The sequence below is a fragment of the Perca flavescens genome, chromosome 5, assembly GCF_004354835.1.
Source record: "Perca flavescens isolate YP-PL-M2 chromosome 5, PFLA_1.0, whole genome shotgun sequence".
Lineage (NCBI taxonomy): Eukaryota > Metazoa > Chordata > Actinopteri > Perciformes > Percidae > Perca > Perca flavescens.
In genome coordinates this window covers 32,388,526-32,599,837 of record NC_041335.1, presented here as the reverse complement: position 1 = coordinate 32,599,837, position 211,312 = coordinate 32,388,526, and the positions used below count along the sequence as shown (strand labels likewise).

Genomic DNA, 211,312 nt, shown 5'->3' with positions numbered 1-211,312 from the left:
CAAAAAGAGTAGAAGTAACTACAATCTTACAACTGAAAAACATTTAGCAAAAAATGTCACGTACCCCCGGCAGTTCTCCAAAGTACCCCTAGGGGGACACGTACCCCCTTTTGAGAAACACTGGATTAGATCAATGGCTCACAGGTGGAGTGGGTCCTGAGTCCCGAGGAGACTTAATAATAGATTTAATAATAGATTTTATTTGTAATGCACTTTACATTTGGAGCAAAAATCTCAAAGCGCTACAGTTGAGGTCGTAAAAGCACGGTAAAAACATCAATATAAAATACAAATAGACTTGCAGGGTTAATTAAAACTCATAAGTTCTGCTAAATAGAAATGTTTTTAGTCGTTTTTTAAAAGTCTCAATAGTTTGAGGTGCCCTCAGATGGTCGGGGAGGACATTCCAGATTGGAGGAGCGTCAGAACAGAAAGCCCGATCAGCCACGGTGCTGAGCTTAGTCCTGGGGAGAAGGAGGCGGTTTGAGTTTGTTGGGATCAAGTTGTAGTTAAAGGGGTGAGTAGTTCTTTCAGATGGGGGGGCATTTCCATAGATGCACAGGTGGGTAAGGATTATATTCAATCCTGGCGGAAACAGGAAGCCAGTGAAGTGAATGGAGAACGGGTGTGATGTGGTCGTATTTTCCTTGCTAGCCTAGCTCCGCCCTCCTACGTACCTCTGCTCAATTTTCATTTTCCTTCAGTACTACGTCTGGGTTCACAGTATATTTTTGGGTTTTCCCCGATCAAATTTTAACAGGTCCATCAGCGAACAGAGGGAGTGGCTGAGAACGAGCCGATAGTTTTCGGTTTCTCCTCTCGTTGCACATGCGCGTGACATACGTCACGACCAAACGTCAGCGATTGGTTACGGCAGATCCAATAGTTTTAAACTTCAACAGAGTACCCGCCTTCAAGGAAGTTAACACTTGTCAATGGAGAGAGGCCAGACTCTCTGTACTAATGAAATGTACCAGAGTCTGGTAGGACCAGGCTAGTCTCTGCAGGCTTTTCTTAGGGATCCCCATGAGAAGTGTGTTACAGTAATCCAGTCTGGAGGAGACAAAGGCATGGACCAGTTTCTCAGCATCAGGTGAGTGTCCTCCAGGAGGCGCTACAGGAGCCTCTGTTCCAGCCCCCCTGCTGCTGCTCAGTATCCTTTGTTTGGTTCGTGCTTCATGATGAAGATGAGAACAGGTAAACAGACAAACCCATTTTAACGTTTAATTGCATTGATTCAGATGTAGATTGTATTAATCTTTTGTTTAAAGTTTTTTATCATAAGGAGCTTTTTATACTTATATTTTAAGTTAAAGTAGCAATACCACAGTGTAAAAATACTTCTGCACGGTGACAGTCTGGTGTGTGTGTGTGTGTGTGAGAATGTGTTTTGGTTTATTTCTTCATTTTGTTATGCCTGCCTTGTGTTTGGTGTGTTTTTTTTTCTCTGTCTGTCTGTGTTTCTGTTCCCCCCTACATGTTCCACAGAGTGAGGACACGCCCCCCCGTTGATTCTCCCCCCCCCACACCTGGTACCAGGTCCAATCAGCGCCCCTGCTACTCATCCTGCTCCATCATCTGCCTTCAGATGCCAGTCTGACTTTCCTCTCCCTGCTGGATTGTTGCTGACCACTGAGTATGTTTTTTCACCAGCCTTCGAGAGTTGGATCTAGTCTAGTTTCTTGTTGTTGTACTTCCTGTCTGCTCCGCTCCCTGACGGCACTAACTGGAAGATCTCTGTTCTCAGAAATAACCTCAGAGTCCTCTGCTGCCGATAGCCACGCACTGGAACAGCAAGTCTGCAGCCGCACTGAGGAACACAACCCAGCACCCCCACTGCCAGTCCAGCCATCTTCAGACCCAGCACCCCCACTGCCAGTCCAGCCATCTTCAGACCCAGCACCCCCACTGCCAGTCCAGCTATCTTCAGACCCTGCACCCCCCACTGCCAGTCCAGCCATCTTCAGACCCAGCACCCCCCACTGCCAGTCCAGCCATCTTCAGACCCAGCACCCCCACTGCCAGTCCAGCCATCTTCGGACCCTGCACCCCCACTGCCAGTCCAGCTATCTTCAGACCCAGCACCCCCACTGCCAGTCCAGCTATCTTCGGACCCAGCACCCCCCACTGCCAGTCCAGCTATCTTCAGACCCTGCACCCCCACTGCCAGTCCAGCTACCTTCAGACCCAGCACCCCCACTGCCAGTCCAGCTATCTTCAGACCCGGCACCCCCACTGCCAGTCCAGCCATCTTCGGACCCAGCACCCACACTGCCAGTCCAGCCATCTTCGAACCCAGAACCCCCCACTGCCAGTCCAGCTATCTTCAGACCCACCACCCCCACTGCCAGTCCAGCCATCTTAGGACCCAGCACCCCCACTGCCAGTCCAGCTATCTTCAGACCCAGCACCCCCCACTGCCAGTCCAGCTATCTTCAGACCCAGCACCCCACTGCCAGTCCAGCTATCTTCAGACCCGCACCCCCACTGCCAGTCCAGCCATCTTCAAACCCAGAACCCCCCACTGCCAGTCCAGCTATCTTCAGACCCGGCACCCCCACTGCCAGTCCAGCTATCTTCAGACCCTGCACCCCCACTGCCAGTCCAGCCATCTTCGGACCCTGCCCCCTCCACTGCCAGTCCACACACAGCTTCCCCTTCTGCCAGTCCAGCCATCTTCGGACCCAGCACCCCCACTGCCAGCCCACACTCACAGCTTCAATTAAATAAGATTCTTTACCACCTACTCCAGTCTACACCTGAGTTCTGATCCTCCTTCCTGACAGCTCATTGTGTTTACTGGGAATTGTATTCTGTGCTGAAACCAATTTTTGGGACCCTATGGTCCCTTTGGGAGCTCAGTAGTGAATATGGGACAAAAGAAACCTCTGGAAAATCTTCAAGTGATAATCCAAAGATGTGTTGTTATGCGTTTTGCGTCACCTTGTGGTCACATCATTATTTGGTTCATGCTCAGTGTTTTTACAGATAAATATGATGATTCTTCTTCTGTGTTTGTACTGAGTTGCATCCAGTTAACTCCTATAAATAACAGTAGCAATGAAGGTGAATCACCTCAGAATTAAAGATTAGAGTATAAGCAGCATTGTAATGTTGTAGCTAGATGGAACAAATGCTAATTAGTTATATTTGGTAGTTTAATCAATATTAATGATGCAAATTCTCCACAATATTTTTAACACTTCAGAACAATTTGTCAAACTGGAAGAATGCTTGACAATTTTAACAATCACCAAATATGTATTAAAAATAATTAATTCACAAAACAAAAACTTTTATAAGCCACAGTCAAATAAAAAAACCATAAAGCCATAATCTCTACAAACCAACTTCTTGTGGATTTGCAGTGATGAGGACTTTCTCTTATGTCTTATATTCTCTTCTCTTAGGATATGTAGGTTTCAAAAAAGTGCTTTCTGGGAATCATTAGATTGACAATATAATCCCAACTCAAGAGCCACTTATTGGCTTTCTCCAGAGTTTATACACATCCTGGCAGATAAGTGCAATATCTGAAACCATAAAACCTACTTTTTGAGCTGCATGTCAAAATATCCATCTTCATGACAACATATGAAAATCAATTGATGAAAAGCCCCAGAAAAGCTAGTAGCCTATACAAATTAGTTTATTAGGATAAACCCCTTGTTTTCTAGGGGGTCCCTAGCAATTGGACCTTGAGTTGTGATTGTTCTGTTAAGTTGTCAAACGGTTGTTTTCCTTACTTAAATAACTCAAAGTGAAAACTAACCCTGTGGAAGGAAACCATTTAAATAGCTTATTAAATATTCTACATGTACTATAATTGTAATAATGGTACCAATGAAGATAGAATTACCATAAAGTACAATAAGGTCACAATAACATTGCAAATCCCTTTATAAAAGCAAAATTGATTTAAATAATGGGAGATTTATGGACCATCTGCAGGTATTTTGTCTTAATGCCACATTTAAGGCGAGCTTATCGTCCCTGAAGCAAAATATTTCAACCGTGCTGCCAATTCAAAACTCTCAAACATCAAACTTCTTTTTACTGCAGCAAATTAATGTTTGCTGACGCCAACTGAAAAACTCTTTATTTCACCACAGAGGACGCAGCAGCACACTTCTCTGGCTCTGTTTGGATCTCCCTTCTTTCCGCCGTCACCCCTTTGGCCCTTTTGTTGTGGTGAGGCCTGCCAGGGGTCGCCCGGGGTCACGTCAGAAGGAGAGAACAAGGATTAATGCCTTTAAACCCACTAATAACCCCCACTGCGTCCGCCTTACCCCCCCCCCCCCCACTAGGGCTATTTTTCATAGCTCTCTCCACACAGACAGGGGAGGCAGGCAGCTGGAGGCTGGTCACTTCCATCCACGCGTCTGGTTTGCATTAAATGGACACATGTGGTCTTTGTTTTGAGAAGTGCGGCTGACACGAACCCATAACCAGCCGTATGAAAAATTGATTTCACAGGCAGCGGATTTAGGCTAAACTTTGTTCAGGGTTTCACTTGAAACAGGAGGTATCGTAACGACAGGAAGCGTATGATTTGAGTCAAGCCCTTAGTTAAGGATGACGGGCAGAGTATCGCTGCCATGCGGAGCAGTCCATCCGAGAGGGACCAGATATGAATCTACTGCCACATATAACGTATGTAAGATGTTTTAGCTCAAACTTGTATATCACATGTCAGGGTTTTTTACGGCTGGATGTTGCCATACAAAGCAACACAACGTTTTCTGTCCACGATTGAGATTTATACTCCAGGCTCTCACACAATGGCTCAGTGTTCAGATCAGGGACACATGGCGGTTGATGGACACATTGGCCGTGGCAGCGATCAAACCTGTGACCTTTTTTATGACCGGACAATCTATTTAACCACCAGCCCACCCTGCAACTCCAAACAGCCACTGGATACTTTCATAAAGCCTCTTCAAGTCCAGTGATATTCTATATTTATATATTTAACAAACCCTATTAAAAGAACAAAACCAATAGTGAATGTATCTACTAACAAGTATTGTGTTTATCAAAGCCTGACTTATCTTCCTTCTCTGTGCTATAGAGCTCCAAAAACTATTAAAACACATCAATAAGGCCACACTGTTGCATTGGGTGACATGTTCCTTCTTTACCATGAACACACAATGTAATTTATTTTGACTCAGTCCCACATACACCATCCTGTCCCAAATACTCACTAGAGCAGTGGTTCCCAACCTTTTTTCCTTGGCGCCCCCCTACTCATGTCTAAGAAAAGCTGAGCCCCCGAAACCGAAGTTGAGGTAACTCTCGAGATAGAGCCTCTCTTTCTTTTTTGATACAGAGGAGTTATCAGCACTGTTTCTCCGCCATGTTTCATTCATAAAATAGTGATGCCGTGGCGGCAGGAAAATTGAGGATACAACAAAATTAAGTTTTCATACAGACTTTTGTATACATTAGATATTCTAGTGTATTATAATTTGTTTAACATGTGCAAAACATTTTTTTTTACCTCAACCTCAAACCAGATAAAGACTCGCGCCCCCCCTGTGATCTTTGCCGCCCCCCCTGGGGGTGCCCGGACCCCAGGTTGGGAACCACTGCACTAGAGCACCAAATTTAGATTAATCCACCGCTGAAAATAGTCCCCAAACAAATGTTTTCCTGTTTGAGTAACGGTGATAAAAACCTATGATGATCAGTTGTTTTGGGAACTTACTGAGCCTTTGTGAGAGAAAGAAATCTCAACTCCAGGTCCATTTAGTAGCTATCCTGGAGCTTTCAATCATAGCACATGATCTTCATCTGTTTTAAAAGATTAACATCAGGGACCATTAGGCTATGGGTTTAGCACAGATAGGGTAGGGAAGTCAGAACGTATTGAGAGTCTGACTCATTGTTGTGAGTTTTGGATTAGTTGACAATAACCAAAAACTAAGACATTGAAGGATAATTTTGAAGCCTTTTTGAGGAATCGCCCAAGATAAAAGTTCTGAATATTTTTTATGAGTTACTGTTCTAACGTTAATGCATCTGAAATACGGGAAACACTTTTGAAAAAGCATGAGAACACCTTGACCGTGAGGGGGAAATCTGCTTTATGACACCAAATTGAGCGTTTTTCTTATCGGTGTTACACATGCTTCGCTTCAATCACCTGAAACCAGACGGGAGATTTTTCTCACCTCACTGAGCTTCACTAAGCATGAATACTGATCAGCAGGAACACAGCGGCTCAGGTTCAAAAGAAGTTTTGACTTTAATATCAAAGTCCTAAATTCTAAATTCCTAAAGTCTTTATTTGCCAAACGCACCTTTTCCTCCTGCTTGTACAAGGTGACTGGCTTTTGTACACGGTAAAGAAAGGATTGGATTCTTAACGGCTTTATTTGAGCAAATACTGATAAAGATAAAATATGCCCGGATCGGCCTAGGGGTCACTCATAATGAAAGTAGTTTATCTTCTCACAAAAAAAGTGAAACAAGCCTATTTCCCAAAATTTCAAACAATTCTTTAAAATTCACACCTCTCCTCACCTTCACACCTTATCTGCCGAGTCCAAGAACAGTCTGAGCTGTTTGCAGCAGGAGCAGCTGGGCATTATGTACCTTGCTCAAGGGCACATCAGCTGTGGTAATGATGGAAGTATGCTCAGATGTATCATGCTTTTTCCGGAATTAAACTGACAAGCTTTAAGACACAAGCTTTGCATCTCCAACTTATACTTTAGTGTCATGTTTAAGTCTTTAAATTAAGTTCATGTATAATTGTTAAATGTGTGGGGATGTGTGAGCTTAAGTGTGTACATAGGCAGATTTATCAAGGGTTACTTAAACACACACACACACACACACACACACACACACACACACACACACACACACACACACACACACACACACACACACACACACACACACACACACACACCAACTCTGCCTTAGCTCACTGGAATGCCATGCTGTGCACTTTGTTGTGTGCCTCTTTATAAATTGTTTTTGCATTTCTACCCAAAGGAAAACGCCGAGCTCCATCATGATAATCTGCATGTGATAAAGAGATTCCATTCATATCAGCCCAACAGCTGTTGCATCAGGACCAGATGGAAACCACTAAATCTTTTCATCTGAAAAGATCATCAGGCCGATATCACCCAGACAAAGACATGTTGGATGCAGGCCTGGAGTTAACTTGCAGGTGTCGGATTGGGATCATTTTACGTAGATATTTGTGTTATGTTTTAAAGCAATAATAATGTGTACATGGCTATGAATGATTAGTGTAGCCATGAAGGTTTTTTTAAAAACACGTTTAGATGCTGCCCCCGGCCAAAGCAGAACATTGCTTAGCTTCTGTGTCGGTACTCCTGCCTGCTTCTCCAAACTGGGGGCATGCCGACTGCCATCTACTGTAGGTAATACACTGAATATGGAGAAGTAACTCATACAACCTCATTAAAAACATTCAAACTGTCTCCTTAACCTTGTGTTAGCATACCGAACCTGTTTAACCCTTATTTTGTATGGGTGTCCTTTGTGCTTTAAATTACATCCTTCTACATTAATCAGCATTTTATGTTGTCAGCATTTCCCTGCACCAGTGTCTCTTACGCAGATTCCGATATATTTATTGGACTTGGCAGTGACTTGGATCCTGATTTTGAGGCGTATTTCTTTTCTAATTGAGGGCTGCTGTCATGTGTTGGAACGCTGCCATCTCTTGTAAAAAGTACTGAGGAGGAAAATGCATTGGGACCATCTGTGGGGGGAACATGAGATAGCTTGTTTATATGATTCACGTGAAGAAAATGGCCAGTGCCTGTTACAAGAGCAGTTTTAAGTCTGCTAACTTAAGAGAATATAAAGAGAGTGGAAAGTTGAGTCAAATAAAAGACCTGCTTGAGATCAAAAACACTCTCCTCTCAAACACAATAAAAATATATTTAGCATGATCGAAACACAAGATCTGAGTTCAACTTACAAACCTGTCTCAGACGCACGCCTTGCTGAAATTATCTCATTGGTTGAGTTCAATCTGAATGCGTGAAGACAAAAAACAATCAACTGCACATTATTCCTATAAGATAGTAGAGAGCATAAAAGCCAGATTTTAGCTGCAAAAATATTAAAGTAGAGGGAGATATGATGTTAAACATGAACTGTGAAAGTTCTTCATCGCTAGCTGTTATTTGTTTTTGGACTAATATCACAATGATATAAGACTGTAACTCCTATCTGTAACTCATTACTGCTGAAAACAGAACAATAATCCATGATTCTTACATGTTATTGTGTTACTATCTCATGTCACCTAGTCTATATCGAAGACGTTACATTTACCACCATTTTCGGCTAGATGTCCAACACCTTCCGCTTTCTTTGTGTCATTCTAAACTCCGGTGGATTTATGAGGACTATGGTAAACTGCTCCTCAGATCTCTGCAGGGTAAATCCAGACAGCTAGCTAGACTATCTGTCCAATCGGAGTTTTCTGTTGCACGACTTAAAAACTTTCAAGCGTACACATTTCACCAAAACAAGTTCCTTCACAAGGCTATTTTGCAGCGGCACCGTGGCTCTGTCTGGCGCCAAAGACGATTGTGATTGGTTTAAAGAAATGCCAATAAACCAGAACACGTTTTCTCCTATCTCGAAATGTTGTGTAGACTAGCCAGACCTTCCTCTGCAGCGCTATGGAGATATATATATATATATATGTCACCCAACACACTAACGGCTTAAATAAGAGGGTGAAGACATTTGACCAATTCAGGGTGAGCTTTAACTTTAAATTGGCCTCTATACGTAACACATCTGCATTCAGTAACATTAATTATAGTCTCCTGTCCAGAAATTACAAGTGTCACTTTCTTATTACGCCTTTCCCTTTTTGTCTTTCATTACACTGAGAAGATAACGGGCCTGATGTGGTGCAGAGCTTGCAATTCCTTGTCAGGCAATCAGATTTTATTAGAGCCCTTTTTTCAAGTCCAAATAGCCCTCGAAAGCTGACAGCCATTACACAGGAAAGCTCTGCTGAATTCTTTACTGCTATTAGTGGTTGTAATTATAGAAATGATCTCAAAGTGACTCACAGAGAATTTTTTTTTTTTTTCCATTTATGGCACAAAGGGACGGACGTGGGTCAGAAACCTCCAGTGGGTCTGACTGTGGAGCTTTTTATCTTACAGCTGCGAAAATAAATCAACAGATTCCTACTTTCTTCCGCACTTTGTCACACACACACACAAACACACACTCCTTTTATTCTCATATAAATTATACTTCACACACATTGTGCCTCCTTTGATTTCAGTTATTATAATTATTCCTCTTTAATCCATAGTTTGACATTTTGGCTACATTCACACCGCAAGTCTTAATGCTTCATTCAGATTTTTTGCTCAGATGTGATTTTTTGTTTGGCTGTTCACATGACATTTTAAAATGTGGCCTAAATCAGATTCCAGTGTGAACTGTTTGCGGTTTTCCAACTGACCCGCATGCGCAAAAGAACAATAACAATGACATCAGACGCAGCACGCTGTTGCACTAAAGTTAGGGAGATTATGGAGGAAGTCAGCATTTTTGCTTTTATTTCAAAATGTTTGTGTAATGGCAGCCGTAACATTAATGAGCAGGTGCTGAGGAGGAGAAGAATGAAGAGAAAGAGAGCCAAATTGGCTGTTTATGCCTTTTGCAGGGTTATGGCTGCAAATTCACTACAGAGGTCTGTGTGGATGTAGAGACGAAGCCAGGAGTGGTGGGACTGCGTTGTGAATAGCTTCACAGAGACACATAATTCTGACAAATGTCTATGTAGATTGACGTAAAAGTCACATCAAATCCGCCTTGGTTGTTCACACTGCAGCCGCAGATCAAAATCTGATCTGGGCAAGATTTAAGTGTTCACACTACTTCTGAAGAAGTCTGACCTGGTCACTTGAACCCAAAAAATTTGAGATTTGGGCCACTTTTGCCTGCAGTCTGAACATAGCTTTTGGGAAATATTTGCTTTGTTTCTGAGAATTAGATGAGAAGATTGATCAATCAAAAGGTGGTTTTCTTATCTTAGCACACTGGAAACAAGCCTCCTTGCAGCACCCCTATAGCCCACTAATGATCACGTTATGTCTTGTTGGTTTAATCTGTACCAAAATAGAAATGCAAGAAAGACAATTTGTGGTTTTTAGAGGAGTTACATGCTGGAACTTGACAAACCACCAAGTATCCAGCAGCAACTCATCTGGTGGGATTGTTTGGATTAAAGAAACAAGATATAACATGTTAAAGGGTGATTTCGATTTATCCAAACCTGGACCCTATTTTCCTGTTTTTGTGTGTAAGTGACTGATAGGAACAACCATCTTTGAAATTGGTCCAGTTGACGCTGTAACCGGCAGCCACAGACCGGGCTGCAATGTAACCCTATGGGGCAAACGTGGATTGTCAATTTGGTCCACTAAAAGTGCCACTGAAAGGCTTAGATTATTATTCTACATGTCTGAAAACATTATGGAAAGGATCCCTACAGAGATAAGCCTTTTTTATAACCTTTTTAAGACCTTTCTGTTTAACCAGAAACAGCTCTGAGATCGCTAGCGCTAAACCCACCAGATTCCATTTAAAAAAAAACAATAATTTTAGCGTGTTTATTTCAACCAAAACTAGAGTTGCGATGGTTTGACAAGTGGAAAGACGACCCAAAACGGCTTTTCATAGTTTTATTTTGTTTCTGTCGACTTTGAATGAAGTGTATTTTACGATGCTGAAATTACTGCTTATTTACATGGAATCTGGAGGCTTTAGCGAACGCAATTTTGCGGATGTTTTTATGTTTTAAAAAAGGATCTTACTCTTTAACAGAAAGGTCGACCTCTTTAGAAATCCTTTCCATGATGTTGTCAGACACTTAAAATATTAATCTGAGCCTGTCAGTGACAAAACAAGCCTTTTTGTACGTACGTAAATACAAGCTGCACAATTGCCCTATTAACTTACATTATAGCTTGTTTCGCTGCTGCCGACTGCAACGATCTTAATACTGGACCAATGTCAAAGATTGTTATTCCCATCAGTCACTTTGACACAAAAACATAGTAAAATAGGGTCCAGGTTTAAAAAAAAAACGGTAGTTACCCTTTAATTAGGGAGCTTTGGTAGGTAGAATTTCGATCTTTGGACAGAGCCCGGCTAGCTCTTTCCATCTACTTCCAGTTTTAAGGCTAAGCTAAGCTAAGCTTTGACTTCAGCTTTGTCATACTTAAAGTGGAACGGCAACAATTTTACACGTCAAAGTCTGTTTGCAGGTGTTGGGAAGTTCTAAGTGAAAAAAAAGTATGAAGCATAAAGCCTTTTGTCTCTCCAGAGGGAGCCTAAGGAAGTCTGACAAATGTCCTCAAGTGATGTCACTCGAGTCAGAAGCAGGTGTTTAATGTGGGTTGAAAAAATTCTACTTCTTAGGCTTAGTAAACTATGTAAAACCCATTAGAAATAAACTGTTTTGGTCATGGTCTTCTTTAACTTAAGACAATGTTAAAAATAAAACCGTGAGAATTTATTTTTGGCGTATGGTCAATTTTCTTCTGAGGGAAGTCTTGGCTTTATATCTGTGTTAAACCGACACTAACATCACTTTCCTTTCATTCACACAGCTGCACTGTTGTACTTAACATTGACTATATGTTTTCTCCTCATAAAATGATTTAAATAGACTAGCAGAGTGTTCTGTGTTAGCTGGCTGGTTAGTTTTAACTGTAGGTGATTGTGCTGTTGTAATACTCTTATAATAATCCGATAATATCTCCATATGTTTTTTGCAGTACATGCTGTGTCACTGTTTATAGTGTTTAATGTGTGGCATTGGGCGTATTTAATACATTTTTCCTTTCAAACTGTCAAGTTCCTTGGTATTCATAAAATCAAGACACACAGATGGGTGAAAAACACAAAGCCATCTTCATCGTCATCTGTTTTGAGTTGACGTGCACGCGGCAGAGAAAGGGTTAAGAGTCACATGGTAGCGGGTGGTATTATCAGCCCTAGGCTGTAAAAAAAAAAAAAAAAAAAAAAAAAAAAAAAGTGTATGTGGAGGAAAAAAACCTTTAGGAGAACAAAGAAATCAGAGTCTATTTAAAGAGAAGTAGCCCCGGATCCGGCAGCCGTGTGACTCCCAGCTTTGCGCACCCCTCACAGCTGCGCCAAACCCAGCCTGCCTGTGCACCACCAGTGCTCCCGACGGCGGTGAGGATGCGAACTTCTCTTGTCGTGTGCTGCTGCGTCTTGGCGCTACAATGCCTCCAGAGCACGCTTTGTCTTCCAGTGCGGGGATCCAGCAGGTACAAAGTGGCACCGGTGAGTTTTTCCCCCACACTTGTTGCAAAGTCGAAACAAAAGAAGAAAGAAACTTTTCTGCAGAAGTTTGGAAAGTGTATCGATGTTGTGCTGCAGAATGAGTCGGCTTGGTTTAATCTGTGGCACGCATGGGAAATTATTTATTCTGTTGCATTTTAAAGGACTCTGCATTGTTGAATTTTTTCATTCTTTCTCCGGCTACAAGTGACTCTCCCACCCCCTAAACACACATACACACACACACAGGCTACACGTGCACACACACTCGTGCACAACAGTTTGCAATGATTGTTGCTATTTTTGGGTGGTATCGCCATGGTTGTAGACACTAATTGTACATCGCTTTGGATGAAAGCGTTGGAGTGTGATGTAATGGCGCTAGATGGTTTTCTTGTGCAGACTTTGCAGCAGAATGAGTCGCTTTGCTCCAAAGTCGGCTTAAAACAATCCACATTCTTGTATCAAGAATTATAGCCTACTTCTAGGTTTGAGTAGCCTAACACTTTCCTGCAGCTATACCTAGATGTGCCCTAAAATCCCCCCCTCACACGCGCGCACACGCCCTTTCCTCGGACCAATGACAATTATGTTGTAATTAAGAAAATGGCTATTTTCACGCGCGCACAGGAGCTGACCTGTCACTGTAATTAGCCCGGGAGCTGCTCTTACTTTGAAGAAATTACTATCATCACTATTTATTTTGAGTGTGCTCAGCACCACTGGAAGCATTCGTGACTTTGCAGGCAAAAACTGACGTCTTCTCCTTCTCCTCTTCGTGGCGTGCATGCAGGATGACAGCAGAGTGTTTTGGTTTTGCCTCAGTGCAGAGAGAGAGAGAGAGAGAGAGAGAGAGAGAGAAAAAAAAAAATAAAGATTGCTGAGTTCCCCTTCAGGGCAGGAAGCAGTAATAACAGGTCTTAAAGGCATTTTGTCAACAAAACCATAAAAAAGAGGGGTCCTCCATATGGAGCCATCATGAAGGCGTCAGTAGCACTCGTTGCCCTGCTACAAATAGTCACAGTTGTGTTTTGGAGGCTTATCTGACTTATTTCCATCTTGTTTATTAGCCTCACTTTGGTCTGCTGCTGTTCTGCAAACCTCAGCACATAGTGCAACTCGTTATTGAAGATTTTACATTCTAATAGTTCCTGTTCATGTTCTTGTGTAGTAATTCTGGATCCCATCATATTTACTACAGCCTTGTTTATGTCCTCTCTTCTCCTGTATCATATTTGCTGAAGTAAACACGCAACCTCTATTTACAGAGTAGGCTGGTTTAGCGTGCATGCTTTTTCAAAGAAATGTCATGTTTACAGGTACACAGAAAAATAAGGAATTTATCAAAACAAGCTGGCAGCTCAGATAAGCACTCACAGAGAGGAATGTAGCAGTTACTGAGCATAGTCCTGAAGGAAGGGTGGAAGTGTTGATTTGTAGGTATATACGATTGCAGGTTAATGTAAACAGACTAAAGTAATCAGTTTTGGTATGTTCCCGAAGCATCAGCCAATTGAGCTGTTTGTAGCAGAATTGCAAAGCGATGGCAATTTTTCTTTCCAGAGAAATAAATACCACAAGGTTGGTACATCAAGTCAGGGAAAAACATGTAATGGTATCATAAGAAATGCAGTGGTGAGTGTTGCACCCAGGGGTGTCGGACTGGGGTTGGAAATGTGACTAAGTACCCAGCGCCCTCATGTGAGGAGGGCCCAAATAGATGCTACAACGAATAGGTGTAGGCCCATAGAGAATGTCTTTCTACTGGGCCCAGAATTTTGTGCTACGCCCCTGGTTGCACCTATCTCCAGTAAAGAGGCGTGAAGTTGAACAAACGATTTCCTGAAGGTCTTAAAGGTCTAAAGCTCTCTGACCACCAGACGGTGCCAAAGCAAAGTTCATCTGCTTGACCTCGCAAAATGGGTGATGCTAGAAGCCTGGTGAGCCGCGCAAGTTAGCAAACTGCTCTAGCTGAGGTAGCCAACTGGAGGTCATCATCCTATTTTGCCAGGTTCCTCATTGTAAGAGTTTGGTAAGGGCTATCTTCACACTACACATAAATGCAAAAGAACAAAGGGAGATAGATGTTTCAAATGCCGTTTGAATGGTAAAAATCCGTTCAGCCACTGTGGAGATATCAATGTCTAAAGTCAAGAAAATTGTCTGTGTGCAAATTTGAGGGTGTAGGTTTCAAGGAGTATAACATCAGTAGGATATAAAGTGTAGGTGGATAATTTCAATAACTGACATAACTGACTGTTAGTCCCCAAAGTAGCCATTTCACTTCATTTTGAAGATTGATCTCACTGTATACTATGACTATATGACTAATATTTTTTTAAATTAGATTTTAAAAATCGCAATACACCGCCTTGCTGACAGTATCACAATATATTGATTCGTAACCCCTGTATCATGATATGTATCGTATTGCCAAATTCTTGCCAATACACAGCCCTTTAAACCTACATTGTGTAATTTTTTGAGTTGATTCTTTCCAAAAACCCTTTTGTTCTTTCAAAATATGTGCTCATTCATGTGTAATTACTTCCACCAACTAATCAAAGTATTCTCGTAAGCGTAGACTCTGACATTAAGAATCATTCAGAATACATACGGGTGAGTTGCTCGAATGACGGCTGCCATGTTGCGCCTCCATCTTTAAAGGAATACGCCACCGTTTGTTGAAATAGGGTTATTCACCGTCTCCACTATATTTATATAGGTGGGCAAATGCATTTTTGTCTCAGTGCATGCATTGTCTTAGTCCGGTGGGGCTGCCCTAGCTTAGCTTAGCGTAATGAATGGAATCCTTTGTTGCCGTTAGCATGTCATGAGTAAAAGTGACCCAACAACAACAAAAACAAAACCTAATTACTTCTTGTGGCCTGCGTATTCACGAGTAAAAATATCAATGCAGATTAAGACTAGACGATTTCCTAGGCAGATATTGACTTGGGACAATATTGGGTGGAAGCACTGCTACTCAGGCACAGAGATATCGGCAGCCCACGGAGTTCTACGACCGGCGCAAAGTCACCTTTTCTGGGTTACTGGACTACCAAATGCTGCTGCCCTGAAAAAAAAATGCAACCCAATCTGATTTAGACCTGGATAATTTGACAGTGTCAGGGAGGACTCCAAACAAGGCCACAACAGGGTGTGGCTCTAATTGTATCTGCAACACATCTGTGACTTTGCCCTAAACGTTGTTTTTGTCTTGTAAATAAGTGGATCATTTTACATTTTCAGGACTCTTAAAATTATTCCAATAAAACAAGGGGAAAAAAACACTGTTAGACATATGTAAGGGGTGAGGAGAGGTCGCAAGTAGATTCATTTTAAAGGGCCACAAACCTAATCTGACATAGTGAATATCTCAACAGACAAACATATTGTCTGGACTGATCCTGGCACAACCATCAGTTAACATGCAGGGTGTCCTCCTGTGTATTGCAAGCCTAGGTTTCCCACCACCAGTCCTAAGCCACTTGGAATTATTTTGTAATGTATTTTTAAGATGTTTTTTAAACTACAGTTACAGTGGGGCGGCTCGGTTGGAACATAGTCATCATTTCAATTATCCAGTTAGCTTTTAGCACTGACTTAATGTAGGGCCCTATGGAATCTGTCTTTTAGCTTTTTTTTAACTCTCAATTTCGCAATTCTGTCCATGATTTTGTTATCCAGAAACAATTGGGATCTACATTAATGCTGCCATCAGTCTGTGACTGGCCCCAGCCAGGCCGTCGTCGAAAACGTTTCTGGGGGAAACCCTGACATGCTTCCTTTGTGTTGATTCATTAGCATCCACGCTGTGTTTTCGCATACTTGAAATACTTTTGCACAGTTTAATCCACAGTAATCAGAAGCCAGGCAATTGTAGTGTTGTGACATGTCTTTGTCGACAGTGTGTTTATGTGTCGAGTTGAAAACCAGCTTTCTACACATGAAAAATGACTGTTTTTTAGCAATACATTATCAGACGTGGGTTGCACCTGTGATGACAACGTAGCGATGTCGGCGGGTCATTTCACTGGAAAGTCTAATCCGTAGTTCTGTCAATTTGTTCCCCCGTTGATGACAAAAGAGCGAGTGATTACACAGGCCCGGACAGGCCTCAGTGTCTGTGGCATTTGGCACAGGGAGTTTACAAAGTGCCTGTTTTTCTCTCTGGAGTGAAGAGGAGGAGCTAACAGCTAACTGTTTTTGTCAATAAACCCCAAGTCCCTTGGTTCTGCTTTCTGTTTTGCCCCATGATGTCGATGTCTTCAGGCAAAGCGATTGGTTGGGGAACCGTGAGAGCAAAGGTGACATCAGAGCCGGCCTCGGTTCCCATCGAGTAGATCTAGGTCACATCTGCACCGGGCTGTGAGTGGCTGATAACACACAACAGGGGGGCGGGGGGTGCTGTTAAAAGGCACATGCAACCTTCTGTCATGAAGATAATCAGATGCTTTTGTTAGCAGGCGGAGCCCCCAGCCTCATTCTGAGTCCCTCGCTAACAAGTTGAGAGGAGGGGCAGCATCATGTTAGAGTATTTATAGTTCCGGCGATTCTGCAGGCTGAATTTATTAAAAGCGCATATCACTGAGTTTCTGGATTGGCTGAGAGCTCCAGTTTGCACCTTGATACATTGCACAAGGTGTGTCTCCATCTCTTGACCCAAACAAAGATGGAAACTGGAGGAGTCCAAATCCACCTTTACTGTAAATTAGTAGTAAATGGGATCAAGAATGGGGACATCATCTTTCAGTATAGCCAGCCAGCTAGCTATCTAGTTGCATTCATGAAACAAAGCGACAGGAAAACAGTATGAATGAGATGGACGCAGCTGCACAGGTTGTTGTAAGTCAACTTCTAGAAATCACAAATCTTAATCAGCATTTTAAAAAGTTAAGTTAACTGCTCCTAGCCAGTGTCACTGAAAATGATGTCAGAGGGACAGATACGTCACTCACAACTGACTGGTTAGGGCAAATCTAACAAACTGAGTCCGTAATATTTATCCCCTGGAAAACATGAATATCTGTACAAAATGTCATGGCAATCTTTTAAATAGTTGTTGAGATATTTCAAGACCAAAATCTACTGTATCAGTGAAAGCCTTTATTCAGCAGGTTTTGCTCCAGATGGGACCTGAACTTGGAACTGCAATTTATATTGTGGTTTTAAAATCCACCCACATTCCCTAGAAAAACTGGAGTCTGGAGTCACTTTTCTGTAAAACAGCCATCTCTGTCTATCTCTACCAAATCGATTAACAACCAAATAATGTCAAAGATGCCCAAAACTCCTCAAACAATAGATACAGTGGCCGGGTTGGCTCAGTGGGTAGAGCAGGCGCACATATACTGAGAGGTTTATGCCTCGACGCAGAGGTCCAGGGTTCAAATCCGATGTGTGCCGATTTCCTGCATGTCTTCCCCTTTCTCACCTAGCTGTCCTTACAAAAATGAAAGGCGGAAAAGCCCAAAAAATAATAAAAGAAAAAGATACAAACAGCATGATTTGTCTGTGAACCAATACTCCCCCTGGTAATGTGCTCTCATTAATAATCACAATCAACGGTGAAATCCTCAGTTAGTCATCCTGCAGCTAGACGAACAGAAGATCTGCAAGTCTCAGCGGAAGAGGTTTTTTTTGTGCCAGGAAAGATAAGAGATTTACGCAGATGGTTTATATCACCTTCCACTGCAGGATGTTTCTGATTTTCGGATGATATATCGCATTAAGAGAGTAAGAAGGAAGATAACGAAGTATTTGTTGATGAAAAAAACTCAAACCTCTCCCCTTCTGGCAAAATACATCCTGTATCTCTGTAAGTAACTCTTTGTCCCTGTTTTGTTCAATGAGAGCACACCCTTCAAATTGAAAGCTTATCTGTCTCCTGATGTAAACACTTACTTATGGCTTACTTCCTATCATCCGGATTCACTGTTACTAGGTTAGATATCGTGTTGATTAAAACGCTTCTGGCTTTAGCATTGGAAGAATCCCCTTTAGTTTCTTTGAAACACTTAATAGACCTGTTACATTTTGCTATAAATGTAAAATGAACCCTCAGATGCTTTTTTTAAGATTTCATCAGTCAGAGTCAGTGAATTTCAGGAGGTTTTGGACCAACTTTTGTAATTTCCTTTTTGGAGCCACTTTACCCCAACCTACTTTTCTACTTCTGCTGCAGTTATATATTTCATACTTTCCTTATTCAAAACACATGTTGTGTGGAAGCAATGCATTCTGGAGAGTGATGCAAATGCTGGTGTACAAGTTGTTGTGTGTGCCTTTTTCACGATGATTTTCCACAGAATGAATGTTGAACATACAGGCTTTGGACACACACACGAAAGACTACTAGTTATTAGCAGTTCCTCCAGAAAAACGCGAATATGCGATCACATAATTCAATGCATAATCAGCCAAAGTCTGCATATTAATGCGGTGGCCACATTTTTTCAAATACGCCACACTTTCGCCGCATTTTCGCCGCATAAATTGCAGATTTTCGCGCAAAATATGCGAGGCTTGCATGATTTCATAATCCCCGCATTTTCGTTGCAAAAAAGTCCCATATATCTTAGCAGAAAGTTGCAAAATGTTGCGTTTCCTTCACACAAGAGCAGCCATTTCCCCCTGTTGCCATGGGAACGTTATGAAGTGACGTAATTACACGACGTGAACATCATCAAAAAGCAGGGTGTTGAGGGGGTGGGAATCACTTTTTTTGTGTTTTTCATCAAACCGCAGTATTTGCAAGTTCCCGCAGTTTTTTCAAGTTCCCGCAATTTAATCGCATAAAATTGCATAAATATCATAAAGCATATTCCATCATATTTTTTAAGAAAACGTGCCGCATAATCAAGGATTTTTGCCCGCAACAACCACAAAAAAACAAAAAAACAAAAAAAACTTTTTCTGGAAGGACTGTATTAGAATCAATTCATTGTAGGATTTGGACTTCATGGGATATGTTGTCATTTAGAAAAAAATATACAATATCACCACCACCACTTTTGAATTAAAAAGTCTGATTAATGAATGATGAATAATGAATTTTTCTTCTTTTCTTGATTGGGACCAGTAACTTTGTGGAGCCTCCAGAGGTCTTACATTTTTTAAAAGCTAAATGTTTACAGTTTGCTTTGTAACTTGGGGCAGGTGATCCCATGTCAGTGACTCAGATGCTGAGGCAGAAGTGTTGTGGCCATGCATGCGTGTTCATGTGTAATTTCAGAGCAGACAATGGAAATCCTGGCAGGAGACTTTGTGACGACGTTACAAAAATACCCTTGGGACAATTAGTCTGTCACTTTCTGCTGAGAGTGCAAAAAGCCGCTGATGAGACATACATCTCCCAAATAGCCTGAAGGCCTCATGAAGGCTTCTTCGCACTGGGAAAATGTGAAGGAGTTTGTGATGGTGGCGGCGGCGGCGGCGATGCAGTGTGAGTGGGGGGCCATCCATTACAAGTTTGGACATATCTAGCTTCTGGTTACAGTGATGACAAGATGTGTGAGCAGCGGTGCAGGGGATCTGACAGTGGTATTCAGCGAGAAACATGTCTGTGCACGGTGCGTCTGAACAGCGTCTGCAGTCTGACAACAAACCCATCTCCATCACCCCCACCAGGTCACTGTGCTTTAGTTTGACACGACCAAGAAGTGAACTGCAGGAAGACAGAAGGCAGTTGGGACGTTTTCACTGCAAGTTTAAAGGGATAGTTCAGGTCTTTTGAAGTGGGGTTGTTTGAGGTCCTTATCCATCCACATATGTCATTGTATTAGCTACAGAAGATAGCAGCCGGCAGGCCCCCAGTTTGGAGAAGCAGACAGGAGTACCGGTACGGAAGCTTAGCAATGTACTTCTGTGGACGGGGGCAACAGCTAACGTTTTTTAAGCCTCCTACAACGTGAGAAAACTTTTTTGCACACCTCTTTGGTCGGGCAGGTGCATAGGATATGATCAAAGGTAACAGATTAAAAATTGTTGAGAGAAAATCCTGCACACTGACCATTACGCAAGCAATAATTTATTTAGAAAAATACAACGTTTCGGTCCCAGACCTTCATCAGGTACTGAAGGTCTGGGACCGAAACGTTGTATTTTTCTAGTTTGGTTGTTTGGTCCGCACAAGAGTTCGAATGAGCTTTCACACCACCCCAAACAAACTAGACTTTCTGACAAAACGTTCCAGGGTTTCGGTTAAAACGGACAACAGAGCTTATGTGTTTAAGCAACCTTAAACTGATATTGATTTTTTTTAGGTGGTCCTTTTTCTGGTGGCTTAAAAATTGTTCATCAGGTAATGAAGGTCTGGGACCGAAACGTTGTATTTTTCTAAATAAATTATTGCTTGCGTAATGGTCAGTGTGCTGGTTTTTCTCTCAACAATTTTTAAGCCACCAGAAAAAGGACCACCTAAAAAAAATCAATATCAGTTTAAGGTTGCTTTCACACATAAGCTCTGTTGTCCGTTTTAACCGAAACCCTGGAACGTTTTGTCAGAAAGTCTGGTTTGTTTGGGGTGGTGTGAAAGCTCATTCAAACTCTTGTGCGGACCAAACAACCAAACTCTGGTCCACCTGAAAACGGGGGTCTTGGTTGAGAATGCAACAATGTTGCAACTTCACCCCCGAATCGCACCGAGTCTACCGAACTATACTGTAGGTGTGAAAATATTTTCTTCACTTTACCTTGCCGTCAGACAGCCCCTTCTGACGGGAAACTGAAGCCGTTGTCTATGCTATCTTTAAAGCCACCAGACTTTGACTTTGACTCACAGAACAAGGGAGGTCTACCACTGCCTCGATCAGTTAGTAGGTTTGCGTTATTGTGTGACTTTTGGTGAATCCGAACTAACCATTTAGAACACCAATGTCACACAATAACACAATCAACCTAAGTATATTCAATAATGAGTTAATAATCTTTTATTAACAAGTAACGTCAAGTTGACTCAGAAAGAAGGTTGGAAACCAAAAAACTTCTGTTAACTGATAAAAGCTGCTCATTAAAACTAAAAAAAGTTCTACGACATTCATTGTTTGTGTTTGTTCATGTTTTACAAAGAGTTTAACCTGAGCCAGACAGACAACAAAGATAGAAATCATATCACATCCATACAGAGATAGTAGTATACAGCTGTTAAATAATATCACATCCATACAGGGATAGTAGTACACAGCTGTTATACATCATATCACATCCATACAGGGATAGTAGTACACAGCTGTTAAATAATATCACATCCATACAGAGATAGTAGTATACAGCTGTTATACATCATATCACATCCATACAGAGATAGTAGTATACAGCTGTTATACATCATATCACATGCATACAGGGATAGTAGTATACAGCTGTTATACATCATATCACATCCATACAGAGATAGTAGTATACAGCTGTTATACATCATATCACATCCATACAGAGATAGTAGTATACAGCTGTTATACATCATATCACATCCATACAGGGATAGTAGTATACAGCTGTTAAATAATATCACATCCATACAGAGATAGTAGTATACAGCTGTTATATCATATCACATCCATACAGAGATAGTAGTATACAGCTGTTATACATCATATCACATCCATACAGGGATAGTAGTATACAGCTGTTATATCATATCACATCCATACAGGGATAGTAGTATACAGCTGTTATATCATATCACATCCATACAAGGATAGTATTATACAGCTGTTATATCATATCACATCCATACAGGGATAGTAGTATACAGTTGTTAAAACATAATAAAATATATGACCCACTGGTATCGGATCGGTACTGGGTATCGGCCGATATGCAAGTTCAGGTATCGGAATCGGTATCGGGAAGCAAAAAATGGTATCGGACCATCTCTAGTTTGAATTTGAACTGTGATGTGGAATCCAGCACATTTAGGGCTTTACTCGGCTGTGGGGTCAGGCAGGTCAGCCAATCCATTTGACACACAGGCGGGGGGGGTTTAGTCTTTAACCACTTACTGCTCTCACTTTTGTTTTCATCTCCCTCTTTTAAATTAACCCCACCACAAAAAAAAAATGTCGAACCTGAAAGCTGACACTCCCTTCACCTCAGTTCACTGATTGGGATCAGGCAGCAGACAACTGCAGTCTAAACTGTCTCGTTTGGGGACGGAGGTCGGCTTGGGACCAGGTCGAACCTGGGTCCTCAACAAAGACCACAGAGGCTGCTGAACACAAGGAACAGCTGTGGGCGGGACACTGTCCTCACCAGCCCACGGCATCAGTCGTTTCAGTGTTCAAAAACCTAAAATGATGTGACAACAACCACAGCTGGGAAAATGGCTCACTGCTAGGGCTGGGTAACGTTCATACATTTTCGATACCGGTACCGATACCAATACCGTGACTTTGATACCGGTTCCTAAACAATACTTTTTTAGATATCAATTTAAAAAAAATCCTTTTTAACAAAAAGAAATGACATGCTTATTGGCTCACTGACGCTGATGAGATTTACTCCTTTGGCATTGAAATTTGGTTTTGAATGACGAGGCATTTTTAACATATTTTTAGAGAACTTTCACCACTAAATTGACTCATAATTTGAATATTTGTCAACTCTTGTGTCTGAAGCGGCATACTGTTTTTTTTCGGTCTCTGCTAGCGTTGTGAGTAAACGGTTACTATGGCCGAACAGACAACGAAAAGAGCGATGACTGCAAATGACGAAACTTAAAAAAAACAAGTGAAGGTGAGATCCAAAAACAAACCTGCTATTACCAGTTACCGCTCATTGCCATAAGTGCCATTAGTGACATTATTCAAATGTGCACACAGCTCTTTTGTCTTTTGTCAAGAATGAGTCATTTATACATTTTTTAACATCATTTATTCATGACTAACGTAGGCTATCGGCTACTTGGAAGTTGGAACAAAGAAATAAAATAAGTCCTCCAGAGGCCAGCCTCCGTTTCACCTCCTCAGCATCCATTTTCGCGCTAATCGAAACGCATCACCTGAGCACTCTTTTACCGCGCAACCCGGAGCGCAAGCCCGAGCCCGTGTAAAATTGTTGAAATTAAGACCAAACCCGACAAAGATCTTCAACTCTAATTTAAATAAGCCTTAAAGAAATCCCCTCATGCATATTTAATCTGTAATTGTATATTGTAAACTCCGCAGGTCATTAAAACCCCAGATTTCAATAAACATTACTGAGGACATGAACTCAGTGCCCTCAATGACAGCTACAGGCCTGTATAGGCTCACTCCGTCAAGGTAAATACATGTGTTTTTTTTAAAGCAAAGAAATAGTGACCAAATTCCATGCTAGTTACTGTATGTCTTTCACCCGTTTCATGTCAACAGAGATTACGTTTCAGACCTGATTTACAACTTGTAAAGGGTTTTGTTGTTTATCTGAGGGTTTTGTTGTCAGGGCCGATAACAGTGAGAAACCTCAGATCACACTTACAAAACCTCCAGAAGAAGCAGTTTTTTCTTTGTTTATTTATCACAGCACAAACAAGCCGTATAAGGAAAACTGTAGGACATGAGCAGTAACGCCCCTCCTAATGTGAGCTTTGTGCAACACAACAAGCAGCTTACATCTTGTTTAAACAAAGTGAAACACAGGAGGTGTGTACTGTTTGTTCTGTGATCCAGACCCATCAGTCACTGTGTTTCCGCAGGCAGGCGCACATTCCATGAATCCTGCTGGGCTTTGTTCCCCTTAACCTACAACAACGACGCGGTTTGAGTCCTGCAGAGCTGAGCGAGGCAGCCTCGTTCAAAGACAACAAAAACACGATTGTGTCTTTACAATTTTGATTTGATATTTTATGGATCGATTGTGAATTAAGGTTGGTTTCTGCTGAGGTTCATTTTTAAAATATTTGGTTTAGTAGATATTTCCTTACTTTTCTGCTTGAGCATCTTCCTGTCAGGGCTGAAAAGTCTCTGTAACATTAAATCTAATGTAAATTCAAGTTCATTTTATCTTGTAAACATGAGGTGACATTAACTTAAAACTCATTCATAAGCAGTGTTTGGAATAACGGCATTTAAAAGAACGGTGTTAGGTAACAAGGTTCTTTTTATCAGTAACGGGGTAATCTAACTAATTACTTTTCCCGTCGTTACGACGCCGTTAACGTTACTGGACGTTAAATGCGGTGCGTTACTATGCATTGATTGAATAAACTGTGTGATACGAACACACCCCTGGCTCACAGTTAATGAGGAGGTGGGTTAATAACGAGGTAAGCGATTATGATTGGCTAAGGCAGAGTCATGTTTCATGGTAGCATAGAAGACTTTGTCGACATCCGTTGTAAGCAACTCTAATTTAATGAAGCATCTCACAACGACACGCGCATCTACAAAGCTAGTGGCCAAAACCAGCGATACCTCCACCACAGATGATAGCTCGCCATCCACTAGCAAAGAAGGACTCGGAGCAAAGTCCTCCAAGCAGCAAAAGCTAGATCTTTCTGCCTCACAACAAAGTCAACCGTATAATAGGCAGGTATGTAGAAACACTTTTTTGTTGTTTAAAAGTTTACTTTTGTTGTGAACAAAACACTTGGAAGTACAGGTTGCTTGCTTGACCAGTTGTCTCAGGTTGAGAGAGTTTGATTTAATTTGCTAGAGTTAAATGCACTTTATATGGTGTAACTGTTTACTTTTCTTACAAAGATAAAACTTGAAGTGCAGGATAAACCTCTTGCTGTCGACGTGCAATAAATATTAAAAGTTATGTACAAACACCTGTCTGTTCGACTCATTTCAACTGACTTTTTTCAACTGCTCTTTGACATATAGCAACTTTTTACACAGTAAAACAGTAACGCAAATAGTTACTTTCCCTGGTAACGAGTTACTGTAATTCAGTTACTAACTCAGTTACTTTTTGGAACAAGTATTGAGTAACTATAACTAATTACTTTTTTAAAGTAACGTTCCCAACACTGTTCATAAGATATTGCACCTCCGCTAAGGTCATGTTTTCAGTTCGGTTTTTCAGCAGGATTACGGTAAAACTGCTGGCACAGCTTCTATGAAACTTGGTGGAAGGGGGAAGCTTCTGCCAAGGAAGAATACATTACGTTTTGGAGCGGATCTGAATCACGGGACTGATATAGGGCACGGCCATGGCAGAGACAGGGCCCTTCTAGTTTGGACTTGTTATCCTGCATCTTGAGGAATTTCTAATATTTGTACAATGATTTAGACCTTTGTACAATCTATGATCAATAATTCTACAGCACAGCACTTTTCAAAGCAAAGTTACAAAGGGCTTCACATGGTTGAACCAGGAACAAATCAAATCAAATCTGTTACAGCAATTTAATTAATTGAATGGAAACAAAATACCTAAATGTAATAAAAATAAAAGCAATATTGTTTTTGTTATTGTGAAGGGGATGAAAAACTGTCATCTGAAAAGTAACTAAAGCCGTCAGACAAATGTAGTGGAGTAAAAAGTACAATATTTACCTCTGAGATATAAAGTATAAAGTAGTAAAAAATGGAAATACTCAAATAAAGTACTTTGAATTTGTACTTGAGTAAGTGTACCTAGTTGCATTCCACCACAGGTCCTAACCTAATAGCTTAGACCTCTTTTTACGTGCAGGTCTCTCAATTAGTGCTTAGAGGGAACCAACAATGACTCGTGGATATTGCCGCACTTAAGAAAAGGATCAATATCAGCAAAACTCTTCGCATGATTAAAGTACGTAAGAGAGAAGCTGTGGTAAGAGTCCCAGGCTCTATCTGATGATAGAAGTAATTAGTGTCATCTCTACACATTAAATTGATAGCATCTTTTTTTTTCCACAGGTTGTTCACATGGACGTATAAGAAGTAATTAGTTTCATCTCTTCACAATAAATTGATAGCGTCTTTTCCCACAGATTGTTATGAGTAGCAGCGGAAAAGGAAATGCACGGAACTGCAATTGTGTGATAGGAGGAACCCACCCAGCAGTAGGTTTGGTTCAGTGGCTGGGTCAGATGAGAAGGCTCTACTCTGTAATTTGCTTCAGTGGAAATGAGCAGAGCCATTTCCTAGTGGGGGGGGAAGGGACGGGACGGGGTGGCGGGGGAGGTATTACCGATAATAGGACAACGTGGGTCTGACTGTCTTAACCCTTGTGTTGTCTTCCCGTCAACCTTTTTCCAACATTTTTGACACCTTTTTTTCACAGTTCGTTTTTGCTTTTTCCAATGTTTTAAATTTAAAAAAAAAAAATCTTCTACACATTTTCAGCGCTTATTCTACATTTGTGATATAAAACAAAAATTGAAAACAGGTCGACCCAAAGTCAACACAAGGGTTAAACTGGGGCAAACTACGTGGCTCGGTGACATGGGCGATTTTAGACCCTTTTTAGGGGGATTCGAGCACCCCTTAACACTTTTGCATGCACTGTATCTGTGTCACATTCTCATTAGGGGCTGAGCCCCCCTAAAGGTTTGATCCTAGAATCGCCCCATTTTACAGCGGATCTGTGCGGAGCTTAGTACCGCCCTTGACGATAGTGATTGGTTTAAAGAAATGCCAATAAACCAGAGCACGTTTTTCTCCAAGTCTTGCATGTGACCATAGTTTTATTCTTGTGTCTGTCTTTTCCTTCCTCTACATTATTTTCTTCCTTTTCATCTTTTCCTGAAACAATGATGCCACACCAAACACGATTAGGTGACACAGCCTAACATATTTCTAATGATTTTTAATGACAAAAAACAAACTTGCACTGACTAACGAACATCGTTGTTGTTACAGGTCTCTGAAAAGTTCCCCGACTTAAAGAAGAGGGGGAAGGTTCCTCACGCTCAAGATCTAGTAAAGGAAATGACGAACACCTCTAACACATGGAACCGACCTCGCTGTGGCGTACCGGACTACCCCGCCCACAAGGAGGTGCATTATCGGGGGCGACAGAGACGCTTCGTCCTGTACGGAGGACGTTTGGAGAAGACAGACCTCACCTACAGGTACAGATACCCACATACTCAGCTCAGACCCAATATTACTTTCATATGTCAACGTGACATCATGACTTCACTTTCTTTCTTTTTTTGTGATACATTTTTTATTTTAATTTTTTCATACATGGCACCAAGTGGAGTGTTATCTGTACGCATTTTGAGCTATCCACCTGTATGTCTACGCCTTATTGACAATGAGGACATACGTCATGGTAGCTTGCTGTCACGTGACGATTTGGGAGGTACCTGAGTGCGCCCACCATTTTGGGATCCTACGCTATTGGTTGAGACCAAAAACAGAGCAAAAAGAAAGGGTGAATACTGGACATTTATCAGGTGGACACAAACACAAAGACTCCTAATGAATGATTCTGTTGCTCTGTAATTGCTGGATGTAGATGTTAGTATGTACTGCAGCTGCCCTTCCAAAGTAAGTAATGTTGCATTCAGTGTGCATACAATTGGGACATACTACTTCTTAAAACATAGTGTCTTGAACTTTGACCCTCTTGCTTATATATGCTGCAAAAAAAAAAGTTGTGGGAAAGCATGCTGGCTGGAAAATTGCAGGATATGATCGGATGCAGTAGGAAATCCTGGTATTTCTGGCATACTGCATTTGACATGCCATGTATTTGGACATACAAAATATTTTCTGGCATACTAAATACTATGGTAGTATGGGTATTGGATAGCAAGGCACCGTTTCTTATATAGGGCTTATATAGTTGGCTACTTAGAAAATTAAGTCTTGAAATGTTTCTGACAAACGGGTGCTGGTTTTCTTTCATCTGAGGCCTTGGCACCATTGAGCGTCTGGCAGTCCTCTGCTGGCTGCTGCCTCTCTGTCTGTGTCTCCTGGGGTCCCTTTCATTGTAATCATTCTTTAACACAACAGTATATTAAGACAGACAGAGACAGGAAGGGGGGCAGCACTGACCGCCGACTAATAAGATTCTGCTGGATTGGACCAATAAAGCGCTCACAGTGACACCCGACAAAGGGAAGTGGTTAACAAGGACCCAGGCAACAACTGGCAAAGCCAAACAATACTTTTGCATGACCTGACAGGGCCACTGTAGCTTCTTCGTCCTTCTAAATGACTAAGACATATGACTGTTGAAAGAGTGAAGCAACGCTAATGTGTCTCTATGTTTACTTTTTATTTAGGATCAGCCAGCATTTTGTGCTAGTGAAGCAAGTTGTGGCAGCTGAGTTGTTCTAACGGCTTAAACGGCTGTTAACGAAACTGAAAAGAAGCTCTCAGGTGTCCGGAACATGGTAAAGATTTGAGTTTGTTGTGGTACCATCGCAGGAGACCTTGTTTTCCAGTCTTATTTTCTTTATATATATATATATATATATATATATATATATATATATATATATATATATATATATATATATATATATATATATATATATTTACACAACTTCTTTCTTCACATTTTTATCTTACTTTATATGTAGTTGTAAAATGAAAGGATATTGTCTACAAATCACACCAATGTGGACTTTGCACTGAGTAAAGTCCCTGTGTGCACAAATATTTGCACCTTTGCACGAGTCTGCACGCTTTATATTTATGATCAAACTGAAATTATCCGTTATCAGCAAATCAGTTTTTTTTAAGATCATTTTTTGGGGCATTTATTTATACAGGACAGCTGGAGACATGAAAGGGGAGAGAGAGGGGGAATGACATGCAGCAAAGGGCTGCAGGGCCGAGTCGAACCTGTGGCTGCTGCGTTGAGAAGTAAGCCTCTATATATAGGCCCCTGCTCTACCAGGTGAGCTAACCAGGCGCCCAGCTAGTCAGTTTTTTTAAACCGAGGTACAGCTTCTTTACACATGGATTTAAATTACAAAATGTCTTGGTTCTGCTCTTCCTCTCCTCCTACAATACTTTATGTAAACAAAAGAGACAGCGGTTGAAATGCACACCAGTGGTATTTTGTATTGCAAGTATTTCTCTAAATTAAGAACACATTTGCCATAAACCCTGCTCCTTCCTGTCCCTCTTGACCCTCGCACCCTTGCATAATAAAAGACAAGATCTGATGACGGACAGTAAAAATTCTTGCAAGGAGACGTTTATGCTCAACGCATCGATCATTGCAGTATTCCCCAGGGGGCATACAAACAAAATAAGGAAGTAGTAGAGAATGCTTGGGAAGGCGCTTAGGGCAAAGAGTTAAGATAAAGTAAGTTGATATTGCGATTTTGATTTTATTTTATTAGGATCCCCATTAGCTGATGCAGAACATCAGCTACTCTTCCTCGGGTCCACACAAAACATAAAACATGACAACAGATAAGACATTTTCAGACAAAACCACATGAAATAAAAATAAGAAAAGTATAACTAACAATATTCTTACTAAACATGACGATAAAAAAAAACAGTTTATAAAAAACAATTTATAAAAACACAATTTATTGTGCAGCAATGATGTGTGTGGTTGGTTAAAAGGAGGGGCAGCCGAGTTCCAAGGGGCCTATTTAAACCGGCTCTTGAGGCCTCATGGCAGCAGGTAAAATGCTTAGTTAAGAGGATGGGGGGGGGTCATTGTAGATCTGGATTGCCTTTTTGGTTGTGGATTTAGAGAATAAGTCCTGGGGCCCTATTTTAACAATCTGAAACGCAAGTATCAAACGCCAAACGCAAGTAGCTTTGTGGGCGGATCTTGGGCGCCGTTGCTATTATACCGGCGGGATAAATGACTCTTGCACCCGACGCAAATCTAAAATGGGTTGGTCTGAAGTAGCTACATTACTTATAGGTGTGGTTGGGGCGTAACGTGCAGTAAACCAATCAGAGCGTTATCTCACATTCACATAAAAGCAGGCACGCTTGTTCCATGGCGGATTGCTAATATAATGGTGGATTTGCTAGGCGCACGCTCTTAATACATCCATGGGCGCACGCCAGGAGCGGTTCACAGCCGAGGACACCGAAGTTTGCTATTGAGTTTTCTTTTTCACAAAATGTAAATAAAGAAATATCACAAAAACATATTTTCCAAAGTTTTGTGCTCACTCTCACTGAATCACAAGATTATGAATGCATGGTGATATTTTTGCAATGTAGTCTAACATTAGACCGAGATTACCTCACAGCTCTTCTGGCTCTCCTCTCCCGTGCTGCTGCTGGGGCATTTGGGTCAAATGGCATCGGCACATGCAGTTCAACATCACATCTCCTTAAGTCCTCTAATATTTTATATGATTCATGGAAATGTGTAAAACAAGGTCACATGTTTCCTTGTATTTATGTATGGTTTGCAAAATTGGGAACTGCTGGGCCCATGAGATGAGATAAGCAAAGTATATACACTCTACATTACGGCCAAGCATGCGCCCTTAAAATAGCATCTGAATAATGCGCCACTGACATTAAACCAGGTTTTTCCTGGTCTGTGGCAGAACTGTTTTCTGAAACTGCAAAATAGCACCAGGGAACGTTTGCGCCGGAACACGCCTCCTCTTTTCGCTGAACTGCCCCCGGAAGCGCAGGTTCATTCTCTAATTTTACCGACGTGAGTCTGTGGAGGGAAAAGTCAGCTGTGCGTCGGGTGCATAATAGGAATGATACATGCATCGGTGTACCAAGTCAATTGCGCTGAGTGCAAGATAGGGCCCCTGGAGTTGAAGTTCTTTGTCTCAGGTTAATGGGAGGTTTCCATACCATGAGACAATGTTAAATGTGAGAACTCTCTGTTAATGATTTGCTAGTCTCGCATTGCCAGACCTTCCTCCACAGCTCTGCAGAGGTGGGTCTGGCTAGTCCACACAGCATTCCGGGATGGGAGAAAAACCTGCTCTGGTTTATTAGCGTTTCTTTAAACCAATCACAATCGTCTTGGGAGGCGCTAAGCACCGGACAGAGCCACGGTGCCTCTGCAAAATAGCCTCTGGAAGGAACTTGTTTTGGTGGAACATGTGTACGTTCAAAGGTCGTGCAACAGAAAACTCAGATTGGACAGATAGTCTAGCTAGCTGTCTGGATTTACCCTGCAGAGATCTGAGGAGCAGTTAACCATAGTCCTCATTGATGGGAGTTTAAAATTCCAACACAAAAGAAGCGGAAACGAACATCCGGCCGAAAAAGAAAGATATCCGGCGGAATTTCTGCCAGCACCGGAGCAATCCCAGAAGTGGAACGTCGTGGATATAGACTAATGATTTGCAGACCATGGACAGGATGAGCTGGCTGGGGTTAAAGCTCCTCAGTTTCCTATGAAGAGCGAGGCGCTGTTTTGCTTTTCTTGTAGCTGTAGTTGACATTGTCCTGGGAAGTGAGTTCATGTTCTATTACTGTTCTCAGATAAGTGTGTGATCTGTTCTACTTTCTGGCCCTTCATACTGAATGGCTTGTAGGTAGGATCTGCGCTGCCTTCTCTCCTTTTGCCTCCTACACACAGCTCCTCGGTCTTGGTGACATTAAGATTTTGAAAGCTGTTGTCAAACCAGGAAGAAAGGCTGCTGGCAGTAGGAACGCTGTTTAAATCCTACCTTAAACTTTATACATTCACACCAATCAAACATAAATATGTACACAGAGGAAGTCAGACTTTGCCGATATTCAGGTCATCAGGACACCCTTGAATACTGTGTAGCCTATAATTAATGAAGTGTTTGAGACCTGATGGTAAGATAAGGAGGTTTCTATTCTTTTTCTCAGTTATCACACTGGGTGGTTTTATCTAAAGGGAAAAGAAGGGAGACAGTAATGCTGTGTTTTGTTAGCGAGCCTAAGGGCATCAGAAACAGCACACCTCCGTGCTGCAGATATCAGATTAGAGGGAGGCATGCAAGGCCGGTGGTCCCTCTCTGCTACTATACTGTACATCCTGTGTGGGTTTGTGTGCGTTTGTGTCTGACACCTGCATTGATCTCCCGCAGGATCGTCCGTTTTCCCTGGCAGATAGGTGAGGAAAAGGTTCGACGTGTCTTTCGGGAAGCGTTGAAAATCTGGAGCGACGTCACCCCGCTCACCTTCACCGAGATCCACAGTGGGATGGCCGACATCCGCATCGACTTCACAAGGTGGGAGGACGTAGAAAAAAAAACCTTGTTTAAGACATACATAAAAAGAGAAAGGAACATGTGCTATATGTGTAGATTAACAAAAGCAGATTATTGCAAAGGAAATTACTTTTTTATAGAATGAATAATATATATTGGATGCATTGCCGTGAAATTCTGTTCACACATTCATGTTCTCCTAACTTTGGAGAGCCTCTGACATTTCATATAGCGCCATCATCAGGTCAAAGTTTAAAGTGGTCCAGTACTTTGGTTTTTGAAAGCAGGTATGTTTACCAAGTTCAGCAGAACAAATGCTACATGGTTCACTCTTGACAAAAATGTCAACATGTTGGTGGCGCTGAATAAAAAGTGTGTATGTAAGACACCAGTTATGAGGTTGTACTTAGGTTCTTTAAGAACTCGTGTTTTTAGTATATCCGTTCTTCGGCCGAGTCAAACATTTTAAATCGATTTAATCGAGTGTAGTTCTGGCAGAATCAGAGCAGTTTAAATCCGATTTTGACAAAGATCTTTGTCACAAAGAACTTCAGAGAGACAAAAAGATAAAAACAAGAGATAGAGGAGCGAGAAAGGACAGATAAACTTCAGAGACACAAAACCAGTTTTATAGAGAACTATCTGTCATCTTTAAAATGACTTCATTTTCTTTTATGTAGTTTGTTTTGTTTCTTCCTGCATCGATTTCTTGTTTTTCCCCTTTTGAGTCATGATTCAAGCTTTATTGTTTGTCATGTCACAGCAGTCTTTGTTTAACCTTCTGCACGAATATACTACGAAAATAGCCTAATTTTGACAGAATTATGGATTTATACATCTCATTACTGTTGTGAACTTTGACAATTTACTCTGACTAACAGCACACACCCCCACATGCATATCTCATTATCATATAATAATAATAATAATAATAATAATAATAATAATAATAATAATAATAATAATAATAGTATGGTGAGTAACATGAAAAATGCTGTGCAAGAGAATATATGAACCATTACTACAAATGTAAGACCCAAAAAGGGGGCAATAAAATGAGCTAGTCAAAGATAAATATCAAAGTGTAATTAATAAAGTTTTAATTCTTTTAATTTTATAAACTATATTATGGTTAAGGGAGAATGATAAAGTTTCCTTATTTTTGCCAACTGATTGGAGGTTAAAGGAAAAATGCATGAAGGAAGTGTTAAGATGTCTTTTTACACTCCTTAGTTATTTAATGAAATGTATTGAGTTTGACTTTTGACTCAACTGATAAACTTTTATTGAATTATGTTGGTTTTTCAAGCTTTATTGAAGGGGTGACACATTTAAAATTAGTCAAATTAATCAAATCATTTGATTTAAAAATCATAAATGACAAATATTCTCTGAATCCAGCTTTCAAAATGTTAATATTTGTTGTTTTTGGATTGTTGGTCGGACAAAAAGAGCAATTTCAATATGTCACCTTGGGTTCTGGTAAAAAATGATTCTCAGTGAGACTGTTCAATACTTGTTGACATTGTTTTATCATCTGTAACGCTGATGGAAAAAAAGTTTGATTTACAATCATCACACTTTAAGCCTTCAGAGTGCATCAGAGAGTGTTTGATTTACGGACCTGCAGGTACTGGCACGGAGACAACCTTCCTTTTGATGGCCCGGGCGGGATTCTCGCTCACGCCTTCTTCCCAAAAACACACCGACAGGGCGACGTTCACTTTGACTACGACGAGTCATGGACCCTCGGAAACCACATGGGTTAGTGTTTTGCCTGAAAGAAAGAGAAAACAGATTTTTAGTTCGGATATTTTTCTTTTTGACTATTTGACTTTTTATTGCTTTTAGAATCAGAATAAAAAAAAGGTTTTATTGCCATAATAAGTACACTTAGGGAATTTTGAGTCAGTTGTTGATGAGGCTTACTGCCGAGGGACCACAGCCCCCTACCAGAGGAGAGGGGTTCAAACTGTTTTGAACTGTTTAGTAGAACATAAAGAAATAAATCAAATACAATAACAGAACAGATCTCAAAAGACAATACTTGAAAATACAGATACAAATGTATTGCCCAAGCATGTCAATACAAGAAATTTGACTCTGGTTTTAAGTTTCTCTCAGTTTAAGAATTAGACATAGAGTTTAAGACAAGGACAACAAAGAAGTCAAATACATCGGACATATCTGTAACAAGAGACTTTATCAGGACATAGACAGGGAAATGGCCAGTGGTGGAAGAAGTATTTAGATCATTTACTTAGAGTTGCTGTAGGTAGGATTGTGAAGATCCAGGACTTAGCCAAAAAATTTGAACATCGACAACTTCTCAGTCCCTCCCCCCTTTCTGCTAAAGCCCAAAACGGTCTCCTAAGCCCCTCCCCCCACAAGGGAGAATAAATGTGTGTGCATGAGCAGTGATTGACATGCAGTTAGACACCACCCCTGGCCCTGATTGGTGTATCTGAACAGTTGTTTTTTTGTTATTACCTGCGTCATGTAGTTCTACTGGAACATAGAGTCAGTTTCAGCAAATATGAAAGAAAGTTAGTTTTATAAGTTTTACCTACTGCACCTTTAAGTAAAAGTACTAAAACCACACTGTAAAAATACTCTGTTACAAGTAAAAGTCCTTGCAGGGAAAATGTTACTTAAGTAAAAGTATTTAAGTATCATCAGGAACATGACTTTAAGTAGCCTATTACTGTAAAAGCAAAAGTACTGAATGCAGAAACAATCCAAACAGTTCTGTCAATCAACTAAGGTTTTAATCGTCTAATCATTTCAGCTGTACTTGTAAGCCTGTATATTGTTGGGTAGTTTAATTTATAATACAACCTTGTATTTTATAAAAAAAAAATATTTTGTTATAGTAACTTATAAAGTTTGTAAAGTAACTAAGGCTGTCAGATTACTGTAGTGGAGTAAGAAATGCAATGCATATGCATATTTCTCTCTGAAATGTAGTGAAGTAGAAGAAGAAAGTAGCATGAAAAGAATAGACTGAAGTAAAGTACAAGTACCTCAAATTTGTACTTGAGTACAGTACTTGAGTTAATGTACTTAGTTACATTTCACCACTGGAAACGGGGATATGAGCAGTAGGGAGAGGAAGCAGCAAGGTACTTTTTGATGACTCTGTATCACTTCATCGTGTCAGGTAACAAAATACCGCCGTCTGCCACTTAAAGCAGGTCAAAACAAACTATTTTCAGACCCCATTTGAACCAGGTGTGGTTTTGCACCCTCTGAGTCTTCTCTACCCGCCCCTGCAGGCACAGACCTTCTCCAGGTTGCTGCCCATGAGTTTGGGCACGTCCTGGGCCTGCAGCACTCCAGCGAGCCAGGAGCCATCATGTCGGCATACTACTCCTTCTCCTACCCGCTGAGGCTGAGCGTGGATGACAAGCGAGGCATCCAGTACCTGTACGGAGCTCATCCGCAAGTCCTGCCCTCGCCACCGCCCCCGCCTCCGCCACCATCAAACCCAGAGACCAATGAGATCCTTCAGAATGTGAGTGGAGCTGATGCAACATTTCAAAAACCAATCGTGGAGTGACACGCTAAAAAAAAAAAACAGCCCAAAATAACTGGCAATGTCAGAGGCAAACGGGCCCAGAGTGCATTAGTAGGTCTGTAGAAACTTTGTCTTGTTATCAACAAATCCCATGAAAAGATCAAAACCAACGATGTGTTAGTCCGTTTTCACTATTTTCTGACAGTCTGTGGCTTTCAGCTCCAAGCCCATTGATTCCTACTGAAGACGTACATCTTTAAAATACCTCACAAACAGTTTTTTTCTTCTTTTTTTTAGTCTCAGTGATTTCCTAAAACAGCTGGTCACTGTAGTTTTTATCAAAATATTTTTTTGTAATATATTTTTAGTTTTTGGGGACTATTTTCAGCAGATTTGGTGTTCTAGTCAGTATTTCTGGCAGCTGGGCGGTGTATTTGGGATTGAGTCAAAATAAACTACAGTGTGCGTTTGTTCATGGTAATGAAGGAACATGTCACACGTTGCAATAGTGTGGCTCATTGATGTGTTTTGAACAACAATGGAGCTCTGTGACACAGAGAAAGAAGGAAAACTTGTTTTTAATTTTATGGGATTTGTTGACAAGAACAAAAATATGAATTGCAACCAGCAGTCTCTCATAAGAGTTAGTGGTTTCTGTGGTTCTAACGCCACTTAAATGGAGTGAATATCTCTGCACCACATCATACAAGAATGTGTTTTTGAACCACGGATGATAAATGAGGGTCAAAGACAAAAGTCTCATGGATAAGGTTCCACTTCAGATAATTTTCTCTTGTAAAACTTGTAACTGAGAGGATTTACACTGGACCTCTACTTTATTTTGGGATCCTTTTGAGACAATAAAACGGTTCCTTAACACACTGCATCCCACTGCAATAAAAACCCCTCTTGTGAGAAACTTTACGCTTACGTGATCCGTCTCATTTCCAGCCCGACGCCTGCCAGACGGACTTTGATGCCGTGTCTATAATCCGAGGGGAGCTGTTCTTCTTTAAGTCGGGCTACGTTTGGCGGATCAGGGACGGGCATCTGCAGAGCGGTTACCCAGCGCTGGCATCCCGTCACTGGAGGGGGATTCCCGACAACATTGACGCCGCCTTTGAAGACAAGTCTGGGAATATTTGGTTCTTTCAAGGTGGGCAGCGAGGACGTTTGAGCTCTGCTGTTATGGGTTTTATGGTTTCATGTGAGCGTAGGATCATTAAGTATTATGCACTCTTAGGCATGTTTAAACTGGTGTAAAATGTTAATTAACACAGAGCCGTGAAATTATTGCAATGAACTCTTTCTGTGAGTATTTCCTTTAGATGTGGTTAAGGTGCAGTAGCATGTGCAATAGTATTTGTTTCAACCAGATGTGGGTTGCATATTACCATCCTCACTGTGAAGGCCAAAAGGTTTATTTTATAATTATTTGAGAACAGTTAACTATATTTCTACCTCACCAGGTACATTGTCTTGATGTGATAAACACTTATTATTATTATTATTATTATTATTATGAGCCAACTTTACCTTTAGCTAATGCTCTTATCTTGCTCAATGCTGTCGGGCTTCAACCTCTGACTTTCGGTTGTCTCCACTGAGCATCACTGCTGCTCCAACTGATCAGTCTGAAAAAAGACATGAGCAAAAAAGAAATGGGATGAAAACTTTATTGGGAACCAAAGAGCTTTGTTTTTTCAAACAAAAGTTATGCCTGCACTGTTTTGACATGGAACAGATCATTTTATCACTGATACTTTTAAGTTTCCATTTAAAGATTCACTCCCTGATTTTTTTTTTAGCAGCAAAACCAGCTAAATCTTGTTTGTTATAAATAATGTATACGATTGTGGAAGTTTTTATATCTGTAAATTCACTTACAAGAACTTCTAACTGCATTGATCCCATCTGCACTTGTCTCCATTTTTGGGACCATTTACCTGGCGCTATTTACATGAATGTAGCTAGGAAGCAATGTAGGAAGATGACAACGCAAGATCTCTGAAGCTGCACAGCTCTGCCAACATCTGTAACCAGACTAGTGTTCTACTACCTTGGCTTAACATTTTCCTGGAGGAAAATAGAGCTAGAGACAAGACAGTATCCCAATTTTTGGAAACTAATTTCTGATTAAAGCTTTAGTTCGTAACTTTTTGATATTAATGAATGCCCGTTACATTCAAGCCATTGCCAAATGAGTTGCTACAAAGCTAATTAAGAGTATCAGCTCCACACAACTCTCTCTGGATTTCTCAGTATGGCTATGTTCAGAAGATTGTGGCGTCTGGCAACTTTCCCGCATAAAAACTTGAGTGAAGATAATGATAATGAATAAAGAGTCCATCATGTTTTTTTAATCATCTGTGTCCTCCTTGGCTACTAGCAACTAGGTGGAGGAGGGAGTGGAGGCTGGGGTGCGCAATCACGGAAGGCTTGTATCATGTGGACGCGCCGACAGTTTTGTTGTCATTACTAAGAATTCCTCATGGGGGCGACAGAAACTACGCACTATAGCTTTAAGCGACACAACAAACAGAAACTTACCAACAAGAGTTGAATGTCGTCCATTTTTCACCATCTCTCTCTCTCTCTCTCTCTCTCTCTCTCTCTGGGCAGGGGAGAACTACTGGGTGTTCGATGCTGAGACCCAAATCAGAGGGCCGGAGTCCATCAGGAGTTTGGGTCTGTCGGTGTCCGGGATCCAGGCGGCGCTGCGCTGGGGGGACGACTCCAACTACAACACCTACTTCTTCAAGTCAGGCAGCTACTGGAGGTTCAGCGCCCGCGAGAACCGGGTCGAGTCCGTTTACCCGCGCAGCATGCAGGACTGGAGCGGCATCCCCGACGACGTGGACGCCACTTTCAGTGACGTCTACGGTATGGTCCAAAAGAGAAAAACATAACAAGTGAACAGAGTTAAGAGTTCCTATTTGTGGTTTAGAGAGTTATACTGTAGTCTTGCATTGCATTGGACACAGTCTGGCTAGTCCACACAGCATTCTGGGATGGGAGATAAACGTGCTCTGGTTTATTGGCATTTCTTTAAACCAATCACAATCGTCTTGGGATGACGGAGCAACGGTGCCTCTGCAAAATAGCCTCGGGAAGGAACTTGTTTTGGTGGAACGTGTGTACGTTCAAAGGTTGTTTTAGTCGTGCAACAGAAAACTCAGATTAGACAGATAGTCTAGCTAGCTGTCTGGATTTACCCTGCAGAGATCTGACGAGCAGTTAACCATAGTCCTCATAAATCCACCAGAGTTTAGAACGCCAACACAGAGAAAGAGGTGGTGATGGTGAAGGTGAAGGTAATGGACATCTGGCAAAAAATTAGTGATATCCGGCGGAATTTCCAGCAGTACCTGAACAATCCCGGAAATGAAACGTCGTCAATATAGACTAAGAAAGTTACTATAGGTGCATCCAATAGCCCTTAAATTGCATCCCTGACTCTTCCACTTGCCTCCCTTCCTCATGTCTTAGTCCCTCCCATCGAGGAGGCACGGGAGAGACACAAGGAAGTCAAGGGAGGAGAGAGGAAACGAGCAAATATGGTTTTAGCGGGAGACGTCCTTTCCTCTGAAGCGTCACATGAATTTGTCAGCTGTTTGGGCGGAGTTAGCAACTCCTTCAGCTGCACGGCTTCCGGGTGTCCTCGCTTACCAACCAATTTCCACAGTTTGCGGAACGGCTGCGGAGTCATTAGGTTTCCATTAAAGTCAGTGTGTGTATTTCCACTGACTGCAGAACGGCTGCGTTCCGACTGCGTCCCAGCTCCGGCGGTCCGCAGCCCTGCGCAGCAGATACGCAGAGCTTCTAGTTTTGCAATACGCCGGAGAGCTCCGCAGCAATTCAGATACAAAATAAAACATCCGGTTAATTTTCTAAATAAAATACACCGTGCTCACGGCGGATCATATTTCCCTGCACTACACCTTGAAAACACAGCACAGAGTAGTTTCCCCTCTACTCCTCTGGATGGAAACTAACTGTTTTGTTGTTTTGTGGTTCTATTCTACGTGAATTTGCGAGATCTCGTTGGGTCCTCGTGACTTCAGCTGTCAGTCATGGCTGCAGCTGTTCCACAACAAATCCGGACCTGGTGGGTATTGACGGACTGCAGAGCACAGAGCCGTTCCGCAACCGGTGGAAATTAGAAGTTATAGCTCCTCGATGATCCCTCCTCAATGCTCGCTCCTCGGGGCAGAAATAAGAGCTTTGAGACGGCCTGCACCGAGGAGAGACAGAACAACTTCCGGTTCAGCCGAGGACTGAGGAGTTGAGGAGCTAACAAATAAGGGGTATGAGGTGCACCTTAAATCAAATGGGATTTTGATCCCCCAAGACTGATCAGTTCATGACGAAGCTGCGGTCATTTATGAAAATTTGTTCAAAATGAATTCCTCCAACCCTATCATCGAGTGTTTGAACCCACATTGGTTTGCCTTCAACAGATGCATTCCTTATTATTTTATTCATAAAGAGTCGGTCAGGAATTAGCAAACTAGCTACTATCACAAGAATGAATTCAATCAATGAAATGTATTGCTCCAGTTGACTTGTATTTAAATGTATAATAATGAATTACCACATTCAACTCTGTGATGTAGACCATATGCACAGACATGTGGAGACGCTGCTCAAAACGTTTTTGCATGAATAATTAATGTAGTTGCAGAACTGAGCTGCTATTTTTAAGTTACTAAAACTGAATAATCTCCAATGTGTCATCTCAAACAAACCACTGGATTGGTGGAGTGTGTTGGAAACACTACATTGTAGTGTAGGAAGTACAGCTGTGGGCTATAACTTAAAATTCATAAATACATCGCTTAAAACTGTTCAGTCAACCAATGTGAAATCGACTTCCTCTGTAATGAATAAATGCAGCAAAAGCATTAAATCACGCACTGACTAACACTGATTTGTGTCCTTTTGGGTGCATTAAAAGGCTTTAAATGACTGAAAGATATACCAAACATAAAAACATTACTAAAATAATGACTTAACCTTAAAGCTGTCATAGGTAGCACCAAGGACGTAGTAGGTAACAAGTTCACTGTCTGCGCAGGCTACTTCTAATCAAAACACCAACAAACAAGTGCATTCCCGACATTTTGAGATTTCCTAAACTCATTTTTATTCTCTTTTATTTTGAATTGTAAAATATTACTGCAATTTTTAGACACAAAATACTTTGCAAGATCCCCTGAGACTGAGTACTTACACACAGATTTCACATTGTGTTTTCTATCTTTCAGGCTACGCTCACTTTATCCGAGGACGACAGTACTGGAAATTCGATCCCGTTGGCATGAACTCTTTGGAGGGCTACCCTCGCTACGTCGGCATGGATTTTTTTGGCTGTAGAAATGTGTGAGTCTTTAACTGTGGAGAATCACTCTAACGGATTTTCTTTTTTTTGATTATGAAGAGGTCTCGGAGCAGAGGTTTGTGTGTTCATCCTGGGGATTCAAGAGGGATGAGACGATCTTCTTTAAATCTGTTTATGCTTTACTCCATTTATTGAATTACACCTTCTTCTCAGGAAAACCAAGTTATGTTTCCTCAGACTTGGCACCTCCTGTGCAGCTATACTCATATTTATTTTGCAAATTTTTGTCACCATCAGGCTGACATCTGGGCCCTGTAGTAATGACGTGTGATGCTGCATCGTTCTCACTTCCTGTCTTTGCGCCTAAAATTGAGATTTTTTCCCCACTTGTTTTGGTTCGCAGACAAAACCAGCACAGACTGTAGAGATTGTTTCCATTTCAGCTCTTCTGTTTTTTTCATCATGGATGGACTCTCTGATCCTCAAGTGTTTGAAGGGTGACATCAAACTTAAAGCTGCAGAAGGTAGATTTGAACATTTGGTGCAGCGGGTTAACTTTAGTTTTTTAATTCTGTAAACTTTACACCTAGAAATCATTCAACATTGAGGCCGGTAAGCACAAGGTTAAGGATGTGATCACACATGCAGTTTATTTACCTGCTAGCCTCACTTACACTGACCATGAACCAGAACATATAAACAAAAGTCACGTCACTTTTAAGACACAGTTGTAACTTTGACCGAACAGGACGACTCAGCTTTCAAAGCCTTTGGCGTTTAATGTCCTGAAGTGATCTCTGGCAGCACTCTCTCTCATGCTGTGTAGTCAAGTTTACGGTAACACTTTATAATAACCATCACTAATAAATGGTAAATTGATATCTTTAGTTAATAGGTATTTTACTGTTAAAAGACAATGAAATGATGATTATAATGTTTACTCATTATTCGTAATGTCATAATTAATGTTATTTTCTCATTAGTTTAGTGTCATATACAATAATAAGTTTATAACTTCAGATAAATAGGTAATACTTTGTCAGTGATTAATAATTGTTTTGTAAACTGTCTATAAACATTATTTTAATGGCTATTACTAAGTTGCAACTAATCCTTATAATAATAAGGTAATGATTAATAAAGGGTTTGTAAAGCATCAAGTAACATTAATTTGGCCCCATTAGATCTTTATTTGGCAATCTATAAAAGAGATGATTATTTTATTATTTGAGCACTGATAATATCTATCTAAATAATGTTTATAGATGCTTTACAAAGTCTTTATTAACCATTAACAAGGTATTATTTTCATCAGATGCAACTTAACAATAGACATCCAAATTATGTTTACTGACGGTTCACAAACGATTTCTAAATCATTAACAAAAAGTTAATATAATATATAAAATGTTTTGATGTGAACAACATTTAACTTTTAAAATAGCATAAATTAAAGCATAACTAATAATTAGTAAACATTATTAATTATGAATTTGTTGTTAGTTAACAGTAAAATAACTATTCATTTAAGTTTAATTAACTATCAATTTACCATTTATTAGCGATGGGTTATTATAAAGTGTTAAGTGTTACCCCATTAAACCTTTGCAGGAGAAGAGGAAACAATAGATAACCATGTGGGAAACATGATGGAAATATAACAATTATGTGTATTTCATGTATGAATGTGAGGTTACAGGCTCCACACAGATCTGATGATTTTAGCTCTTCGGTGGATGTTTAAGTCACATTTCATGTACGTTATAAGTTCTTCAAGAAGTCTGTTTCCATTGCACTTCATCACACTTTGTTTTGTTTTTATAGTTTTTCATAGATACACCAACTTTTCCACCTCAGCCAAGCGTATACCGGTATGTTGCTATATTTTGACGTTGACCTAACTACACACAAATCTGTGCGGCTGATTGTTGGCAGACTGTGTGGACAGTGCTGGCCTTTTATTAGGTGCTCATATTGTGAAGCAAAAGGACACAACATCACTGTATGTTATGTTTTGATGTCACTCCTCTAACATGAAGCTGTTGATCACTCACCAGTCTGCAGGACCTCTGTGGTGGTAAAAAAAAGAAAAAAGCTTCAGGGCGCCATCTAGAGTTCAGCAGGAGAAGTGAGATATTTCCTCATATTGTGTGTCTCTGATGTCTCATGCTTGATGAAGTCATTGCTTATCTATAACATAACATGGTGCTCTATTCAGGTTGGTCAGTGTGACACATTCAGGGACAGCAGCTGCTGCGTGGATCAGTGGTTCTCAACCTCCCCCATAGATTACCAGCTGTATGGCAGTGGTGGAAAGTAACTAAATTAATTTACTTAAGTAGGATTTTGAGGTACTTTTACGATACCCGAGTATTTCCATTTTCTACTACTTTAGACTTCTACTCCACTACATCTTACAGCCAGACATTTTTCTCTTACTCCACTACATTTATTCGATAGCTGTAGATAATAATTCATTTTATTATAAATAAATGTACATTGATAAAAACACAAGATAAGCTTATAAAATACATTGTTAAAAATCAAAGCTGCCAATAGTTAACTGTTGCTGCAGTTAGTATACAAAACTCATACTTTATCATTTTATACTAGGACTTTGACTTTGACTTTGTTTCATTAAGGGCGTTTTCACACCTGTAGTTCGTTTGCTTTGGTCCGAATCAGTTGACGAGTTTGTAAACTTGGAGCGATTTCCCCTTGGTTCGGTTTCATTTCATACCTGGAAAAATCCAAGCGTACTAAAATGCGTTATTACAAAAAAGAGCAAAAAAAGACATCTTATTGGTCGGATGTGTCTGGGGGCGGGAGTAAGAAAGAAAATACAGGAAGAAGGTCCTGTGTGGACTCGTGCATATTTCTTGCATCTCCGTGGTCAGACCAGCTCATTTCATTAAAGGTCCCATGACATGGTGCTCTTTGGATGCTTTTATATAGACCTTAGTGGTCCCCTAATACTGTATCTGAAGTCTCTTTTATATAGACCTTAGTGGTCCCCTAATACTGTATCTGAAGTCTCTTTTATATAGACCTTAGTGGTCCCCTAATACTGTATCTGAAGTCTCTTTTATATAGACCTTAGTGGTCCCCTAATACTGTATCTGAAGTCTCTTTCATATAGACCTTAGTGGTCCCCTAATACTGTATCTGAAGTCTCTTTCCCGAAATTCAGCCTTGGTGCAGAATTACAGCCACTAGAGCCAGTCCCACAATGAGCTTTCCTTAGTACGTGCCATTTCTGTGTCTGTAGCTATTGAGGAGGGGGGGGGGCAAGGTGGAGGGTGGGGGTGTGGCCTTGACCAACTGTCACTTTGCTCGTTTGAAAGCCATGATGTCTCTCTCTCATGGGTGGGCCATATTCTCTGGGCGGGCAAAGCAGAGAAAGGGGAGGTAACCTTGCTCCTTATGACCTCATAAGGAGAAGATTCCAGATCGGCCCATCTGAGCTTTCACTTTCTCAAAGGCAGAGCAGGATACCCAGGGCTCGGTTTACACCTATCACCATTTCTAGCCACTGGGGGACCATAGGCAGGCTGGGGAAACTCATATTAATGTTAAGAAAACTCATAAAGTGACATTTTCATGCCATGGGACCTTTAAAATGATCAGACATTGTTGCGCGAGAAACGTTACTACCTCTGCTCTGGTCACCGAGACTTTGCTCTGCTGGTGTCGGTCTCAAATTTGACCCGTGGCTGGTTTGACCACGGAGATGCGAGTGATGGACGGCGAGCTTGACCGCTGTCTATTTCTGTGCTAGAAACACTGTAAGCTGCTACAGTTTGCTGCTCTGCTGCATCGAAGATTGCTAAACACACCTGACCACAGGAGACATTCGCTCAGACTTACAGAGTATGTATAGTTGGTGCGGTTCCAGGTCGGATCTCGTTCTCACCACAAACGAACCGCTCCAGAGTTGGATTGAAAGCGTTCCGCTTTTGGTGCGCACCTGATTGCGATTGCCGCGTTCTCACCTGCCCAAACAAACCGCACCATGGGGCAAAACAAACTCTAGAGCGATTCAACTGAACTAAACGGGGCAGGTGCCCTACGATTTAATTCTTATTTTCAGTTTTCCAAAATCTTTCTGGAGCGGTCTGCATAGTTCTTCCACCACTGCAGGATAGTGAAAGGATCTCACGGACCTGATAAACTCATGTTCCGACCTCTTTGTGGGTCAGGTCCCCCAGGTTGAGAACCGCTGTGTTCCTGGTTGCAGCACTTAAAACGTGAAGGCTCAGCGCAGACTGTGGAGTTCATCAGATGTTAGTTTTTCAGTGCGGGACGCTGACGAGTCGTTACAGTTTTCATCATTCAGATTTTGTTTTGTATCATTTCTACATCTCAAGTGTTAATCAGTGAAATAATATTTATACACAAACAACTTACCATAAGTGTGTTTCTGTTTGTTGATATCTTTGATTATTATTATTGTTTACTCATATGTAGCCTTTACCCTGTACATTCAAATGTATGAACTGCATATTGTTTTCTTTCTAATAAAACCATAACCTTTTTACTAAATGCTCCTGCGTCTGGTGAGATAAAAGCTGATATACTACGAAAGATTTAAAACTAGACATACTCTATTTGTTTTAAATAAAGAATTAACTTTTTTAGATGCTTTTTTTTTTACCCGTTGTGCATATGGAAATATATTTCTTTTTGACCAACTTACTTACTTCAGTCTTTGTGTTGAGTATGAGAAAAATATGTATGTTTAAAAGAAAAACTAGTGTATTGTATGAATTTAACTGGTTGAAAGACATAGTTCATTTTCCAGTCAAATTTGAATAATTTTCTTATTATTAATAAATGTAAATTTGTTTCGTAAGTAGAAAGATCACATTTATTGTGTATGAGACTTAATATTTTGCTAAAAAATAATTTACAATGTCAGAAAAAAACTATGATCTTTGCTGTAACAGAATGATGCTGGTACGTCTTAAAGGTCCAATGTGTGGGAATTACTCCCATCTGGTGTTGAGATCATATATCGCGATCAACTCTCTCGTGCCACGCAGTTACGTATTACAAAGTACGTATTACTACAAAGTACGTATTACAGCCACGGTAGCCTTCACGCTTCAAAAAGACGGTCTCTTGCTCTTTTCAATCTCATTTTTCTTTTTCTGGGCGAAGAAGAAGACTTCTGTTCCTGAAATTTGGATTTTGAATACGTGTGGTCCTCCGTGTTTCCTTCTTCTAACTTGCCGGGGCCAGGAAGCTAGCCAAAGGAATACTTGGAATTGATGGTGGAGGTAAATATTCATGAAAAAGGACAAGTTTGTGAATGGGCAACACAGATTTTGATAATGAACAACTAAAGACGTTACACACTGGACCCTTAAAAGATGTTTTAATTAAATCTTTCATAGACTGAATAATCAGTGATTTAAAAAATACATAAATATAAATATTGATTCACTTTTAGCTTTAAATTGTAAATTCCTCTTTCAAAAATGTATCATTTTATAAATAAATTCTCATGCACAATATTAGTTTAAATAAGTCATCTTATTTTTTGAATTTTATTCGTTTACTTATTGTGCAATTATTACTACTATCACATTTTCAGTCCTAAATATTGTCAGTTATGTAAACTTTTTAAAATATGTTTTAATACAAATTTGATTTCACAAACTAAATCCCACTGAGATTAAGGATTTTTTTTCTTAATAGGTTAATATATAAGAATGTGGAAAATATCACAACACTGGGATTGAATGTGGAGATGTTAGAAAAAAGAAAGCAAGTTAAAAACTAAATTTCTGCATCTGGATTCTAATTTATTTGCATTTAAAGTGTCTATAATGTGTAAAAGGTTTGCAGTGTGTGGGGTGGATGGTGTTAATTGATGAGTGAATCTGATTGGCTGGTGGCAGAGCGAGGGGGCGGGGCCTGTGCGGTGCATTCAGTGAGTAAATCAGTGCTGACAGTGAGGCAGCAGCATCAGTGATGGCTCACAGCTTCACTCAGGAGTATTTTCAGATCCCCGTGGTGACCCGAGCCTACACGACCGCCTGCGTGCTCACCACCGCTGCTGTGGTAAGAAATAACAACAACAACAACAACAACAACAACAACAACAACAACAACAACAACAACAACAACAACAACAACATGTCGGTAACAATGAAGACAGAGTTTAAACTCTGACCTCCAAGCTTTGATTAGACACGAAACAAATGATTTAGAGATAGTAGGGGACTATTCATTTCTAACTTTTGCCTGTTGGAATTCACAATCAAGCTACTCAATATGTTATTGTTATATTAAGAGCTTCATTTTTTTTTTTTTACGCTTCTTTTACGTGAAACAAAATGATAAAAGACTAACCAGCAAACAGTTTCCACATTGGCTGAGAAAATGAATGTCTTTTCCAACGAGAAAAATGTGAAGCAGAAAACATTTGAAATAGTTTTTTGTTTTAACGTGTTGAGTCTTTGGAACTTCTAAAACAATATAAACAAGTTAAACTTTGAGATGTATCAGAGTTAAAAGTTAAAGCACATGTCAGTTAAAGTATTGAAAGGGATTGAAGTATCAGTTTAAGTTTAAAAAGTTTATTACACACAATATTTCTATTGTAGGTATGTGAGTGTACCATATAATTTAAGTCTCCTTTAGTGTGGCTTTTATAGACATTATTCTATTTTATTGTAGTTTAAAATATGTGTATAAATGTTCGGTGTGTAGCCTGTAGGGGGCTACAGCGGCATTTTATTGTGCAGTCCTGTATTGTATACTGACAATAAAGCTGAAACTTAAATGTAAGCATTGAAAGGAATTGAGGTGTCAGTGTAAAGAAGTTGATAGATGTCAATTCAAGTTTCAGTTGCTGAACACAGTGGAGCCATGAGTTCACAGGTAAGCACAGGGTGCAGTTGAACTCATTTAAAGTTGAGTTACAGGGTAAAAAAAACAACAGCAGTTGAGATTTGTGTTAAAGTGTTGATGTGCTGTAGCTTTAATCTGTGCATTTAAAACAGCGTCTGTTGATTCGCAGGCACTGACAGTAGAAATGTTGGTTGATGTGTAATGGGCGAAAGCAGTTGAAGCGTCAGCTAAAGTGGGCAAAAAGTTGAAGTGTGAGATTTGAAGCTAATCAGTTTTAAGAGTAAAAGATGAAAGCAATTGAGATTTCAGATGAAGTCAAAGCGACGAAAGCTGTTTACATGTCAGTTAAAGGTTAATCATTGAGTTTCAGTTGCAAAAAAGCACTTACAATTTTAGTTGAAGTGTAAGATATGAATATAACTTTAAATATCTAATTTAATTATTAATCTTGAGTGCAGCTGAAATCATTGGAATCCTGCTAGTGCAGTGGCCGTTGAAAACGTGCCTTTTCCCAAACAGGTCTCCGGTATTGCTGCTTCCTCGGATCATGAGCTACATCTGCCATGACATAGTTGTGTCCCCTAGCAATGCTAGAATATACGCGTCATATATTAACAGCTAGCTATTTGGAACCAGGCTATTTCTGGGAACAAAAGTGTTTATTCTGAAAGTTACATCTCTGATGCTTGAAATGTTTGAGTTTGCTACAGTGTTTTTCTTCATCTGTTCCTGAATGCACTGTGGTGAGCGACAGAGAGCAAGCAGTACCCAGCATGCCGTTCGGCGGTGTAACGTTTAATAAGGGATCCCCTCCCAATACACTACACAGTGTGTACATAACGCACAACTAATAAATATGTCACGGTGATCTCAAGGGCTCGCTCAGCCTCCACTTATGGGTGCACACAGAAGGAGTTATAGTGGCTGACATCAATAAACTGTTACATTTTACTTGAAGGTATCTACATAAGAGTGACATGACACTGTCATGAACGTGTCATAAACATTATAAACAAGTCATAAACGTTTATGACATAACGCTTCTTTTAGTAAGTGACATTCGGTTTTTGTCATGACAAGTTATGGTTAGGGTTAGGGTTCATGTGTCATGACTGTGTCATGACAGTGTCATGTGTTCACATGTGTTCACTCTTATGTAGATACCTTCAAGTAAAGTGTTACCCAATAAAGAAATAACAATTAATTAAATGCTTAATGTTACCAATGAATCAAATCAAATACCCCAAAAATAATCACAATCCATGCATGTCTTGATACATACTGTAACTTGCTGATTAATCTCAAGCTGTTATTTTACTTTAGCAATTTGAGGTCATCACCCCCTTCCAGCTCTACTTTAACCCAGACCTCATCATCAGAAGATACCAGGTATCATTTATGAGCTATTACATTGCCAAACATCGCCATATAGTGCGTTATTATATTTAAACTGTTTCTTTTATCTCTTTCTCTCAGATATGGCGCCTGATAACCAGCTTCCTTTTCTTTGGTTCTCTTGGATTCAGTTTTGTGTTCAACATCATCTTTCTGTATCTTTTATCACAAAATGAATATCTCAAAGTCTAATAATTCATTCCTGCAGCAGAGTCCTTAACTAAAGGAAGTTATCGATACTGTCGGATGCTGGAGGAAGGCTGTTTCCGGGGAAGGACGGCGGATTTTGTTTTCATGTTCTTGTTTGGAGGAATCGCGATGACTGTATCCTTTCAGATCTTCAGCAAAAGAACAGTCTAAAGTTTTACTGCAATTAGGGCTGGGCGATATGGAGAAAATCAAATATCACGATATTTTTGACCAAATACTTCGATATTGCAAAGATATGGTAGGGGTGACAATTATTGCTTTCCCAAAATATTTACACAATGAGGTTTGTGATAAATAATCATCAGTAATGTGGATATAATCTCAAAGTGGGTAAAGGCAAATAACAGAACAGCTAGAACAGTCTGGTAGGTTCAGAAAATGATAAAACCAGGAAAAGACAACACTTAGGTCACATTACGATATTACAATATCCAAAATCTAAGACGATATCTAGTCACATATCACGATATCAATATAAAAAAATCAATATATTGCCCAGCTCTAACTGCAATGCTGCTTAAACTACCACTTGTGGTGTTCGGAGAATGGAAAGGTTCAATTTAAACTCATCTTTTTTCCCTGTCACTCTGAACAATCCACAATACACTCTGTAAAGAGTTGTAATTGGAATGATATTTCTCCAAAAGAAATATTCTCCAGGAAATAAGGATGCAACTAGCCTGGGTAAACCCTGACGAACTTCCGGCAAATTTGAGATTTGCTCTCTCAGTTACAGCTGAGAAGGGTCTGGTGTCAACCAGGCTAGGATGCAACTAAAGATTATTTCCATTATCCATTTGTCTGCCAACTATTATCTCTATTAATCAACTTTTCGCTTTGTCTGTAAAATAGCGAGAAATGTTGATCACAATTTGCCCAAGATCAAGTTCTAAGGATCTTTATTTTGTGATTAGGGCTGCAATGTATCTACCATTTATTTTCAGCTGAATCAATTACTTAATCATTGGTTTATCTAATAGAAACAGTGCTCATCAAAAACTAGTCTTGTGTAAATGTAAAAAAAAAACAAAAAAAACATGCCCATCACTATTCACCAGACTGTCCGACCAATGCTCCAAGACAAAAAGACAGATTCAGATGCAGCATTTGCTGAAAGAAATAAGCTAGAGGCTTACCACTCCGTTCTACTCTCGTTCTATTTCAACATTCAACATCGACATTTTTTATTTTTCCAGTACCCATCCATAGTGGTGACAGAAAACTATCTGCAGGGTTAGATGCCACAAGAGTTGACAGACAAAATGTTTTCTCGTAATTTGGGTGAACTAAACCTTTAAGGTGAAAACATTTTCTGTTTGAGTCCCTTCTGGCTAGAAGCATGTAAACCCAGCTACTGTACATGCAGTCTGTCTCTTTTTGATGATGCTCTGCATTTTGTAGCCAGAAGCTCTTGTTCACATTCCAGGTTAATGGTACAGTCCTGGGTCTGTTCACCACAGACGGCCCTCTGGGCTGCTGTGAAACAGTCAGTGGGCAGGTTTATGGTTCGTCTGGGGCTGTGTGCTTTTTCATGGGCAGTTTTAAATGCACGTCTAATTATGTTGTTCTATCAGGACACTAACATGCTTAGGTTGGTTTTTTTATTGTGAAGGGCTTAGCGTTTATCAAACAATAGTCTCGCTTTGCCAGATCTTCCTCCACAGCGCTGCACAGGAGGGTCTGGCTAGTCCACACAGCATTCCGGGATTGGGAGAAAAACGTGCTCTGGTTTATTGGCATTTCTTTAAACCATCACAATCGTCTTGGGTGGCGCTAAGCAGCGTACGGAGCAACGTTGCCTCGTGAAGGAAGTTGTTTTATGTTCAAGAGTTGTTTTAGTCGTTAAACAGAAAACTCAGATTGGACAGATAGTCTAGCTAGCTGTCTGGATTTACCCTGCAGAGATCTGAGGAGCAGTTAACCATAGTCCTCAGAAATCCACCGGAGTAAAATTTAACACAAAGAAAGCGGAAGATGACGGACATCCGGTCGAAATGAGGGACATTCGTCTTAATTTCCGGCGGCAACGGAGCAATCCCGGGAGTGGAACATTGTGGGTATAGACCAAGGGGGTAAGCTTCGCTTCAGAACTCGAGCCATCATGGCGCCATTTTGTTGCTAACTGGCCATCACCTCCTGTTAGCATTCCGCTGACCGCCATTTTTTTTTACATCACTTGACTGCGAATAACTTTACATCTGAAGCGTTTAAAGACTATTTGTCCGTTGTTTAGTTCCAAAGAAACACGACAATGTATAAAAGGCTCCATTACCTTGTACCTCACGTTATGGCTCCGTAGCTCCGTTTTTGTAAAAATAGGCTAACGATTGTGTCATAACCAAGTGACTTACTGTCGCATAGTAGAGGAATTACCGTATAGTACAGGAGAAGCTCGCAGGCAGTTTCGACTTACATGAGATGTTTAGGTTTAATTACTAATGTTAACTAGCATGTTAGTTAGCAATAATTAGCCTGTGCCCATGTTATCTCCTTACATACACCTACAGTCTCCGTATCTGTAAGATTGGGAAGGATTGAGATTTCTCTTGGCACAGCTACCAGAAGACTTACAACTTTCAGACACGTAGCTCACGTCACATTCTCTCAGTTGGAGGCTGCGCAGTAAAGCTGGCCATCACCGGAAAAGTGCTTCTAATAGCCTTCACTGGTCTCCGTCCAGAGCAACGGGGTCTATTGGTCCATTATATACTGTCTATGGTATAGACTAAGTAAACAATAACACCAGCTCAGACAAAATGTCTGCTGATATTAGGGAGGAAACCTTTAGTTTTAGGACTTCAGTCATACAAATACTCACATTTTAAGGAATTGCATCCTGCCACTCGGCAGCTCAGGACTCAAGCAATGAGGTTATTTCTGCAGGGGTTTCCTTTGAGAAACTAAAACACTAATCGCCATCTAAAACAGACGCGCTCCAGTGTCGATTTTACTGCCGGAATGAAAACAAAACCAACTGATTTGTTGCATTTAACCTGAAGGCGCGCAGCTGTTTGGTCTGTTCGCCAACGTCTTCTTCCTGGGCCAGGCCTTCATCATCATGCTGGTGTACGTGTGGAGTAGAAGACATCCGCTCGTACGCATGAACTTCTTCGGCCTCCTGAACTTCCAGGCCCCGTTCCTCCCCTGGGTGCTCATGGGCTTCTCGCTGCTGCTCGGAAACTCCATCGTGGTCGACCTTTTAGGTATAAAAACATTTAACCAAAGGCAAACTGATGTATCTGATCTGATGTAACCAGACCTTGTTCCTGCAACCTACACTACTACATTTTCAAATTACAGAAGGCCTAAATTATATTAAGAGACCCTTAGCAGTGAGTTTAAAGTTTATTAATTATATCAGAAAAATGTAGTGTACATTTAAAAGGGTCAACAGGGCATTATTCTATATTTTTTTTGTATTAATAACAAACCCCCTAAAAATAAAAAAAATGCATGAATCCGACTTTCCTACCGTGTCTGTGGCGCTCAACTCCAAGCCTATAGGTTCTAATGACAACATACACATACACACATTTTTAAACTCAGTACTTTCCTAAAACAGCTGGTCACCGTATGGACAAGTGTTGGGGACTATTTCCAGCAGCGGATTAATCCACATTTGGTGCTCTAGTGGGCAGCAGGACTGTGTATGTGGGATTATGTCAAAACAAACGTGCGTGCGTGCGTGCCGGTAATAAAGGAACATGTCACCCAGTGCAACAGAGTGGCTCATCGATGCGTTTTTTCCTCAGGTATCAGTGTCGGCCACATGTACTACTTCCTGGAAGACGTGTTTCCAAACCAGCCGGGAGGAAGGAAGCTGCTGATGACACCAGATCTTCTGTAAGAAGATCTTACTTGTCATTTAGAAAGAGGAGAAACCTGAACCTCAACTTTCTCAGAAACACACAGATACAGTGTATTAGTGTACAGTGTATTTTTTTTTTTTAAGTCTAATATAGGAAATGCTAAGAGATTTTTTTGCCCCTGTTCTCTCCTCACAGGCGGGCCATGTTCGACCGGCCGCAGGATCCAGACTACCGCCCTCTCCAAGAAGAGCAGCAGGGTGGAGATCTACAGCAGGACGACGAGCCAAACAACTAACACAACTCCAATCCCCAAAATTTGGATAAATCAGTTGACGCAGAAAGACAGTCAGAATATGTGCAGCCCTGAGTTCTTGCAAAGGACAGTTCAGACATATAAGGACTGAACTGCAAGTTGGCATCATCAATAGTCAATGATATACGGCCGAAAAAGCAAGTCTCAACTCTCTACTAAGACTGTGCTGCAGTTTATTTAGGACAGAAAGCATCATTTAAACAAGCAATGGGAAATTACCCCAAAAATTCAAAGGATCATGGGTAGATTAGGGGTAGAAGCAAGACAGAGCAGAACAAACTTATTAAAAAAAGTACCCTGTGGAGCTCTATTTCACACTGGCAACTTTTAGCCCTGTGTTCAGTGGATTGTCAGGAGCTAACCCTGCTCCAGAGAAGGGCCACTGTGAATGCTTTATTAGCCTGGGGTTTAGTACGGAGTGAAAAGGCCTAAACTAACCCCTAACCATGAGATGGGTAAAAAGCTAGTAAATGGACCTTGAGTTGAGATTTTCTGTCACATGCAACGTTTAGGTCAAGAACGAACTTCCAAGCTCAACAGAAAATGTTAAAATCCACAAGCACTTTTATAAGAGCTAAATTTGTGTTTATGCCCCAATGTTCTTGACAAAATCCCAAACCTGGCGATAAGCCAGAGAAACCGCTTCGCCTGACTACTTTTTACAAAGCTATTCACTTTTTTGTAAGCATAAAGAAATACAAAACATCCTAAGAGAGCTCCAACTGTGTAGAAGAAGGAAAAATAGCTGGGAACTGATTTCTGACGACAGCTTGGCTGCTCTAGGGTCAACAGAACCAGAGGAGTAAACTGGCTTAGAAAGAACTGAAAAAGGAGCAGGACTAACATGCTTGCCCTCGCTGTTGTGTCACTGCTGCTGGTTCACAGAACAGCCGACGGCCTGAAATCCCATCAGCCCCATCTGCACACTCTGCACTTTCACCCGCTGCCTTTGTGGGTCAAACACTGAGGCACAAAATGGAAATTGCTTAGCGCAACAACACGCAAACAAGTCCCTGTGGGACCCCCCCCCCCCTCCAAACAACAAAACACATACTTCATCATCCCTCATAACACAGAACCGCTGATAAATATTAGTCAAGAATCCAACTCTGTGTTTTCAGAGACTCAGCCAGAGAGAACACACAGTCCTCATTTTTCAAACATTGATAAATGAAACCGAGTGGTGGTTCATCCTCAACAAACCATCTTTGACCGAGTGTAAAAGTACAGCAAATGAAAAAAAAAAAAAAAAAAAGAGGAATTTGCCACCTAAAACCATGTGAGCTGTAATTAAAATTGCAGTTCTAGAGATTTAGAAATTGCACAATCACAAGTTTGAAGAAAAAAAAAAAAATTAAGATTAAATCGGTCAGCCCTGCCTGGGAGGAAACCGGAACAACAAGTGGCACCGGATTTAATAAAACAATATAAGAAAAGTCGTTCCCTAGTTATGGCAGAAATACTTTATTCAATAACTTTTTGTGATGCACAACATAACAAGACAAATCAAGCTCTTTCACTTTTTTTTTTTTATTTTGTAAGAATTATTCAAATGTACAAAAAGACAACAAATACAACCTAACAATATATATTATTTGAGACTGGCTGCGTGGTTTTTATTCTCACTCTGTGGTCAGGTAAAAGTCAGTGGTCAAAGTGAGAGAGCAGCTTCTCCACGCCGAGGGTTCGGAAGAGAAAAATGAAGGATTTTCTACCGGGGGCTTTGCCAAACAGAACGTAATATTAACATTGATAATTAAGATAAAAAAAAAATTAAAAATTGACACGGTGGACGATTGAGAACCCGGTTGAGCAGAAAAAGACATCCAGCGCCCGATGGAGGGACATCTTTGTTGCTGATGTTGCGAAACCGTGACAGCGGGATACCTCAATCAAGACGCTCACCGTTCCTGCCGGGGTCGCTGAAGCTGCGGATGCTGCTGCTGCTGCTTCTACCACGCGGGGGCCGTGTTCGCCAATCGCCTCATTCGCCTGCGGAGAGAACGGGAACAGAGTGTCAACGCCTCACAACAACAACAGCGACATAAACTGAACCGCCTACATCTAGTAATTGTTTTCAGTTCTGCCTAATCTTTATTCAACTTACTGTAATAATAAAAAAAAGCCCATTAAAAGTTCTCAAAGTCAACGTTTTCAAGCAACAAACACTTCTTTTCTTAACCAATAAAGTGCACTCCTTTTTTCCCTCTATAAAAGTCTATAAAATGGCAAAAAGAAAAAAAAAAAGAAATGCTCCTCCAAATTTTGCACAGCTGCAGGTGATGTATTCATGTCTTCGTTTTGTCCAAAACACCAGAAGACACTAAATTAATAAAAGATATAAAAGCTGCAATATCATCATCATACTTGAGAAAGTGGAAGCTGTGGTGGAATATCCAGAAAGACCACAGATTTACCTGTGTACTGTCCAATTGGATTTGGTCATTAGTTTTGGGGGAAGGAGTGTCTCCATTGATGTGTTAATGTGTGTCCTGTTGTGTTGTGTTGTGGGCAACTGGTGGTGTTTGTTTTTTCCTGTGCATGCGTTTTAGACATCCTGCGGCACACTAAATTTCCTTTTCTAAGGATAAATAAAGAGAAACTTGAACCATATAGTGGTATGAGGATAGAGATGGTCCGATACCATTTTTTGCTTCCCGATACCGATTCCGATACCTGAACTTGTGTATCGCCCGTACCGAGTACCGATCCGATACCAGTAAGTCATATATTTTAACAACCGTATACTACTATCCCTGTATGGATGTGATATTATTTCTATCTTTGTGAAACATGAACAAACACAAACCATGAACGCCACAGAACTTTCTTTTATTGTCCACTTTGACAGTCAGTTATAACAGAAAAAGAACATAAATAATCTATTTTAACATAGATTTTCTTTAGGGCTTTATTACGTGGTATCGGATCGGTGCATTAACTCCAGTACCTCGCTATACCGATACCAGCGTTTTAGGCAGTATCGGAGCCGATACCGATACTGGTATCGGAACATTTCTATATGAGGATACTAAAAGGGAAAGCGTAGACATCAGGTCATCGTTGGTCACAGGGCCGGGACTAGAGTATTCCTCCAGTCTCTGATATCCAAACCGGTTCCGTCCTCGCCTCCCTGTCTCAGCCAGGGAGCCTATGTAGACCGCTGTCATAATAAGGGAATGTTTTGTTTCAGGAATATCTCCCTTTGGAGGTCAGTGTAAGCGGTGGAACGAGGTGACATAGTTTCTCATGCATCCCAGAACTATGCTCAAGGTGACCATGTTTTCTTTGGCACCATCAATATCTTTAGATATCACACACTTTGTAGTCGGGGCTAGAGATATAAGCATCAGGAAAAAGGCACAGGGCCTCGGAGTTGGGGAGGACAGAATAGCACATCGGGGTTAAACCGTACGGTCTTCCTTAACCCTTGTGTTGTCTTCCCGTTTTTTTCAGTTTGTTTTTGCTTCATCCAACGCTTAAAATTTTCCTTCTTCACATTTTCAGCGCTCATTTCTACATTCCATATTTTCTGATATAAAACTAAAATCGAAAAAGGGTGAATTTGACCCGAAGTCAACACAAGGGTTAATCTCCTTGATCGAGATCAATAAATGCTTGTGTGCAAGACATCAAAGTCTCCCTAACCTCCATGTCTCCATCCTGAAGAAAGCTGCTGCTGAGTTTTTCCTTAACAGAAGCCATTATTTTTGTTTGGCATGTCTGCCCCTTCAGCCTACAGATTACTCAACCAGAAGTTCAAGCACTACTTCAAATTGCGTGTTTCGTCTGCTCAACATAACCCAAAGATCTAACCAGATAAAAAGTCAGTGTGATAAATTTTTAAAAAAAAATCTTATTTTGAAGACAAACCTGGACAGGAAGGAAGCATTGAACTGGAAACTGCCGACTACTAAAAAGCAGCAGGCTCCGTCTGGAGGTCCATCAAACGCCCAGAGGTCACTCACCTCGTGTTTCTGTCCTGATCTCTGATCTTCTTCTCCATCTCTGCGTCTGTCAGGGTCTCCAGCAGGGGGCACCACTGGTCGGCATCGCCTGTGTTCCTAATGGCTATCTCCACTGTGGGCAGCGGGTTCTCGCTGCAAAACGACAAGAAGAAAAAAAAAACCACTTCAGTCAGATTGGATTCTCTTCACTCTTAAACTCGATGGAGGTTTCCCACTGCTGCGGCTGAGGGTCCAGTTGGGACTCAGATCCAGGTTTTCAAATCACCGTGACACGTGGAGTCACTCTCCCCCCGCCAAGATTAAGCCGATCCAGATACATGCAAATTGAGCTTGAAGCTTCAAAAGACATCGTTTCTGTTACAATAACTAAATATTATGACATGTAACTGAAACATTTATCATAGTTTGGACGGCCCTGGATAAGCAGTGGGAGCAAAGAGGACAAAAAGACAGGATCATGAAAGAAAACCAAATTCCTGACTTTGCCGATATTTCAGGAAACAATCACGACTCGATGGAAACAAAGAAAAACAAAAAACGTGAAAACAAGCGTGAGAAGCGAAGGTAAAATAACAAATCTATTTTTGTAACTTTATGCATGCTTGGTTCTTTGCACGGCTCACTGTTCATCATTTGCTGTCATGATACAAGCAGAAAAAAAAATAAATACCAAAACATTTCTTCCAGACCAGATGTCCGACTGGGACAGAGGTCAGCGCTGCCGGTTTTGAGATATGTCATTACTTCACATCCTGACAGCAGACTGTCGGGTACATTTCACCCAAAGAAGAAGAACCACAAACAAGACCTTAATTTAACCTCCTTCAACTTTATGCTGGACTTATAAAAACATGTCGAGAGAGAGAGAGAGAGAGAGAGAGAGAGAGAGAGAGAGAGAGAGAGAGAGAGAGAGAGAGAGCTCAGGCTTTAGGAGCTGGATCAGCATCCCGAACAATAAGAGAGGTCAGGGGTCACAGCCATGTCACCGTGGCAACAACGGAGATGTAACAGGAAATACATTTCCACACTGTTTTGTTTCTGCAACGCCCTAACATTTTCAAAACCAGGAAACTAACCATTTTCTTTAAAGTTTTCAAATATTTACCTAAAATATGATACATTTTTCCACCCAAAAAGAAAAAGAAAAACACTGTAATACAATCATAATGAGCTACATCATGTCCCGGTAATCAAGCACAGCATAATGCTACAGCATTAGTTTGACAGAACGATGATAATTCATCATGCTGTGCGCTACAGAACCGACAAACACATGCCCGCTTTTCTAACTGTTGTAACAAACCTTTAGGAGCGGTGAGAAACAATGACCGAGATGTAGTAGTTGGAGAGTGTCAGGTCAGGGTTGATAGGAGTTTCAAACCATTAGTTTTGAGTGTTCATTTGCTTTTGGGACTAATGCCTTTGATGGAACACACTAACAATTTCTGCCTCATTATCATTTAAGTCCAGAAAAAAAACTGGCCTCGATTTGTCCTGTCCAGTATTCCTCTTTTCATATTAAAAGAATAACTTAACACTAAATAGACTTTTTTTTTTTAAGGTTAGGTAATATTAGCAGAGGCTGAAAACGTGCATTAAATATTACGTCCTCAGGAAGAAGGAGGATCCTAAATATACAAACGTCCGCCAAGGAGGACAATTTCTTTTGCCAATTTTCTGGAATCTCGATCAAAGTGTGAGCTAAAACTTGGCTTGTGACTGTTTATTAACTATTTCCGGTACAAAAGCATGCATCAATCTAAACCCAAACACAGACCACTACTACTCTTCAAACTTGGATGTTGGGGGAAATAAGCTTAGTGGGTGAGACTGGCTCTGGTGCTGGACACTGAGAAAAACCTACTTTGCGAGACCGTACCTGAAGGCGTACGTCCTCTGGTGCCAGCTCAGCTGACCGCGGATGCTGTAGGCGATGGTGGTGACAAACTCTCCGCCCAGGCCGAGCTCAGAGCAAAGCTTCAGGGCAAACTTCTCTGGAGAGTTCTCCCTCTCCGACATGTCCCACTCAAACTGGTCCACCAGGGAGATGTTCCCAACATGGATGTTCAACTGGAAACCAAAAACATTTAATCAACAGGAGGGGAAAAAAAACAAACAAAAAACAAACACTTCTGCACTACAAGTATAACTCTGGGGGTGTGGCATGAAAACATTACGTGTGAAAGAAAGATACCCAGTGAGAGCTACTGGCAGAGTAGAGCACACCTTGATGATGACCCTCTGGTCCGTCTGCTCCTCCAGGATGCTGTCTGTCGGGTAAGACTCGATCTGCTGTCGGATGGCGGAGGCGATGGCCGGGACGAAGGCCAGCGGGTTGAGGTCCAGGTCGTCACAAAGGATCTCAGCGAACATCTCTGGCGTCATCAGCTTCTCTGGAATTAAAATTTCTTTTTTTAAAATCAAAACTGATACTGGCTCCCGGTGCTTCAGAGTCTTTTGCTTTTGATAGCAAATTTTTCTGGAGCTGAGAGAAAGTGACGATGGGACGTTACCGTTCATATTCCAGGTGAAAGCGTCTCTGAGCTTCTGTCCCTCAATCTCCATGTCCAGACGGATCGGAACCAGAACTTCGGACTGAGTGGCGTTCTCGTGGATCACTGCTGGGTCGTGGTCGTCAAAGCTGGAGAAGACAAAAAAAAAAAAACACAAACTTACTGACAGTAGCTAAAAAAATAAAATAAAAAAATAAAAATCATAGACTGCACTCACTGTCAATATACTCCGCAAAAAAAAGAAAATGTCTAGTCACGTTCAACTGCTTTTATATTTTAAGCAAACTTAACCTATGCAAATATTTACATGAACATTAAAAGTTAAACAACTAAGACAAACTGAACAATTTTCACAGACATGTAACTAACAGAAATAGAATAATGTGTCCCCAAACAAGGTGGGGGGGTGTCAAAGTCAAAAGTAGCCCTCAGTATCTGGTGTGGCCACCAGCTGCATTAAGGACTGCAGTACATCTCCTCCTCCGTTGTGTTTTTCACACACTCCCTACACTACTGAAATACATGTTTTGTCCTATTTTTTAAGTAATTTTAGCATGTTTGCAAAAGCTAAACCACTATTAAATCCCTTTGCTCATTGTAAACTGTTCAAGAGGCGATCTTAGAGCGATGAGCAACTGAAAAGAAGCAGAATTTCTTCCTTGATTTAGACCCAATGAACATCTAAAGGCAGAACGTGCAATTAGACATACTATAACACTCCAAACTCCGACAATAAGAAAGGATAATAAAAAAAAACAGTGACAGAGCCATACTAAGATCTGATCGGTCCAATGTCAAGTAGGACCATTGTTATATCGGGAGAGAGACAAAAAAAAACATGACTTTAATTCCATTACATTCATTGTTTGAAAGAGTGAAGTATTTGTTTTAACCTACGCAGATCTAAGATTTTAGTTTAGAAAAGGATACAATGAGTAATAAACATAAATATTCTCTAGTTCCCTCAATAATTCCCACAACGCAATGAAAAAGTAGTTATTGCTAAAAATCTTACAATGCAATGCTTCGCTTATGCTGCACTATTTTTACGATAAACGATGCTGGTTCATGTGTGTCTGGAATCTCAGTTTAGCCCTCACTATAGAGAAATACTGAAAGAGCGACGGAGGGATTTGTGCAGGCTCCTGTTGCTCACCACAGTGGGAAGGTCCTCTTCTTGTCGCGGCCCAGTCGGCTGCGGTTGATGGTGGTGGAGCAGGGCACCGCATCCAGGTGGTGAGAACTGTTGGGCAGCGTGGGAACCCACTGACTGTTCCTCTTCGCCTTCTGCTCCCTGGTGACAGAACAAGACAGATGGATGCACGTGAAACTAAAACTCATAGCAAATGAGATGGGCGTCTTTTCTTCATCTCACCAACATAGACTTCTGTGTTAAAAAAAAAAAATCTACAGGTTACATTCTCCTAGGATGGGACAGGTTTAGAAAAGGGGGTAATGTAAATATTCTGGTTTGTTATACGTGGGACCCAAGGAACCGTTTGATGTGATGCCAACATGTAAAAATATGTGATTATTGATACTTAATACAGAGCTCTCTTTCTAGGGATAGGTACCAAATTAAATACTTTTTTTTTTTTTTTTTTTTTTTTTAAGCACCGACAAGTTGCCTACTTAGTATAGAGTATCAAAAAACAGAGGTGTCAAGTAACAAAGTACAAATACTTCGTTACCTTACTGAAGTAGAAATTTTGGGTATCTATACTTTACTGGAGTAATTATTTTACAGCAGACTTTTTACTTCTACTCCTTACACTTTCATGCAATTATCCGTATTTTTACTCCTTACATTTTTAAAATAGCCTCATTACTCCTATTTCAGTTCGGCTTGTTCTCGTTTAAAAAAAAACAAAAAAACAAACAAAACGTATACAGATAAATCGTGCCATCCGAATAGAGTGAATTTGATTGTGGTTGGATGAGAAGTATAAACATATACCATTCTGACACCCTATTGATTTGTACGCGATCCATCGCACCGGCACATGACACAAATCACGCCACACTCACAAAAGGAAATAGACATATGTAGCCTAGTACGAAGACGTCCGTGGCAGAGACTCAAGAGACCTCGAGTGAAATGTCCCAACCAAGCACCAGCGAGGAGGTTGGTAGCCACGACGACCAGTCAACCCTTTTACATCCCTAGCCGTCCCTGGAAGAATTTTTTGAAGTGGTTGGATGCAAAAACAACTCCTTTTGAATGCGCTGCAAGCTCTGCGCGCCCAAGTACCATGAGCTAATTGTTTCCAAAACTCGCCGTCTAATTTGAAAAAGCATATTGATATTTTTTCCCCTTACATTACTTTTATACTTTAAGTAGTTTTGAAACCAGTACTTTTACACTTTTACTTGAGTAAAAAACTTGAGTTGATACTTCAACTTCTACAAAAGTTACACGTCGTAGAGACACGCAGGAAAAACTTGTTACGTTACACACAGACGGGGCTCACGTAGTAGGAGCTGAAAAAGAAATTAAAAGATTTGTGCTGTAATGTGTAATTTTGTATCTTGTTTTTGTTAAAATGGATTAAATAAAATTGGTATTGAAAACAGTATTTCTCAGCGACCGGTATCGAAGTCACGGTATTGGTACTGTATCGAAAAAAATGTGAACAATACCCAGCCCTCTCTCTTTCCAACACAAATTTGATATCAACATCACACTTTTCAGAGGTGACTGTGGTACCTGAGGTAGGCAGGGGGCTCAGTGCTGATAGAGACAGCTTTGTACTTCTCGTCGTTTCCTTCGAGGATCTCCTCGACCTCCGAAGCCTTCAGCAGAGTCACACTGGTGGCCAGCTGAGTGTAGCCGTGATCTGAATAAGAACAAGAGTAAAATCAGCACTGGCCAGCCATATAAATGATCATCACTGTCACAAAATGTGTATCCACATCACAACCCCCCCATTACAAAATGAGATGTCAACCTCTGAAAAGCAAAATGAATGAATTTCACCATCAGTGAGATAACCAGCATGTGGTTTTACATGCTTACATTACTTTTCAGAGTTCATTCTCAAGTACTTTTTGCTTATTAAGAAACAGATGAGCATTACATTCTTAAACACTACATAATTAAAAATCTGAGTGAAAAACTGATCATTTTATCTGTAGTTTACTGTATATTTTTCTATCTTTAATTGTTCTTGTGAAGGCGTTTCTTCATTTGTTTTATTTAATACTAGTAAATAAGACCATCATTTCCAAGTAGAACAGCCTTTCATATTAGAGGAAACACATAATGATGGGGATTCAAAGCTCAGCACAACCGCTCCCAGCTTTATTTGTGTTAGGACTGCACTCTACTGACCGTGTGATGACTCCACTATTTTCTTCCGTTCTTCCACCGAAGCCAGTTTCCTCCATAACGACGGGTATCTTTTATACAGAGAGCCTCTGAACATACGGAGGTAGTTTCCCACCTGAACACAAACACACACAGAAATGGATACAAAAAGAGAATCAAGCAACAAGAAGGCAGACCATTTTGGCTAATCTAAGATTCTTGATAAGGATTATTATTTTTTTTTTTTTGCTGGTTCCAGTTTTGCAAACGTGTTTATGTTCTTGTATCTATGACAGTAAACTGAATACCTCTGAGTTTGGAATACTGGTCGCACATAATTTGTGGGCACTTTTCAGAATTATCTGACATTTCATAGACCAAAGAAATAATTGATTGGTCAATTAAGATCAATCTGTTATTTTTTATTTTACATACATCAGCCATTTCCTTCTTTGTGCTGGCTTAATTGTATGTTCTTCTGACTTAAATAACGTCAGTATGAACACCTACAGATATCGGATTGCGGGAGTTATTGTTGATAAAAACGCAAGGTTAAATGACATTATAGTTATTACATGGGCTGGTTAAATGATATTATAGTTATTATATAGGCTGGTTAAATGATATTATAGTTATTATATGGGCTTTAGACTTCATTTTTCATTGAACACGGCAACTAGAGTAAATTTAGGTCAGGCAGAGATTTACTGTGGGTTTAATATCCAACGCCAGCACACAACATGTCGATCATCCGATGCATAAGTCACGCCACAAAATACTAGAAAAGAATAATAATAATAATAATAATAATAATAATAATAATACATCTATTTAACAAGTATGAGTTCTACCTTTTCGGTATGTTATTTTAACGTACATAACGTGAACCTTGATAGCCACCGTTAGCTAGCTAGCTTAGCATTATTGTTTAACCTTACCTAGCTCAGCCGATGCAAAACGGGTGAACATCTGGTTAAGGACGAACGTTTTCAGATCAACCTTTATCCCATTCAATCAGCATATACATTTATGTGTTTTATATTTGCGCATATTCGCAGTTGATTTGACAGTAAACGCCAAATAAATGAATGAGACTTGGTGTGCTGTCCTGCATCGTTAGCTGGCTAGCTAGCTGCTAGCGGTCAGGCTGCCAGGTTAAACGACACTTTTCTGCCAATTAATTAAACCATTAAAGTATCGGTTTGTTCAGAAGGTGAACTACTAACCTCCGATCCAATCATGTAAAAGTCTCCATCCTCCTCGAGCTGAAATTTAACCGGTTTTTGTCCAAACGTTTTGCTAAGCGCCATACTGAAATGAAATAACAAAGCTCTGTTCTACTGCGCAGGCGCGAAATGACAAGAACGTTCTGTCGCTGAGAGATGACGTTACACTAGTTTATCAACATAGCATAAAGTGTAGTCTTGTGTGTCTTGGGGGTGGGGTATTTTGTGCTCTTTTAATGTCGAATCTTCTTGTCATATCTAATTTCTCTTACTATTTTATTATTCTGCACACCTTCCCAGGGACTACAGGTGGAAAATAGCAATTTTCTATAACCCAGTACTGTACATTACATCTTTCCTTGTTAGGTTAATGTCCCTTGTGCATTTTCCCTGTTCAAATCAAGAAACACAACATGACATGATAAACCTATCAATCGATCAGTCAATCAATCAATCTATGAAATTTTAAGTCTTTAGCTTTACTTTTCCAATAATATCTAAATCTAATCTAAATGACTTTTTTTGTCAACTGTGGTAGTGACTTTGAAAAGAGCACAAATAATGGCTTCAGTTCCCTCTGTGTTAAGTTAAACATGGCCGATAGCAAGGTAAAGCGGTGAAACTATTCTAAATATAGCGTACACTTATACAGGGCCTCCGTCCGCAGCAGTGCAATGCTCAGCTTCCGTATCGGTATGCAGAGATTTTTCAGAAGCAATAAAGAAAAGAGAGTCATTTTACTTTTATAAACTTAATGTTTATTCGTATATACATGAATATATTAATCTATAACCAAGAAAGGAGAGAATGTACAATGCAAAACAAAATCTCTATATACAAATCAATAAATAAACAAAGACATAACCAAGGACAGTTTTGTATTCTACACAGGTTTTTGTGTTCTTGGGAAAAGTAGGAAAAGTAAAACAAAGGAGACTGCAGTTAGAAAAAGTTCTGAAATTCTTTTTGTTAAAATGGAAAATGGCACCCGAGCACAGTTCAGGGGAACACAACAAAACAAAAAATAAAAACAACACACACACACACACACCACACCCAGCTGGTTTCCAGTTTGTTTTTTTTCTTCTTGTAAACGCAGCCTTTTTTGATTCGAACTCGCACAGAATCAGATCAGATCACAAAAAGGTACGTCATTGTCAACACGGGCTACGACGACACACAAACCAGTCCAACGTCAACCTCATCAGCACAGGAACGCTCGCGGGGGCGGGGATCATTTAAAGTTCCACTCATGTGCACAATGTTTACGTTTTCAGAGAACACACTTAAAAGTCGAGACGGCGCTGCTGCAGAAACATGTTACTGTGTTCAACTGGGAAGACAAGGAACCACTGGCAAAGAGATGGTTTTTTTTAATCAAAGGCCTGATCATATGAACGTTTTAGTCCCACCCAAACACAGGCAAGGAACTAAACATTTAGGGAATTAGGAGGAAATTACTGAGCATGTGACCCATCGGTTTAGAAAAAAATCAAATTATATATTTAGATTTACGTCTTGAGCAGGAACCAGGGAAGTCAGAAAGTATTGAGAAACGCACTAAGACATTGTGGGTTTTGGTCTTTTCATGGGAGGTTATTGACAATAAGACAAATAAAGAATTATTCACACTTAAGAAAATTAAAAATGTGTCTTTTTCAGGAAATGTGTAAACAATGTGAACATAAGCATGGTAGTAGATTTGCTGCAGTACATTCCGTCCATAGTCCATAATCCAACATCAAGTAGGAGACACCAGAACACTTTTAGTTTTACAGACACTGCGGTGTAGTGAAGGTCCTGTGGCAAACAGGTTGCTATGAAAGAATGGAGGAGAAACTCTTAACCTACAGCTGAAAGAAAAGCTTTACACTGTGCTGATGAATGCGTGTGACACTCTCAATGTTCCTCTGTCTGTCTCTGCTCTGTTGGGTTTTCACCACCATCGGAGTGGTTTTCAACCATAGTTCTCATCCCTGAAACTTGGCCAAAAAGAAAACTTCTCAAAGTCCGGTGTGAAATGTTAAAGCACCAATTGGAGGAAATCCATAGAGTAATGCTCGAGTTCCTACACACCGTAAAGTCTTCCTGATGAGGTGTGCAGGAGCAAACACTCGTGACATGTATTCACTTTGTTACCGTTTCGGTCCCACAACGTTGTTAATAAAGAGGGAGGGAGACTAGTTGTTTCCTTCATATAATTCAACCACAAGTGTGTTGAACATATCTCGGCTGTAGAGCGCGGTTGGAATGAAAACCTGGTTTATGGTTAAAAGCTGCTGATTTTGACAGCAGACTTTTGAATATTTGCAAATTGGGCAGCGGTTTGACCCTGAAAGATGTTAAAGGAGACATTAAAACACAAGGAGGATTTGTTCGTGAGCGTGTGGGGGGGGGCAGCTTCATCTGCAGCTCCGGACAAACACCTTTGCTTCAAGTTTCTTGGACGAGTCTAATTCTTCACAGGGAAATGGGTCCAGACATCAGTGTTCTCGCCCTTTTTTTTTTCCAGAAAAATGTGACAACAGTAAACATACAAACTTTTTTTTCTTCTTCTCACTGTGAAAGGCAGAGGACTTGTCTGTAAAAAGCAACCTTTTTCTCTCTTTCCTTGTTATTTTTTGGCACATGGAGGGTCAAGCCCGACGCCTTTGCTGCTCGCTAACAAAATGAGCCATTAAGGGGGAAACAAGATATAAGTTCACAGTGCTCGACACGACGCGCCGATCAACAGGCGCAGAGAGGGCGGAGTGAAAAGGGTCAAAGGTCACAGTGTTCAACATCGAAGGATTTCACGCCAAACTGGCACCAACAACATCCACGACAGCCAGACTACGTGCCTCCTGACGCTCGTCACCATATTGCTTTTCGCAGGCGCTTCATTCATTTGATCGTTAAGAGAATTATGAACTTCATGCAGGTGAAAAAAAAAAAAAAAAGGCAATACATGGTTGCAGTGCAATCCAGGCCAATGTAGTATTTTGTTGCAGTGATATAAACAACTCAGGAAAAATCCAACCTTTGATATTTAGTCATGAAGTGTTTTTGGTGAACCCACTGTCCCTTAATTAGTGATTTCCCAGGATGCTCAGCAACATGTTTATGTGCTATAACATAAGCTGCATGTCATTAGCATGTCCGGCTAACTTTCTCATAACCTTCAGTACTAACCGAGCGTTACTGCCAGGGCCAAAGTGCGTGAGATTACAGGTTATGTTAACTTTTCAGCCAATGTTCCCAAAGACAGCGTTACATTTGTCAGACATATTGAGTAGATCCTCATCTTTAAAGCATAAAGATGTGAAAAGAATGTAATCTAAGCAGCCAAACCGAAGATATGCATTACATTACTCCTCATACTTATAATACAAGGATCAACTTCTTTTAATATTAAGCTGTTTATTTATTTCCATGTCTGAGGATGTTGACTTTTAGCCTCAGGCCTTGAGCCTGATATCATGTATGAAGCATGAGTGCACATTAAAGAGCCCTTTTCCAGCGTTTTCCTTTTAAATCGAGTCAGTTGGAAACATTTAAAGGTCAAACTATGGCTGACTAAATCTGTTAGCGACAGCTGTTATTTCAAGCGGCAAAATCTACAGCCACCGGCCTGAAATGAGAAGCTGCTTTTGTCTAAAATCAAGGACACCCAATTTTTCAGAAATAACTAAGGATTGTGATGATAAATCTGCCACCATCATTGTAAACTGCACATGTACTAAGGGGCTTAGCTAACGGTCAATAAAACAGATCACTTAGCACTGACTGTGCAGAGAGGAACTGTGCACAATCCCAAAAAAGAAGTGCTTTAAAAATGAAGTTTTGTAGCTGTTAGAAATGTAACTTTGTGTCCGTGGGAATAACAGAAGGATGGACCCTAAAAAATGGAAAGTGCATCACCAAAAACTGCTTTTTAAAAAGTGGTATGATGTTTTAGGTTGGATTTTTCCTTTAAAAAAAACAGATCATAGACATCTGGGCTCCTACGCACTGTGATTTAAGGAGCTTTTCTGTATTTTGACAGGTTTTCCAAAATCTTTTCCACACTTTCTGTAAGAGAGAGAGAGAGAGAGAGAGAGAGAGAGAGAGAGAGAGAGAAAGACTCGGCTGCCATCACCGGCATGTAAACCACAACACACCGCATGAAACCGTCCTGCAGGATAAATGAGTAGTTCTGCAACACATAAGCCTGTCATGGCACAGTCTGAAAAGTGGTTTCTGATGGATATGAAGGATGAGCCGCCATGTTGGAAGAACTAAACCACCAAAAACACAGTCTATTTCTCCTTCACATGCAATAGTAGGGTCCAGGGTTAAACCAAAATATCACTTTGCGGTTGCAATAAAAAAAATTAAATTAAAAATAGTAAAGATCCCTTTTTTAGTGCTTCACATGAGAACATTTTCTCCGTTTTATGTGACATATGTTTATTGAAGGCACTTTTCTGACAAAGACTAATCAAGAAAATGATCGGCTGACGAATCGATAACAAGTACCTAGTCAAACTGTTTAATTTATATCTCATCATTTTGAGTTGTCATGAGTAGATTTATTTTAAATAATGAATTATTAATGAATATAATTTATAATATAATATTAATTTCTAACTTTTCTTTTCTTCTCCTGGTAGAAATGGGCTTCCACTCTTAATCGTAAGATTAAACTGAATTTTCTGAAAACGGCGAACCCGACATTCAAAAAGGTCTCACTCAGCAGGAGAGAGGGTTTCTGTCGTCTTTCCAACATGGCGGCCGGCGGAGGGAAGGAGAGAAAGCAGTGAAGCGATGAGGATAATTAGCAGCACCATGTCAGAGCAGAGAGATGCAAAAAAAAAATAATAAAAAAATAAAAAAATTTACAAAGCAAAATGATAGTAACATGTCGATATCGTGACGAGTCTATTAAAAAAACCTCATGGTCCGTTTCAAAGGAATATACTGCACAGTTGGTGTTAAATGATATTTACACTCCGTTGTTTGTTTTCAGCTCACTTGTTCTTCCCTCAGGAACGTTTTGTGTCCCAGTCAAGAGTTATCAGAAAGGACCGCCACATCCTTCACCGTGTAGTGGTTACGATTCATTCATAAAAAAAGAAAAGAAAACAGTGGCATGTGATTCATGGCTGTGCCCACTGCATTTTGACACCGTGTTTCCATTTCAGGCTACTTGACCTTTTGTTTGTTTTTGTTTTTTTTTATTAACATGGCAGCGTTCAGAAGCTTAAAGAGTTCAGATCCGTCCACATCAGCGCCGCTGGTGTTAAAATGCTGAAATGAGTCCCAGCGCCCGCGGAGCGGAGAGTTCAGTGCTCGCAGTCCCAGAAACACTGTCAGGACCCCCCGCCCCTCCCCCCGGGGGGGGGGGGCAGAAGGTGAAGGCGGCGGTACGCTCGCAGCAAAAGTTCCCTGAAAACAAATCATAACACATTCGAGACACCCAACTGTTGCACACATCTGCGTTTACTCGCTGCGGCTTCGTGTTGTTCTTGTATGTACACTCCATGCCGGGGGAGGGGGGGGCATGAAGGCTGAAGTACGGGGGATGAATGCTGCCAAGGAAATCTGGCGTTTTCAAAATTAGTTTCATCGAAGGTGCAAAGATGCTTGAACAAAAATCTTTAAGAGCTGACCGAGTTAAAATGTAAACAGTTGTAAACAAAACAAAAAAAGTAATGGACCAAGAAGTGAAATGGATCTGCGTCTCCACGAGCCGACACAACGCGTTTTGGGACATTTCGGAGCGAGCGGAGGCTGGCGGAGAGTTGGACCGGTTCAGCCACCGGGCCGCGGCGCCCCCATACCAACGCCGCTGCTCCCACAAATGTGTCCTTCTGTTGTCATGAACCTGCAGCCTTCGTGGAAACAGCTTCTACCCGGGCGTTTTCCCGCCACACACTTTGCCTTTTTAAAGTCCTCGGAGGGTCCTGGTGACGCGACAGCCGTTCCTAAGTGCTAAGGTGCTCCTCTGCTTTCTGCTAATCCGCAGAAAAGGTTACTTGGTCATTTATCTCCTCTGGCGTCTCAGTCTTTGTCCAAACCAAAAGTCCGATACTTGAGGTTAGTTTCCCCCCCTCCATACAGACCCGAACACAAATGTTTCTTCTGAGGAGTGGAGACCAGAGAGGGATAAGGGGGTTGGAGGGGAGGCAGGAAGTGGTGAGTTTTCTCCTCAGAAAATCCCTTTAGCGATTTTCAGTCCCTTCTGTTTCATGCGAGGAAGCGTGGAGCTGGCCACGTTCTTGGCCCGCATTGGCCGGGCCAAGCCGCGCTTCTTCAGCACAAAGTCGTAGTTGGCAGTGGAGTTCATGGCGTAGAAAACGTTAGCGTTGTCCGGGATCCGAAGCTCTGCAGAACGAGACGAGAGAAAAGTCAGTCTAAACAAATCAGGTATACATCGGTTGTGTTGGGGAGAAATGACAATTCATTTAAATAAAAAGAACATTATGATTTATTCTTCCCTGACCAAATATTGGATATATGTTCAGCATCAATGCGGTGATACAGTATGCATGGCGACCCCACAAAAGATTATTCTTATTTAACTATTTGTTTAATCTACTCCAGGGATCTTCAACAGGGGGTCCAGGACCCTTACAGTGAAAACTTGCCCTGTAGCGCAGCTATTTTTATTTGCGACCATCGGTAGGAATACGCTTCCGGTATGAATGGCCAGGCGCGGGATCAGGCACGTATCTACGCTAGGCGGGCTCTACGCGACATTTAACGCGCCCAGTGTGTTTTCGTTATTAGTGGGTCCTCAGCGTTACTGCAGGAAGGCCACCAAGTAACGGTTTAATTATTTAAAAAACAAAAAAAGCCAAAAGGCAAAATATGTCTGAAAATATATGTACATAAACATGGGCCCAACATATTAATAGCAAAGACAAATCTGCCTATTTGTGATTTGATTTTATTTACACCACATTGATGACAGCCTTTACTGGCCTGTAGGTGAAGGTAGCCATCCACAATTAAACTTAAGGGTTCACTGTGCTACATGTATGTTTAACATAAAAGCTCAGTAGATCTGACAGCTTCTTTTTTGCCCTCCATTTGCACTGTGGCTGCTGTACCACTTTGTCCTGTTCTGTTTGACCTCTTGATGACACAGTAACTCGTTCCAAAGGGTACACTACACTCTTTTTCTTTTACTAGTACTGGCAATACATAAACAGCAATAGCCGTTTTCCGACCAGATAGTACTAGTACTTTTTAGGGGAAAAGTACACTTCTAAGCAGTTCTATGAACTACTCTCCCCCAAAATCTTTTGTTCCATTTGCATTCCCACCGGCCAAGTGTCCATAGGGACTGGTAGGAGGGGTGAGGGAGTGACGCAACCACAGCAACGGTCTTAATTAAAATCAGAAAAGAAATACGCCAAAAAAAGTATGAATTATACTAAATCTAATGTATATATGTCATAATTTAAACAAGTCTCCCGAAGAGAAACCGGTATCTCTCGCTCTCTCTCTCTCTGCCTGTGGCCGTGTGTGTGTGTGTGTGACGGCGGACCATGGACTGTAACAGTCTATGCGGCGGACCAGCAAAGTTGTCAAGCCCGCAGGCTCTTGTGGAGTTTAACGCCAAAAGGCACTAATCACAGGTTAATCTTATGATGGAAATGTGTTGTGATATTTAAACAAACAATCCGTCAACGGCGAAATAAAAGCCTCTTATTTACAAGACCGGTCTGAGAGACCTCCTGGAGGGTCTGAGTGTCCCAGGATGACAGGCCGGCCGGCGAGCAAGCGATCCCGGCCGTAACCGGCTGGCAGTCCCGTCACTTTATGGAGCTTCTCAACTCCGTAATTTTGAAGCAAATTGTCAATTTGGCAACGATTTTCGGAAGACTGCCTATATTTGAAATCTAAACAGTTCATTTCTCGCCTAAAACGTTGCCAGAAATGACTTTAATGATGAATAAGATGGTGAAAATTGTTAAAACTGTCCCGATGTTGCTCTGTCTGCAAGTACAGGCAGCGCGCTGCATCATCCGGGTTGGCAGTAGAGGTGGGCGATATATCGTTTAGACGATAATATCCAAATTGTTGTCTGGACGATATGCAAAATTGGGATATAGAATATTTCATAATTTGTACAATCCGACCCCCCAAACATGAAAAGAGCTGAAGGAAGTTAAAGTGAAAACAAATAACGCACACTATAACCTTCTAAACTATTATATGTAGCGAATTTAATACTGTAGGGGTTTGTTTGACTGTACATTTTTTTACAAAATCACGATCGTCCCGCACAACAGTAAGCTGCTACTAGTTCTTATATACCTGTGTGTTATGATGTCCACTCATGCCAACAAAGATGGCGGCGCGCGATTGTGCAGCGGCTCTCCTGTCGGTGTATATTTTTACAAGTACGTACAGCCACACTGAACTAATCAATAGGACCACGATACAACACAGCCGTTACGAGAGCCTTCCAGGCGGCTGATAGCATCGCGGAGGACATAGCCTGACCGAGCCCTCCAGGTTGTTGTCGGCGCTAGCACGCCGAGCTAGCTATCTACCGGCAGATTGAGAAAATAACTCCGGCACGACCAGAGGCGGAGGACTGCATTTTTGTGCACAATGAATGGAGTACCAACTGCAGGATCGTTGCCCAGCACGGCTCACCTGACCTGGAGCCCTGTCGGTAATATACTGACCATTTTATTTACTACGAAAACAGCACACTGCCGTCTACATAGCCCCCGATGCTAACACATTGTAGCACAAGTTTGGTTCACTGCTAACCATAGTGAACAAACTGCAGCGCGATCACCTGGATACGGGATACAGGGGACTTTTACAAGGCGTCCTTAAAGTCTGTTCACCTCCAGCTTTCTCCCAGCATGTAGATTGTGTTACTAGAGGGAAGAACACACTAGACCATGTATACTCTTAGATCAAGAAAGCACACAGAACTGCACCTCTCCCTCACCTGGGCCAGTCAGATCACATCCAACTCCTGATCCCAGCATAAATCCCGGTCAGAAGGACTAGAGCCAAGTAGAAGGACTATCAGAACCTGGTCTGGCCCGGCCTTGTCCCAACTCCAAGACTGCTTCCAATAAGGTTGTTTATTGTTATGATTTCCTCTTGCTTGTACATTTTCCCAAGAGAACCACCGAAATAGCCTCTGAACAGGGCTTCTTTAAACTTCTAGGATTTCAAAAATATCGTCTGAATATCGATATCGAGATATTGAAAAAAAATATAGAGATATTCATTTTTGTCAATATCTCCCACCCCTAGTTGGCAGTGGGTGTGACTTATAAGTTCGACCAATCAAGTAGACCTAGGAAAAGGGAAAAGGCCCTGCTCTGAAGTTGGAGCTAAAAAAGTTCCGTAATACGGCCAGAGGAACTTAAAAATCCCCACATTTCTCCGGTGGGAACACGATGAAAAAAGTGTTCTAGGAACATTTAAGTCTAGGATCTGCAAAAGTCCCTCCGGTTGGAAAGCGGCTAATGAGGCACGGACATGTCTTAATAAATAACATCTGCAAATGACTGAAAATGCAAGTGATGGATATTTTTGTAATTTACTAAGACATTTCTTCTAATGGTCTGCAGACCTTCAGTCACAACACAGTCTCAATGTGAGTGTTTTTTAGTTTTTTACCTTTGTCCTCAGAGATTTTCTGCATCAGCTCGTATTCCTCCGTCTTCTCTCGCTCCAGGTTGTGTTTGATCATCGCCTTCCTGATGACGACTGGAGTCTTGTCTTGACTCGTCACCTGAATCAAACGGACCGACATCAAGGACTGGTATCTTTGTCAAAGTTAAACTACCTGTATGTAATCTATCCACAACAATGCCTTGAGTTTTCACCCACTCTCAGTTGTAACTGAGAGTGGGTCTGGGGAAGGGTCATTCACAGCCCATTTCCAAAGGGGCGTCACCAACGGACGCCGCTCAAATGCCTCTGGGCAAAAAGCTGCTCGCCATTGCTGCGCTATCGTCATCGTGATTGGTGCCTCGATTTGGAAAACATTGGAAATGGGCTAGAATGGGCTCTTGGCCAGACGGACGGCCAGAAGTTCGTCAGGGTTTTCCCAGGCTAACGTTTCTTACCGATATGTCAGTATGCTTACAGTATAAGGCATACAAATGATGTTTCTTTACTGCTGCGGTTTAATATTGTTTTCCTTAATCAGAAAAGTTGTAAAAACATTGGCCTCCACTGCAGTAAAACTAATTCTGGTATATTTCTGTAAAAGGTGTCCAGTTTACCGGACTTTTTAGCAGGAAATAAAGTAAACTCCAGAAATTCAAACCTGTTTTTGTCACTGTACATGTTTTTTTAATGTTGTGCTGCAGCGGTACTTTACAAAACTTGTTAAAAACTTTTAAACATGGACCATGGCAAATAAACAACAATTTAGTTTATGAGATTATATTTTGGGTGTTTTTTTTTCTTCTAATTATCTTCTAACAGTTGAGTAAATTCTTCAAATCTTTTTTACAACCTATTATGTGACCAGAAAACTTAAGTTTCCGTGAGCTAATTCTGTGTTTGTCTAAATGACATCTTGGTTTTGCTAAGCACAGATTATTACTTTATAGATCATTTTTTTGGAAAACCATCACAGGTTGGACTCTAACGCTGTACCTTGTGCGTTGAGAAATAAACCTCTATATATGTATATCAATTGAGCTAACCGGCCACTCCTAAACACATATCATCCTACCATTTGCTAATTAGGATTAATGCTCTGAAACTAACACGATATAAAAGATGAAAAAATGATTCTTTTACCAACTGAAAGCTGTAGTTAACTCACCAGGATGCTCTTGTACATGTTGCCGTTCTCCACGTCCAGGCTGACCCTGATGATGCAGCAGTCGTCCACCTGCTGGTTGTACAGCGGCAGCGACAGAGTCGAATAGTTGGACACCGCAGACACCGAGCGTTTGTGTGAGCGGGAGGCGGACAGCGGCGTGGAGGAGGAGACGGAGGAGGAGGAGGCGCTGCTGGAGCCCGAGGCCGAACCGGAGCTGGAGCCCGTCCCAGAGGCGTCCAGAGACGACAGAGACGTGCACTCCCAGAACTGAACGGCAGAGCAGAGGAGGTGGTCAGGACGTTTACTGCTTTCAATATCTTTGTGATTAACAATTTTTTAAACCACATATGAAACTTACAACTCGCAACATCAACAAATATGGAAAGGAAACTGGGTCCCTGCAATCCGACATAGGTTATCATCTATCCCGGTCCAAAAATCCTGGACCTTATCACAGGACACGACTACTTTCATTATTGATTAATCTTAATCTGTTACCTTTTGGATGTAAGGAGTACCCCACCATTTTAACATATCGAGAACACAAACTGTAGGTGTGTAGTTTAAAAGATGTGGGCCTTTATCAGTATTTACCAGATCTAATGAGATTGAGTTGGATTATGGGAATTGTATGATCCAGTGTTTTTCGAGCTTCAACCATACAAGGGATTAAAGTCAGAATGTCTCGGCCTCTGCGGCTTAATTTTTTACCACTCTTTATTTAATCTGTCTCCAAACTTTGTGTGAAAACTAAACTGCTGGGGTATCCCTTTAATAGAGGAATCATTTAGGCTGTGAAATGTCAGAAAATAGTAAAGAATTGACATCAAAACTTCACAGAGCTCAAATGTGATCTCTCTAAATTACTGATTTGTGTCAGACTGAGGAAATTACATTTACAATGTTATTAAACAGAAACTCAATAACAAAAGATGATATTTGAAAAGTTGGAACCAATAAATGTTTAGTATTCTTGCTTATAATTGGACACTTTGACTTGCTAGTGGCTCTAGATGAAGTCAGGAGATCACCAAAGTCATTTGGATTCATGCTCTCTCGACCATAAACTTTTTTTTAAATTGTAATGGCAATCCATTCATCAATCCAGTAGTTATTAAAGTGCTCATATTATGCTTTTTGGCTTTTCCCCTTTCCTTTATTGTGTTATATATCTTTTTGTGAACGTTATAACTTTACAAAGTGAAAAAGCCCAAAGTCCACCCCAAAGGGGCTTACCATCTTCCAGAGAAAACACTGTTGTCAATCAGCTCTATTGTAGTCCAGCCTTTACTTCCGTGACGAACATGCGTCACTTTGTAACACTCGTTGTAATGCTAGCCTAGCTGCTAGCGTGGCACGCCCTCATACTCTGCAACTGACTAGCTAGCAGTACCATCTTTGTTGGGAGTCCAACATGTGCAGTAAGCGGATGTGCGACTCCCAACAAAGATGGAACAGAAGTGAGATGTCTCACTCGGTAGCTAAAACAGAGAGCTCAACACACAGGGTGAAAAGAGGAGCTGCAGCAATGTCTAGTACAACAAATATATGGTGTTTTCTGAAAATTAAACCACATAAACCTATTCTGGTACAACCTCTAAATACAATTATGAAGCTGAAAATGAGCATAATATGAGCACTTTAAGATATTTAACTTTGGATGAAGAATGTTTTTGATGTGTTTTTTATTATAGTAAAAATTGCAAAAAAAAAAAAGATAAACTAGTTACCGTTGACGTTGTATCTGCTGCCGAAGCTTCTCTCCCCAAGGCAGAGACGGTTAGTTTCACTGAAGGAGTTGACGTCTAAAGAAAGATAGAGACTATGTCACCGAAACAGCCACACAGCTGAACATGCAACACAAGCATAGAACAGGCTGCTGGGAGGTGATGTCCTATTTAAAGCCAACACTGATCTGCACAGGTTAATCAATAAAGCTGGGGGAGGCAGAATGCAAACAAATGCCAGAATTTGAAGCAGAGTGAGACCTCCTGGATGACAGTAAAGTCTCTCTTATCCAACAGTTCAGTCCTATATTATCTTCAGCAGTGCGCTTGTGGCTTAGCAGAACTTTCACCGAATGGACTTTCACGCGCATCTGCGTTTGGAGAACAGCCAATAGGAACGCTCTCTCTCTCGGAAATGACCTGTGATTGGCCAAAGTCTCCCGTCACGGGCTAGATTATCTAAAGCCTGAAAACAGAGCCAAGAGGAGGCGCAGAAGTCTAGTTTTCTTTCGTACCACCTGAATTACAATATGCTGAAAGATTATTAAATAAAAATAAACCACCTACCCCAGCTTTAAGTAAACAAGTAAAAGTTCTGCATTGAAAATGTTACATCAGTAAAAATATAATCATGAAAATGTAGTTACGGTATTAAAAGTATAAAAATGTCCCCTTGTACTTGTATAAACAGTTGGGTGGTTTTAATCTATAACAAAACATATTTTATAAACTCTTCATGTGCTTTGTTGGCAGAAAATAATTAGTAAACTAACTAAAGTTGTCAGATAAACGTAGTGATGTAGAAGTAGAAAATGGCATGAAAAGAAAATACTCAAGTAAAGTACAAGTACCTCAAATTTGTACTTGAGTACAGTACTTGAATACTTTGTTACATTCCACCACTGGAAAAGAAACTTACTTTGGTACATGTTTGCAGTGACTTCTCTATCCCGTCTTTCTTCCTCACCTTTCTCTCGTGTCCCTCCGGAGAGTCGGACAGGAAGCTGGCGTTCACGTCCTCCAGGTCTGAACCACTAGAGCTGACGGAGGTGACACTGAGAGCGTCGCCGCTGTCCCCCCCGCCTCCTTGGTATGGTCTGCAGTGCGAGTGGTCGAAGGACTTTGAATGAGAGCCTGGGCCGCCGCTGCAGCCGGCCTCCGTCAACTGCCGGCTGGACACGAAAAAAAAAAATAACAGAAGGAAGAGTTTTAAAACAATTGTGATGCTAGAGTAAAATCCTCCTGCAATTATTTGGCTGTAGTTACATATTTGGACACAGGGTATGCATGTATAATAAAAAATAACTGTCTCTCTCTCTCGCTCAACACTCAGTTTTGATCAACGCTGTCACTTACTCGCTCCAGCGCTTCATGATTCCTCCGTTCTTCTTGGCTCGGAGCGTGTTGCTGGCCGACTCTGACAGAGGCTCGATCTCACAGGACAGATTGTAGCTGCAGGAACAGGAAGTCAGAACAATGATGACAATGTCAATCTGAACTCATCTCAAAGATGAGACGAGGGCGATCGTGTTGTTCCCAGCCGTCCTGCCAATTTATCCCAGAAATGGGATGGGCAGCACGGTGGCTCAGTGGTTAGCGCTTCTGCCTCACAGCAAGAAGGTTCTGGGTTCGAGTCCAGGCCGTTCCGGGCCTTTCTGTGTGGAGTTTGTATGTTCTCCCCGTGTTTGCGTGGGTTTCCTCCGGGTGCTCCGGTTTCTTCCCACCATAAAGACATGCATAATAGGACTACAGGTTGTTGTTGCAAATGAGAATTTGTTCTCAATCAACTTACCTGGATAAATAAAGGTTTATTATTGTCAGTAAACACAACCCTGAGTGCTTTTCTGCTGCATTTTGCCATTTTTTTCCTGATACCAGCTGCATAATTTACCTAACAAACTTGCCTGGTGCAGCTTTATTACTTTGTCTTTATTACTTTAGATGATGAATATTTGTTTCAGATGCTCCCAGTGGATTTCACCACCAGTGTATGAATCTAACACGCATCTTTCCCCTTTTGTGTTATCGTCTTGACAGCAGCTTTTTTTTTTCTCCCAGTCATTTTAAAGTGCTCACTGTCTCCCCCTGACCACCAGCATCTTATTTGGCTCTATAAGTGCTCTGTTGTTTTTGTGCATCACCAAGCGTCTCAGCTCTTCAACTTCTCGATAGCTGGGAAAACCCACTCAACATTACTGAAACCTACAAGGACTAGGCACCCTTCTCACACTGTAATAACCATTTCCACCAACATACACAGATGTTTTATTCTTAAGAGTGAAAATGGAGCACATATTGAATGTCTACCCACTGGATGTCAGGGTTTGCATCGCTGCACACACCCCCAAAATCCTATCCCATCACCAAAAACAGAAATGCATCCAAAACCTAATTAATGCTGCAATTTGCAAACAAAAATGAAAGATGGGGGCAACGAGGACTGTACACTCTACAGAGAGCGTTGGAGGGGAGTGAACTTCAGAGTGAGGTCAACCCCATCAACTGAATTATAAATAATTTTGCCCCATTAATTAGAATCCTTCAAGACCTCAAATACGTAGTAAGCTTTTATCTAGTCCCGATTTGATTATTCTTGCCTGAGGGGGACACGCATTGTTGGGACAGAGGGAGAAACAGAGCGACTGACCTCTCTGCCTCGCTGAGTTTCTCCACGCCTGCGAACCACTCCCTGAAGTGGCTGTCCTGAGTAAAACTGTAGTTGTTGGAGGCCAACTGGAGCAGTTTGATCTGAGCAATCACCTCAAACTCCTGCAGGTAGAGAGCAGAGCAGAACAATAAAAAGAAATTGTCAGATTTGTTTTTTTGTTTGTCTGAGCTGGTAGAAATGTTTATTTTTTCTTCCATTAGGTTTTTACAGTCTTTACAACCAAACAAGAACATGGAACTCACCTTTCTTCTCTTCTCAAAGTTGATCAGACCACCCTGAAAAACAGAGGTAAAAAAAACAAAAAATGTGAAAGTGAAAAAGGAGGTAAAAAAAAACCAAAATGTATCACAGTTAGAGCTGGGTACCGAATTCAATACTTTTTAGGCACCGACCGAATTGTCTGTAAAGTATTGAGTATCGAAAAATGCCTCGTCATTCAATACCAAAGTTCAATCCCTAAGGAGTAAATCTCATCAGTGTCAGTGAGCCAATAAGCATGCAGCGTCATTCTACCAAGATCTAATAATGTCTGTGATTGGCTGTCTAACGTTACACATTGTGGAGGCAGGCAGGAAAAACTCTACGTTACACAGAGACGGGGCTCACGTAGTAGGAGCTGAAAAAGAAATAAAACGATTTGTGATGTAATGTGTAATGTTGTAATTTATTTTGTTAAAATGGATTTTTATAAAATTAGTATCGAGCCGTTCAGGAGCCAGTATCGGAATCACGGTATTGGTACCGGTATTGAACATTTTTGAATGATACCCAGCCCTGATCACAGTAATATCACAAGTCAGATGTCTGACCTCGGTGTAATCCTTCATGGCAGTGTCCATCATCACCAGGTCCGTCAGGAAGGTCCCCAGGTAAGGAATCGTCCCCTGCATCACTCCCTGTTCACAGAGGACAGAGGGACCATCAGTGGAGGTAAAAAAAACAAACAAAAAAAACATGGAGGCTGAGCGAGAAAACAACCGTTTAATGTAAAAGGTACAAAAACATTTTCTTCAAGGATTATTCAAGTTAGAGAGGCACAGAAAGGCTCATTTTAAAAGTCAGATATTCATGTCATTTTTCCTGATACCGGCAGCATATTTTTACCAAACAAGCTTGCCTGATGCAGCTTGTTAATGTTACTTGTGACTTGTTCATTTTTAGATGATAAGTATAATTTGTCTCTTGTTTCAGATGCTCCCAGTGGATTTCATCACTAGAGTATGGATCTATATGTGCTTTATTACTCTGTACATCATTACTGTGATCTGTATATTCATCTGTATATATATTCTCCTCACCTGTAAATACAAGAAGTGTTTATAGTTTACTCTCTTCTTATTGTTTTCTTATTGCTGCTATTTCCTATTGTTATTCTTTCTTTGTGTATTTTTCTATCCTATTCATATTTAATGTGTATTTTTGTTATTTGATGTGCTGCATTGAGCTGCAGTGACATTTGAATTTCCCCATTGTGGGATCAATCAATCAATCAATCAATCAATCAATCAATCAATCAAATCAATCTATCAATCTATCTATCTATCTATCTATCGTAATCATATTGTAATTTCCATCGTTACAGTCTATGTTTTGGAGATAAAATCAAAGTGCCTGATTTGCGGACTTCCTTACTCTATCAATGCAGTTTTTTTCAATTACTCTATCAGCTAACTGTCAAAACACTGTATGAGTATTATGGCAAAAATATCAGCCTAAATGCACCTGGCGCAGCGCAAAGCCCGACGCAACTGTCTTTGCTAGTTTAAGACCAACGCAGTTGTCAATTTCCAGTCCAGCACCCACGTCATTTAAATAGCAAATGCACCTGCGCCGTCTCACAGGGAGGTGTTTTCAGGTGCATTCTTGGCATATTTTGCTATCTTGAGGCAGTGGAAAGTGATCGCGCCATTGACCAACAAAAACCTGGTCTGAAGTGAATAACGCAGCATTTCATTGTTATTTCAACAGCAAATTAATAAAATGCGCCTAGCCTCGTGCACACCGAGAGCACACTTTGCTTGTTACACACACAGGGACGCGCAACAGCACACAAACATGCGAAAGATTAAAAATACAAATATTACAATGTGAAATAGTATTATGATATGATCTGCTCGCTAACTTTCACTTCACGCACGAGCAGATCAGTTTCTTCTCCTGAAAATCTCTCCTTCCTGCTCAGCAAATCCTCCATCATAATACAATGCGGCAAGGTACAAACACGCCTGGCTTTTAAAGGGAATGGGAGATGGCACTCTGATTGGTTTATTGCATGTTACGCCCAAAACACACCTATGATTAATTAAGACACTAAGTACAACCCTTTTGAACCATGTGCCTGGTGCACGGACCCTTTTTTCTGCTGTTAAAGTAGCAAAAGTGGATTTGGACACGCCCTAAATGCACCTGCACCATGCGCTTAACACCGTGCGTTTAGATCGTTAAAAAAAGGGCCCTCGCTCTCTTTCTCCTGGAGAAACTGCAGGGACTTTACTTGCCACTAGATGAGGCTGTTGGCACAAAATTGATGCTGCTCATTGTTAAGTGTTGCGAGGCAGGGTCCAGTCTGAATGTGTGAGTGCAACAATGCGAACCAGTAACACTGACATGTTGTCTGTTGTTTTATTTTGTGGACTCACCAGGTCTCTCTGCTGCTGGTGTCTCCTCTGGGCTCGTTTAGGGTTGATTTCCAAAGTGGCGAACTTGGAGGTGCCCTCCTGCAGAATGACAACAGAGAGTGTGTTTGAGCTGGATGTTAGAGAGGCTCAGCGTTCAGGTCTAGGGGGTTATCGAGTGGCGACCTCCCTTCATGGATCTAAAATGTCCAAAAGTTTTAAAAAGGGAATTGTTGCAAACGTTTAATGTGCTGTTTAATGTATAAGTGTATATATATATATATATATATATATATATATATATATATATATATCAGGGCTTGACATTAACTTTTTGAGGCACTTGTCCTTTGGACAAGTACATTTACGTTTCACTTGTCCATGAACAAAAGTCACTTGTCCGGGTAAAGATTCATCATTTTATAATTTCTTTTGTGTTTTGCTAATGCAGAATTTGAAGAAACCATTGAAAGCATCCAAACACTATCAACATTAATACAATTCAGTTTAAACAGTAGAAACAAATGTGTCCCAAGAATAGATTTCCCCTTCAACAAGAAAAAGGATCTCCAGACTCATAATACAAAATTATACTTTGCACGGTGTGCAGAAGTTAATATATTGAGATTCTAAGTGAATATTTTAAAGTTTCTCATTACTTTCAGATTCCTAGTCAATATTCTAAGTTACTATGTCAATATATTGAGCTATTCTGAGTTACTAAGTCAATATATTGAGATACTGAACCAATATGTTGAGTTACTAAGTCAATATATTACAATACTAAGCCAATATATTGAGATTAAGTCAATATTTTATAGTTTCTCATTACTTTGATATTCTTTGTTTATATTCTGAGATACTGAGTCAATATATTGAGATACTAATTCAATATTTTGACCAGAGGTAGTGGTGACTTGAACTTACACTATATCTAAAATAATTTTGTAGACATAACAATGGATTTTGCCACTAAATGTTGGTGTCAGTGTGTTTTTTTTTTTTTTTTCTGCCCGGGATTGTGGGGTAAAATATGTATTTGTTTCAATTCTGTAACATTGACGAAATGAGTGGCATTTTGTTTTGTTTGAGTTTTAACTTGTCCAGTGGGGCAAGTAAATTTCTCTTCCACTTGTCCTACAAAAAATCCACTTGTCCCGGACAAGCGGACAAGCCTTAATGTCGAGCCCTGTATATATATAAATTGTACTTCTTAAATACTTTTTATGGCCCTAAAAGTACATGAAAGTGGATGGGGAAAAGAATTAGTTTAGTTTTCAGATGTGTAAAAAGTAAATTCTGTTATTACAAAGCAATACAAATGAACATGAATGTGAGCATATTTTCATGCTGACTGTTCTTCAAAACATTTCTCCTTGTTGCAGAAACTGGGGGGGGGGTGAATCCACCTCCCAGTCACATTCCTCTGAGTGATGTAAGACTCAGAGGCCTTCTGCAGCCTTCTGTAACTCGAGCTGACGCAGTCAAGTGAACGCAGCCTGGCCTGAGCAGATAGAGCGAGAGAGGCGACGCCCCGAGGAGGCTCTTTCACAAAGACATCAGATCAGAGCTGCTATCTACACCTGCCAAAGGTTTCCTCCTCCTCTTGACGTCAGCGGGGGTTCCCTCAGAGGAAGCCCTGAGTGTTTACTCACTGTTCTATCAGCAAACTACTACATATCAGTACACAGTAGTCATATTCTGTATAGGGGCTGGGTATCGTTCAGAATCTTTCGATGCGGTGCCAATTTCGATACCTCAGTTTTGATACCGATTCCTAACAATACTTTTTTCGATACCATATGTTTTAAAATCCATTTCAACAAAAAGAAAAATACATTAAACACAAAGCTTTTATTTTCCACCTTAATTGTGAATCAAAACAGTTAAAAAAATTAAAAGATTCTGGTAAAACTGCTCACTCAGAGTAACATTATTAAAAGTGCCTTGCCTTACAAGCTCAGCCTGTCAGTCAGTCATCAGGGCAGAGAAACCACCGTTCTGCCTGCTTGTCTAAGAGGAAGTGTAACGTCAACAGCACCGTGACCACTTTCGGCTCGCCATTAATATCATATCGCAGCAAACAATGTCTGCATGAATTTTTAAAAAACTGTAACCACACTTGAAGCGTGACTCTCTATGACTTCAACAAAACTGCAGGAAGTTTTCTCCGTCCGCACCTCTCCGTGTGCGTGTGCGTGTCGGTCGGAGCTCTGCTCTGTGTCAATATGCAGAGAGGACAGATAAGCTTGCGCTTACACGCTCAGATGCTTTTGGAACCAAAATTTGGCACCGAAAGATAAAGAATTTTTCGATACTCATAGGATTGGAGTATTTTTTTCGATACCATAAAAGTATCGACGTTCGGTACCTAGCCCTAATTCTGTATTGTCCTTAATGTCAACAAATCCCATGAAAAGTCCCAAATCAACAGTGAATGTATCTACTAAGTATTGTGTGTGCATCAATGCCTGATATATCTTCTTCCTTTGTACTATAGAGCTCCATTGTTACAAAACACATCAATGAGCCACTCTGTTGCACAGGGTGTCATGTTCCTTAATTAACATGAACACACACACACACCTACTGTACTTTATTTATTTTTTACCATGAAACTATACATTTGTGACCCATATTAACAGTGCAGGTCTTCAAAAGGAACCACTGGGCCTAATCTTCTATCTTATTTCTGATAGTTACTGTGATACACAGTTTTTAGATATAATAACCAAAGAGAACTGTCTGGTTTCAGCTAATCTAGTCAATTCAATTCCTGACAAACATATTGATAGCATAAAAGAGATAAAAAGTTCATATTAATGGATACTGTTATGATGCGGCTCTTAGGCCACAACAAATAGGAGACAGCTTATATAGCTTAGCTTATATTTGTTTACATTTTGGGAAATCTGCATCATTAAACGTAAGAAGAGTTAGCTATTAGCAGCTCCTGTTTGCAGTGTTCCCAAGGATTTACACACAACTATCACTGGATTACTTTGATACTGAAGAAAACTTAAAAACGTGATGATTCTCAGGCAAGGTCTGCAGTTAGCCTCTTTTTTCCATGCTTTCTAAGCCGACGTTTGTGAACGTTTAATTACGACGGACAATGTAATAATTATATCTCTGAAAGCTGTAAGTCACTCTGAACCTAAAAATATACATATCAGGTCTTTGTGTTCAGATTTGACTGAGTTATGACTCAAATAAGAAGTTAGAATTTTAACGTAAATTGTGGTAATTAAGCCTACCTGAAAATGTTTATCACGCTAATCTTTTGTGATGTTTTGTTGGTGTTAAAGTTGTACTTATTATGACTACAGCAGGGTATGGAACATGTAGAATTTGCGGCTTCATTTTCTGTCCCGTTTCTCAGCTCCTGCTGTCCTTGTATCGCATGCGTCACTACGAGAAGGTGCCAACGCCTCTCTCAATTAAGCTCCATAAATCAGATTAATGATGACAGCAATCTGTCAGCTGCACGGAGCCCACTGAGGACATGATGAGTAATATGTATGGATACTGTGATCCAAATGAACACGATACAATGTGTTCCTCCCTTGCAGGATGTTTCTGTCTCTGATGTTCCTCTGCAGCTGTTATGAAACAGACGTGAGGAAGTCCACCGATGGGACGGGTCACCAAGCCATGCATCCTGCTGCTCTCTGTTCAAATGCCAAGCAAACACCTTATATAACTCACACAGATTGATTCATTGATTGGTACAGTGTGTCTGATTAGAGACAAACACTTTTTACTTCCCCCTGGCTATGTGTTGTTAATTTATTGTCTGCAGCTCCTCTATCTCATCATGCAATCATCATTCGTATTACGTTATTTCTACTGTAAGGCTGTTCAGTTTAATCAGATCATTGAACTCGTTACTGCAGGTTTCTTGCAATATTAGTGAAACTATATCTGTGAGTCTTCTGTTGTACAGATTTTAAGTCACTCTGGCTAAGAAGATCAGACAAACAAGCTATCTACTATCACGATCTATGTAATTTTATCGTTCAATACTGATCCTGTATAATACGTTTTCTGGAAATTCAAATGAGAAACTGTTGGGAATTAGCACTGGGTGATACTGACAAACACAAATTATTTGATTATTTTCATTATGGATAAAAATGCAGATTATTTTGTTTCAATTAATCGAGTAATCCTATGGCTTATAAATGTGATAAAAATGTGAAAATGCCCCCCAGTTTCCCACAAGGCAAGATCTTGTTTTCATATTGCTTTATTTTTCTATTCAACGGTCTAAAACCTTAAAGATATTCAGTGTAGTATGACCAAAGAGACCACCACATCTGAGAAGAGATGTGATCAGCAAATCGGCAAATCCTTTGAATTTTTGCCCAAAAATGAATCGCTTCAGCTCCAATTGTGATATTTTAAAACACATACTTCAATATCAATACATAACAATACATGTCATGTGGGGATCAGTATCAATGCTTTAAAAGAAAATAATGCGTAGTGTGAATATGATGACCAAAAAGTAGAACAACGTTCATTTTAGTGAGATAGATCTCTTAACTGTAGTCCAGCAGAGATGGTTTTAAAATCTAAAAAGTAGTATGTAAGTGAAACAGTTTTTTATTACATGCATTTTCAATAGAAAAAAAAAAAAATCACATTATGCTGTTTTGACGAGCTTCAACATATGTTTGATATATTCTTTTATATTTAAAGTCACTATTAAAGTGGACATATGTGCTGCTTGTTTCTGTGTGTGTGCGGTTGAGAAGCTGCGACCCACCTTCACCAGCAGCTCTCGGCTGAGGGAGTAGTTGTTGTCGTCTGAGAAGATCTCGGACAGCTCGCGGAAGGTGCGGAAACTCTCCCTGTGAACAGACGCAGAGGTCAGTGCCTTAAACAAAATTGGATTTGTGCATATATGCAACTGCTGTTAACCAAAGACGAGAAAATCAACCTTGACACTTCCTCCCAGGTCCTCTTCAGGCGGTGGATGGCGTTGCACTGCAGGGCGGAGAGGATGGCTCGCAACGAGGAGAAGTTCTTCAGGATCCGACACTCCTGAACACAACGCAAACAATCATCCAATTAGAAACCCATTTGACAAATTGTGCTTTAACTTGAAATGTTTTAAGTAGTTTTTTCCAGTTTTTTCTGTCTGCATAGCTACCAGAGAACTTAAAAGATCTAAAACAGGGATCTTCAACAGGGGGTCCGGGACCCTTAGAGTTACTGCAGGGGTTAGTTATTGTTTAAATAAAATAAAAAAATTCCAAAAGGTAAAATATATCCTAAAATATACATAAACAACATGATGTGTGCCCAACATATTAATAGCAAAGAGAAATCTGCCTATTTGTGATTTTATTTTATTGAGACATTAAAAGACAATTAAACTTACGGATTCAGTGTGCTACATGTATGTTATATATAACATTAAAACATGATGTATAAATATATGAATATGTATATTGGATTGTATATATTTGAATACCTTAGTATTGTATGCACCACAAAAAGGTATGTGTAAAGGCTTTAGGCCGCCCTACATGTTATTGTAGGCCCAGTTTGATTTGCAACTCAATTTTATTCAATGTTAGTAGGGGGTCCCTGCTCCGTCTCTCTTTCAGCTCAGGGGTCCTTAGCCTTGAAAAGGCCCCCTCATCTAAAACATTCCTTTACAATCATTTCTTTCATTTAAACTCACCCGGGCCACGTCTATCCACCTCTCCAGCAGCCTGGCTCTCTGGTTGGGCTTCAGCGCAGGGTTGCTCAGGCAGGTGGTGATGACACAGTTAGTGACGGAGTTGAACTGGGCCACAGTGGCTCTGATGGTGGGAGCCAGGTGCTCCTTCCCCTTCTTGTCCCGCTGAGACCAGATCCCCCCCAGGCAGTGGTACGGCACCACCTTCTTAAACAGATCCTGGACAGAAAGATATGAATACAGGGTTTAAATATGATACTTTAAAAGGGGCGCTATGCAGTTTTGGCCATTTCTTTGCTGTTTTCTTTTCTTTTTGCTGGCAGGTTTCTCTATAGAGCTCCCCCTACAGCTTCGGAATAGATATTTGGCAGCTCCTATGTTTACTTGTGTCTGACTCCTCGCTCGGTCATTCTGCAGTTTCCTCTTTCTCTGTTCCTCCGACAATGCTTTCCTAGCTTTCTGCTTCTTTTTTGCCTTCTCAGCCATGACGATAGTGTGAGAGACTCCATCGCTACCTTGTTCTTGTGCTAGCCGGTTCCTGGACGGGGGCGTGTAGCGGCGTGTATGTGTGCAGCGCCGTGTAGCAATGCGTTACATCGCGAGACCTGATATATCGCGCTATACTTCCTGACGCTGAAGCTGGATGGCTCGCCAGCCGAAAGTTGCAAGGGTGGTTTTTCCGCTCACAGTCACTAGGGGGGACCGAGACGACCACCATTCAACCCGAAAAAAGTCATATAACCATTCCATTCCTCGTAATTTTGCATTGTGGTTTCAAGCAGTTTTTTTTTTTTTTTTAAAGGGTAATTACACACAGAAATGCCAGTTTACTTTGATAAGAAGTATTAATAAGAATGTAAAAACAGTTGTTTGAGATGAAGATTTATAATGTTTTCTGTGGCTATGGAGAAGAGTTGGGGGCACTGGAGAGGATTTTAAAAGATGTGGACAAAGGGGGGATCACAAAAAGATGCTAATGATTGATTTATGGGAGATGAAGAATCATCCAGGGTTTTTGGCAGCTTGACTCATACTGAAAGGGAAGATACTGTGTATTTGTCTCTGTTGCATCGATTCTGAACAATTTTATTTCACTCTGTCTCCCCGCAATTTTATGGATATACACTCCTTTGTGGTGAATTCAAGGAACAAGAATTGGGTTGTTTAAAAAGCTGCTTGGCACTTGACTCTAAAAGAATAGATGACCGGATATCGATGAACACTATAGCTCCTTTAAACGCCCAGAATATGTGTTTAAGACTAGTTAGTCAAAAAAAAAAAAAGACATCTGAAGTTGAAATTATGGGCGTTTCTTAGCTATTTTCTGACGTTTTATGGACTAAATCGATTTACTGATTATTCAAAGCTATAACTGGCAGATTAATCAAAAATAAAAATAATTACTACTAAACTAGTTGCAGAACCTAAAAACCTTTTACTGATTTGAATCCCAGACTGTATGGGGAACTCATGAATGACTGTGGAAGTGAACAGAGGTTGAAAGAGACTAAATCTGTTGATAAGGGAAAGGGAAACATCCTCACCGCGTCCATGAGCGTGAACTGCTCTGCCACCATGATGGGGTCAAACGACAGGAAACTGAAAGCAGGAAGCTCGTCCTCAAAGCCACTCTCTTCCTGCGTAGCAAAAGGGCAGCCGATGTGTTCCCCTGAAGAGATACAAAAATATATATATTTTTCACAACACTGCCTCAACCTGAGCTCAACATCAACAAAGTTCTTCTGTTTCTCATCCTTTCTTTGGCATTCATGTTTGTTTGGATTTGGAAATCTCAGTGCTCAATCTCATGTGTGCTGACAGCGACTGCCAACGAGTCCTTATCACTCGTACGACCAGACTGTTCTATACAACGAAGAAGTATTACAACATGTGAACGGACATTGTATCGACGGCTACATGAAATGCGCAGCTGTACATGGGGACAAGTTGTTTGCACTTGCGAAAAAGACAAAACAAATCTAGCATTTTTCTCTGACCCCCTTTTTCTGGAGTCCCTGCCCTGTTGTTGTCCCTCTCCTGTCCTGCCTTCATACCATCAGGATCAGGCTCACACTGCTGTCGGCGGTGAAAGTGGGCCAGCAGGTTGCGGGCGCGGCGCTCCAGGTCCGAGCCGGGGAAGTGGCGGTGGAGGTAGGACATGAGCTGGTGCAGACAGTCGTAGTTCGGAGGGCTCCAGAAGTCCTCAGAGTACTGGTCCAGCCACGCGCCCAGGATGGACGAAACAGTGCTGCAACACATTAATAATAACATGAAAGTATACTGTACAATAAAGAAAATAAAAAGGCGTCAGCAATGCCAACAAGCCATTTCTGAGTTATTATTAGTATTTACAGTCAAATACTAAAAGTTTTAAGTGCCCTGCTAACAAGCAACAATTTTGTTTTCATTAATACATATTAAATTAATAACGAGATATTCTAACATAAGCCGTTTTCAAAAATCAGTGATGAATGAAACATTACAAGTACTGTACTTAAGTAATATTTTGAGATACTTGTACTTTAGAATATTTCCATTTTAATTCTACTTTATACTTCTACTCCACTACATTTATTTGGCAACTTTAGTTTCTTTGCAGATTCAGATAATGCAAAATATAAATCAATCTTATGATGACATTAAGATTAAGTAATTAATATGAGCTCTACCTTTACCAGCGGCAACACTAAAGTGCATCAAAAATTCTAATCCAATAATGTGTTATATATTATTCTGAAATAGGCCATTCTGCATAATGAGTACTTTTATTTTTTTATGTTAATACTTCTGTACTTTTACTTCAGTAAAGTTTTGAATGCAGGGCTTTTACTTGCAACCGCAACAGTGCATTATTGTTACTTTTACTAAAGTACCTCTTCCATCACTGTCAAAAATCTATTCATACTTTAGCATTAAGCTAACGAGAGGTTTTTTTGCACTTTGTCTCATAAAAAAAGCATAATTTTTCAAAACACTGACAGAGAAATGTGAAATGTTGAGTTTAAAACTAGTTGTGTCGTTTGTGAACAACGTTATAAAGACAACAGCTCCATATAACCCTTGGCTTCAGAGAGATATGCTAATACTGCTCAAATGACAGCAAGACATAAGTCCTGTGGTTTCAAAAAGGGATGCTAATAATGCTAATGGTCTTTTGGTGGTTTTAGTAAAACTGAAGCTCCGAAGGGCTGTAAAAGCTTAAGTATTTGTGATTTACTGTATATTTATCTGTTCATGAACTGTGTTTTATCAAACGGCCACAGAAACATTCTGACCGGTGTCTCTCAAAGAAAAATTATCAGCCAGAGCTTCAAACTCTGCGGATATCCCTTGTGGGACGAGGCTCGGTGCTGTGAATGAACTCAGTGATGAATGTTGGCAGCTCGGCAGCAGACTCACTTTCTCAGCTCGGTGCTGTCGTCCTGGGAGACTCTGTGTGCTGTGGCTGCGGGGACGTTTTGGAGCTTGGCATACCTAAAAACACAAACAAGTTGTTCAATCAAGTTGATGAAGACGCAACATTTAAATTCTGATAAAAATGTATTAGATTTTATATCAAAGTTAACAAAAACATTTAAACATCTAACAGAATATAAAGCACGGTGGAATATTAAATAACAGTTTAAAATATTTATTGTTGGGGATGATGTTACGATGTTATGTTATCCATCCACACGTGTAAATGTTTTAACTAATGGTACTTTTATTTAATTAAAATGCACTTGAGATGTCTTTGCCTCTTTTGTGTTTGTTTTGTGATTGCAAATTGTTGTTTTATGTAACATACTTGTTCTGCTATCTTGGCCAGGTCTCTCTTGAAAAAGAGATTTTGTATCTCATTGAGACTAACCTGGTTAAATAAAGGTTAAATAAAAAAATAAAATATTTTTTTTTTTACATTTTATCTAGCATTTTCTGTTCATTTTCGGCAATAGTACCCAACCTTTTTTTTGCCTTGTGACCCCTACACAATAAACAGGAAGAAGATTTTCTTTTCTCGGATTGTGTCCTTTTGAAAGAAGAGGGCTGAAGAGGTAAAACTCAAGAAAGGTCCCCTACAAAGTTAGATCTGCAGTGGTTGAGAGGAATGACTTTTTACTTAGCTTTAGAAAAGATAAGTTACACAACAAAAAAATAGGCTTGAAAAGTTTTGGAAAAGCATTTTCTTCAATTTCCTTGAGAATAACAATATGGATGTGGATGGTTAGAGTGATAAAATAAATAAGTCCAAATAAGATACTCCTAATGCCTGTAGTGTGTCATCTGTACTACACAGTGTTGAGATAAACAACTGCTGTATGTATTTCGTGTAAGCATAACACCTATGGATGTACAGATTCATGACTGTGGCTACTACAGCTACTACATTTGAACCTTGGTCTCCTTTCCGTTTTATGTTATGTGCCTTGTTGTACTGTTTTTGTTTTGTCACATGTACAAAAACTCAAGAAATACATGTCCCCAGGGGCAGAGAAACACAGACAGGTGTGTCATCTGCCATCACTGTACCTGTGGAGCAGGAGATCCAGGACCTGCTTGGTGCTGGCGAAGGAGCGGTAGGTGCAGAGGAAGATGGTGACGTAGGTGGAGTCTTTGCCCCTGAACGCCGACACCATGTACTCCACCAGCCTCTCCAGCGTGCCGGCCTTAATGGTCCGCACCTTGCAGGTCTCGTAAAGGCTCAGGGCCGAGTCCGTCTCCACGCCCAGCCATCGCTGCCCCTTACTGGCCGACTGGTGAAGCTGCACCTTCCTTAGCGTGATGGTGAAGATGGCGTCGTCCTCGGCCTCCTCGCCAATCTCCTGCGTCGAGCTCTGCAAGACAGAAGAAGACGGAAAGTAAGACATTTTACTCCAAAATATATATATAACGACCTCAAGGTATTGGCTTTTCTTTGAGTTATGTTCTTAAATTATGTGCTACAAGTTATGGTGGATTTTTGGTGTTTCAACAAGCTATTCAAATATCTGCTTTGAGCAGATTAGAGGGAGTTAAAGACCGTGCCGAACGTCGAGTTAAAAATGTCGAACATCTTATTTCGTGACGAAAGCCTTTAATTATGAGCATCTGTGTGACCCGGCGCTCTTCTTTTTGGTCTGTCTCCCTCTCTGAGTCATACTTAGTGAATCATGTGCGTGGCCGTGCACGAACAAACAATAGCTTGTTACTAAACAGAGCTTACTGGATGACTGGCACTACAATACAAGCTGCAGCCTGTATATTCCCAAACAGGGAATTAACACAAGCCGCTTGTTGCGTGAATGAGAGCTCTGTAGGCTGTTTGCATGTCACCATCACTGCATTTTGTTGTTGTATTCTCCTGAATATGAAAAAAAACACAGATGTTGACAGAGATGGCTTCATTCATCATCACGGCTGTCAACAATGCATCATGCATGTGACCTGCATTAGCGCTGCTGAAAGTTACACAACAGAAACTAATCAATGGGTTACAAAAAGCTGAGTGACTTCTGGCAGCTTAGGGGTGAAACCAGATCGTTCCTGATCCTTTACTTTAAGACAGAGCTTTGAAGGGGAGCTGCAACAATTAGTCGATTAATCAATTAGCTGATTAACAGAACATCATTTTGCAACCATTGTGATAATCAATAACATTAATAACAATCAATAACATTATGTATATAGTATATAGTGCCACCTCATCATGTTTATTTGTCTTGATTGTTATATTTTATTATTTAAATAGTTTATTTAGTTGTTATTTTCTATTTTACTAATTACATTTTATATTTCCGTTTGTCTGTGATTTAACTGTCATATTAAGAGCTGCTAAACTGTTAAACGACAATAAAGATCCATTCTAATCTAATCAATTAAGTGATTTTCTTTAAATAACAAAATAACAACTCCTCCAAAGTGAGGATGTTTTATATCATTGTAAACTGAATATATTTCTGACATTTTATAGATCAAACGATAAATCGAGAAGATAAGTGGCAGGTTTATCAATAATGAAAATATTTAGAAATATTGTTAATTGCAGCCATCTGCAACGAAAAGGTGGACTTCAACAACAGCTGCATCTGTGTAAGCACTAAGGGTTGTTTCTGGATATTAATGAAGTTTTCAAGTGTAAAATAACATTAAGTCTGTAAACGGGCTGGACAATAACTCATTTTTAATCATTGATTGATTAGCTGATTAATTATCCAGCCTCAAATATTTTGATGAAGAATTAAGGGTTGAAGTCATTTTCTAAGCTAAATGCCAAACTTTGGTTACTCAGTTGTGAGGATTTGCTGCATTTTTTTTGTTGTCTTCCAAAAGTAAACTGAATCTGTTTTGGTTTTGGACAGCTGGTCCGACAAAACAAGCTGTTTAAAGATATCACTTTAGGCGTAAGGAAATTGTGCTGCATTGTTTTTTTTCAGTTTGCTAAATGAACACGTTTCACAGGTTTTTCACAATTTATGACCTTTTATAAACCAAGCACATCAGTTTTATTGCTTTATATGTAATATCGCTCCAGAATGACAAAATCCTTTCATACAACTTAATCACACAACTTTTAAGTCGTATATAACTCATTTGTGTGACACAGAGAACAATTTATCACACAACAGCATGTGCTTCCAATCAGCAGTTTGTGTAACAGTTGGAAGATAAAGCTTGACAGTCGGAGCGCTGAGGCTCAGAACACATCAAGCCCCAAATAGCAGAGCCGCAGTGGTGTGAATCATTAGAGGCCTCGGTGGAGGAATGGCATGTAATCTGGTGTGTCACAGCCCTTTGTAGTGCATCCTGGGAGCATTAGTCATCAGTCCATTTCCAAGGCTCTGTGTGACTCCCTGTGCTTCGCTGCCTACTTTCTTTTTTTGGTCAGGGATCTATTTGGTAACATCTCGGTCCACGCCAAGTCCCTCTGTTGTGTCTGTGTTACCATGGAGACAAGCTCAAAATGAGGATGGCTGTGAATTTGGAAAAAGTGATACAGCATCTTCAAGCACTAGTACTGTCCTTGTATTTAAGTTTCATCGTTTTGGACATTTAAATAGGACACTCCAACAAGAGAATAAGATCAACAAACTACAGGAAGAAAAAAACAATCCACACAGGATTACGAATAGAAGCAGGCTGATGCTGTTCCACGTGCTAGATAATCAACGATTTAATGTGTTCTTAAAGACACGAAAAAAAAGAAATAAAAAGGCATAGAAACTGGCTCTAACTGGGATATCTAACCATCAAAAACACCCAAAGCTTCTCCACTCTGATCAGGACAATGCTTACACATAGAACTTGAACTTCACTAACCTACCTACAGAGTGTGTAACAGAGGGAGGGTGTGTGTGACAGATAAACGGGGAGAGCGGAGAAAAACCCCTGGACTGTTGTAAATCCTACAGAGTGTAAAGGCTGAGGCACAGCTGCAGCTGAGGGCCTTTACGGCTCGAGAGGTGCTTATCAGCCAAACCACAGAGGCTGCGCTGCTATCACTTCAAGCCCGGAAAATAATGTAGCGCTCAAGGGCAGCGCTGCACTCCATCCGGCGAGTCAATTCCCACCATAATGCTCCCATTCATCCTGTTGTCATGATAAACAAAATCTCCTTACTGCTCGAACAACACACTGAGCAATCAATACTTTATACTGAGATTAGCAGAGGCTTTAAATATCTATTAATAAAAATATCCCAAATCACTTCATTAATATAACAAAGTTCCACACTAAAGCTTTAAGCCTTTGACGTTGGCAGGATGGTCTTAAATCTGAAAAACGTAATTTGCACTTGCAGCTGGTGATGAAGGACTCTTCTCTCACAGAGTCTTTCTAAATGTTTGTTTGGACCAACCCCTTGATTAGAATTAAAGCTGATGCAGAAGAATAAGATGTAACCTCTCTGGGCACTTTGCTCAAATAACTAAAAGGTGCTAAAAAATGTAGAAGAAGCTTTGCTATTCTATTATGGTATTCACTCTGTCTTTCAACAGACAGCTTAACAAGCCACACCATGTTAAACTGCATCCCAGTGGTGTTACATTTTACGACAACGTCGATAAGAAACTCTAAGTAAATAAGAGCGAATTCTCTCTGAATCATCTCCTTTTTTAAATTTAAGTTTGTCTCACATTCCTTCAGCCGGACTCAGAGCTGCTTAGTCAACCAGATCGGCACCATCCTGGTTACAAAGCCAAACACACAGGAAGTGGCTTCTAAAGATACTGTAGGCAGCCTCCTCAGCACCCCTGGTTCAACAAATAGGATATTTGGGGGGGAATTCCAGACAAAAGATGGTTTAAAAAAAAAGGAAAAAACCCAATTAAACGTTAATTGCTCGCAGGGGAATGCTGCTTTATTGGAAATCACAGACTCCACATTCATGGAAATCCTATCTCTGATCTCTTGTCATTCCTGGAACTTAAAAAGATTATTTGCATGAAGAAAATCCTCAGTTCAACTCAGCTCTTTTTTGAGGCCTGGCATCTGACCAGATGAAATTGTTAAAGACTTCTCTCTTTCCCCCATTCCCTTCTTCTGTGCTTTTGTTTACCTATTTTTTTGCAGTATGCCCCTCGTTATCCCCCCTCTGATATCCAGCCTATGGCTTCTACTGTAACTTTCAATGTGTGCATGACCTTCAATGTGCTATTGATTGCTTAGTTCAAAGCTCCCATTAGCAGATCTATGAAGCTGATTTTAATCATAGTCATAAAGCCATAAAAGCGCAGATGTTCAGCATTAACTTAGGGACCATTGGGTGACGCAGGACTATGAGTGATGCAGAACATTGCATTTTGAACATGATGCACTAAAAACAGAAAGGCACTGATGACTTTTATTTTTAGAAACCTGTTTACCCTCTCTTTGTAATGAACAATGCAACTAAAGAAACGGCATCACAGCCATTATACCAGAGGGAAGGTTTGTTTTATTTTATTTACTGGTCTAAATATAGTCACCACATGTTCAACAGAGTGAAACTGGGTCGGAAAGTATTTACAGTTTGTTTTATCCAGATGGGTGGTGGTTTTAACATCAGGGCAAATTAAACACATGACAACTGAGGAATTAACTACCCAAAAGTGCATTGTTATCATCTAAACACAGAACATAAAGTTACATGCACTTTATAATGTATAAGGACGTTTTTTCATTTAAAAAAATAAACATACATGAAATGGTGTGATTGCAGCAAAATGTCTACCTTCATGAGTATCTGCTAAATGTCAGAAACATAAGCACATGGACTGAAAAGTAATGTTAAATGCAATGTAAAACTCTTACTTATCTTATCTTAACTTATCTGACTGAACTCTTAAATGAATATTCTGTAAAGTGTTTTTTGGCTCCTCGTGTCAGTTTTGGAATACAATCAGAAAACTAGAGCAGGATCCACAGAAATGTCTGGCATCCAGAGTCGGCCTCCTCCACACGCTCGCTCCAACACTTATCAGATCTACGCTCACCTACACCATCCTGAACGTGAATGACCATGAATGTACACGTGGGCTGGAGGAATGTGAGGCGAATAAAAGTGTCAGCAAAGAGTGATGAGAGTGAGAAAGAGAGAGAGAGAGAGTGAGAGAAAGGGGAAAAGGTTTCCAGAAAGAGGAAAATCCACATCACATGAGCCAACAGTGGAGAAAGGACAAACATGATTTCTGCATTACCACACATACATGTCAATGGTTTAAAACCGCTGCAGAAATCTCACTTTCTTTACACTTTTATGTACAACACATAGTTCCAAGACATAACATGACTTGATTCTACATTTAAAGCCGTGTAATGTATCTGACCTTGCCTTGAATAACAATCAGCTGATTCATTTGCCTCCAAAGGACAGTTCTCCCCAAGATCAAAAATACATATTTTTCCTCTTACCTGTAGTGCTATCTATCAATCTAGATTGTTTTGGGAGTGTTGGAGATATCGGCCGTAGAGATGTCTGCCTTCTCTCCCATATAATGGAACTAGATAACACTTGACTTGAAACTGCCAAAAAAATACATTGGAAAAAATTCAACACCAATGTCTTTTTCCAAAAATCATAACCCAGTTACTCGAGATAATCAACAGACCTGGTTGTGAGTAGTTTTATGTAGGATATATTTTCTAAAAATAAAAAACAACACCAGCCAATCGTATCAGCGTGCAGAAGGAAGTGTATTAATGGACGAGAGGTCTGTGCTCGTGACAGCGCGAGATGTAGACATTGATGGCGTTTCTCTTTGGCTGAGCTGTAGTGTAAGCTAGCTCAGGTGAACTAGCAGTATCAATTAGCTATAAACAAATCTCCACAAGCTAGCGATGTTGGACCAAAAAGGAATTTATCCAGAGAGTGAGATACGGACGTCTACCACATAACAAACTCCCAGCCTCACCCTCAGTCTTAATAACAGGCTGAACTGTTGGCTGACCTGCTCTTCATCTCAGAAACACAATCATGAGTCAACATCTGGAAATAAATAAAAAATTATCCCACATACCAAACCTCCCATCTTTATATCTGATGGTATACAGTCTTTCTAAACACAGCCCCCTGGCACAGGAAAAGACTAAAAGAAACACACAGGAACAAAAGTAAACTCTCATTCCGAGCCAAAACCCCCTCAAGGCAAAACATTGCCCTTGAAGGCTGTTCAGAGGCGTCTGCCAAATTTATGGGCGATCATCAACAGAAAACACACCTGCCTCCATAGCAATGGTCCCATATGACCCTTAGAAAACCCCTCGGAGCCAAGCTCTAAATGTAGATCAGCAGGGAAACTCCCAGTGGAATGAGAAAACCTGCCCCCCTCATCCCCCCGAAATAGTCAACACCTAAACAAAGCCAACAATAGGCATGTGTTCATTACAACCCTAGCACAAGCCAGTGATTTCCCCACGCTAACAATGGCCACTGACAGCCAGTGAGGAGAGGGGGAACCAAATGTTCCGAAAACTCTTTGGTGGTCTAAATATTGAGGCTATTCACTGAAATCTTCACCTTACAAGAGCCTGTCATCCTCCGCCACCTTTGTCAAATGTATTGACTGATTGAAACCTTTACACATACACCAGGGAATACTCACTGACAGCAAGCTCGGTTTTAACAGAGCGCTATAAATATATATATACAGTGGGGGAAATAAGTATTTGACCCCTTGCTGATTTTGCAGGTTTGCCCACTTACAAAGAATGCAAAAATCTACAATTGTAATCATATGTACATTCTAACAGTGAAAGACAGAATCCCAAAGAAAATTCCAGAAAATCACATCATATGAATTTATTAAAATTGATAACCATCTGATGAGGAAAAACAAGTATTTGACCCCCTGGACAAACAGCAAGTATTCTGGCTCCTACAAGCCAGTTAGTCTTTCTTTAAGACACAGCCCCAATCCGAACCAATTATCTACATCAAATACACCTGCCTCACCTCGTTACCTGTATAAAAGACACCTGTCAACACCCAAACAACCAGCATCCAACATCACCACCATGGGCAAGACCAAAGAGCTTTCTACGGACATCAGGGACAAGATTGTTGATCTGCACAAGGCTGGGATGGGCTACAAGAGAATCGGAAAGCAACTTGGAGAGAAAAGATCAACTGTCGGTGCAGTTATCAGGAAATGGAAGAAGCACCACACCACCGCCAACCTCCCTCGGTCTGGGCCTCCACACAAGATCTTGCCTCGTGGGGTGTCCCTGATCATGTGAACGGTGAGGAATCATCCCAAAACCACAAGGGGGAACTGATGAATCAACTGAAGGCAGCTGGGACCACAGTTACAAAAGAAACGGTTGGTAACACACTACACCGTCATGGATTGAAATCCTGCAGCGCACGCAAGGTCCCCTGCTCAAGAAGAAACATGTACAGGCCCGCATGAAGTTCGCCATTCACCACCTGGACGACTCAGAAGAGGCCTGGAAGAAGGTGATGTGGTCAGATGAGACCAAAATAGAACTTTTTGGCCTCAACTCAACTTGTCGTGTTTGGAGGGCAAAGAACACCGAGTACAACCCAAAGAACACCATCCCCACTGTCAAGCCTGGGGTGGCAACATCATGCTTTGGGGGTGCTTTTCAGCCAAGGGGACGGGACAACTCCATTGTATTGAGGGGGAGGATGGACGGGGCCATGTATCGTGGAATTCTGGACCGACATCTCCTTCCCTCAGTGAGAGAGCTGAAGATGGGTCGAGGATGGGTGTTTCAGCACGACAACGACCCTAAGCACACCGCCAAAGCAACAAAAGAGTGGCTGAAGAAGAAGCACATCAAGGTTCTGGAGTGGCCTAGCCAGTCTCCAGACCTGAATCCGATTGAAAATCTTTGGAGGGAGCTTAAAATTCGAGTTGCCAGGCGACAACCTCGGAACCTGAATGATTTGGAGGCTGTCTGCAGGGAGGAGGGCCAACATCCCTGCCGAAATGTGCACAAACCTTGTCACCAACTGTAAAAACCGTTTGACATCTGTGCTGGCCAATAATGGCTTTTCTACGAAATATTAACATGCTGTTTGTCCAGGGGGTCAAATACTTGTTTTTCCTCATCAGATGGTTATCAATTTTAATAAATTCATATGATGTGATTTTCTGGAATTTTCTTTGGGATTCTGTCTTTCACTGTTAGAATGTACATATGATTAAAATTGTAGATTTTTGCATTCTTTGTAAGTGGGCAAACCTGCAAAATCAGCAAGGGGTCAAATACTTATTTCCCCACTGTATATATATATATATATATATATATATATATATATATATATATATATATATATATATATTTATATATATATATATATATATATATATAAGTTTTATACAACTTGTTATAAGTGTAAGACGTGGACACATATTTACAGCTAAAATCAATCAAGAGTAGAGAGAGTCTACAGCCATGCTAGCAGCTCTGTGAGGTGTTTGAGCACAGCAGTGCTTTGAGATAATGCTAACGTCAACATGCTAACATGCTCACAATGACAATGCTAACTTGTTGATGTTTAGCAGGCATAATGTTTACCATGTTCACCATCTTAGTTTAGCGTGTTAGCATGCTACATTTACTAATTATAGCACTAAACTAGGGCTGGACCCGAATATTCGAATATTCGTTCGGTGGGTTGGTATTCGATTTGAAAATTTGACATTCGAATATTCGTTTTTTTTTTTATTTTGGTTTATTTATTTTCTGCATTTATCTCTCGTTCACACTCCAGTCCAGTTGGTGGCGGTAATGAACATTTAAGTTGGTTTGCCAACCGCCAATAAACTAGAAAGAAGAAGAAGAAGAAGAAGAAGAAGAAGAAGAAGAAGAAGAAGAAGAAGAAGAAGAAGAAGAAGAAGATACTGTCGGTACACGATGACGCCCACTTCGAGCATTTAGCAAGCTGGGCAGAGAAGCTAGCGGTGATAACAAGTGCAGAAATGGAAAACTGTTTTGCGTTTTTCCATTGTGATTCGGCCAAAAACTTCAACATTGTGAGGCAAAGAGATCGTTTTGGAATATAAAGCTTGGATATTACATTTCCTTGGACTCTTGGGGATTTATGAAAATCAAGTTTTGGTCAAAATACCACTTTGTTGCTGAAAGGACAATGAAAACAGGTTTGCATGCACTCTTGGCTGCGCAGATTATTGCTGAATTGTTTTATTTTCTGTTACTTTGTAACAGTTGTGTACATGGCTTTATATTTTAAAGATTTAATGAAACAGTCATGAGTGGAAGTTTTATCGAGGTTACAGCGACGCCCCAGTCACAAAGTGTCCCGTTGACGAGACGGTGATCCTCGAGAGGTTAAAAGTTTATTAATTCTGAACGCGTCTGGCCTGTCTATATTGCACCAAATACGACACTGCACTCCCTTGTGAAGTTGTTTGGATGAAAGGTTCTCAAAATAATCAAAATGCAAACAGACAGACACATAGAGATTCCTGCCTTTATTAGAGATAATAATATGTTCCGAAGCTTCGAATATTCAATGCTCATTACTACCGAAGCTTCGAAGCTCAAAAAATGGTATTCGGACCAGCACTACACTAAACACAAAGTATAAATCAAACTGAAGTATTTTGTATATATATTTGTATATACATATACAAATATATAAAAATATAAAACTCACCAGATAGCCTATCTATGTACACAAGTTCATGGCAATCCATCTAATAGTTGTTGAGACATTTCAGTGTGGACCGACCAACATTGGCATCCCTAAAGCAAATGTCACTGTGATCTAACTCCATATACTGAATCTAGTTTTGATTTTACTGAACAACCTTTGTCTTTACCTTTCTTCTCTTTCAACAAACATGCTAAAAAAACAGACTTCCTTCTTCTACCACACTAGCAGTTCTTTCCCTGCATCTGGGCTAATCTAAAAAGGTTCTGGATAATTTCTTCCCAAATTACCACCAACACAGAGGCTATTTTTGCCTCTTTTTTTGCGTGTTTGTGCCTCTTCTAGCTAAAACCTGACATGAACAGATCTTTTCTGTGAAATTAAGTTGGCAGATCAGCTGGGGGCCAAAGAACTACTGATTTGATTTAGCAAAAGAAGACCTCAATCCACATTTCCTGCCATCAGATAATTCATTTTATTTAGCTGTAACTTCAGAACTATTCAAAATCTTCCGGGCTTGTTTACATTGTCAAGACATTTCTTTTAAATTCAAGTTGACGGGAATGAGGAGGTTTGTTTTTCTTTCAAGTGCCATCTAGTTATTTGTACTTTTTGCTTATTTGTCTCGACGACGCAGTTAGTTATATTTTTTCTCTTTTTTTCCACTTTCTATCTTTGGCACAGAAATAAAAGCTAAACCTTGATTTAATCCGTGGCTAAGTGCACTCCTGTCTATGTGTTTCCTAAAACTTGGTGACAGAGCTGTTGTGACGGGTATTAGTAACACGCCAGCAGCTAAACTGGCTTTGTCAGCCATTATCAATCACCAACATGCGTGCAGAGTTTCATTAGGAGAATAAACCTCTTATCTCTTAATAGAGTTGATAGAGGTGGGGATTCCGGCAATGACCATGTCCCAGTTTACTTTATTTTCAGCTTTTCTTGGCTGATCTATTTTACATTGCTGTTGGGCTTTAGACAACCCAGTGTTTCCTTTAGGATTTTTTTTAGCAGTGGGGGCAGGTCTGTCCGAACAACAGCCCTATTTCTGATACCGCGGTGGCAGAAATGTTGCCATCGTGGGCCGCCACTACAAAATCAACATAGAGGAAACACTGCAACCCCAATGTGCTGAAATAATTAATAATTAATAAATTAGTAATTGCACCTTTTTGAATATTACAAAATCAAATGTTTACTTGTTTCCCATAAATGTACTGTATATCATATGTTTCCCAGACAAACTAAGATATTTTCAATAACATGGACAAAACAAAATCAACTCGAGGCCCATTTACTTGCTTGTTCAGGAGCTTTTGATTGTATCTGGGTAGATATTCGGAATCATGGAAGCTAAATCTACAGATGTTGAAAGCTCCAGAACAAGAACAATCACTTACTTAAAACACAAACACCTAAAAGACTTCTATTCCCCGACCAGACAATCCTGCTGAATCAAATCAAATCCCTCCAAAAATTTTCTCTGTCCTTTATTCCGTCATTTTCATTCGTCTGCTTTAACATCTATTCGATATGCACTAAAAGTGATACATGGCTGTACATAGTAAGAACTAACAAAGATGTTAAATTTGTTTCAGTTACGAAATTATACATTTTAAACTAACTGACCCAAAACAACGATGAAGTCTCTCCATAATTGTCACAGTGAGGTTCCCAGGTTTGGTACCACACAATATATACAGTAATGTCATTTTGTTTTTGTACAGATTAAATTTACAAGATACATAACGAGATACAGTGTTTCCCCCTCCTTTAAGTAACTTGATGCTCCAGCTCCACATTTAACTCACAAACATAAGACTCTATCTTCTTGTCTAGTTTGCAGAAAAGAAGCAAATACGCCTTTTTCCAAGAAAGGCTGAAATGTAATTTATAGACGCTGAAATATTCAGGTTTCATATCTGAGAATCTGATTTTAATCATATTTTAATTCAGTCCACATGGGAAATTTAAAAAGGCAACTGTCAGATTTGGGACACTTTGAGCTGCAACTTCTCTAAAGATGCTCTTTAGTTAATATGTTTTGAAGTTTCCTCGTGTAAGACCAGTCCAGGTAATTAAACTAGACCAGACAGACAGCGAGTGCAGAATCAGACGGTTTAAGTATTTCTCCAGGCGTCGCAGGCCTTCACATTCCAGCCTGTTTCTGTCGTTGTGTCTGCCGCTGAGATCCAGCACTCGGCTATTTGACTCTCTTCAAAATGAACTGTGGAAACAAAAGATTCTCTGTCTGTATCGACTCGGACGGTCCGGCTCCTGTTTCTCACCTCCACCTGTGCTTTGATCAATGCTTACATCTCAAATAATAGCAGCTTAGAGTGTACTAATATGAGATCTTCCTTCTGCATTTGTGTCTCAGAACTGATATTTTACAATCAGTAATAAGCTCATTGAAGTCAAATTTTTTCACATGGAAAATAATACGTGCATCACACATAGCAACAAGCAGTAGTAGAAAGTAACTAAGTTTATTTACTCAAGTACACAATGTTGTTGTACTTTACTTGAGCGTCTCCATTTTATGCTACTTTATACTTCTACTCCACTACATCTTTTGCATTAAAATGTCTAAAAAAGACTAGACCTATGTTGTATTTTTTGTTGACTTGTATACTTTATACGTTATCCTGTTATCCGTTATAATGTTTCCAACAATGTTCAAACCCAGAGAAATCTGTCATTTTATTCAAGGTAACGGTCCGTTACATTTGGTCGCCTGTCGATAGCGTCGAAACTGCTTTATTCAGGTTTTTTACCGGTTTTGGTCAGTTTGTTGTGGAGAGGAAAAGACCTCTGCAGACAATTGGGCTCCTGGTTAAAACCCTCCTGAACAATAAACACTGAAGGAATCCTAACCGTGAGAAGCTGACTGCAATGACGGAAATGGTGGTGGGACAACAACTCCCATGATCCTGTGCTACTTCACGACGTCACCGAACTCTTTGTGTCTTTTGTTATTGTTTTGATTGAGAGATATTGACATATTGTTGCGTAAATGAGTACTTCCTCCACCACTGACAAAGGAAACTTTTAACCAGTATTGTGTACTTTCCTGTGTTTGTAACGTGATATTCTGCTTGTTTTTGATTGCATATGGGATTATTTCTTCCATGTGGGATAACCACAGTTGTACTGTGTTATTAATGTCATTCATCTGCTTGCTTGGCTGAGTCACTGTTGAGGACAATCAGACCGTGACACAGTAGAAAGAAAGCTGTTTTTAGAGCAGTTACAGTAGCCCTTTGTCTATGGTTTCACTGTCAGTTTGGAATTGCACTGAGCAGCATCGATTACTTCCTAAAATAGGTCCGAAGACGACCACATAAGTGACTGTTTGTTCAGGCTCAACGGTCCTGAACTGGTCTGAACTGTACTGGGAGTCCAGAACTGAAGGAGCTGACCGTTTAAATGACTTATTGTTTAAGGACTCTTGAGGCAGCCTCAATAAGCAGCAGTCTATTTATACAGCAACCAAGATGGCCGCAACGTTAAGGAAGTCTCACACCCGCAAGTTATGTCATATCTATAAGTAATCTATCGCTCACTCCAAAATGTAACCAAAATGAATGTTTGGTCAGGTTTACATTCTTGAAATCTTAAGGGGTGCCCCCACACTAAATGGATGCTCCCAAGAAATATCTTGCGATTACAGCAAGGACATTACCAACAATTTTTCTTGATCTGGTAAACCAAAATGTTGGCAATTTAGGACTATTTTATGAAGTTCTTGTACAGTTTCTTGTGGCTAGACAATATTTGAAGATGGCTTCTTTGTAAAGTGATTATATTACTCAAAGTAAGGAACTGAAAATGTAATGGTTTGGTATCATACTAGAGAGAAAAATTAGTCAATTGATTTGTTGATTGATTTTGTCGATTGTTGATCAATTGCATCTATTTTGATAATCAATGTTTTAAGTAAAGTTTCAAAACAAAAAGGCCAAGTATTTTATGTTTCCAACATCTCAATTTGAATAATTAGCTGTTCATCTCTGTCCTATTTGACAGTTAACTGATCATTTTTGGGTTACGGAATGTTTTAAAGTGCTCATATTATGCTCATTTTCAGGTTCATAGTTGTATTTAGAGGTTATATCAGAAAAGGTTTACATGGTTTAATTTTCAAAAAACACCATATATTTTGTTGTACTGCACATTGCTGCATCTCCTCTTTTCCCCCTGTGTGTTGAGCTCTCTGTTTTAGCTAAAGAGTGAGGCATCACACTTCTGTCCCATCTTTGTTGGGAGCCGCACATACGCAATACCTAGGTAAGGACTACTAGCCAGTCAGAAGAAGAGTATGAGGGCATGCCACGCTAGCAGCTAGGCGAGCATGGCTCGTATAACGTGTGTTACAAGGTGACGCTCGTTTGTCTCTGAAGTAAAGGCTGGACTACAACAGAGCTGTTTGGAGCAGTTTGTGAACAGTGTTTTCTGTTGGAGATGGTAAGGCCCTTTCGAGTGGTCTTTGGGCTTTTTCACTTTGTAAACCTATAACATGCACAAAAAAGATATAGAACACAAAAAAGGAAAGGAAAAAAAGCCAAAAAGCATAATATGAGCACTTTAAAGAGAAAACAAGCCTGTTAAAGACATCAAACTTCCCAAATGATTGAATTGAAAAAACCCAGCAAAACACAAGGTACTGTATCAGTGGCCTTGCCATGTTCAGTCTGGTCATAACTTAATAAATGATGAATCGGCAGATCAACAGAAGAAGAATAAGGCGATAAGCATCAGCAGCCCAGGAACTTCAGATTGTTTGTAACCAAGAAAATTCTAAAATGATCAGCCAGCATGAAGCCAACAATGACTTATTTATCTGCCAAATCAAGCACAGCACTCATTTCAGACCTTTAGTCATGTTAAAATAATAGAGAAATATATGTATAAAAGAAAAATGGGCTTCAACTGAGGCAACACAGCATTAATTTCTTTCTAACACAGCTGTAACTTGATAGGTTAGAAAACCTCCATTTCAGAGCCATTTGATCCCCTCAGCTATATGATACGGTACGTACAGACTCCGATGGTGGTTACATAAGAGCCCGAGGTATATCAACAAATGAGTGAATCCAACCCACCACCCTCCTCCACATCCGCCTTTCCAGTGACCTTTTATACTGTAAAAGAACCACGACATTGAATAACGTCTACATTAGCCTTTTGGAAGACTGCTGGGAAGAAAGGCGGCGATTGTAGAGGAAACCCCTCGGCCTCTGCAGGAGGGGGATTAAGCATTAGTAATTGTGTTAGAGGAGAGGATTAGATTAGATTAGAGCAGAGCGAAGAGGCAGAGCAGGTTATAGCTGAAGCTACCTCTCTGAGCTCCGCACATGAAAAAAGGGAAACGTACAACAGGCTCGTGATATCAGTCCAGGTCTGATTGATGACCAGAGACCAGAGAAAATCAAAAAGGTTGTGCAGACAAGTGTACAGACAGCGGAGACCAGACCGTCTCCATGTGGTAACGATTAGGAGGCTGTCCTCGTCCAATCCCCAGATTTACATAAGACAAATGTGATTACTCATCCTCCGTCCTGATCTCATCGAATGTACGGAATGTAAGGAGCGAAGTGCTGGAGAATGTTTCCACCTAATCCATTAAAGAAAAGGACATTTTTAGAGATAACAGTGATACTGTATATTTGGGTCATGGGTTGAAAAGGAAAGTGACGTAGTGGGAAATAAAGAAGTATGGTTATTATGGTATGAAATGAGCTCAGAGTGTACGAAAAAATAGCCTACACTGCCAGAAGGGCATTAGGGTGATATTTTTGGCTCTGGGGATGGCAAAGTCCACCTCTATCATCCACTAAAATATCTCAACAACTATTATATGGATTGTCAAGACATTTTGTGCACACATTCATGTTCCCCTCAGGATGAATGGTAATCGCTTTGATGAGCCCTTCACTTTTATTTAGCGTCATCATCAGTTCAAAATTAAAATCTGTCCAGCACTCTGGTTAATGACCAATTACCTGCAAAACTAATGACATTCCCATCGGCCATGCTAATGTTAGCATTAATCAATAATTAATCAATGAATCGATAAGTAGCTCTGCACTTATGAATCCTTTTTTAACTCAAAATCACCAAACATTCCCGGCTCTCTCCGATTTCAATATTTGCTTATTTTGTCTGTTTTATATCAATATTAATTTAATTTCTTTAGGTTTGGGTTGGGACTAGCTTCTAGATCGACTTACAGTACAACTCTGAATCTTCAAAACACAACAGGAAATACAAGTTTGTGATATGACAAAACTATCCTCAACGGTAAGACCTGACTGACGCCTGCATTATATAAGGTTACAGTTAACATCTATTCAGTATTGGATTGAATCAGTGTACGTACAGAGGGAGAACTGATACCCACAGAAAAAAAGCAAGTCATTCTGTTACAGTAATCTTGTGCCAATGTCTAAGGAGTGTCACAATAGGTTTTTTTGTTCTACTTTTACTTTTGTTATGTCTATTATGTATGTTACCTAATACAGAGTCCTATCCCTTTATCTCCAGCATCCCAGCATTTGACATCAATATGCTGTTTATATGGCATCTACTTCTTATAATAAGGCTTTACAAATATAAGATTAGTAGATGTCTTCATACATTACATCATCTGAGGTATAATACGATCAATAAATAAATAATCATCTTGTAGCCTACATACGAACATATTCATTGTATATTTTGGATACCTACATATGTTTAAAAGTTGTTTAAATATGTAATAAACTGGTTTAAAAGTGGGGTCAAAAAAGAGTTAAAGTAGAGAAATCACACAGGGATATCTTTTTTCACACTAAACTAACGCTAATAGGCTACTTTCATTTTTGTTTTAAACTGTGTGTAACTTGATGGTAAACAGCCTTAAATAAAACTCATTTTATTCATAACTTGGCTTGTTTCTTTTATAATTCCTATATCAGCTCAGGATCAATACAAAATCCCCCAACCGGGACCTCAAAACCAGTTTGGATCCATCCTGACGTCCTCCAAATCACAACACTAACAACCCGCATCAGCTAACGGACCTCTGTCGCCTCTCATCCCCGCTTCTCCTCCGCCCTCCTCCCGCCCCGTGCCCTGCCACTTCCCCCCCCCCCCGGCCTCCTCCAGCTCACCTCCAGTAGCGGCAGGTCCGGGTCCAGGTGTGTGAGGCTGTGCAGGACCACCGGGCTGCGGTCCTCCACCACCTCCAGTCTCACCCCGTCCCAAATGTTCCGCACCCTCCACGACGAGTCAAACATCTCGACCAGCTGTCCCGGCTTGACGCTGCGCGCCTCTGTTTGCATCCCCGAGAAATAGACCATGGGTGCCCGCGGAGCCGAGTCACAGTAACGGTAGCGACATTATCACTGTCTTTGTTTGTGTTTAGTTAAAGCAGAGAGAGATAGAGAGAGAGAGAGAGCGATAGAGAGTCGTCGCTGCTGTCTGTGGGCCAGCGAGCCGCTGTGCTGGATCATCGCTGCTGTCCGTTGGGTTCAGGAGAGTCATGACTCAGATTGAGGCTTTTCGAAAACCCCGCCCCTCAGGCATGTGCTGCCTTCAGGGCTATCGGAAATATCAGCGTCCCGGGATCTAACGGAGGATTAACATTCTTTAACTAGCCTACTGTTTACATTCATTCGGAGAAAACATGTCTATGCCCTGAAACCAAACATTATATGATGTCTCTAATCTCTAAAACAATAACCTTCACCTTTATCTCAATCGTTAAATGTTTTACTATAAAAATGGCAATAATGTGCATTACATCTGCACATATATTCGCACAAAACTGTAATATACAATGTATATAATTGAATATCTTGATTCCTTTTTATTGTTTTGTTATTTTTATAATTTTCTAAAGTTCTTATGTGTTTTCTACTTATTTAGAGTGGTTTTACTGCTTTAACATGTACATTCCCCCAGTGGAGATCAATTAAGTCTTATCTTAATTGAGATAATGTTATTTTGGAATACAACTATTGTAATGATCCTTCATATTTGGTTTACTCCCTATAAATAAATTAGATTTATTGAACTTCTTTTATTTATTTATTTTCTGCCTTCTTAATAGGCCTATATGTATATTTTATTATTATTAAACTGCTGGATATACACTTGAGTGGAATGCAGCAATTATAACAGAATATCAGAATAATATCTATAATAATAATATCTGTATATCTATATATTAATACACATCATATGACATTTCATGGAGCCGACCAGCAAAACATCTATTTTTGTCACAAAGCCCTCTCTTTCTGTTTTCTAACAACCGTACGGAAGCGCATTGCATTCATACAAAAAATAGACATCTTATCTCATAACTACGAGAACTTTTCTTATTATGAGATAGTAACTCATAATTACGAGATATGTTTTTTTTTGTGTAAATGCAATGCGCTCTTGTAATACTGTGTGGTAAGTTAATATTTAAAATGTGTCTACTGTACAAAGTACAGATCTACGAGGTGTCCCTGAAGGCAGCGTTACGTCATACCTTTGGGAAATGATTGGTGTGTTGTTGCTGCTCTCACTATGGCAGCAGGCTGGCATGGGAAAATAAAACACACTGATGTGCAGTTTACTGTCCCTGCTGTCTGCCACAAAAACCAACAGCAGGTCTGCAAACATTAGAAAGTAACATTAATCTAGTAATATTAGACTTAATATTAATCTTCATTATATATATAAAAAAATAAAGCAAAAACTACTGAACTAAAATAGTTTAACCCCAACATTTTAATGGTTTCATGTTAAATGAATTAATAAGATGAAATAAAATATATAATGTTTGTAACACTTTGAAAGGGTCATTCTAGCACACGGTTTTATTTACAACACGTCTCATCTGTTTTATTATTTTTATGTTTTTATCTAATATTCATTTTTATTTGTGTCTTTCCTAATTGACTAAGTGACTTTCTTAATTCAAATTTAAATGACATATTGGTGCAGATGGTACAGAGTACTTTCACACTGTGGAATTACTACTTTTACTGAAGTAAAGGATCTGAGTATAGGGCTACTCACTCCGCAGCGCTGCGGAGATACTGCAGGTCTGGCAACGCAAGACTAGGCTACATGTAATGATTGTCTCAATGACTGAATAACCTGGCAATTAGTTTTCAATTGACTGATTGATTGGTCTCTAAAATGTCAGAAACCGCTTATCACAAGTTCTGAGAGCCCATGGTGACGTCTTCAAATATCTTATTTTGATCGACTTAGTCTTAAATCAAAAAATCTGAACTGACAATGATAAAAAGCAGCCAAAGCCTCACGTTTAAAAAGCTGGAATAAGATCCATATTGCTAAATCTGAGTACTTCCTTCACCGATGTCAGCAAAAAGCAAGCGAGTCCATGACAAACCAGCAACACAAATAACAACAAATGCAGTAAAACTCAAACAGCACCTAAACACAAAGATCTGCCGTTCTCCTCCGCAAAAAATAAACTAAGATTCTGTGCATTATTTTCAACGCCAGAAAGCACAACTCCTCGCAGACATGAAAAACCCATCCGCCCCTGTTTTGCTCTGCAGTGAAATCTCACTTCAGGACAAGGTCAGTCAGAATTCATTTTTGATGTCCAACACTGAAGAGCCTGTGTCAGTTTGACACCTAACACTGCCTCCTGCTGGCCAATGTCAGGAACAGAAAGTGTCACACAGTACCACACTCTGACATCCATCATCTTAACAAGATGTCAGCCAAGCTCTTAAAATGATTAGTAACTCTAATTAATTCAACCTATTTTAAATGAGAAGCAAGTACGTCAACAAAACAAATGAGCACGACAAACTGGCGGCCTGTATTTTTTATTTTCATGCCATCTATTTCCGAGAAAATAATCCACACCGACAGAGGAAGAACAGGTGTTAAAGTGATTGAGCAAACGAAAACATCTGCTGCACCAGCTGCAACCACAAACATGTGTGACCTCCCCGGCCTTTCTCATCACCGAGCTGCAGCGCTTCATAACTATAATAATAATAATAACAATAATAATAATTTTATTTATTTATTTAACAAATTATATTTGTAGAGCACTTTTCATTGAAAAAAAAATCAATCCCAAAGTGCGTGTGCGTGTGTGTGTGTGTGTGTGTGTGTGTGGCAAAGGACCCACACTGTTTTTTACAAGATCAACACTGGTGTCAATACGCTTGCACTTAAATGATCATGTGCAAATATTAAATGACTTTACATCTGATTATTTTCACGCCAATAAAAAACATCCAAATATGCAAATGTTTCCCCCCCCAAAAAAATCCTCTCTATGTCTGCCTCTAGCACAGCTTTTATAGTGAAACATAAAGTAATGAAATAGTTTTAAGGTTAGCAGACCTTTAATGCAAGAAGACTCAAATCAATTCAGACTCAGATTTATGTTCAACTTAAAATCTTAATTGCTTTCAGCTGACTGTATGATTAATGCAGGACTTTAACTGGTAATGGAGTATTTTCATACTGATGTGTTGGGTGTTTATACGTCAGTAGAGGATCGAAAAAAACTTCTGCCACCACTGCTACATGAGCTAGAGGAGAGGGAGATGGTACAGGAGTTAAACACTATTATTAAAAAACACTCGAGTTTTTAAGCAGGTTTGAAACCTCTGCTCAAAATGCTGTTACAGACGATTTTTCAACCACATGAGAAGAAAATAAACATTGATCAATGCTGACTTTTTTTTTGTCATTGAACAATAATAGCAGAAGCTTCAGTCTTGGAAATATGGAAAAAAAAAACATATGGTCTGAATCCCAAAAAAACTCCAAAAAGCCAGAGGGACAGCCAACTTTTAGTCTTCTGTGATTTAACTAAAGCTCTGCTTCCATCTGCTGGAAATCAATACCAGAAGATGTTGTTGTGCTGCTGCTGTGGCTCTGGCTGATGCTCCGACATGCTTTACTGTTCCCTGAGGAGACTGACCCCCCCCCCCTTTACTTTCTTACTCTCTCACGAACCACACGCGTATACTCCGCAAACACAAATAGATACAAAGCGGCATATTTAAAGAAGTCAACCACACCCAGCGAGAGTTGGACAAATGTACGTGCAGTAGGTTTAACACGGCAGGAGATTTACATCAAAACGAGGTTAAAATTGAAATCAAAGCAGCGACATCAGGAAGATTTTATAGTCTGGAAAGTTCTACAAGTTCTACTTCTGCAAAACTGCTGTCAGGATGCCATTTAGCAAGGCACTCCACCCCCAGTGGAGGCTCCCCGGGCAGCAGTGGAGGCCTGTGGTTGCACTGGGCTGCTGCCAGGTGCACAATGTTCTCCAGTGCTCCGCAAACAATAAATCTGTAACAAATAAAAGCCAATGAGAGTGCCAGACATTGGACATAGTTACATAACAGGGGAAAAAACAGGCTAATAAATTGTGAATAAAGTGGTTATAAAGCATAGATGTGCGTACAAAAGCCTACAAAAATGTGTTTTTGGGGTTCAAACCTATATATAGGTATCACATTTTCTTTTGCACCTGTTTAAAGCTGCACTAATTAATATTTTCTTATTAATAATGGATCAAATGTGAAGGGAACACTCGTAGTGAGAACCAAAACTGCCTAAAGGTTCTTGCTTTTGAAAACATCACTTTCAGTCCATTAAATGTGCGATGGACTTTTGTCAGGATTTTATTATTAATTGGTTATTGAAATTGCTTAATTTATTTTAACCCCGCTGTTTAGCATTAATAAGCATCATGTAAAGATTTAATAAAAGGTTGATAACACACTAGAATGTAGTTGTAAACAGATAACACATACGTGTTTATTGATGTACTTGTAGGAGTGCAAGATATATCGACTCAATATCTTTATCGCAATATCATGTTGCGCAATATTATATCTAGGGGTGCAAGATATATTGACTCAATATCGTTATCGCAATATATCGAAAGTGTCGCAATAAGTATGCAATATTTTGTTTATTTTGTGGAGTGTTGCGTCCCGTCCGTTGGCTGTGTAGCTTAGTTGTGTTTGATTTAGAGCCGGCTTGAAACGCTGTAATGATCAGGTTTCATTGGCCAGTTACCGTGCCACTTGCACATGTTAGTGCACGTCAGTGCACAGGTCCACTACATGACAAACCCTATGGAGCGTACCACGTGTGTGCATATCTCAACAGAGTGACAGTCTAAGTGAAGAAATCGATAGAGACAACAAAACGGAACGAATCAGAGAAGAGAAAGAAAAGTTGTGTCCTGTTCTCATTATTTATATATTTTATACTGCCCAACCAGTAAAACATGTCCTGTTCTGTAGACATGGTCCTTATTTATTTATTCATGTTGTAACAATCCAATATGACTGTCAGTTGAAATAAAACCTTGTGTTGTAAGAAAACTTTTTTAATTTGTTATGAATCTATTTTGATGCGTTTTCCCGTAACTTTTGTAATTTTGCATATGTTTTAAAATATTTAAATTAATATCGATATCGCAATATTCATAATCGATATCGCAATATCACATTTTGTGAATATCGTGCAAACTCCTCCTGTGAAGCATCCATAACTGGATTAGCCACTTATTAGCACCAGCTTTTTTTTTTTAAGACATATAAAAGCTACACATTTCACAAGTGGGGTATTTACTAGCATAGTTTACGTCGGAGACCAAAAGGTGAGAATCTCTTAAAGCTATAGTGCGTAGTTTCTGTCTCCCCCATGAGGAATTCTAAGTAATGACAACAACACTGACGGCGCATCCACATGATACAAGCTTTCTGCGATTGCGCCCCCCCCCCCCCTCCTTCCTCCATGCAGTTGCTAGTAGCCAAGGAGGACACGGAGGATTAAAAAAACATGACGGACTCTTCAGAAGAGGTCATTATCTTCACTCGAGTTTCTGCGCGCGAAAGTTGCCGGACGCCACAATCTTCTGAACACAGCCATACTGAGAAATCCAGAGAGAGTTGTGTGGAGCTGATGCTCTTAATTAGCTTTGTAGCAACTCATTTGGCGATGGCTTGATTGTAACGGACGATCATTAATATCAAAACGTTACGAACTAAAGCTTTAAGCTTGTGTTAACGACAGCCTGAGTTTCTGACATCTAACCAAAAAACCCATTGACTTTGAGACAAGGTAAATGAAGTGCAAAACTGCTGCTAACTCATTTCTGGGTTTTAGGACTCATTCCTGCAGCACTCTATAAAGTGACATTAGTTACATCACAGCAACATCAGATATGGAAGACAGCAAGAGGAAAACAAACTAAAAGAAAAGCACAGACGCTAAACGTTCTGACAACATCCTACACTTTCTGTCTGCTCCTTCTTCACCTGTGAAGGCCGTACGAATGCTGCCAGAAGACAGCTCAGCGAGATGATTGACAGGTGTTGTTGTGACCGACTTCGTAGGAGGACGGAGGTAGCAAACAACACATTTCATGAATCCTTTAACAGCCAAACTTTGATGTAAATTAATAAGTCTTTTTTTCCATACATCACAAAATCACAAATTTGCCTCAGAGGCATTTAAGTGACACCTCAGGTTGACTCAACCCCCTTCTGATTCTTCCTAGTCTATATCCACGACGTTCCACTTCCGGGATTGGTCCAATCCGGCTTGAAATTCTGCCGCATGTCACGCTTTTCGGCCAGATGTCTGTTACCTTCCTCTTTCTTTGTGTTGGCATTTTAAACTCCGGTGGATTTCTGAGGACTATGGTTAACTGCTCCTCAGATCTCTGCAGGGTAAATCCATACAGCTAGCTAGACTATCTGTCCAATCTGAGTTTTCTGTTGCACGACTAAAACAACCTTTGAACGTACACACGTTCCACCAAAACAAGTTCCTTCCCGAGGCTATTTAGCAGAGGCACCGTGGCTCCGTCCGGCGCCATGACGATTGTGATTGGTTTAAAGAAATGCCAATAAACCAGAACACGTTTTTCTCCCACAGCGCTACGTTGGAAGGTCTGGCAATGCAAGACTAGATTCTTCCTAACCCTATCTGAGGATCTAACAGGAGGTTCACAGATCTTGAGATGCCGACAGCGAGCCAGACAAAGCCACTTCTATTGGAATTCTATTTGAAAACCCAATTAGACGTTTCAAGAATCTGATGGCCAGAGTGAGTACGATCTGGGCAGGGTAAAGGTTGGCCTCCTGCCCGTCCTGTTGTCTCAGTCTGACAGCTCTTAACAGGAGCCGACAATTGAGGTCAAGCCTCAGTGCTGTTTTATGTCGCCGTGAAGTGCAAAACGCTGTAACAATGACGGGATAATGGGATCAGATCTTAGTCAGCAGCTATTTTTTCATTTCAAATGCAGCAATCCAGTTTCCAGTGCAGTCGGATTATTCACTTATGAACCAACCTGAATGATGTGTTCCTGCTTTTACCAGCTCTTTGTGAGAGTAAATCAAAGTCCAGGCGGAAATTCTTGACCAAATATCAAAGCTGTTTTTAAAGACTTTTAGGGCAAGTCAGATATCACACATACAACGGCATCACCCAGATGTGCCGATCACCGGGACGAAGACAAAACAACCCCTAATTGTATTTTCAATTTCATAGCATAAGGGATGCTTTTCAGTTGTATAGCCTGTTGGGATTTTTGTTGCCTTTTGGGAAAGTGTTTGCTAAGTGTTCATACAGTATTTGTTCAGTGTTTGAAAGTTGCCAGCCGAACTCACACCAAACCGTGAATCTTAAACCGGGGTATGAACCGGACCGTGATTTCTTTGTCGCGTTACATCTCTAGTCAAATCACAAGTAAGTCAAGTCTCACAGCAGTCAAAATGAAGTCAAAACTCAAGTCGACATTTTTGTGGCTTAAGTCTAATTGGAGTCCAAATCTTAAGTCTGCCCAATACTGTTTGAAATAAAAATTTACATCAGTTCTATTTTTAAAAGAAATCATATTTAAGATGTGATGATTCTCTTGAATACAGCAACGTAAACATAAACCCAGTTATTCGTTTTTTTAAATATGTTTTTGCATGTTTGCATTTATTTATTGATGAATGGAGAGAGGGCAAAAGTGTATCACATTAAACAAAGGTCCCCAAATAAAATCAAAGATTGCGTTGACATGATGTGCATCTAAACCACTAGGCCCCCAGGACACACGGTATACTCACAGGTATTACACCAAACTGTGAATATGTGAAGCACTACTTCTGAAAGCAAAAAAGGTGAGATGACGAAAGAAAAATGATTATCTGCTTCAGATTGAATCATTTACTAGATTTTTATAAAAAATTATCTTAATCATTAAAACATCTCATCTGTCTGATGATCTCATCAACCAAACCATTTAGAATTAAATTAGAATATCAAATGTATCAGCAGCAGATCCATTATTTTGCAAGTAACGAGTGTCCTAACGTGGTCTAATAAATACATGAATCTGTGGCCTGGATCACATCCGTAAGAACAGGATGATCTTTTGGTTACACAAAGTTTTACTGGCAGTAAACAACAAGCAGCTCAGTCTCTTTACTTTTAGTCTCAGTGTGTCTGTATATGTATGTATGTATGCTTTGTATTTTCCCTTTATGTAATATGTGGTAGACAGTATGTCTGTATGTTTTTATGTTTGTGTGGACCCTTCTTGTAATATGTTATGTGTACTTTTATATCTGGACCTTGAGTCTGTAAATAAACCTATATATATATATATATAGGTTGAGAGATTTGGCTTTTTGTCTGAAAATAAAATAAAGCATAAATCAAACCTGTCGGCCTGCTCTCCTGACTGTCCCGTAATAATCCTCGCAGACACCTGTCCTGACCAGCACTCCACAGGCCCACCGGTTCCAGCACAACATCACAACTTCCCTCAGAACTGCACCAGAAACCTGAGGGTCCTAATAGTCCTGGAGCGAAAAAGACCCGTCAATGAGCCTCCAGTGCTTCCACTTCCCTTGTCACAGATTAGCCGAACCCCCTGCCGACACTCTGCTCATGCATATTTACTTTACCAGCTGAGTCAACAAAGCGAAGAACAACACTAGAAAAAATTAACTTATGCTGGGGAAAAAGAAAATGGGTTTTTCCGGAACACGGCAGGTCAGTCCTTGATTGTCAAAGGTGAAGTGAAACCTCTTAATCCTGGTGCACAACCTCAATCACAACTACAACAAGACTGAAACTCTGTGGTGTTAAGACACATTATAACTGTCAAACAGAAAATGAAAGGTTAAGATGAGGCAATGAAACTCAAAGGGACTTCCATAATGAAGTAAAGAAGGGAATTACTGTACTTCCTTGGGTTGAATGCTCGGAGATATTATCAGAGGCTGGCTCTACAATATTGCAGAGGTAACAGATAATGTCTTGTTACTAACAAGACATTATCTGTGTGTATAAGTGTGAAGAGACTTATTGCATTCCAATTGCAATAATCCATTGCATTTTAAGGATTGGATGCAGCAACACTGACAAAAGAAACACAAGGACCATCACCTGAAAACAACGTATTGAAATGGTTCCAAAATTGGGTGCCTTGGGGCGCTTTCACACCAGTAGTTCAGTTCATTTGGTCATATATCACTCATCCAAAATCACAAAAAAAAAAAAAAAAAAAAAAACACCAGAGCAGACTTAAGAGTGGACCGAGACCCTCCTTTTAAAGTGGTCTCTGTTTGGGTTGTTTAGTCCACATAATAGTTTGATTTACACACCAGCCTATAAGAACCGCGCTAACCAAACAAACCAAAGTGCACATTTGGAGGGGCCATGACAAAAGAAATCAATATTAAGTGTTTTTGAGCTTTAAAAAAGTTCGGGAACCACTGGCTTAGACTGAAAAAATCGAAAAAGCATTTTGGAAAATAGAGAAAGTTGATTAAAAAAGTTGAACACAAAGCAGGCGAAGATAAAATTGTTTTAAAATTGTCTATCTAAAGAACAACATCAAATAACAAAACAACCTGACCATCCCAGCTGAATTTTTTTTTTTTTTTTTTTTTTACAGACACACAGACACCCCATTTATGTTGCACTGGGAAACAAACCCCATGAGAGTGTTTCCCAGTAACAGACAAAGAGAAGAAGAAGCTTCCCATTCACACCCAGCGAGGCAAGTCTGAGCTGCCTCCCACAGCCTCTAGATTTATCCCCTGCCATTATATCATCCAGCAGAGCCTTTCAGGTACTCCTCCGAGGTCCTGGCATTTAAAAATGCTTTTTCATTTCAACTGCAGCCAACTGGGAGATCAATGGAGGCAGCGACCTGACAACGGTCGCCCAGGCTGAGTAAGAAATAAACCAGCCTCTCTCTGATTGTTTAGAAAACTGTACTGTCAGAAAAATGATTCAGCATTTCTTAATTGATTGTTCCACGGCATTGTTCAGAATCTGTTATCAAACCAAGTTTTCACCTTTTCATTGTATCCACTATATCCAGAAAATGAAAGCTTAATATGAGGCTATGAAATTCAAAAGGGACTTCCCTGAAGAAGGAAATTTACTGTACTCGCATCCTTGGGCCGAATGCTCGGAGATATTATCAGTGGCTGGCTCTACTTTGCATCTTTTCATAAGTAACAATACATTATCTGTATAAGTGTGAAGAGATTTATTGCATTCAGCCAGTCAGAATATCGACACAGACAAGTGAGCTATGCAATCAATGATTCGGTTTGTTTATTTGGTTGTTTAATTCTTTCTTGGGAGACATTTCTGCTAGCACCAGGAGTTTATTTCTTACGTGACCTGCACAAACTTATGGTTGCATCTCTGCTTTCAGCCATTTCCATTGCTGCTTATCTGTCACAATACAAAACAAATTCAACAACAAAGTATGCAAAGTTTCTGGACCTTGAACAAAACAGTCCACCAAACAACATGGATAACATGAAGCTATCTGGTAATGACAACAGTTCAATTTGTTGGCTTGGCCATAAAAACTACGACATCTACGTTAAAGCTGCAAGATGCAACTTCTCCTACCTGTAAACGGAAAAAATTTGTCTATAATAATCCCACGTGTTCAGACCTAAATCCTCTCGTTCCCCTTCAAATAACTTTTTAAAAGACTACTCCACAGATTAGAATTGCCCAATATACTATTGTCAGACTCTCAATGGAGTTAAAGAATCAGCGATATTGGCTGCAACCACAATTCCATACTAAAATGTAGGCTAAAACAGTATGTCTAAAATCTTAGTGTGAAACCAATAGTACGTGAATTGCGTACTATTTCTGGTAAAATCTTCCAGTATGGAAACACTGGACACTACACTGGCATAAATATCCCACAATGCAATGCGGTAGCAACGACAACATTCGACCAAACAGCTCTGGAACGTCAATGACGCTTCAGTTTACATTTCTACATGTTAAAAATCTGGGATTTTGTCAACAGCAACCGTTTGACTAGTTGTTTACCTTTTCCAGTAATTTAAGCATTTTCTGGCTATGCCGGTAGAGCTGAGGTTGCCAGGGGTTACCATGGTTACGCATCAAGGAGGCTCTCTGGAAGTGACGTGGTAATTACACAGCAGCTCACTGCATCCGAAAAGATAAAATTCACACAAAAGTATGTAAAACTATAGTATACTGAGTATGTAGTGTAAAGTATGTGATTTTCGATGCAGCAATTGTTTTTTAAACTCCTTGCATTCCACTTTCTTGTCAAAATCTGGTGCCTTTATTACCCACAATGCATCTTAACCGCCGACATTTTGGTCAGAGATTCAGGTGTGTTATGCTGGTAGCGGCTAATGCAGCCTGAAGCCGAGATGAGGAGCGGGCTACAGAGGTCTCACTTCTTTCAAACGCCACACAGATTTATTTTTATTTTTTTAAACTTGAAGTCTTTAGCCCCAACTGCAAGGTCACATCATGACTTCGCGTAAACATACACGCCAAGTGGCGTGTTATCTGTACGCATTTTGAGCGGCATATACAGCGGATGGGTTGGGTTTAGTAAAAGAAGAAAGCGACGGTTGGGTTTAAGAAACGTGACACGCGGGACACAAAGGAAACGTGACACGCGGGACACGACCCCCGGTCTCCTGGGTGAGGGTCCTGTGTTGTTTGACCCATCCACCACCCCGACCAACCTCCCTACGCAGATTTTCGCCCCTTTCATACTACTCGCTACGGCTTAAATCCATACGCAATCGCAAGGTAATTTAAGTCAATGGAGGCCAAACGGCGTTGATAATCACGCTAAAAAGCGAGTATGCGTCTTGATAACGCCCAAAATGGCATACGAATTGGCGTGTCATACATACGCCACTTCATGAGATCAGTCTGCCAACTGACACTTTGGCATGTAAAATCGGTGAAGTTCCCCTTTGATGAAGTTGACTAATTTCAGGATGTTCACCAGCTTCTTGTGAGTCAAGGAAACAACAACAACAACAACAACAGAGAGAAACAATAAGAAAAGAGAAAATTGTGGAGCTAAATGTCAAGTAATCTTTTTTGGTCTAAAGCTAATATCTTCTCTCTCCTTGTCCTGTCCAGTAGTTGTCTGCAGTGTGTTCCCACCTACATACTTGCCTTTGAGCCATTGTGCCATCTTTCTGCCAAACTGTCTATTATTGTGCTATCTAAAGCGTATAGCTTTCCAGGCGTCAGTCTACTTATTCTGCCTGCCTTGTTTTCTGACCCTTGCCTGCCCTTTCCAGACTTTAGCCTCCCTGCTGGAGCCCCTTTGGATTTGGTTGCCTGCTCTGAGTGCCTGCCTGTAGCTGAACAAACAACTCAGATCAGCATCCAATCATTTGTGGGGGCATTAGGGACCAAGTGGGAGCAAAAAGTGAGGGGACTAACAGTAAAATAACTGCCTGAGGAAAAAGAAAATCTGCATACTGTTGTACTTAAAAACAAGAAGAAACCCAAATACTGGGCAGGAGTCTAATCGTACCACAAATTTAGTCCGATTTAATTGTTGATCATTATTTTCTACAATAAAATATTCCACTTGTTTGTTATAAACTATCTCAATGTTGACGCTTTGTTAAAAATACTTCCTCGGAGAATCAACACTTCACATTATCAACAAGTCTGCAGACATCCATTAATTTCCTTTACAGCCGACTGACAGTTTGACAGCTCGACCACTTGGCAGCTGAGAGCAGTTGGCTGCTGGTAAACTCTTTACCGCCGTCAACAAGTACTCTGGTCTCTGCACCTTCTGGTTTTTATGTCCTGCTTCATAAACAACTGTTGTTATAACAACTACATTTTATTTTAAAATTCAGGAAAAGTGAGGCATTAAGCACTTGTTTTGTTTGACGTCATACACCACCAAGAAGTTTAAACTTATTTGACTATTTAAAGGCCCTGTACTATGGTTAAGGTTAGGGAAAGGTTATTGTTTGGGCTAAATGTTAACCAATACGTTGTGTCTATCGCAATATAGACTTATTTCAGTATAAAACCAAGACCCCAATCGTTCCCTGACCTTAACCAAGAGCTGCGAGTGCCCAAACAAAAACTATAAAAAAATAAGGCTGTTAGGGGTGGTATGGTTCATGAAAAAACATCCCAACTGTTCGGTCCGCTTGTCTCGGTTCGGAACGTGTGTGTGCCGCACGGTTCGACGCATGCGCAATGTAGCCTCGCGCCCGTCAGGTGCCTCAGACAGTGGGTTTCCCTTTTGCACGAAAGAAGAGGTGTGGACAAGTTACCAACAAAACGTACAGCGAAAGACCGTGCAAAACATTTCAGACCGTCCCGCCAACCTGTGTACTTATTAACATCAATGTACGCTGTTACAATTTTTCACTCTAAAGTCGCTGAAGCGGCTGCTGTTTCTGTCGGGTCTCTGCAGCGGGCCGGGCTGCTCAGTTCCCCCCGGGACTGACGCGCACACACACACACACACAAACACAAACACACGGTGGATGCAGGAAAAAACGGAGATGAGACGTATACAGGAGGACCTGACAGCTACGCTTGTTATTGTAAGTGCAATGATAAGTTAAAGTCCAATAAGTACTTTGTCAAACCGTATGAATGTGTGTCCCAGCCCATGCCAGGATAGGAAATTAACTAACAATGTCAACTGTTTATGTTTAATGTATTCTGACTTATTCAAAAGACAGAGCTTTAAGAGTTCCTCTCTTTTTCTTTTAAAGGATAACATTTTTGTAAGAGCTACACTGAAGTTGGCAGTTTGATAAATGCAAGTTATTTCAATTGATGTTCTGTAATATTTCAATCTCCGTGTGCTAAAAAGGCACATAAGTTCCTGTAGATGGCGATACACATTCTCCTTTTTTTGCCAAATAAATGAAAATCATCAATGTCTTCCCTCTTGCTGTATATGTGGCTGCTGTATATATATATATATATTAAATAAGAAAAGGTCTAGCACACAAAACAAGATACTACATTTTCCATAATGCAAGGGCTAGGCGATATGACGATATATATATCGTCCACATTATATAAAAATATCTATTTATATCTATATATTTGTCTATATCGTTTCTATCGCAATTTCAAAAAAACTGCATTGCGGCATTATTTGTCATTTGGACGACGCTTTACGTTCTGATCCGTGAACATTATGTACATTTTGCACTAAAGTTCTTAAAAAATGAGAAAATACTCAATGCTTTTCAACTGTTGTGTATTTACTTCTTACTTTTACTTCTCATGCGGTTATTTCATGAAGACTTATTTATTTATTCAATTACCAGAAAACATGCTATATTGTTACACATACCGTTATAGAGATATAAAATGACTGATATCAGGATAGAAGATTTTGGTCATAGGAGTTGATTCTTAACAAAACCCCTTTGTTCTTTCACAAATATGTGCTCATTCATGTGTAATTACTTCCACCAACTAGTCAAAATATTCTCGTAACCGTAGAATCGGACATTCAGAATCATTCAGAATACATAGGAGCGACTCGCTCGAATGACGGCAGCCATGTTGCGCCTCAATCTTTAAAATACATTAGCCAAAGAGGGACATACCTCCGCACTGTCCCCTCTTACACCTACTGGCACCGTGACGAATGCCAGGGGGAGATTACTCGCCAGGGAAGCGGAAAAGAGAATTAAAACAACAACAACAACGCGACAGGCAAAGCAACAAGACCAAAGTGAATATTGGAGTGGCTAGAACAGCGGCGTGTTAACGATGGAGATACTAAGAGCTAATTCCGGGTAAGGCCACCGTAGGAGGAAGGGCTAGAAAGCAATATTCAGTTGGTTGTCATATACAATTTCACCGCTAGATGGGAGAAATTCTTACACTATGTAGCTTTAAGCATCTTCCTCTCTGTTAAACACACATCCACAGTTTGTAACACAGGCTGTCTGTTATAAATGTGTAGTCTCCACGCCACAGCTGGGATAACCCAGATGACATCACTATGATTTCATCAGACTGGACAAAGCTCCCTCACAGCCACGGATGACTTTATACAAGTGTTTTCACAGCCTGGTGGTTTCCCTTTAATGTAATAAAAAACAAATCTCCATGACTACATGCCTGGACCTTATCTCAACCACATCACCCAGATGGATCATAACACATTCATGCTGACAGCAGGGAGAGCGAGTGACTTCGTTTGACCCCAGAAGAAGAATTCAGGCCACATGAAACACAATCAGGTGTGGCAGCCGAGAAGACACCGAGCGAATGGGAGAAAGAGAGAGAGAGAAAAGCCTCTCGCTGACAGCACAGCAGAGTATCAAATATGATTAAATATTATTCTTAGAGCACAATTCATGCAACAACATGGCCTCAGGTGCTCTACAGATGTGGTGAAAAAACATGATCAACAGGCTAATCACACATGCTGGAAACAACAGGACGTGATTTCAGCTATTATGACAGGATGTTCTTGGCTCTGCAGAAGGTTCTAACTCAGCAGTAAATATGTGCTCAGTATTTCCACAGGTGGAGAGCTTCTTCGTGCAGACAACTGCCAAACGGAGCTGCATTCACAAGCTTATTTCTGATGAAGGTTTTTGAAAGAAAGAAATACTACAGTACAACAGACATACATACATGGCTAAAAGTATGTGGACTCTCAAATATTACACAAAATTGAAGGAGTAACCCATCATTGTGTCTAAAATATTATTGTATGCTTTAGCATTAACATTTCCCTCAACTTGACCTAGGGGGTCTCCAAAACACGAAAAGCAACCCCACACCTACAGTACACATTTAGCCATAAAGTGCATTATTATTTGAACTGCAAAAGATATATTTTAATGGGGAAAAACTGCACATTTTCTGTATTTAAACACTGAATATTAGAGTAATATGAAATGTTCCCAAACGTTGCACCACACACATGTAAAGTAAGGATTTGTTTTTTGTTTATATTTTTTTAAGGATTAGTTTTTTGTCATAAGACCAATAGGGCTCCTTTTTAGTCCAAAATCTATGAAGCATCATCATTGATCATCATCATTCAAAAATAGAAGAATTAATGATCTAAAACTGCAACAAAAAAAAAAGAAATGTGACAAATAAAACCGTTTAAGACCTGTTAAAAAAACAAAAAACACTTCTGTCTCAGATACAGAGACTGCAGGTTTAATATCAGGCTGTGCCTGATAAAAATTGGGGCTACATATCAACAGTGTTTATTAAAATGTTCACCCACAACAGCAGAAGATCTGTGTTGTTTTCAGGTTCAGGATTCATTAACCAGCGGAAACAGGAACACTTTTATTAGGCGCCGTGTGGGATTTTTACAGATACGACCCAACATGTCAAATTATCAAAGGACACACCCTCCTCCTCCTGCAGGGACACGGTTGCCACGCACGCACGCATGCACGCACGCACACACACACACGCACACGCACACACACACGCACACACAATATACATGGCTGACTGACGGCTGCATTCACACCAAACACCAAGACCAATTTTTTCAATTAGTAAGTAAGAACAATGACAGGTAAACAGATATACCCATGTAAAGCAAACAAACTAAGGTGACAGATTATGAAATCTGAGAGCCAGAAGCAGCTCTAGGTAAACACATCCCATCACCTGAGGGCAAACAAGAGTCAAGAGAGAAGGAAATAAATGTATTGAGTTCAGCTACAAATTACAGTTGGAGTAACAACATACAGGGCTGACAAGTTCCCAAAAACTGCTCATTAAACTTCTAGTGAGTTGATTGGTCCGCAGTGTGAAACAAAATAAAAACCTTCTCTACTCTTATCATTCTTTACACCCACAATAATAAGTCTTACACTGTGAACCACACAAACAATAAACCGCTCACAAACGCTCAAGTGCACAAATAAACACAGGCATACGGCTGCAGGCCTGAACAAATACACTGACAAGTACACACAAACATTAAGATCTATAAACACATGCGACACAGGACACACACATGTACGCACTTACAAATAAACACACCTGCCGCTGTCTGCAAATAGGCTTATCGACACAAATTGGTTTAAATGTGTACAAACATGCAAAAATGTGCCTGTGGATCCACACGCGCGCGCACACGCCCACACACACACACACACTTGTGTAGGGGTCTTCTTAAAATACCTGGATATTATAGTAAAAATATTGAGTGTTTTGTCTGCTAAAACTGCATAGAAATATAAATTTAATGCGATGGGAATGATCGCACAGCACTGATGCAGCCACACACACCAACCTACTTGCAAAACACACACACACGCACGCACACACACACACACACACACACACACACACACACACACACACACACACACACACACACAATGAATACTTAAAATGTACTCTGCAGTATACAGTAGGTCACTCATATGTGCAGAGAAACACGACAGATAGAACTGGGCATACACACACACACACACACACACACACACACACACACACAAACACGCACGCACACACAGCCAGCTCTCTGCGCTGTGGCGGCGTGGTGTCGGAGCTCACCAGGTCGTCCAGGATGTTGACGGGGAAATCGAACATGCACATCCTAACGGGCTGAGCGAGGGCTCTGTGCAGGCTGAACAGGGACTTGGCTTCCATGCTGCACGCCGAACGCAGCTCGAGGCTGCGGCTCGAGGACCCGCAACAAACATACACCGAGAAAACAAAAAAAGGATTTAAAAAAAAATAAGAAAAGAAAAGAAAAATCAAGAAGGAACTCCCCAAGCTGGCTGCTCGCTTGCTCTGCCTCTCACCGAAGACTGTGAGGAATCCGTCTCAGAGAGAGAGAGAGAGAGAAAAAAAAAAAAAGGAAAAAAAAGAGGAACCCCTCCACCTCCACCTCCCTCCTCCGCCTCTTTTTCCCAGCCACTAACAAACCCTACACTCCCCTCGTTTTCCTCCCTCCCCTCTTCCTCTTCTCGTCTTTCCTCCTCCTCTTCCTCCAGCGTCCTTCCCTCACCAGGGAACGTCTTATAATCGTCAGCAGCTGCTCTCTTGTCTTTCCGTCTTCTGGAGGTATTGCCCAACACAGCTCGGCTGCAACGCACAGCTGTAATGCCCCGACCGCAGCGTGTTGTTGGCTTTCTCTCTTCTCCTCATACGTTACAGGCTGAACGGCTCGGACTTGCCACACAACACCTTCGACTGCCAGACCACAAAAAAAAAAAATGAAATACAGGTAAACATAGGGCGGTTCCGAGTCGCCGTCTTGACTTTCTTCTGCTTCGTTACGCTGCAGAGATTTAATCAAGAGAGAAAGACTGGCAAGGTTTGGCTGCTGTAGTGCCAGAATGTCTGTGTGAGCCCATTAAAGATGTAGCAGGGGGACTGCTTCTAAGGCTGATGTATGAACCAGTTCGCATTGCTGCTGCTGGTAAATGTGGAACTAGACGTTCCGGCAGGTTACTAGCCCTCATTTGAAGATTGTTTTCTTTTGTGAATATCTGTTGGGACAATAAAAACCCTCCAGCGGCTGCCTTCCTTTTTGAGGGGTTATTAAATATTTAGTCGGTGCTCAAACAGTGATGTCTTCTTCCATTGATTATTTTTTTTTTTGGCATTTTAGATGAAGACATGAAAGGGAGAATGACATGTAGCAAAGGGCCACAGGTTGGAGCCGAACCCGTGGCCTCTGCGTCGAGGAGTAAACCTCTATATATGGGCACCTGCTCTACCAACTGAGCTAAGCCAGCCACACATGGCATGGTATAGTATGTTGAAGAATTGAACCCTGAACCCTCCAATCTTCATTTCAGCTATAAGCAACTTCTCTCACTGAACTATTTGCGAAGCTCTCTTCCATCGATATTTGATGATGAAATGTTTCACTTTAGGTGGTGTTTGCTGTCCATGCTAGATTTATTTTGAGTCACAATTAAGTTCATTTACTGTGAATATAACCTGTTTAAAGGAACCCAGTGTTTGGATGAGCGGGTCCCAGTTTGTAGTTATGCACCGTATGAGGACACACATTCACATCAACGAGCATGCGGCTGGTGCCCAGACATATTGCTGCAGAGGCTTTCACTATATTTCCCCCCCAACAGCTGTTTGCGGCAACGTGCCAAGAAACAATGTGCGTGAACGAATAAAAGTGCTAGCCACCAAACGTGGATGTAAAAAATGTAGGTTTTAAAATATTCCAAAATGCACGAGGAAGGAGAGATCAACTAAACAAATACAAATATTTCAGCAATTCTTCTGAAGTCAGCAAACACAAAGTCACTACTAAGTGAATACTCAATTTTCTTCAAAGAACAAGAGCAATGTCTTTCACAGTTTGAGTTTTATAAATACAAAGAGTTTTATGTAGGCTACCGATGAAAAACCCACCTAAGATAAGATCTTTTTTTGATTCAGAGCCATTTTTAAACTTAAATGTCACTATTTAACTGATAATAATAATCATAATGTTAATAATATGTGTATCATTTGCAGTTTCCAACGTCATATGCACATTGTTTTGTACAACTAACAACTTTGTGACAGTTTTTAGGTAAGTCGTGGACTTGTTGTGTCTAACTTTGGATCAAAATAGCCATATTTTAGTTTGGGTAAAACTGACGGAGGTTTTGAACTGCTGAACCGTCAGGTGTTTAGAGTAGTAAATGTTAAAGCTTTCAAGATGACTCACTGATGGATGTGAAAATGTCACAGATTATCACTTTAAATGTTAAGTCTGTAAGTGTGAATGTCTGATCGTCTGTAATGTTCTGTCAGATGTCCTACATTTGACAGCTAACCTGAAAGCAGATGAGAAATGTTTAGGGTCCAATGGCATTTATTAATTAGCCAGTTAATAGGTTATTTTTCAAGTTATGGCTGAGGATTAAATAAATCGCTTAGCTGATCCACAGAAAATGTATTATTAATTTTTTCGGCCAGATGTCCGTCACCTTCCACTTCCTTTGTGTTGGCGTTCTAAGCTGCTCCTCAGATCTCTGCAGGGTAAATCCAGACAGCTAGCTAGACTATCTGTCCAATCTGAGTTTTCTGTTGCACGACTAAAACAGCCTTTGAGCGTTCAAGTTCCACCAAAACAAGTTCCTTTCCGAGGTTATTTTGCAGAGGCACCGTGGCTCCGTCCGGCGCTTGATGCCGCCCAAGACAATTGTGATTGGTTTAAAGAAATGCCAATAAACCGGTTTTTCTCCCATCCCGGGATTGCTGTGTGGACCAGCCAGACCCTCCTCCACAGACCCTCCTCCGCAATGCTGTGGAGGAAGGTCTGGCAATGCGAGACTAACTTTTGAATTTATCATTTGACTGTTCCAGCTTCTCAAATGTGAGAATTTGATGCTTTTCTTTGTCATAAATGATAGAAAACTGAGTATCTTTTGGACAGTAATGTAGACAAAAGAAAACCTTTATAGATGTCACCTAGGGAAATTAGAACAGGCATTTTTCACTATTTTCTGACATTTTATAGACAAATAGTTAATTGATTAATCGAAACAAGCCTCATTCTTAATTTGCAAAGTGGATTGATTCAATTTCATGAGCTATCTTTGCACATCAGCAAACCCACTACAATCAAACTCCTGCTGTGTGGAAACTAACCACAACACATAAAACGGAGGCTTCTGGCTGCATTTGAAGAGAAACTAAACCTTTACAGTACATTTATTTTAACAACTAAATGCATGAATATATTCTCAGCCTGCATTAGTTTTTCCTTTTGCTGTGAGTAGGTGAAGGGTTCTCCACAGCAGCAGGAGTCCATCAGAAACACCTTTCCCCTCCAACTGGACTTGAACCTGAAGGCCCTAACAGCCTCCTGCAAACGCTCAGAAATACTTCTAGTCAACCTCGGCGTATGTAGGTCACACAGCTTTTAACCCAAATGGCTGAAACCATGAAAGAAAGGAAGTAAGTTTGCTTTGACCTGAAAAAAAAAAACAGCCTTAGAGCTGTAAAAGCTGCGTTTCATCATCGTGCACTAAACTACACTGAGCTCAATTCAAACATCCACGCTGTGTAATTATTAGCTGTGTCTTTGGGGAAATATATTGCCAAATAAAACACAATGGCCCTGCAAAATGAGCAAAGAGCATCGTGCTCACACATTCCTCATTTGAAAGCGTCTCTTTCTTTCACTTGGCTGCTAATATTTGCATTTTTACAGAACAGTCTGTCTAAATATGTTAAGTGTTTGCCGGCTCCAAGTCCAGGCTTGTAGTCTTCTTGGGGAATATAAACTGGGAACAGAGGCAGAATTCAGCCCCGATTCACATGCAAATGATGTTTGACGTCGTACATTTAAAAGTACAGCAGCTAGTGGAGATGAAGTGCTGTTGCTTTCAAAAAGCACAGAGAAATTAAAAGTAGAAGAAGAAGAAGAAAAAGAATAAGAGAGCGCAGCTGAAGGGAAAAGAGCAAAAGGGCCTGAAAACACCACTGGGAACTGCTTTCAGATGCAGAGGGCGTCCCACGGCTGAATACTGTAGGAGAGCCGTTGTCATGGAAACAGGGAGGCAAAGCTGGCTCTTCATAGGGCTATATAGGACCAACCCATCCCCCTCCCCCTTCACTCCTCCTCTACAGATACCCAAGCCAGGACAGGAAGCCAGACTGTAACCTGCAGGTTTGTTTCCTGTGGACAGAGACAGGACACTATATTTGTTTCCCCACTATGGCCACGTCAAGACCCGCCCTTCAATAACATTCACACACTACTATTGGCCAGGCGTCCATGCTTACATGTACAGGTCCTATCCCCTGACCAATCCCCTAACCCTAACCTTAACCACTCGAGGTGAAATGCCTAACCCCGACCAATCGAGCTGCTTCGTAGGGCGGGTCTTGGCGTGGCCATAGTGGGATTCGTAATTTTGCAGGGAGGACGGGCGGTGCAGGTACACAAGAGTTCAGTTCATCATCTGCAGCACGTGAGTGCAAACTGTAAGCCATGAGCACTGCTCTCAGTGTGATCTGGTCTGCTTCAATGCTGCTTCAACAAGATGATGAGGTGTTACAGTTTAGGTGTCCACAAGGTGTGACAACACGCAACAGGTGACTAATTATAACGGGATGTAAAAAGTTTAACACAATAATCTGGATGCAGCACATACAGGGAATCAATCTGTTGAACCGTGCAGCTCTGTGTTTGCTGAGCTCAGATTTTATCTTAATTTTTTAATTCATTTATACTTTTTATTGATCCCCAGTAGGGAAATTTTACACAATTTACACTCCCAACCCAACCCCCTACGGACTAAGCTACTGCCACCCCCCATCTTGTGTTTTTGTCACCACAGCTGAAAAACTAATTGAATTAATTAAATATGAGCCTGCCGATTATAGTCTACTACTAATCATTTATTCCATAAAATGTCAGAAAATAGCACAAAAATGTTTTCCAAACTCAAAAGTTCACATCTTCAAAGGGCTTATTTTACTCAGTTTAATATCATGGAATTCTAAGAAAACCAGCAAATGCTCCCATTTAAGAGGCAGAAACAGGAGGTTTTACCATTTAATTATCAACGATCAAAAAGCTAAAGATGACTTTTCGTTCCATAGTCTAATCGATTACTTGTTTCAGCTCTAAAAAGGTTCCTACTCACATGTTCAATATTATATCAGGCTGTTACGCCTTTAAAAAGTAGGTAAAGGATCAAAATGGTGACAAATGTATTAATACATCTGTGTTTAATCGTAACCCTAAAGCTAATGTTGAGCTGCATATTTGCTAGAGGGAAAGAGCAAAAAAAAAGAAAAGAAAATGAAAAAATGTAACATTAATTTGGTGTAACATTTTTATTTGTTAACAGCAGGATGAACCTTGAAATATTTCCAGTCACACGCTGCCATTTAGTCACAAAAATCAAAGGTTTTTGTAAATAGGGAAATGAGGAAATGTGCTTCCTTTACGTTTAAAAAAATGCTTAGAAAGTCAAAAATTACCACTGAATTTTAAAACGGATATGATTTTCAAGATTGTGCTGATATATTCGTGCTAAATATATGCGATAATGTTGATATCAGTCCCAAGACCAACATTTTATTGTAAAGCCATTATTGCCTGATACTGACAAGATGGCTGATATATTGTGAACCCTAAAATCAGAATGTGCTCTGCAGGCAGGCTGCTTTAATCCATGTTTTATTCAAGTGTATTCAGGGAAAATCACATAGAATCCTAGCCTGGAAATCCAGACCCAAATCCGAAAGATTAATAGTCTGGCTATCACCAGACCAAACTCAATCTTTTAAGATTGAACATCAGTCTGGGGAATCTGCTCTGTATTTTCTACTGCACGAGAGGCGTGATCAACGGGCATAGTTCAGATGACTCTGTACGCCATTGGATAGTCCTTCAACCAATCAGACTAACGGTCTGGGTGACGTAGCCGCTATGTTGAATGTAAACAAAAATCTGCTTAGTCGCTTCTCTATCGTCATCGTGTTAAACCCGCCAATAGCACGGCAGGTGGATAAGCCAGTTTGTGATTGGTCCCCGCAAAATTGTAACGGAAGCAGGATAGATAAACGTACAGGTTTCCAGCCTGAGCTGCAGGGAGAAATCAAATCGCCGGCAGATCGGGCTGGGTTTTAAAAGATTAAGGGTCTGGCAATGAGTAATGAAAATGGCCCAACTCGAGGGGCGGCACCAAGCATGCATTTGAAACCGTGCGTTCATGGACATGAAAACAGAACAGTGAAAACGTCACCATTCACGTAACTTCCTGTGGGAATCAGAGGTGGGAAACTCGGGCTGGATTTTGCTAACCGAGTTCCCCAATTGGTGACACGTTGTTGACAACTGACGTTTGATGGAGGCGACTTTGGTTCACTGAACATATTTTAATGACAATAAGTTTTATTGTGGACAAACGCCTCTGCCAATAAACATACACAGACATAATATGTTTCAAATTATTCATAAATAGGCCTAAAAAAAAAAAAAAACACATTATCTGTGTCTTTTCCCGTTGGTTGTCCTGCAGATAACACAAACAAACACCTGTCCATGTGCCTTTTGGATGCTCGTATAAGAAAACAGCAAAGAATCTTCGGTTATTGTGGCCTCCATGTTTTCACACACCTGATGCTCTAGGCTACGGCCAACCGTTGGTGGCAGTCATGCAAAAAGTTGTTATGCAAAAACACCAATATAACAGAAGAAGAAGAACACGCATCCCGACCATTGACATATATATAATGGACCAATAGACCCCGTTGCTCTGGACGGAGACCAGTGAAGGCTATTAGAAGCACTTTTCCGGTGATCTCTTGCTTTACTGCGCCGCCTCCAACAGACAGAGACAACGTAAATGTGACGTGAGCAACGTGTCTGAAAGTTGTAAGTCTTCTGGTAGCTGTGCCAAGAGAAATCTCAATCATTCCCAATCTTACAGAGACGGAGAGCGTAGGTATATGTAAGGAGATAACATAAGCACAGGCTAATTATTGCTAACTAACATGCTAGTTAATATTAGTAATTAAACCTGAACAGCTAATGTAAGTCGAAACTGCCTGCGAGCTTCTCCTGTACTATACGGTAATTCCTCTACTGTGCGACAGTAAGTCACTTGGTTATGACCCAATCGTTAGCTTATTTTTACAAAAACGTCTGCTACGGAGCCATAACGTGAGGTATAAGGTAATTGAGCCTTTTATACATTGTTGTGTTTCTTTAAAAATAAACAACGGACAAATAGAGTCTTTAAACACTTCAGATGTAAAGTTATTGGCTGTCAAAGTGGCGCCAAAATGTATGCTAGTCAGTGAAATGCTAACGGGAGGTGATCTCTTTGTAGCGTCAAAATGGCGCCATAGGAGGTTCGAGTTCTGAAGCGAAGCTTACCCCCTTGATCCCGACCATGTGAACATGGGATGTGAACGCAACCAGTCGGAAAAACAACGTAACCACGGGGGCGGTCCCTGTTATTCCGAGGTGGCATGAACGCGCCAAAATTCTCACTGCACGCAATTGGATAACACTACGACCAATCACAACAATACACGGGGTGACGTATCCATACGTTTAGCTACCAGCGGAGCTAACTGGTAGATTAAACTCTTGCCGTATTCGGTCGGCAAAACAGCAAAAACATCCTTCTTGCAAAGGAACGATTCGAGCGGCGTCTTCTGTTCCTCTTTTAGATAAAAATCCGTAGCCATCATGGCAATGTTCACTAATGACTTTGACGTCGCAGCGCTGTTGTCATCTGTTTAGCTCGCCTCTGGCCCGCATATATCAGATACACCGATGTGATTGGTGCAGCTCGGCAACATGGGCATAGTTAATGAGCATCATTACTCGATGCCAGAGTGACTCGCTGAGCAAATTCAAATTGTGCTCTCGCGAGAACTCTGGATTTCCACGGTAACAGAATCAATGGTTTAGACCAGATTTTCAATTTTTTTGTATCATCCTGAACAGGAAAAAACACTTCAAAAAATGAAAGAAATAGATATAAAAAGTCTGAATGTGCAGCAGCCAGACTTTATGTTTCTAGCCTGCAGAGTCTCTGGATGGAAAACTTTCACTTGACTCAGCATGAACACGCCTGTAACTGATTACAGTGTCCACACACACACACACACACACACACACACACACACAGCTAAGGATGAACGGAATAAGCAAAACAGTCTGACGGGAAAATACTAAGCAACAAGTCGAAATATTACACCGCTCCTGCATTTTGCAACACTGTTCATACAATCCTCCACAGTACAAAAATGCTTTTGACAAGATATTTCAAGGACAGGCCGTTCCTCCATGAACACATAACTAATGCTTCTGAAAAAAAGAAGAAGAAGAAAAAAAAGGCCCTCGGGACTAAAAGCTGAGAAAATGTCTGACTCTTGTCACATTCCATCAGACAAAGAAGTCAGATATGCTTGGAGTGAAGTCAAGCTTCAAGAACAGAGTGGTTTCTGGAGTGCCGTACAGAAAATGGGAGCAACAGAAAAGCTCACGGGTTTATCTCCAAATCCTAAAATATAGGAGGAAAGAAAAGGCAAATACATGTTTCAAAAGAGGATAAACATCAATAATACCAGCGAGAGGAAACAGGATTTGGGTGGAGGGGGAGAAAAGAAGTATAAGAAAAGGTTGTTTACAGTGAAATCCAGAGCTGGGGTGTGTGTGTGTGTCTGTGTGTGTGTGTGTGTGTGTGTGTGTGTGTGTGTGTGTGTGTGTGTGTGTGTGTGTGTGTGTGTGTGTGTGTGTGTGTGTTCAAACAGAGGCAGTGGGAAGCCTCACATCCTGAAGCTTGACATCTCACAGTGAAAGCTCAGTGGTGACCTGTGATACTGAATCATCATGTTTACTTGTGTTGGAATAAACCTTCCAGCATGACAAATGTTGGTCTCCAAGAAAAAATATTAAAAGTTTTGTTTTAAAACTACATTGTGAAATGTTGCCTTTAAATGATTTAACTTTGATATTATAGATATATAGAATGACTAAAACACTTGGAGAGCACAGACCTCCACCAAGGCCATGCACTATCTCACAATGTAAACGCAGTGTGAGGGCTTCAAGCCCGGGACACACAGGGCCGAAAATCGGCCATTGGACAGTCTGGCGAGGTCGGTGACTCGAATCTGTTCGGTGTGTCCCGTGCTGTCGTCAGTCTGGGGGGCTGTCGGCGTTCATTTTGGCCGACCTGACATGTTCGGTTGCCGGCGTGGCAGTCAGGACTCACCCGGAAATGGCGACTGATCATTTCGACTGGCTTTTCTGCCGAGGGTCGGCCGTCTGGTTGGTGTGTACCGGGACCTCATATTTCCGTATATTCCTACACTACATGAATGCAGCACAAATGCCCTATTTCGCTATGTTAGGGCTCCTGCACACTGCCTGCGTGGCGTGAGCGTGGTGTTTCTATTGCGTGTCAGTTGAGTGGCGGCTGTGTGGCGTTTTCTGTGTCTTTACACACCAGAAACGTGTCTGACGCGGCACTGCTGCTGCTGCTGCTAGCCTTGTCTGTACACATGTATGTTTCCCATAAACATACTGTAAATATATACTGATTTTATTATTATTACAGCAAAGAGAAAATAGGCTACAGAATATTTGGTTCTGTATTGACAGGTGCAATATATGAAAATCGATAATTATTATTATTTGTTTTTATTACATTTATATCTGCGTTTATGTCAAAACCTAGAGCCTATCAAACATCAACATGTCATTTATTAATATGTATTTGTGTCAAAATGACGTTGTTCGTATTCATATTCTATTTTGCATATTCTACAAGTACATTTACAGAACAATCACGTGTCTATTAAGCTTTAGTTAAAAACTAACAATTGAAGTTTTTGTTTGACACATAAAGAATTTGGCCTTGCAGCGGAACACAGGTCATTGCTTTGAACATCAGTTTGATTATTTTACATGAACTTGCCATACTGTGATACATGTTAGAGAAATTAGGCAAATAAAATCCCAGAGAATATCCCAGCATGCACTGGGCAAGATGCATAGTACACCAACACAAACACATTGACACCAACAGGAACTCCAGATATTCCAGTTCACTTAACCCGGCAGGTCTTTTAGATACAGTGGGGGAGCAAACTCCCCCATCAATAAATCAATACTAAACAATCAACAGTAATAGATTAATTTCCTGTTTAGTGACTGATGGATTAATTGAATACGATCCCCAATCCTCAACACAAGAATCATCTTCTTTAATCTAAAAGTACCTCCTCACATCCCTGATGTATTATAGATGGTCAGCTTTTGTTTATGGACATTGATGCTGCTGTGCTGCATTGATGCTCCCCCCACCCCCACAGTGCTTAGACAGAGGAGGTTATGACCTCCACTGAGTGGAAGATTACTTCCTCGAGAGCTTCCGGTCTGCAGCTGATAATGACACTAAGGCTGACCAGTCTGAACGCAAGAGGACACCAGTTTTTTTGTAGAAAACAACCAATTCATTGTTGGAAATGTTGGAAAATAAAAACAAATGCTCTTGTTTCCAGAGCCCAAAGTGCCATCTCTCACAGTAATTGCGTATTGTTGTCTGAATAAGAGTTGCAAACCCCAAAGCGAGTCAGTTTATAATGATACCATATGGAAAAAGCTGCAACTTCTCACACTGTAGAAAATGTCAATTCAATGGTTTTCAGCACTAGATTTCACACCCTTTCTGGCCTATGCTAATGTATTATTTGATACCACAATGCATGCCTTTACATATTTGTTCACACTGAGTACTACTTACACTTTACTTTCCAGTGAATATACTATATTGTTTTTTATACTTATTTTAGGGTTGTAACTAACAAATATTTCCATTGTCAATAAATCACTTAGTCCTCAAAATGTCATCAATTGACAGAAAATGATTTGACCAACAAACGTGAGGATGTACATTTTCCAATATGTTCTTAAATATTTGAGACAAATAGAGATAATGAGATACCAGCTTATCAAAGATAATGATGAAAGAATTGCGACATGAAGCCCTAATCTTATCCCTAATCTTAGTTATCCCTAATCTTACCTCTAATCGTTTCAAATTTCACTAATTCTGTTGCGCAGATTAATTTCTAATTTAACTAACCTTTTTTGGTCTCTCTTTTGGAAAGTGCTGCTGTTAACACCCACATTTAAACTCAGGATTAAATTGTTTGTTTTACACAAATGCCAAGCACTAGTGCTGACACATAGGAAAGTGATTGACAAAAAAAAAAATCATATTGAATGAGGGTTCAATAGGATTTTCCTGGGGGTCCCCAGACCCCACTTTGGGAACCACTGGACTGAACAATTAAAATGATTGGCAGTTGCAGCCTTTTATTGATACAAGACAATAAAAAAAACTAATGTATTATACTATTATACTGTGTGATACTCCTACAAATAAAAAAACCCACTACAATGCCAAACTCCATAGGATCATTTCTGAAAAACAAATAGCAGCTGTAGAGAGTGGGAGAGAGAGGTTGAATTAAGCAGGGCAGAGAGAGAGAGAGAGAGGGGGGGGAGAGGGAGAGAGAGAGAGAGCTGGGAGGAAGGTTATGATGGGAAATGTTAAGAGGTATTGATCACCTGCAGAATTAGGCTACTGCACAAATCCACGGTTTTATCAAATGCAAGCTGTGAAAGGAGCTCTAATCAACGCCATAAATACCGAATATGCAAATAAGCTCAGGTGTGCATTTAAAATATGAACCCAGTGACCTCACAGATCATCTCTTACCTGTTTTTCCAGCATGATCATTCTCTCGGTATCATGACCTTCATGGAGTCTGTGTACATGCGAGTTCAGGTTCACCGTTAGGCACACTCTTCCTCTGCCAGCATCTTGTTCTTCACGGAGATGGAATAAACGAGAAATAAAAAATAATAATGATGGATTTGAGCTAACTAGCTCTAACGCTGGGAGGCTAGTAGATAGCTACGGTGCTTTTATCCTTGAGATAAATGTCCTCATTGGCTCCAGCATGTCTCGACATCCATATAAAAAGAAATGATGGAGTGTTTATTCACGGAGGAAAACACCACATCGGTCAGTAAACGGGGAGAGGGAAAAAAAACAACCAACGACCATCTGAGGGATGGCTAACGTTAGCGTGCTAGCCAGCTAAACCTCAGCGATTATCAGAATTTTATTTGTCTCCTCCTGCCTTCAACCATCGCTGCTCCGCTCCCTTCCAGTCAAAAGAATCCAACGGAAGAGTCTCCTCTATCATCGGTTCGCACGACTAAATGCGTGCCGTAGCTCGACGACGACATCCCAGTGAGGAGTGGTCGGTCCCGGGGAAGATGTGGCTGATTTGACCAGTGTAACACTGATGCTTAAATGGATGCTGCTGAGGGGGATCTCAATCTCCGCTTTTACTAAGGCAAGACGCTGCCTGCCTGCCTGCTGCTGCTGCTGCTGCTGCTTCTACGGTCGGAGAGAGAAGAGCATCTCAGAACAACGATGCTCCTGAACGCACCACACGACGCGCAGGCGAAACACCCCAATATAATACCCAAAATACATACTTTTAATTATGAAAAAAAAAAAATAATAATAATAAATATATTTTAATTAAAATAAAAACTAAATATATAAACTTAAATGGGAAAAGTAAATACTTTTAATTAGTAAAAAAAACTAACATACATACAACAATTAGGCTAAACGTATTTAATTAAATAATAAATAAAGGAAAATAATAATAAAAAATACATGTTTAATTAATTATAAAATAAATAGAAAATACATATTTTATATTTTTACTATTTTAAAACAGCTGAATTGGATTATATTTATTGATAGATTAATGTACGTCTCACTTCACTGTTGCAGCTGGTAAAGGTGGAGCTAATTTTAAATACTTTATACACTGCTGAGTAGCTCAATTTATAATATTATAACATGTTTTATTTGTTGATAATATTTTGTAATAATATTCGGAATCTGCAATGTAACTAGTAACTAAATGTATCAAATAAATGTAGCGAAGTAAAAAAGCACAATATTTTCCTCTAAAATCTATTATAAAGTAATATAAAATGGAATTACTGCAGTAAAAGTAGGCTTCCTCAAAATTAGTACAGTACTTGAGTATATGTACAAAGCTACTTTCCACCACTGCAAAAAAAAACGTCCACTTCTAGTTTTTTGTCACCACTGAGCCATCTCCATGACAACGGAGGTAGAGGTTCATCGTAAATTCAAGATCATGATTTAAGATAAGGTTATTGTCATTCCGGTTATAATATAAGTCCAGTTTAAGAAAATTAAATTAAATTTTTTTTGTAAGCAATAAAAAACAATATTAACCAAAGAAAAATAGCGAATAGTAGTAACATTTAAAAAGACACACAGCCTGACAGGCTCAACTCAGGGTAATTTAAAGCGTCTGCTCCCCTCGCGTTGCACTCTGGGACTTTTATGTAAAACCAACATGGCGGCCGCCTGCACCAGAACGCTCTGTAAGGTCGGCAGGAGTATTTTGGAGTCTCCAGCCGCCCGCCGGTCCGGTACCGTCTCCTACTTGGTGGGGAATGGGATCTCACGAGGGTCCAGGAGGGCGTACGGTACCGGTGGGTACCGCTCCGAGCTGGTGTCCTCTCTGCGGACAGGAGCAGGAGCCAGAGTGCTGGGCTGTGCCGTCCTGCTCGGTGGAGGTCTGGGTCTGTATCACACCGTGAAGTTCAGGGTCCAGCAGCTCCTGGCCGAGGAGGAGACCAAGGTGAGTCCGCTCAGCTGAGCCTGGAAGGCGGTCTCGCTGTCAGCCGGTGTCCCGTTGATCTCCCACTGGCAGTTTTCCATCGTTACCTAACTTCGTTATCTAATTACTTACTTGGTCTAATGACAATATAATACGTCTTACGTGCAGTTTAGTGTCACACATTATTTTCCAAAAACTTAGTGTCCCAAATGATGAGGGTCTTATTTGAGACAGGTTAAGGTTAGGGGTAGACAGGTTAAGGTTAGGGGTAGACAGGTTAAGGTTAGGGGTAGACAGGTTAAGGTTAGGGTTAGGGTAGCACCAGGCAGGCTCATACCAGTAATTAATTAAGGACAGTGTATGGGGAATTTGGGACACTAACCTGCACGTATACTATATAATACATCCACGAGCGTCATGTCTGCAGACAGGGTCACCTAATCGAAGTACATTTACACTAAGCATTTGCATTTTATGCTTCTACTCTACTGCATCTTTGACAGCTTTAATTACTAGTTAGCATTTTGTTCAAGTACTGTACTTAAGTAAAATATTGAGGTACTTGTACATTACTTCATGTTATGTTATTAATTCAATGAAACTTTATGCTTCTACCCCACTACAATTCTGTAGGCAGATAGTGTACCTTTTTACTGCACTACATTCATTTTTACAGCTTTAGTTACTTTACAGAATCAGAATATAAAAAGTCAATTTATAAATGATGATGTCTTACGGATAAAGCTACCCAGCCTTATATAAAGTCATTAAAATTAGCTCCATGTTTACCAGCTGTAACAGTTAAGAGAGAAACACATGAATGCATAATTTTACCGTTAAAGAATATACTTTAACATTTAACAGATTTTATTCACAGTGCTCTGTGTGTTTCCCATTACTTTTGGTTCTAGTGTAAAACTGTAACACAAAAATATAAATATACAGACCAATAGTGGACATTAGAATCGACCTGTAATGGTCGATCCTCTCTCCTTTGCTGCCTGGATCCAGGTCTCGGGAGGAGGTCTGAAGTTGACCCTGTACCAGTACAAGACCTGCCCGTTCTGCAGCAAGGTGCGAGCGTTTCTGGACTACCACGGGCTGGCGTACGAGATCGTGGAGGTGAACCCGGTGATGAGGAAGGAGATCAAGTGGTCGGTGTACAGAAAAGTTCCCATACTGATGGTGGATGGCAATGTGGTAAGACTGCTAAAATGTTTCCAAAACACTGGAGTCTCTTCATCTCAGATAAAGGGTTACTATTAATTAATAGGTTAATATTGCTGACACTTCTACTGCCAGAATATTTCTTTAAAGTAACCTCACACTCACAGAAAGGAACTCTCCTTTCTACCACAAAACCAACATGTAGTTAAAGGAACAAAGAAATAAGTAAAAAAAAAAGTCCCAATAAGTCGGCGTGTTCCTTTTTAAAACTGGAGTAAAAAAAAATGCACCAGAGAGCTGCTTCAAGCTTTTTACAGCCTGACAAGTTTTTTATTTATTTTTATTCAGAAATCCAACTGGTTATTTACTTTTTCCATGAATGTACAATTATTCTAAAAGAAACCATCCATGTCCTTTTTGTCTTTTCTATCTTTTGTTGCAGCAACTGAACGACTCGTCTGTCATCATCAGCTCCCTCAAGACTTATTTAATCAACAAGTAAGCTGTAGCTTTTCTTGTGTGATATGAAAATGTTTTTTTTTCTCAATAATTATTACTATTAAAACCTTGTTAAGAGTTTAACTGAAATGTGTTTTCCTTTTTTTTAAAAAACATCCCAGGTATACTGGATCCACAGACTTTACTGTTAAAGTCATTTTATTCATCTTTTAACCTAAAATACAATACAAATACAATTTTTTTTGTCACGCGTGATAATCAACTGAATATCTTTTGGGCTGTTGGTCGGACAAAACGAGACATTTGAAGACGTCTCCTTGGACTGCGGGAAATTATAATGTAATTATAAATGAAGGCGATAAATCTCGACAATAATCAGCAGATGAATCAATAATTAAAACAATTGTTACTTTTTTAAATTGCCCAGGCAATTAAAACCCAAACTATCATGCATGTATATACAACACTAGAGGTAAGGGAGAAAATAAACTCTAGATTTCTGTAATTTGGGTGCATTGACCCTTTTTTTTTTTAAATTATTTTTAAATGTGAACCATTTCTCATCAAGGGAGAGAAGCATGTCTGAGATCCTTCACTGCTACCCTGAGATGAAGTCCGTGAACGAACGTGGGAAGGAGGTGACTGAGTACAGCAACAAGTACTGGGTGATGCTGGGTGAGGCTGAGATCACGGAAATATACCCCGAGAAGGGAATGCAGAAGTAAGTCTGTGTAGCACAACTCATAAAAGGTGATTCTGAATTATTCCGCAAATATGTAACCGTTTAGTCCACATTTCAAAAAGTACAGTTTATATAAATGACATTAAAGTCTTATTGCGACTACGATGTAACGTGTACTCTCTGTTGTCAGAGAGGAGATGAAGTGGCGTCAGTGGGCCGATGATTGGCTCGTGCATCTCATATCTCCCAACGTGTACCGGACTACCGGCGAGGCCCTGGCATCCTTTGACTACATTGTGCGTGAGGGCAAGTTTGGTACTTTCGAAGGTTTCTTTGCCAAATATGTCGGCGCTGCGGCCATGTTTCTCATCGCCAAAAGGCTGAAAAGTCGGTAAGTTGAAGTCATGCGCTAACAATGAGTTTAGTTTGTCTGGGAGACAGATGCAGTTGTGGGAAATGTTTCTTCTTGTAGTTTTAGTAAACTTGTAGTTTATTTTATTTTGGATGTCAAAGTAGTGTTTGTTTTTCCTTTTGGTCGGACACAACAGACACAACCTGCAGGACGACGTCCGGCAGGATCTCTACAAGGCCGTCAACGACTGGGTGGCAGCCGTCGGCAAGAAGAGGAAGTTCATGGGTGGAGATCAGCCCAACCTGGCAGACCTGGTGAGAAAACACACCTCTCTCACTTCCTCTCTCATTCTTAACCCTTGTGTGGTCACCGGGTCAAATTGGACCCGTTTTCTAAGTGTCTATATCTTTTTTTTTTTTTTTTTTTTAACCTAATTTTGATTACCCAAAAAAAACATGGTTTCATACGACGCGCTTCACAAGTACAACAAAAGATCGGATCTCTACTTTCATTGAATTTTTGGTGTTTAATAAAACAAATGAGATCTATTGACCATGAATTCCAAAAAAAACTAAAACTAGTAATAAGTTGGTGTTAGTGGTGTTTATACACGGAAGTGAAAAGACGTTAAACATCCAAAAAAAGCGCCAGAAACATTGGAAAAAAGCGCCACAAGTGTCGAAAAAAGACAAACATCAGGAAAAAGGGAAAAATTTCAGTTTTGGCCCGGGAGGACAATGCATGGGCTAACGGAAGACAACACAAGGATTAATGTACTTTATATTTTTCTTCTTGATCACAAATAACCTTTCCTCAAATTTGTTACCATAGTTACTTTTGGTAAGGCAAGGCAGCTTTACTTATATAACACATTTTAGCAACAAGGCTATTCAAAGTGCTTTATATAAAAAAAAAAAAAAAAAATGTAAAAACATGCAAGAGCACAACAGCTTAAATAGAATAAAACCAGCATGAAATGCAAGAATAAAAGTTGCAGTGTATGTTCATAATAAACATCACAACCCTTACGTTTTATTTTTTGGGGTCATCTTTCTGCAGGCGGTGTTTGGCGTCCTCCGAGTGATGGAGGGTCTGCAGGCGTTTGACGACATGATGGATAACACCAAGGTCAAACACTGGTACCGCCGGATGGAGAGGGCGTCTCTTAATCACGAGGGCCGACAGGACTGAAGCTGACCTGGAGTCGGAGAGGAGAGGAGAGGAGAGGAGAGGAGAAGACAGGAGAAGACAGGAGAGGACAGGAGAGGACGCCACACAGAGAGCTTCCAGCCTCAGAAAGACTGAACAGTAAACAGCCAAGACACCCAGTCGGGGACCGGCGGCAGGAAGCAACAAGTCCTGCAAAAATCGTAGAACGGTTTGAGAACGGTCACCACTGCACTGATTGATTTGGTTTTCTTTCTTCCTGATAAAAACACATGCGTTTCATTTATGAAGGTAAAGAGATCACACATATGAAAATACTGTCTGCAGGTGGCTAATTTGACCATTTAATAACCAAGCTGCTTAAATCTGCTGTTCATTTTAGGGCCTTTTACTGACCTCTACTGGTAAACTGTGGGAACTGAAACAATTCAAACACGACATTTCATTTAACACGGTAAAGTCACATTTTCAGAATACAAACAAATAATTCGGGCATATCTTTGATGCAGCAATTCTAAAAATGTCCTGCACATAGGTTTGCTTAATTTTTCATTATGGGTTGGTGAAAATATGGTGTATAGTCCCTTTAAGACTGCCTACATGTTTTCCATGCAGATCAGGAGTTCTACACATTTACATGCCTTTAATGGTGGCACAAAAATGTTCGATTTTTTAGTGACCACAAAAATTTCACTATGGGAACGGCTATTTCACACACTGCTGTATAATTCTTTATTTTTTTTTTATTAACATGGTTTATTTCAGTGGTTGTCAACCAAAGATGTTGTTCCTGCAAGGACTCCCAAGCTTATATTTATGAAAAATAAAACTGCTAACATCAGCTAAGTTTATCACTTAATTTGAAGGCAGACACATTCAGATCATCGCCGCTTTGTCTGGAATAAAAGTGGTTGTTTAGATCGTCTTCGAGGTTCAGTAGTTTGTGTAAACTTGTTCCAGGTACCGTAAGATCTCTTAATTTATTTCATGTGATTATTTCTCTGGAACTGAGATCAGTAAGCTCTTCTGCTGGTGTTCTCTTTAGGGTGAAATGTAAGAACTGGTAAGCTGCCAGTTTGATTGTACTTAATATGCAAAACTGCAGATCAATTTCTTGACTTAATTGTATTAAAACCAACTCATGTGCATAGTTGTAAAAAGATGAAAATAAAAAAGGAAACCTGGAGTTGTGTTTTAATGAACTAACTAAACATTAACATATTAGAAGCTTGAACCAGACTCACTTTAAATGAACTAATTACTAAAAGATTACCAAGTGTCCAAACTAGGATTGCACAATATTGACAAAATGTGATATTGCAATATCGATTTTGAATATTACGATATTCATTTTGATATTTTTAAACATATGTAAAATCACAGAAAAACAAATCGTAACAATATTCATATATTCCTAAAAAAGTGCACAGTGAAACTTATATGGCTTCGTAGTGCGGCAGGACCACAGGTCTATCGTGAATGAAAAATATTCAATCTATCCGACTCTAAACTGCCTGCACCGTCTTTTATAAAGTTGCGGTAAGATTTGGTACCATTAGTCTAGTTCTGTTGTACTTTGTGCCACTCGCTACCAAGGCTTATTCGGCGTATTAACTGCAACAGTTTTTTTTTTTGGGATAGTATCATGCACTCATGATCGGGTACGTTTTGTTGTCTATTTCTTCATTTACACTGTCACTCTGTGGAAATATGCACACACGTCACGTGGTACGCTCCGTAGGGTATACTGTCTATGGTTTGTCATGTAGTGGACGCGTGCGCCTACATGCACTACTAACGTGCATGTGGCACGGTAACTGGCCAATGAAACCTGATCATTATAGCGTTTCAAGCGGCCTCTAAATCAAACAACTAAGCCACACAGCCAGCGGACGGCACGCAGCGCTCCATTAAATATTGCACTCTTATTGGGACACTTTTGATATAATATTGTGCAACGAGATATCGCGATAAGTCGACATATCATGCAGCCCTAGTCTAAACTGGCTGAAAGTGGTTTATTTTTTTCTAACCTTCTGAAAAGATTTATGAAGGGTCAAAAAAAAAATACCCACAAGACTTTCAGTGAACTGAGGTTTCATTTCAGACATTTGGTTTATAGATGAAGATTACAAATCATTCTGCTAATACACCTGTATAATAATCTAAATTATAAATCAGACCTCTCCTCCACATCAATGACCTTCATTTTACTTTAAAGTGCTGTCATTCTAAGATTTGTTTCAACATGACAATTAAATCCTTTGTTTGAGAAAATATTGACTAATGCACTTCAGCAGTTAAACCTCATTTATACACATTTGTAATCTTGAGAACTTCATTTACAATGATTCAACGACAGCTCATCAGACCACACGTCTCTGCTCCACATGGTGGATTTTTAAAACAAATAAATAGCAAAAAAAGTTCAAATCATTCAACACAATTTTGATTTGAACAGGGACTGTTGAAATAAAAACAAACAGTGACCAAATTTAGAGAGTAATAAACTAACAGTAAAAACAGCTGCAACACTGGAGAACTCTTTCATTTAAGAGGATTCAGCCTCAACATTTACATGGCAACATAATTACCGCCTTAAAGACAAAACCTGGCTTTTTTTTGCTGGACTCGTTGTTGCAAACTTATCAAGTATATTCTGAAGCCATAAGAAGTAGAAAACCATTTGAACAGATGTTGGTGTAGAAGGAATCGAGAGATGTATACTGTATATAATATCTTTCCGTTAGCCGTTCAAAACCTCTTCCAAAGCTGTTGAATTATTTTGGAATATATTGCATCTAGAAAATGTAGTTGAGCAAGGCCTCCACTGTGTCCTTGTCCATCAAATGAAGCAGACACAAATTTCATTAGCCTAAGACGCTGCGTTACTTCTAAGAACAACCATCTTCCTTCAGTAGCAGCTTAGACTTTTCCTCCCTGTGATTACTGACTGAAGTCTCCTTCCAGTTTCTCAGTATCCGACCACAGCCTCCTCTCTGCCTCATTCGGTCCTAAATGGCGTCCTGCAACAACATCCAACAGAGCAGCAGCGGCTCCTCCTCCTCCTCCTCCTCCTCCATCATCATCATCATCAGGAGCCCCAGAACATGGAGCTCAGCTGGCCTTTGGGTGGACGGATCTGTCGGCTCTGCAGCGAGGTCTACGCGTGGGATGCAAAGTTCAGTTCAGTTTATTCAGAAGAAAGAAACCAGGATTGAGATCACAAAAACAATAATATATATAGTCTTATCTTTCTTATTCTACCTCGTTCATTATTGCGTACTCTATTTAATTCAATAACACGTTCTGCGTGTGCAGCACGGAGGGGGCTACAACTGCATTTAAATGCGTAATTCTGTATTATGACAAAGCTAAACCTTATATACATCATTAAATCTCCACACACACACAAAAAAAAAAAAAAGATGAAAGATGTCCCTGATTATAAAGCGAATTAAAGAGTGCAGCTTGAGTTAATTCAAGGTTAAAAAAACAAAAACGCAAAGAGTCATTAGCAGGGGGTAACGTACCTCTAGAAACTGTTTGAGTCTGATGACTGAGCCCATCTGTCCACTTTCGGTCACCGCTTCAATTCTGGAGACACCAACATTCAACACATGAGACTGGAGGAAATCAAACTGGAAACGTATTTTGTGAGAAACTCTGCGTGCTTTACATCTTTAAAAAGGAGAGTGTGTACCTGGGGAAGTATTCCTCTTTAAGAAGCAGGATGAGTTTCCAGAACTGGATCTGATACTGCTTCATCAAAGCATTACCACAAACCTGAAGGACACAGAACACAACACACACGTTTAGATTTTTAACCCACAGCTGCTTTCACCCACTAAGCTAATACACTGTATCGCATCACCAGCTTGTCCAACGGTCAGTAATAAGGCTTTACAACACAGTAACATGATACACGCTCAGTGGGGAAAGGAGCTCTGAAAAAAAAAACTGGCAAAATGTACCTGCATTGGTCACAACATATTAAACGCTTTCCTCAAGACGGATAAACTAAAAGACAAACATATACTAAACTTTATGACTGTCAGCAGCACCACACTCACTACTTTCCAACCAGAAACACACAGACAGACGTCTGTATCACATTAAAGGGATCATAATACAAAAGGGCCGTTAGATGGGCGGGAGTTGTTTTTCTCTTATTAAGTCGAGATGATGTAAATACAACACAGAACAAAATTAGTAAGTGGAAACAAATATAAATGCACTTCCAAAAAAAAAAATCCAAACCTTAGCCGTTGGACACCAGGGCAGCCCCTCATTTGCATATTCAAACGAGTATGGGCCGTATATTTTAACTGACTAACCTCTATGCTCTATTGGAATATGTTTGTATAGAAACAGCAATGTTGAGGACTGTATAAAATAAATAAAAAAAAGGAACAGGACTTACCTCAAGAAAGTCGAACAGCAGCGTTGCCGTGATGTCAGCCAGCGGCTCCATGTTGAGCATCTGAGCCAACCAGCGCCAGCCGTGGTTCAGACCGTGAGGAGCGGGCTGAAAACGCGTGAGAATCAAAAGGTTGACAGATGCAGACACGTAATAATGTTTTATAAAACGCAGTGCGGGGTGGGGGCCTGACAGGAAGGGAGACCGTTCTTACGCCCTGCTTGGAGCCGTAGGGCCACCTCAGCTGGATCACGGCAGCGTAGAGGCGGATCATCCCCGACATCCTCTTCAGGAAACTGTCCTGGCCTTCGACGCCGGAGTCGTCCACGCGGTAACCAAGAATCCTGGTGAATTATCGTCGGGATTAAATCAAAACACGACAACCGAGCAAAAAAAAAAAAAGGAAGGTGCGGCGACACATTTCCGCGTCTCTCTGACCTCTGGTATTCCTCCACAGGTGTGCCTTCCTTCATCGGAGGGTAATGTGGGACCGCGTACGGACACTTCTTGTGCAGGTGGGCGAGGATGAGCTCGCCCACTCGAGGGTGCAGCTCCCAGATGCCGGAGGCTACCACGGCGATGGGGAAAGCGGCTTCGTGGTGAGAGGCCACCTCCTCCTCTCCTTGTTTCTACAAAAGAAATAAAAAAAAAATCCAATCCCAAAAGAAGTCTTGTACTTTCATAGTGCTGGGTAGTTTGATGTACAATAATTTATCATCATGTATTAGTTGCAGGGTTTGTACGCATTTTAATCAATACTTTTCCATGACATTTTGGCAAATTTCCATGACTATGTGTTCCTGAAAATGTCAGTCGACATTATACAATAAGAATAAAAATCTGTGTTAAAGTTGTACCCTCAGAGGTTGAACTATAAAATGAATGATAATGTATGTGGTTCATAGTGGGATTCATAATATCGCTCCCCGAGTACAACGCTGAGGTTAAATAAACGTGAAAATACATTTATTAAATCACATATTATGCTGTGTTAAAAAAAAATTCCATGACTTTTCCAAAACTTTCTGGGTCTTTTTATGTTTCCAAAACCTTTCCAGGCCTGGAATTTGCATTTTTCAAATTCCATAACTTCTCCAGGTTTTTTCAAAACGTATAAACCCTGTAGCTGATTTATATTTTCTTCTCATAATCTGAAGCTGCAAAATAACTAAAGCTTTTCCAGAAGAATTTAGTGAAATAAAAAGTGCAGCTGCAAGGAGCTCTTTTCAATGACCATGTTTTGGGGTTGCATCGCACCTTTTTCCGTCTCTTCCCCACCCCACGCCCCCAATGTTTATCTGGGATAATACATCAAAATAGACTCACCACAAACTTCTCTGCCAGTTTGTAGCTGACAAAGTCCAGGCCCTGTGGATGCTGGGAGGTGGAGACCGACTTGCCCCCCGACACCACCGCCCGGCCAGACAGCAGCTTGTCGATCTTGTCGAAGATTTCTCGGAGCTGTGATCCGGAGTTGCTGGAGATCTGACTGACGGGGATGGACGCCGCTTTCTGGAGCTCCAGCTTCAGCTTCTTTGTCTTTAGAGCCCAGAGAAGAACTATTAAAAACGCAACTGTACACAGGTCTGCTCACAAGTTAAATGTTAAGTATCACCATTAGTGTGTCCCCCCCCCTATTTCCATATCAGAGTATCAAAGACGGATGTCTGTGTCAAATGTCTGCTCAGATTCATCATCTTGCTTTCTTTTTTATTATGTAGTTCTTAGGTATGTTTAAAATCATCTATTATAGCCTGTATTTTATTTAGGCAAAGTTCTTTTATGGCTGAATCCAAATATGAGTAAAAAGCCCTCCTCTAAACTGGTTCAAACAAAGCTGAATATGTATCATGCGGTTTTAATTGTCTGCTCTTTTCTTTTTTGAATTTGTTAAGCTTTACGCCGCATTTTGTGTGAAAGGGGCTACATAAATACGATATTATCATTATTGGAGTACAAACTCACCTGGACGTCTTTTGGCGAGTTGAGCTGTTCGTAGGACTGCGCACACTGAGCAGCCGCCTCCTGCAGCTGCCTGTACCATTTCAGCGTGCTGTCTTCAGCGCTGTTCTGCAGCCCTGTCGGAAGACAACAACGGCAAAATCTTAGTACTCACAGTGTTCTGTACACGTGGATTACAGATTAAGTAATTACAAATTCAACTACAGACTTTTCCTTAAAGTTGGCAATTCTTAAGATTTCAGTCCTGGTTGATTTAGAATTCATATTTGAGTGAAACCAGTGGAATGGGGTTGAGAGTTTAGCAGTCTGGAGTCTTGTTGATAAATGAGTTTCAAGTTTTCAGAACTGCGTGCTTAGTTCTATTTTTTGTGTGTATATAAAATGGAGAAAAACTAAAATACTAATTCATCAGTGGGCCATAAACTCAGTTACCATTGGGTTATCTTTGGCAATAGTGACATAACAATGCATTTATTGATGAAAATCTTAGAGATTACCACTTTAAAGCCGCATAGATAGATAGATAAAAATGGATCAGATAAATACGTGCAATGAGAAAGGAGCCATTAGCGTAGTGAAGAATCCAACTCTTTCACCTTTCCTCTTTGCCTTCTCTTTGGCCGACTCCGCTGCCTTCTTCTGCGCTTCCTGCTGCGCCTGCAGCTCTGCCTGCTTCCTGCGCTCCTCTTCGTCCTCCTGCTCCTTCTTCTTCTTCTCCTGAGCCTTGGCGACCTCCTCCTGCATCAGCCGGATCAGCGCCCTCATCTCGTGGAGGGCTCGCTCGGCCACGGTCATGTCCTCCACGCTGGGGAACTCGCCCTGGAAAGACAAAAGGAGCCCTTTAAAAAAACACAACGAATTTCCACCTCTCTCTCCAGACTTCTTCCCCCGTCAGCGTCGGAAAGGAGCCACGCATCAGGAGTCAAACTGACCTCTGCCGTCTTCCGCACCACCTCCGACAGCTGGGAGCACAGCTGGTTCCCGCGGGTGCAGCAGGAGCTGAGGATGGCCGGTGGGAGATCGGTTTTGGTCTGAGTGGACGGCTCCAGCAGCTGGTTGAGCTGCAGGATCTCCTCCTGGATGGTGTTGAGGTTACGCAGCCGCTCCCGGCCGTCCGCCTGCCGCTGGCGCTCGAGCTCCGCCTCCCGCAGGCGCTGCTGCTCCGCCTCCCTCAGACGCAGGTTGATGATCTGACGCCAAAAGAAGAAAATGTGTTTATAGTGTACAAAACCTAACGTTTTGAGTCTACAGCCACCCCCTAAGTCTGTGAAGTTGATAAAATACTCTGACTAGATCTAAAATTGATGCTTGATAAATACCACCAAACTTCGTGACATGCCTATGTGCTGTCCGATGATCATACCTTCATTCTGTGTCGCTGCTCTTCCTTCAGCTTCTCCTGACGCCCGATGCTCTCTTTGGTTCTGAGAAAGTGGGAAACAAGACCAATTTTGATGGCACATAAATAACATTTCGGCAATGTCAAAACAACATTTTTAAAGACTTGCATCAATGCCAACGGCTCTTACTCTCGGTCCATCATGTCCCTCATGCTCTGGTACTCCTGCCTCTGCTTCAGCTCCATGAACTCCTCAAAGCGTTTCAGCTGCTCAGACTCGGAGGTGGCCACCGCCGCCACCAACTTCTCCTGCATCTCCTGCCGCTGTTTGAGCGCCATCTGATCCGACAGATTTAAGACATCAGTCAGGTGAGACTGCAGAGCTTCCTTTCTACATGTCAGAGTTATCACACCTTTAGTAAACGAGGCAAATCCATATCTGGGCCGGTGGGATCAAAACATTCAAGAAATAGTCTTAAAATGGTCCTAAAACTTTGAGTAATGCCAACAAATGTGTAGCAAAAATGTTTTTACCAAAAGATAAACTGTTTTGGTTCACAAAATGAAACACGTGACTGAATCTGTCATCGGTTTTTCGATTAATCGTTGTGTCTGAATGTCACGTCTTCAAAACGTCCTGCTTTTTTCCAAAAAGTCCAAAAGACAAAAGTAATGCAGCTACATTGATATAAAACATATCAGAGCCAGAAAATGTTTAGCATTTTTACTTTTAACCATTAAATCAATAATCAAAATGTTTTAGTTTTCTGTCAATTGACTAATCAATTAACCCACTAATTGTTGTTTATGATCTATCTCCAAAATGAAGATATTCTGTCCAAAAATTAACATTGTTCTTATATAAACAGTGTTATGTATGTGCACACATATGGCCTTGTTTGAAACAATCTATTTAACATACATTGGCACTCATAAGTTTATAAACCCATGCTAAAGTTGACTAAAAAGAGAAGAAAAAAAAAATCATCTTTTGGAAATTGATCTTAATGCCTTAATTAAAAAGAAATGAGGAAAAAAATCCATCCTTTAAAGACACCAATTTTCTGTGTGAATGAATAATGTATCATATGTTCTTCCTTAAAATACAGGGGGCGTAAGTATACACACCCCTATGTTAAATTCCCTATGCATCCTGATAAAGTTCCCTTGGCCTTTGGAGTTAAAATAGCCCCACATACCCTTCACCATACCTAGAGATTGGCATGGTTTTATTTCAGTTAGCCTAATAGCTGGTTTGATTTGCATTGAGAGATGATCTTATAAATTTCCTTAGAAAATTGTTGTCCTTAAAAAGGTTGGATTTTTCCTAATTTTTTAATTAAGGTATTAAGATCAATTTCCAAAAGATGATTTTTTTTATTCCTCTTTTTAGTCAACTTTAGCATGGATTCATAAAGTTATGAGCACCACCGTAAAACAATTGTTTTGTTCTTGACTTGGGTATTCAAGAGGAATAAATAAGAATCATGGTGTCTGACCTTGGCCTTTTCTCGTTGTTCCACCTCAAACTTGATAATGCGGCCCGCCATCGCCATGGCCTTGGGCGACAGCAGGGAAATGCCAGGTAGTAATGCAGGACTGGAAACTTTGCTGACATCTCCCTCTGGATCTTCATCCTTCGCCTCATCGCTAACAGCCTGCAGCGCAGTAAGAAAAGGACAAGAGTGAGAAATTCAGACAGGTAGATGAATTCAGAGTTCAGAGAATCAGTCAAAAAAAATAACCTATTTCATAGGGAAGTAAGCACACAAAGTTGCAAACCCCAACTGATGTAAAAACTGATTTAATGACTTCCTGAAACTAATTACATAGTGCAACAACAACAAAAAGTTGAATATATTAAATACTGTATATTTTCTCTCTCAATTCATACATCAAAATACCACTAAGCTCCAAAAAATAAAAAAAATAAAGCCTTGGCAAATCCACACAAAAGTTATTCAAAAACTCTTCTTTTGATCAGAAAATGCAAGGTAGTTTGCTCTTTTTCCCCTCACATGCAAAAACAGAGAAAGGTCAGCATGTATTCAGGAAGACTTGCCTGCTCACGCTCAGTCTTTGAAGACGGGGCTGAAGAAAGTGTGGTGTGCATGGCGTTGAGGTCGGAGGTGGACCCTGTGAAGGACACCGAGGCGGAGATCTCCTCAGAGAGTCCGGGGCTGGAGTCTCCGGAGCTGGAGCCCAGAAAGCGAGACCTCCGCAGGGGCGAGGGGCCGAGGCGCTCCAGTATGATCCCAGAGGTTGAGGACAGGCTCAGGACCTCTTTGCATCCTGCCAAAATATGCTGCAAGAACACAAATAAATAAAACCTCAAGTGTACTGCATTCATGGGTGTTTTATGGTTCAAATGTAGATAAGGGATTTCATTTTTGTATTCAAGAGAGGATGACCTTCACTAAGCTCCAATGTTTTTATTATATCACAGAAGTTTCAACCTCACTGGTTTTGTTTTTTAACAAAAGTCAAATACAAATAAATATCTAGACACCACTAAAAGTGAAAAAAGTACACCTAAATAAAGTATTTTATTATTAGTATTTTGACAAAAAGAAACATGGCATGAGGCCTTTATGATTATGAAACACTGACCATTAGGCAGTGTTGGTGGTCAACATAAAGAGAACTGTAATAGAGTATAAAGTAGCTTGAAATTGAAATACTCCAATAAAGTACCACTATCTCAAAATTGGACAAGTAGAGTACTTGAGCAAATAGACTTAATTACATTGCGCCAGTTTGTATATGTAAGGCTGTATCTTGTGTTAAACTTGCCTTAAAAACGACCGATCAAATAAAATGTAGGTTAGTGTGCGGTGACGTATTAAATAACGTTGATTAAAAACAGTGCGTCCACCTGCTTCATATATTGGTCTTAATGGTAATTAAGCAAACTGTGGTAGCTAGTTAACTGCCCTCGGTACAGACCGTCGTGGTGGGGATAAGTCATAGATAAATAAACGGACACTTGAGCTGGCTACATAAATGAATTCGGTAAAGCCGGTTATCGGTTATCCAACTAGCTAAACAAGCAGGGACATTTTGGCCTGGCTAACGCTAGCTAGCTAGCTAGCTATCCATTAACGTTAGCTAGTATTAGTTAGTATAACTCACCTCGCCTCTTTCCGACCAGAAAGGGTCGTATGTGATATTTCCCTTCGGAGAGTTTTTTAAGGCCTGTAAAGTTCCCCATCTTAGATTGTCAACAGGCATCACAACAGGATAATAAACAAAACCACAAACTACTGCTAAATTTGTGAAGGTTTTGAATCGCCGGATGAGGTTACATAAATTATAATCCGACGAGAAACAGCCCGCCTACTGCCGACACGCTCTATGTTTCCGGCTTGGTCGTACACTTTATTATAATTATTCATATTTTGGCTCATGTAATAGTTATCCAACACGATCAAATCTAAGATATTTTATAACACGATTTATTTTACTATTGAGATTATTTCTGAGCCGTTGACTCAACCGGAAACACCACAGTATTAACGTTACAGTCCTTGTGGCGGACCGTCTTTTTAAATGTATTTGTTGTACTACTTAGTTTTAGAAACAGAGGATCTTTGCTTACACAAATACTCACCTTTGACGCCAAAACTTTAAATTGGATTGCAAATACAACCCATAAATCCATGTTGCGTGTTATTACCGTTTAGAAATATTTAAATTTAAACAAGATTTTGTTGCATCAAATGTACACCAAGTTAAGGAACAGCCCCGAGTGATTAGCCTAATTTATTTATTTTATTTATTTATTTCTTACCTTGTTTTAATGTTTGCGAACGAGCTAGATTATCTTGAATTACTAAAATTCTTAATGGGGTTTGGCATAATTTAGCAAAATATATTTAGGTAATCGCTAAAGGGAGTTGACTTCTGATATTTATAATTTATACACACACACACACACACACATATATATATATATATATATATATATATATATATAAAATGTTATTTAGGGAATTTAAAAATGGGGTGTTAATTATGTGTTCTGTCAGAACAAAATGTACACAGCGGTGCTCAAAAGTAATGTAAAATTAAAAATAAATGCAATCAGAATTAAAAATTGTAGAGACAGTCATTGATTCAAAAGACAATAAATACATTTCAGGCAACTCAAATGTGAGCATTTCTTTTGAAGAATTTTTATTCATTTCATAGATAATATAAAACTCTCAAGTCAAAAATAGTAGTCGATAAATGTCATTTTGGTCTACCACAATGATTTTGGGAATGGATGAATGCTGGTCAGTTTTTTTGCAGTCAGCTTGCAAGCAAAGAGTCACCAAACACGTTTCCATAAGAGGTTTTGAGAAAATTGATATAGTTCTGCAGACTACGGTTTGTAGAGTCCGACTGCTCCAGTCTGTCCTTCATGTTCTGCAGCTGACTCTGGAAACGACGCTCCATCTGAAGGAAAACCAAAACAACACATGAGAACCAACGGTTTGTATATTCAACATGAAAATCCACGGACATCATGACGTACCTCCTCCTTGCTTCGCTGTAGCTGACTCTGCTCCGCTTTGGCTCGGCTCAGCTGGCTCTGCAGGTCCAAGGCTTTAGACTGAGACGCTCTCTCTTTGGCCAAAACCCTCTGCATGCTGGTGTCCACCTGCAGAAAGGAAAACATGTTGGGTTCAAGTTTTCCTCACAATGTTTACATGGACTGCTATATTCCAGTATTAACCCAAAAATTAGACTCAGAATAGGTCATGTAAACAGCATTTTCTGATAACCTTAGTTGAACAACATCACAGTCAGAATAAGCAAATTAATGACTATATTTAAAGGTGCAGTAGGTAAGACTTATAAAACTAACTTTCTGTCATATTTTCTGAAACTGACCCTATGTTCCAGTAGAACTACATGAAGCTCCTCTGGCACCACGTACAGCCTGTGGTGCGATTTGCAAAAATCCACCGCTCCCTGTTCAGATGCACCAATCAGGGCCAAGGGGGGGTGTCTAACTGCGTGTCAATCACGCATTCATTCTCCCTTGTGGGGGGAGGGGCTTAGGAGACCGTTTTGGCCTTTAGCAGAAAGGGGGAAGGGACTGAGAAGTTGTCGATGTTCACATTTTTTGGCTAAGTCCTGGATCTTCGCAATCCTACCTACGGCACTTTTAAGTTTATAGATGTATATATTATTTATCATTCTTCTTTTAGATTCATTATTGAGGGGCACTGTATACATGTTTTTTTTGGACTTCTGGGTTGGCACTTAGGGCTGCATTTCTTGTATGAAAATTGCAAGAAAATGTTATTTAAAGAGTAAAGGAGAATTAGCCTGACAAGCCAGACCCACATCCAGATGTTGGGTCTGGGAACTCACCATTGACGGAGCTCGATCCGAGGGGCGGGATAAACGGTTGTCTTTCAAATTCCCTCTGCACGTAATAGGATAGCGCTACAACCAGGCAGAGCAACGAAGAAGGTAGCGGAGCTAGTTGATAGATTAAACTTTTGCCGTATCCGGTCGGCAAAACTCCGAACTCATCTTCCTTTTTTAAGAATGATTTCTGTGCCGTTCTTTGTTCTTTTATCAAAGAAAAGCTGAACTCCAAGTCTTCCAGAAGTCCGCTGTTCCCAGCAGCAGCAGCCATAAGCCCCGCCCACCGACTCTATACACAATGTGATTGGCCTGACCAAAATTTGGTTTTTGCAGCTTGAAAGTCAACGGAGAGTGCCTAGACCCCCCCTGGCTGCCAAATACATTTGCTGCCACTAGGGGGAGTCTAGATTTCTAGGTTAAAGGAGAATGATATATCCTGAGTTTTTCTGTTCAGCTCTTGGGGACTTGAGGAAACCCTTTTGGTTGTGCTGTTGTGTGTCAGTACTCTTAAATTCGCTGCTTATTCCAACACCAGCTTGGACAGAATTAGATAAAATTATTGCAGTCCATCAAAACACAATAGTTGAAGACCTTTTGTAGTATCACTAAAACTTTCATCAGTGCACTTCTGGTTCGCAGCCGGCCTTGTCTTTTTTCTGCAATATAAAAAGGTTTTGCTTCCACAGTACTCTCACTAAATGGTCACAATTTCAGGCTTTAAAACAGAACAGAAGCAGCATGGAGGTAAAGAAGTGGGTTGGTCAAATGGTCAGGGGGGACTCTAACAGGTGACAAGAGTCCAAACTTGTGTAAATAACCAAAATGCATTGCCACTCTGCGACTCTTATATTGAATTGAGGTTTAAGTTGTTATGTGGTGTGTTGGTGTCTGTACACTGATGGACAGCAGACTATACAGTAGTTTCAGACCTGTCTGTGTGCATCATCCAGAGTTTGTTGCAGCTGTCTGGACAGGACGCTGCACTCGCGGGTCTTCTCCTCCAGCTGCTGCTGAATGCTGCGGATACTGGCGTCCTTTAAGGGGAGAGCCTGAGACATCTCCTTGTTTTCGACCTTCACGTCCTCCAGCCTCCTGCAACAAGCAACACAGAAAGTCTGCAATCATGGTAGCTTCAAAATGTATTCATTTATTTTTCAAAGCTAGTTCTTTGAGTGTCTGTACCTCTCGAAGTTGTGAATCTTCTCTTTGAGAACGTTGTTCTCCTCCTGCAGCAGCAGGTTCCTTTGCTGGAACGTCTCCAGCTGAGTGCCTTGCTGTTCCACCTGTGAAGAAACACAATTAAATATCATGAGAGAAAACCACCTCCATGGGGGGTCCTGGTGGCCTTTAGGGGTCTCCATCTCTGGCCATATAATAGAAATGTTTGAGTCCAACCGGGAACCAGGGGTGGGAATCTTCACTAGTGTCACGATTTGATTACGATTATCCTGTCAACTATTTGAATCGATTCGATATCACGATGCATCACGATGAGTCACCTCCTCAATATTAATATATATTACTACACGTGGTTTTCATCAACAAATTCAAGCAGCCAGATATATATATATGAACTCCCCCTTTTTATTGCATCTGCTCTTAAAAAAAAGACACTTCCTGAATGTAGCGGAGTCTGAACACAACAGACAAAAAACCAGCGGCCGGAAAATCAACAAGTAACATCAAGTAACATCATTAGGCAATAATCGATTATGGTTTGTCGCTGCATCGATGCAGAATCATCCAGGTCTGCATTGCGATGCATCGATTAATTTCAACACGCCTGCCAGGAACCTTTCCATTTTCTGTCACCTCTATACAGTCTGCTTTGAAATAAAGACAAAATACCCCAAAACATAGAAAAAACAAGAAATCCTCTTCCATTGATTCTGCATTATTATATATAATCAAGGGACAAACAACTGACTAAGCACTTATTTTTTCCTATTATTACACACAATCTTTCTATTTACTCATGTATGTGTAATAATAAAAGAAAAGGCTTTCATTTGTTTGTTTTTTAATGTGAATATATATATATATATATACATATACATATACACACACAGTATATATATATATATTCACATAAAAAAAGAAAAAAATGAAAGCCTCTGTCCAAACATGCTTAGTGAGTCATGGGATTTTTTACTCTGCTAAAGACATGCTTTATATTGAAATGTCAGTAGTTAAACCTTATTAAGAAACTCTATAACTGTGGGCTCTAGACCTCATCTCTCCAGATCCTGTGACTTTAGTTTAAAGTGCTCATATTATGCTTTTTGGCTTTTTTTCCCTTTCCTTTATTTTGTTATATATCTTTTTGTGAACGTTATAGGTTTACAAAGTGAAGGAGCACCAAGTCCACCCCAAAGGGACTTACCATCTCCAACAGAAAACACTGTTCACAAACTGCTCCAAACAGCTCTACTGTAGTCCAGCCTTTACTTCAGAGACAAACGTGGTCACTTTGTAACACACGTTAGAATGCTCGCCTAGCTGCTAGCATGGCACGCCCTCATACTCTGCTTCTGACTGGCTAGCAGTGCTTACTGCGTATGTGCGACTCCCAACAAAGATGGTAAAGTGTGATGCCTCACTCTATAGCTAAAACAGAGAGCTCAACACACAGGGTGAAAAGAGGAGCTGCAGCAATGTGCAGTACAACAAATATATGGTGTTTTCTGAAAATTAAACCACATAAACCTATTCTGGTACAACCTCTAAATACAATTATGAACCTGAAAATGAGCATAATATGAGCACTATATAACAAACAAATGACTGAAATACAACAAAGTAAACCTTCATGATTGCACCTATTTTGTCCCTGCAACTATTAAAGCTGTAACATATCGCACCGGCTGTTTTACATGTCCTTCACACCAAAAAAAGCGATCCGGAGAGTGTTCTCCCCCCCCTCCCAACAAAGCAGTAGACTGTATATTTTACAATTACGGTTTTTCGTCAGATGGTTACAGATTTTGACGTTTTCCGACCACACTTGAATGCAGCTTTATTTCACATGAAAAGAGTAAGAAAAAAGACGAGCGAGACACAGCGAGTGCTTTGTTGTTGCAAAAAAAGCAATCAGCTGTAACACAAACTCCCGGGAAGTTCAGTGCTTGCGTTTTGATTTTTTTACCCTCATAGTGTTTTAAAACTTTCTTGTGGCAGCGATAGAGGCAGTGATGTTTCCGGTTTCCTCTACGGGATTCTCGTCTGATCGCCCGTTAGATGATTGGCCACCGCAGCGTGAAGTGGGGTTGCGTTTCTCCAAAAGTTGAGTCGGTCTCAACTTCTCGCCACAGGCCCGCTGTGTTTTTTTGAGTGCCCCCCAATGCACTACCCCCATTCAAAACGAACGGAAAGACCTACGTTTTTTGCCGAACGGCCGACGCAGGCGGTCTGAACGCGGCGTTAAGTACCTTGTGTCTGACTTCAGAGAGGGCGGCGTTGTGCTCCATGTTCCTCCTCTCGTGGGCGTCGGCCTCCTGCTGGGCATCTCTGAGCTGCTGCTCCGTCCTCCTCAGTCTGTCGGGCAGCGTCTCCAGCTCTCTGAGCCGGCCCAGCAGCTCCCTCCTCACCTGCTCCGTCTCCCTCTCCAGGCTCGCCTTCACCTCCCGCGCCTCCTTCTGTGTCATCTCCAGTTTCAGGCAACACTCCTCCGACTCCAGACGAACCTGCTGGACCTGCACAGAGGAGTAGGATGTCACGACTTCACAGTAAACTTCAACACTTTCTGGTATCTGAAGAGTTTCCATGAGATTAGATCGTATGTGTTCTTTATGTGATTGAGGTTAAAGGAACACGCCGACTTATTGGGACTTTAGCTTATTCACCGTATCCCCCAGAGTTAGACAAATTCATACATACCCTTCTCATCTCCGTGCGTGTCGTAACTCTGTCTGAGTCGGCGTGTTCCTTTAACATTTGTTGCAACAGAAATTGTGTCACAAGTATAATCAATTTCCAAACATCATACATCCACTTTGCAAGCACACAGTGGTGGAAGAAGTATTCAGATCCTTCACTTAAGTAAAGATGTGAAAATACTCCACTTCAAGTAAAAGTCCTTCATTCAAAACCTTACTTAAGTAAAAGTATGTAAGCATTATCAGCTAAATGTACCTTCTTCTTGTATTTATCTATCAGGTTTTCGTGCTTTTTTAATGACGATTTCAGCCGACGGGCTTCAGACTGCAGACTGCTGAGCTTCTCCTCAGATGATGTCAACTGACCCTAAATATGACACAGAAATTGTGGAACAGTAGAAGAAGTTGTGAAAGGGGAGATATTTAAACATTAGTTTATGGCACACTTTTGACAAGGAGATTCCTCGAAGTAGCTTCAAAATAAATAATAAAAAACACATTTTTACAATAGTTTAAGTGATGATGATTCAGGATTAATTTATTTATCATAATTTATAGATTTGAAGTACTCAAATGTGCTGTAGATCTTTCTGAAGGTACCGTGAGTCTTTGGTTGTCCAGCTTGATGGAGGCGTTCTCAGCGCTGAGACGACGAAGCTGATCCCTGAGCTCCTCCCTCTCCGTCAGACTCCTCTCCTCCGCTGCATGTCGCTGAGAGTTCAGCTCCGTCAGCTCACTGGGATGGAAGCACATACAGTACGTGAAGCTTGTGTCAGGTTCGCAGTCCTCATAGCTATATATTTTCCTTCTTCGTGTCTCTTTTTCTAGACCGTTTAACGGAAAACTTTTCAAATGTGATGACATTGAAAATTTCTTTGAAAATCACAGTACATTTCCCACTACTGCACAGGGCTTGACGTTAAGCTTTTTCTGCCACTTGCCTTTTGACAGAGTTGACTTGTCCGAAATGGAAATGTGTGTGAGTGAGTATATCCTTGTAACAGAGAAATTTCCCAATTTTGGATTAATAAAATCTATCAATCTATCAATCTATCTATCCATCCATCCATCCATCCATCCATAATGACAGCATATTATGTGGCAAATGAGGGGCTGTCTTTTTTAACCACTTCATGACTAATACAATTAAATGACACAAGTATGAACTTGTGAGGTTGCTGTACATTTTTCAACTAGCCACTGTCAGCTCAACAAGCAGCTATAGCTGATATAAACTCAGAAAATGTCAAAAAAGGAAATATTCTTCAGAATCAGACTTACCCATCGTACACCCATTTTCCTTATTAAACAGAAAAATACAATCGTATACCTTCTGAATTCAAGCTTCTCTCTTTCACCAAACTTAAAGCTATAGTGCGTAGTTTCTGTCGCCCCCATGAGGAATTCTAAGTAATGACAACAAAACTGTCAGCGCATCCACATGATACAAGCCTTCAGTGATCGCGCACCACCCCCACCCCTCCTCTACCCAGTTTCTAGTAGCCAAGGAGGACAGGAGGATTAAAAAAACATGATGGACTCTTCAGAAGAGGTAATTATCGTAACTCGAGTTTCTCCGTGAGAAAGTCACCGGACGACACAATCTTCTGACCATAGTCATACTGAGAAATACAGAGAGAGTTGTGTGGAGCTGATAGTCTTAATTAGCTTTGTAGCAACTCGTTTGGTAATGGTTTGAATGTAATGGACGTTCATTAATATCAAAAAGTTACACATTAAAGCTTTAAGTAAAAGATTTTATAAATTATTGCATGCATTTTCTCCTAACTCGATAATAAACTGGTGCAGAGGCAGCATTATGTTTGATTTTTCTTACATCATAATTTTGTATAAAAAACTAAATCTAAATTATATCATGAAAAAGCCTCCAAAAATCAATTCGATGTGTTTTGGGCCTAACTGCTGTGCACCTCATGATGTTTTACAGAAACTAAGTGTGTGTGTCTCACATGTACTCACAGTTTGAGAGCAGAAATGTCCTGTTCCAGCTGAGCTTTAGCGGCTGCCTCTTTAGAGTGGCGGAAGCACCAGTCACTGGATGTGGACAGAGCTTGAGCCATCTGAGATTCCTTGAACAAAATAACACGTTGTCTAATCATTATTTAGCTTTTTCAAGTTATTTCACACCCGGAACACACTTAGAATATGCTTTTACAGTGTAATGTTGCTGAGACTCCTGACAAAAGCAGGTATGATTTGCAAGAAAAGATTCACAGTAAAGTCAAACTCAACAAGTGAGAAAAAGCATTTAAAGTGAAGATAGGCTACGGCAGCCTGTCCTCGCCTTAGAATTTGGTGTTTGTGTGTTTCATTGGAATATTGCTACTGAACCAAGAGGCTGGCTGAACTTGCTTTGAACTCGATTTGCATAAAAGCTTTTGATTAGACGAGACACCGCCACCAGTGAGAAAACTCATTTATATGCAGGATACAGGACAGAACAGAAACCACTGTGGATCATCCTAAGGAACTGGGACTTTGTAGAAAGACATGTTGCTTTGTGCACCTCCAACTTATAGGACTCATCTCTGCCCACCACTCTGATGTTCTTTCCTTTCAGACATTGTGGTGTGGATCTGCGATACCTCGAAATACTGACCTTCTCCTGCAGTTTTGCCGCGAGCTGCCTGGCGGACTCTTCGGCTTGCTCGGCCTGCTGGGTAAGCAGGGCCAGGGCCTCCTGGTCTTGCCGCCCCTGCTCCTCCTCCTCCTCCTCCCTCCGCTGCCTCAGAGTCTGCAGCTCCTTCTGTAGAGCCTGCAGCTCCTGCTGCTGCTGCTCGTGGCTCTGCTGCATCTTCTGCTCCACACACACACACACACACACACACACACACACACACACACACACACACACACACACACACACACACACACACACACACACACACACACACACACAGAGAAGGAAACGGAAGAAGTCACACATCCAGTGTCAATGATGGAATGTAACTAAATTGTTACATTGTAACTATAAGTACTGTACTTTAGCACAGATTTTAGGTACATGTACCTGAGTATTTTCTTTAATGCCATTTTTAGTTCTGTTATGCGTCATTTCAGAGGGAAATATTGTAATATATTGGATTAATTACTTGACTGCTTAAGTTACTTTACAAATTAAGATTTTTGCACAAAAAAACATACAAAGCTTCTAAAATATGATTCTAGGTCCTTAGAGTCACGTCTTCTGCAAATCTGTGCTAAAAAACCCTTCAAGACTAAGGGAATGAGTGTTTTCTAATTAGAGCAGAGAAATATGACCAAAGTCTAAAATCATCATCAAATAGAAAATATTATTACGGTATCATTAAGCTGGATACTGATTTATTGACACTGATTGGTCATGTAGATAGCAAAAGAACAATTTTTTATTATTTTTATATTTTTGAACATAAAAACACAATTGAACAAAATCAGAAACCCTCTCCCACCCCAAGAACAACGTTTTTATCCCTGAGAATTGTCGGTGTGTGTGTTTGACAGATGAAAACAACCGTTCCACATGTGACAGTTCAAGTGTGTGTTTTATCTTCACAGACCTGAATCTGAGCAGCCAGATGGACCTTTTCAGCTTCTGCTCTGTTCAACTCCGATTCCAGATGGCCGTGGGTCGACTGCAGGACTCTTGAAAGCTCCTCCGTCGTCTTCGCGTTGTCCTGCCATGACAGAAAGAAAGACAGAAAAAAGGTGTGTAAAAGATACCAACGTTTTCTACCGAGCTACGACAGAATACTGTACTTTTTTCGTGAACCAGCACAAATCTAATGGTAAGTTTCAAACCTTTTCGAAGTCCAAATGCTCAGCAAGCTTAGACGCCTCTTTCTCCTTGTTGGTGAGTTTGGCCATTAGTCGCTGTAAGAGAAGAAGAAACATCTCCTCAGGTGTCTGGTGGCGGATGATAACGTACAGCACTGCATGTGACCGGGTGATCATTACTCACAATGTTCTCTGCTTCATTGTCAGTCAATCTCTTCTTTAAGGCATCTTTCTTTTCTGACCACATCAGTGATTCTCTCTGTAGATACAACAACACACAGCATGCAAATCATAGTCAGAAGAGAATTATTGACATTTGACTCTCCTTGAATTTTTCTTCTACTTCCTGTACCTCATATTCACTCCGCTCTCTGAGGAGCTCTCGAAGGCTGTGATTCGTGTTGTCAAACATCTCGATCTTCTCTAGCAACAGCTCCTGCTGCCGTCGCAGTGAAGCTGTGTGTAATTTTGATAGCCGCTTGTCCTAAAAAGTAAACAAATAGAAACATGATCATGTTCAGCAAAAGAGTGTCCTCCATTCATTCATTCTTCCTTCCTTCATCTAGCCTTCTAGATTTACCTTAGCGAGGCTGTCGACAGTTTCCTTCAGAGCTGTCAGCTGATTAGTTACTGCTACGCCGTCGATTTCTGCTTCTACAAGCACCCTCAGGAGCACGTCTGTCTCCCTGTGTTGACCACTAGAATCCGACCTGTTAACAGGAGGGTGGAAAAATTGAACTGAAATAAGATAAGATAAGCCTTTATTGATCCCCAGAAAGGAAATTCAGTTGTGTGCAGATAAATAGGGAAGTAAAAAAATATAAATTACTAGGAGGTATGTAAAACTAGAATAACAATAGAAGTAAAAAATAGAAACTATAGAAGATTGATTGCAGACGAAGTTGTGAGGTAAAGTAATGTAAACAGCGTACCCAGAATAATATATAATGTGATCATAGGCCTGCATTTTATTTTGTGAGGTTAAGGTGCAGCAGAAAGGCATCTCATCCATAAAAAAAAAGTCGCCATTTCATCAGCATTTATGACGATGAGTGTAAACCCACTATAACTTGTTAGATTTACCAAATTTGACTGTAGTTTTTTTCTGGTCTTTTTTTTCCAACTCAGTCAATACAAAAGTCTGCGTTTATGCCTCATCTCCCAGCAGACCTCTCCTTGTATGATGTAAAATGTCAGAGAAAAATGGCGACCTGGGAGAAAAGGGGGACTGACAACAACAAAGCTGTCTGCTGCTAAAAGTATCTGGAAGGAACGTCTCATTGTCTACATTTGGACAGTTATATTATCCACCAAAAGAAGATACATCATCGCAAAATGTCCCCAGAAATGAAAAGTACCCAACTTTTATTTGTTTTGAACACAATCAAAGGGGGTTTGAATCATACAAAGCTTTGTTATTTTCCAGCTGCTGAAGAGGCTCTTACTTCTTTAAATGACGAATGCTCTCTTGCTCTCTGAGGAGGAAACTGAGGTTTTTGGATACAGCAGCGAGCTCTTCTTCCTGCTCCTCTTCATCATGCTGTTGTCTGAATCCCCTTTCTGATCGGTGGTCCAGTCTGCTTCTCTGAACATAAGACACAAACAAACACACACATTTACTACAGGACTGTACAATAAACAATAAATACCTGTATATGTATATGTGTATATATATATATATATATATATATATATATATATATATATATATATATATATATATGCTGAAAATAACCTCTTTAATATTTTCTTTAACGAAAAGATATTCAAGCTCCAAAGTGTTTAAAGTATTCGGTGCTGCCTTATTTCCTGCTGCATGTCAGTGAATATTTTCCATTGTATCCAATCTGAGCAAATTCAGAGTTTCATGTTTGAAACATGTTTATATGCTTATTACTTGCAAAATCATACAACTAAAGCACTGCAACAGCATTCACTGCCTGAGGTATCCATCATCAGTCGGCCAATCGTACTCCTTGGCTTCTCACAGGGGTCAAATTTCTACTCTGCATGTTGCCGTTTCAAATGAATAATCGCACAAAGTTAAAAGCAGTTATGACAGCTTTGAATGAACAGCAGCTAACTTCAGTCCTTAGTAAACAAGCCATGAACCTGTCTGACTTGTTGGGGTGAATATCCCTTTCTCTCTCCAGTTGTATTTGTTTATTATATTGGCTCTGGTTGAAAGCATTGCAGTGAGAAATAAACACTATAAAAAGACATGAAACTTGTCTGAGCCCACATCTCTTCTGCAGGACAGCCTTCCTGGAGGAATCCACGGCGTCCGGACCTTTGGCCTCCCTCCATTTCCCCTCACCTGGGCATCTTTTGCCCAATTCTGCGGAAAGAAACGAGATCCCATTCCACAAATAAAACACATACGATTTTATAACAAAGTAATAATATTTAAAAAATAATAATTGTGTCTATTTCATTGTAAACTCTTTAAAAGGTATGTTAAAGGGGAAACACTACAATGTACTGTAAAGAAACCAACACATCAGGCAGGTGATGAATTTCAAGTGGTGGAACTTGTACTTTACTGGAGTATTTCAATTTTCTGCTACTTTATACATCTACTCCATACATCTCAAAGGGAAATACTAGTACTTTTTACTCCACTACATTTATTTGACAACTTTAGTTACTTCAGATTAATAATACAAAATGTAATAAACAAATGAATCATGATGTAATATATTAAGGTAAAACTTTATTGATTTCTGGGAGGAATTCACAATCTACCCAGCAGTATAAAAAGTAATATCATTTTTACCCGCTGCAACATTAAAGTGATTATACATGAATCCATCAATAGTATATAGGACTACACTAGTCTGAAATGGGCTATTCTGCACATTAGTACTTTTTTACTTTTGGTACTTTAAGTAGGCCTATCTTCTGATGCCAATACTCCTATTGAAGTACAAATGTGAAGGCAGGGCTTGTACTTGTAACAGAGACTGTGGTATGGCTTACTTTTACTTGAGTACACAAACTGAGTACTTCCTCCACCACTGTGAATTTCACATGTAGCTTAGCTATAAAATACAAACTAATGCACAAGCTATGCATTTGGGATATTTAAACTTAGATCCTAATGCATACAGCAGCGTTCAAGGAGTGATCTAGATAGCTATGTAAACGTAAACTGTATTTCCAGGTTCATAAACCAGTATAATAACCTGTGGGGTCTGGCTGGGACTCCTCCTCATATGAACATGTACAGGTGTGGTCTCCGGTACATGGACGTGAACCGGCGGCGGTGAATCCCTGGTTTTCATTCTTTCGAGACGTTACACACAACATTCAGACTGCGTTTGAGATCAACTAAGACCCAAACAAACTCATATTTAAAAAAGCTAAAAGGTAGTTAATTATTACCGTGCTAAGTTAGCTTCATGTTTTCCAGATAGCTAAATCTCGACGTTTGTCTCAGGTTTTTATTTTTTTGTGGAGAGGACGGTTGCTTGGATCGACAAACGACCGCTCTGATTGGCTTGTTTGCAATATCTCGCTCTGTGATTGGTGGAAGCATGTTTACGATAAGCGTTGTCCGTGGTAACCACTGAAAGTAACGGATGATGTTTAAACTGTTAAAATACATCTCCCTATAAACTACTATCTAATATTTTATTCAACGATCTGTTTTTGTCTTACTCTCAATCTTTCTTATAAAACATTTAAAAATATTCCAAAGAGCTTGAAATACAATCCAAAATGGTGGTGGGCTAAAACAAAAATCCATAGACAAATCCCAGGATGGCGAAAGCGACATGAGCCGCCCTACTGTCCCTCTAAATTGCTAGAACTCGCTGCCTGTAAGCCAATCAGAAGTAGAGTAAGGTAAAGTAGGGCGGGACATGCCTTCGCCATCCTGAGAAAAAAATAGTATCGTACACTACAATTTAAATGCAGCTAATATTCCAATAAAGTAACTTTATATTAAATTGAAAAATAGTGTAACCGTTATGTGGCTGTAAATAGAAATGTTCGCAGTAGAGCAATGAAACAGTTAACGTAAGAAATGGTTGAGATGAATGCATTTCCGGTTTCTTTCTTTGGCACTTCCGTCCGTTTGTGAAAAACAAGTTAACGTTAACTTTATTAGTTATTCGCTTATTAAGTGCACTAATCACAATATGGAAGAATATGTACACTACAAGTTAGGGCTTCAGAGTTGACCTTTTTTAATGACGTACTGTCGATTAGTATTTGATAAAACGACACCCATCGATGTTAGCTCACCGCAGCTAAAAACAGCTAGCTAGGAGTTTAAGCTAAGCTAGTTTGTGATTAGCCTTCCATGTGCTTGGGAAGCAGCAATGGTGTACAAGCGGGGCTTGAGGCTGTTGATAAAGCAGCTGGATGTGTTAATAATGCCGTATATTTCCTTTGTACTGTTGTTTTATCCGACTGCGTACCAGCCCGGTGAGGCGTGTGCTGCCGTGCCGAAGGAGGGGGGAACCAGCAGCGCCGCCATCCTGTTGTGCAGGGCGTGCGGACATGAGCTGGCGGTCGGGGCGGACATCCACTTCGTTCCCAGTCGACTGGCGCTCTCCAGCCGCAACGACACGTTCATAGGGGGCCGAAGGGTTAACATCCAGCTTTTCGAAAACCCCCACGGAAACCAGTTTGAGGTGATTACGTTCAGAAAAGCAGAAGTCACCCAGCACTGGCCGGCAGATAAACACTTCACCTGGTTCCCGGGGTTCTCATGGACGGTGGCCACCTGTCCTCGGTGTAAAACTCATTTAGGTGGGTACGAACACGTCATGGTGCAAAAATGCAGTAAACATCGACAAAAATCAACTTAAAAATAGTTATGTATTAATGGGGAGCATGTCCGTGAGATAAGACAGACAACTTTTACCACCAAGATAAACCTTATGTAAAAGGTTACAAGGTTATGCCCGTTTCGCTCACTTTTGTCATCGCAGTCATACTGTCGGTAAATCATGTGATAATTAAACTGAGACACTTTAAATTATACTTATATTTACGCCACATGATTTAGGATAGTCTATTATGTAGTGTAATTTATAAAATCAAGCCAAAAAAGTTATGGAGATAATCTTATTGAATTATTTGATACATATACTATAATATGTAATAATCGATAAATTGTGTTAATTATTGAACAAGTAACAACTTAAGTAAAAAAAAAAAAGGTTTTGCACAGTAAAAGTTTATATAAATATATATAAAAAAATCTATGCATACTCAAGTAACTTCAGAGAAATGTGTAACTTATCGTAGTAACTCAGTATGGTAAATCGTAATAATGGAGCATGTAATAACTTGTAAAAGATGAAGTTATATCTTTAGGAATACACTTAACAAATCCTTTAATACTTATGCCATAATTTGTTATGATCCTGATTTGGGAGCAAGTTATCAGTTAAAATCTAAAAGAAAGTTACACATATTTAAAGCTATATTGATGTAGACTTCCCACGTTCGAATCCACGTCCTAAAGCGTGGTGTCCATTTATAAACATCTTAAGTCACCATTTGGGTTTCAGGTAACTGATTTTTTTCCCCCCTTCTCACTCCAGGTTGGGCCTTCCAGCCCACTGACTGGCCAGACACCGTCACAAAAACCAAATTTGAGGAGTCCGAGCACACCTTCCTGGCTTTAATCACCCATCGTCTATTAAGAGAAGACGTTGCCTCGAGCCTGCTAATGACTCCAAAATCCTTCATGAGCTGATCCACTTAACAATTAACCCAGGTGCCTTTGTTGCTACCAAATTCTATTTTTTAAATAAATTCTATGCACCCACATGTAAACACAGTAAAGTTTTATTATTTTTAACAAAGCAAGTTTAAACCTCAAATTTTAAACAGTTTCTTTTCTCCGCAGCAGAGAAGATAAAGGTGATTAAATGCAACTTCTATGAGATAACAGGTATTTTTATTTTACCTATGAAGTAGTGGGGGCCAACATTTACAAGCTTTTTTTTTCCATTTTGTTCTTTATTAAAAATGTCATTTCAAATCTCATGGATATCTGTAAAACAATACAATGAAAAAAAAAAAAAACGTCCCATAGAAATGGTGTCAAAATAACCACTCTCCCCAATAACCAACATACTCCCGGCCCTCCCCCTAAACATTACAAGTCAAAGGAATGAGCTGGTACTCGTTAAGCACATAGGGGGAAAATAACATTTTTTTTGCAAGGGATCAACACCCCAACTGAAAAAAAAAATAAAAATGGAGGGAAAATTGAGGTCAACTAGCGCTGGGTCACTACACCATGGCTTTAAGTCAATTTATCACAACCGTTAACAGGAGGAGTTCTGTGCGTGTTGTCTTTAATTTCTACTCAGGATGCCGTGCGGATTCTATTTTTTATACTTTTATTATTATTTTTGAGATGACTTTGGGGATGGTACTCACAATTCAGGGCAAAGTGCCATTGGCCTTAGATGAGTCAAAGGAGAACATAACATAACACCAACAAGGTGAAGAGGCTTCAGAATGGAAAATGAAGCACACAGATTTATAAAATAAAAAAGTAAAAAAACAAAAACAAATTAAAACCTTTGCTCCCGAACGTGAGTGGAAAAACCAAACAGGGAATAGAAGGTTGAGGGTCTGGGTAGATGTTATTTCTTAGTCGTCTTCTCCCTCATCATCCTGAAAGAACAAGAGATCAGAAAGTCAGCGACTGTTGAAAACAAACTACCTTTAACAACACCCGTTTGACTTCACTATAACTTTACCTCTCCATCTTCTCCATCGTCCTCTTCATCATCCTCTCCATCTTCATCTCCCTCCTCGTCTATGTCCTCCAGACCTTCCTCATCCTCTTCATCGTCCTCACCTTCACCCTCTTCGTCATCCATGTCAGGAACCTAGAGATAAAAATCACTTTTAGCACTTTTGTTTGTCCATTACCAGAAGAAAGAGGAGGAGGGAATAGATTTGATCACACATGGAACATCCACGAAGAAACTTAAAATAAACATACAGCTAAAAGATGGCTACTTATTATGGAAACTGGCAGTTAAGGATACATTAACCATGTCGGAACATACCAGGTAGTACTGCAGGGGGTTTGGCCAGATGTCGTCCTTGATGACCTCCCCAAGCTCATCAGCGCCGGCGTCAGCGTGATCAGTGAACCAAGTGAAGAAACTCTCTGGCTCTTCATGTTGCCTCTTCCTTCCGGCCTTGTTCTGTGTCTGGCTGGAGCGCTTGGTCAGGTCCTACACAAACAAGAAAAATAAGATGTCTAACTGTTGTAAGTTCTAATGTGCAATCAGGTCATGCTGCTTCTTTTTTTTTTTTAAGACCTTAAAACTGGTCTGTGTAATTGTAATTAATTTTATTTATTTATTTATATCTATCTGACCCTAAATGAGAAGAAGAATGCTACTTAACTGGTTGCAGGTAGAAAGAGAAGCATCAAGTTTAACTACCCCTCTAGCTTACTTTGCTAGAACAAAGTCAAAAAGCTAGGACGTACCTTTCCTGATTTCCATTTAATTTCTGTCGACTTTGAAGATGGGTCTCCGCTCTCATTCAAATGGAACTCTTTGGAAAGTACTTTGTTTTCGAAGTACGGATTTTCATCGAAATACTAGAAGACAACAAAGGTAAGAACATAAACTTAAACCTCCATGTGTTGTGTGTGCGTATGTGTGCATCATCACAATACTTACAAAATCTATTCTGTAGCCTGACTTGATGTCTTCAAACTCTGTCACCTCCACTCGGCTCAGGTAATGAAGTGCTTCTTCATCTTCCTCTCCCAGTAGGGCAGATACTGTGGTGGGGGAAACAGATCATACACACCAGACTTTGAGTCACTGTCCAAATCATTATTTTCGTATTAAAAATCTCATGTTTAATTGCTCACCTTGTGGATGGTTGACAAACGTGGTGACCCAGAAGTTGGGGATTTTGGCGATCAGTTCTGACCTCTTCTGAAAGAATGGCTGACGGAGTTTGTTGTATTTCTGTTCTACTTTGAGGATCTCCTCACTGGCTTGCTCGTTCAACCTGAAGGGAAAAATCAAAAACCCAATTAAATAACAGTTTTGATTGTCCATGCAGGAAATGTTAAATTTCATTCGTTATGGATTTCAGTTCGATTATATTTATTTAGGCATTGGGATTTCATAAACTGCACCATGGAGAGCTGAGATTCTGCAGGTTTTTATGCCAACCACATGTTACATGATCTGATTTCACTAGTTGCTTCATCTTTATTAAAATATGTATTAAATCACCTCTTTTCAGTCTACTACTGAGAAAGAGAAAAAAAAAAACTTCAGCCAATAATTATAATTTGACTTTATTTTTTTAAAATTACCTGTCAATTTCGTTTTGAACTTCGTCAATGTGTTCAATAGCTTCTTGCTGCTCTTTCTCTGTGGAAAAAAAAAGACAGTGTTACAAAATATGCCGAATTTATAACTTAACATTCAGGATTGGGACAAAAAAAAAAAAAAAAAAAGAAGACATTGACATTATTACTAAACGTGTATTAACTAATGCATGCAAAATAAGCATATTTAAACTAATAGTCAACTTGCCATGATTGGGAGTTGCTGTTTAGACCTGCAATTAAAATTTACTGTACTTTCTAAAACTACAGAAGTCAAAAGCAAGGGTTGTTTTGCCAATTCCCATAGTTTCAATGTTTACAATATTTAATACATCTTCTAAATGACAGTGTTTTAGATTCCAGATTGGTTAATGGTGAGATATCACTTTTTCGCTTAGATAATTGCAATTTTAAATGTGGGTCTAATTTGTAACTTTAAAATGTTGTGGTCTGCTATTCTAACGGCAACATTTTAGTCCATTTAAAATGTTGTGGTCTATTTAGCATTGGCATCATATTGTAACAGCAAAGAAAGTGTTATAATGACAATTGTCTTTATAAACCGGTAACAATGCTGAAATGTCAAAAAAAACGTATAAAACTAATAATTGATCGTTACTTCGCGGTAAATCACGGTAGTTGCCAGATTATCTGGCAGATTAAAAGCCGGGCTCCACCGGAGGTTCAGGTAATATGAGCGGCCAATAGCTACAGCTCTAGTGGCTCAGACACTCAGTTTCCTGCCGGCTGCTACTGACAAGGCCGCGTGGTTTAAATGTGGGACATCCGAGTGCACACACAGAGCCTTGATAACGTGAGAGACAGAGGTAGGACAGATGCAAGAAGAGACCCCCCCTCACTGTCAAACCGTTACTTACACGGCGGAGTTATGTATCCAGCTGTCTAATAATTACCTAGTTTAACTGATTGAAGGGCCGGTGGATTTAAATGCATTTGACGAGAAACCAAACAACGTCGTCAGCTAGCGTTAGGTAACATTACAACAACAACACAAGCTGGCTAGCTAACTGCTATTGCACAAATGAAACGACCAACTTATCCGGTTATTAAACGCCATACTAGCAGTGTACAAATTGATTGGTCAATTTGAGGTGATTCTACAACATCACACAGAACAATGATCCTCCACCACGGAATTCGGCCACTCAGTCAGTAGCCAACGACACAACTGGCCACGCTGATTATGCTAAAGCTAACATGGCCTCTAAGCAGCACCGGTCTGAGCTGAACAACAGGCAGAGGAGCAGCGGCATGCTAATAAATGCGTTAGCTGGCGAGCTAGCTCCAGTTATCGAAATGTGAACAAACGCACCAACACAAAGAAGAGCCCGGGGCAAAATCTAAACTATACACACAGTAATTATTAACAATATTTCCCTCAGTGGCAATGCAAATTATGTTAGAAGAAGAAAGTGAAAATGGCGGTGAACAGGAGGCCGCCATTCCCTCTTACCGGAGGTTTCGTCCGCTCCGTCATGGTTCGAGTTCAGCTCCTTTTTACTCACTTTTGCCGTCGAGGCCGACATGTTTTCGCAAGCTGGGGTAACTTACACACGTCTGAGAAAACAACTGGTAGCTTTGAAATCTGGTTTCTCCTTGAACAGGAGAATTAAAGTTCAGCGTGCAGAAGCCAACAACGTGCTGCTGTCCGCACAATGTAGCTGCCGATGAGCGAGGAAGTCACAGCAACCGCCGCTCACGCGCTCCTTTCAATACGAACGCGCCTCGCCGAATAGAGAAGAGGCGAGCTCCGCCTCTCAAAGTAGGTCTCACTACTCGGCTCCAATTTGCCGATTTACTCATCTTTCTCCTCTTAAAATTACATCCAAAATGAACGAAACCTCTAATTATTAGTTATATTTATCTCATACGCGATTTTTAAATAATTGCAGCCCAAAATCCCACGTTTATTTAGGCCAGGCCAAACCTTTAGTTGGACCGACTCGCACTTGCGCACTTTAAAAAAGATGCTGAATATCAGTGGAGGCAGGAGGAACCTCATTCTGGTCGTCAGTGCAAATAAGCCCGTTAGTCACAGGTTGTCCCGGGCTAATTTATCTTTTTAGATACGAAAAGGACGAATAAACAGGCCATTTTGTCCAATATTTTGCGTCATTGTGCATATAAACAAAGCTATGTGTAATATAGCGCTAAATCTGCCTTTTTTATGAGGTAAACATTTAAGCCTGCCGAGGTGTATAAGCACGTCACGACAAGTGTACGGTGAGGAATGAGTTTATTTAAGTGTCCTTTAGTGGTGGAATGTAACGGAGTACATTTGCCCAAGTACAGTATTAATTACAGTGTTGAGTTATTTGTTCTGTATATGGGTATTTTTATTTTATAATACTTTATACTTTTAGGCTACTCCACTAACGCTACATTCTGTTGGCAAATATTGTTCTTTTTACTCAACTACATTTAGGCTATGTGGCAACTTTAGTTACTTTGCAGATTTAGATCATTAATACAATTTATTTTTAGTAAGCCTACCTTAATTAGCCAATATTGTGCTTGCTAATAGTTTTGTACTTTTACTTTTTGAATGCAGGGCTTTTACTTGTGATATTTTTTCTTTTTTGTTTTGCTAAATTTACATAAGTAAAAGACATTAATAGTTCTTCCACCACTGGTGTCAGCTCATGTCTAGCCTACATGTAACTCGTATAGTAATGGCTTTCAATCAATGAACCCACCAATGTTCATTATCATTTGTCTGGGCAACAGAAAGCTGAGAAGAGGACAACAACAACCACAGAGCTGTCATGTATGCTGCAGACATGAAGTGTACATGCAGGGCTTGTAAACATCCACAGTGCTGTCAGTAAGCCTATAGTATAGCAATATGTCCAGCATCATGTTCAGTACAACAACAGCAGCTGCTCCATCATTCCCCACCCCCCTGGATTTATGTTGACTACAATCAGGTTATTAATGTCTCTCACACACCTCTAAACACTGCATGTAAGCTGGTCTATGCCTTGTCCCAAAGAGAGCAGCAGCAGCTCTTTGTTTGTCTTTTGGTTGGTGACAGCACAGGAACATGTGGTCATGCAGCAGCCAATGCCGAGCCCAGAGCAGGCGATCAGCACTGTCAGAATAGCAGCAGCAGTGCTGGCACTGGAGAGGAACTCTGCCGTCCCCCTGCAGAAAGAAACCCCCTAAAAGAGAGAGAGAGAGAGAGAGAGAGAGAGAGAGAGAGAGAGAGAGGATTTGGTTACAGAGCAGAGGAGGATGAGGATGCAGTGGGAAGGGGATGTTGCAGTGGAGGCTGCACGGAGGCAAAAACAAACAGGACAGGCTGTGTGATCCAGGTTTCAAGATGTAGGAGCTGCATCAGAAGAGCCCTCAGTCAGAGTGTGTGTGAGCGCACCATAACATCAGGGGACTTGTGTTTCAAGGATAGCGAAGGTGGAGAGGCGCAACCTGATAAGTCCTCCCCTCCACCTCCACAGAGGATGATGACAAATTAGTCCTTATTCAGCAAGGAGCGAGTGCATCACCCTAAGGTTAGTAAAGTGCAAAGTCATACTGTTTTCACCTGATGTGAACATGTTGTTCTCACTTATCCCGCCTTTTCTTTGGCATTTGTTTTTGTCCAATATGGAAATGAGTTGTGTGTGCAGTTGTGTGATTCCCTCATTGCCACTTGTTATAATGAATCTTGGCTGTATTCAATCAGTTCAGTGCTTCCCTGTCACAGCTGACCTGTCAGGAAAAAAAGCATGGTGATGAAGTGGGGCTTGTTTTCTCTTAACGTGATGTCGTTATCCAGGATCAGATGTTGTCCACAGCTCAGCAGATGCTGCAGGATAGCCGCTCCAAGATCGAGCTGATCCGACTGCAGATTATCAAAGTCACCCAGGCTGGCAGCAGCAGTGGCGGCGGTGGTATTGGCGGGGATGGTGGCGATAACCCTAACAGCTCCATTCACGGAGGTCAGAGTCCTGGGCCGTGACGTGAATGATGCACTGGATGTCAAAAAGAGCTTTTATTTTTAACACAAATTGTCAGGTTTTGCTTTACTTTAGAGACATGTCTTCTTTATCTACAATTAGGGATATTTCCAGCTTCTTCTAGTATGTAAACTACTCGAAAGAGGCATGAAATCATCTATAAGCAGTCATCAAATTACTGTATATCTGTCACCAGTTTTGTATTGTATTATGGCTTTTTGTTCAATCAGAATTTCTAAATGTAATGCCATTTTTTTGGACAGGAAAACCAGGCATTTTAACCTCTGAAGCTCAAATCTATCATTGAACCTTTACAAATATGATGTAGGTTCAGGCTGGAAATTGAAAACCAGACAGTATTTTGTCTTCCTTAACTTGGGAACCTGAAATGTGCTACCTTTTCTTCACTTTTTGAAAACTAGAATCCTCAGCATCTGGTAAAGAAATCACTGAGTCATTGGTATTGATAACCAATTCTATATCTTCCTGCACATATGTCATTTTTTTATGTGGCAGAAAAAAAATATGTGTGTTTCTTTTTAAAAAAACTCACTTTGGTGTCACAGGTCAAAATGTATGAATGGGTTATGGGTATGAATACTTTGTGAAATTGTAGCTGTTAGATAAGATTAGACCTCTAAATAACAATTTACACACTTTTTTATTTGGATGTATCTCAGGCACTTTTGCAAACATTGCCATCCTGCTGATGTTAATCCATATATGTGGTTTAAAAATGTTATTGTTAAATTAAAGCCATTAATGTATGCCAGTTTCATTTGCAATGGAGAGGTTTTGGTTGACACAAAGGTCAAGTTCAGAGACACTAGGTGACAGTATATTGCCTGTTTGTCAGCTCAGAAATATCATTGCTGGTATCAAAAACCCATATTGGTTGAACTGTGCTTCCTGCCAACTGTCATCTTTGTGGGTGTTATTTGTAAAATCCGAAAGTGAAACCACTCTGCAGCCTTAATAGAGAGAGACAGAGAGTAAATGGGACATTTAATTCTGAACTGGAGATGTGTGACATTTTAAAAACTCTTAAACTAACACTTACACAATGATTCATGGCTTGAAAGTAAAAGTATGAAATATGAGACGAGTAACTCTATACCTGGTTTCCTTGGCTCATAAGTCCTTTCCCTGACCCCTGACCTCCTTTCCTCTCATTGATTCTTTATAATGTTGCAATCGGCAGAGAATTTAAGTCTACTATAGCATGCAGTTTAATTCACTGTGTCCAAGTGTCAGCTAAACTTTGTGTTGTTAATATAAGATACAACTTTATTTATCCAGAGGGAAATTGTTGTGCATCATTTGCAGTACAATGTAGGAAAGAGTGCAAATAATCACAATACCAACAATAAAGAATATCAGTAAGGTGCAAAAACCAAATGTACAAAATGCCAGAAGTGTAACGGTGCAAATTAACAATCGTTAATAAACAGTTAACGATGAGGACAATTAAATAAACATTCAGAAGTCAATATTACAAAAGCAGCAAGAAAAAACAAAAAGTAGATTCTTTCAGTCCAAAGTAATTCTTTTTATCCAACTGTTTGTTCATAACTTAGCAACACGTTAAGGTTTTTTTTCCCCAGTCAGTTTAATAATTTATGCCTAGAGCTTTTCATACATTTCAGATAGGTGTCAGCTAACTGCCAGAAACATAACAATAAGACTTTTGCCTGGAGCAGAGTGACATTTTAGAGAAAAAGGGCTCCTTTCAGCGTTATAAGTATTGATTTCAGGAATTAAAAGAGCATCTATGAGGATGTTTTGCTCGTCTGAAGTGAATTCCTAGATTCTGAAATAGTCTCTCCCTCTCTTTCCGTCTTCCTCTTTCTGCCAGTGATCTCTCCGGTCGCCATCAGTGCTGTGGATGCTCATTTGGCAGAGTTGCAGCACTACATGCAGAGAGAGACAGATGCGTTGGTGCTGGCCAAAGATGTGGTGAAACAGCTGGAGGGAATCTCCTCGCTGGACCAGAAGGCACTCGCTGAGGTGGGACTCTCAATCAATCTTATTTTAAAGTAGCTCAACTTTAGGGATAGATTCAGACAGGCAGGAGTGTATGCAGGTGGATAAAATCATGACTATTTATTGTTACCAAATTACTAAAATTGTTTAAAAAAATCAAAACTTTCAAGGATATTTGCACATTTCATGTTGTTTTACATGTTAACTGCTCACCGTATCCCAAAATACCCAACAGCACTATGTTTTAAAAGGACCAAACATAACTACGCAATGTTTTTCTTTCTGTCAGGCTCAGCTCCGGGTGCAGGACTCTTCCCAGAAGCTGGATCTTCTTCAGCTGTCTCTTGAGAAATGCATGAAGGAAAAGAACCAGAAACCTCTACAGCAGCCTGCAGGGGAGGACGACCCTTCAGAGGGCCCCCTGTCTCCCCAAGACTCCAGACCTGAATGTCCCCGGACCACCTCGCCATCTATCTTCTCTATCAAACCTGCCTCCTTGACTGGTATTTATCACTGCAAATTATGCTGTTTACCGATTAAAAAAAAAAAAAAAAAAAAAAAAAGGTCCAATACATTTTTTTTTTTTCTGTCTGTATAGAAATGTTTCTCCATGATTCATATTCAGGCACTTATAAAAGTTTGTGTGAGTATGATGGCCACACATTTTTTTACTTGGTTTGAATAAAGTTTTTCTCCATATTCAGCCTGATTGGTAGGTTATGGATCCTGCGCACCACCAGTTTACCTTGAAAATGTAAAAAAATAAAAATAAACTATGGTTAAAACCATATTTTCTTCTAAAAAATAATTGCAAGTTGAAATTTTTTTCACTTGAATATGCAGCCCTTTTCAGTAGTATTATGGACACCCATTGCTTGAACATGATTTACCATACGCTGACCTGTGCCAGTGGATAATCAGGACATGTAATCTGTTGGTTTTGGATGGTTGAGTTTTAAGCCAGTCTCAAGCTGCACGAGGCAAAAAAAAGGCACAAAAAAGCCCTTTTGATGACGTAACGAGGAGACAAATCCTGCAGTTGCACTACAGAGAAATAAGGAAAATTAGGATGTGAAAGCCCCAGACAGCACTGATTAGAGACTTCAGTCCGAGAGATTTATTCATGCTGACAAAATAAAAGGTTTAATTGAACTCTATTTTGAACGCCACGTTCACTTTGGTCAACTGCCTTTACTGAGATTCATTACCAGGCACTAGAAACATGCATGGTTTGTACAAACGGATTTTGTAAGAACTGTGCTTTTCACTTTTTACACTTGATAGCCACACTGATTCAATTTAGTAGATAGCTCTTTTTGCTTTGCATTGCCGTAGCTCTTGTTGTAAATTCAGTGACAAATATATAAAAAAAAAATTATTTCTTTTTTCAGGCAAACTTGAAGTAAACCTTCTTGGATGTGAGGATTTACTGAAACCTCTGACAAACCCAGAGCAGGGAAACCATCTGAGTCCAAGTGATGACGGTTCACCTGCTGCTCACAGGACGGACGGACCCTGTGGTAAGTGGACATGTTGCATTTTTAAAGCATTTCAATCACATCTTATGGTCTTCATCGATAAATCGAATTTGTTCAGTTGAATGGAGTTATTTTGTTGTTTTGTTTACATTGATTTATTTATTTATTTTTAGATCAATGTTTTTATTATTTTTATATTTTTGAACAGACAAACACAATTTAAACATAAAATGTTGTCCCAAACTGTCTCCCAATTAATTGCGTTCCCCTCAGTGCTCAGCTCTCGCTCCCATTTCCTTGATATTGGGAGTTCTCCTACGGATACTTGCATCAGTTTAGCATAGATCTTGGACGCTAATCCTCTCACAGGAAAATCAACAAACCATTTAATAACTGGGTGCGGCTCAAACATTTTAGGGCTGCTCTTAAGCACAGATGTTTACATTGATTTAAAGTTGTCACTAACATATTAAATGCATTTTTTCCTAAAACTGAAAAATGCTTATGTAAAGTATGAAAAAGTTATGTAAAGGTTAATTTAATATCAGTGTGCTTATTGCATTTTATTACATCATATCCTCTGCCAAGGATGTTGGAAGTCATCTCAAAAAGCCATTTGCTAAATGCCATGACATTTACTGTATGATTTTAAAAAATTGAGCAGAAAAGTGTTGGGGGTGACGGAAGACTTGCATGTGCAACAACAGTTTTGTTGTCATTACTTAGAATTCCACATGGCGGCGACAGAAATTATTATTATTATTATTAGCTTTAATTCAAATGAACTGTGCACACTGCCACACCACCTTGCATGTTTGATCTTGTATTGCACCCATACACTTAAGATGTTTTAGGTTTTGATATTTTGATGCTTTTAAGTTTTGTCAGCTTTATATTCTAGTCCAGAAAAGATTTGTAGTTTTTTCACAGTTCATTAACAGCTGAAATTAACTTGAACCTCCTGACCGTTATTGTGATGTGCAGAAAACAAAAGAATCAAGGCTAAGATGCACATATTGTAGCAACTCGACAAGTTTATGATGACTCAGATTTGAACTTGAACTCAACTGATTAAGTTGTTCAGTTGATAGTTATTGTAAATAATCAGCTGCCTCAATCTGGTTAGAAACACTTTCTGTAAAAACACTGACTAAGTGAGCAGGGAGGGATCACACAGGACAGATCCTGACAGTTGTTAGGATAAAGAATGTGAATTATTGGTTTCAGTGACTTGTTATTTCTTTCTGTCCCTCAGTGGAGATCAGCGCGGTGCTCAGGCTGGACACCAGAGTGGTCGGCCGGACACGCTGGGCAGCCGTCAGCAGGCTGACCTGGGATCAGACGTTCTGCATCCAGCTGGAGCGGGTGAGTCCGGTCACTGGCATGCAGTCCATCCCAGCATGTTTACATCAGTGTCTCCACTTTTTGCAGTCAGTAGGCCTGTTTTTTTAATCATGTCTTATATAGTGAATAGTTCATTATGTAGATAGTGTAAGAAAAAGTCAAACAAAAGCTCCACCACAGATTTCCCATCATTTAAACTCCCTTTACTGTAGACCAGTTTCCAGCAGTCATTCCTGTGTATTTACTTCCCTCCAGACCATATTGTTTCAACCTGAAATAAGTTGAATTACAGAAACAAGACGACATTGAGCTACTGAAGAGCAAAGACAATATGTCTCCTTGTATGATGCATGTACCAGACTTTGTCTCTGTGACATTGGTGCAGATACAAACAGCATAAGCAGCTAACAAGCTGTAGTAACGCTGTATGTGCTGACACACAATACAGCAACCAGAGGAGCTTACAGACTGTACAAGGGCACCATGCAGGACAAAGAACACACTGGAAATATACACAGACACTCGACATATGAGTTGCATTTAGAAAGGAGGCCTTGCTCTAACAAGGAGATTTCTATTTGGAAATTAAACTTTTTGTGCCCGCCGAAAAAAGCCAAAAGAAGACATTTCTTCAGTGGTGAAAATGACAGATTAACTTACTCAAGTACAGAATCCTTTTAAAGTACTTGTACCTGATTATTTCCAGTTTATGCTACTTTATACTTCTACTTTACTACATTTCAGAAGGAAATATTGTTACTCTACTAGATAGAGCCTATATTGAATACCCGTTACCTGCCTTTTAGTAAGAGATATTGTAAATGAGAAAAAAAAAGAAGTGATTTAATGTGACAGCTATAGTTAATTTCCAGATAACATAATGATCTTATAAAATATGACTTTAATAATTAACTGCTGAGCTGTCACGACTCAAGAAATGCAGGACAAAAGACAGAGTGGTATAATTTAATGATTTATTGTCGAAGCGAGCGTATATAGTAGAGATGGGTGTACTGTTTAAATACATTGTGTCAGTGCTTGTGTCAAACGACGAAATACCTCGTCACTGATGGCACTTCATTTAGTTTACAGTTTTGCAGCTGTCACGACTCAAGAAATGCAGGATTGGACCCAAACGCAGAGGATGCAGGAAGAGTGATAGTGGGATAAGATGAGCATAGAATAGGTGAGAAATAAGGAGATGTCTAGAAAGAAATAATCATACGTATGAGAACATTTCCACCTGATACCAAGTAATATTGTAATAAAAGATTAGCAATGGTATGCATGGTCATCGGGGAAGAGAGAGGTGTCTGAAGGGATAGGCCGGGAGGCATAACGTGACACTAGCAGCATATAAAGTAACTGCAACATTAAAAATATATTAAATATATACAGAATATAACACTCTGAAAATGCCATTCTGCATAATCTGCACTTCTACCTAAACCTTTGATACTCAAGTACATTTTCCTGATGATGCTTTCGCTAAAGTATAATTTTGAATGCAGTACTTTTACTTACTTAGGGAGTATTTTTACATTGTGGTATTGCTATTTTAAGTCCTGGAGCCTGTACTGGTGCATTATTGTTGTAGTTCTGTCTGTAACCAGCAGGTGTCTCCCTTATACCTGCAGATATTCATTCATCACAGAATCTCAGTCACTTTTATTACACAGAAAATGTGCAGCAAGGTAGCAACTAAAAGCACATTCAGTGCTACAGTACAAGCATAGAGTTTCACTCAATTTAAAACTCAATTCAAACTTTAGAATCAGAGAAAGGAAGATTCGGCTTTATTAGTCTCTCTGATTTAAGCTTTGTCTGTTTGTTTTTCATGCTTGATTTTAAATTTGGAAACCTACAGAACGAAATCATAGAAAAGTCACACTTAACTGCATGTAAAATGATCACAGCAAATCAAATAAAATGAAATCGAACATCAAACATGCAAAGCCCCAAATGAATCGTCCACTTCATGAAATAATCACACAAAGCTTCTGTTATTTCCTGTGTTCGTTTCTTGTTCTGTCTGCTGTATTATTGCTGATAGTCTCGAGAGCTGGAGGTCACTGTCTTCTGGCGGGACCGGAGGGCGATGTGTGCAATCAAGTCCCTACGACTGGAGGAGATTATGGACAACCCGAACCACGACCAGGAGTTACGCCTGGAGCCTCAGGGCCTCCTCTATGCCAAGGTACACACAGTGACCTGCTACTGTACAGGTGTTTGGTAACAATGATCCTATGACGTCTACATTTTAACTATAAGATGTTGAGAAGCTCATAACCTAGGCACAAACGCGTGTAAATGTCCCAAATAAAAACTTTCTTCTGTTCGGGGTTTTACAGCTTCAGTTCATCGACACTGTTGTTGAGCGGCAGCCGAAACTGAGACGTCAGCGATGTATCTTCACTAAAGAGAGAGGTACAACCTGTTGATCAACACTCTTTACCTGTTGTTGGTTGATTTATTCATGTACGATTTCTTCCTCTTCCTCAGGGAAGAACTTCCTCCGAGCGGCCCAGATGAACATGAATTTTGCCACGTGGGGTCATCTGATGATGAGCATCCTCCCTCGCTACAGCTCCTTCACCACATTCAGCTCGTCCCTCTCCACGACCCCCGACCTGGTGGCCAACAACACCCAACGTCCAACTGAGAAGGAGCCTCAAACCACCACTCCACTGCCAAGGTCAGAAACAATCAAATCATCCAGTGGTGGAGGAAGTATTTAGATCCTTTACTTCAGTAAAAGTACTAATACCACACGGTGGAAATACTCTGTTACAGTAAAGTCCAGCATTGAAAATGTTACCTCACTAAAAGTATCTAAGTACAATCATGAAAATCTCCCCTATGACTGTTCTAATATATTACTTTATATCATTAGCTCAGTTGGTAGAGGGGGCGCCCATATATAGAGGTTTACCCCTCGACGCAGCGGGCCCAGGTACGACTCCGACCTGCAGCCCTTTGCTGCATCTCATTCCCCCTCTCTCGCCCCTTTCATTTCTTCAGCTGTCCTGTCAATAAAGGCCTAAAAATGCCCAAAAAATAATCTTTAAAAAAATAAAAGATTATTTTTACTCATGCTTTAATGCAAAAGCAGGATTTTACTGCTGTAGTTGGTTGAGCTGGAGCCCATTTTAAACTATTAACTGATGATTATTTTCATTATGGATTCATCTGCTGATTATTTTCTCCATTGATTGTTTGGTTTGTAAAAATAGTGAGACGTGACATCTTCACAATGTCTGTTTTGTCCAACCAACAGTTCTCAACCTCAACATTATTTCTAATACATTACATGTATTAACATTATTAAAAGGAAAAGCAGCAACTCTTCCCATTGGAGAAGCTGGAACCATGAAAGGAACTTTTGCATTAAAAAATCACTTGAACAATTATTAAAATAGTTCCTAATTAATCTTCTGTCTATTGACTAATTGCTTCAGCTGTACTGTATAAACTGTTGGATAGTTATTAAGTCTTGACTGACCTGACATAGTGTTACATAGTACTTAGTAGACTCTGTTCAAATGTCCAACTTGCATTGTAGCATCCTTTGCAGCAGTACGCTTATTTATTGTTTGGCTTTTGGATTTTATTTCTGTGTAGCAGCCAACAGATGTCAGACCTTCAGACCAAACCTTAGTACCATGAGCCAACACATTTTTTTTCTTGGTGTCCTGACGGGCAATTGGCGTTTTGTTGTTGTTTTTGTCTTTGTACATCTGCAGCGAACCTCCAGAAATCCGACTCCGAATCACTGAGGATCAGCCGTCTCCCACCAGCCTCGACCAGGGAGGCAACACAGCCAACATCATCACCACAGCACACAAAACATCATCTGTGCCTGCATCGCAAGGAAAACTGGTAGATATTGTTGGGTATTCTCTTTAATACTTTTATCCTAAGTGATTCTGAGAGAGTGAAACAGTGCATTATATTTTATATGGTAATTATATTTTGTAGTAGTAATCTGAATCTGCAAAGTAAATAAAGCTTTCAAATAACTGAAGTAAAAAGTATTTCTGTCTGAAATGTATTGAAGTAGAAGTATAAAGTAGCATAAAGTAGAAATACTCAAAGTACCATATTGGTCTATAAACGTGAGCAAATGTACTTAGTTATTTTCCACCACTGCCTGTGGGTTTAGGAACTTATACAATTCTTTCAAAGCAAAAGTGTCAAGCAATACTTATATTTTATGATGACAATTATAAATGCTGTCGATCAGGTAGGAAAAAAAGATATTGGGATGTGATTTGTGGATGTGACTGAATGGTAAAATGTTCCAAAATTTGTCTTTATTTGCAGTCATCCATCACAGAAGGAAGTGAAGATCAGCCTGTATCTACTCTAAAGTACACACACACGCACGCACGCACAAATACAAACACACACACACACACACACACACATTCACATGTATACACAAATACTATCTTATATACTGTAAAAGTTAAGAAAGAAGCTCCACCTTTATTTTGTATTCCTGTCTTTTTACACAAGGATGCAGATGGAAGATTTTAAATATATTTCAGTTCTGGGCAGAGGACACTTTGGAAAGGTAAAAGTTTTCCCCTTAAGCTCATCATGCTTGATCAAAAATCTTCTTCTCGTCTTTGTTGTCCTCAGTCGGTTGGTTGTGAATGTTTCTGTTTAGGTCCTGCTGGCACAATTTAAGAAGACAGGAAAACTGTACGCCATCAAAGCCTTGAAGAAAAGAGACATTGTGACTCGTGATGAAGTGGACAGGTGTGTGAGTCAATGTATCCAAATTACAAAAAAACTAGACCTACAAACAGATATACCGGATTCCACTTAAAAATTACAAAACATTATTTCTTCATTAGTAAGTAGTTCTAGTAAAAACTGTACAGATTGAGGTCTGTGGATTATCCTAATGTACATTTTCAGTGCTTTGAGATCCACAAATATGGCAGCAGAAATCTCACAGACCAATATACCAAAACATTGGCTATACCAAAACTGCATGGCAAGACATAAGGCGGATGTAGAAGATGAGTCAATTAGTATTTTGGGCAAATAGTAACAACAACTTTAATAGTAACAAACTTTGTCAGTTTCTCTACAAAGTTAGAGTGCTTTAAATTAAAAAGAATGAACAATCCACTTTGAAATAGGGTTTGTTTTATTGACTCTTAATGGACTTATTCATTTTTTTACTGAATGAAGAATGTGTGTTGGATTCTATATTAACACATTAGCAAAGCCTTTACAGACAAATAAAATGCTGTAATTTTAATGAGATAAAAGACCAAGGTAAAACAAAGAGCTACAGTTGGCTGATTGTATTTCTTAGGCATTTCGTTTCAGGTCCCAGTTATTGGATCTTCTTGTTTGTTTCTTCTTTTATTTGAAAGAATTTGTACCCAATATAGACCAAAGGCCATACCGAAGTACTGAGCTTTACAAGAAACAGTAATACCACATTAAAGACATTCAATTACGGTCTGAAGATGGCAATTTGTTATAAAGGTTTTGTGTGGAGCAGGGAATGGTGGACCCAAAGCAGAGAGCAGACTGAGGATTAGTTGCTTGAAGATTTATTTCCAACCCAAAAGCAAGCCAACAGGATTCCAAAATTGCAAAAATGCAAGAAACACATAAGTTCAGAGTAACTCGTGTTAAAACCGGGGTTTTATTCTGCAGCCTTATGAGCGAGAAAAGGATCTTTGAGATGGTCAACGCATCCAGACATCCGTTCCTGGTGAACCTTCACGGCTGCTTCCAGACCAGCGACCACGTCTGCTTCGTCATCGAGTATTTACCAGGCGGCGACCTCATGATTCACATCCACAACGACGTCTTCACCGAGGCACAGACCAGGTTCCTATTTGTCCTTGTGTTGTTTAAGCAGGGTTTCCGCAGGGCCTTAAAAAGTCTAAATTTTAGGCCTTAAAATGTCTTACATTTGCTGAAGTATTTTGATCTAAGTCTTAAATAATTTTAAACAGGTCTTAATTTTCCTACATCCATGCAATGCTACCTCTAATGCTCTTTTATTTTTTATTCTGTGGATTTTAGTATATATTAGTTAAAAGTTATAATTTATTTACAAAAAGGGAAATCAAAGGAACCTTCTGGGGTTGGAAGAAAGTGCAGCAAGTGTGGTCATATTCAGTATTATAATCCATAATGAATCTATTGTTGTTTCCAGGTTTTATTCAGCATGTGTCGTGCTGGGTTTAGAGTTTCTGCATCTGAATAAAATCATCTATCGGTAAGTCGTACCGGTCCAAAGTGATGTGTCACTTTATGTTTCACCGTACTGTAGCTTCAGGTATAATTACGTGAACTGGAATGTGTTTTACACAGAGATCTGAAGCTGGACAACCTGTTAATGGATGCAGATGGATTTGTGAAAATCACAGACTTTGGACTTTGTAAAGAAGGTGAGTTGACTTATCATCACACAGTCTATATACGTCACTTGACTCTTCTACTTCCCCCACCAAATACACAGTGGTGGAATGTAAGTTATGCTGCATTCACATGCTCCTCAGGTGCTCCCATTTCCCAAGTTGGAAAGTCATTTTTTTGACTTCGGTCATAATGTAAAAACAAGCAAACATTTGTATTTGTTATATGTGTATGTATTTTATTCTTCAGAGTGTTTAAACAACACATTGGCAGCTGTTTTCAGTATTTATTTCCCGTTTTAAACTTCTTAGTGCTTTTGTCCCAGACTTGTTGCTCCCCCAGTACATTCCCTAAAACCACTGAAATATTGCTCTAACTGACTTGTCTTGTTTTAGGGTTAATGCTAATACATAACTTTTTCTTAAATAATCTAGGTCACTCTTACATGGACAGCAACTAACTTTACAACCTATATCCACATTATAAATTATATGTGAGCAAAATGTATTTAAATGCAATACGTCAATCAAGAAAAGGTTTCTTACCATCAACACAACATCACATTTCAGCAAGTCATGTAACAAAAGTTTTTGTTGACTTTCTGAGTTGTTTTTCCAACATGAAGGGGCATTCACATGAATTTTCCCACTAATTTGTACGATTATTCGGACACAACTTGGATGCAGCATAAGTACATTTACTCAAGTACATCCAATGGACTTTTGCATGCGGTTGAGCAGTGAGCTGTTGACATGGAGGGAGGCTCAGTTGACTTAGTTTTGGCCTTTTTCTCCACTACAACTTTAACAGATTTACAGAAATTGTGATTATAGACATTTAAAAATGTTTTTTGCTTGTAAAAAAATTTGAAAATTATAAAGAATAGGTGCAATCTTTGTGTTATCAGCCCATTCATTTCTAAAGCTGAGCTGGGAATAATCTCAAAGTCAGAAATGGTCAAATTCTACACACAAAGGCTTTAATTGCTCACACTTATGATCCTTTATTTAAATCGTACTCAACACTCTTCTTAAGTCAATCTGCCGTGATTCTTTTGTCAATATTTCGGCAGGGATGGGTCACGGGGATCAGACCTCGACTTTCTGTGGGACTCCTGAGTTTCTGGCTCCTGAGGTCCTGACAGACGACAACTACACCCGAGCAGTGGACTGGTGGGGGATGGGCGTCCTCATCTATGAGATGCTCGTAGGAGAGGTTGATTACGCATATTTTTGTTTTGTCGTTCATCAGTTTCTTGCATGTCTAGTTGCAAGAGTAAAATATAAATCTCTTGTTAAATCTCTAACGGAGCATCTCTCTGCCCTGCTACCAGTCTCCGTTCCCCGGTGAGGATGAGGAGGAGGTGTTTGACAGCATCGTCAATGATGATGTGCAGTATCCAGGGTCTCTTCCTCCTGATGCTGTCTGCATCATCCAGAAGGTATACAAGCCTCTTATCTGTTGCTGTCTTAACTCCAATTTTATTACAATTACTTGAGATATTTATGCCTTATTTATTACCTCCCCACTAATTCACTATAACATAATTGGGTCTATTTGAAAACCCTTTAAATCATGATTTGAATAAAATATTTTATATATATTTTTAAATATTATATATATATATATATATATATATATATATATATATATATATATATATATATATTTTTTTTTTTCTTTTTTTTTTTTTGAAATTATTGTTACACAAGGTCAAACAAATACACACACCCATATAGGAAGATAATAACAATACCACTAGCTGTTATGGCTAAAAAGCAAAGCTGTAAAAAGGCAACAAAAGATGTTTAATATCATTGTAGAACCAAATGGGACTGTGATGCTCCCTATTACTTATTCATGTTAAGTATTTTTAATTTACAATCCTGGATCCTGTCTACAGTTGTTGAAGAAGAATCCTCTGAAAAGACTCGGAGCCGGAGAGAGAGACGCAAACGAAATCAAAGGAGAGAAATTCTTTGAGGTAAATCACTTTCTTGAATATTAGATACTCTCTGAAGTTACATATAATGGAAATACACAAGTACAAGTACATCAAATCTGTACTAAAGTACAATACTCAAGTAAAAGTATATATATATATATATATATATATATATATATATATTAGGGGTGCACGATTCAGAAAACGTCACGATTTGATTCAATATCGATTTTTAGGCTCAAGATTTGATTTTCGATTCAAAAACGGTTCTCGATAAAAAAAACGATTCACAGTATGTAAATGTAGTTACTTTTCCCATGTGATTGCAGTAGACAATTTAAAAAATATATATATAAAATGTAAATTGATTTTTGGAATTCTATGAATCGATTTTGAATCGGTAGAGCTTGAATCATGATTCGAATGTGAATAGATTTTTTTGCACACCCCTATATATACTGTATATATTGTTAAAAGTTACAATAAAGTGTTAACAACTGGTAATATTACTTCAACATGAAAGGGCAACTTTATCTTTCAGACCATCGACTGGGAAGCCCTCATGGCCAAGACGGTAAAACCGCCGTTCCTGCCGTCGATCAAGGAGTCGATGGATGTCGGCAACTTTGACAGCGAGTTCACTCGACTCCAGCCAATCCTGTCGCCTCCAGCCAAGCCCTTCGTCCTCTCTGCTGAGCAGCAGGAAGCCTTCGCCGACTTCGACTTCTGCGCCTTGCATGGATGAAAGAAGAGCTGAAGTAACCAGGGTGGGAAAATTATTACATTTAGTTTGCGGCTGGAATGTTTGGCCACTTTAGAGGACCAAATGTCATGATTTACGTTTAATCAACTCCCCTATTGGCAAGTAACATAATGAATTCATTCATTCAAATAATAATGTATTCATAAAGTGATTAGCTACTTTATTTATATATATTTTTTAATAAAAACATTAAAGATGTAGCTGTTTAGCAGTCGGACTTAGAAGAACATTGACAGGACTTTTTTAAACTTTAGTATTTGGTCTAGTGCACTCATTAATTAATAGTCAAAATAGTCAAAAGTCAAAAGAATCAGTGACAAATGTCATGATCGAATAAAGTCCTTTTTCAAATACAAATACTAAAGGTTTGCCAATTACAACCACAAATGTGACATAAGTTTTTACTTATGGACTATTGTAAGTTGTAATGGCCATTAGTCATCATATCTTTTGACAGTTAGACTTAATTGATCAATCAAAGGAAAAAAAAGGCTTCAACATTTTGGGAGATAGTATTATTTACTTAATATCATACAGATGATATCTGTACAAAAAAAAAGGTTACCTTCAGCAGAGCTTAGCTTAGCACAAAGACTGGAAACAAGGGACAACAGGTGGCCTGGCTCTATCCAAAGGTAACTAAATCTGTCGACCAGCCCTGCTAGCTGTTTCCTCATCTCCAGTCTTCGTGCTAAGCTAAGCTAATCAACTGCAGGCTGTACAGTATAGCTTCATATCTATCATATAGACATGAGCGTGGTAGTGCTCTTTTCATCCAAATCTCGCCAAGAAAGCAAATCGGTGTATTTCACAAAATGTCAAACTATTTCATTAAAAAGAAAAGAAATTATTTGTTAGTTAGCCCTAGTTTGTTTCAAAAAGTGAGTTTTGGAAACCAGAAATCTGACCTCCCAGCCTAATAATCATTTAGCTATTTGTATTGCTCAACAATCCTTAAAGAAAGTCTCCCACCCTGGTCTTCGTAGTACCACTAAATGAACGAATACCTTGGATATTTCTGCAGCTCAGTCATTTGCAAACCGGACTCTACATACGATCCCGTGGCTGATTTTTATGACTGTTCTCACCGCCATCCAATCGACAGCCAATTGTCGATCAAATAAATCAGGCAGCATCTATTTGTTTTTGTTTTTAACAGAGCAAAGAAATTGATTATTACCCTTTATATTCTCTGTGGAGAGTCAAGCTTTGTTGTGACTGTTCCTGCAGTAATACAACTCACCTGCTCCTGCTATAAAGAGTTTATTTATGAGAGCTGCTCAGGTGAAATGTTGTAAAAACAAATACAGGATGCTTGAAGAGTTTATTATCACATTATCACATCTTTATTCTTCTTATAATTTAATTTTAATACTCCAATATTGGATGATTTGCTATGTACCAGTCAAAATACAAAGTAGTACAAACAAAACCTTAAATTATAGTAGCCGTACAATACATTTAATACATACATACATACATAAAATATGTATGTATAGTTTTGGTGAGCCCTTACATGCATCCAGTGTTCCTCCGTTTGACGTCATAATTTCAGCCACTTTTCCTCTTGCCACATTACATAATTTTGCTAATTTTGCACCTGATACACAAGTAGTTAAGGCAGAGACTGCCTGGACTCTGTAAGAGTCTGTAAGTTGCCTTATGTTGCCTCATAAATGTATAAAATTATGATTGTCATACCTCTCTGGAAGTTAACACATACTGTAATGCTGACTCATATTCACGTGTGTAGCAGTGTTTGTTGCCTAAGTTGCGGGTGCATCAGTCACAAATGGGGCATAATTATGTGATGTGGTAAGAGAACATGTGTCACGGTTAGAAGAGCAGGCAGCAGGGGAAGAACAGGCAGACTGGTGCAGTTCAGTGATTTATTAGGAGAAAGGCTTACAGGCAGAGAGCCAGACGGCAAAACAACAGACGAGACAGTCCTGGTGATAAAATGACTCACGGATCATAACATAATGTCACGTAGGAAAACTACAATGGCACAAAGATGAACTAATAACACTGACTGAAAGACACTTAATGGAAAATTAAAAAAAAAAAAACTACAAAAGTTTTAAATCAATAGCCTAATAATTGTCCATAAAGTTAAATCAACACCTCTGAAAGTCTCATCAAAAAGCAATTTACTTATCAGCTTCACCAAATCAATTTACTGCAGAGCTAATTGTCTTGAACTGTAACATTTCCATGATTTTGGTAGAAGTAATATGTCAGCTACGAAGTAAAATGTCAAGCTTTAAGTTTCAAAAATCCAGGATTGGTCGGTTTATAATAATAGCCACAACTCCAAAGCTTTTACACTTTCAGCTTGGTTAACCAGCTGTTAGAGCCAGCTCAACTGGCAGCGAGCTGAAGAAGAAGTACTCAGATCTTTTACTTGAGTCAAAGTAGCAATACCACAGTGTATAAATACTCTGGTACAAATAAAAGTCCTGCATTCAAACTCAAAAGTACGAAAGTAATTGGCATTAAAATATACTTTAAGTACCAAAAGTAAAAGTAATCATTATGCAGAATGGCCCATTTTAGAATAATACATGTAATATCATTGGATTATAATTATTGATTCATCCAGGTGTTCTACACTTTAATGTCGTAGCTGGTAAAGGTGGAGCTCATTTGAACTACTTTAGCCTATATACTGCTGGGCAGCTTGTGAATCCCCCCCCCCCCACAGATCAATTAACCAATCAATTATAATACATTGTAATTTATTTGTTGATTATATTTTGTATTGACAATTTAAAAAGTAAAGTATAAGTACCTCAAAATGTATTTAAGTCCAGTACTGGAGTAAATGGACTTAGTTATATTCTACCACTGCAGTACACAAATTCACTATAAATCTACAGAATTTTGTTTAATAAAAGTTCAAACATTGCCTTTTTTTAAATAAACATATACATGTATTTCTTGCCTCTAATAACCAGTCGTAGCCTCTTCAAGCATCCTTAGTTTTGGAGATTGAGCTCGCTTTGTGGCCTTTGCTTATTTTCAATATTTACCCTTCAGAGGTACAGTTCGTGCTGCCGTTTCTATGCATCACTGTGACAGGCTTCGCCCACTGCCTTGACCAAACAAATGAAACAAGCTAACCCAATTTATGGTTACAAGTCTTTTTTTAAATATGGAAATGTTCAACGTTTATGTCAAGTCATTCCTTTGTAGCAAAGATGCATTCACATGTCCGTCTCCACCTGACTGTTTTCTGTGCGTGTAGAAGTGCATGGCACCGTGGTGAACTTGTGCACTAGAAATCCTGTAAAAGCTAGCGATATATTAAAGAGAAGAAAACATGATAAGAAACATCTGTATTTTGAATTTAGCATATTATATTCTGTGATACTAAAGCTCTAATGATGTCAGTGCAATAAAAGAAGAGAAAGAAGAGGAGCGGCAGGGACGAAGCTTTAAGATGCATGCCCTATTTTTGTTCAAGTGCACCAAAAAAAAAATCCTGATATTTCCATTCGGCTCATTTTTTTTTTTATATTTTCAAACTCACAGCTGAATTTAAAAAACATCAGCACTAAGGGAGAGCTCGCGGAACTACTGGGCACTGTATCAAAATTAGCTAGGTGACTTTAAAGAGAAACACTAAATCCAATTTTATGTACAGTCATTTTATCATACTATTAATTGATCGTCCCAGTCTTTAGTGTTCACAGCAGTTCTTTGCCTTTTTTCATTATTCTCGACCCCAACTGCTTTGGAGAAGATTGTCAGCTAAATCAGTAAAATGTAACAGGACAAATAGCCGGTGTTTATTTAGCTGCTGTAGCACTTTAAGTTTCTCCTGCTGAATTTTACATGCTACTTGTGTGTCAGTACTATATTTATGTATGTATTTATGTATGTATGTGAAGCATCCTGACGAGGAATGTCAGTCTGTACAGATGTACTCTATAACAACATGCAGATCATCAGTGTTTTAATGTACTTTTATTGTCAATAAATACAAACAGAACAAATACAGTAAAAAAAAAAGGTTTTAAAATATTTGCCTCTCAGTGTGAAGATTATCTCATAGTAATAGTCAAAATAATCATCAATATACAAACAGTTACATTAAACCAAAGGCACGAGACATAAATCGCACCAGACGTAAAGGCGATTAGTGTTCAGATGTGGAGGTCACCACTCTCACGAGGCAACAACGCAAACATTTACAGAGAAGAAAGTTGTGACCAGACCTGAGGAATAAAATGTGATTTAAAAAAAATGCATTTCTGTTATTGTGGACTTATTGCCACATAACCATTAGGGGTGGGTCTTGTTACTCATGTGTACTAATCCCAGTGATATTCAAGACATACTGCAGGCAGAAAAGAGTCAAGTATCAAACTGTCAAGAATCAATAAAAAGTGCAGAATGTCAGATTTGTAGCCTTGTTTACTTATTCTTTTGTCGGATTAAGCTTTAATTATTATAATATATTATATATAAGATTAAGATAATAATAATAATAATAATAAGATGCATCAATTTCAAAACAGACCCTAAAGATCCTGATTTGGGGACAGCTATACCTACACCAAAGGCATTAGGATTTATCCTCTAAGAAACATAAATGTTAATTTATTTAATGACAATCCATCCAATAGTTTTTGAGATATTTCATTCAGGACTAAAGTTGTCTGACCAAAAAACAGGCCAATGTGTTTTTAAAATGTGTTTGTAGTCAAAAGCCAGCAAATCAAAGTATCATGTTTTGTTATCTGTATGAAAAATGTCAGAAAAGTTGGTAAACTATATATAATAAGCTTACTGCATGTCTGCTCTAACAGCCAACAACGTTTGCAGGTAGTTAGGAAACATTTCATGGTCCACTTCAGTTGTAAACTTCGACCTAAAAGGGAACATAAAATAATTAAAATCTCTGCTGTCGAGGTTCAAAAATGATTTTCTTTCCCGGTGACGTGCCGTCTGGTTGGAGGTTCAGACAGAATTTGGGGTGTTTCTGTCGTACGTTTGCTCCCACGCCACCGTCCTGCAGATGCAGAAGAAATCCCACATGTTGCAGAAGACTCCACGGTCAAACGGGTTCTCCTCGTCTCCGCAGTTCTTCAGGTACGCGATCCTGTGACGCGACATGAACTCCCAGGTGGTGCAGTTGATGGAGACCAGGTAAAGGTGGATGCCCAGCAGCATCACCGCCACCACAGAGAAGATGCCGACGACGGCCAGCGCCGCCAACAGGAACCCGTTCACTCTGATCCACAGCGCCCATGTGATGCTGGGTGAGATGCCAGACCTGAAAGACAAACACTAGTGTTAGGACAAATATTATCATTATTTTAAAAATGCCTTGGTTACCTTGTTTCAAGTCATTCTAGCGTGGTAGAGAAAGCCTGCAGCAAGGCTCAGCTCGATTTGTGCCAGTTCTCATCAATATTCAACAAGCTAAGCTGCTTGACTCTGATTGGCTAACAGCTAGCCAATGAGAGCCTGGCTATCCAACTGGGAGAGCTCATGAATAGTAATCAGCTCAGGCAACAGGATGTCAGACTGACCAGCTTTTGTGATTGGCCTGATTTCTCTGCTTATTCCTTTTCAGTAGCTAGAGCTGACAGAGGAGGTAGCAGTTCATTTTCACATTCACAACAAAACACAAACACATATGGACCTGACATATTTCAAAAAAATACAAGTAAAAACGGTTTTGTGTAGCAGGGCACCTTTAAGGTTTAGGTTATTGGTGGTATTGATTAGACTTGTGATTTTTTTTCACCCATCTATACAGTCATTGCTTATTATTTAGATTTGATTTATGGACAATATATTGGTGATATTTTGGCAGGAATTGATCATAATAATGCAAATAATCTTAATATTGCAAAAACAAAGCAAGCATGGCACATTTGTGACTGGTAGAAATTATCTCATTGGTTGGGCTAAACATCAAGTTTTTTTGGCTAAGAAATATTAGACTCAAAAAGCAAAAGAACAGGGAAGTGAATTTAGCCAATTTAGCAAGTTATCTTTACTTAGCTTAATTAACCTTTAAAGTAGTTGCACTTGACCCACTTATATTTATTTACATAAATGTCCCGCTGCTGGCTATTTCCCAAACCATGCCCCCCTCATCCCAACATCAGGAGAAAGTTATTAATTGTATATTTATGTCACTTAGACCATGGGTTCCCAACCGTTTTGCCTTGTACCTCTCAAAACCAAGCACTTGCTACGCCTCATCACGTTCAAGTAAAGAGTGACGTATTCCTTGTTTTAGTTCAATAATTTTCTTGCAAAAGAAGTAAAATGATCAAATAATTTCCAAGAAAAGGAGGGCAACGATTAGAGGAAAGTCTGATGCAACTTTGTGCAGCACAAATATAGATATTCTTAATGCTTTCCTCTTCTGTTAATCATCTTAGGACTCTTTGTGGGAGTCTCAATCACTGAACCATGACTGTTACTCCTTTTATGTTCACATTAGTCAGTCTTCCTTTTCCCAGCTGCACCAGCTCTGTGCTAGCTTCTCTTCACTGGCTCCCAGAATTGAGTTTTTAAATTGTCTTTTAGACACTCATGCTGCTGCCCCCTTCTTAAATCTGGGACCTTTTCAACCCTCAAATCGTCTCCATGGTTTTGAGGCTCTCTCCTAAAGCGGTTGGCATTTCTGCAGTTGAGACTGAAAAACAAGACAGATTTAGCCTCTAAACTGTGGATCTGTATTGCAGATTTTTGGGGGAAATTGTGCACCACTTAGGTCAACTTTTGTCGCTTTCTACATAGACTGACTGACCTTCTATATTTTACCAAGTTAATATGCATACCCATCAGCTTTCATTGTAGTGCTTACCAAAGAGTTCCTTCTTTGTCATTCATGGCTTTCCATTTAGTTTAGTGCAGTTTAATAGTTGTCCTCTGGCTCTTCTCACTGAGCTTTAATCCAACAAGTGAGTTGATGTGTGTGTCATTGAATCTACAACGTGCTTTACAGCAGTTCAGTCCTATTATAAAGGTCCGCTGGGTCGATTTAAAAAATTAGGATTACTTGAACTTTGAAAATTGTACTTGAGCAACCTAAACAAACTCTTCTTTTTCTTTCTGTTAATATTTAACTGTTTGCATGATGGAAGCCATAATACTGCTGACATTCTCACGAGAAAACGCCTGGGAGCCACTTCCTGACCTTGTGGTAGACAACAACATCATTTCTTATTATGACTTCAGTTTTACTCATAGTGCTGCTGTAAAATGTGACTCTACTTGCAAGTAAACAAACTTTGAGACAATTTCAGTGTTTCTGTCCATCTCTTGATAAATAACTATTGTAACAGCAACACATTAGAGTACCCGTTAACCAAATGGAAACAGAGAGTAATCAATCAATTTACTGGTATTCTCACACTCTTACGTACAGGGCGATGTGAAGCGCCCACAGCAGAGCGAGCAGCTGCACCAGCAGGTAGACGATGAACCAGCGGTGGTTCCTCTCTCCCACGCAGTTCTCGATCCAGGGGCAGTGGTGGTCGAAGCGACGAACGCAGTGTTTACATGTCTGACAGTGCTTCGCTCTCATTGGCTGCTGCTTAAAAAAAGAGGAAAGAAAGCGAGAGAGGTGCTATTTCAACTGGAAAAAAGTTAAGCCATTCTCCAGAATGAAGCAGTGGATATGAATGGATATAAGCAGTATGTCAAAATACTGGGTTGTTTTATCTCCTTTACAGCCTTACTGATTGCACTGATCTGAATCATCATGCAACATGGTGACAAGATGTTCCACCACAGTGAATGTGTTGTCTGATTGTAATATTGACAAAGTTGCATTATTTCTACAAAACTACTGTAAATGAAAAAACAAAAAATATTAATACAAATACATCAAAAGAATATAACTTTTTTTAAATACAGCGAGGAGTGTGTGTTAAATGTGTTAAAGACAAACTCATGTTCAACTTCAGATGCTGCTTGACACAGAGTGAGTGTGAGTTGGCAGCTGGTTACCTGCAGCAGGCAATGTCCACAGCGCCGCAGCCGAGGGGTCGAAGACTGAGGAATCATCGACTCCATTTCCTCATTTGAACCCTGAATGCAGCACACACTGATGTGGGTCAAATGTGTACAGGTGTGACCTTTACTTAAAAGGACTATAATAGGGTGACAAGATATTCCATAATGTGTCTGCTTGGTTTATAAGATGTGGGTTTTAGTTAGTTGATCTCACCTTAACACTGTCGGCGAGAACGAAGCCAGGGTCCATTAAAGAAACAGCAAAGTATAAGAGCACCGACAGCACGACCAGGAGGAAGAACAGAACTGGCAGCAACAGCTCGCCTCGCTCCTCACACTTCCGCAAATCTGTGCACACACACACACACACAACCAAGCTTCTGACCAAAATGCACTGAGGAAATGATATATTGGACTATTGGTGCTTCCATGCAATAGTATATCTAACCTACAGTAGGATGATATGGTCTAGAACAGTCACAAATGTGTATTTAACTGTAAAATAGACTTTCAGACCAGGGAAATACAACATTAACTGTATCATCACACCTCTGTCATATATAATGATGTCAAATGGGGCCTTCTACTGATTTCACTACTTCAGTCGTGAAAAAAGTTGTATTAGATAAAGCATAAATAATATGCAGTTAGGGTGTATATGCAGGTGGTATTTGAGTTTTCAGGACTATCCAAATAGATCTAAAGCAATTACTCTGGGGTCAGCCTGGAGCTAACACTACTATTTACAATTGTGTTGGTGTTGCCAAGTGTACTTGTTTACAAATGCTAATTGTTTTAGGGTTAGATGGGTTAACTGGTGGTCTGTTGTTAGCGGTTTCAGACACCTTGTCCCAGTTTGAATGAACTTACCGGTGTTGTGGAGGAACAGTATGAGGGTTATGACCCAAGTGAGCAGGGTGTGTGTGGCCCGAACCAGAAACCCGGTCCGAAACATGTTCTGCATCATTTTAATCTATTAGCACCGCTGCTAACTAGCTAGCTAGCCTCGGTAGCAACAACATAGCTAGCTATTTTACGAAAATAAAACAAACAATATTTAAATACATATTAAATAAAATACGTGTTTAACTAGGCTAGGAAATAAACGTGGGATAAATAAAGTTACCATGTAGCTAGCTACAGTAATACATGCAGATTTTATATTTTTTTTCTCTGGTTGGAACTATATTATCCATTAGCCTCTTCCTTATTTTGATACGGGGAGTTGCGAAGGACAAAATAGGCGAACTGAACCCTCCGCGAAAAAAGTCAAACGAGTTTTAATCGACAGTAATCCTATTGTTATATAACAACCAGTTATGTTATACCCGTGTGTGTGTATTTCTTGTATTATAATGCTGCAGCTGGTAAAGGTAAAGCTATTTTTAATTATTTTATATACTGCCAGGTTTAATTTGAATGTAAATCTGCAAATTAACTAAAGTTATCAAATAAATGTAATTAAGTAAAAAGTACAATATTTGTGTGGAGTAAGTGTAAATAAGCTAACATTGGAAATACTTCAAGAAAAAGTACCTCTAAATTATACTTAAGTACCTGAGTAAATGTATTCAGTTACATTCCACCACTGGTAATCCTAGTCAACTGTTATATAACACCGTTTACAAATCCCATCCCGTTTAACTGTTTTCTGCAGTAATTCTACATACATGTAAGAACGTATTACATTCTCAAGGTCACAAATTTACTTTAATGTCTTAATCTCTTAATAAAGGTCTGTTGGGGGGTGGGAAGAAATAATCACCGGTCAGATTCAAACCCATGACCTCTGCGTCAAGGCATAAACCTTAAAGTATGTGTGCCTGCTCTACTGACTGAGCCAACCGGGCCACAAGCCAAAACATTTTAAGACTAAGTAGTAGTCTTTTGCAATTAATTGAGTTGAATTTCTATAGGTCTATTTATGTAATGTCCATGGGATTCGCTAATACTGTGAAACAACTTGGCAGGTATAGTATACTGTAAATCTATAGTGCAACTCTTAAAACCTCATTTTATGAATCATAGGATCTCACCATTAAGTATCAGTTCACCAGAACTAAGGCCGGGGAAATTTTGTTTTAGCTCCACAGTCTTCTCTATTCATGCAGATAGTGGCAGCATTGGACAAATCACAGCTCTTATACTGTATCTACTTGATTCTGTACAATAGGAAAAGACTCAAGACGGTCAAGAATTTGCATTTTTATTTGCATCAAAATGGTCCATTAAAACAAGACTAAAACTCCTTTACAAAAGAATTGAATCCTAATACCTGGATTGAATTCTGATTCATTCAGAGGCCCTTCAAGCATTGATTAAAGTGCATTATGTCGCTAATCCTTTTCAAAGCCCTTGTTTATCCGAGTAAAGATGGGATAAGGAAAAACAAAACAAAACTGCTTTTGTGAATTAAACATCTGCCCTTAACCTGAGGTTAACATTAAGACATTTATACCTTTAAAGGCAAAACCATCTACACACATAATCTGAACAAAATTATTTTTAAGTCTCAAACATCATCTACAGTGACTTAAGGAGTACAAACTCCAACCTTGTTCAAAACATTTCAGACAACTATATTTAGTGTTTCATAGCCACATGTTAAGGCTGTTGCCTGGTGTTTGTTTCCCACCCTGAAAACACTCACTGCATTTCAACAGTTATCAAATCGCACATTTGGCTCTGCAGACAGGAAGCATGCAGCATTGCAAGTTCTCTCCCTCTCTCCTAGACAATAAAAACAATAAATATAGGACGGATGGAAATAAATACTCCATTGTCTGTCACAAAATCTTGTCATACAATCATTCATTCATCTGGGACAGGGGTGGAGAGAGAGCAAACTCACATGTGCAAAATCCTCTCATTTTAGGGACACAATCATTTCTTACTATAGGCATAACTGTTAAATAATACAACTTCTCAAAAGAGCTTAATAAATGCTATATCTTCCATGTTAATAGTGCTCTGAATAGGAGTCGTTTTCAGTAGAGTTGTGTAACACTAATGCTGGTGATGCATTGAACTGACCGACCAAAGCTTAGTGTCATACAAAAAACAGAAAAAAAAAAAAAAAAAAGGTTGCTCAGCCACCAAAACTCAAAAATGGTAGAAAGAGCAAAAACCATTTGGTCCTCGATTAACAAATCACCCACATCCGTACAATGTTTTGTTTCAGCTCTTAACACAAACTTATTTAAAAAACAAACATAAATAGCAGCAGTCACAATCCTGACATCCTGAGCTCACAGAGTCCATAACCTCCACCTTGGCCTTTCCGACGTTCCAAGTGGCCTTTCTCGTCTTTCGTCAGCTGACATTCACAGAATGAGATCGTCCCACAAACCCCCAGCGGGGCCAAAAGGTCCACTTGTCACATTCAAGCTTAGAAGTAACATGACAATCCGAGGGCTGGTTTCAGCGCGATTTCACTCCCAGCTGTGTCTTCATGTGCTCATACACCACATAGCTAATGCTGACGGCGGGGATGACTTTGAGGAAGTTGGGGGCCAGGCCTCTGTAGAGCCCCGTCGGGCCCTCTGTCTGCAAGATCTGCTTGAAGAGACCAGACATTGTCACCTGCTGGTTGCCCCCTGTCGCAGCTGTAAAGAAAACAAATAAAAACAGGTTACACTTAAGATGATGGGAGAAATATTACTGTGACTACAGAATTAGGAGCTTCCTTGTTTGTCCCTCTTTTTCCACGTCAAAAATTCTCTGGACTCAATCAATCAAGTATTTGCCAGTTCATTTACAGTCAATTGATTAATCATTACAGCTCTGGCCCAAGTTCTTTTTTGTTTAAGCAAATGCCAAACAAGATACTTTTGAGTTCAAAAACGCTATAATTGACAAAAGGAGCAGTATCAGTGGAGCAGAGGCCTCACCTTGTGCTTGCATGCGGGTGCGGACCAGCGCCAGAGGATAACTGGCGAGCTGACCGCAGGTGCTGGACACTGTGCCGCAGGCCAGCAGGACCACCACGCCTGGGTTGGTGTCGTTGGTGCCGTACTGCTGCAGGTAGCGGTTCTTTAGTGTCTGAGGAGGGAAAACCATGAGATGAGAAAAAGAGCAAATTCTTTAAACCTACACTTGTGTATATGGCTTTTGTTGCCGTATTATTTCATTCAGATTGTGTTATGCATCTCAGTTGGGTGCAGTTTTATATTGGCATTGACACTTTATTGTGCAAAGTTAAAAAGGCAAGAAAAACTGTAAATGTGCAGCTGAAAAGATTAACATCTTGATCTTGCTCTGATTAAAAGTGGTGTCACAATAATAAAAAGGGAATGTGTTTAGTTAATTAGTAAGAAGATGAATTAGGTTAAGAGGCTAAAGAATGCAAGATGAATAAACCCACTGAGATTTAGTGCATGTGTGTGTGAGTGTGTGTGTTATTGCTCACCTCATACACTGCCAGGTCGATGCCTGCATAGGGGATGATGCCCAACATGTTGGGGACGTAGCCTTTATAAAACGCTGCAAGTCCTTCCTTCCTGAAAATCTGCTTTGCACAGTTTAAGATACCCGAGTACTGCCCGGTCTTCCTCAGAGCAAGACGGGTTTTCAGGACCTGGGACAGATACAATAAAGAAAATGTCAAATGTTTAGTTGCCAGCTCCTAAATAAAGCTTTCTGGATGCTTTTAAAAAAAATTTTTTTTAGAGCAGATGTAATTAAACTGATAATCACCTCCATGGGGTAGATGGTGCTCTGGGCGATCACTCCGGCCAGAGACCCGGCAACAAATCGCTCCACAATGCTCAGAGTCTCCTTTTCGCTGCAGATTAGTTGTTTGATCTAGAGAAACCAATCGAGAAAAATAAAATACATCAATACATGAACACCAAGTGTCAGGAATTATACAGTCGAGTTACAGCAAGCGTCACTTGTCATACCTGCTCATACGCCATGAACTTGAGGGCCGACTCGGGGGCAATTTTGAGGATGTTGACACCGTTTCCTCGCCACAGCGACTTCACACCACCCTCTTTGATCATCTGCATCATCCCGCTCATGATGCACATGTTGTTGGTTCGAGAGCCATAAACCTGAGATGGAAGAAGTTGACAATTAGATACAATCATCATACTATTTGGAGACCTGACTTTGTTTTAATAGCTTGTGGAGGCACATGGGTGCCATGTAGGCCCAGATGTGCCTTTGGACCCTAAACCAGGCCAACAAGGTTTGTTTAATAAGTCGTTGAGAAAATGACCTAATCGATAGGGGCTCAAAGTCGACTTTCCACCCGACAACTGACACACATCAGTTCCACTGACACAGATCTGACTCTGCGCAGTTAAGACCTTTATCCTATTTATGACGGTGAAGTTTACGCAGTTGAAGGGGAGACGACCCAGTCATTGGTCGGCGGAGTGGCCTGGCTTTAACAGTCGTCAGTGCCTGGACTCTGGCCCCCCCCACTCTTACAGAGTGTACCGTCTGTTAAACATTAACTTGTTTCTGGCCCTTGGGAAATCTAGTTCCTTCTGGATTGTGCCACCTGCGGTTACGAAACTAGGTTAATTGCGGCCTCAGGGAGAACCTCATTTACATTTTGTTTTAATTCAAAATTTGATTTTTAGGGCCTAAATCTTACAAATTCAGCAGGTTTTTAGAAAGATTTACATTATGTCTGGGTGGCTAAGAAAAATGGCTGAAAAACTAGTTCATATCACCCCACATGCGGATGATAATTCTCTACTGTAAGATAAGTTTCCACAACTTCAATCGACCCACTGCCATGTTCCCAAAGACACACACTTTCCCTGATTGCAGCGCCTTACCTGCATCATGACTTTGAGTCGATCCAGGGGAGCGGTGAAGGTCCTTGAAACAGCTCCAGCTCCTCCACCTGCGACCAAGTGCCTCCACAACATCCCAGTCTGCTTCTCCTCTACAGTGAACTCATCAGGCACCATAAGGTTCTCACCTACATCGAAGATCTGCCAAGAATAGAGAGACATGAGGAATTAGTAGTTGGAATGATGGCCTGTAAGACTAATTTCCCTTAAAGAACATTTGTAACTTCCCTGGCCAAAGACATCACACTAGAAGGGTCCAATGTCATGAGATGTTTTAGTAGTATAACTTATTTATTTTTGCTATTGGTTTGTCTTCACCGCCAACAGCTGTCATTTAGAGTTCCTCTTCTTAACCAAACAGCCAGTAAAAATCTTCACAGGTGGCACTAAAAACCTGCTGCTCTGCAGGTGTACTGTTCTGAAAAGTTCTCTTGTGGGCAGCACATGAATCACACTCATGCCACAGTAACTAACCACTGTGGCCGTCATTGAGCACCAGATTTGTTTGTACAGACACCCCAGCAGGTGGAGGTCATGATTCAACTGATTTCAGTGGATAAGCACAGACACACTGTACTGCTTTGAAATCTGAGCCACACTGTTAATGAGGCTCCAGTAAGGCACAGGGCAAAGTCCATAAGGAGACAAAATGATCTAGGTCAGGAACAGCATGAGGATATGAACTCCATCTGTAAACCTGCAGCATTGGATCTCTGGTCCCCTTTTAACAGGAGTCTCAAATTTAAAAAAAAGGTTTCATCAGTAATTTGGCTGCGTTCTGCTTGGCCTCCCAGGAGGGGTAACTCCAGATCTATTCTTAGCCCCGTCAGTGTCACCTCATTAGAAGGAACAGCCATGACATAACTTTTACAGCACCCCAGATCACATCTACCTCCTGCAGGAGCACTGCTAGATCATTTCAGTCTTCACTTGCTGACTGACTGTTGCTCTCTTTTACATAAGAGCTAGACATATGGATAAACCCTTCCGACATAATCCTCCCAGAATGGGACCAACTGCGTTCATAGCTTAATAGGGGCTTAATTGCTGACGCACAACATTGAGCCCTTCAGGGAATTTGCTCTTTCCCAGACAGGAAGAAGGTGAAACACCCTATGCACTTTGATTAGTTCCAGCTTGAGTGAAACCATTTTTGAAGGCCCTGATACCGTTATCGGATCTAAGGCTGGATGAAAATAGGACTTTGGAAGATTTATGCAACACTAACTTCTGATACAAAACAGGGGAATTTTTTTGTTCTTTCCACATTATTTTTTCTTCAAATGAAGACAAAAATAATTCAACTTCCCTGTGAAGGTTCCGGTAGTGAATTGTTACAGCTCAGCTGTCTACACGAGTTCCCTTTTGGGCAGAGACTTGTGGTTTCAGTGCAGACTGTTGAACTAACCGTGGAGTGTTTCCAGTAGAGGATGATCTCAGGAATGTTCTCAGTCTTCTCCACCAAGGGGAAGTTGCTCCAGTCTTCACTGCTGATGGTTATCATTCCATTCTTATCCATGCTTTAAAAAGAGAGAAAAATGTAAGAAAAAGGTAAGACATTGAGCCCCTCAAACAATCCAGGATTGCAGTGGATGAAATGGACAAATTAAATTACCTCTTAAGGGCTTTCTCTGCATGCTGTGTGGAAATATGCACACCAAGGTCCTTAAGAGACTGCATGAACTCATTAGGATCAACATGGCCTTAAAAAGGAAACAAAGAAAAGGTGTAAGAAAAAGTTGTCTCACACTGTAGGTGAGCTACTGACAAAGTGAAAGATGAAACCAAGCTTCATCAGCAACATCTAGGTAACAGCCTCATACCTGCATTCTTCTTATTGAGACTTTTCACCACAAGCTTCAGATCTTTCTCATAGTCCTGCAGATAGTGAACAAACTCCTCAAAGTCCAGCTGTCCATCTGCATTATTTTCTTCCCCTTTTAAGGTTTTCTGCAGGGGAAAAAAAAAAATATATATACACAGGCAGTGAGACATGGTACTTTGTTTTGAGTAAGATACAAAAGGACAGTAGTTTGAATAATTTGAGTTGTTGGGGGACTAAGAATTCCACTTAAATCGATGCAAAAGATGCAAACTACATTTGGTAGTACATCGTTTCTACACAAAGCTTTGGGGAGAAACCACAGAAGCAGATGACATGGTGCCGTGGTGTGCAGAGAGTCACTTGCACAAACTCATTAAAATAATTCACTTGCACTTATGTAACTGGTACAGCTAGTTCTGAATGCACTCTGATGTCCTGTCTGACTGCCAATCCTGCAATTCTGGCTGAATGTGACTGGAGGTTTAAACTGTGTCCTTGCTTGTGTTTTATGACCCCACCAGACAGCATTATGACCCCATTTGCTAACCCGAAATGCTCTTGGTGTTCTTAAATTACTGGGATGACGTCAGATACTCCCAGACCAGGGGAGGGAGGGTTAGTCAAACTCTGGTCTCATCTGTGACCTGAACTGCAGGCTGATCTGCCAACCGCTTAAATCCAGTCTAAGCTCACACGTCCTGAGCTAAAACAAGACGAGGACACAGGCAGTCCTCCAGCCTACCGACAGTGTAAACCTGAGCCCGCTGCCCATAGGGCAGGCACACTGTAATGATACCCTGCAGAACATTCTGCTCTCCCCTGCAGCTCACATTAAACTACCTGCACAAGTTCACCGATGTGACTTCCAGCACGGCCAAAGGGGAATTGTATGTCGACTCTTAATTCTATTGCTATTCCTGTACTAAGAGACAAGGTTTGGTTAGTGTTTGCATGCCCTTTTCCTTAATGTCTGAAATACCAGAGAAAAAGCCAAGTGGCAGTTGACTTTGCTGGAGACCCAAGATGCTATTGTCATACCAAAGTAGTTCATATTTAAAGAACTTTTTTTTGCACGTGCAATCATGTCACTCACGAAGAAAACTATGACCCCCTTAACTTCTGACCGGTCAGCATGAGCATGAGTCACAGCGCAGTGCAACCTTTTAGCACAAAACTCGAGGAACAGTTCAACAGTTTGAATTTCATGTGTAAGTAATAAGTAAATTAGAGCTGTGTGAATTTCTGTGGATTGAGGGTTTCCCAGTATTTATAAAGTACCTCGACCTGCATTATAACGAAAAAGGACTTGGAATTCTTACTTTTTACAAACTCGAAGCTTTAAAGTACAGACATTGATTAACATTAAATAAGACTCATTTGAGCATAACGTTACAGTTGCATATGGCAGCATATACTGACTTCACCTACTTTTCAAATTCACCAGCAATAGCATAGCATAGCATAGCATAAATTCCTTTTTAGGGTGGATAGTCCCTGAATGAATTACGGTCTGTAGCCCGCGCTAGGTTTCAGTAGCGACTTTTCTGGAAGCCGGGTAGCTTCGCGGCCTAGTCGTAAGGTCTTTCGCTACCCCATGTTAAATCTTTCCGGCGCCCGGAAAGAAAGGATTTAGTGACGGTCAAAGTAAGGAGATTTAAACAAGCAGGTGGTTGTAATTGTTGACATAGCTATAAAGCGATAAGTAGGTAAGGTAAGTGTTTCTCCCGCTCACCTTTCGCCACCTTTGGTAGGTTGAAAACTCCTGCGACGGTAGGAACACGCTCAGTTTGTTAAAGAGAGACTTCAGTTCCGACGGCAGTCCGTTAGATTCAAAATATTCCACTTCAACCGGGTCTGAGTTGGACACGGGGACGTAAAGGCACAGGCCGAGCATGTTTGGCTTCGGAAAAGTTAAAAGAAACTACAATAAATAAATAAATAGCCCCAGCGATGTCTCTATTCCACGGGGTAAGAGAAGAATGAAACGCCGGTAAGGAAACGCCGGCTTCTAAAGTATGAACCCGTCTTGAAGGGTACGCCCCTTCCCGGAATAGCTTTACGACATTGGCTGTACCGCCGGCATCCTAACGTCATTTTACTACTGACCAATCGCTGAGGCCTCCCATTGATGGGCTCGGCTCGATGGCGCCTTCATCTTGCGTAAAGTAACGGAGAATGGCCAGCCAATCCTGTTCCCCCTTTTAGCCAGCAAGGATTGACCAATCCCGTTTTTTGTTTAATTTAAACTGTGGCAGAAGGATTGACTGTAAAATTAGTTATTACTTAATTAATTATTAGTCTTAGTCTTTATTAGTCTTTGGGCAGAAGTGGACATAAGGGGCTCCTGGGGGTATATGAGCCATGAACTCCTAAAACTATTGATAAAAATGAAATATAAATATTATAAGCTTATATGTTTTATTTATAAATAAATTAATTAATTAATTAAATTGCTTTGGAAATATTACTTTCATACAAAGTTTGAGAAAATTAATATTTCTTGTGTTTTTTAGAGCCAGAAAATGTGTCAGTATTAACTATCAAGCAACTTTAACTCTATTATCCCCAAAAAACAGGCCAACAGAAGACCACCAACATTAAAATGCTTTATGCTCAGTTTGAGACAGTCACGTCAAAACAGACTCATCTAAATATGTATCAGTTAGAAAAACAAACTCACAATATATTAAAAATAATAAGTAAAAAAAATAAAAACAAAGTAAAACATGAATAATCGATAAACAAGTTTTGATTTTGACAAAAAGTGAGTAAGTTCCACAGTCCACTTTAGTTCCCTCAATTTATTTCTGCTACTTTAGTCTCAATTAAACAGAAGCTTTTGGAAAGCTAAAACAGTCCTGATCTGTCTCTCTGCAACCAGTTTCTTTGCTGATGTTACCACAGATAATAATATTGCATAATTTATTGCCCACTGAGTGTGAAGTAGTACATTTAGGCCTGACCTCTCTGTTAAAGGCTGGAGGGAGGGATGAAGGCTGAAATAAACTTCGACAACAAGGATAAGCGCCAAAAGGTGCTGAAGGAACGCCAAGTGCTACTGCAGAACCTCTCACACACAAACACACACACACACACACACACACACACACACACACACACACACATACACACTTCAAAGTTCTGTAACTTCATGCTATTGATGGAGATTAGCTATTTTTTCTCTGCTCCAAAGTTCCAAAGAAGGCATGTTTTCATGCTGCATGCAGCAAAAAGTGATATTTTAGACAATATTGTACTTTGGCCCGTGTACTTCTGTTTCATAAGACAGTTGTTGTTTTCCCAGTTTAGTGTTGAAGAACTCGACTGGCCTGCACAGAGCCCTCACCCCGAACTCCACCCGTAAACACAGCTCTGTCACACAAATCTGTTTTCATCTTTTGGACTTTTCCTTAATTTTTGCTTTAAAAAAAAAGAAAATTGGATAGTTTTACCTCTTACATCCTCAAACAGTTATTTAAATTAAAGTAAGCCATTTGAGAAGTTTAGAGGTGAAATGTCTCCAACAATTAACTAACTAACTACTTCCAGTGGTCTTATGTGTATTTAACTATTTTATGCAGTCTATATAGTATTCAACTATATTTTCAAAGATCTATGTTTGCAGTCATTTCAGCAGCTTACAAACTCAACAGGCCATTAACACAGAATGCAGATAAAGTCCAGTGTGAACCAAAACATGTTGATGTTGAATCGTTTGCGTCACTCAGCTGAAGGTACATGATAAATGCTGCGATAGAGACACACTTTAACCTGTGGGATCACACAAACAGTCCAACTGCAGCAGGATTGATACAGGGGAGAGGTGAGGGGGCGTAGTCTTATCAATGGGAAATCTCAGCGTGGTACGACCCAATGATCTGGTTGTTGTTTGACTCAGGAAAGGTGCAGTTTCACAGTTGGATGATGGTGTTTTTGTGGTTGTCGGGACAAGTAGAATAGGACGTTCCTTATCACCAAAGGTTCACTTTGTCTTTGAATGGCAACATTTACAAA

At 40.1% G+C, this 211,312-nt stretch overlaps 11 protein-coding genes across 18 annotated transcripts; 4 read left to right on the top strand and 7 right to left on the bottom strand.

Moving 5' to 3' along the window:
- Nucleotides 1-12,132: 12,132 nt before the first annotated feature.
- On the top strand, nt 12,133-42,064 carry mmp11a (matrix metallopeptidase 11a). The gene is made up of 8 exons (XM_028578884.1): nt 12,133-12,345; nt 27,120-27,331; nt 32,231-32,374; nt 33,984-34,117; nt 35,629-35,867; nt 36,822-37,026; nt 38,493-38,753; nt 41,138-42,064. The coding sequence occupies exons 1-8, from the start codon at nt 12,241-12,243 to the stop codon at nt 41,254-41,256; spliced, it is 1,419 nt and encodes a 472-aa protein (XP_028434685.1). The 5' UTR covers nt 12,133-12,240; the 3' UTR covers nt 41,257-42,064.
- Nucleotides 42,065-47,187: 5,123 nt separating this feature from the next.
- On the top strand, nt 47,188-54,712 carry derl3 (derlin 3). The gene is made up of 7 exons (XM_028578557.1): nt 47,188-47,277; nt 49,393-49,458; nt 49,546-49,619; nt 49,695-49,788; nt 52,682-52,877; nt 53,427-53,517; nt 53,679-54,712. Exons 1-7 carry the CDS (start codon nt 47,188-47,190, stop codon nt 53,776-53,778), a joined length of 711 nt encoding a protein of 236 aa, XP_028434358.1. The 3' UTR covers nt 53,779-54,712.
- Nucleotides 54,713-55,306: 594 nt separating this feature from the next.
- smarcb1a (SWI/SNF related BAF chromatin remodeling complex subunit B1a) lies at nt 55,307-64,973 on the bottom strand. The gene is made up of 9 exons (XM_028577871.1): nt 64,811-64,973; nt 63,609-63,720; nt 62,985-63,114; nt 61,434-61,571; nt 60,278-60,405; nt 59,991-60,157; nt 59,644-59,834; nt 57,765-57,896; nt 55,307-55,788 (listed from the first exon to the last, which is right to left on the bottom strand). Exons 1-9 carry the CDS (start codon nt 64,892-64,894, stop codon nt 55,749-55,751), a joined length of 1,122 nt encoding a protein of 373 aa, XP_028433672.1. The 5' UTR covers nt 64,895-64,973; the 3' UTR covers nt 55,307-55,748.
- Nucleotides 64,974-66,786: 1,813 nt separating this feature from the next.
- Nucleotides 66,787-139,584, bottom strand: ralgds (ral guanine nucleotide dissociation stimulator). 5 transcript variants are annotated; one of them, XM_028577527.1, is made up of 18 exons: nt 138,924-139,584; nt 92,805-93,109; nt 91,695-91,769; nt 90,293-90,543; nt 89,840-89,964; nt 88,299-88,514; nt 87,549-87,652; nt 87,375-87,459; nt 82,628-82,705; nt 80,798-80,884; nt 80,231-80,263; nt 79,968-80,089; nt 78,677-78,772; nt 78,240-78,492; nt 77,324-77,398; nt 75,594-75,860; nt 74,432-74,546; nt 66,787-71,155 (listed from the first exon to the last, which is right to left on the bottom strand). In XM_028577527.1, exons 1-18 carry the CDS (start codon nt 138,942-138,944, stop codon nt 70,980-70,982), a joined length of 2,484 nt encoding a protein of 827 aa, XP_028433328.1. In that variant the 5' UTR covers nt 138,945-139,584; the 3' UTR covers nt 66,787-70,979. The 5 variants fall into 5 exon arrangements, with proteins under 5 accessions (XP_028433328.1, XP_028433327.1, XP_028433324.1 ...); XM_028577526.1 differs by lacking the exon at nt 138,924-139,584 and adding an exon at nt 127,252-127,509; XM_028577523.1 differs by lacking the exon at nt 138,924-139,584 and adding an exon at nt 109,527-109,877.
- A 1,001-nt stretch (nt 139,585-140,585) lies between these two features.
- Nucleotides 140,586-145,902, top strand: ptgesl (prostaglandin E synthase 2-like). 2 transcript variants are annotated; one of them, XM_028577967.1, is made up of 8 exons: nt 140,586-140,910; nt 141,901-142,089; nt 142,499-142,554; nt 143,084-143,236; nt 143,388-143,588; nt 143,746-143,863; nt 144,609-144,785; nt 144,821-145,902. In XM_028577967.1, exons 1-7 carry the CDS (start codon nt 140,623-140,625, stop codon nt 144,738-144,740), a joined length of 1,137 nt encoding a protein of 378 aa, XP_028433768.1. In that variant the 5' UTR covers nt 140,586-140,622; the 3' UTR covers nt 144,741-144,785; nt 144,821-145,902. The 2 variants fall into 2 exon arrangements, with proteins under 2 accessions (XP_028433768.1, XP_028433767.1); XM_028577966.1 differs by having other exon boundaries at nt 144,609-145,902.
- Nucleotides 145,903-146,796: 894 nt separating this feature from the next.
- gle1 (GLE1 RNA export mediator) lies at nt 146,797-155,819 on the bottom strand. Its single transcript, XM_028577670.1, has 15 exons — nt 155,570-155,819; nt 154,500-154,742; nt 153,937-154,095; nt 152,628-152,776; nt 152,462-152,522; nt 152,031-152,288; nt 151,695-151,917; nt 151,102-151,214; nt 150,463-150,675; nt 149,575-149,765; nt 149,351-149,480; nt 149,140-149,244; nt 148,420-148,502; nt 148,250-148,313; nt 146,797-147,879 (listed from the first exon to the last, which is right to left on the bottom strand). Exons 1-15 carry the CDS (start codon nt 155,666-155,668, stop codon nt 147,811-147,813), a joined length of 2,160 nt encoding a protein of 719 aa, XP_028433471.1. The 5' UTR covers nt 155,669-155,819; the 3' UTR covers nt 146,797-147,810.
- A 767-nt stretch (nt 155,820-156,586) lies between these two features.
- odf2b (outer dense fiber of sperm tails 2b) lies at nt 156,587-169,895 on the bottom strand. Of its 2 annotated transcripts, XM_028578407.1 has the most exons (19): nt 169,878-169,895; nt 168,838-169,021; nt 168,639-168,738; nt 167,696-167,791; nt 166,899-167,038; nt 166,034-166,163; nt 165,806-165,937; nt 165,638-165,712; nt 165,478-165,549; nt 165,237-165,353; nt 164,297-164,494; nt 163,657-163,766; nt 162,277-162,412; nt 161,933-162,043; nt 161,230-161,493; nt 158,984-159,084; nt 158,731-158,893; nt 156,957-157,082; nt 156,587-156,877 (listed from the first exon to the last, which is right to left on the bottom strand). In XM_028578407.1, the coding sequence occupies exons 3-19, from the start codon at nt 168,735-168,737 to the stop codon at nt 156,731-156,733; spliced, it is 2,217 nt and encodes a 738-aa protein (XP_028434208.1). In that variant the 5' UTR covers nt 168,738; nt 168,838-169,021; nt 169,878-169,895; the 3' UTR covers nt 156,587-156,730. The 2 variants fall into 2 exon arrangements, with proteins under 2 accessions (XP_028434208.1, XP_028434207.1); XM_028578406.1 differs by having other exon boundaries at nt 168,639-169,021.
- Nucleotides 169,896-171,351: 1,456 nt separating this feature from the next.
- On the bottom strand, nt 171,352-175,548 carry seta (SET nuclear proto-oncogene a). The gene is made up of 8 exons (XM_028578409.1): nt 175,269-175,548; nt 173,780-173,837; nt 173,324-173,466; nt 173,127-173,230; nt 172,931-173,044; nt 172,500-172,670; nt 172,185-172,316; nt 171,352-172,098 (listed from the first exon to the last, which is right to left on the bottom strand). Exons 1-8 carry the CDS (start codon nt 175,339-175,341, stop codon nt 172,075-172,077), a joined length of 819 nt encoding a protein of 272 aa, XP_028434210.1. The 5' UTR covers nt 175,342-175,548; the 3' UTR covers nt 171,352-172,074.
- LOC114555751 (serine/threonine-protein kinase N2) lies at nt 174,023-196,058 on the top strand. The gene is made up of 19 exons (XM_028578408.1): nt 174,023-175,577; nt 179,627-179,778; nt 180,044-180,257; nt 181,146-181,274; nt 182,488-182,597; nt 184,630-184,773; nt 184,928-185,003; nt 185,079-185,271; nt 186,320-186,455; nt 186,900-186,946; nt 187,095-187,152; nt 187,249-187,340; nt 188,259-188,435; nt 188,767-188,829; nt 188,925-189,001; nt 190,042-190,184; nt 190,303-190,410; nt 190,873-190,953; nt 191,456-196,058. Coding segments are annotated over exons 1-19 (2,205 nt in total). The 5' UTR covers nt 174,023-175,576; the 3' UTR covers nt 191,660-196,058.
- On the bottom strand, nt 195,631-200,906 carry zdhhc12a (zDHHC palmitoyltransferase 12a). Of its 2 annotated transcripts, none has more exons than XM_028578410.1 (5): nt 200,534-200,906; nt 199,878-200,011; nt 199,658-199,738; nt 199,072-199,241; nt 195,631-196,958 (listed from the first exon to the last, which is right to left on the bottom strand). In XM_028578410.1, exons 1-5 carry the CDS (start codon nt 200,628-200,630, stop codon nt 196,643-196,645), a joined length of 798 nt encoding a protein of 265 aa, XP_028434211.1. In that variant the 5' UTR covers nt 200,631-200,906; the 3' UTR covers nt 195,631-196,642. The 2 variants fall into 2 exon arrangements, with proteins under 2 accessions (XP_028434211.1, XP_028434212.1); XM_028578411.1 differs by having other exon boundaries at nt 199,072-199,238.
- A 947-nt stretch (nt 200,907-201,853) lies between these two features.
- Nucleotides 201,854-209,299, bottom strand: slc25a25a (solute carrier family 25 member 25a). Its single transcript, XM_028578037.1, has 10 exons — nt 209,031-209,299; nt 207,297-207,423; nt 207,089-207,176; nt 206,882-206,993; nt 205,456-205,614; nt 204,565-204,717; nt 204,359-204,466; nt 204,072-204,239; nt 203,554-203,704; nt 201,854-203,268 (listed from the first exon to the last, which is right to left on the bottom strand). Exons 1-10 carry the CDS (start codon nt 209,190-209,192, stop codon nt 203,084-203,086), a joined length of 1,413 nt encoding a protein of 470 aa, XP_028433838.1. The 5' UTR covers nt 209,193-209,299; the 3' UTR covers nt 201,854-203,083.
- Nucleotides 209,300-211,312: the final 2,013 nt, after the last annotated feature.

What these genes read in the sequence shown, in the direction of transcription:
- derl3 (XM_028578557.1), top strand. Translation starts at nt 47,188, where the DNA reads ATGGCTCACAGCTTCACTCAGGAGTATTTTCAGATCCCCGTGGTGACC. An exon ending in TGCTCACCACCGCTGCTGTG is followed by an intron (nt 47,278 to 49,392) that starts GTAAGAAATAAC and finishes ATTTTACTTTAG; the next exon opens with CAATTTGAGGTCATCACCCC. An exon ending in GTGTTCAACATCATCTTTCT is followed by an intron (nt 49,620 to 49,694) that starts GTATCTTTTATC and finishes AACTAAAGGAAG; the next exon opens with TTATCGATACTGTCGGATGC.
- seta (XM_028578409.1), bottom strand. Translation starts at nt 175,341, where the DNA reads ATGTCGGCCTCGACGGCAAAAGTGAGTAAAAAGGAGCTGAACTCGAAC. An exon ending in GTTTGTCAACCATCCACAAG is followed by an intron (nt 173,231 to 173,323) that starts GTGAGCAATTAA and finishes CCCCCACCACAG; the next exon opens with TATCTGCCCTACTGGGAGAG. An exon ending in TTAAATGGAAATCAGGAAAG is followed by an intron (nt 172,671 to 172,930) that starts GTACGTCCTAGC and finishes TTGTTTGTGTAG; the next exon opens with GACCTGACCAAGCGCTCCAG.
- smarcb1a (XM_028577871.1), bottom strand. Translation starts at nt 64,894, where the DNA reads ATGGCGCTTAGCAAAACGTTTGGACAAAAACCGGTTAAATTTCAGCTC. An exon ending in AATAGTGGAGTCATCACACG is followed by an intron (nt 63,115 to 63,608) that starts GTCAGTAGAGTG and finishes GTTCTTATTCAG; the next exon opens with ATCACGGCTACACTCAGCTG. An exon ending in AAGAGGACCTTCCCACTGTG is followed by an intron (nt 60,406 to 61,433) that starts GTGAGCAACAGG and finishes TGTCTTCTCCAG; the next exon opens with CTTTGACGACCACGACCCAG.
- ralgds (XM_028577523.1), bottom strand. Translation starts at nt 109,715, where the DNA reads ATGGTCTATTTCTCGGGGATGCAAACAGAGGCGCGCAGCGTCAAGCCG. An exon ending in AGGGACTCCAGAAAAAGGGG is followed by an intron (nt 89,965 to 90,292) that starts GTCAGAGAAAAA and finishes GTATCTCTTCAG; the next exon opens with GGGAACACATCGGCTGCCCT. An exon ending in GGTGGATAGACGTGGCCCGG is followed by an intron (nt 87,653 to 88,298) that starts GTGAGTTTAAAT and finishes CGTTGTGTTCAG; the next exon opens with GAGTGTCGGATCCTGAAGAA.
- zdhhc12a (XM_028578410.1), bottom strand. Translation starts at nt 200,630, where the DNA reads ATGATGCAGAACATGTTTCGGACCGGGTTTCTGGTTCGGGCCACACAC. An exon ending in GTGGACATTGCCTGCTGCAG is followed by an intron (nt 199,242 to 199,657) that starts GTAACCAGCTGC and finishes TCTTTTTTTAAG; the next exon opens with CAGCAGCCAATGAGAGCGAA. An exon ending in TGGGCGCTTCACATCGCCCT is followed by an intron (nt 196,959 to 199,071) that starts GTACGTAAGAGT and finishes TTTGTCTTTCAG; the next exon opens with GTCTGGCATCTCACCCAGCA.
- gle1 (XM_028577670.1), bottom strand. Translation starts at nt 155,668, where the DNA reads ATGCCTGTTGACAATCTAAGATGGGGAACTTTACAGGCCTTAAAAAAC. An exon ending in CAAAGACTGAGCGTGAGCAG is followed by an intron (nt 154,096 to 154,499) that starts GCAAGTCTTCCT and finishes ACTGCGCTGCAG; the next exon opens with GCTGTTAGCGATGAGGCGAA. An exon ending in AGGGACATGATGGACCGAGA is followed by an intron (nt 152,523 to 152,627) that starts GTAAGAGCCGTT and finishes CCACTTTCTCAG; the next exon opens with AACCAAAGAGAGCATCGGGC.
- ptgesl (XM_028577967.1), top strand. Translation starts at nt 140,623, where the DNA reads ATGGCGGCCGCCTGCACCAGAACGCTCTGTAAGGTCGGCAGGAGTATT. An exon ending in AAGACTTATTTAATCAACAA is followed by an intron (nt 142,555 to 143,083) that starts GTAAGCTGTAGC and finishes TTTCTCATCAAG; the next exon opens with GGAGAGAAGCATGTCTGAGA. An exon ending in CCCGAGAAGGGAATGCAGAA is followed by an intron (nt 143,237 to 143,387) that starts GTAAGTCTGTGT and finishes CTCTGTTGTCAG; the next exon opens with AGAGGAGATGAAGTGGCGTC.
- LOC114555751 (XM_028578408.1), top strand. An exon ending in TATCTTCACTAAAGAGAGAG is followed by an intron (nt 185,004 to 185,078) that starts GTACAACCTGTT and finishes CCTCTTCCTCAG; the next exon opens with GGAAGAACTTCCTCCGAGCG. An exon ending in CTGAATAAAATCATCTATCG is followed by an intron (nt 188,830 to 188,924) that starts GTAAGTCGTACC and finishes TGTTTTACACAG; the next exon opens with AGATCTGAAGCTGGACAACC.
- slc25a25a (XM_028578037.1), bottom strand. Translation starts at nt 209,192, where the DNA reads ATGCTCGGCCTGTGCCTTTACGTCCCCGTGTCCAACTCAGACCCGGTT. An exon ending in GCAGAGAAAGCCCTTAAGAG is followed by an intron (nt 206,994 to 207,088) that starts GTAATTTAATTT and finishes CTCTTTTTAAAG; the next exon opens with CATGGATAAGAATGGAATGA. An exon ending in CACCCGCATGCAAGCACAAG is followed by an intron (nt 203,269 to 203,553) that starts GTGAGGCCTCTG and finishes TTTTCTTTACAG; the next exon opens with CTGCGACAGGGGGCAACCAG.
- mmp11a (XM_028578884.1), top strand. Translation starts at nt 12,241, where the DNA reads ATGCGAACTTCTCTTGTCGTGTGCTGCTGCGTCTTGGCGCTACAATGC. An exon ending in GACCCTCGGAAACCACATGG is followed by an intron (nt 34,118 to 35,628) that starts GTTAGTGTTTTG and finishes CCGCCCCTGCAG; the next exon opens with GCACAGACCTTCTCCAGGTT. An exon ending in GAATATTTGGTTCTTTCAAG is followed by an intron (nt 37,027 to 38,492) that starts GTGGGCAGCGAG and finishes CTCTCTGGGCAG; the next exon opens with GGGAGAACTACTGGGTGTTC.
- odf2b (XM_028578406.1), bottom strand. Translation starts at nt 168,737, where the DNA reads ATGAAAACCAGGGATTCACCGCCGCCGGTTCACGTCCATGTACCGGAG. An exon ending in GACATTTCTGCTCTCAAACT is followed by an intron (nt 162,413 to 163,656) that starts GTGAGTACATGT and finishes CTTCCATCCCAG; the next exon opens with TGAGCTGACGGAGCTGAACT. An exon ending in AAGATTCACAACTTCGAGAG is followed by an intron (nt 158,894 to 158,983) that starts GTACAGACACTC and finishes TGCTTGTTGCAG; the next exon opens with GAGGCTGGAGGACGTGAAGG.